The sequence below is a fragment of the Bidens hawaiensis genome, unplaced genomic scaffold (assembly GCF_021521415.1).
Source record: "Bidens hawaiensis isolate Kalapana, Puna unplaced genomic scaffold, B.hawaiensis_p1.1 tig00021362_1, whole genome shotgun sequence".
Lineage (NCBI taxonomy): Eukaryota > Viridiplantae > Streptophyta > Magnoliopsida > Asterales > Asteraceae > Bidens > Bidens hawaiensis.
The window spans coordinates 5331-293688 of record NW_027493313.1 but is presented as its reverse complement, the minus strand read 5'-3'; the positions used below and the strand labels follow the sequence as shown (position 1 = coordinate 293688).

General features: G+C 36.1%; 7 protein-coding genes and 6 pseudogenes across 11 annotated transcripts in view; 5 read left to right on the top strand and 8 right to left on the bottom strand.

Annotated features, from left to right (window-relative positions):
- Nucleotides 1-2198, bottom strand: part of LOC143563339 (uncharacterized) — a 14815-nt gene extending 12617 nt beyond the window's left edge. The window contains exon 1 of the mRNA XM_077050902.1: nucleotides 2048-2198. Within this exon, the coding sequence (XP_076907017.1) occupies nucleotides 2048-2198 (151 nt within the window). The remainder of the gene's footprint in view (nucleotides 1-2047) is intronic.
- A 19172-nt stretch (nucleotides 2199-21370) lies between these two features.
- Nucleotides 21371-22534, bottom strand: LOC143563326 (uncharacterized; annotated as a pseudogene).
- A 9247-nt stretch (nucleotides 22535-31781) lies between these two features.
- LOC143563331 (uncharacterized) lies at nucleotides 31782-35540 on the bottom strand. Its single transcript, XM_077050896.1, has 2 exons — nucleotides 32735-35540; nucleotides 31782-32514 (listed from the first exon to the last, which is right to left on the bottom strand). The coding sequence occupies exons 1-2, from the start codon at nucleotides 35523-35525 to the stop codon at nucleotides 32060-32062; spliced, it is 3246 nt and encodes a 1081-aa protein (XP_076907011.1). The 5' UTR covers nucleotides 35526-35540; the 3' UTR covers nucleotides 31782-32059.
- A 25465-nt stretch (nucleotides 35541-61005) lies between these two features.
- Nucleotides 61006-217504, top strand: LOC143563330 (transmembrane emp24 domain-containing protein p24beta2-like). 2 transcript variants are annotated; one of them, XM_077050895.1, is made up of 13 exons: nucleotides 61006-61014; nucleotides 207847-208116; nucleotides 210492-210810; nucleotides 211086-211226; nucleotides 211317-211436; nucleotides 211677-211889; nucleotides 211969-212187; nucleotides 212422-212769; nucleotides 212897-213388; nucleotides 215115-215321; nucleotides 215606-215792; nucleotides 216629-216736; nucleotides 217201-217504. In XM_077050895.1, the coding sequence occupies exons 2-13, from the start codon at nucleotides 207851-207853 to the stop codon at nucleotides 217332-217334; spliced, it is 2754 nt and encodes a 917-aa protein (XP_076907010.1). In that variant the 5' UTR covers nucleotides 61006-61014; nucleotides 207847-207850; the 3' UTR covers nucleotides 217335-217504. The 2 variants fall into 2 exon arrangements, with proteins under 2 accessions (XP_076907010.1, XP_076907009.1); XM_077050894.1 differs by lacking the exons at nucleotides 61006-61014; nucleotides 207847-208116; nucleotides 210492-210810; ... (4 more) ...; nucleotides 212422-212769; nucleotides 212897-213388 and adding an exon at nucleotides 214912-215043 and having other exon boundaries at nucleotides 217201-217499.
- LOC143563325 (peptidyl-prolyl cis-trans isomerase FKBP16-1, chloroplastic-like) lies at nucleotides 61041-64391 on the bottom strand (annotated as a pseudogene). The gene is made up of 8 exons (XR_013140648.1): nucleotides 64184-64391; nucleotides 63280-63456; nucleotides 63144-63178; nucleotides 62849-62942; nucleotides 62684-62744; nucleotides 61987-62032; nucleotides 61538-61608; nucleotides 61041-61132 (listed from the first exon to the last, which is right to left on the bottom strand). The product of XR_013140648.1 is annotated as a peptidyl-prolyl cis-trans isomerase FKBP16-1, chloroplastic-like (transcript).
- On the top strand, nucleotides 65895-66847 carry LOC143563324 (chitinase 2 pseudogene; annotated as a pseudogene).
- On the bottom strand, nucleotides 67969-74475 carry LOC143563329 (calcineurin B-like protein 2). Its single transcript, XM_077050893.1, has 10 exons — nucleotides 74350-74475; nucleotides 72192-72267; nucleotides 71934-72094; nucleotides 71042-71124; nucleotides 70895-70954; nucleotides 70608-70716; nucleotides 70025-70077; nucleotides 69685-69765; nucleotides 68960-69072; nucleotides 67969-68353 (listed from the first exon to the last, which is right to left on the bottom strand). The coding sequence occupies exons 3-10, from the start codon at nucleotides 72055-72057 to the stop codon at nucleotides 68296-68298; spliced, it is 681 nt and encodes a 226-aa protein (XP_076907008.1). The 5' UTR covers nucleotides 72058-72094; nucleotides 72192-72267; nucleotides 74350-74475; the 3' UTR covers nucleotides 67969-68295.
- LOC143563338 (protein FLOWERING LOCUS D pseudogene) lies at nucleotides 91814-94460 on the bottom strand (annotated as a pseudogene).
- On the top strand, nucleotides 94905-171300 carry LOC143563328 (uncharacterized; annotated as a pseudogene).
- On the top strand, nucleotides 176498-182662 carry LOC143563327 (serine/threonine-protein kinase D6PK-like). Of its 2 annotated transcripts, none has more exons than XM_077050891.1 (3): nucleotides 176498-176668; nucleotides 178448-179194; nucleotides 181594-182661. In XM_077050891.1, the coding sequence occupies exons 2-3, from the start codon at nucleotides 178506-178508 to the stop codon at nucleotides 182510-182512; spliced, it is 1608 nt and encodes a 535-aa protein (XP_076907006.1). In that variant the 5' UTR covers nucleotides 176498-176668; nucleotides 178448-178505; the 3' UTR covers nucleotides 182513-182661. The 2 variants fall into 2 exon arrangements, with proteins under 2 accessions (XP_076907006.1, XP_076907007.1); XM_077050892.1 differs by lacking the exon at nucleotides 176498-176668 and adding an exon at nucleotides 177019-177142 and having other exon boundaries at nucleotides 181594-182662.
- Nucleotides 217505-258718: 41214 nt separating the features above from the next.
- Nucleotides 258719-261776, top strand: LOC143563323 (nudix hydrolase 2-like). Of its 2 annotated transcripts, XM_077050889.1 has the most exons (8): nucleotides 258719-259000; nucleotides 259080-259145; nucleotides 259415-259552; nucleotides 259923-259994; nucleotides 260688-260738; nucleotides 260831-260865; nucleotides 260947-261055; nucleotides 261193-261776. In XM_077050889.1, exons 1-5 carry the CDS (start codon nucleotides 258842-258844, stop codon nucleotides 260718-260720), a joined length of 468 nt encoding a protein of 155 aa, XP_076907004.1. In that variant the 5' UTR covers nucleotides 258719-258841; the 3' UTR covers nucleotides 260721-260738; nucleotides 260831-260865; nucleotides 260947-261055; nucleotides 261193-261776. The 2 variants fall into 2 exon arrangements, with proteins under 2 accessions (XP_076907004.1, XP_076907003.1); XM_077050888.1 differs by having other exon boundaries at nucleotides 259938-259996; nucleotides 260688-260865.
- Nucleotides 261777-267118: 5342 nt separating this feature from the next.
- On the bottom strand, nucleotides 267119-273478 carry LOC143563337 (fasciclin-like arabinogalactan protein 1 pseudogene; annotated as a pseudogene).
- A 3605-nt stretch (nucleotides 273479-277083) lies between these two features.
- LOC143563336 (uncharacterized) lies at nucleotides 277084-277863 on the bottom strand. The gene is made up of 2 exons (XM_077050900.1): nucleotides 277795-277863; nucleotides 277084-277638 (listed from the first exon to the last, which is right to left on the bottom strand). The coding sequence occupies exons 1-2, from the start codon at nucleotides 277861-277863 to the stop codon at nucleotides 277084-277086; spliced, it is 624 nt and encodes a 207-aa protein (XP_076907015.1).
- Between the last annotated feature and the right edge of the window lie 10495 nt (nucleotides 277864-288358).

Genomic DNA, 288358 nt, shown 5'->3' with positions numbered 1-288358 from the left:
TCTCCCTTTGACGAATAGCTTTTAACGAATCACCTTCTAATTTGTTAAATCTCCGTTAACGAACTAGGTTTAGGTCAGATAATGTCGCTAACATTCGTTACCTCGTATTCATAACTCCGACGCCGCCATTGCCGGAAAAACGAGATCTCGCCGGAAAAGCGAGATCTCGCTTGTTTCACCACCGTTTTCACAGTTTTTCGTCCCGTTCAATCCAGGTCTGAGCTAGGGTGATCCCTAAGCTCATCTTAGGTTCGGTTTATACCCGATTCCACCCGAATCTCGTGACTTTAACGGTTTTAACGGTGTCGGCTCGTCGTTTCGTGACTAAATCTAACGGGTTTGAGTATAAACAACATCATACTATCATACCTCTGGTCGGGATCGGCTTGTCCTCTTGGTTTTGGCTAGAAAGAGAGATATATGAGAGAGAGTTAAGTGTGTGTTTTGGTGGTGTATGGAATATATGAAATGAAAGGATTAAAGGGTGATTTAATGCTTAAATATTATGGATCATGGGCTTGAGCCCATGGTCCATCTTCCTTCCTTATTACCCAAGTCCATAACCCATATCCATTACCCAACACTAGCCCGACCCATATTAACTCCTACTTTATTTATTATTTCTCCGCTAACCCGAGTAAACTTTCTCACCAATAATAATTAATATAATTAATATTATTTTTAGAAATTTCGGAATGTTACAAGTCTTCCCCTCTTAAAGAGGTTTCATCCCCAAAACCTAACTTATTCCTTGTAAAAGGAACACTTCTTATATTCGCACACTTCATTGAATCGCCTTCGCTTTCTGGGTTATCCTTCTTACTCCTGACTTGTAGTCATCGAGCGGTGATCATGTGTTTTAGCTATTAAGGTAGCTTGTCCATGAGGCCCTCGATGTACCAAGTCTTGTCTCGTCTTCCGAAGAACCTTGTCTTATATAATAACGCTAACTCCTAAGGCGACGCTTTACCATCACACAACTATTTATCATAACCTACATGCATTCAAGATAATTCATAAGTCGTTCATACAAAATCACAAGAAAACACCACTCATTCATAAAATCAAACATAAGAAGGAAATCATCCAAGCTTGCCAGACAAACATAGGTTCATACTGTAACATAAAACACCCCTTAACAACACTAACATAAAACAACTGTGACGAGCCACTTATTCTTCCGCAACCTTCTCAGTGACCGATAAATCTTCCTCTTACGCGTCACCCCTTCTTCCCTCCACCGCCACAGCTTCCTTTCAATCCCTAGCTATGTGACCTGACTTACCACACTTGTAACACTTCTAGTCCTCGGTGCATTCACGAGAGATGTGTCCCTTCCTCCCGCGTCGGTAGCACTGATTTGGACCAGCCTTGCATTCCCTCAAGTGCATCTTCCCGCACACCTTACATGCTTCCTTTTCTGCCATCTTCTGTGTCTTTCTCCCCGCATACTCCACAACATCTGAAGGCCATTGGTTTCCTTTCCCTCCTTCCTTATCTTTCACTTCCACATCATCTGCCGCCAGATCATCATAAATCATCTCTGCTAACTCAACTACAGACTCAAAGGTAGCAGGTTTGTTAGCCCTGACTAACATGCGGACCTTCTGGGGAAGTCCCCTGACGTAGCACTTGATCCGTTTCACCTCAGTGTTCTCCATGACTGGCACCTACCTATACATGCGGTTAAATTCAGTGGTATACTCCCGGTGTGTCATCTTGCCGGCCTTCAGATTTAGACACTTCATCTCGGCCCTCTCCACTTCGGCATCATCACATAACCTTTTCATCACTAACTCCTTCAGGTCATTCCACCTCATTGCCTTAATCTCTTCTCGAGTCTTCCTTTGTTCCACAGTTTCCCACCAGTACATGGCCTCATCTTCAAATGACTGAGTAGCATAACCCACTGCTTGGTCGGGACGGCACTCGCTAATTCGGATAATCTTGTCCATTGTGGTTATCCATTGCAAAGTAGCGATTATGTCTCCTACACCAGTCAGCTTTGGCGGGTCACACCCTTTGAAGGACTTGTAGTTGCACCCACCTCGGCCCATCTTCTTGTCATCAACTTTCACATATTGATCTTCGCTCAAGTCACCCTTCTCCCCTTCATCATCTTTCTTACCATTCTCCCCTGATCTCTCAGCATTTCTTTCATGGCTTCCAGCAGACTTCTCAGGATTCCAATCCTTCATGGCAGTTGCCACAGCTTGGGCAATGGCAGCTTGAATAGTAGGGTCAAGTTGATGCCCCTCGTTGTTACTCGGATTTCGTTCAGCAACACTTTCTTCTCCCCCGGCGTTAGCAGCTGATTCAACATAGGGTTCTCGGACCACCCATGGCCTACCACGACGCCCCGTACGCCCTCCCGTTCCATCAATCTCTCTTGCTCAATCCATCGTATTCTAAAAGGGAAAACACAAAAGTCATCACTCAAGGAATTATTTAGCACGTGATTCGTAAAGTAAGTAGCTAATGACATTGATCAAGTTTAATTAACTATTTGCATTAATCCTCGGGTTCTACATACTTCCCTTCGTGATTTCACTTGTGCTAATTTCTACTTTTAAACAATTAATCAATCAAATAATCAAGAAATCCTATCCCTAACCTGCATATATCATCCCTGAACATCTTTATACATTATTTAACATACTTTACCGATACTGAGCTTGCTTGAGTGACACATGGCTATCTTGAACTAGCATCTTCTTTCTTTTCTTACTAAAATCCCATTCTCGGTTCGAGTCTAAGCATGTAGGATGCTTAAATATCTCGAACTTTGCTTTGATACCAACTTGTAAGGCCCCGAACCCGATAGCCCTACTTTAACGTCGGATTTACTCATAAACACAGTTCTTATAAATCAGAGTTAATTAAAACTTTCGCGGAAGCGTTAATTTAAATTATTCATTAAAAAACATTTTATCTTTTCTTGGAAATCATAATATAAAACATCTTATTTAAAACATCATTTCTTCCATCTTCAAATGGCAGCCGTTCAATCCATGTCATGTGACATCCTCATGCTAGCTCTTTAGTCTGACCAGCTACGTGCAAACTAAAAGTCAGCTACGCTGAGTGAGTTCTAGTAAATCAAGCAACTTGTCACACAACCACTACGGGCATTTATATACATGTCCGAAGGCACATAGTCCACTGTCTAACCTGTTACTTCTTAACCACTTAATTACCCCTACAGCTTAGCCACTTAATAACGATGGCACGCATAGACTTACTTTATCACGCACTCACATTATGCCACTTTATGCCACTTTAATAACGAGGGCACGCATAGACTTACTCTACCACGTACTCACGTTAAGCCACTAGCACTCTTACTAGACCCCTATCCACTTCTATCACACTCTACTTCTACTTGTCTATAACCCACTACCTATCAGTTCATTATTTACATAATAAGCAAGTCACATCATAGCATTTATACCCACTAATAACCACTAGACAATCACTGTCCTTGACGATACGTGAAATATCCGAAGATCGTTCACGCACCGACAAGCATCATATAATAGCTACTTCGTATACCATATATAGCATACACTTACCACTTAAGGTAAGTGTATTCACACTTCACATCCGTTACACCTATGTAAAAATTAAGTAGGAGAGATAATAAAGATATACAGTGATTACACTAATTTAAACGTCCGTTACACCTATGTAAAAATTCGATTCAGTGCATAAAAAATGTAATTTTTCTGGGTATATGTAATCTACATACATTACATATATGTAAAAAATATTTTTAAAAAATTGGTACTGTGAGTTCTTTCGAGTTCTTAAAACTCAAAGTGGTTTTCAAATGAAATAAACTATATATAGGTATTGGATCATTTCAGAAGTTTTTTTACAGCGAGAAGTGCGAAAAGTGAAGGTGTAACTCCATTAATCCCTAATTTCACTCTCTTTCTTATGTGTAGGTGCGATATGTAGGTGCATATGTATGTGTGTAGGTACGTATGTTTGTATATGTGTACGTATGTTTGTATATGTGTATATATGTTTGTATGTGTGTAGGTACATAGGTTTGAATGTGGCTCGGTACATTTATATGTTTGTAGGTTGGTTTGAATGTGTAATTGAGACATAAATACATCCAACCTACATATATGCATGTAACATCATATGAAAGAGAGTGAAATTAGGGATTAATGGAGTTATACATTCACTTCTCGCAAGATCCACCCCTATGGTATATATATATATATATGGTATATATATATATACACACACATATATATGAGCATTCTCATCAACCCACTATTATATGTGAGGGGTGTTTTTATAATTTAAAGAGTAATTTAGGGTGTTTTTGAGTAAAGAGTTTTTATATTTAAAGAACGCAGTGATTTTTCTGTATATCTGAAAAATACTGTTCATCCCCTATAACTTTTAATATTATTTTATAGTGGTTGTGAGTGAGGAAGAGAGAGAAAAGATAATGATAAATATATAAAAATTTATTATTTAATTGAAATGGAGAGAGAAAATGTAATGAGTTATAGTGTAATTTTTGGTTTAGAGATAGGGGTGTGTTGTGAATGCTCTAATTCTATTATCTTAGAGCATTTTCATTCGATCCCCCAAAATTATGTAAAGGAAGTTTGCAAATTATAGGGTGGGGCTTTGAGTGGTTGTGAGTGTAAGTTATAGGGTGGTGAGAGAAAATTTAGTGATTTTTTTTTGTAAATTTAGGAAAACAAGGTTTGCCCGTATTTATTTTTTAATATTTTTTGAATTGATTGTGAGTAGAGGAGAGTGGAAACTGTAATGATAAAAGTATAAAAAAATATTATTTAATTGAACATGATAGAGAAATATAGTGTTTTTAATGTAATTATAGAGATGAGATAGGGTATTGGTTGAGAATGCTCTTAGGGATGTTTAGAATTCCTTATTTTACCTCCTTATAACTTTTTATTAAGTTAATAAGTTACACTTTTGTAACTTATGAAACTTTTCCTCTCACAATATAAACAATCCCAAATACCTTATTACTTTTCAAAAAGTTTATAAGTTATAAGTTGGTGAAAATAAGCAATCTCAAACACCCCCTTAAAATATAAAAAATTAGAATTAATGAATTAATAGATTATTCTAATAAATAAAGCAAACAAATCGTACATAAAATCATAAATTCGTTGTCTTCATCTTCAATTCCAACCGAATTAACATGTTTTTCATATATAGGGATATCAGAGTATCTGGTAACAATAGTGTGCATTAAGTATAACACTAAAAATATATCTTTTGATCATTTTATTATCAGTAGCTTTGTATGCTAACCACGTAAGGATGGCAATGGGTCGGGTTTGGGTCTGGTTTAGGTATTTCGAAACCCATACCCAGTTATAAAGTCCGTCCCAAACCCGTCGGGTTTTAATCGGCTAATTACTCGTCGGGTTTCAAGTTTTCCCATCGGGTTTTGATAAAATACATGTCGGGTATACCCGGCTCCTTCGAATTTCTATCGGGTTTTGACATAATATAACTAATCGATTACAAATATAATTACCATAAAGATAAAATATCTCAAATAATTGACATAAACAAGTTTCAGCATATAATATATTTGGAATATATTATAGTATATAATATAATAAGCTATATCGGGTACATCGGTATATAATCGGGTAAAAATGGGTCTATGTTATCGGGAAATCGAGTCGGGTAATCGGGTATATTAGAAATTCCAAACACAACCCAAACTCGCGAAAAATTTCAAAACTAATCCCAAACCCTAATGGTTGGGGTATTACCCGTCCCATTTATTCGTGTTTCGGGTTTTCCTATCGGGTTCAGGTTTCATTGTCATCCTTAAAACCACATCATTTTCAATATATTATTATATTTTCATAACTTTATTTGAAACAACGATTGTTGCTCAACATCAATACTTGATAATGATACTGCTTCATATGCAAATATGAAATATGTCTTACATGTTGCTAGGAAATACGAAGATTTAGAAAACACATAGAAACTGCAACAAATCAATCTGGTTCCTAACTTGGTTATCCCAATCTGGTAGCTAAAAATAACAGAAGATTATTTTGTCTTAATAAACATGGAAGATGATCAGTGCATCTCATGCATATCTATATTTAAACATAGATCTCAAATTTGGAAGCAAAAGTAGAAAATATAATGAAAAAAGCAGTCTCCTGCTGGAGAATAAACATGACTTGTCGAAAACTAGTTGTGATTAGGACCTCAAAGCAGCTAGCATAGGAAGATCAGATGATATCTATATTTGCGTTCATCTAATGATGTCTTGTCGAAATATGAACTTCCCCTTTCGTCACCATTTTGACTAATAGTCAGTGTGTAATTATCAAGGATGTTTTATATCAGAGTTGTGACATAAGTTGAGAGCCGATGGTGAAGTCGCATGCATTGTGTGTACATGTGGATCCAAAAGTCAGTTCAAACCTTCAAGTTATTGATTGTTTGACTTGGAATGAGGTAATTATGTTTCTTTAATGTTTGAGTTCATATTGTGATGATTGTTTCATTTGACGATATTCTGCCCGCTATTATGATGAGTTCATCACAGGTGTGCCTTTAAGAGAATACATTGGTTCAAGAGCTTGTTTTCGAAATCTTGTTGTGAAGTTACCACTAACTGTTTTCGAAATCTTGTTGTGTTTTCAAGAGCGTGTTTTTGAAATCTTGTTTCGAAATCTAGTAAGTCCTGATTTAGGTGAAAAAAAACATATATTGCATATGGAATGAGTCAAACACTTGGAAAGACGATTTTGTAACCAAGCCATATCCGGATTGCGGCAAACAACCCTCTAGTCTTCCAAACACTGAGTAGCAACGAGGGTCAAACGTGGCCACTTTTTGGGCATTCTATTTTAGCTTTTGCATAGAAATTGTGTTATTGACCCAGATTCCATTTATACTAGATTTGATTTTATTTATCAAATCACTGACAACTAACATCTCGGTTGAAAATTCTTTATGGAATTCAAAAACTTCAACCCTTCTTTATGTACCCCGCTTTGCTCGTTCTGTGCACACAAAGAAATGAAAACATTTTAAAAACCAAAGTCGATAAGGACATTTCATGTTTCTTTATTTATACTGGACCTTTGTGGGTGTACAATTTTTATGCGGGGCTTTGTGGTCAGTTTGGAAAAATTTACCACCGTGGTCACTTTTTCTTATCATTATTTGGATTGTGGTGCTAGATCTGGAGACTCTAATGGCTTAAATGTTATTATATCTTTATAACCTCGGATGTGTTATGTATGGTCTGCATTGAGTGTCTTAAATTATCTTGACGATATTTCAATTTAGTCTCTTGAAGCCCCTCATCTAGTGATCTAGGTTATTGTAATTGTGGCCTATTATTACTTGTTGTGACTTGAGATTTGTTATGTTTGGAGTGCATTGAGTTTATTTCTAACTTAGATGGATGATTTTACCCCCGAGCCTCTTATCTGTCCTCATTTAGTGTTATCAACTGCTAATGATGGTCATTGCAATTGTAAGTGTATTACTTTATCTGATTGTAACTTGTGTTTGTTCATGATTGGCACGCATTAGGAATTAGTCACTCATTTGAATGAATTTATCCTCGTTTTGTGTAACTTCTATTTGGATAATTGCGTATAATGACCGTTATTAGTCGTTTGTTATAGCCACATGTGTAACATTCCGAAATTGATCGTGCCCAAAATGTCATTTTAAAATGTCATTTTGAAAGTTAAAGGACTAGTTGGTCATTAAGACAAAGATAAACTTCAGGTGCTAAACGGCAATTTTACCAAAGTTGGCAGGACGGACCGCTACTTGTTAGCTAATAGTCTGCCGGATATCAACAAGACCAACAGATCGATGTCAGACATGTCGATGGCCCGTCGCTTAACCCTGAAGTAGTCAACCACATGTTAACACGTGGTAGATAAGGATTCATTATAAGGTGACAAGTGTCGCCAGATGGTCTAACAACGACTGGGTAAGGCTATGCGTGGTAGAGGGGCTACAAATTGGGGCGAATTGCGACACGTGGCGCCCAGTCAGTAAATAGTAGGAATTTGTTTTTGGAGTATAATGGTGTAGGAGCTACAAATAGTAATATAATATATCTATAACACATATTAATATAATAATAATATTTTTTTTTCTTCTTCCAGGCGACGAGAGCTTCTCGCCCCCCGCCCATTATCGCCTCAATATCGCCCGGGGAAGGTGTTCCCCCCAAAATCGCCCCATTTCGTCCTCCAAAGTCGCCCATTACGCATGGCCTAACTTTCATGTATGAATGTTGTGACACGTGTCTATGACTAGGACGAGAAGGACTGCGATGGACCACTGCCATTCTCTTGGCGGTCCGTTGGGGGTCACAACACTTAGCAATAAATAGCGGCCTATGGCTACTATCATATGTAAAAATAAAAAATTGGAATGATAAAACGTTACCCGCTGCACGGTGTCGTAGTAATTGTTAGTAGTATTGTAGTAATTGTTAGTCGCTAGTTGATTGGTGGGGTGAAGACTGGCGATTAATCGGCCACTAGTCGGGCGGGTTTTTGTACAACCATGCCTGCAAGCCTTCTATGAAAAGAAATCAAATAGAATTTAGACTTTAGGCATAGATGGAGATGGAAGAGCTGTGAGGCGTCGATTATATGGAAGAACGTGAGATAGCGACAGGCTAGAAATATCCGGCGGAAGATCCGGGATCTCTTGATGGGTCGGTATCAATGCAGAAGTACAACCATCCAATCATGTTTTCCTTGTTTTTTTTATTATATTTCTTTTCTTATTAATATGTTTCATATCCTTATTTATAAAAGTTGGCGATGGAAATGGATTGGGAATTTTGAAACTATATTTGTGCAATGAAATTGTTGTTTGTGGAAATGTTTATACTGCTCGAATGACTTGATATGTTTGTACGTGTTTATTGGCTTTGTGCTACAAATGCTTTAATATATATGATGAAGCGTTTATAAAAATCATTATAAAAGTTAAGCTTGTTTGGATGTGTGCAATATCAAGCTGATTCGCATTTCAACAAGTATTGAACATTACGAGAAGTTGCTTGTTAAAAAATCATATCACTTTTGTCATTTAGATGTTAGGACATATTCTGTAAGTTGTTATAACTTATAAGAGCGTTTGGGATTTATATTACAAGACGGAATGACAATTTTCTTCTTTATGACTTATGACTTATAACTTATAAGAGCATTGAAAAGGTGGTCGTTTAGATGTACGAAAACCAAGAGCATTCACATTCAAACCACCAAATTTGGTGAGCGGGGTTTTATAATTTAAGGAGTGATTTAGGGTGTTGTATATATGAGACAGAACATGCAGTTATTTTTCTGTATATTTGAAAAGTTACTGTTCACCCCATATAAATTTTTAATATGTGTTGAAGTGGTTGCGGGTGAAAGAGAGAAAAATGATAATGATAAAGGTATAGGAAAATATTATTAAATTGAAAATGAGAGAGAAAATGTAGTGTTTTATAGTGTAATTTTAGATTTGGAGGTGATAAATTGGATGTGAATGCTCTAAATGTCAATATATAACTCACGAGCAAAAGCTCGTTTTTTGCGACAGTTGACAGTGTGTCCAGTATACTCCGATTTTGAATTATCTTCTTAGGTTGGAAGCACGCCTACAGTAAAAGTAGCAAATGGCTGGTGTAGGCCTATCATCGGTGCCCTGTATAATGATTATTCGATATGGGTGTTTTTAGTACCGACTTTCAAAGGGAGGGAAATGTTACCATACTGGTAAACTTGAAACCCGAAACATTCAAAACGCGTAATAGAATAAGTTTTCAAGAAGGATGCACCCGATACCCAACAAGTGGGTCTATGTGTGGCATAACTTTACAATACTCGCCTCAAACTCTTTTCATTATCATCTTTTAATGTAAACACATATTTTTCACAGTGCTTTTAGTTAAAATTTTGGTCGGTTCGAGTTGACCTCCAACCGCAACATTGTTAAAACTTATTGTGTTGTAAAACTTTGCCACAACATGTACACACGTACCTTATGTATCTCAACTTGTATAACCTAGAAATTTAAACGATCAAATGGGCTAACATTACAACTTGTTACACATATATATACTATTTCTAATTGATGTGTGGCACCTCCTTTGATGTCACTTTTGGGAGTTTAGGGATGACAATGAAACTCAAACTTAATAGGAAAACCCGAAACATTTGTGACGGGTAAGACCCGTCCCATACCCTTATGTACGGGTTTGGGTTTACTTTTGAAAATTTTCACGGGTTTGGGATGAGTATGGGATTTGTAATATACCAGATTACCCGACCCGATTGCTCGATAGCATAAACTCATTTACCCGATTACATACCCGGGTAACCTGACATAATTTTTTGTTTTATTTCAAATTTCAGTATATATGTATATGTTTTTTTTGAAAGGCCAATATAATAAAAAATGAAAAAGGGCGACTTGTAAGTTACAAGGCCAATACAAACAAAGAGACAACAAGAATAAGAAGAAACAAGCAAAACAACCAAACAATTACAAAGGAAAGTTAACAAAATTAAACATGCACCAATCTCCCAATCGACACTTGATCTTCGACTCCGATTCACGACCCATAAGAAAGAGGTTGCTTTGATATCCATCGCCACCTTGTCCACTAATATTGGTATATTTTTGAATGTTTTGTCATTCATCGTTCTCCAAATCAACCAACACGTCACCATATAGATAGCTTGTATTAACATGCATTCATCCTTTCTTTTTTTGAGTTTCATCGGGTAATCCAGTAGCTCCTTTACCGAATCAAAGTCAGGCAGGCCTGGTACCTTAACCCAGCTATGGATAATTGACCATATCCGTTTGGCCACACGGCAATGTAACATTAAATGTTCCGATGATTCGGAGAATAACCCACAAAGAACACAAGTGTCGTCTCCCACGTTTATACCTCTAATTAATAATGCCTTTTTTATAGATTCTATCAAGTAATAATCTCCATATGAAACAATTAACCTTGATTGGTACCAAGTTCAACCAGAAGGTTGTCTCGACTCGCGGGTGCGTTACGTTATCAAGCTCCCATCTTAAGCTTTTAACTGTGAAGATATCTTCATTACCCGAACCGTCTTTCCACAACCAAGTATCCGGGCCCGTATACATTATAACCGAGGATAACACTTCAGTACATCTCATCACTTCTATCTTGAGCTCGCGAGATTTAGGTTCAACTTTCCACCTCCATAACCATCTAGTTTCGTTATTAACCGAGCAGTAACAATCTTTGTTTCCAAAGCAAACAAAGAAGGAAACATGTTTTTTAACTGAAAATCACATGCCCATCTATCTAGCCAGAACTGTGTCTTATCTCCCATACCCAATTTCACCCGTAACCGATCCATAATTTTCAGATTTATCACTGAATCATCTTCTTCCAACCTGCAGATGCTTCCCCAGATTCCATTGATGGACTTTTTAAACGGTATTGTCTTCCAATTTTGGATATTCGTATGTACTGAAGCAATGGTCCTAACCCAAAGAGATGATCTCCCATTTTTAAATCTCGTCCACCATTTATTTAGCTAATATATGTATATGTATAGATACTAGTATGAGTGTTTGGTGAATATGTTCATAACGCACCTATATGTTCATATACTGATATACATACAAAATAATGCAACTATTTGGTTTGTTCTTTCTTTTTAAATGAATATGTTCATTGTTCATAAAGTACTGACCTCCAGAATTTCATAACGTATTGTATCTTTAAAGTTAATCATAATCATGAAAATGTTAACATATATATAAAGGGTGCAATAATTGTACGCTAATGCCTTAACGTATGGTAGGTACGCGAGACGCTCAAAGGCAAAAACCTAAAACGCTCAAAAAACGCTCACAAAACTTAAATGCCCATTAAATTCTAAAAAACGGTCTTTGTGAAAAAAAGTGAAAAATTGATCGATTAACCATCCAAAACTATTTTTTTATGTATTGACAATTCCGAGATGTTTGGATGTGATTTCATGGATCTATTCGTAAAAAAATTGATTCGCGTACGTATTGTACGTTAAGACATTATTGTATTGGATCTTTTCCCTATATATAAATGCTTGTTTTATAGCAATATTTTTGGTAATTAATAGTTATATTTTATCGAAGCCCAATAGAAACCCGGCGGGTTTTGAGTCGTGTATACCCAACGGGTATACCTGAAACTCGCGGATATGCCTGATACCTGACGGGTAATTACCCGATAAAATACCTGATGGGTTTGGGACGGACTTTAGTAACCAGGTATGGGTTTGGGAATACCTAAACCCGACCAATTGACATCCCTAATTGGGACCACCTCATGCCAGTATTCTTAGCCCTTAGGCACGTTATGTTTTAATGTGCCCCCGTACGCATCTATTGGCTGATCCGGTGGCTTGTGTGGTTGTGTGTGTGCTTCAATACGGCGTGAGTAGCCTTAGATGATCGAGGTTCTATTTAGAATGTCACCCCTTGAAGTTGTAAATAGGTTGGTAATTGAACTTAAAATATATATTCTCGGTATCTTAAAATGTTGCCGTGTCATCCCATTATCCACGATGCAAACCCGAATTGTTAATTGAATAGTAAGCGGGTCGATAATAAATATGTTAAAAGATGCATGTGTAAGTTATTTTGAGTTTGATGACTAAAAGTAATTCCTAAAACTTCAATTACAAGTTAAAGAATTGTTACGATATCGGTTGAACTAGTTATTCGTGGTCTGTATGATTTTCATCCTAAAAACTCATTAACATATACCATACAACTTTTTTTTATTTGAAGCTAATTTATGATTTTAATTCTTCTCACAATTCAAATTAATTAGCAGTTTACAATGGGTGTAACAGTTGGGGTCATCGTTGTTTTCTTGCCAGCTACCAGCTTGGCATGTGATGCTTGTGATTTAATGCAATTTTGAGAAGCAAGGTGTGTGCAATTCCATACTTTTATTCTTATAACTTCAGTATTATTATACATTTTATAATTTTAGTGTTATGGTGTCAATTATATAATCTTAGATAGCTTAAATAAGGTTTTTGATTAAGGAGATGTTTGCATATGTGTTTTGGAATTGATTATAGCGGTTTGACTATGCGATAGTTGATTCTTAATGAACCTGCTTTTCGTCTCGTTTATCTTCACGGGCTGAGTATTGGATACTTTACCAAGTATTGGAGTTTTCCTTGTTCAATCCATCCCTCCAACCATAGCATCACGAAAGCAGGTACTGTAATTAACTTGCACCCTATAGTACTGTCCGGCTTATTGTTTCATTGTTATAACATTATGCCTATGTTTCCAACTGGCCCATCAATTCACCCCTGAAATCCACACAGAATTTATGACTTCCTATTGTTATGGATCCCCGTAAAATGGACTAAGTACAGGCTTACCCTCAAGAAAAGGTTGGTTTATTTTTAACGCCTGCTAACAGCATGTACTATTTAGTATTCGCTTCACGTTTTAATTTGAACTTGTATTAACTATTTGTAAAATATAAAGAAAGGCTTCTGAGTTAAATGTAAGTTAATTTCTTATTGGCAGTTAACTAACTTAACTGCATAATTATATACTCGATGATACTTACCAAATTAGCCTATTATATATGAAAGTGAGTTTGACCAGGCTCACGATATTGGGGAGTCAGTGGTTTTCAGTCAGTTTTGTTCCTGTAAGTAAAAATTGAATTTATCACAAATGACTGTCGGCTAAATGTTGCTTGTGTAGGTTGCTTATGATAAGCACGGACTTCCAATAGGTTTGCAACTAATAGGACACCCATGGTGCGAAGCTACCATTTTGCATTTGGCTGCTTTTATGGAGGTAATTAACTGTATTCACCCTTTGAATTCTTTTCATTATTTATTATAAAGTACTTTATCTCAAATATATTTGACCATTGAAAGTTTTAGTATGAAAGCATTAATAAAGAAAAAACTTAAAACGAACCGAACTAATACCGACCGAATTAGTAAATTACATTTTAATTTAAAATACCCGCCGCCAAGCTCGGGCTCACCCACTAGAGATTGGTTATTGGGATATGACAATTAACACTTTGGTGGAGATTGTGTGTTATAGCACACAACAAAAGTACTAACATATAAGCATTATCTTCCGACAGCATCACCGGTTGCTATAAAGAATAACAGTTTATGTTATCATGAAATACCAAAATAACATCTTTCGTGGGTATTGAGTATTGTATAGTTGATGTTTGAAGAACATTGCCATGAGCAGTAAAAGAAAGTTGGCTCAGGTTTTCGTGTAGACTGAAAAGTGGATAGATTCCCAAGGGAAGCAAACTAAAATCCCAAGTTTGAGAGTAGTACTTATAAGTTATAAAGGGCATATTTGGATTTCTTTTAAATTTTTAGATTGCTAGGTTCTTAAGGTCAAAGTTTATGCGGTTCAAGAAATGAAGAAAGCTATTGTCTATAAATGACAGCCAATTAAGAATACCAATGGGGTTTTTTGTAGCAGATCTGTGCACATTTTGGTTATAGAATATTGATTTTTTTATTTGACCATATTGATTATCTTTCTTATTAAAGGAATGTTGCACAGTTACATTTTCCATTGACTTGCATATTTCATATTCAAGTTTTCACCACTGGTCGTCACTGGCTAATCCTCGGTATAAATCGTGAGGTATTTTGTTCAGTTGAACTTGAATCTGTTTCATATTGTATAACGTTATTTATTTGCATGATCTTATAGGAATTGGTTTCTATGAAATAACTAACTGGTTTCACAGGTTCTGATCCTTACAAAATGTGAGTCTCACTTCTACCAATTCTTCAATCGTAACCTTATTTTCTATCAAGTGCGGTTGTTTAAATATAATAGTTGGTCTAAAGTTTGGGTGGAGGATCTAGATTTAACTTGGATACATGGTGATTTTTGGAACCAAAGGTGCAGGTATACTTGGAGAAAGCTTACATCAAGACTTGGTGGCCACAAATTCTCCAAACAGGCTTTTCCTAATAAGACATGATTATTTTAAATAATTGAGAGTCGAATCTGAAGAGCTTATTTTTGTAAACTTGATCGAAATAATTTTTTTACCTTTTGGAGCCTTTATGATGTTTTGCATCGATCTCTTTGTTTGGAGGGTATTTTGGTAAACTTGGTGGATCACATGTGTACGACTTACTCATGAAATACTGTAGGTTCATAGCAAAGATTGTTGCAAAGTCATTATAATGGAATAGTTTTACATTTCTATCTGAGTTGTTCATTTGACTTTAAAAAGTCAAACTTGTAGTTTCAAAGTTTAAAATTCTTGCATGCTTTTACATTCTCACATCAAATTCTTTAGTTATATTGATTCTTGTAGTCTTTACTTTCTTATCAAACGTTTTTACAAAAGCTAAACACAATTGTTTTGTTTTAAATAATCCAATTGACTTTCAAACCCAAATTCAAACTAATGTTATCTGTTTATGCTATAGTCTACACAGGGGTTGTGAAGTGCACACACTCAAGTTGAGTGTTTATGGTATAAATTGATGTTCTTTTGGGTCCATTATTATTGTTATTGTTATTATTATTATTATTATTATTATTTAGTTTTGTCTTTTGGTTGTATTGAGTGCCGCAACGTGTGGGCACCTTACTAGGTTGTATTTTGCAATCATAAAATTTGTTGGCGTCTAATTATTTTAGTTTATATTTTCACCCCGTTGGGAAACACCTTACTAGGTTTTGTGGAGGTAACCCTAACTGGGCTAGGCCCATTAGGGTACCATGACGGTGGCCATGAGGCTCCCTATATAACGAGGTCTCCACCTCCTTATTAAGGGTTGTTGTTCTCAATAAGAGCCACCACCATAACCATTTTTGTGTCTGTAAACAAGAGATCCTCGAGATTTCTTAGCAGTCACCTCCACACCCCCAAAAACCATTGCAGATCTGAACGGAGGAGAGCGAGATTTGGTTACATCATCCCGTAGAAGACGATCCGAACTATGCCTGGTACGTTTCGTGTTTCTTCATTGGCGCCATCCGTGGGACCGGCAACGAACCACGTCTTGTTTTTCGTCTCGGTTCTCAGATCTGTTCATCAATATCTCATATCTATGATTTCTTCTTTCAGATCTGTTCCATGAAAAGTCCCAAAAATTTGTAGATCTGAAAAATATTTCCAGATCTTGTCGATTGAAACCCAAAAATTCATAGATCTGAACTGAAAAATACTCCCAGATCTGTTTGTTTGTGCTTTAAAAATTCAAAAATATAAAAAAGGTCATTCTAGATCTAGAGTTCTCTGCTTGATTTGCTCTCTTTTTTCTTCATGCTTGGGTTTTATCATAATAAAACTCTTGATTAGAGGTCCACCGTACTCTGGATCTAGAAGAGAAAAAAGAAAAGGTATAAGTGACATAGCGTATGGTACAACCCAACCATGCTCTATACCTATTGATGAGACAAATTTGACATGAATATGTGACAGGCTGTCAGCCTCTGTCACTTTCAGACATCACAAATAATTTCATCATATATAGGATTAATATATATATATATATATATATATATATATAAATCCATTTTGGTTAATGGCACATCGTCATTTCAACACTCTGGCGTTCGCACCACGACCCGTGAGCCAACCGCATGACAATACTCCGGCGTCCGCACCGCGACCCGCGAGTCATCCGCATGGCAAGACTCCGGCGTCAGCACCGCGACCCGCGAGTCATCCGCATGGCAAGACTCTGGCGTTCGCACCGCGACCAGCGAGTCGCATGTCAACACTCCGACGTCCGCACCGCGACCCGCGAGTCAGAACTGCGATCCGCATGTCAACACTCCGGTGTCCGCACCGCGACCCGCGAGTCAGAACTGCGATCCGCATGCACACCAAACTTTGATCTGGCTATAACTTCAAAGCGTCAACAGATTTTAATTAAAGGATGTCGCAGAAGATCTGATTCCGGTTTCTCCAAACCAGAATGTTTGTGATATAAGTTTGAGGAGTTTCATCTCAAATTCTAGCTTTTCTTTTGAAATTGCACCAATAAAGCAATAAGTTGGTAAAAAATATGGGTTTCACAAAATTCAATACAGCTGGTTTAATTTGGGGGAATAGTATCTGACATGCATGTAGCCTTGTCACCTCTAATAATATTATGTCACTTTAGACATTAATTTATATATTATTACCATCACGTCCAAGTGAGAGAATGTGAAGGCCACCATCTCGCAAGTCATAAAGCCGTTGTGTACCAGAATCAAGGCCACCAGCGCACCTCCACACCATCAGAGCTACGGTACCATACCTGTGCATTAGAACCGCAGTTATTACTTAAACGCTCAGCCAAAACGATCCGCATGCGCGTTCCGGCGATTCACGCCATAGCGGGCCGCATGCGCGCTAAGTGATAAATGGCGGATCACTTGAGTTCTCCCGCAAATCCATGACTAGCCGCATGCGCGTTCCGGCGATTCACGCCATAGCGGACCGCATGCGCGCTAAGTGATAAATGGCAGATCACTTGAGTTCTCCCGCAAATCCATGACTAGCCGCATGCGCGTTCCGGCAATTCACGCCATAGCGGGCCGCATGCGCGCTAAGTGATAAATGGCGGATCACTTGAGTTCTCCCGCAAATCCATGACTAGCCGCATACGCGTTCCGGCGATTCACGCCATAGCGGGCCGCATGCGCGCTAAGTGATAAATGGCAGATCACTTGAGTTCTCCCGCAAATCCATGACTAGCCGCATGCGCGTTCCAGCGATTCACGCCATAGCGGGCCGCATGCGCGCTAAGTGATTAATGGCGAATCACTTGGGTGCTTCCGCATATCCATGACAAGCCGCATGCGCATTCCGGCGATTCATGCCATAGTGGGCAGCATGTACGCTAATCTTTACTCAATGGCAGATAACTTGTGAGCTTCCGCGGATCATGCAAAAGCCCCGGGAAAAGTTACGGCGAGTCAATTCTGACTCCCGCGGACCAAACGTTTCCTCAAACCAACCAACAACTAAGACCACGGGCCACAAGCAAAGCTTCTGCAGGGCAAGTGACCTATAGCGGAACAATTACGGGTCAATTTTGGTTCCCGCAGATCACACAAAATTTATGGCGGGTCAATTCGAGCTTCCTCAGACAGCGAGGAAAGCTTCGGATAGTCAGCAGCGGCTTCCGGGAAACTTCATGCGGGCCATATATGAATCATGCGGGTCACGTATGTACGACGGTGGACTAAACGTCAGTCACCACGTGTCTTTACTGTGCTCCGAGCTCCGATGAAATTATAATACTCTGTTTCAAGCGAACAAAAAGAGAAAGATGGTGGATATATTATTATGGTGGTGAACTGGTACTCCATTCAAACACCTTTAACGTAAACATTGTCAGTAGCAGCACATGGCCATAAATTCTTTAAATAGAATTAATTTTCAATTTTCACAAGAGTCCCCTAAACTATTATGTCATATTTATCATGGAACAAAAGTATAGAGTTGAGTATTTACACTCCGCCTCTCTTACCGTGCATCAAGATATGACAGGGGTTGAATTCTACTACAAAAGGTCCTCTTTTTTTAATTGTGTCGGTTCAAAAAAAAAAAAAATCAATGCTACTAACATTATTTAGCAGCAATGAACTGGGGGACTATCATGGTATATCACCACTACATTAGCGCGGTGGAAGACATCCAAATATAAGGTTGGGCACACCTCATAATTCACCCGAGGATGGAAGACATCCTATTATACCCGGTGTGCGCGCCGAAAGTGACATGTATGTCATTTTTGGATGGAGGACGTCCAAATAACAGGCTAATGCCAACGCCACGCGCCAAACTTAAAGGTTGGGAATCCTTATAAACCCATACGGCTACGCGCCACACTTAAAGGTTGGGAATCCTCATAAACCCATACGGCTACGCGCCACACTTAAAGGTTGGGAATCCTCATAAACCCATACGGCTACGCGCCACACTTAAAGGTTGGGAATCCTCATAAACCCATACGGCTACGCGCCACACTTAAAGGTTGGGAATCCTTATAAACCCATATGGCCACGCGCCAAACATAAAGGTCGGGAGCCTAATAATATCCCACATGGCCACGCGCCAAACATAAAGGTCGGGAGCCTAATAATATCCCACATGGCCACGCGCCAAACATAAAGGGCGCCAAACATAAAGGTCGGGAGCCTAATAATATCCCATATGGCTACGCGCCAAACATAAAGGTCGGGAGCCTAATAATATCCCAAACGGCCACGCGCCAACGTAGGTTGGGCACACCTCATAATTTGCCCGAGCATGAGAACCTTGTAATACATCCACTTTTAGTTAATATGTTTTTGCAGGTTCGGCTACGAGTCGCACAAGCACCTATGACATTATTATTATTATCTGGCCGTTTGTGCCTCCATTATTATTTTGAAGACAAGCCGGGATAGTCATCCTGCGCAGAAGAGGCCCTTGTGGGACAGTCATTATCATCATTTTATAGCTCGTAAGTCTCCTCGCGCGCAAGCTTCATTATTTTTATAGCTCGTAAGCTGCCTCGCGCGCAAGTTGCATTACATTATTATCGAGATGCGCACTCTATCTTTATCAGGCCCCGCGCCACTATTGTTATGATGCGTGCTATATCTTATTCATGCCAGTGCACCATTATTATCATAAGGATCACAACATGTCACCATCATGGAGAAAACCTCTCAAAACTCAAAGACAATAAAGACAAGGCCGAAGAAAGGGGAAAAAACCGCCTCATATCCTAACACACCTTATGAAGTCCAGCGCTCCACCTAAACGCTTGCACGCCTAGGAGCAACACTGGACTTGGGGGGCTTGTAGGGGTATGGTACTAAATCCGGCTTACGACCTTAATTTATTATGTTTGGCTTATTTTATTATATGGACTAATACAGTATTATTGGGCCGAGGGGGTTTTGTGGAGGTAACCCTAGCTGGGCTAGGCCCATTAGGGTACCATGATGGTGGCCATGAGGCTCCCTATATAAGGAGGTCTCCACCTCCTTATTAAGGGTTGTTGTTCTCAATAAGAGCCACCACCATAACCATTTTTGTGTCTGTAAACAAGAGATCCTCGAGATTTCTTAGCAGTCACCTCCACACCCCCAAAAACCATTGCAGATCTGAACGGAGGAGAGCGAGATTTGGTTACATCATCCCGTAGAAGACGATCCGAACTATGCCTGGTACGTTTCGTGTTTCTTCAATATTCTTTTGGGTCCATTATTATTATTATTATTATTATTATTATTATTATTATTTAGTTTTGTCTTTTGGTTGTATTGAGTGCCGCAACGTGTGGGCACCTTACTAGGTTGTATTTTGCAATCATAAAATTTGTTGGCGTCTAATTATTTTAGTTTATATTTTCACCCCGTTGGGAAACACTTCATCTTCTTAAAACCAACACGAATATAAGCAAAAAATATTATGAACCTTCTTTCCAGCCACACACAAAACCAAAAACCATGCATCATAAAAGCATAGTCACTTATATGTCTTGTTTCTAAAATAAAGTGTCATGTTTAGTATGCTTAGGTCAAATATATATGCTTAAAAGAATAGACACTTGACTAAACACATTTCATGCTTTTAACATGCTAATATATCTATTTATATGTAAAATTTACCTTGAGCCTTTGTATTAGTTAATTGTCATGTCATACCTGTTGTTTTTAAAGTTTTTTTTACACGCATGATGCTCTTCAATTACGACTTGCTTCTATGTATCACGTTACTAAAACTATGTTTCAGAAAACGGATGTGGGCACAAATTTCACTGCACTAACCCGCAGCAACGCGCAGGCACTTTTGCTAGTAAGTTTATAACCATATAACCAGGTCTGTAACCAATTTTAACGTATACACAGATAACAAACAAATTCTTTTGTTCAACGTGCACACATACATAAACATAATCAAACGTTAATGAACAAACAAAAAGAAACAAGATTTGTATTTGTTCAGTCGTTTAATTAAATGACAAGTACATTATGTTTTGGATCATTGAACATGAAGACCATTTATTTGTATCAGAAACCATCATAACCTACACATACAAAAGAACGACTTATTTTATACATATCTAAACGAGTCCAAATCGTTGCGGCCTTGACAATTTGTAATCAAGTGGTTAAAACAGATTAAACATGTCACCCAAACATGACTCGATTATTATGACAACCCAAAACCTGATCATATGTTAACTGTATAAACAAACTTCACAACAAAAGATTCAAAGAAACATTCAATTCGTTTATGTCCTTGCATATAAGAAACAAAAACCTCAAAACCGACGCATACTCAAATGTATTAATGAAATACAAACTTCATTACAAACCCAGAAGGATGCATAATCCATAAACCTAATCATGTTTACCACTTTTAGATATCCCAAAAACAAGACATAAAATAATAACAAAACCTTAAATCAAAGATTCAAAACCTCTCAGCTAATCTTGCAGTAACAGCTCTTAGCTTTGAATACACCTTCCCAGCAGGCGATCCCATTATAAGACTACACAACGAATCTCTTGCAACCTTAATATTCGAAAACGATCCCAGAATATGAATCTTAGTATTCGCGATAACAATCCTCGTTTTTGTTGAATTCTCGATTGCAAACTCGTTTTACCCCCTTTACCAGAAAGCCTTCCAATAGCCCGAGAAAGATGTTCCCCTTTCAACGTTTTAACATCCTTGATCTCAAACGAATCAACATAAAGTTCATCCATCCTCAACAACGCCACAGCATCAATCACATCAAAACCGAGCATAAATGCGTGAACAAAGTCAGCACATTTTTGAAGGTTGCTAACATCAGGGGTGTCACGTCTAGTCATCATTTCAACGTTTCGTGATTGCAAGTTCATATGATGTATATATGTGTGAACCCTCGGGTGGGCAAAAGTGAAATTGCACTAATTTTGACGTTATTTTACTAATCTCGTGAAAATAACGTTAAAAGTGACGGACGGTTAATTAGGCATCATGTAGTGGCGTTGATAGCCGAAAGACAAGGGTACATGCACCGATCAGCCGGTGTCCCGATGATTGAGTGCTATGTGCCTTATGTCCAAGGCTTGATGCAAAACTACTATCGAGCCGGGGGTCTCACCGAAAGCAGCCTCTCTATCCTTATAGGGTAGAGGTAAGGCTGTCTACATCTTACCCTCCTCAGACCTTACCATAGCTTTGCTATTGGTGGGATATACTGAGTACGATGATGATGATGATGATGATGTGATTGCAAGTTCATGCGAATGTCGATTTTCATTTGATCGTATACTGGAGTGTATATATCCATCCATGCTTTTTTTAAAGGTGAGTACCTATGTTTTGGAACCAGGATTTTGCGAACTTGAACTTTACCATCAGATACTTCGTGAGCAGTCAATGGTTTAAAGTTCGGTTTTGCTACGGTTTTTGTTTCAGTTGGAACGCTTTCTTCAACCTCCATGGAAGCAGCTCCTTTGTTGGATTGCACTGGAACATAAACTGGAACATAACACGAACCCAAAGTTGACCCACACACATGGACACAAAAACGACACAAGTTTGTGTGTGTTGACATGAGCGTGATCCGTTAACCCAAAATTTTATTTTACTTTTTGCGCGTTAATATTCAAAATTTACAACAAAAGATACAAATGTAAAGTAGATAACTAAGTTTAGACTAAACACAAATTTATCAGTTTTGTGTCATTTAGACTAGACCCTTGTTAATAGGTTTCACATCAAACAAGCTTTTATCTTTATACATATGGAATACCTAAAATTACATCGTATATTTATTTAATATTGCAGTAAAATCATACGTCATAACATTATTAATGTGTACAATATCCTAGTCATGTCTCAAACCTGTGAATATTATTAAAATAATACTATACATAGTCACATGCCCGCAAATATTATTTAACTAATACATACTCAAATATCCCGTTCTATAGTTATTGAAACTCATAATTCTAATTCCAGTTGCATGCCGCTATAATATTATTATGAAATAAATAGTTTTCCATTTAATAAGGGCCTTATAGTTATTTCTACAAATATTGGAGCTAATTATATACTTTATTTGTTTTGTTGGTTGTTCACTTTTCGTTAAGTTATATAGGGCGTTTATACTCTCATGTTCGTGGATCAATGATAATTGTCCCTCTCCTTCTCTTAATAGCTTATATCTCTAACGCTATGTTCATGATATTTATATACGTAATGAAAGAAAAGAGAGAAAGTTAAGGACAAAAAAGAAAGCAAAGGAAAGTAAAAGATATTATTTGAATTCGTGATCCAGAGTGGTCGAGTTTGAACGAAAATGTGCCCTCAAATGGATCAACGAATGGAAATCAAATCAATTTCTGTGTCACCATTCTTCTTGACCTGCCATACTTCTAACCAAAATTCTATGATATGTAAATTTCCAATTTTGTTGTTATTTTATTATGTTAGTGCAAACCTTACTCAACGGATCGCAAAAGAAGCTATTAGTATTAGGGGACGATATTGATAACAATTGGACCAACTGATAAAGGTCCAACTGTCAAAGCCCAAAGATGAATTGCAAACAAGTCCAAAATATGAATGATGAAGAAGCGTGGATCGACATACTTGTATACGATCAACGTTCCTCGGGTATGAGTGTGCTATATCACCGATGGTTTTCCGAAATACGAGTTCTTCCACCTACAAAACGAACAACACCGTGAGCTTACCCCTCAGAAAGGGACAGAGGGTTCCTCTTTGGGGTAACCCTCCGGTGTGAGAATAAGATAATTGTAGGAGAAGATAAGAATGTGAAAATGAGTAAGGACTTGGAATATATTTTCTTGCTTGGCCTCAACTGTGGAGGTGGTGTGATATTTATAGTATTAGGGTTTCCAATGATTGGGCTCAGACTCAATTAGGGCCTTTTTGGCCTCCTTCTATTGCTTCGCGCCACGTGTACTTAGGACACCTGGTGCTTTTTCATTGATTATTTTCTGACCAAGGTATTTTATCTGACCCATGTGCCATCACGTGGTGGCACATGGGTTTTGCTGAGTTGTCCACCCTTCATTGGCAGCTGTCATCATCAGCACATTCTTTATTCCTTAAAAGATACCTTCTGAAAGGTTGTCTGATGAGTACAATCATGGTTGTCCTTATCCTGATTTGGATTAGACTATTGTCTCATTTGTTGTGTTGTCCTTTATGCGCCTATCCCGGGGATGCGCAAGGTCTTCCCTTTATTCTCACGCGCAGATGTTTTCATGCGCAGATGTGGTATGCGTGAGCATGTGATATGCGCAAGCATATGTAATATGTGTGAGCATATGTGATATGCACCACGCCCAGATGTGATATGCGTGAGCATATGTGATGCGTGAGCATATGTGATGCGTGAGCATATGTGATATGCGCCACACGCATAGGTTTTGGCTTTGTGTCTTCATGACATCCTGTTTTCAAGCCTCTTGTCTATATCTTGTGGGTTGACCCGCCCCGCTCGATGTTAAGGCGGGTGCATACCCCTTCAAGCCCCCCCCCCCAGTCTAATGTGTGTCTTGTCTCGCGCGAGCGAGGTAAGATAGATATTAGACTTAATAGTTTGCTCTTTTAATAGGGTTTGTCTTTTTTCATTTCTCATATGTGCGTTGCGCGAAATTCTATCCCTTTGGTTAAAACGAATCGTCAATGCACGTGGTTGGTTGATGCTGACATGCATCAGAGATGGAGACGTTATGTGTCAGACCTTTCGCGTGCTCGAGGTGCTACAGTTGCCTTTCACGTCTCCTCATACAGTGTCAGGAACACGTGTCGCGCTTATGTTGGCCTACGCCTGCGCGTGGGGGCGCGTGAGCGTAGATCTGATTATTACTTTTTTCTCTTTCTCTCCCCTGGGCCTATAAAACCAAACCTTTTGAACGGTTTTTTCTTCATCTCCATTGTCATTTTTAGAGCTTTTGCTTCTTCAATTTACATTCCGATTAAGAGCCTTTATCTTCTTTGCCCCTGAATTCCGTGCTTAAAGTAACCATACTTTTCGATTCGCAATTGTATGTCTGATAACCCAGACACCACAATTTCCCCTAGTAAAGCCGTGTAAAATCTGTGGTTATGTCTACTTTAAAGAAAACCGGCAAGGGTACTAGGGTTGCCGAGGCCTCGTCGGAGGAAGGAGGGAAGAACAAGACGGTGAAGAGATGGGATGAGATTCCCTGCAAGTTGAAACAACATGATTTTGATAATCTCGTCGCCTCTCAGGGTTTTCTCCCTGAGTATGGTTGTCTTCTCCCGGCGACCGGGCAAACGGCGGCGGATCCTCCTGCCGGCTACATCTCTCTATATTATCATTTTTTTATTCACTGTAACCTTCGTCTTCCGATGACAAGGTTTATAGGTGCGCTCCTTCAGTTTTATGGGATTCACATATCCCAAGTTCATCCCTGTGGATTAGTGCGCATGACTCATTTTGAGTTCATGTGCAAAGCTCAGCGCCAGGAGCCCACCCCTCGGTGCTTTCAATATTTTTATAAGCCGAAAATCCAAGATTCTTGGTTCTCATTCACGACGCGCAGTCAGAAGGTTAAGTGCTGCACTGTTTCCTTCAAAAGCCTTCATGACTGGGCTGAAAATTTCTTTTATATCAAGGCTGGTGTGATTCCCATCCGCATGACTATGCGCGCGATTACTTCCGCGCCCGCGGATGATGACGTTCTTAAGAATCCATCTGGCGCGTGGGTTAAGAAGTTATCTGCTGAACCATCCCCCGCCAGGAAAATTTGCGAGGAAGCGTTGGTGGGGTTTGGCATGAGCAAGAGGTGGATTGACAGCGGGACTGAGCCTGTCATCCATGTTGATGGCTCAGGTGGGTTGTTTGTTCATTGCATTAATTTTGCACGAGTATAATTCGTTTTGCTGATATCACTTGTCTTGTTTTATCCAGAAAGCAAGGAATACATCCACGCCGCCTATGACGAGTATACGGAGGGTGGCTCTGTCGCGCTGAGCGCTGGGGAAGTTGCTTTCCCTAATCGCTTCGATGATATGTTCATCCCTGTCGATTTAGAATTTTGTTTTGACAGCGATGCGCCTGGTAAGCCTTTGTATTTGTGCTTAGGCCCTTAGAGTACCAAATTTGGTTTTAACATTTCTGTTGCGCGTATTGTAGATGCGCTCGCTAATTATGAGTTGGATCTTGTGGAAGAGGAAGTGGAGGAGGAAGAAGCTGAAGCGCAAAAACTCAAGCGCAAGGCTAAAGGCAAAACTGGCGCAGGGGCCAGTAAAAAACAGAAAAAAGATGATGCCTCTGTTGCCCAGAATCTTCCTCCTACTCAAGTGAAGGGACTTGAGAAAACCAAGGGTTTTACTTCCCAGTTTTCTTCGTCTTCTTTGCCTCGAGGTGTGGGCAATCCTCCAGTCCACACGAGGTATGGTGCTGCCACCTCATCTCTTCGCGCGACGGACAAGGGAAGCGGCGCTGCGCCTGCTGTTTCGTCTTCTCCAACAGGTATACTTTGTTTATATTTTGTGGTTTTATGAGCGTGATTCCGATAGAGTTATTAATGAAGCTTTGTTCACTCAAATGTTTGTAGAGCCGGCAACGTTGGTGGCTCAACCTCAGGCGCAGCAAGGTGCCGAGGCTACGCCTAAGGTTGTATTGAAGTCCCCTGTTTTACCCTCGAAAAGGGGGAAAATGGACTTCATGGCGATGCTTAATTCACGAACTGCGGTGCGCCAATGTATTTATTGCGCTTTGATTGTCTGATTTTTTCATTTAGTTCAAGTCATGAATCATTTCTCCTTGTTGGCTTTTTCATAGGAATTATAGCTGGCACACAAGCTGCTGGTGGCACTGCTAGCGCTGGCGCCTTTAGTTCAGCTCCTGCTCCAACAAGTACTGAATCTCCCCTCATTGGGATCACTAAGGAGCAGGAGACTATTTTACGCGCTGATCTAACAGCGTCAAGACCTCCCTCACCTCCTCCTGCGCGCAACCCTCCTCGTGAGACTATTTTTGACTTTTCCAAGTCGCAGGAGAAGAGACCTGTTATAGAGGATGATGAGGAGGTCAATTTTGAAGATTCTGATGGTGGCCGCGTAAGCCCTATAGCGCCACGAGATTTCGTGGCGCAGCCTTCTTCTCATGGGGTAGGCAGGAGCTCACCAGCTGGCGCTAACCTTTCTGCCGGTTCTCCGCAGGTATAAGTTTATTTTGCTCCGCTGTGCAGACTTCCAAATTAGTGTTTAGATAACTAAAACCTTTCTTTGCGTTGCTTTGTGTTTGTAGGGAGCCGATCACATATACCGCCCGAGCTGGAATATCATGGGCGTATGTGAAGACTTTTGGGCTCACTCTGTTCCTCCCGCTGAAATGAGGTTTCAAGAGGACCGCGCTCGCGTGGACTTGCTTAATGACCACCTTTTTGCCGGGTCTGCGTTCTTTGCTGCCTCCCAAGAGCTTCGCAATGATTATATAAAGGTACGTGATGCCCTTGCGGAGGCCAAGCAAAAGGCTAAGATTTCTGCTTGGAATCTTTCTGATGCCCGAGAGAGGGCTGATAAACTCCAAACAGAACTTAGCGAGAACCGGGCAAGTGCCAACGCTGCTTTTGTGAAGCGTGGGCTTGAGCTGCAAGCTGCGCAGGAGAAGCTGCAAGCGGCAGAGGCAGACGCGGCCAAGTACACGCGTCAAGCGCGTGACCTGGAGTTGGAAGCAGAGGTGCGTGACCAAACTATTGCGCAGGTTAATACTGACAAATCTTTATTGGAGAGTGAGGTTGCGCGCCTGAAGAAAGAGCTCGATGCTGCGCGAGCGGAAAAGAATGAAGCCTTGGCGGCAACGGCGTCTGACAAAGAAGAGCTAAAACAAGCCAAGGAAACTGTTGAGTTGTTAAACTCTCAGATCCCTGCTCTTGAGACGTCTGTTTCTTCCCTCGCGCAGGACCGTCAATGGCTGATTTCACAGGGTGTGACTCGTTGCGCTTATGCGATGAAATACTCAGACGAGTTTCAGACTCTTGTGATGGATTGTAATGCGGCGTCGCGCTTGGTGGGTCAAGCTGAAGGGTTTAAGGATGGTTATGAATATGGCATGCTAAAGAAGAATCCATCCGACTACCCTTATCAGCTCGACGTTGTCTGCGCTGACATGGCTGAGGTGGGGGAGAAGTACCTGAATACTCCAATTCCCATCCTTGAGCAGGTACTTTAACCTTAATGAGTTTACTTGACTTATTTTCATAATCTTTTGTACTCATACTGTTCCTTGTGACTTGCAGATAGCCGCGCTTGCTGACCAGCCCGATCTTGGCGCTTTAAAGAAATTACTTGATGAATGTGAAGGGACTGGTGGCAATGATGATGGCGCGGGCAACACTACCTCTGCCAGCGGCTCTGGCGTGGCCAAAGGACCTACTCCTGACGCTATCATAATAGAAGACGACTATATTCAAGACGAACAGCTTGATTATGGTAAGTTTGGAGATGACGAGGAGCGAGCTGCGCCAGATGCTGAGGGAGGAAGTAATGATGAGGACGATGAAGAGGCTGATATTGATATAGAGACTTGAAAAGCCCTTCTTGTTTATTTTTTTTTTATTTTTTTTTGTATTTGTAGTTTTTACCTCATCATTTGTAAATTTGTAAACTTCTATGTTTTTGGAATGAAATTTTGTTTTTTCCTTATTCGCATCTTGCGCATTCCCAATTCATCTCTTTATATTGCATGTTTGTGCTCGTTGAATATAAGATATGTTTACACATTGAAACTTGAACAAGGTTGTAAGGAAATTATTTTATTTAATCCTTAACAGTTGTCATATTTCAAGTTACTTTGCAATATTCTGAATATGCTGACACGTGCCTTAGCATTTCATTGTTCCTCTTTTGCGCGACGTTATCGTGCATTTATTATAGGGAATTATGAATGAGTTTTTTAGCCTTTACGTGTCAGTATGTGTTACTCTGCTTATATCCATTATAATCCCATGCGCGGCCCCGACCTGAGACCTTAACAACTATGCTTTGGCATGTGCTTTGCCTTAGTTGTGCTTAGGTATTTTTATGGTCCAGCTGCGTAATACGTAGGATGGATGCTATGAGTAATTTGAGCTAAGGCTCATATTATTGGGCTAAGGCCCTGACGTTTTAGAGTTAAAACTCGTTAACGCGTTTGAGCTTGAAGCTCGCGCATGTATGTTTTACTTCGTTTTATTTTTAATTTGATGTCAATACAATGTTGTCATATTGCTCAAAATTAATAAAGGGAAGTGTGAAACATGTATGCAAAAGGTAATAAAACGCATATTAAGAGAAAATAGCGCGTATCATTATTCATAATGGCTTAAAAAGCCTTGATTACAATCTTGACAACTTTTACATGAAACATTTTCTAAGTTGTGTTGCGTTCCATGTGCGCGGGATCTTCTTTCCATTTAAATCTTTTAAAGCGTATGCACCTTTACCCAATTTCTTCCGAGACTTGATAAGGTCCCTCCCAGTTGGGAGACATTTTTCCCGGGGGTATTGCGCGACTAGCTTCATTGTTTCAAAGGACAAAATCATTCTTCTTGAAGTGGCATTCTTTCACGCGCTGATTGTAATATTTTTCTAGTTTTTTCTTGTATTTGGCTTCACTGATGATAGCCGCCTCTCTGCGCCCTTCAAGTAAATTGAGATCCAACCTCCTTTCTTGCTCATTATCCGTCTTAGTCTTCATGAGCACTCTATAGGATGGGCATCCAATTTCTGCTGGAATCATAGCCTCCGTTCCATAGGTTAGGCTGAACGGGGACTCGCCATTGCTGGTTTTGCTTAATGTCCTGTGCGCCCACAGGACATTAGGTAACTCCTCGACCCATGCATGGGACTCTCCCTCCAACCTTTTCTTCAGCCCATTCAGCAAGCTTTGGTTCGCGCGTTCCACTTGGCCATTCCCTTGAGGGTGGTATACTGAAGTGAAGACCTGATTGATGTGCAATTCCTTGAGCCAACTGGATATCTTTCTGTCAGTGAATTGTTTGCCATTGTCGCTCACGATTTCCATGGCAGGCCAAATGACACAGAAAAACCATCCATATGCCAATCATGAAATGTTTTCAATTCATAAATATATTAGTAATAATGTGGAGCTATTTTATTATTAGAACAAATGAATTGAATAGAATGATAACATAGGGCGTGTCTTTTAAATGCTTTATTTTCAATTTATTTTTATTTTTAATAACTCATAATAAAAACATGAGCATCCTAATCCTAGAAGGTGATATTTTCCTATACAAATGAAAATAATAAGGTTTTGGATTGGTTATGAATGTGGGGGTGGGGGATACATAAGCGGATTGGCATGTGACATGTTAACATGTTTAATGCATGAGTTGTGTTCAGATTGTAAATAAATGGGTGGGCATGTCAGCACGTTTCTATTAGACTGTCTAGTATTTAGGGTTTTTTTTATTTTAGTGGGTTGGCAGAAGTGGTAGAGAATCCCATTAGCTCTGATTCCATGTATGATAATGACAAAAACTCGATTGATGTCCATTCAATATTGGGTTGCAATGTATAGAGCTAAACCGGGCCTGTGGACTCAATACAAAAATCCTAAATACTAGACGGTTTAATAAAGTTTTGACCATTATCTTATAACTCGGAATTTGATAATATTTGATTTATAAGTTAACATGTTTACGACTGTTTACAACAAGTCAATGTGTTAACCACTTGATTACAACTCACTTACAAACCACAACCCGTTTTTATCTATTTGGCCCATTTAGATAAATGGGATACATGGTTTTTAGCATGTCCGGGCTAGGATTAATGACTTTGACAAAAAAAAAATATACACATCATGTTCGGGTTCATATTCAATCCACCGATGCCGATAAAACAAAGACCGGTGAATCACTCTTGCTTGTGGAATCTGCAATCTATGAATTTATGGTTTAGTCATTTACTGCCAATTAAAGTATAATTTAATGTCTGGTTTTCTTGTTGTTTAATTTTACCTACTCATACATTGTCTGCTACTGTTTCATCTTTTTAAATGCCATTAAGAGGACACACAGTTTCTTTCTATGTCCTATACTCCTATGAATACAACCAAACAAGCTATAATGTAGGCTTTTTGTTCATTAATGCATATGATAACTCGATGTCGGATCCACATATCCTCGTCTTTATGGGGTGGAAATGGGTCGGATAAAAAACGGGTCAAGTAAAAACGCATATATTAAATTGTAGCAAAATGAAGTGTTTTTCAATTTTTGTGTAGTACTACTATATTGTATTGTATATATAATTCAACGTGCAAAATTGAAACAGAAAAATATGGATATCATACCTCAAATCCTAAAGACTATTATAAATATACTGTTTCTACTTTAAACAAAAACAATAAAAATTATTGTATACCAATGTCCACTAAATCTCCACATATGTCTAATGATGATTAAGTGCATCGATGGAAAGCCACATGGGGTGCAATAGCCAACATGGCTTGATGGCTAAGTGGATGTTGATGCACAATGAGAGTAGAGACACTAGATTATATTTGCATTAACTTCCAATTATATAAATCCAAATCAAACCAACCATTTCTTTCCATTCTAGTCTACATACACTTGCTGAGTACCAAAGATAAAGACATTTGGGACCATCTCAATTCATTCACACACACTTTTAAATCCTACTTCACAGCAACCTCATTAACTAGCAACATAATTTGTACACAATGATTTTCTATTGTAAAACGCTACTACATTGCACTAAGTTATATATTATTACAAAAAAGCATAGTACAAACACCTAATTGCATAAAAAGGTAACCAATTTCTGTTTTCGGTAACCAACATTAAGTTTCAAATGAAATTTTATGAACGTTTGACGACGTCCTTTTTTCTGGCACGAAGAATGCTGGCTATCTAGATTCTAGAACATAAATCATATTAAAGTTGGATATTTTCTACGCAATAAACGCTAATACAATATTTATAAAATTTCTTCATGAAACATTAGTTAGACGGATTCATCTGAGAACGCGTATGAGCAATTTGAAGAACTTTGTAGAACCATCTTTGTAGTCGGAGTCGGGGATGGAGAATTAACCAACAATTTTCCTTTTAAATCAGCGTCCGCGTTTATTGCATCTTCATGGTGGATCTCCTTGAGCATCGCAACCACATCGTTCATGATCGGGCGGTCATTGGGCCGTGGGCTTACGCAAAGAAACGAGACGGCTAGTGTTTGGAGCATTTCGTGCATTTGCGGGTCAGCTCTCCCTCTAAGCTTGGGATCAAGTATGTCAACCGGGTCCTTCTTGGCATGCAAGTGGTCCTGAACCCATTGGACCAAGTGTGCACCACCTGGCAAAGTTGGATCTAGTGGATGCCTTCCTGTTAGTACCTCCAATAGGACCACACCAAAACTATACACATCGCTCTTTTCACTAATACGCTGTGCCGAGCCATGTTCTGAAAACGATCACGTAAACATATACCCAATCAGCAAAAAGTAGTTAGAACATGAACATTACATGTGGCAAATTTGGTGGGAACAACACGTTGGACCACGCGTCAAAATAAGTTGACATCAATTCATAATGTAATATTTTATGTACAAATCAAGTTGACCTTAGTTAACCCGACCTATATATATTATATAGTCAACAATAATTAAAAAAAAAGACATTACCGGGAGCCATATAACCATAAGAACCGGCTAGCTGGGGTCTCTGGTTTTGCTTCAACGAGCCGTTTTGATCGTTGGTAACGAGTCGAGCGAGCCCGAAATCGCCAAGAAATGGTTGTAGGTTTGGGCCCAACAACACATTCATGGTTTTAACATCTCCATGTAAAATAGGTGGCACACAATCATGGTGTAAATAAGCAAGAGCATGAGCCACACCTAGTACAACCTCGTACCTAGTCTCCCACTCGATTCCTCGTTTCCCAGAACCATGGAGCAACGAACTCAAACTTCCATTAGGATAATAATCATAAAACAAAAGTTTAACCGTTTGGTTCGAACCCCACCCTAATAACCGAACAATGTTCTTATGTCTAATCGAACCCAGTGTCTCGATTTCAGACCTAAATGGGCCCGATTCTTCGGTTGACCACATTTTTTTAACCGCCAACGAATCCCCGTTTGAAGTTGTTACCTTATACACGACACCCGAGCTTCCGGTCCCGATCACATTACCTGTTGTTAAGCCGCTAACGATTTCGTCAATATAAACATCCATCTTTTGATAAAATGTAACATCCCATTTTTCGTTTAATAGTTCTTGTTTCATTAAACTTGTTCTGACCAAAGTGTAGATTCCAAGTAGGACGAGTACCGCGCTAATGCTGACTAGGATTGACATCGCCAGTCTGGCTGATGACCTGGCACGGGCGGTGGAGTTCATTTTATCAGCAGGAGTAACAACCGCGCCGGAAACATAAAGCGCTTTGTTTCCGGCGAGGTCAGAACTCGGGAGGCTTTTAAAAAACGGAGTGTTCGGTAGCTCTCCAGTGAAGTCGTTATACGACACGTTAAGCGAAACGAGGTTTTGAAGGCTCGTTAAAACGTTTAAGTTACCGGTAAGCATATTCCGGGATAAGTCGAGACTCGCTAACTTGCTAAGCCCGATAAACTCATGCGGGAGTTCACCCGAGAACCGGTTACCCCTAAGGTTTAACGCGATTTCAAGCGACGGGATTTCGCCTAATTGTTTCGGGATTTCACCCGAAAACCCGTTATTACCGAGATCTAACAGCTGTAGCTTCCCGCAAGCACGAATCTCCCGCGGAATCTCTCCGGTAAGTTGATTCCTCCCCAAATTAAGCTTCGTTAACTCGGTCAACGAACCGATACTGGAAGTCAACGGACCCGAAAGGCGATTATCCGACAAGTCGAGGAACTGTAAACTCGTCGGAAGCGAATCGGGTAACCCCCCAATGAACCCATTCGAATGCAGATCAAGAAACTCGAGATTCAGACATCCCGATATCGATTTCGGAATCATTCCAACCAATATGTTGTTACTCATATCAACAAAATTCAAATTCTTCAAATTCCCAATTTCCAATGGAACAGTACCTGAGATTCTGTTGCTATTAACCCTGAATCTATACAAATTACTACAGTTTCCGATCTCCGGCGGGATAAAACCCGACAAATTATTCGAAATCAATAACAATTTCGTAAGATTCTTGATCGAAAACAGTTCAGTTGGAATCGACCCTAATAACTCGTTAAACGAAAGATCAAGAGCTTGAAGATTCCCACATTCGGATAAACTCGCCGGGATTTCACCGGTGAGATTATTCCGCCATGCAAAAAACAGAGTCATGCTCTGTAGTTTGCCAATTGTCACCGGAATCTCACCGGTGAGTTGATTATTATCAACTTCTAAATGCGTTACAGAAACACAGCTCGTAATCTCAATCGGAATCTCACCGGATAACTGGTTAACCGATAACTGAAGCTCCTGAAGCTTCAAAAGTGACCCAAAACTCACCGGAATGTTACCCGTCAACGAATTATCCGATAAATCAACCGACATTAACTCGGTACACCACCCGAGCTCAACCGGGATCATCCCGACCAACCCGTTCTGCCATAACAACAAGTTTTCAAGCTTCCGAAGCCCTCCGATCGACTTCGGGATCGACCCGGTAATCGAATTTTGATACAAATAAACATTCCTTAACTCCGTACAGTTCCCAATCTCATCCGGGATCCGACCCGACAACAATGCGGTATAAATCGCAATCGTTTCCAGTTTCTTCAACCTCCCAATACTCGCCGGAATCCCGCCGGAGATACTGGTTTCCGCCAACCCCAACATTACCAAATTACTACAGTTCCCAATTTCCTCCGGTAACTCACCTTTCAAATCTTTATTCCCGCCCGCTCGAATAACCTCGAGATTAGTTAAGTTCCCGATAGTTTTCGGTATCTCACCGGATAACTGGTTATCGAACAAAATCAATTTTTTCAACCTTGTCATACTCCCAATATCATCCGGGATGGACCCAACTAGAAAGTTGGTATTAACCGCCAACGTTTCCAGCTTTGCCAACCTGCAAATCTCTAATGGAATGGAACCCGTAATCGAGTTATCCGAAACATCAATTATCGTAAGCTCGAGATAGTCTCCGAACTGTTTCGGGATCGAACCGGTAACATTTGTTGACTTGATTATCAAAGAGTTAAGAAAGTTGAGCGAGTGTAAATTGGAAGGCAACGGTCCTTGAATATCTACGGAATCCAATTCAATAGCAACGACTTTGGAATCGGAGTTGCATTTAATTCCAACCCAGTTGCATGGGGTTGTGTCGGACGGGTTCCATGATTGCAATGCGTTTGTGGAGGTGTTTAATGATGTTTTCCATTGGAGTAGAGCTTGGCCTTGTGTGTCAATGGAGTGGCAAGTGTTAAGGATTAATGAGAGTAATAATAATAGTTTGGGGATTGTTGAAGTTGTAGCAGCCATTGCTGCTGCTAGTGGTCGTGTAAGAGAAGATGTTGGTGTTGTGTGTTTTATGGGGATTGTTGAGGGGGAAACCCCATGGTTTTGTTTATACAAAATTTGTTCAAGAAGAGATCTGGATCCAATCACACTTTTGTTTTCATATATATAATTAATATATCTTTTTATGTTGTTTTGGTAGTATAGTTTACTAGTAAATTACTTGAGATTAGTTAAGTAAACGCTCTAATTTTGACAATTCAAAGATAGCATCTTTATACAGTTCATTATAAAAAAGACAACTTTAAAGTTATGATGAATGAAAAATTTACTTTTTTTTTTAAATTTGTTCATAACTCTTAGTATGTTATTTGCGTGCCCCCAGAATAGGTTTGTCAGCCACCATGATGGCTAGGTCAGCTGACTAGATAGCCTGACCGAACTTTAAACAGTTAATTTAACGGAAACATGGTGTAAACGTGTCGGGCCGACTGTTTAAGAACTAATCGGAGTTTATGTTAACCCGTGCGGTTTCGACAGATTTTGTGGACACGTGGCTGGATTTTGATGGTTGCATAACCCATCGGATGACAGGTTTTAATTATACGATTGACTGTTCTTGGATGGTCATTTTCGAAATGATGGTTAGTCATGGAATCTTGTCCGTTTGTTATTTTCTCTAAGTAAATGATGTAATAACTAAAACAAAATGATTACCAAATGATTAAAACTTGTTCGCACATCATGTTTACCGCAACACATGTAAGTTTTACTAGACATTAACATCATTTTTTCTTATAGGAAGTTTACTAAGCTGGATGTTACTACTCTGGTTTGATTATCAGTTGCTATTCTAGATTTATATATATGTTTAGTAATTTGATGTTGTATTAGTTTTACACGTATGCTTGTTTTGTTATTTTATGCTTAAAAGAAATTCTAGTTTGAAAAGGTTAAAAAATGGAAAGAGTATTTCTTATGCTATTTTTTTTTTTTCTACAATCATAGATTTTTATATTTCATAGAAACATCCAAACGATTTACAATGAAGTGGCAGGTAAGCGGGCAACAAGCTGCACCGTAACCTCCTCTTGCATCTCTAAAGTGTAAACTTTAAAACTATATCAACATATTTCCACCAGTTGTGGGTATTTTAATAATATTATACGCGGTGGGTGGTATGTTGTTTCTTTGTTTCTTTTATCTCGTTCCTCTTTGAATGTTTTTGAAAGTTACTAACTAGTAAAAGGTAGATATGGTGAAGAAACACTAACCGAACCCTGGCAGATTACGGGTAATCTTGGGGGTTAGGATGATGTTTCCCACGAGGGGTTAGACCCTTGGAAGATGGTTCTTCTGACAACCTGCAAAATAGACACCGTGAGCTCGTCACTGAGAAGGGGGGGGTTCCTCCTTGTGACCACCCTCCGGCGTGAGAATCAGACTAGATTGCTCTTTAAATATAAAAGTATATTAAGAGATTGCTAGAGCAGATATCAGGTATAATATGATGATAATGTGATAAGATATAAGATACAAGATGATGAGATAAGATCATACCATTGGGGTATTTATAGCCGAAGGTAGGTTTCCAAGGAGGTATGGCCGGCTGAATAGTAATCCTGTTCCACCAACTGTAGCCTACGCACGTGCCATGCTGGTAGTTGGTGAGTAGGCAGCGGCTGACAGTGACCAAGCCGGCTGTGTACTATTCATGTTCCACCAACTGCCGGCTACGCACGTGGTATGACAGGAGTTGGTAGAGTAGGCAGCGGCTAATAGTGGCACAGTACAGGAGCATGCTGCTCGCCATACTGTGTCAATAAGCTGTCGTATCTTTAGTCAGATCTTTTTCCCATACCTCGTCAGGTACAGTACAGAAGATCTTCCTGTATTGTACGGACTGGCTTATTTGGGCGGGAGTATTCCCCCTCCCGCCCTTGTGCGGGATGGTTCCCGGCTTCGCTCATTCCTTCAGGTGACACTGAGTGATTGAGAGCTAAGTACCTTGTGCGTGTAGCCTTGCTGCGCGGGTGGCCTTCCCTGATGGCTTGTATCCGAGGCTGCGGGGACAGGCGGAGTCCTTCACCATTGGGAGGCATTTCCTGCGGGACCAGCTTGCGTACTGCGCGTAAGGACGTCACGTCTCTGAGCATGGTTGGTCCTGCGGATCCAGTTGGTCTCTGCGCAGACGTCCCTGTTTAAAGTGAGTCTTGCGGGTCCAACTGGGCTCTGCTGGGACCTACCTCTTCAAGTCCCCCCAGTCCAATGTTCTTCTCATGCGTGTTTAATAAAGTGAGGTGAACTTTTGGACTTAAGCAAAGGGTTTTGAAAAGGGTTTTTTTAAGGTTTTCCATGGGGATTCTTCCCGCGGAAGTCCTTGTCACTTGCAGAAATTCCCGAGTTTCCTGCTTGGTCTTTGGGTATGATGCGGGTAGGTCTGTAACCTCCTCGCAAGTCAGGAGCGTTGAGTCCCACTTGTGTAGATTCTCCATGAGGTCTTGGTAGTTCTGAACATAGTGATCAATTATGTTATAACTACCAGTTCCATCTTGGAGTTTCAAACAATGTAGTTCTCGACGGTCCCGCTCTGCGGGGATGTTATTTCCGTTTCCGCAAGCATTGCCCGGAAGATCCTTCTTGGTTTCAATTCCCTGCGGAGCGCTAGGTATGTGAAGGGTTTTGCCTTAACACTGTACCCGCACTCGTCTTACGGTTACTTTACTTCCAAGGAATTCCTGGCGTCAATTCCCTGCGGGTGCTCAGTATGTGAAGGGTTTTGCCTTTACACTGTACCCTCATCCGTCTTACGGTTACTTGTTTGCCAAGGAATATTTGGTTTCAATTCCCTGCGGGTGCTAGGTATGTGAAGGGTTTTGCCTTTACACTGTACCCGCATCCGTCTTACGGTTACTTGTTTGCCAAGGAATATTTGGCTTCAATTCCCTGTGAGTGTTAGGTATGTGAAGGGTTTTGCCTTTACACTGTACCCGCATCCGTCTTACGGTTACTTGTTTGCCAAGGAATATTTGGCTTCAATTCCCTGCGGGTGTTAGGTATGTGAAGGGTTTTGCCTTTACACTGTACCCGCATCCGTCTTACGGTTACTTGTTTGCCAAGGAATATTTGGCTTCAATTCCCTGCGGGTGCTAGGTATGTGAAGGGTTTTGCTTTTACACTGTACCCGCATCCGTCTTACGGTTACTTGTTTGCCAAGGAATATTTGGCTTCAATTCCCTGCGGGTGTTAGGTATGTGAAGGGTTTTGCCTTTACACTGTACCCGCATCCGTCTTACGGTTACTTGTTTGCCAAGGAATATTTGGCTTCAATTCCCTGCGGGTGCTAGGTATGTGAAGGGTTTTGCCTTTACACTGTACCCGCATCCGTCTTACGGTTACTTGTTTGCCAAGGGGTATTTTCCCGCTTACTTTTTAATATGTTTTTAAATTTTGAATTTTTGAAATTCGAAAGGTTGGTGGAAAGATAGGAACAGTCCAAACCTCTGAAACGTCGTGCGACGGTTTCTTCTGACTGGGTCAGGATGTGCAGGAAGTTATGGTGACGTGACATTATATGGTCATTCCAGACGCTTTTCCAGGCGCGTGGGCGCGATTTTTCGGGCGCGTGGCCGCGAAATTAACGGCACACGTCCTTTTGACAGCTGTTGCCAGCTTGCTTTTTGCCACGCGTCATAGTTTTATTGCACCTTTGATTTCTCTCTCTTCCGCATTAAATTCACCGTATTAATTGCGATTACTATATAAAGGGGAAGAGGGCTCTTTGTAATCCACACTTTTCACTCTTCATCTCTTCTTCTTAGCGATTTCCGGCAAATACTTTCCCTTTCAGGCAAGCATTTTCCCGAAATCGTTTTCTTTCTTCTGCAAGATGTCTCATGAAGCTGAGGCTGTAGCTGACGACCGGAGTACTGCTGGCGAGTGCCAGTGTGCTCTGCCCGGCGATCAGTACCGGTACATAGTCAGGAAGTTCATGCTCGATCATCTCGAGCCTGAGTTTCCTGAATCTCACCAGACCGTGTACGATGCCCCCAGAGGCAAGATCGGGGTTTATGCTGCATTTTTTGTCTATGGGAATCTTAGATTCCCATTGACAAAATTTGTTTACCGTGTCCTTGAGAGGCACGGTGTTCATTTGACCGAGCTGCACCCCATGGCGGTTGCCAAGATCCGGCACTTCGAGTGGGTGTGCCGGATTTTGGGCATCGAGCCCCATGTGGACCGTCTGATGACCTTCTATACTTGGAGGTGCATCCAGGGGTGGTACTCCCTGACAACCCGTATTAAGGGTTTGAAGATATGCGCGACCGAGCGTAGCCTTCGCGCGTGGAAGAGGGAGTTCTTCTACATTTCTGCCCGCGCCATCCCCCTTGCCATGAAATTTAAAAATGGCCAAGCAATTCCGAGCCTTCACGCCGTCAATTACCAGGAGGCGGAATGGTTCTCGAGGATATCCCGGGTCTAGTCTCCGGTTTTCCGGTTTCCGGAGTCCGGGATGGTGATGTTGGGGATGAGCCGGGTATGGAAAGAGGCTGATGCGCAGAAAATCCCAATCGTCCTCGAATACGGTTCGAACTTTATTCCTTACGGTATGCTCCACTTCTTTTTGTTTGATTCATAATTTTTTCTAACTTTTCTTCTTTCAGAGGGGAACGATTTGGGGTCGCTTCTGTACCCGCGGGAGGCTGATGGTCCCGCGCGGATGGGTACTCGCGCTCTAGACGAGGGCGAGTTGCCCATCCTGGAACAAACGGCGGATCAGTTTGTGGAGGTCTATCCGCAGGGCCACGAGATCTTGAGCCACCGGCGGCCAGGTAAGGCGATCTTCTTTCCTCAATCCCTCAATGCTGTACCTGCAGCTGGAATTCCTGACCTGTCTTCTTCTGAGGAATCCTCAGATGCTCCCCCGTTGGTGCGGAAGAAGAAGGCTGTCGGCGGGAAAGGGAAGGAGAAGGCCTCCACAGCTGATCCGGTGGTTCTATCTGACACCGAGTCAGGTAGTGAAGAGGTGGCGGGGAACCCTGGTGGTGAGAAGACCACTGTTCCGGAGGCTACAACTGTTACCTCCGGAGAACCCGCGACGACGACGGTGACCGGTATCAAGAGGCCGGCTCCATCGGGTTCTTCCCCGCCCGTCCGTACGTTCAGGCTCAAGAAAACCCGTAAGTACCATAACTTTTGTCTTTGTAGATATCACTTCATAATTTATCTAACACTTTCTTCTTTACGCAGGCGTGGATGTTGACGCATTCCAGGGTGGAGCGCAGAGTACTCCGCCAATGACGGTAGGCTCGGTCAGCCTACCTGAGGCGTCGACCCAGGTGCCTACGCCTGCATCCGCTGGTTCAGCTGCTCCTGAGCAGGCTGTTCCAGCCGAGATGACGTCACCGCCGGCTGTGAGTGCGATTTTTACAGCATCCTTCACAGAGCCGGCGGTTACTTCTGCTGCTGAATACGAGGCGGCGACTGCGGCGACAACGGCGACCACGGCAGCTGCCACCATGCCCGCGCCACCGGCACCGATGGCCGGACCATCAGGTACGCGCAGGGCTTCCCGCCGATCTCTGCCACCTTCCCGTCTGCCTGACCTGTTGGATGGATTTCCTTTAGGTTCAGGTGATGGGTTTGGCGGCTATCGGCCTGTCATTGACCCTACAGGTATGTAGGGTTCTTCTGGCCCTTATACATATTTTTCATTTTTTCCTAACTGCTTTGTTTCTTTTGCAGTGTCGGATTCCAATGAAGTGTATGTTCCTCGATGGAACATACGCCGAGGAACAACCCTTCGCACGCCTGTGGAGTGCGTGGACTGGGCTCGTCACGCAGCTCCCAGCGGTGCGTTGGGGGAAGCCATGGCTAGCTATCAGAAGGGTAGGCTAACCAATGAGCTTCGGGTTCTCCAAGCCCGGATGCAGCCACGCGTCGAGCTGCTCTGTCGTGAAAACGACAAGTTAAGAGCAGCTCGAGCCAAGGAAGTATCTCAAGCACGGGCTCTCCGTGAGGAGAACCAAAAGTTAACCGCAGCTGCTGCGGAGAAGGAGAAGGCCTTCAAGGCCCTCGAGGTTGAGGTTCAAGCGCGACTCGAGGCCCGCTCCAAGGCTGCCCAAGCTGTTAATGAACAGCTTCGGCTGGCTAAGGAGACTGCGAGGAACGCGACCGAGAGGGCCACCAAGGCTGAAGCTGTTGTTGAGCCTCTCCGCCTGGAGAATGAAGAACTTAAAACCAAATTAAAGGCTCTTCAACAGGCTCATGATGCCTTGGCCATGGAGGATGCGAAGAAGCTCCAGGAAATTCTGGACCAGAGGGGGGTGCTTGACCACGCCGAGCGGAAGCTTAAGGGCGTCGAAGAGGCTGCCGCAAGGGAAGTGCTACTTGCCAACCTCACCAAAAGCGAAGCCGAACGCGCCTTCAAAGAAGCTCAAGCTACCCTCCAATGGGTTCTTCGAGAAGCGTTGCCTCAGGTACCTTTAGCTTTGTCTTCACGCTTTCCTTTGTAAAATAAAAAAGGTTCTAAGACTTGTATATTTTTCTTTGTAGGTTGTGCGTCGGGTCTTTTCAGAGACCTCTTACGACGATGCTATGAGCGCAGCCCTCAACGCTTCTCACGAGGATGGGGAAAAGGCCGGCTTCCTGCTTGGTCTAGGGTTCGTTGAGAGAGGCTTCCCGCCCTCCAACTTCCCTTTATTCAATGTGAATACCGAAGCTTCTTATGACCAAGCAGTGAACCAATACGCCGCCTTCCCGCATCCAGTGGTGGAGAAGGTGAATGAAGTAGCTGCTGCTGATGATGGGTTAGCTGTCCTCAAAGCCTTCCTCGAACCACCCCGTTCCTCAGACGGAGCGGGTCCAAGTGGAAGCGGCCCTGAAGCTTGATCCTGAAGATCCCTTCCCACTGCTAGGATAGCTTTGTATAGATAGCTTTGTATAGATTTATTCTTTTTTTAGGCGGGTAGTTATCCGACCATTCTTGTAATACAACATTGTGAAATATAAATCTTTTTGCGTATAAGATTGTTATTTCTTTCTTTGGGTTCCTTGCTTTATAAACTTATGACTTGCATACTTAGTTTAAATTAGCAATTTTCCAAGTGTTTAGAATAAGTTAACCTGTTGAACGTGGTTGATAATGGGTTAAAGTTTTGCTTCCTCTTTCGTGATTGTGCGGGTAGAACCGTCACTTGCACTTAGTAGGATGGCAAAACTTTACCTTTATCTGACCTGCGTGTAGGTTATCTTTTGAGGATAAGTTAGCCTTTGAACGTGGTTGATAATAGGTGTGAAGTTTTGCTTCCTCTTTTGTGATTGTGCGGGTAGAACCGTCACTTGCACTTAGTAGGATGGCAAAACTTTACCCTTATCTGACCTGCGTGTAGGTTTTTCTCATCCTTTGAGGGTAAGTTAACCTTTGAACGTGGTTGATAATAGGTGTGAAGTTTTGCTTCCTCTTTCGTGATTGTGCGGGTATAACCGTCACTTGCACTTAGTAGGATGGCAAAACTTTACCCTTATCTGACCTGCGTGTAGGTTTTTCTCATCCTTTGAGGGTAAGTTAACCTTTGAACGTGGTTGATAATAGGTGTGAAGTTTTGCTTCCTCTTTCGTGATTGTGCGGGTATAACCGTCACTTGCACTTAGTAGGATGGAAAAACTTTACCCTTATCTGACCTGCGTGTAGGTTTTTCTCATCCTTTGAGGGTAAGTTAACCTTTGAACGTGGTTGATAATAGGTGTGTGAAGTTTTGCTTCCTCTTTCGTGATTGTGCGGGTATAACCGTCACTTGCACTTAGTAGGATGGCAAAACTTTACCCTTATCTGACCTGCGTGTAGGTTATCTTTATCCATAAGTTTTTTGATTAACCGTTCAACGCGCGGTTGTCAATAGGTTTGGTTTCCCTTCATGATTTGTGAGATTAAGACCGGCACTTTCATTTAGTGGGATAGCCAATGTTTACCAATGACTGACCTGCGTGAAGGTTTGTCCCGTTTTTGGGTTCGTGCGGGTAAGACCGCCTTCCCACGCAACGACTTCACGTAATGTGAATGCCGTCACCGGTGTTGCATAGTTTAACCGTTCGACGCGCGGTTGTTGATAGGTCTTTTTTCAGTTTCCTCATTATGATTCGTGCGGATAGACCGGCACTTTCATTTTTGGGTGCTGAACTTTTTCCCTTCAACTGACCTGCGTGAAGGTTTTTCTCTGTTACTGGGTTTGTGCGGGTAGGACCGCCTTCCCACGCAACGACTTCACGTAATGTGAATGCCGTCACCGGTGTTCAAAAAGTAAAAATGTATAATCATCTGCTTCGATGTTCTAAAGAGAATCATGTCCATTAGAAGTGGCTCTTGGCCTTTTCTTTACAAATTGGAATTGATTTACATGCAAACTGTGTAAATGAGCTCCCTTCCGTGTTGGGATGGGAGTGCCATCGAGCCGATACGCACCTGGTTCGGGATCTCGTTCTTTACGCAGCATGTAGTCTCGACATTGAAGCTGGAATTTTTATTCGTGTTTTCCCCAGCTGGGGTCCTACGCGCACCCGCCTGCTCAGCTTTTATTGCGCCACGAGGTGCGCGAGCGTCCCATCTCTGACAAATGCTTCGACCATGTCCTTTACGTCTATGCATTCTTCAGTGTTGTGGCCTTTGGTCCTGTGAAAGTCACAGTATTTGCTCCGATCAGCGTCGTGACGATGTCGGATTATTGGAGGCTTTGGCCACGGGAGCTCTTCAGTGGCGAATATCTCAGCGGCGCTTTTGGTGAGTGGCGTCCATCTGGAGTTCCGGTGCGGCTGTACATTATCCCTTCCGCCCAATCGATGTTGTAAGCCGGATGAGGTGTCAAAGTTTACCCTTGACTGCCAAATGCCTAGCTTCCGCTTTTTATTTAGTCGGGCGGTGAGGACGTTGTCTTCTCTCGTCCTCTGGGTGTAGAGGTTTGTGCTCTGTGGGAGATCTCTACCCAGTTGCTTCTCCGTTTCCGCATAGCGTTTTGCTGCTGTCATGATGGCATCCCATGTGGATGGCATGCCATCTTTACCCGTTAGGGTGCGGATGAGCTCTGGGTCATGCGCGCCCTGGATGAAGGAAGCGCGAACAAGATCTTCGCTGGTATTACCCAAACTTAGCTTCTTTGAGTTGAAGCGAGTGATGAAGTTTGGCAGAGATTCATCCTCTTCTCGTATGCATTTGAGGATTGTCCATTGCTCCTCGGTGTACTTCCGTTGTTGGCTGAAGTGTTGGCTAAACTTCTGCTGGAAGTCTGCCCAGTCGTAGATGTGGTTGACCGGTAGACGATCGAACCAAGCTCTAGCAGCCCCAACCAGCGTCATTTGGAACATGTAACACCACGTGGGTTCCGTCCAATTGCTGACGGTTGCCCCCGCTATGAACCTGTTCAAATGATCGTCTGGATCAGATATACCGTCATATGTGCCTATGTTAGGCATTTGTTTGGCACTCTTTGGGGCGATTGCTTCCGCAATGTCCCTTGCAAATTTGGACGTTCCCGCATTTGCAACGTTTGGTCTGAACGTTTTGGAGAAGTCTCGTGGACTTCCACCTGTGCTTTTTGGTTTGAAGGCTTGTCCAAAATGCCTTTTCGGTTGGGATTCCGTTTCATTACGCTTCCCTTTTGCCCTATGGCGAGGGTTCGCGTCGGAGTCGGATTCCTCCGAGTCATCCTCCCAGTATTCGAATTCGTCGGCCTGTTGTACGGAACGCAAGCGTTCGTCCAACTCAGCCTGTAATTCCTTTTGTCGTGCCTCCGCCCATGCTTTAACTTCATCGAGAGTCTGGCGGGGGAGTCTTCGTTTCTCAACCTGGGTATCAGTGGATCCCAGTAGGCGATCATTTACTGCACTTGCCCCAGCTTGAGTAACTGGGGTAGTGTTCGTAAAATTTACTTCACTTGCCCCGGCTTGGGTAACCGGGGTAGTGTTTGTAAAAACTGTGTTACCGGTATTCCCCCCAGTGGCTGGGGTTGTGGTTACCGGAATTTCTCTAACCATCTTGGAAGTTTGAAAAAACTGGAGAAAAGATAAAGTTCTAGCTTTATGCACGGATGGCGCCAATGAAGAAACACTAACCGACCCCTGGCAGATTACGGGTAATCTTGGGGGTTAGGATGATGTTTCCCACGAGGGGTTAGACCCTTGGAAGATGGTTCTTCTGACAACCTGCAAAATAGACACCGTGAGCTCGTCACTGAGAAGGGGGGGGGGTTCCTCCTTGTGACCACCCTCCGGCGTGAGAATCAGACTAGATTGCTCTTTAAATATAAAAGTATATTAAGAGATTGCTAGAGCAGATATCAGGTATAATATGATGATAATGTGATAAGATATAAGATACAAGATGATGAGATAAGATCATACCATTGGGGTATTTATAGCCGAAGGTAGGTTTCCAAGGAGGTATGGCCGGCTGAATAGTAATCCTGTTCCACCAACTGTAGCCTACGCACGTGCCATGCTGGTAGTTGGTGAGTAGGCAGCGGCTGACAGTGACCAGGCCGGCTGTGTACTATTCATGTTCCACCAACTGTCGGCTACGCACGTGGTATGACAAGAGTTGGTAGAGTAGGCAACGGCTAATAGTGGCACAGTACAGGAGCATGCTGCTCGCCATACTGTGTCAATAAGCTGTCGTATCTTTAGTCAGATCTTTTTCCCATACCTCGTCAGGTACAGTACAGAAGATCTTCCTGTATTGTACGGACTGGCTTATTTGGGCGGGAGTATTCCCCCTCCCGCCCTTGTGCGGGATGGCTCCCGGCTCCGCTCATTCCTTCAGGTGACACTGAGTGATTGAGAGCTAAGTACCTTGTGCGTGTAGCCTTGCTGCGCGGGTGGCCTTCCCTGATGGCTTGTATCCGAGGCTGCGGGGACAGGCGGAGTCCTTCACCATTGGGAGGCATTTCCTGCGGGACCAGCTTGCGTACTGCGCGTAAGGACGTCACGTCTCTGAGCATGGTTGGTCCTGCGGATCCAGTTGGTCTCTGCGCAGACATCCCTGTTTAAAGTGAGTCTTGCGGGTCCAACTGGGCTCTGCTGAGACCTACCTCTTCATATGGGTAGTGTTTCTTTTCTATTTTCTTGCTTTTCTGTTATGAACATTAAAGGTGTTTTGGCAGTTAGCTTTATGTATGTTAATCTAGGGGCTTGGTACCCTTTCTTGCATCTTTTGAGTTATAGTTTTCATTGGAAGTAACTGTCAGCAATAGACATGTTGTTCAATGACACCCCTATATACGTTTTTACTTTAATACCCATCTCCCTATATACTAACCAACCCTTTACTTGTTTGTTGAGCATGTGATCTCTTTGAGTAAAATGCTTGCATGTTAATCATCCTGGTTCGATCAATTCACTATGTAACAAAAATGACTATCTTGAACCTAAACTCGATCTTTACACAACACATTCCTTTCATGCAAAGATTTTGCGTGTTTCGAATTTAAGTCTATACCTTGGTCACAACTTAATCATACACAGGCCGGTTGGTGTCGATACATCAAAAAGATGAAGGAAAAAGATAAATTTTTTTGACGCGATACAGATAATGGCCTAGTGGATATATGTTTTTATTTGTAATAGAACTTATGATAACTTAAATAAGCCAAATAGTGTGGTGGTCCAATGACCTTAAATATATTTAGGGTGGTCACCACCTAAACAACTCAGGGAGGGAGGGAGGGGGGTCATGCCCATGTTACTGTATTTTAGGCTTATAGTATTCATTGTTTACTAATTTGGATTTGGAGTTGAACCACAAGACAAAGACAACCTACATGTCTCTGGGTCACAAGTTTATGTTACAAACACTCACTTTTAACTAAATCCAACTATAAAGCAAAAGGCAAAGACAACACATATACATGCATACATATAGGTATATATGTGCACACACGTACGTCCTTTGACAACTATAAGTTTCAAATTCAACCATTTAAATCAAAATTCTTACAAATACTAGTTGGGGAACTTTAAGGTGTAAATGAATGGTGTTGGTAATTATCTATGTAGAATAACTATGCATATATGGCTATATTTAAATAAATACTAAGTTTATATACTTTTTATTAATATATGATCAGTGCATGATACAAACTGAAAGACTTAAACCAAAGCATTACATTGTGCACTATTGTAGCTAGATCCAATGGTGATTTAATGAGGGAAAGTTATGAATAAACTAAAATTGATCCATAATATATTGTGATTATGTATTTAAAAATAAGGCTTGTGGTGTTAATTCGCGCATTTGTTGCGTCAAATCATTATTTTATTAGAGTAATTTATTTTCAATCAATTTGTTCTTTATAACAGATTACTATATCATTAGTGTGTTTATTCACGTATTTGTATGTATTCACGTGTTCTTGTGGATATGTTTGATATGTGCAAAAGTGATCAACTGATCATAGTAATTTTGAATTAATGTCATTTAAAATGATGCGTTCCACTAGTATACACGTAATTTTTTAGTTTATGATATATATATATATATATATATATATATATATATATATATATATATTATGTTTGGTTATAGGTTAAACTTTAAGTTTTGTGGTGGATAAATTGATCGGAGAAAGGAAGATTTGGTCATAAAGATGCCTGGGAATTAACTCGAATCCCGGTAATTTAATGTACTTTAAAATCAGAAATAATATAATAAAAGAAGAGAAAGAGGTATGGAAATGAAGCATTGTTTATTGCCAAGATTTAGATCTAAATTGGGTTTGTTTAAAATTTTATAATGTGGATGCCAAATCTCATTCGCTAATGTATGGCACATGCATAGCCCGATTATTCTTAATTTTCTATTTTTTAAATAAACCAAATCTATAACTACTTAATTATTTTTATTAATGGCATTTAAACCAGTTTGGTGTTGAGTTAATATGCAAATACTTTTATAAAGATAATTTGTATTAATTAAATACAATATTTTACAAACTAGATAAGTAGAATAGTAGATAACGATGTGTTAAAAAAATTAATACAATTTAAATGAGTTTACATGTGTTTAACCTAATCTTTTTTGGTTTTAACTTTTAAGTGTATGTTAAATTGTTACTTGTGTGATCAAGTAAGAATAAATTTTAACAAATAATCGGAAATCATCGCCTTTGACCATTATTAGTTTTGTATTATAATATAAGTATGAATTAGCATACAATCTTAAATTTGTATCTTGTTTTATAAATATAAGAAGACACTAATTTAGATTTGAGTTAACATACGTTGTCTTACTATTATAGAATCGTATTGTATAACATGACATTACACACTATATAGTATAGTACAATTAATCAATAGAGGTAGAGTAAATTTGTGACACAAATTAAGACACATTCAACTTCTTTGAGAATGTCAACAGGAATATATTGATTTATCCTTGAAGAAAACTAAAATGGAAGTTTTGTTTGTTTAATATTACGAAATATAACTCTTGTTTAAGGGCATTTTTTTATTTTTTAAATTGAGAATAAATGACATCAAGTGCAAGGAACATGTCTCATGAGATGCTTTTGTAACAATTTTATTTAAAATAAAAATGAGAATTTTGTTTATTTTATTATGTTTAGATCGGCCTCTGCCAAACCTCGTGGGTCATTCTTTGATCACGGACGATATCAACCATAGTTTTCATACTATTAATTAAATAAACATTTTCTTAATATTATAATAGTTTAAATATGGTTTTAGCTTTTATAATACTTTTTAAAATACAAGAAAATTAAAATGGGATCCAAATTTGGGGAAAACATGATGACATAAAAAAAGTTGACAAGCTACTAGACTTCAACCTGTTTTTTTATAAGATGTGTTTTTTCAAAGCGGTTTTCAGGTTATACAAATTTTTATTTTTTTAAAGTATATTTGAATTTTGTTTGAGTTCGGGTCAACTCGGATACACCAACTATGAGAAAATAAACAAAATATACAATATACATCGTAGTGTAACTATCTATTCTAATAAATAACTATCCATTTTTGTCATTTGTCACTCTCATAGATCTCTTCTCTTTTTTCTTTCAACATTTCAATATTGATCCTTATATTTTAAGTCATTTTAATATATGAATTGAAGTTTATTTTTCTTGAATGTAAATCCTATTCCATTCATTCATTAGCATTAATGTTGAAAGATAATAAAATAAGAAAATATCAAAACTGAAGTTGCAGACCTATTAGAATAAAATTTTAAAATCACAGGTATTTAAAATCAAGGTAAACTATAACTTGTTTTTAAACTGGGATTTGAGTAGCAATGCATAATTTTTTATATAAGATTTGTTTCAAATTTGGATTTAAAATTTTCTCATATGTATTTGAACTCAGGAAAATGTGTATTTTCTTATTTTTCTCCATCCATTTTATATAAATATTGAAAACATGAAGAATACATTTTATATATATCTCGATGTTTAGCATTAAATCATTGAAGTTGAATATTATAATTATAATCCATATGAATAACGATTTAATATATGAACTATCATTTATTTATATGACTTTTTTGTGCAGTATAAAATGTTAGCAACAAGAAGATCATTATGTAGTTTTAAATATTTTCTTTCATAACTCAAAACAAAAATGCTCTAGAAACATATATTTTATGACTTGATTTATACTTTTTCTATACATTCAAATATATTAAATTTAATATTCCTTATAAGATAAATTACTTAATTAAAAGCATTTAAATTTTTAAACAAAAAAATCTTTTTCAACCCCTTTCCATTATTTTCGCTTTCCAAAAATCATTTTGAATATGAAAACCTAAAATAATGTTTTCATCAGTTATTCATTCAAATCATTTCAATGTTATATTACTTAGTAATTTTAATTTTAGACAAATACAATAATTTGAGGTTATGTTAGTGTAACCTGTTGGGTAGTACATAATTAAACTGTCTATTATAGTTTGTATTCAAAATAATATAGTCATACACAATTTTTTTTAAAGAATTTACTTTTATTTGAACATGGCTTTAAGGTTAGTATGTCTTTGTCATTTTCCATTCATATGAAATGAAACAAATCATTTTGTTATATTTAAATTTTGGGTTTTATATGTTTCTTGATTATACAATTGTTAATTTTAATATATAAAATTAATTAAAATTTGTCATATGCAGAATATTAATAACAACAAAAAATTTATCATGATCAATCAATTTCATATTTTAATGATGATTATATCAAATGACATCATGTATATTAATTGATAAAAATATATGCTATTTTATGTGTATGAATATTTTTTTATTAGATTCATGGATATATATTATAATTTAATAAGGGTCGTGGTATGTACTTGAATAACCATATTTGTCACACAGACATATATGTTACCTTATAAAGAGTTACAAGCAGACATGGACTAAAGATTTTGATTTTTGATAAACAATATATATTAACCAATATAATCACAAATGTTGTATACAAGGAAGGTTTTACTTCCTCTGTTCCGTTAAAAGTATCAATGTTTCTTTTTTTGTGTGTATCATTACAAATGTACACTTTCAAAATTTATTAGTCAATTTCCAAATTTACCCTTAAACACACACAGTTAACATTAATAACCAATATTGGTGGACCCATTTTCCAAGGGCATTATTGTCATTTGGTAAGCAAAAAAAGTAATCATTCAATCTACCTTAAACTTTATGTTTTTCAAACCATGACACTTCTAATGAGATGGATGGACTACTTATCTGTAACATATTTGTGTTATCTTAGTTATGTAATTTCTGTAATTTTCATATAAATTGTAATTGTATTAACAAATATATGATCATTTTGTTGACTGTAATTCACTTAATGACTAAAGTTATAATTTTCATCAATTACCCGTGTAATACACAAGCCTCAATCTAGTATAAAATATATATGTATTTATTTATACAAATAAAAAAACACATATAATTCGAGTTCGGATATTCAGTGATTTGTTTTAAAAATCACAATTCAAGTACAATTTGAAGACCAAATTAGAAGTTGGCCCAAATGCTCGCCTGCTAATTCGAAATCAAGTTCATGAATTTAGTTCATCTGAATTTTAATCTTTAAGTCGATTTAAATAATAAACTCCTTTGCTTTGCACACGGAAGTTCCCTATACCGCAAGAGCATAAATCAATTAGAATCATGAAAGAAAATCGTTTGCTCATGAACATATGAGATAATCGTGAATTCTATGATCATAACGTGTTCAAATCAAACAAACTTTGGACAAAGTGGATGAAAAATCTCATGCTTTTCATGTAGTTTAATTTTCTTTTATTTCTTGCTCGTCTAGCTTCTGGCTGGTCAATGCTTTATAAACTTCGCCGTTCAAAAAAAAAGAATCAAACAAACTTAAGATGGTGCACACCCGTTGTAACTTGTGACATTCGTCAATTTCGGGTCACTTTTGTTATGTAAACCCGACCCGTTTGTAACCCGAACATTTCAAATATATAAAATATTGGATCTTGTCATTTAAAATATATAAAATATATAAAATATTGTTTTTTTATATTATGCATTGTTTGACCATTTAAACATACCCATTTTTATGCAAACCATAAAAGAATCTTTATACCCAACCCTTCACTCCTTCCCTATATATACATACCCATCTTCTTCATCTTACTCTTGCTACATCTCCAAAAAACTCTCTCAAACTCCATAGATTCAAGGTTGTTATTTCTTATGTATTTTTGAAGTTTTGACTTCTCAAGTCAAACTAACTATAGTCTTTCATTCTAACTTGTTCATCTAACATTACTAACTCTTGAATATGGTGGTACAACATATATATAATACACACCCCTTGTTTCCTTTATTTGTTACTTCACCGACTTTGGTTGGTTAAGTTTCGAATGTCATAAGGCAAGGCTTCATGGAGGACTTCGTGTTCTTGATATATATTTACACACACATAACTTATTATACATATCACTTATGACTAACTTCTAACCCTTTAGTTTGTTCATCTTATTTACAAGTTCCATGGTGTGGGTTTGTATAAGACTAACCTCGGTTTAACCGAAACTAGTCCAAACCGGAAACCGAACTTTTGTTTACTAGTTTTGTTAAAATAGTTGTTTAAACAAGTTTATTGCTAGATTTGAGTTTCAAAAATCATTTTTACAAGTTCTTTGATATTAAGCATATGGAATCCATCTATGAACTCGTTGGGAGATGGAAACCGAACTAAACCGAAACTTTTGCTTAAAAGACTTGTAGTTAACTTTTTTTGTTGTAAAATTTAAGTTTTCTTCATTTATAAACCAATATACAAGTTCTATGATGTTTGGGCATGTAGAAACCATCTATGAACTATTTGTGAGATGGAGACCGAACTATACCGACTTTTACTCGCTTAAGACACACAAGTGTGTTTTTAGTTATCAAGACTTGTATATTTCTTTAAAAAAATAGTTTACAAACTGATTTTAATTATTTTTCTTAAGTACTTGGAATAGTTGGATCCAACTTGATCTCATAACATAGTTTGGACCGACAAAACCGAACACTCGCTTAACGTGCGTTGTTAGTTCTAAACAATAGATCTACGTACTTGGTTAAGTGTTAGTATGTTTTAATGAGTTATCTCATAACAATTAATATTTTGGAAAGTTGACTTTGGGTTCGACCATTTGTCAAGACCCGAACCGACAACCCGAACACTCGTTAAAAACCCGTTTTAGTATCTTTAGCCTAATGGAACTTGCATTTTAGCATTTTCCCCACCTTATTACTTAACATTGGTTAAGTAAATATTAAGGTTAGATACTTTAACCCGGTTTTGAGCAAACTTACATTTTTTAAAAGGGTTATTATTATAAATTCTTAAATAGTTACATTGTAAACCTTGAACTTTAATTGATTAGTTTTTGCAACAATTATTTTATTTAAAGATCTTCAAGACAACCTTTCTAAATCCAAGACTTTCTTTTATTTAGGCTTCATACGTTAAACTCGTCGTTCCGGCAAATCTCCAAATAATCAATATTTCAAGTTTATTACTTGAACGTGAGTAACTTCATACCCCGTTTTCTATCTTTTATTTTGGGGGTGACATTTCAACTTATCTAAACTAAATGTTTTATACTTGGGTCTTAAACCACAAACGTTGTTATATACCTTACTTGAATAATTGCTCGATTTGGTGTTCTATGCTTATTTGACTATGTGTTTATCGCTTTTGGATGGTGGAACTATAAATCCTAGACCATTTGGCAACCCCTCATGGCAAGGTGTTGTTAACGTAATGCAATTAACGATAACTATAAAATCCTAAACTATTTGGCAACCCCTTATAGTTGGGTGTCGCTAACTTGTTAGCGATAACTATTTATCCAAGTTTATAGCTATTATTTATGGTTTTGTATACTAGTTTTGTGGCTTTTCATACTATATATATATTGTTCAAACTTATGAATTGCTCACCAACCTTTGTGTTGATAAACTTTATTTTATGAAATGTTACAGGTTTGCATCTAGGTTGATTATGGAGTTCGGTGAAGAAAACATCACAAATACCGTTAGGATATTAACAAAAATGAACAATATTTGATTTGCTATATTTTATTGTATTTGAGTTATGAATATTTGGTTATGTGACATTTTCGATGTTGTGAAATGAAATGAGTTTGTTAAATATTGTCGCTTTAAATAGTGTCATGCGCTTATGAGCAATCGTTGCACCCCGGCATGTTCTGCCGCCTTTGATCGGGGTGTGACATAACTTACATCAACTTTTACATTTTTATTCCGTTGCTAAAACTCTCTTCCATAAAGTAACATCAACATAATGCATGTTTTTTTAGATAAAACACATGATTAGGTTTTATGATAGCTTGCTCAACCCACTGTAGTGTAGACTGTAGGGATAAGATGCATTAGATTTGTTAATGTGCCACTTTTTCATAATCATAGTTCATTAACGGCACCAACACCTTATACATATTTGGGTTTAATCAATACTGAGAAATGGGTTAATCTTAAATACTAATGTTATTTACTATGGAGGGGCTTTAAAGTCCATCTACAGTTTCACATTACCGTCACGTAGGTTTGTTTTCTCACTCCATAACGTCCCATTGTGGCTTTTGCCCCTTTTGTTGCCTCATTATAAATATACATATATAGGGGAGGGTTATTTTGAGAACTATAGTGAGTTTTAAGAACTTAATTTTGAACCACACATTTAATTAAATGATTTGAAATATGTGGCTGAGATTAAATTTAATTAAAAAATGAAGCAGGAAAGAGAATAAATATTTTTGATAATTACACAAGTTTAAACGTTAGTTACACATATGTAAAAAGTCGATTCGTTGTGTAAAAAAATACCGTAATTTTTTGTACATCACTTACACTTACGTATTACACATGTGTAAAAAAATTCGAATTTTTTTTTTTATGTTGAGTTCTTTCAAGTTTTTAAAACTCAAAGTGGTTCTCAAAAGAAATCAATCCTACATATATATGTATATGTTTGTGAGAGACAAAGAGAGAAGTTGGATGGCCCCACCTCAACGCCACCCTTCTTCACAATACCCCCACCCCCACCACCACCCCCATCCACACACAAATCGCCCCTCGTTGGTGAATGGTCTAAGAAACTGATATTATATTAGAACACTCTATGAACAAATCTCCTTGTTTGTATAAAACCCACACAATCCACTATGATCTCCATGCTCAATTAAAATCAAATAATTTCACTGGACTTATCAGTGTATATATATATATATATATATAAATATATTCGTTATCCCATTCATTTTTTTTACATATAAATTAGAAGATTACCACAAATAGCACCAACAAATATAAGCTAAAGATTTAGGTTCCATAATAAATGATTAAAGATGTAAGAGCATCCACAACCCATTCCATATATTTTTCCCTATAATTTAGCTAAAAAACATCACCCCACAAATTTATCTATCATTTTTTAAAATTCATTCACATTCTATTCCCTATTCATATTCATAAATTAATTATTTATTACTTTTTTCTCTTTTGTCTTGTTATATAGTGAATGGTGATTAGAGGATATGTGATATATTATATGGTATGGATCAAAATTGAGTCCCTATATTTAGGGATTTACTTTAGTTGCCATATAACTCATCCATATAATAGAGAATAGATTGGAGAGGTGATTTTGATGGTTTTCTTAATATTTACCATAAATTATACAGGTTTAACAATTTTAAAAAATGGGTTGAAAATACTCTAAATGGGTAAGTGTGGTTGATATAGGTGTACTTGACAAGATGAGGCCTACTTAGTTCCAAAGCCACATACAAAAATAGCATAAAAGAAGGAAAACGATTAAAGGAGAGAAAGAAAGTGACGGGGGATGGGGATGGGGATGGGGATGGGGATGGGGATGGGAAAGAGAAAAGGTGGTAAGCCTTAAGAAAGAAAATGTGCATAATATAATAAAAACACCAAGTACCATCAAAGGAAGAGACAAACCCACCCTTCTCCCACAAACCCAAATTTCTCCCTTTTCTTCATTTTTTTTCTCCAAATTAAATTGAGAACAGTTTAATTACGAAAAAAAGGGAGAGGACATTGTAAAATAAAAATTTTATTAAGAAAATACAAATGCATTTATATTATAAAAGTTGATGTCACTCTCTCTTAAAGAATTTTAACTCATCCTCTAATTTTTTTTAAAAAGATTTTATGAATTATTAGATAGTATTAAAAGTGATTGTGAGTAGAGAAGAAAAAAATATAAATGATTTTTTTATAGATTTAGGGAAAACTTGTTTGCCCCCATTTATTTTTTTAATATTTGTTATAATTGGTTGTGAGAGGAGAGAAAAACTGTAATGATAAATGTATGAAAAATATTATTTAATTATACAAGAAAAAAAATGTAGTGTTTTTTTGTGTAATTATAGAGATGTGAATACGATAAATACTCAACGGATTTAATTTATGAAATAAGAATACAACTTTTAAAAGATTGAAAAAATTAAATTAGTCAACGTGTAACATTAACTCAAGCCAATTTATTAAGCTAACATGCTTGAGGGCTTGAACCCAAAACCGTCCCAAACACTTTTAAACTGAATCCAAACTTGTTAACTTTGTGACATGTAATAAATTCACACACTTAATCAGTCAACCGTTTTGACCTATACCTTTAACATTTTTAATTTTAATTAATATAAATATATATTAAGTAATTTTTTAACATGTTTTCTATTTTTTGTTAATATTGTGGTTTGAACCCTCACAGTTTAAAAGACAATTTTTTTTATCAAACTACTTGATGCAATTATGCTATGTGTCGTGGTTCAATTAGAAAAGAGCGTCATGTCACTGCGAGTAGGCAGCGGAGTTTAACTAGCTAATCATTTGCAAGCATATTATGAGTTTACCATATTTAAAAAAAAAGTGATTGATTGTTGATGAATGTCCCGTCCTTTGACGCCTCCTAAACAAGAGGCCTTAGGCAAAGGACATTATTTAACAAGCACGCTATAATTTTACTATATTTAAAAAACAAATTAATTGGTTGTTGATAAGTGACCCGTCCTATGACGCCTTCTAAACAAGAGGTCTTTAGGCAAAAAGACATTTTGGGGATATATTATAATGTGAAAACAATTTACCATGATGAGAATATCTAAATATGTGCAGTGTAATCACACTAAAGAGGCGGGCCCATATGTTCAACCCACCAGAGTAAAAACCCACTTCTAGACTAATGTCATGATGAATCCGAAAGACGGCTGATGCCCAATATCATTGTCCCGGATCGAAAACATGTTATTAAGATAAATGTACGAAATCCGAAATATAAACATACAAGTGCCCATAACACAACTGGTTTGAATTTAGTAATTGTAGCTCTGGAAAATACAACTACCTTTAGAAAAGTATTCTCCTGGTTTTCATGGAAAGAAAAAACCACCTTTTTTTGCTACTTATTCCTTAAGTGATTTTTGTATATAGTTTTGCCTGATTTTATGTACAAAATGTATATAATAAATTTATTTATTTAATTAAAAAGCTAATACGCTCTGAAGTCAGACCTCGCTGTAAGGCTGAGGGGTGTGGGGGGCACGAGAGGGGGCGTGAGTGGTGGCGCCAGCCAATAATATTGTGACGTGTGGCAGAGAGAGAAACTTGATAAGATGGGTGTTGGTAGTGGTGATCGCGCCCCGGGCCATGGTGTGGAGGGGCGCGAGAGGGGGCGCGAGCGGTTTATTTTTTTATTTTTTTATAAATGTATTAAAAAAACGTATTATTAAAAAAACTCATAAATTATTTAAAAAAACACACATTAATTAAAAAAACACATTAATATATATAAAAAAATTAAAGTACTAAAAAAAACATGTGTGGTATGTGATATTGGGTTTTTAAAAAAAGGTTTTGAAGATAGGGTGATTTTGGGTTTTGGGTGTGGTATGTGATATTGGTTTCGGGTGTGGTATGTGAGAATGGTTTTGGGTGTGGTATGTATTGGTTTAGGAATATATATGTGATATATATTGTGATATATATAGAGGAATTGATAATAATAATAAAAATTTTTTTTTTTTAATAAACAAAGAGCCCAACGGCTCTATTTACGTATTCCCATGCCCTTCACGAGCGCTACCCCCTTTGCGCCTGCCTCTTTTTCCGCTCTCGCGCCCCTCTCGCGCCCCTCTCGCGCCTCGGTGGTGTGGTGCTCGCGCCCCGGGGCGCGAACGGCTGGCCTATTGCGCCCCCTCTAGCGCTCCACACCCCTCAGCCTAAGATATGTAGGAGTATTACACTATTATGTATTTTGGATTTTGGAAAAAAAATCCTAAAATAATAAGAGAGATTTGTTAACATAATTGATGCATTTGGATACTTTCTTTATCGCCGAACACATACACACACTCTCTACTCTATTCCTAAACCTATCAAACTTGTATTATGCAAGATTTAAACCCACGACCATTAGTTGGTGAACATACCACTTTACCACTATGATCTCCCTTAGAGACGTATTTCAGATATCTTCACATTGATTCTACACTTTCTCTATTATTAGGATTTCACATTGGTCTTGATCGATCTCTCAAAACTCAATTAATAAATAGTCTAGTTTTGTGATATTGTCCTCCAACTCTCCAAGGGTGTAATTGATTCGCGAGTATTTAAATCTTGATGGAAGTCCGTAAATGTGGAAAGATTGTTGTTCACAAAAGTTAAACTCGTCTTATAAAAGTTGTACTTTTATTGAAAAAAATCATAATTATGTATTAAATAATAAAAAAAGGAAAAGAAAAGAAAAAGAAAAAGAAAAAGAAAGCCCAGCTCCATAAATCATCATTATACAGTTAATGGATTTTATATCAAATACGTAAATAGATATTAACATGGTACCAACAAAACGACACATTTTGTCTTTTATACATTCTCACCATATAGTAACATATTAATACTACACTCTCTATTATGTTATGATATATAATATTATAATGAAAGTGGTTAAAGGTATGGCAGAAAATGAAACAACACATTACCAGAACGAGTCACCATCAATGTTTCCTAATGAAAATTTATGTCTTAATCCATCCTTGATTTAGGGGTCTAACAAGTATTTTATACTTCATAATCATTCAGATTTTATTTTAATATGAAAGCCGGTTTGAATGATGGTCAACTCCCTAACTTTATTTTAAAATAAGTTATTTTTGGGTCTTTGAGCAAGCCAAGTTTGATAATTAAGATTAAATTAAGTGGTAATTTTGTAACTAATTATTACGTAACTTACTGCTGATTATTAGCAATGATAATTTTCATGTAGTTTTTCATCAGTCATACAAATATGAAATAACTTCTAGTAACGATTTTCCACAGTGAGCGTCAAAGGTTGAACCTCCAAGTTCGTTGATGCATGAAATAAGAAGAGTCATGAACAAACGTGTAGCTCACACCTCTAACTCGTGTCAATCTATATTTATGTTTTCCTTTTAGTCAAAGTACATCTCGATTAACCAACAAAACTTGATACCACTAAAATACCAACATAACCATCATATGTTGCCAATTATATCACATGCTCTGTTGAGTTTAATGAACCGCGAGTTGATCGATTAAACTATTAAACTCTAACACGGCTCAAACATTTATTCGTATAAAAATATCGATAACGGCTCAAACATGTTAAATTAGTGTAACTTGAAGACGACATGTGTAACTCATTTATCCAAACAAGTCAAACATGTTAATGCGCATTCGAGTTATGAAATAATTATATATGGATGAAATGTTGTAATAAATGAGTTAAACATGTTAAAGTGAGCATGACTCATCCAATTAAACATGTTAAAAAGATCAATCCAAACGTATAACAACCAGGTTAATATGAAAATACAAAAATATGGTTATTGGTGCCCTGTATCCTAAACATATTTTAGTTTGTGAAAAAGTGACATAGTGAAGTACAAAAACATGACATCATAAAATGCAAATTGGCAAAAAAAAAGGAACAAAATCACATGTAAAGTTCCCTTAAAATGTAAAAGAATCTAAGCCCTTGAGATAAAGCTATCACACATAAGTGTCATTACCTAAAATTCCTAAACTTATAATTCTACGCCTTCACAAACTCTTATCATGGACCATGCCCTCAAAGATGTACAACTCTAACAAATTATGCCTAGTCTTCTATCTCTACTCCTCTTCCCCTCTACAATCTATAATGAGTGTTTCCACTTAACCGACATTGTTACTTGCCTCCTCTTCACATGCCTAAACTATTTCAATCTCTCTTTATCTGCACTTATATACTCATCACTCCACTTTTTCCTAAAACCCCTATTTCTTAATAAGTCCAATTTTGTGTGCCTACACATCCACATCAAAATCCTCATCTTTGTAACCTTCATCTTGCACATTTGCGCTTTCTTGATGGCCCAACAAGCTATCCTATATAAGATAGCATGTCTCACTGCACCACTTTAAAATTTCCCCTTTAGTTTAGTTTAGTTTAGTTGAGAAATTCCTATGGCACAATAACCCGGTAGCTAATCTCTATCTACGCCATCCGACTAGAATTGCGGTAGGCTACGTCACTAACCATCTTCCCATCCACGTGATTTATAAATGTTGATTTGTATACAACTACATTTCTATTCCTCCTTAGGACAAGATCACGAGGTCTTTTATAATGCGATTAATAACTCGATTTACTTTCTATTAGGCGTCAGGTCTATCCCTACAACGCGATAGAGAAAGGTTGTACTAAAATCTGGCCCATTAACATGATAGTTGCCCACCTAACAAAAGGGGGCCGATACAGAGGCGGTGGGCCCATTAGCTTGCATTAGAAGAAGGGGCCTCTATAAATCATGGCTAAAATGGCAATCGCTATCAATATGCTACATTATGGTTCGGGTTTGACCCATATGTGATTATAAACCAAGTGATTACCATTTTACCATTAGTTGAAAACAATGTATCAGGTTGAATATCAATAGGTTTGATCACATTATAGTTACATACAAAACATGCTTACACTCATAAAACCTTGAGGAGTTGCACCTCAAATATCAAGGGCTCCTTAACATGAGACAAAAGGCTGCGTCGAGGACCAAACTGCAACAAACAACATAAGTCACAATTTATATAAAAAGTTGTTCATAATGAATGCCATTACTTCCTTTTTTGGACAAGGTTTCAATAAAAAAAAACATTTTTGCCATGTCATTCTACTTTGTTATGTGTTTTAAGTAGAGGTGACAAGATAGCGTCGGTCAAGTAACTATTTATTCAGCCCATTTAACTTATATAACACATTCCCGTTAAAACTATTTTTTTGAATCAACCCGTTTGAGATCAAGCACAATCCATATCAACAAATTCATATGCAGAGGAGTCAAAATTGTCACCTTTGGTTTTTAAAACATTTGCCTTATAAAAGAACAATTTTATTAAAATGTGACTCATATCAAATGGTGTATGAGAGACTAAGTGATTAATCTTGTAATAATTATGGCAAACCTCATCTGGAATTGGTCCCAAATTCTCATTGACATATCCTACCGAAGGAGGTATTAGTGCCCTTCTCTTACCTGGAAATAATATATCATAGGTTAACCGGGCGACCATTCAAAACAAAGTTTAAATTAGTCTGACAATCTATCCTCTTTCGAAACTGTAAATACTAAGAACATAAAATGTAACTTCTATTCAAGAGACAACAATACAAAATTCATAAAGTTCTAAGATTTTGAGACATAATTTAGTATTATTATTATTATTATTTATTTTATTTTTATATTTTTTTCAGGTAGGGGCTGGGTTTGAGGGTGTTAATGAAGTAGGTAACTTTTCATTCTCAAACCTAGCTTTTATTGTTAATAAAACTTGTGCATTGTAGGTCCGTTGTTATTCTATATAAATTACAGAACAGTGCTAAATTAACATATGTAAAATTAAAAGTAACATACCTCCGGCCTTCATTCCAACTATGACTTCTTTCAAACCCCTAATAATCTGTCAATTTAAACAATTACTTTATCAGTCACACGAAAATAGTCGGTCCTTTTGTTTCCAATAAAGAGATATCTCAACTTTTTTCATTTTTCAAGCTAAATTCAATTGAACACCTTCTTGTCCACTTTTTAATTAACTCTTAATGCGTTAATAAAAATTACAAAAACAATATCATTACAATGATGGGAAAATGTCATACATAGCAGTATATTTCCGGTGGTGGTCGTTTTTGGTAATTAATTATTATAACTTTTTCGATATGTTTTGAGGCTTATTTTTTACGATATAATTAGCAAAGCGGGTGTTTCAGAAAACTGTGAACACAAATGTAAGAAAAATTAATAATAATAATAATAATAATAAAAAAGAAAAGGAAAAAAAAAGTAAATTGCTATAATTATGACATTTCTCATGCAATAATAAGATCTTTGAATAAGACCGATTAGGAGACTGTATGCATTAGAATTAGACTTTGGACGACTTTCAACCCGTTTGACCCCCTCTCCCCTTTTAGTTAATCTTTTTTTTTTGGTTTGGTTTGAAATAAAACAAAATCCAAAATGAGATAAATGGGTCATAAATTCAAAATTGACCCCTCAACTGGTAACCATCAGAAAGCATAATAAAAGCAAGAGTTAGTGCTGATATGACCTCTTTCTCATTTAGAAGAAGTATAACCGGGGAACTTTCTCCGCTAAATTAATCCACAGTACTGCAATTTTTTTACAAAAGAGTTATTGAACTTGTAACACCAATGAATAAAGATAAAACAAATCAACATGATAATGTCCAGGAGCAAGAACCTTTTGCACCTACCTGTGTACAAAATATCCATTTGCCCGTCGACAGACATAGTTGACTTCAACTGCATCTCCTTCACGAGCCTCTTTACCTTCCCCATCAACTATGTCTATGGAGAAAAACACAATGAAGTAATACAGTTTTAGCTTCTGCATAAAATGTAAGGTTTAGGTGGCGTTTGGTTTGCAATTATATGGGTATGTGCATGATAGCAGGCCCGTTTTGAAGATACGTAAAATGATTTATAAACCAATTAAAAGTTCAAAATTACATAAACCACCCGAGTGATGAATATAAAATAAGAAATTACCTTGTATACGCACACCACTATCAAGCTTCTGGGTCCTGAATGCTTCCAGTTCAAATAGAATTTGAAAATAAATAACAAAAAAATAGTCGGTGAAGCTTCTGATAAACTGAAGTAAACAACTTTATACAACACACACCGAATAACCTCAGGTTCATTCGTCTCGAGGGCTTCAGCGATCAGAGGAACGTTCAATAAAACTGGTAGGAATCCAAATGAGTGCAAAATCAGCCTTCTTGGAATCATTTTGCTTGTTGGTAATTGGCCGGTTGACTTATGGACCGCATGATTCTTGGTTTCACCAGGTCTAGGAAAACTGTGTTCTTGACACAATGAAGGCTAAATTTTAAAATCGACTAATTTCATGCTAATGAAACACAACTAAGAGCCAGTGACCTATAACCGTCGTTAATTGAAATGGCCTTTTAGTCAAAAATAAATCATGGTTAGGTGTATGAAATCAAACACTGGAAAATTTAGCAAAAATGTTGCTTCAGATAGTCCCATTTGCACTCAATTAGCTCATAGTTATAGTTAGTTGTCACTCAAGCATATGTAACAAAAATGCAGGCCTTAACAGAAGCTAATTATTTTGCATCAATTAGTAAATTTTACAACTAGACATATACATTACTCATCAACAAATTCAAGGCACAAGATCAATCAACACCAACAGATTATTATTGCAAGAGAAGACTGACTCAACAAGTTGTTACAATAATAATTTTCTATTGATCACGGCATCACGCATCTAAAGCCTCTAACCAAGCCCTATATTTATAATCAACCCTAACTTAATGGCCAAACATTACCATAATAATTATTATTACAATTATGAAACTAAACAAACTTGACCAACTTGTCAACTTAGGTCCTTCGATATTCACCAACGTACTTGTGAACACGATCCGGAATTACCAACACAAAGACCAAACAATTAACACCTCTTAGCCAGGCATCAATCCGATCTAGTAAACAATGTTGCTTGAAATTTTATCATTGATCCTAGTGTTTAATAAATTAGAGAAGAAAAAAAATGATACCATTGAGCATTGGACATGTTGATCAGGGTTTGGAATCTAAAAGATTCCATAGCTCACTCCAGATTAACCAACTAACTAACTAACTAACTGCTTCTGTTTGGGATGTAACTAGGCAATTGGATAAGGGGATGCAACGGATAATTGTTTTTGGGGTGTTCGAATTTTATGTATGTGACACATATCACCCCTTCACTATCTTTATATTTTTTGAACGAATTACTGTATCACCTACCCACCTGATTATCTTCATTTCATCCTTAGGTAATTTGAGCCCCTCAAGATCTCCCGATTTTTAATGGGTGTTTGGGATTGCTTATTTTCACCAATTTATAACTTATTAACTTATTGAAAATGAATAATATGCCTGGATTGTTTTTGATGTGAGAGAAAAAGTTAATAAGTTACACTTTTGTAATTTATTGAAAAGTTAGGGTGTCCCACTCTAACCAATTGGACTAGATATCATTAGCCCTTCACTATCTTTCGTCTTACATTTTTGTTTTCTTTCTTGTCTTTTTGTTCAAACTTTACCCCTAAAGTGGTTTGTGTTACTATGAAACGCAATTTCTGACGTGATACGAAAATAATCAACCTTTGGGTTATCATATCTTAACTTATTTAATAAGCAGATCGTGTTTACGTTGACTTGTTTAGCCTGTTTAATTTACACGGCTTGTCCTGACAACATGTTTAATCAAACAATTCGGCCCCGTTTACGAGTAATAAATACAATTACAACCGCTCAACTCATCAACTTGTTAGACACATCTAGATAAACGAGTTAGACAAGTCATGTTCGGGTTACTTGATTTTGTGTGTGTGTGTGTTTTAGGTTGATGTTTTGACATGAATTAAAAAAAACGAGTCGTGCTTAGATGAAACAATCCCGTCAACCTAATACGATCGACACCCATGATATAAATTGGTTATCATATATACACACATCTATAGATATACAAGCATACATTCATATATACGTACATTTATGCGTGCAATTATCGTTGTTTTCACTTTTCAACCAAGGCCGACCTTGTACGGGTTCAGTGGTTAGGGTTTTGAGTTTATATTATCTATGTGAGTTTGGTTTGTTTGAATTAACCTTGATTGGGTGATTCAAATTCTTATTCTTGATTCACTTTCAAAGAATGATAGTTGGAGGAAATCAGTTTGAATAGAGGTGTATTATATACTTTGGTCATCCATTTTGCAGGTGTTTTAGGCTTGCAAACAAACTGAATGTTTAGTGAACTGCTGTTTGAAGGGAAGTTTGTTATTTGTGTTCTTGAACGTTTGTTTATGTCCGTTTAAAGTTAAATAAACAAACACGAACATATTAGTTTGTCTAATGCCTAGGTGTTTAATTTGAACACAAATCTTAGTGTCGTGTGAGCAAACTAAAAGGTTCAACCTTAACAGCAATCTTCAAAGAAACTGAATGCAATTTTAGATTTGTTCACCAAAATGTCCAAGTAATGACAAAAGAGAAGTAAAAGAGAGACAAGTTTCTTGTTTTTTTCTTACAAATTTTGACTTCAAATCAAAATTTTAATCAACACCAGCAGAAGCATATTCAAATTATGATTAAGTTGCTAAACAATCTCCTATTTAACTTCTGATTTAATCATCATCAACACTCAACTTTCAATACAATCTGCTCTCTGATCAAAATGAGTTGTTCTAAATTCACATTCTTATTTTCACACTACAAGCTCTTTTAGTTTTAGCCATGGCATCAACACAATCAAGATCAGATCTTTTTCGTGAATACATCGGGGCCGAGTTTAATAATGTCAAATTCTCAGATGTACCCATCAACTCAAATGTCCAATTCCACTACATACTCGCCTTTGCAATCAACTACACCACTTCATCCCCGACCAATGGAAAGTTCAACGTCTTCTGGGATACCGATAATCTCACCCCTTCTCAAGTCTCTTCAATCAAGAACCAACACTCTAATGTCAAAGTAGCTGTGAGCTTGGGAGGTGACAGTGTGAATGGAGGAAGCTGTTACTTTAGCCCTTCGTCCGTGGACTCGTGGGTTTCTAATGCGGTTTCTTCACTTACTAAAATCATCCAAGAGTATAGCTTAGATGGGATTGATATAGGCTATGAGCATTTTCATGCGGATCCTGAAACGTTTGCTGAATGCATCGGGAAGCTTATAACCACCTTGAAAAACAACGGAGTCATCTCCTTTGCGTCGATAGCTCCGTTTGATGATGATGATGTTCAAAGCCATTATCAGGCTCTATGGAAAAGTTACGGTCATGTTATAGACTACGTTAACTTCCAGTTTTATGCGTATGATGAAGGAACCACTGTTTCTCAGTTTATGAACTATTTTCAGACGCAAAGCTCGAATTATAACGGTGGCAGGATCTTGGCTAGCTTCATCAGCGATGGAAGTGGGGGTTTATCGCCACAGAACGGGTTTTTTACTGCGTGTAGCAGGCTTAGAAACCAAGAGAAGCTTGGTGGGATCTTTATGTGTTCTGCAGATGATTCGAAGGCTTTAGGGTTCCGTTACGAGAAGCAATCACAAGCTTTGCTGGCTGCTCATCCTTAGTGTATATGTATGTATATTATGTTTTGTTCTTGTGTTTCTTTGTGGCTGTGAGTCTGGTGTGAAAGATTTTATGTGTGTATAATATAATTATTATCTACTATATATTGGCATGCTTACAAATCTTCTCTATGGTTATAATTTTAACTGTTTTAAGTTTATATTATGATATATGGTCACAAGGACACAGAAGTCAGCATCGTACGACAGAACATACATTTGTTTTTCTTTTATTTCTGTGCAACTGATACACATGATTAGAACTTGAACTGAATAAACCATAATAAATGCATCTTTGGTTACTGAAAGAACATATTGAAACAAGGAAAGACAGTGACACTGTTTGTGTTCTTCTACAGACGGCCGACATGACAAAAACTTAGGTTTTGAGACAATGTGGCAGTGAGAGCTAAGAACAAGATTAATATTTATTTAGTCTATTTATTAACATCAGAATCAAACTTATGCTACCACTACTAATATTAACTTGACACTTACTATAATCTCTGATCCAACATGGGGCTCTCTAAACTTTTCATAATTCTTTCCACTCTACAAACTCTTTTACTTACGGCATCAACCCAACCTACTGATCAAAAACCGAAAATATTTCGACAACATATTGGAGCGGAATCCAAAAATGTCCAATTTTCAGACATACCCATAAACCCAAACGTCGAATTCTACTACATATTAGCATTTGGAATAGGTTAAAAAGTGAAGGGAAGCTTCATGGGATCTTTGTTTGGTCTGCTGATGATTCTAAATTTCAACCTACTTGCTGGTTATATATTAATGTTAAAAAAATTTATAAGATTATTAATTATTATGGTTATGCTAATCATATTCAATATGGTAATTACTAATGGATGTTCCCCTAGCCTAATACAGAAGTTTTGACTTATATTATGAGACATCTTATATACCCTATACAGAGATGAATGATACAATTCACTATTCGGTTTCCTCTTCTTCATCGAATCCAACACGCTTTGAACCCGCACACATACACACCCGAACCTACTAGGGGTCTCTTTTCGAAAGTGTTACGAATTCATAAGCAACCTAAAAGAATATTTAGTTTTGGGTTATACTTGTTAAAAGATACTTTCAAAGTGCTTATTCAATAATGATTGTACACTTAAATATACTGTAGTTTGTTTTAATATTAATATTTAATAAATAAGTATGCACTTATAGGATATGAAATAAGCAGCAATAGATCTCAACTGGAACTTTCCACATGTCTAAATTGTTTGTATTGTACAACATAGTACCACATACTGTCAGTACAAGCCTTTAATGCAGGCAAGACACGAAAATAGATCTGATATGTGGGTATATCAACAGCTGTACTGGGGTGTATGCAGGCATGCAGCCAACAATTATTCTTATTCAATGATCATAGTCTAATAAACACAATATATTTAATGGAATGGAGTCATAAACAAATCCCTTCAAAACCAAAAGTTTATCCACAAACTCACCTCTGCTTGTGACATCAAAACCACAATAGAAACACACAAATCTCCGATTACGTTCTCGGTTACGTATCCTCTACCCTTGAGTGAAAAACAAAGCTTGGAAACGTTGTCGTGATATCCCTACATCAAAATTCAAGCAAGGTTTAAGATTAAGAGGACAAACCACATGAAATAAAATCGAAACCAACTTGCACTTGATAAACGGTTTTAGAAAACACGTTATATTTTATAACTGATTGTAGCAAATTATCAAACACTTATAGGTCTTTTGCATTTCATTTATGGGACGTACCAAGATGAACATTGTTAAAATTTTAATATGATGATCAAAACATGTGATCTATTGGACATTTAAAGGGATTTTGCACAAAATACCAGCGTAATATTTCACTTATCCCTTTTTAGTCGTTTTACACTTCTCACACGAGTCACAAAAGAAGATTTAGTGTCCCGTTTAGGTCATTTTATAGGTCTGAAACTGGTTTTAAAAAGTGATACTTTTTATAAGAACTGTTTTATGTATGTAATGTCAAACTTGAGATGAAGTGTCGAATGTATACGAGACACCACCATCTTTTATATTTTAATGACTCGTCTGTACACAAAAGAGTGAATGACTCAAATGAAAAGGTATGTTGGTATTTTATGCCAAAAAAGAAAATCAAATCAACATAGAATTAATCAACCATAACCTAATTATTATTAATAATAAGAAGTAGAACTTACTTGAGATATTGAAGCGTCATATTTTTTAAAAGCGATGGATGTCGCAGTACAAGACTCCTCCATTCTTCTTTGTCAATCTTCCCATCATGTTTTGTATCAGCTTCCTCAAATGTCTACAACAGGAATTACATGCTTGTTATTATTATGTGCAAGAACCATTGTAAAAAATGGATATTTGCAAATGATAACTATTTTCCATTTGCAAAACTCGTTTCCGCGTTCTTGAACCGTGAGGGGGTTAGGGTTAACATGTCCCATTTATTAATTGGTCAATCTGAGTTCTATTTTACAGAAAACGGGTCAAAAATATAAACCAGAAAAGAAATAAAGGAAAACGAATCAAATGGTATAAAAGTCGTGAAGTACTCAGGTGTTTACAACCTTATAAATTGTGATATTACAATATTTTGATATGAATATTTAATATATCTTAGATGTTTATTAAATTTGAAAATTGGATTAAAGAAGGTGTTGGTGGGTTAACCTGCCTATTTAAACGGATTAAATAGATCAACATGAACAATGAACAACACTCGTTTATTAAACGGGTGGGCATCTCTCCTAAAACCTTGGAAAAGACCAATAACAATATTAACCCATCATGTCTCCTACCTTTTGACTGATTAATCCCGTGTGTACGGCGAATAAGCAATTTCGATATTAATTAAACCCTAAATATTAAAGCGAGTTTTGGAGCCAAAAGAAGAAAGGATCAGATAAAGTACCTTGTCGATGATGCTCTCGATGACATCATCTGAAAGATTCATGCCTGATTCAGCAAGTGTAGCTACCACCATTTGCTTTACCTATATAATGAGAAGTTGACCGAATGATCAGTATGTTGACTATTGGTAAAATATCTTAAACATGTCAAATTGACAATTGAACTACAACATCAACAGCGTTGTTTTCCTACAAATAAATAGTCGACTATTTAAATCTAGAAAAAATTTAAGGAGTTTTATAGATACATGATTAGATACGGTGAATATAATGACATTTTTATTTGTTAAAAGAGAAGAGTATTTTAGGATGTTAAAACTTTCATCTAGAAAAAGTTTTCACCTCTTGCCTCTCTATGAAACCTTGCTGCTTGAGATCATAAAGCTGAAAGGAAACTGCAAATAGAAAAGGAAGAATAAGAAGATTCTCGATCATACAATATATCACATATTCACACACACCCACAGACACACACATCTAAAAAAGAGAGATTTTGTTTTGTTTCTTTTGCGTGTTTGTACAACGCGATCAAGTAAGAAAAGAATCAGCAAGAACGTATCAAATCTATAATTTAATTCATATGAGTGACAAATTTAAAAATTCAGAATTTTATATATCCATTATCCACTGAAGTGTTGATAAAAGTTTGAAGCACTGAAGTCGACAAATTCATATTTGTGCGTCAAGGTCTCATCCAGGTGCCTGTGTATAAATTATGAATTTGTCGACTTCCTTAAATGGAGCATACTTCAAATTTTATCAAAAATTTGAAGGCTTCAAAATTTTATCAAATATATCAATAGAGATATATAATTGTGAATTTGTTGGCTTATATGATTCGATACATAATTTTGATTAGTTCTTACAGTTCTAACCAATGCGTGTACATATATTATATGTATGTATAAAAACCATTTAAACTTACATTCAATTTTATCATCAATAGGGGCATTAGGATAAAATACTGAGAGTGCACGAGCAAACTCCTCAAAGCCCAGGATTCCATTATGCTTCGTATCAAACAGGTCAAACACCTGGAGTTGGCCAATAATATAAGGTCAAACAATATTTCTCAATAACCAATGACATGCCATAATATGCGTTACATTTGCTTCTTAAAAGTATTATTGTTGGAAAACCTACTACTGTTGATAATCATTTAATATAACATGCATTACGAGAAAATTAAGTTGGTTATTAAAGAAAACATACCCGATCAGCGAACAAGCTTTCTTTTTTATTTGTCTTAAACAACGCCAGCTGGAACTCCTCCTGCAATGGGTATCAAGTTAGATTCTTTCAGCTTGCAAATATAAAACAATCATGGAAAATAAAATGAAGGAACATCAATATCTTTACCTTATTAATTAGCCCGTCATCAATAACTGCACTGCTTATCTTCTTAAATAACTCATAAAGTGCCTCAATTTCACTTACACTAACTGCATAAGAAAATAATAACCTTTTGTAAGTATGATGTCCATTCATGAATTAAGCAAAGACAAATTTTAGCATGATTAGCTTAACTGTTTCTAAATTACCATCTAAGATCGTTAATTAGTACAGAGAAACCATTTACAATAAGATTTTGTAAATTTGCTTTACGGGAAATCAGCCTATATATGTTAACATTTTCTTACCAGTTACAATTTGTGTTTTATGCATAATGTAAATTTGCACTTTTTCATCTCATTTTAGTCATTGTATAGTTTTATGCACATCTTAGTCACTAAAAAGACGACTATGTCCTATTTGAGTCATTTGTATGCAAAAAACAGGCTGTCAAAAAAGAAAATTTATATATATAAACACATTATAAATTTAGAAATAATATTAAACTTTGTAAAGAAATGTAAAAATTACCGATTACAAAATGACATGAGGTCAGGGATAAGAAATTCTCTCTCATCAAAAGGAGTAAGGGTTCAACATTTGACTAATATATGAGGACAAGTTCAATTTTTGACAAATATTTTACATTATAGGAACCGAATATAGGATCTTTGGTTACCTATCTTGATTTCACTGTCAAATATATATATATATATATATATATTGAACTCACTCCTGAAGTTTTGTCAAGATATGAACTTTTACTCCTTTTAATAAGAGGGAAAAAAATGTGTTCCCCACATTGTCAAATTTGAGATCTTTAGTTAACTTTATGGGCAACTTTATTGGTTTAATCTCCATTTTAATTCTAAACTGAAGTATTAGAATTGCAAAGTGATAGTTTAGTATAGTTGCATACACACTGTCTCTCTAGCTAAAATTTCAGGATCTTCAAGGCCTCTTGATTGTTTATACAATTCAAGATCACAGCAGTGTAGCAGGGAAGCAAACAAGTGCCTGACCCCCTCTAAACACTGAGACATGTTACCAGTTGCACATTAAAACGATCCATACTTGCACCTGAATGAAAAAATGAAATAACAAATTGTCAAATCATTTTAACTAATAAATAAAAACATGCAAAAAGGAATGGAACAAATGGAAGGATAGAAATAACCTTTTGACCATTTCCTATTGCTGATATGATTTAAAGTTTACAAATCACTTGATAAGAAGGAGCAATCAACTTGTAACTGTCAGAAATGAGAAAATCTTATCAGTAAACCTTGCTACAATAGCTTTCACCCTACCCAATAATACTAATAATAGCCCTCATTAATCACATTAGTAATAATCTATAGAGAACATGTGTTTCGTGTGAATTTAGTTTGGAGATAGATTTCACATGATTTATCAAGTAAAGCATACTGATTATCATTAATTACATGAGGGATGATCACATATGGGTGTGGCACAAATTCAGTTAGAGATAAATATCATGTAACATATACTAGCCTTAATTAATCACACGTGTGATGATCAGATAAAGGTGTTGCACAAATTCGGTTAGAGATAGATATCATGTAAGATATATTGACCTTAATTAATCGCACAAGTTATGACCTATGGAGAACATGTGTGTCGTGTCACGTGTGAATTTTGTTTCAAGACAAATTTCCCATGATTCATCAAGTAAAACATATTAATTTTCATAAAAAACAAGAGTGACTATTGATATAATACATATGAGTGTTACACAAATTCGGTTTGGAGACAAAATTATCACATGAACTATTATATAAAGCATATTAATCTTCTTTAATCACATGAGTCATAAACTATATAGAATAAGCGGAAACCAACTGGCACAATTTCTTAAAACGACAATAACTAGCACCTAAGAATACCATGTTCACATTGTTTCATTCTTGAAGCGATATAAACTCGTTGAGCGCTCAATGCACCTGCCCGCTTCAGTAGATGGTTAAGTAGAACCAAATTTGGCACAAACTTGTTGAAACTAGTTAATTATGTTATAAACAGGTAAATCATGAATTCTAGATAAAATCATAAACAGGGTACGAATCATAAATAAGGACAGTTAAAACAGTAACATGAAGTCTGGTCCAAGTGTCGACATCAATAAAAACAATTTCCTACAATATAAAACAGGCAATACATTTATACCATAATTAAACTAAGCAACTTCAACAAACTAAACATGCAAATCAATGAAGAATGAATCCAATACCCTGTGGAGCTTAATCTCAGATCCGAAGTGCACTTAATTTAAAGACTCAAAACAAACTAACAGAATCATTCATGCACTGATTTCAACTCTAACCTCAGCCTATTGTCAGCTCAAGAACCGGCGTTGGTTCATATGCTGACATCAATAGAAACCAAAAGATTCAATACAAAAGTGCACGTTCATATCATAATTAGAGTAACTTGAATTTAGCTAACCACAATGCAAACCTTTAGTAGAAATAATCTAATATTTGCTAGAAGTTTATCTCCGTACGTACTTCTTACAAAAGACTCAAAAGTAAATAAGCTCAAGTAGAAGAACTATTTGCACACCAATTTCAGATGAAACATTGGTCTGTTTTGATTAAAAACATAAACCAAGATCTAAATGTTGAAATCAATAAAAACATATTTGTTTTGACAGAAAGCAGGTTCATACCACAGTTAAAGTAACTCAAAAACTTAACCAACCAAAGATTCTCATACTTTCTAAAGCTTAAAACAAAATACTTGAATTTACTCAAATTGACGGATCATTTACACATCAATTTCAGTTGAAAACCTCGGTCCGTTTCAGGCAAATATTGAAATCCAAAAGAGATATTTTCTTTTGATACAAAAAATCAAGTGTACGCCATGAATAGAACACATGAAGATAATAACGAACTAAGAACGCAAAATAATCAAAGTATAAATTGCGGAACCCACTCTCACACCTTGCTATGCACTTGCAATAAACGACTCAATTTCAGTTAAAACCGAGGTCTGTATTGAACCAAAACATGAATTCAGATCCAAATGTTGACATCGATAAAACGAAAGCAGACCCGTACCAAAGTTAAAAGTAACTCAATCAGCTTGATTGATATGACAGATAACTGAAACCTACTTACTCTCCGATCTCCTACTTAAATCAAATCAAACCAATTCAAGTAAACATGTATGATCCTAGATCTTCACAAACACATATCCTCAATTCCACTAACACATGATTCAATTTCCAAAAAGTAAACCCTAATTCAACAATTGAGAGAACAAAACGGATAATAATTGAGTATAAACACTGCATAATAATTGAGACTAACCTTGCGAACACAGAGTGAGATGAAATGGAGAAAAACAGAGGATTGGACTATGAATGAAATTGAAATGAAATGAATAAAAAAGATAAGAGTTAAATAAATTGGGTGGAAGCAGCAGCAGAAGAAGAAGAAATGAGAAAACTGCTGCTGCTTCTTATAATATAATGATTTGATTTTGAGGGGATGGAACACATGGAACAAGTAATGATGATGATGCTGATAGGATAGTACATATCCATCCCTTATAAATTAATATTAATAATAATAATCAACCACGGAGGAATCTTTATTATTATTATTATTATTATTATTAGAGAAATCTGCATTTTGTCTTCCTTGTTTATGGAATGATTCTATAGGTTTGACACTGAAAATGATTTTGCGAACTTTGGACCATCGTGATATTTGGGCGGGTCAATCTGACTTCTTTCGTTAAATATTTTCGTTTAAGTCTGTTTATTTGCAGGGTATTTTAGACTTTTTACAAATGTAATTTTGGTCAGTCACATATGTGCCACTCTGTTAGTTATATTTTTTAAAAGCTTGAAAAACCCAGCTTGCCGGGAAAAATGACAGTCCGACCACCGAGTATTATTTTCTTCCTCCTTCCTCCATACTCTTCCCCCTTCTCCACCCTCTTTCCTTCCTTCGTTTCTTACCTAACTTAACCTCCACAATTTCCTCACAATTTCATCACCCCCATTATATATACACGGCTCCCTCACCCATCACCAACACCATCACCGCCATCTCCATCACCATCACCGTCGCCATCTCCATCACCATCGCAATCTCCATCTCCATCATCAACACCGACCCACGCCGCCACCCACCACCGACGCCGAGCCGCCATCCCGCCGCCATCCCCATCCACATCCGACGCCGCCATGGTTTTCGTGTTCATTATTCGGTTCACATGTTTAATCGGAGTCCCACTAGCAATAGGTCTCCAAATCCGGTTTCAGATTCGTCAAATTTCCGTCCGCGTGGTGGTTAATGTCGCCGGTGTAGTCCGGTTGGCGTTCCAACGCACGCGGAATGTCGACTCGCTTCTCCTACCGTAGTGTTCGGGGTGTTCGGGTTCGAATTCAGCGCGTAAAATCCCGAAGATTATAATTTGGGTGTTTTGATATATGTGTTTATGTATTGTGTTTATGTATTATGTTTATGTATTGTGTTTATGTGTTTATGTATTGTGTAATATATTATGTATTGTGTAATATATATAAAAGAATGGTTTTGTTCATTGTGTGTTCGGGCTCGGGTTTGGGGATAACTAAAAAACGAGCCGTTTCGTCGTTTTTTAGTGAAAAGTTTGTTAAAAAACGACCCGTTTCGCCGTTTTTAGTGAAAAATTTGTTAAAAAAACGAGTCGTTTCGTCGTTTTTGAACAAAAAGTTTGTTAAAAAACGACCCGTTTCGTCGTTTTTTAACAAAAAGTTTGTTAAAAACGACCCGTTCCGTCGTTTATGAACAAAAATTTGTTAAAAAACGACCCGTTCCGTCGTTTTTGAACAAAAAGTTTGTTAAAAAACGACCCGTTTCGTCGTTTAAAAATATTATATACAGTATATATATATATGCAACATATATATACAGCATATGTATATATGCAGCATATATATATACAACATATATATATATATATGCATATGCAGCATATATATATACACAACATATATATATCTACGGACTATATATACACAATATATATATATATATATATATATATATACTATAGGGCATACATACAGAACATAAACACAGGTTTAACTATACAACACATTGTAGTACTTAATATATATTAGATATTGTGTAGTTTTATTAAATGGTAGCTCAGTCCAACTGGTTTGTGTTGTTTTTTGTTAAACCGGGGGTCCGGGGTTCGAACCCCACCCACTACACGAAACAGGGATATTTAGTTTTATGTTTAATTATAGACTCAGGGGTAAAAAAGTAATTTCACAGTTTTTTGGTCAGTCAACTCACGGTCAACTGACGGCAAGGAGTCAGATTGACCCGCCCAAATATCACGTTGGTCCAAAGTTCGCAAAATCATTTTCAGTGTCAAACCTGTAGAATCGTTCCATAAACCAGGGAGACAAAATGCGGATTTCTCTTATTATTATTATTATTATTATTATTATTATTATTATTAACTTACTCGAACATTTGAACTATTTTTGAATTTTGATCTCTCACTTATCACTATAAAATATAAAAATAAAGTAAAGTATCATTTTCATCTTTGTGGTTTAGCAAATAATGTGAATTTAGTTCAAAAAGTTTATTTTTTTACATATTGACCATCCACGTTTTCTAGTTCTTGTCAATTATATCCAAATCATTAACTCCATTAAATTTAATCGTTAAGTCAAGGGTAAACATGTCTTTTCACTATTTCTTTATTATAATATTTATTTCAGTGAACTGCGATTTTCGTTCTTGTGATTTGTCCAAATCTACGGTTTTAATTCAATAGTTTCAAGTTTACAATTTTCGTTCTTGTAATATCATTTCACTTGCAATAAATTACCTACCAACAAGATGTATCTAACTTACTAATACATTATATTGGTGAATGATAAAGTGATTTGTCGGACAAGAAAATTGAGGTGACAAAGGAGAATGTCTTTTTACAAAAACTACTTATTGCAAAGATTGACACAATTAGTACCGTTTGGAAGATGCCACAATTGTAAATCTACTATTATTCTTAGTTTTTCCTTTTACACAAATGTTGATTCTTAATGAAACACTTTCAAAACAAACTATTTATGTATTTTTCTTTATAATTTTCACATGAATAATATTAAAAAAAAAATTATGTTGCTATTAACTTTTCCTTCATATTTAGATCTTTCCGGATATGCTAAATTTAGCTTCTTCTTACTCTTTTTTTAAGGCTTCTTGCATATTACAAGTTTTGAACCCTTGATCTCTAAGAGAGGGAGCAAGTATTACACACCCTAATATCACTTGGCTAAATACCCTCATTTTCAAAATAGATGAATTTTAAAAATAATAATAATACAACAACAATAATAATAATTTAATCAGAAGTCCCAGAATCTTTTTGTTTGTTTCAAAAAAGGAAAAACGATAATAACAATTTCATTTATAACTCACAACAATAGTTAAGATACATCATGTGATATATATTTCCCCTCGTACACATGGATCATGATACTAAGTTGCATTCACAAAATCACAAGTACAACTGGAAATTATATAATAAGTAACTTAAGATATTAATATTCGTGAATACCCACCAACTCATCACTCATACCATACAGCCTAGCTTCTAGAATTTAGAAAAAAAAAACAAAACTTTCCATTACTTTATACGAAATTATTGTTATAATGTACACAATAATATCTTTTCTCTAGTTATCACATAAAAGTAAAAGAATTTGTCATCTTATGATCGTTTTCATAGCTGTTACAATCAAAACAAATGACTAAAAAGAATTAAATACGATAAGAAAAACATTAAAAGCATCATGTGGGAGAGATTGAAAAGTGAAAACTACAAAACATGTTCTTTCTTCAGTTCTTCTTGCAATGCCTTATTGCACATACTAAAAACACATAAAAGTATACGACTTGGAAGAATGCAATAGCAACATATAAAAATCCAGAAATATTTGGTAGCATAAATTGTTAAACGTGTCCAACATCAAACCGGATTGAAGGCTTTTAGAATCTTGGAGAATATTTAATATAATAATTAGTTTATTATTATAAGATAAGTTAGTCTTATTTTATTTAATCCTTTTTGTTTTAGATTCAAATTGTGTATTTGAGTTAGTATAGAATTAGTCATGTATGGGCTCTATATAAGCCATACATTGTATCAATATTATTAAGTTTTTCTCGTTTGTCGTTTTCTTAATAAAAGAGTCGATCGTGTGTTGATCAAATCTCGTGTTTGTGCTCTGATCCGTCTTCTATTTTGACAGTCCGAAAACCATAACTATGTGGCCATTTTTAGCCACCGGTTCTAGCTTCGTAACTCATCTCTCTCTGTTGTTAACAACCTGAAACACTGCTAACTTGTACGTTACGATTTGGTCTCGAAACCAACCCCCGAACATATGATGTTGTTGTCTCGTTTAGACAACCCAATGGTGCTATCACTTGGGACCGTTGGATCATTGATCCAACCCACTAAACTACCCAACACACGGAGTTTTTTTTATCATCCTGACACACGATCATGGCACAACATCATTGCTCGACACACGGAGATTTAACCATCCCGACACACGGTGATGGCACATCATCACCGAAACATTCAGTTCGATGAACACCAAAACAACGTTGACACACAAGCTTGTTGCACTCTGTCATACCGGCGGACCCGAACCACCTTGTAACTCCATGTTAACACCGGTCGACAGCTCTCACATCTGTTGTCTTCTTTCGATGTCGTGTTAACTGTCAACTATTCTCTACAAAAATCAGGTTTTCTTTGCTCCTGCCATTACAATTCTGCCTAACCTTTGATCGAAAACTCACCACAAGCGGTTTGATCGGAATCTAGACACACCATCGCTCCGATCCTGGACACACCATTGATCGAAATCTTTTCTTGGGGCTCACCAAATAAATACAAAATACTACTCAAAACCTTTGCTCCTTGCTTCCTTTTACTCCACTCCACGTAAATAACTAAAAAAAAAATTAAAACAATTTTTCTTTCTTTTTCTTTCTGCTCGATTGAACAAACAATCCTGGGTTGTTACCCTCAACTTTCGTTTGATATGCTTGACCAACCTTTCTTTCTTGAACGTATTCTTCCTTGGAATTGGGTATCTAGAACAACGCAACACGCGCACCGTCACACGATTTGCTCGAAGAGCTTTTCTTATTAATCGACTTACGATAAAGAAAACTAGATACACGGTAAACTTCTTAACATGAGCCTACCAAGATTGGCCACCACCATTTATCTCTTGTAAAACAGCCATGGACATTTGGACGCCCTTGTCGTCCCAAACGGAGCTCTCGCATGACATGAAAACGATCCAACGAAACACCGCACTGGTCTCCGTATACTGTCGTTATGTTTTCTGGTTGCGACAGAAGCCAATTTTTCACGTGTGCCCTCCACCGACGGACACACCCGCCGGTGGAGACTGCCCCGATCTTCAAACCGCTTCCTGGTTTGAGCTCTAGGCTCTGATACCATTTGTGAAAGTTTAACAAGTGGTATCAGAGCCGGTTCACCAAAACGTTCGTCGTACATGTTCATCGATCTTGGTCCAGCCTTTGGAGTGTTACACGGTTGATTGCTTCCTGCGGTTAATCGGCTGTGGATCGAAGAACAAACCGGTGAAGAGAAGAAAGAAACAAATCCGTTAGTCATGGCAGAATTCCAAGGTCTTGGTGCGGTGAAAAAGTTGAACAACTCGAATTGCAACACGTGGTCTACCTGTATGAGTTCGTTTCTACAGGGTTCGGATCTATGGGAGGTTGTCAATGGTGCAAGCACGGTGGAACCTTGAATTGATACTGACGGGGCGATTCACAAGTGGAGAGTTAAAGTCGGATGAGCTATGTTCATCCTAAAGACAACAGTGGAGGATGAATTGTTGGAGCACATTCGAGATCTCGGAACACCGAAACAAGCATGGGACGCGTTGGCTGCTTTGTTTTCGAAAAAGAACGATGCCAAGTTGCAACTACTTGAGAACGAGTTACTTTCTTTAAGTCAAAAAGAACTCACGATTTCTCAATATTTTCATTGAGTTAAAACGTTGTGCCGGGAAATTGGTGAAATCGACCAAGAAGCAAGAATCGGTGAGGCACGAATGAAAAGGATAATCGTTCATGGTCTTAGGCCCGGATATAGAAGTTATGTTGCTGCCATACAAGGGTGCCCCAGACAACCCACCCTTGTTGAGTTTGAAAACCTGTTATCGGCCCAAGAGGGTTTGGCTAAACAACTTGCAGAAGTTTTAATTGCTGACCACGTCAAGAAAGAAGACTCGGCACTTTATGCCGAGCGTGGTAAAAGTAAGGCGCGGTTCAGTAGAAGCTCAAATCAAAACGGTTACAATAATGATCGATTCAAGAAGCTAGGGTTCCATAAGAATCAGAAAGAATCAAGCAGTCACGGTGAGTCAAGAGAGAAGAAAGAATGGAACAGAAGACGACTCTGAAGAAGATTCATCGGACGAACTGGTTTCCATATAGGTGCTATAACTGTGGACGTAGGGGTCACATGGCTCGGGACTGCCCATCCGTGCCAAAGGAGGAAGGCAACGCTGCTGAATTCAAAGAAGAAGAAGGTTGGGATGTTGAGGCGTATGTCGCTCAAGAAGTTGTATCGTTGCGTTTACGGCTATCGTTGAAACTGTTGTTGATACAGCGGCTGTGGAAGGAGACTCAATAGTTACCGGCGACTGTACGGAGCCGGAGGATGACGCATCGATTGTTAGCGATCTAATGGTGACCGAAAGTAACGCAACTATCATTGACGATGTGTTGAATAGCGGTGTCGCGGAGTTGGAAATTGAAACCACCATGACATTAAATAGAGCAAGGATCCCGTGGCTTGGGAAATCCTAAAAATTTGGATATACAATATTTGAATTTCTGGTCTTGGATATCACTAGATTCAAATGTTGACGATGAATTTGATTATAAGGAAATCATGCATGATAAATTAGGTCGTGATGTTCCTTGGAAAGTTTGGCATGAGTTTTGGAAAGGATCAATGTTAGAGATTGAAGGATGTTTGCATATTGAAAAGACCGTAGACAAAACCACAAAGCTAGAGGTTGGTCATGCTCATATTTGGCATGAAAAGGTAGCCAATGAGATGGAAGTTGTTGGAATTTGCATGCATACACGCATGATGCATGAGAAAGATGATAACTCATCAAGTGGGTATCCAAGTGATGGGCTGTTGTGTGATGCTAATGATGAGTTGGTCAACTCAGTTCATATACAAGTAGCATTGAGTACTAGTGATGGTACTAGTATAATTAGAGATGGTTGGTCGGTGGTGCATATCAAACCCAAGAAACGGAAGAGTAAAGGTTTATGTAACCGTGAAATTAATTGGGCGAACGCAGGTAAAGAAAGCCGTTTGAAAATTAAGATTGAAGAAGTTCGATCATTTTTGGGGATTAGATACCTCGGTGGAACAAGTCAATATTGAGAGGGAGTCTTGACGAAGCAAATACTGAGAGGGAGTGTTAAACGTAAACAATATTTGCTTGGCGTTCAAGGGCGGTTCGGTTTTGATCTCATGAGGTGGCTTGGAGGAGATCGGGATAACTATAAATTAATTGTTATCATTATCCATTTATTAAAGATTTGGTTTAAGATTTGTTTTATTTGAATTAAAGTTAATTTGTTATTCAAACTCCTGTTACATAATGGAGTGGGAGTCAAATTGTATGGGTATATATATAAACCCACGTAGGTTAATTTAGTTGTTATGTTCAGTTTGTTTTTGTTTGTTTCGTGAGTCGAAATAATTTATAAGAAAGAGTCGCTTGAGTTAAGCAAATTTGGAGTTCTTGTTTCGGTTTGATTTGTAATCCCCTTGTGAAAGTTTAGCACAAATTACCTACTTTTGCCTCTTGTATATCTTTCCCAAAATTGATTTAATACTGCTTGTACACACGGCTTGCTTGGGTGACCTTCAATGGACGTGATCAACTTTTTGTAATTTGTGTACGTTCTCGTATTCTTCAAATGCGCCCTAAATATATGCCAACAAAATCAATTAAATGTTTTAGGAGAAAATTAATTAATCAGACCATGCGTACTGGTAGGGGGGAATGGAGGGAGAAGTGTGTCAAGTGACGCCCAATCAGCAAGAAAATGAAAAATTGACATATTTTATGTCATCTTTGTTTGGTTTTCGGTAAATCAAATGGAATACATAATAAGAAATAATTACAAAAACAGATAACAATAGATATAAAGTAGTATTAAATATTTGATATTTTGCAATTAAAGACTATTATTAATTTATTATAATAGATCCTTTATATATATAAATAAATATTGAACGGTGCCATTGAATTTACTTTGAATCTTAAATAGAGTATAAAATTATTAATTCCTAACTATCAACACTTGAGATCTGTTGCACATATGGTTATAGCTAGGATATCAAATAATTTTTTTTTATCTTTGAATATAAACTTCCCGGGATCGAGTCTTTTAGCTCACCTTTTAGTTTTTCAGCCAAAAGATCCTTTTTAGATATATAGGCGGGTGTGTAATCTCCTTACGCGTGGCGGAGACACGTTTCGGTACCACTTACGATTTCGATTATGTTTTGCTTCGTCGGAAGCCAACCAAATTCACCACTTATGATTTCGACTATTTTTTGCTTTGTCGGACGCCAACCGAATTCACGTAGACTCACCATCTCAACACTAGGGTTTGACCCATGTGCGGACCCACTATGTAGCGAAGGGGGCGGCCGCCTACCTTAAAATTTCGTCTTCTTTGAGTATACATGCGAGTTATTTCAATCGCCCCCGTAAAATTTTGATACCGCCCCTCATCAACGAAACTACTAGGGATCCAAGTGAAAAGAGAAGACAAGTTTATAAATTTTAGAGTTTTTTCTAATGTTTACAACAAAGCTTGAACTTCTATGGTGGTGAAAGATGAAGAAAAAAGAGGTGGAAGATGAAGATGAATAAGAGAGAGAAAATTGTAATTCAATTACTTTTGTTTTAATCATATCACTAAATGTTAAAAAATGTTAATCACTTGCATGAACATTATATGTATTTGTAGGGATGAACACATGCCAAGATCGATCGTCATGTGGATTATAAAAATTAAAAAAGTTGAAGAAATTATACATAAAACATAAGGAACTTTATGGCTGCAATTTGGTGTTTGTAGGATATGTGGCTTGTAACAATAAACAGAAGTCTTGGTAGCAATTGTTCTTTTGTTACCCAAAATGTTGTATTAAAGTTTGTATTTGGTGCTAAATATTTTAAATACTTGTAAAACTCCAATAGAATCATTTTCTAGATCCATTTGGAAGTAAAAAAAAAGCCATCGAATGAAGGTACAAGGATTATATTGGTTTTGAACCTTGTAGATGATCAACAAAAGTGGTGAAATGGGCGGACGGTAATGGATCAAGCAGGGTCGAGTCGATTTGGGTAGTTTTGGTGCGTGGATTGAGTTTTGCTATACTTTCTTAATTTAATAAATTATGATGAATATGTGAGTTTCAATTCAGGGGACATGATTTGTTTATAATTAACTTTGAAACGTTTTTGATTTTTTGTTTACAAAGTTAAGTTATTTTGGATTTCAAACCTACTGCGGTTAATAATAGAGTTATAAAGGTGCATAAAACCGGTTTTGGGCTAATAATAGAGTTATAAACATGATTGAGTCAAGGCTAGTCAAAACCGGTTTATAAGGGAACATGACCAGAGGGTTTGAAAATGAATTTTAATCGGATCAAATGTTTTGAGTCAAGGCACGACACACCCCCACGCAACGCGCCAGGTAACAACCTAGTTATTTTTAAGTTAATGCTAAGTTTGTTGGATAGAACCAATAATAACATATATGAGCATTCACACTCCATGGCTAGCTAGGGGTGCAAAAGAGCCGAGCTACCCGATACCGGCTAGTGAAAAAGCCCGATCGAGCCGACAAAGCCCGAGCCTAAAACTATGCTCTTTTAATAGCATGAGCCAATTGAAAAGTAATATAGGCATGGGCTAATATTCATACTTACTCTTATATTTTCAAATTGATTTCATAATTATTCAGATTTCAGAAAGCAATACCCTATTGATAAGGCTTTCCGTTAATATCCCATGAAAGAATTTTTTAACTTGGTGAAAATTTAGCTTGTACACAATATTGATGTTTTTTAAAGAAAAGGCAAACTTTACGCTTCCTATTATTAGTTGCTAGTATCTTTTAAACATTCAAATGCTCAACTGGGTACGGGTCCCGGACGAGAAACCAACACATTTATATACTTTGTGCTGAGAGATCTCCAGAGAATGCTTTATCTGGTAATTTCTTTGATGTTTCAGTTCAATATCTTGTAATTGTTGATTAAGTTGTTTTCTAATATATGTTCTTTATTTTATGTGAGTATTGGACTGATCTTCTTCTGATGGGCTTTCTAAGGAGTTTGGGCTTTTGTTGGCTTAAGAAAGCATGGACATGAAGTATGTGTAGTTTGTCCGGTCTCACATGTGTTATATAATTCCTTATTGGGCCTCAAGTGTAAATGGTCTTCAGTGTGTTGATATCACTATATAAAGGATGTGTATACAGACTTATTGATACACACACAAAATATCTTCATCAAACCATCTCTCGAGTTCTCTCGCTTCCGTTTCTATTTGGATATCTGGTTATAACGATCTAGGGTTAGATTCATTGTATAGGTGAATCGTTAGTCTGGTAGATTGTTAAAGAGTTGTAATACAATCACTGTGTTGGTGATTGATTGATTGTTGTATTGAGTTCATGATTTGTATTATAGTCAAGATCTAGGGGTTGAAAGTAATAATAAAAGAAGTCTTTATGATGCGAGTTTTGACATGGTATCAGATCTATCAATGCTCTGATTCTTGGGGTTCTGGTTGTCGATTCAGCAATTGATGTAAGTTTTAGGGTTCTGACTGAAATCTAATATATGAGAAAAACTGATTGTGGCGATCTTGGAAGGTGTCAAGTGGTGTTGTTGCTGTTATTTTCAATCAAGACTTGTAACCTAAGTGAAGGTTGCGGGTCTTGATTCTTGGAAGGGATACCCTAACTTGGGCACCCATTGGTGAGATCTTTCTAATTCTTTATTTTCTTGGTAAAATGGTTTTTTATAGGCATAATTACGTTGATACCAGGGGAATTATAGCCTGGTTATGTTGTATTAGGCTTTTTAGGATTGTTTGTGCATTTCTTGTGTGCTTGGTAAAACTTTGTGTGTCTTTGTACATATGTTTTTTGTGTGTTGGTTATAATGGGTGATCAGGTGAACAATACTTTGATTAGTAAACTTGAGGCCAGTGATCCTCTATATCTTTATGCAAGTGATTCTAGCAATCTTACCATTGTTAGTATAAAATTAAAAGTGATTGAAAATTATAAAGTTTGGTCTAATGATACGTTTTTGGCCTTGCAAGTTAAAAATAAAATAGGTTTTATTGATGGTACTTTTGCTACGTCAACTAAAAATGATATACTTGCTAGATAATGGGATAGATGTAATCCTATTGTGCTTACTTGGCTGTTAAACTATGTGTTTAAATACTTGTATCTAGGTCAAGTGTATTCTAAAATGGCCACAAAGGTGTGGAAAGAATTAAAAGAAACATATGATAAGGTTGATGGATCTGTTCAGAATAATTTTTATCAGGAAATAAATATGTTTAGTCAAAATGGTCAATCTGTTTCTGATTATTATCACATGTCAAGTATAATGTGGAAACAGTTAGATCAAATATTGTAATTGCCTGCTTGTTCTTGTAATGCTTCAAAACAGTTTGATGATTTTAATCACTTAATAAAATTGATGCAGCTCTTGATGGGTCTAGATAGTGGATATGAGTCTGTTAGGACTAATTTGTTAATGAAAGAAGAGTTACCCACTGCTCAAGATGTGTTTGCTATTATCTCTAGAGAAGAGTCCCATTGGAGTTTTGCTAATGATTCTGTCAAGGGACAAACTCAAGGGTTTGGGCTTGTTTCTAAATCAAATCAGTCTTTTGAAAATAAAAATGCTTCTAATAGAAATGCTAGCATGAATGTTAAGTGTACTCACTGCAATAAACTTGGTCATAGTGTTGAAAGGTGCTTTGAATTAGTAGGATATCCTGCTTGGATGAAACCTAGGAATAATCAAGGGAAAAGGGTTGTTACTAGTAACAATGTTGTTAGTGATAATTCCGGTACATCCAGTGTTTCACTTCCTACTAGATTGCTTCTGATCAAATTACTAGGTTGTTGAGTTTATTAGATAACAAAAACAGTGAACCTACTCAAAGTCATAATGTTTTAGGTATTGTTAGTTCTTGGTTCTTTTCTAATAATAATTGTAGAAAACCTCTGTTTTGTTTTACTAGTACAAAAAAACTTGAATCCAAACCTGGTTGGGGTGTGGATTCAAGGGCAAATCATCATATGGTTATGTCTGATATTGGTTAGATAAATCAACTTGATGTGTCTGATCTTAATATTAGGGTAAAACATCCCAATGGCACAAGTCCCATGGTAACTAGAATAGGTAACATAAGATTGAATGATAAAGTTACTTTATGTGATGTTTTTGTTGTTCCTGATTATTGTGTGAACTTAATATCTGTCACAGCCCTTGAACCCATACCCCGGGAGGGGAGCCGTGAACACGAGTGGTGGTATCGGTGTTTATTATTTAACAGCGGAAAAATTCATCAGGACCGTAGTTAGGGAAAATCATCAGAGTGTAAAACACCATGATTTTCATTTCATCTGGTTGGGTGAAACCCATTTATATCCTTACAAATGTTTTATAGGGATAAACCCTATTTTACAGGAAAAAAAAAGATGTTTCTTTAATTCTGGTGATAAGCCACTTATTTAAGCCGGAAGGCCCGCGGGCATCATTCCTTTTATGTTTATCATCTCACCTGAAACATGTATTTTAAAAATATTTGATCAGTAGAAAATACTGGTGAGTACATTCATTAATAACGACACATATACAATTACAACATTAAGATGTTTTTATACCTGCCTGCTTACAAATTACCGAAAGGTACTTGTCACTCGACCGTATCTATGACTGTGGTCATATTACTTATTGGCTAACACTTGTCCAATAAGTAACGTGTAATAGCCCAGTAGGCAAGCCTTGTATACAAAATCCCACAATACCAGTAGTAACCATCCCATAAGTCTACAGATACTTAATCACTGTAATGTATTTAAAATACTTTTATGAATATATTTGAAAACATTTAGACCATCTGCCATGAGTTTTATAGGTTTTGAAATCATCATGACAGTGTCGGAAAAACAGTTGTCTCACACAAATGTGAGTGGTACAAAAACTCGAATGTCTCACCTTGCAAGTTTACTGTTTATGAGCTTCCTGGTATTAAGCACCTAGTGTAGTATATATATATGTATCCGTATAAACCGATAAGCCATAACAAAAATCACGAGATTGAAAACTTTACACGATGGCACAAAGTCTCACCTTGTTCAGGCCGAGCTTTGGATTCGTGTACTAAAGTCTCGATCAATCGGACAAGGTATCATTGCAGCTACTCGAGGTTTTATACCAGTACTCTAATATATCAGAAAATGAGAGGAAGTGCAGAAAACTCTCGGTGTTAGTAACTTGAGTGTAAACGATGAGCCGTTTTTGCGATGGAATCTGCCTCCAAATTACACTACCACTACTTTGTTGTTATGCTTATTTCTTAGACCCACCTAACTTGAGTATTGATTTTCTTTTGTTTCTTTCAAAACTTCCATGTATGCAGGGTATGTATATATAGTCAAAATTTTCTTGTTGCTTAAGGCTCTTCAAGTTATCCATAGAATAATAAATATTCTAAGTCCTTTACTTCTTTGATAAGACTATCGACCCATATTATCCTTTCCTGTTATTATTATTATTATTAACTAAACTATACATGATCACACGTGCACTTTTATTCTATTATTATTTATTTAATTTCTATATCAATTTTTATAAACAATAGCATCGAATGCTTGTTTAAAGATTTTATATATTAATGAGTCGTTTCACCCGTCAGTTCCCCGTATAAAAATATTTCAGTATTTTATTTTTATCCATAAAGATACTAAGGCGGCTCTCAAACGTGCGAAGTGAAAAGTGAGCCATCAAAGTGCCAATCGCACTTCGCCTGAGCCCGTGCGCGTGCGTGTCGGGGGCTTCATACCCTCCGCTAGAACCATTGAGCATGTCTTGTCATACAAGGATATTATTATGGAAACTCATTATTTTATAAAGAGCTTCCATTTTCTTTCAAGTTTCCATGTGGGATCAAATTCTCTTCCATATTTATACCCATGTGGGAAATTCCATATTTTTTCCTCTTTCAATGTGGGATAAACCCATCTTTTCATTTATTCAAAGTGGGGTATTTTCATTTTCTTATTTTATATATGGGATAAACCCATTATATGTTTTGGAAATTTTGGAAATGTTACAATATCTGTTCATAAACTTGCTAAAGATAGCAAGCTGATTATGTCTTTTAATGAAAATAATTGTTATATGTATGATTCTTTAAAAAATAATGTTCTGGTGACTGGTTGCCAGCTAGATGGTTTGTATATGCGTGGTAGTTCTTCTGTTTGATAAGATGTGTTGTGGTAGCTTTAGTAGTATAAATTTATGGCATGCCAGGCTAGGGCACCCTTCTGATGTGGTTTTAAATGTATCAAAGGATACATTAAAACTGGGAAAGATTGAGAATGATACCCCTTGTGAAGTTTGTCACAAGGCTAAACAACAAAGAGAGTATTTTCCTTTAAGTGATTATGTAACCAAGCGTGTAGTAGAACTAATCCATTTAGATGTTTGGTGTCCTTATAGGATCTCAAGCAGAGAAGGGTTTAGATTCTTTCTTACAATAGTTGATGATCACTTAAGGGCTGTCTGAGTTTTTTTAATGAAACATAAAACTAACGGTGTTTTCTCATGTTAAAAATTTTGTGAATATGGTTAAAACTCAGTTTGGTTAAAGTGTAAAAAAAATTAAATTTGACAATGGTACAAAATTTGTTAACAACCAAATAAGTAAGTTTTGTAATGATAATGGTATCATTCATCAAACAACATGTTCTTATACTCCTTAACAAAATGTAATTATTAAAAGGAATCATAGACACTTGTTGAATGTTACTAGGGCTTTGTTGTTTCAAGCAGGGACTCCTTTAAAATTAAATTTGGGTCTAATTGTATTTTGACTGTTGTTTATTTGATTAACAGGACACCTTCTTCTGTGTTGAGTGGTAAGTCACCTTATGAATGTGTGTTTGGATTTAAACCTGTGTTAGACCATCTTAGATTGTTTGGGTGCTTATGTTTTAGTACTATTTTGAATAAAACAGATAAATTTCGTAGCAATGCTGAAAAATGTGTTTTCATAGGCCATTCAATTCACAAAAGGGTTATAAATTGTGGAGTTTGGAAAGAAAACAAGTTTTGTTTTCTAGAGATGTTAAGTTTTATGAAACTATGTTTCCTTTTAAAGATAATACTAGTTTTGAAAACAATGATTTCAATATTGTTAAAATAACAAATTTGAATTTGTTTGACTTGTATGATGACTTTGTTCCCAAACAGTCTGTGGATGGTTCAATTCCCTATGACGAGAGTCATAGTGCTGAGTCTTTTGCCCATCGGTCTGAGTAATCTGGTTAACCCTTGATTCTACTATTAGTGTGTCTAATAATCAGTATGACTGATGATCAGAGACCTAATAGTTCAAGTACTGAACTAAGAAGGGTTCAAGATGTAGGTAGAAGTAGTGAAAGTAATGATAATTCTGAGGGAGGTAATATTGAACAAAACATCCCAACTGTTCCTAGAAGGTCTACTAGAAATATTACATTTTCTAGAACTTTTGAGGATTATGTGGTAGAAGGAAAAGTTAGGTATGCACTAGAAAAGGTTGTTAAATATTCAAACTTGTCTGGTTCTAATATGTGTTTTGCTTCTATGTTGACTAAAATTAGTGAACAAGAGAGTTTTTTTAAGGCATCTAGTGACTCAAGTTGGGTCATTGCTATGAATAATGAAATTGAAGCTCTTCATATTGGGAACTTGTTGATTTACCTTCAAATAGGAAAACCATAGCGTGTAAATGGATTTATAAAATAAAGTATAAAGCCACAGGTGAAAATGAAAGGTATAAAGCAAGATTAGTGGCTAAAGGGTATAGTTAAAAGGAAATAATTGATTTTTTTAAAACATTTTCACATGTTGTGAAGTTAGTAACTATTAGATGTGTTTTGTGTTTAGTTATTCAGAATGATTGGTCTATCAGCTAGACATTAATAACGCTTTTCTATATGGTGATCTTAATGATGATGTATATATGGATTTACCTGATGGGTATTTCTCTAAAAATGAAACAAAAGCATGTAAACAGAATAAACCTCTTTATGGGCTTAAACATGCTCCTAGAATGTGGAATGAAAAACTTGTAAATGTGTTGGTTGAGCTTGGGTTTGTTCAAAGTATGTGTGATTATTCTATATTTGTTAAGTCTAGTAAATTTGTGTTTTGTATTTTACTTGTTTATGTTGATGATATAGTTTTTACTGGAAATTCAGAATCTTAAATAGTTAAAGTTAAAGAATTTCTTAAAACCAAATTAATGATTAAAGATCTTGGTGAATTAAATATTTTTTGGGCATAGAAGTTATTAAATATGATGTTGGTGTATGTTTATCTCAAAGAAAGTATTGTTTGGTTTTGCTTGCTGAGTATGGTATGATTGGATGCAAACCAGTAGGTAATCCTATTGAACAACACTTTATTATCACAACTATGTGCAAGAAGGATGATACTATTCTACAAAATGTAGTTGGATATCAGAAGTTAGTTGGTAAGTTGATCTACTTATCTCACACTAGACCAATATTGCATATATTGTTCATTATTTGAGTCAGTATATGCATAAACCTTCAAACTCACATTTGAAAATTGCTATAAGACGATCACCTGGGAAGGGTATTTTGTTTAGTAAAGGTCAAATGTTTGAGTTAAGAGCTTATGCTGATTCAGATTGGGCTAAATGCTTGGAGACTAGAAGGCCTGTTACTGGGTATTGTGTTTTTTTTAGGGAATTCTTTGGTTTCCTAGAAAAGTAAAAAACAAGAAACTGTGTATAGATCTTTTACAAAGGCATAATATAGAGCCATCTGTGATGCTACTTGTGAAGTGATGTGGATTGTGAACTTGTTAAGTGAACTACAAGTTAAATTTTGGTTAACTTGTTTTGTGATAATACTGCTGCAATATCTATTGCAGTAAATCCAGTTTTTCATAATAGGACAAAACATTTTGAGTTAGATCTATATTTCCTAAGGAAAGGATCACAAAAGGTTGGATAAAGCCTGTAAACATACAATCTAAAAATCAAGTGCCTGATGTGCTCACAAAGGGATTGTTAATAAGTCAACATTAAGAGATATGTAAGTTACTGCAAATGTTTGACATTGAATTGAGGGAGGGTGTTGAAAGATCTCCAAAGAATGTTTTATCTGGTAATTTCTTTAATGTTTCAATTCAATATCTTGTAATTGTTGATTAAGTTGTTTCTAATATATGTTCTTTATTTTATGTGAGTATTGGACCATGTCTTCTTCTTATGGGCTTTCTAAGGAGTTTGGGCTTTTGCTGGCTTAAGGAAGCATGGACATGATGTATGTGTAGTTGGGCTGGTCTCACATGTGTTATGTCATTCCTTACTGGGCCTCAAGTGTAAAACAAAAGGAACTCACCACAACGGCTCGGATCATCCGACAGATGCCCAAACATATCCAGATCAGTCCCCCAAAACAAACGAGGAAAAAGCATAGTAACTTTATTCAATAAACCAAATCCTAGCTGATTAATCCCATCAAGTTTCCTTTGAGACAACTCGGGATTAAACTTAATCAACCCACTTTTCAAAACCCCTAACGGAACCGTGCATAACGCTACATCACCTTCAAATACCTGACCGCCATTAACCACCACCTACACCCCATCACTACCGTAACGCACAGAGTTAACCATTTTATCGTATAGATTCGGAACATTTTCGGCTAAAGCCTGAACTAATCGCTCGTTGCCACCTGGCAGAAAACAATGGTTCCCTCCCGTATCATACATGTCATCTTGATCCCAAAACGCTAACGAGAGCCTTGACAGTAAACTGCGTTGCATATTCAAGATTCGCAAGATGCTAGTTAAACAAACCCGTTTCTTATTCATTCGCGGGCCCACCGTCAACCTGCCAAAACGTTTCCAACACCAAACCGAGAGAAACATCTTGTGACACCTTACCCGTCAACTGTCTTAACTGACTCGCCTTATACAAAAGCTGGTTAAACGCAACCTCAACTTTAGCATCAATACACGAGTCAACCACTTGACCATCCAACCGATAAAGCGGATATGACAGCTGGCGAGCCAGAATCCCAAGCGGATTACCATGCGCCCATCAAGCCGCAACCCGATTCCCACCTTCCATTTTCTTTGTATAAACCCGTCCCGCAGCCCGTTTCCTACCTTCCAAAACTGAAACCTTATACCCAAACGACGTAGACTGTCTCACAGCCGCCAAACCTGAAATCCCCGCCCCAGTTATTATCACACTCGACTTACCACCAACTTCATTAACAATCCTATCCTTAATCATCGACGCAACCCCGAAATTAATATACCCATGCGAAACCAAATACTTGTATGCCTAATCCAAAAGCTTTACACAACATCAAGAAACAACTCTTTTGTAACCCAATTATTTACTGGAGGGAATAATGTATCAACAATAATGGTTACCTGGTGTTCTCACCTGAACATTCAAGCATAAGCATGTCAAAAATAACAGCATTTTGTTCTTCCTTTGTGCAGCTAAGGGGCTGTTTGGTTCATTCAGATCTGAATGAGCCTCTGTCCCATTCAGCAACAACCATAAGTCTGAATGATTTAGACCTAATTTTAATCATTAAGATGTTTTTTTGTTTGGAACCAAACAGTCTGAAGTCTGAATGAATCAGAGAACCATTCAGATGTAACAAACAACCCCTAAGTTGCAACCCTGTTGCAGCAATAGGTATTATTATTATTTACTGTTTTGTCACATAAGTTGTTCTAACATATTCTAACTAGTTTATATTATTGGTATTGTTATCTAGTTAATTATTAAATTCGGTTAAACCAATGAGGCAGTAATAGTTCAATTTGCTATCCAATCTAATTCTGAAAACATTAAACTAATTAATAGAAAACGTGGTAATAACAATTACCAAATTCTCTCAATAATAAATTGATGTAATAATAACATGCACAAAGAAAACTATTGAAATCATAAATATATTATAAATAAAACTACAACAATAATGGCGATTAATAAAGTTTTCCTCTGGATCCATTGAGTCGAACTCGAAGGATGGATCGTTGAGTAACTCTGATGTAAGAGTATCGTAAACATAAAGGAATTTAGACTTCAAATCACTGTATACCTGAAGGAATATAGACTTCAAATCACTGTTTATTGTTGATTATGCGAATGATAAAATACGATCAGATTCTGATATATGCTATTGGTCAAATGTGTACACGTACACAAGTAGTGTACGAGTGTGTGTGTGTGACCCTCTCTTGACTTGTTCAGTTTTAAGTTTTAACAAAAAAGTTTCAGCTTTCGTGTTTATATATTTTTCATTAATATTGAGTTAGGTAAATAGATTGTATTAGTAAACTATGTTTATGTTTATTATTTTTTAACTTTTTCATCATTATGTTTCAATTATTATATCATGGACATTAACCATCAACTACCTAAAAACTGACAACCACCTAAAAATCATTAAGTTCAAGTGCTTGTAGAAACGGGCTTATAAAGATCTTTGGATTTGTGACTCAGTGGTAGAGACAAAGTTTATTGAACATCCAAAGATTCTGGATTTGAGTCCCAAGAAATAAAAAAACTAAAAAAAATTGCCTTAATAAAATTAAGGCAATTGAATAAATAAAGAACACTTAAAAACTAAAATTAAAATACATAATTCAAAAATAAACTTGTAATATATATACAGTATAGTTACAAATGAAATAAAAAGAAAATACAAGTGGAGAAGAGACCGAAACATTTGGCAGATGTTTGTGTTTCAGCAAACTTATCATTCGTCTATTTACGTTTATGAATGTTCGCTATCATGTATATTTGAAACAAACTAATTAACTCGGGTTTAATGGGGAAAAGATTTATTTGAAACATCTTATTAAAGGTTCAGTGGGTGATGGGAATGTGATGCGGTTTTGGCTTGATTGTTAGGCGACTAATATTCCCTTGCTTAATTGACAAATTCCCAGTTTTGTTTACCTTGACTCGAAAGAACGATTGTTGGCTCATGATTGTTACAAACTAGTCAGTCTCTGTATGGCTGGCTGAGGGCTCCAAGTGTACATCCAGAAGTGAGTAAATGCCATGATATGGTTTTTCTCCTTGACAAGATATACATTGCACTAGATGTGGTAAATAGATTTCTAGTGAAATCCACTAGAAAGAATATCGATCGTAAGCAATTTAGAAGGAAAGAATTTTCCAATACTTGGAACACGTGAGCACCGTAAAAAATCAATATTTTCAACTGGCGTGCGGTGAAAAAAAGAATCCTAACAAGATAAACATGGCACAAGAGGAGTATACACCGACCTTCATGACTTTGCCTGATATGTGATGATCATTTTGAAACTGCGTAACATTTGTTTGTCTCATGTCCTTTAGCCAATTCAACTTGCAAATTAACCCTATTGATTGATTACATTCTGTATTGAGTCATCGACAAGTGACAAGATGACTAAGGCTGCTAGACCAACATGGGCACCTGCTAAAGGCGGTAACGAACAAGGTGGAACACGAATTTTTGGTCCTTCTGAGAAGTACTCATCCAGAGATATTGCTTCTCACACAACTCTTAAGCCCAGGTTACTTGTCACTCAAACTTTCATTTTCAACTTTCCGAAGAAGATTAAACTGATCATATTATTAGAAAATATATCAACTTCGCCTAATTAGTGGCTAGCTCTACGCTTGTAAACAATCATAACGTTCAGTGAAGTGTTTGTGAACCGTTTGGCCTGAATCTGCCTAATTAGATTCTTGGCTTAGAGTTTTTGATTTCCAATTCAAACATCCAACAATAAAAAGATCTTTCTAGAATGTATTGTAAAAACAAACCCCATCTTTGAAAGCATATAAAAATATGATCTTTGATGGAACCTAGTGTTGTGTAACAACTCGAATTTTTAATTATTATTTTATTTAACTAATGCCCTATCCGTGGTTTTGACGTTCGGGTTATTTTACCGCATTTATCGAGAAGATTGATAATTATTATATTATTATTTAGTTAATTATATAAAACATATATATAACTTTCATATTTTGGCATATGTTAACCTAAACTTAAACTTTTACCCAATTATGTTTCCACCTTAAATCCTCGGGGGCCAAAATGCAAATATTATATAAATTATTACTTTAATTATGATACAATAACCCATGACCCATATCCGTTTACCCATTAACCCAATTCGTAAACCCGTTTATAATCAAGGTATCTTGGACCTTAATTAACATAGTTCTTATAGAAATTGAATCAATATTTGATATATACTTGCTAAATTCAGCCAAACCGACAGTTTCATTATATTCAATTTTGGGGATTTCTGAGGGTTCTGGTCAATTAATATAATTTCTAGATCTTGAATGTGTGAGGCACTGGCTCAGCTGGCCAGTGCGGTGTGAGTTTAACTCCTTGAGCCGCCACTGGCGTGGGTTCGAGTTCCGGCCATGGCAGGCTAATTTTGTATTTTTTTTTATTATTTACTTTATAATTTAAAATGGTATTTATTAATATAATATAAATAACATTTAATATTAAATTAACGCTGTTCTATTAAAACCGATATTTAAACCGATCATTTTTCCGAGCTTTTGTTAAATGCCATATATATATATATGTTTAAATTCAAGAGAGAAATGAAATTACTGCAAGAAATGCAAGAAATGAATATGAGCCACTAGTTTTATTTTAGGTTTTAAAAGCTTAAATATAAATGAAAAAGATGTAAATGTAACAATAAATGCAACTCTCTTTCCATTAATACAACTAATATAAACATAATAAATCTCTTTTTAATTAATATATCTACATAATTTAACTATAATAATTAAAAAGATAAAAACACTAATTTAGTTTTATAATTTATTTACATCCTCTTCGTTTTATCTAACAAAAATACAATTTATTCATATAATACAAGTTCTTTATATTAAAAAATACAATTTATTTCCACTCAATTTATTAGAATATATCAACGCGTAATTTTAACAATAAATATCAAAAAATAATACATTTTTTTTTCAATTGATATAACTAGAAAAACTATTGTCATAAATAATAAAAAAATGTCATACAAATGTGTCCATTAAATATAGACAATAAATATACAACCTACACAAAATTATATAACCTACACTTGTTTTGAGCAATAAAACGTACAACATACAAAAAAGCATACAACTTACATATTAAATTCGACATATTCAACAATTATATAAACTGCACAAATATACACATATCCTACACATATGTAACATCCTAAATTTTGTAATGATAAGTTATATTATTAAATAAAGATTTCGTTAGGCTGTCGTGTGTTAAATAAATATTTTAGGATTAAATAAAGAAAGTTACGTTTAGTGATTTCGCGTTAATAATTAATAAAGAATATATCATGGACTTAGATGAAACAAGATGAGATTATGGATAAGATGGGCTTAGGGTCCATGGGCCTTAGGAGTATAAATACTCCCTTAAACCACCCTTAAACCCTAAACCCTCATTTCTTTCCATCTTATTCTCTACACACTCAAAAACACACATACACCTACACCATATTTACGGCCGAGAGTGGCGAGAGAGACTTGAGACCAAACGGATGTTAGCTTGTATTAGATCTTTATTACACGAGCTATATACAAGATCTAGAGTTCATAAACAAGTTAAACGAGATCCAAACGAGCACTAAAGGTATGTTCTTGACCCTTTAAAGTTTACGTTTTATAAGTATTTAGTCTTGAAACGTTAAACAATAATAGATCAGGTGTAAATGGAGCGTAAAGTTGTAACCTTGATGTTAAAACGAACCTAATGAACCCGTAAACATAAACGGCTCGTTTAAAATAAACCTTAGAACTAATATTGAACGTTTTGAGCTTAAATATCCAAACTTTATGTCTTTCCGGGTCAAGTTTTACCCAAACAAGACCATGGGAATGATCACGGGTTCAGTTAACATCATATCCAAGAATTTCTCGATGAAACGAAGATGATTTTGGGGATTTAGGGTCGAACAGCGGCGGCTGCTGAACAATTTCGCCTACAAGCCAACTTCGCTTGCAAACAAGTTCGCCTACTGATCAACTTCGCTGCTGGTTAAGTTCGTTTACCAACATGTTCGCCTCGTACAAGTTCGCCAGATGATTAAGTTCGCTTAATAACTAAGTTCGCTTAATGATTTAGTTCGCTTGATGATTAAGTTCGCTTAATAACTAAGTTCGCTTAATGATTAAGTTCGCCTAATGATTAAGTTCGCTTAATGTTAAGTTCGCTTAAAATGCTAAGTAAAAGTAATCCAGTACTAGACCACGAATCGGGCTAACGAATTAGGCTTAATTCACTGTAACGAATGAGTAAGTGAATAAAGTAATAACTCAAAATCCTAATGGAAAATGTGTTAAGACAGCTTAACCCCAGCCAGGGGCTCTGCCCCTTGGACCCCACTAGGGGCTGCCGCCCCTAGAACCCCGCTGCCAGGGACGCTGCCCCCGGACCCCCGTTCGTTGTGGGTTATATAAAGATAGAAATACGATATGAGTAGTAATAGTAAATTGATACATGTAAATATTATACAGTCAGCCGTGCACAGCTCAAGAAAGGGATTACGATTAACGGTGAATGTAACCGCATTCAGGTGAGTTTCTAGCCCCATTTCCTTGTTATGTTTTCGGGGCTCTGTGCATACTCGATGTGAATGTTAATACACTTGCCTTAAATGGTAAGTGTATGTCTTAATGACGATTGTGATAGTTATGTATGTATGCTTGACAATACGTGAACGACCTTCGGGTATTGCACGTATTGTTAAGGCAAGTATAGTGTAGTATGTATGATATGTGTATGTGAATATGGGAGTATGTAGAATTATATTGTATATGGTATTAAATGTATGGCTATGATAATGAAGGCTAAGGTAAGGTTAAAGGGTTGCATACCCTAATAATACATGCGAAGGATAAAGGGTTGCATACCCCAATAATATATGCGAAGGATAAAGGGTTGCATACCCTAATAATATATGCGAAGGATAAAGGGTTGCATACCCCAATAATATATGCGAAGGATAAAGGGTTGCATACCCTAATAATATATGCGAAGGATAAAGGGTTGCATACCCTAATAATATATGCGAAGGTTAAAGGGTTGCATACCCTAACAATATATGCGAAGGTTTAAGGGTTGTATACCCTAATAATATATGCGAAGGTTATAAGGCGTAATGCTCTTTAAACCATAAGGTATGAAAATGAAAGAAAGAAAGTACGAAAGTAAGAAAGTATTTTATAAACGAAAGTGTGAAAGTATGTAGTTACGAATGTATTGTATGTTATATGATTAACTAGAACTCACTCAGCGTAGCTGACTTTTAGTATGCGCGCAGGAAAGTAGAATGAGACAGCTGGCTTGAGCGGGGACACGTGGCAGAAGAATAAGGGCCTGGCATTAGAAGACTTATTATGTTTTATAATTAATGTTTTGACTTTGAAAGACAAGACGAATGTTTTAAGACATGTTATGATTTATTATGTAATGATCTATGAAAGTTTTATGTTCCGCGTAAGGTTTTAATTAACTCTGATATTTAGAACTGTGTTTATGAGTAAATCCAACGTCCAAATGTGAGGTACCGGTAACGGGGCCTTACAACGTGTGTAGGTTATATGTTTTTCGTGTGTAGGTTATGTTTTCTTATTCTTAGAACAAGTGTGGGTTATATGTTATTGTGTAGGTTGTATATTTCACATTTAATGCAAACATATGTAAGATAAGTTTTTGTATTATTTATCACAATGTAAATACGTGTTGATGGATATTGATAAGTTGAGTTGGAAGAAATTGGTTTTAAATAGAATTTTTTTTAATGTATGTATTTGTGTAGGATGAAATTTTCGTGTGTAGGTTATATGTTTTTCGTGTGTAGGTTATATGTTTTCGTGTGCGTTTGTATTTTATTGATGATGAAATTTGTGTGTAGGTTATATGTTTTCTTATTCTCAGAACAAGTGTAGGCTATATATATGTATATGTATGTATATGTAAAATATTATTAAGGGTTTTGATTATTTAAAATACATGATTTGAATTTATATATTATACCTTAATGTGTTATATAGTTATCAAGTATTTTATAAAAGATTTTAGTTATATAAATTATTTACTATTTATTATTAATTATTTTCATTATGTATTTAAAAGAAAGCTTTATTATTATTAAAAATGTATATAAATATCTTAAACATACTTTTAGTTTAAAATAAATCTATTTATATAAACTATGAAATATTTATAAACATGTAATTAAGTACCTTTATGTATTTTTTATAATTAAAAGTAAGTTATAAGCTTAATAAATAAATTTGTATTACCAAGTAATAAAAACTGTATTACCAAGTAATAAAAACTAATAACAAATAGCTTTTGTATGATTACTCGATCCTTAAAATTTCCGAATCTCAACCTAGTCACTTATTTATATTAGTTTTCGTAATTATTCGTTAATAGGACATCTCGTCAGTATTCTTTGAAGAGTTTGATCTATCATCCACATTCTTATTATATTGTTTTCCCTTGTTCGTTTATTGAGGTGAGTACCACATTCCCATATTTTACTTTTTTTCCACGTTTTGGGGACGTATGCGTAATTTATATTTCTTATATATACTTATACTCAAAACTACAACTATTGTCTTATGTGTTAACAACTTATACCTTACTTGTTTATGCGCTTAGTTGCTTTATATGCTTCCGCATTCGGAGAGGTCCAGCATAATCTCAGAATAGTATGATCATACGCCAGTCGTTATAGCCTTTTGCTTATCGACATCTTAGTTATACTTTCTCATTTGGTTAATTTGTTATTCTCATATGACTTGTTGCAATTACTTATTTTTTATATAGACTATATGTACATTTAAACTGGTGTGTTGCTCACTCAACATGTGTTGTTGACAAAATTCTATTTTATACGCATATGCAGGTTTTCGTAGAAATTTTGTAAGGCCCCGTTACCGGTACCCTACTTTGGATGTTGGATTTACTTATAAACACAGTTCTAAATATCAGATTTAATTAAAACTTTCGCGGAATAATATAAAAATCATCCATTCATTACAAACATCCATAACTTGTCTTTTAAAAACATAACATAAAATATAGTATTTCAAACATCATGACAAAACTCCAGATGCCAGCCTCTTCAATATTGCCATGTGTCCTTCTCAAACCAGCTGTCTCAATCTGTTAACCTGCGTGCATACTAAAAGTCAGCTACGCTGAGTGAGTCAGTTAATCAAACGATATACAATACTTTGACATACTTACATATGCACCCGAAGGTACATACCTTCATATTTACTTACATAATTACTTACACAGGCACTTTCATTATTTCTTTCATACTTACGTGCATACTTCCATTTATACATATACGTTTTAAAGAGCATTCCGCCCTATAACCTTCGCCGATATCATTAGGGTCGGTTCCCTACATTCGCCGATATCATTAGGGTCGGTCCCCTTCATTCGCCGACATTATTAGGGTCGGTTCCTTACATTCGCCGACTTTGGTTCCCTACATTCGCTGACATTATTAGGGTCTGTTCCTTTTTCTAATTCCATACATTCATACATCATTTATACATCATATATTTGTCAATCACATCTTTAAACTATCCCTTGATGGTACATGCAATATCCGAAGATCGTTCATGCATCATCAAGCATTCGTTCATACATAAATCATATAAGACATACACTTACCACCTAAGGTAAGTGTATTAACTAATCACATCGAGTATGCTCACAGCCCCGAAAACATAACAAGGAATGGGGCTAGAAACTCACCTGAACGCGATTACCTTCACCGTTTATAGTTAATCCTTTCTTGAGCTATGCATGACTAACTGTAATATCATTCCATACATTAAATACGGATCTAGCTCTTCTCATCGTTTACTTAATTATCTTACGTATCTAAGCCGGTTTTACTTCATTGAACCTTTACCGCTTAGTTAATCGTTACTTGTTAACCTTTAAAGGTATCTTTCATAAATCGTTAAAGTCCAAGGGTCATTTTGTAATTATATTATTCTTCTTTAAGTCCAAGGGTTGTTCTGTCATTTATTCAGCTTCTAGTTCGTTACTCAGTTCTTAACGAATTGGGTTATCATAACGAATTGGTTCTTGTAACGAATTGAACCCTTTAACGAGCTGGTTATTAAACGAATTGGACCTTATAACGAACTGGTCCTTTGACGAATCAGTCCATATAACGAATCAGTCCGTGTAATGAATTGGACCTTCCGGTTTTTTATCTCCTTTAATGAATGACCATAACGAATCAAGGGTAATTCGTTATCCTTTTCCCTTAACGAATTGAATACGAACTAGAGCTAGTTCGTTATGCTTCCCTTAACGAATCACTAGCAAATCACCCCTAATTCATTAATTCCCGTTAATGAATTAGGGTTAGGTCAGAGAATGTCAGAAACATTCTCTGACATTCCCATACCTCGTACCCATATTCCGGCGCTGCCTTGCCAGAAAACCGGGATCTCGCCGAAAAAGCGAGATCTCACGTATTTCACCACCATTTTCACCGTTTTTCGTCTCGTTCTATCCAGATCTGAGCTAGGGTGACCCCTAATCTCATCTTAGGTTCGGTTTATACCCGATTCCACCCGGATCTCGTGACTCTAACGGTTTAACGGTGTCGGCTCATCATTTCGTGACTAAATCTAACGGGTTTTGGTTCATACAACATCATACTATCATTACCTTGAATCGGGATCGGTTTTCTATCTTGGACCGACTAGAGTAAGGAGAGAAACTAGAGAGAGAGATTAAGTGTGTGTTTTGGTGGTGTATGTAATATGTGTGAAATGAATGATTAAATGAGTACTTATGACTTATATAATTATGGATCATGGGCTTAAGCCCATGGTCTTTCCTTCCTTCTTAACCCAAGTCCATAACCCATATCCATTTAACCTAACACTAGCCCGACTCATAATAAATCATATTTCATTTTATTAACCGAAACACGGAAAACGGGATGTTACAAATTTAATGCAGGTTGGTAAAGACTTAGTGAAGAATTTAAGTTAGAAAATAATTTATCAAGATCATTTATGATATAAATAGTATGGTTGTATGATTTTGGATTATGTATTAGTTTGTATTTAATTTATTTGAAAACTTAATTTAATTAATAGATATTATCATTTAAATAATGTTGCATGATAGTAACCTTTGAAAAGTTGTGAGCAATCAGTTCGCGCCCCGACATTTCCGTCGTAGGTTGGGGTGTGACAGATTGGTATTAGAGCCGAAGGTTTAAGATAGGTCATTAGAAATTGCCTTAAACACATGTTTAGGAGCCCAATACGTGCCTATCTGTTTACCTTTATGTGTTCAATATTAAATTGTTTACAGCTTTCCTAGATAATTATGTATTAATTATTGTATTGTTATGCACACACGCACAAACTTCGAGGCTATGCCTCAACATTCAAAGAAAACTTTTCACAAAAAATTAGATTGCTTTTAATTTCAGGAAATTCTTTTAGAATTCCCACATGTTGTTTTCGCTCGTACACCTTAAGGCTAGGTTATGTGGCATGTCCCTACGATTAATGAAAGGGGGAGAGAAACTTCGAGTTGGGCACTGGCAAAACGGTTCCAAGAACCAAAGGTAAGACGTTATTCCTTACCTGGGTGATAACCTGACCACAGTACTCAACCATATGGACCCGAGCGAGACCCATAAATGCCATATGACCGACACCCTAAGTTGTCATCGTGACCACATTAGTGGTTGCATCCCTATAATATTTTTTTAAACCGAATTCACGGTGGTTCGTGGCTAAACTCAGTTTTTCCCGATTATTATGTTCCGTTATTTAAATGGTTAGTTGGGTGAAAAATCCATGGAAACCATGGGCACTCCTACTATCCATTTCTTAACTTGTTTTCGTATATTGTTGGGGTAATCAAACGTGGTGATTCACAAGATACTTCGACTACCCATATTTATTTTGATAGTTTGTTATTTAGTTGGGTCGGTTAAAACGCCGTGTAACGCTCATTGGGCCGACAAACTTCATTGCATTGTTAATTCGTTAATTAGTTGGGACAATCAAATTGCCATGTAACGCTCATGGGCTGTCCAACTTAGTTGTTTTTCATTAGTTCGTTGGTCCATTCAAATTTCCATGGAAAGCTCATGGGAGGCCAACATCCATAATTTATATTTCGTTAGTTTATTGTAAAGTTAATCAAATCTAAACTTTAAACTGACTTAACTCCTCATGTAGTCATCACACATTAATTTTATTGACTACGTCATTTAATAACTATTTATGCTATGTACCCCCCCCCCAACCATCTTATAATCTCTCACATTTAATCTTATGACGCAAATCCCCTTACTTCTTAACGCAACATTATTATAAGTTATCTTCATAGTTAAACATTTTACTATTCTTATGATTTCCTCAATTTATCCTTCATATTATAAATTCTAATTTTTGGTCCCTATAAAATGTCTCATTCAAGAAACCAACGTTATCCTCGACATCAATCGTTTGATTCTCATAATCACCGTATGGCTGCCTGTATCGCCAAAGAGATAGCTGCTGCAATCCTTAGGATAGTGACCCGAATTCAGGACATCAATGCAACCAATTCAACTTTTCCCACTAACCACTCTCCTGGTAACGGCAAATCATCTACCAATGCTCATCCTCACAACAAGAAACGTAAGAAACTTGTTGCAACAAATCCTTACCGCCCACAAGTCTCTTCAAACAAGAAACCTTACCTAGGATCTTTTTCTGTCATGCTCCACTTGTAATAATCATCACTTGGTTAAATCCCTATGCCGTCGTTGCACCCGATGTAACCGTTATGGCCATCTTGCTAACATCTGCCGTGTCCCGCCTAATGCACAAGCCGTCCCCAACAACCTACCCCTCATGCTCAACCTGATGTTCCTAATACACGTGCTTGCTACCATTGTAAGAACCCAAATCATCTCCGCAATTTGTCCCTCAACGTACCCAACGCTATCAAACCCCGCAACCGCAAGCTCAAGTTTACCGGACATATTTTCACTAAACAACCTTCTTGCAAACTGTTCAAGCTCACATTATTCAAGCGACCCTAAATCAACCTACCTCGACTGCTCCAAATTTTATGAATGCTACTCCTTACGGTGCCTCGAGTCACGCCAATTAAGCTACTCAACAATCGTGAAGACCTTTGCCGCTCCCTTTATCTATCTTAATTTATTTTGCATTTTTCTTAATCACGTATTGTAACGCCTCTTTATGGCTTTGAATTATTTCCCCATTTGAACTATTTATCTTCTATCTTGTGAATAAAGTCCCTTTATTTAAATAGATTGTTTATTTGAGCCTACTTATATCTTATTTCCTTACAGCCATTAACCTTAACTATTAATAAGTTATCTCTTCTTCAACTTTAAAAACTTATTATTTTTTTGAGATGTCTTGAAAAAAAAAATCCTTGCTTTAGTAAAATCCATTGCAACTTTTGGAATTGTTTTATACATTGGTATTTTTCTAATTAAAACTACTTTACCTAAAGGTTTCTATTCTTAAAAATTGTATTTTCAAACGTATTACAAACCCACACGATTAGACGAATCATGTGGACCATCCGACGATCTAAATAATTATGGTCCGGAAAAAATTTATTGAAATCCTCGCATGGAAATCATGATGCGTAAAATTGTGTGTCGTAGTATAAAAATCAAAAGTATTTGGGATAACGGTAAAAACATAAAGATGATAAGGACATGGTGGATACGCCGCTGGTACATCCTATATATAAGTGCCCTTATCGGATTTTCATTTGTAGCGTTCTTATAACTATTAAAAGTTTTGTATTATGATTAATTTTAAAATTTATAGTTAAAATTTTCCTTTCCTCAAATCAATTGGTTTTGTTATTGGATTCTTTAATTTTGGGACAAAATTTCCTAAAGTAGGGGAGACTGTAACAACTCGGATTTTTATTTGTTATTTTATTTAACTAATACCCGACCCGTTTTGACGTTCGGGTTATTTTACCACATTTATCGAGAAGATTTATTATTATTAATAATACCACATTTATTATTTAATTAATTATATAAAACATATTTATAACTTTCATATTTTGGTAAAAATTCACCTAAACTTAAACTTTTACCCAATTATGTTTCCACCTTAAATCCTCGGGGGCCAAAATTCAAATATTATATATATTATTATTTTAATTATGATCCAATAACCCATGACCCATATCCGTTTACCCAGTGTAACCCATTAACCCAATTCGTAAACCCATTTATAATCAAGGTATCTTGGACCTTAATTAACGTAGTTCTTATAGAAATTGAATCAATATTTGATATATACTTGCTAAATTCGGCCAAACCGACAGTTTAATTATGTTAATTCAAATATAAATGATTCGTTATTCCTTATTATTGTAGCCGACCCTAAACTTAATCAATATACATTCAAACATTCGTATAATTTCAATTGAGCTTCCAGGCAGGATTATCGAACCCTAGACGTCGTTTACCCTCTAACCAACTTGATTATAAACCTTGGTTGAGTGTCCGATCGCTGCTGTGTCTGGCCGTCTACTGTCTGCCTCAATAATACCATCAAAAGTCATTATAAGAAGTAATTGTTTATATGTTTAGGATCGTCGTGTTTCACTAATCAAAAGCCCTAACGTTAATTAAACCTAAAACGAATGGATTGATTGATTTAAGATCTAGGTTTATATTCAATTTTGGGGGTTTCTAAGGGTTCTGGTTAATTAATATAATTTCTAGATCTTGAATGTGTGAGGCACTAGCTCAGCTGGCCAGTGCAGTGTGCGTTTAACTCCTTGAGCCACCACTAGCGCGGGTTCGAGTCCCGGCCATGGCAGACTGTTTTTGTATTTTTTTTATTATTTACTTTATAATTTAAAATGGTATGTATTAATATAATATAGATAACATTTAAAATTAAATTAACGTTGTTCTATTAAAACCGATATATAAACTGATCATTTTTCCGAGCTTTTGTTAAATGCCACACACACACACACACAGATATATATATAGAGAGAGAGAGAGAAGAGAGAGAAAAGAGTTCAAATAAAAAACAAGTGTTTTGTGAGAAGAGTGAGAAGAGCTATAAAATAAAACAAACCACCTAAATATAACACTATACAATGTAAATATTAAACAATACAATTATTTAGAAACTACAAATATCAACCACTAGATCATAGATCAAAGGGCCTAGATCTATTCTTATTCTTCTCACAAAAATATTGTTTTTTACATTAACCCTATATATATATATATATATATATATATATATATATATATGTATATGTAATGTATTATTAAGGGTTTTGATTATTTAAAATACATGATTTGAATTTGTATATTAAACCTTAATGTGTTATATAGTTATTAAGTATTTTATAAAAGATTTTAGTTATATAAATTATTTACTATTTATTATTAATTATTTTCTTTATGTATTTAAAAGAAAGCTTTATTATTATTAAAAATGTATATAAATATCTTAAACATATTATTAGTTTAAAATAAATATTTAAAATAAATCTATTTATATAAACTACGAAACCTTTATAAATATGCAATTAAGTACCTTTATGTATTTTATATAATTAAAAGTAAGTTATAAGCTTAATAAATAAAATTTGTATTACCAAGTATTAAAAACTAATAACAAATAGCTGTTGTATGATTAATCGATCCTTAAAATTTCCGAATCTCTACCTAGTCACTTATTTATATTAGTTTTCGTAATTATTAGTTAATAGGACATCTCGTCAGTATTCTTTGAAGAGTTTGATCTATCATCCACATTCTTATTATATTGTTTTCCCTTGTTCGTCTATTGAGGTGAGTACCACATTCCCCTATTTTACTTTTTTTTTCACGTTTTGGGGACATATGCGTAAATTATATTTCTTATATATACTTATACTCAAAAACTGCAACTATTGTCTTATGTGTTAACAACTTATACCTTACTTGTTTATGTGCTTAGTTGCTTTATATGCTTCCGAATTCGGAGAGTTCCAGCATAATCTCATAATAGTATGATCATACGCCAGTCGTTATAGCCTTGTGCTTCTCGACATCTTAGTTATACTTTCTCATTTTGTTAATTTGTTATTCTCATATGACTTGTTGCAATTACTTATTTTTTTATATAGACTATATGTACATTTAAACTGGTGTGTTGCTCACTCAACATGTGTTGTTGACAAAATTCTATTTTATACGCATATGCAGGTTATCGTAGAAATTTAATGTAGGTTGGTGAAGACTTAGTGAATAATTTGAGTTAGAAAATAATTTATCAAGATCATTTGTGATATAACTTGAATTGTTGTATGATTTTGGATTATGTATTTGTTTGTATTTGATTTATTTGAAAACTTAATTTAATTAATAGATATTGTCATTTAAATAATGTTGCATGATAGTAAAATTTGAAAAGCTGTGAGCAATCAGTTCGCGCCCCGGCATTTCCGCTGTAGGTTGGGGTGTGACATGTTGGATATTGTGGACCGATTCAGTTAAGTCAATGCGGCCGACCAAGTTACGACCCGTAAGAGTTACACCTTGGGTAACGAGCATAAAATCCGCTTAAGTAGTTAACCAGTATTGACGAATAAATAACGGGATTATTATTTATACTAAATACAAATAATAAAATCTTAAAGATTATTTATTAGATAAATAATAAACATGGAGCGGGCTTTTTAAACGAGAATTGGATCGAGTTGGACCTGAGGCCCGATTAATATTCATTATCACAACTAGAAGATTATCTATATAAATAATGAGTTTAAAGATATAAAAAAGGGGTTTTCTTGGAATATACGACCAAGAATTCCAAGAAAATAGGAGGCTAAAGAATTAAAGTCGGTGCCCTCCAACTGTAGATCTCGAACTTCCGCTGTGACACCGCCAACAGCCAAGCACCACTTTATTTGTTGCTGTTGTTGCCGCATAATACTGTCTACTTTCCCTACATATCGCACACCATTGTTCGGCGCCACTCGTTGCACCCCGCTCATCTCGTTATCGTCACCTAGCGTCGCTCGTTAACTCTCGGTGTCTCAACTGGTTATTCATTAACCGAGGTAAAATTAAATATTGTCATTTAGATTTATATTTAATTTGGCTGGTTTTGTCTCGAACTCGTATTGTTTGTAAACGGGTCCTGTAAGGTTCCATAAAGTGATGATTACTTGGTTTTAATATTCCGCTGCGTATTCTTTTATTAATATGATTAATAACTATGAAACCTTTATAATTAAATCGGGTTGAATTGCTAAATCGTTGACTGATCACCACTGGAACCCAACAGTGGTATCAGATCCTTGGTTACAACATACGACTCGAATCCGGTCTTTTCACCGGATCTACATCATAAACTTCAAGCTAGTTGAAGTTTTTGCTCTAGATAAATTTTTTGAGCAATCTTGGTTTGGTCAATTTTTATTTATTTTATTTGACCAAAACATTGCTCAATTTTATTTTTATTTAATATGTAGATCTGGCCCGACCTTGTGTGATTGGTTGTTTGGTTTTTTATTTTGGCCATATGGATGGTTCAAAGTTGTACTTTATTTTTCGGTTTTGTTTTATGGTTTTTGGCCACTTTGATGGTTCAAAATTGTAATAGATAGGGTTTGTTTTATCATTATATGTATTTTGTAATATTGTAATGAAGAAGACCCGAAGGAAAACCGAGGACGAGCTCACGGAGTTCTTGAAGTTTGTGGGAGTTAACAAAGATGACATGATGCACCAAGAGTCCATCCTTGTGGTTGTTTTTTGTTGTGACCCCTTGACCAGATTGCTCTTACTAATAGGATCTAGCAAGACCAATCACCTTTTTGGCCATTTAAGATTTACATATTCTTGTTTGCTATTGTGGTTGCTTGCTTTATTATAATAGTTTATAATACCACCAACCTAATACCAAATATATTAAAATAAATTTTAATCAACCAATTAAGCTTTTGCAAAATTAAACTAAATTTGATTTTCCAAAACCTTATAACTTAATAGTTTAACTATTAACTTAAAATTGGTTAGTCATAGCGCGACAAACTTAATTTTAATAGGTTATTTAAAACTGAGTGTCCTGAGAGATAAAATGGTTCATCAAGTTGTCCCGGTTAATACAGTAAAACTTGACTTTTACTCTATTCGGTAAATTCTAAAATTAATCCCAGTTTTAAAATCAATAGTTTATGTCATCCTACTATAAGCCACCCTTGAGGCATATTGCGAAATTTCAAGTGTTTGGAGCTACAGCACCGCACTTGTTTTCTAGCATATCCTTTCAAGGTGAAAGGGTTTCGTTGACACATCCGACCATTTCACACGTGTTTGTACTAGGACAACTATTACTTTACTCTTCTGTTACGTGCTACAACTGTCTGAAGACTAAAGTGGGCATAGATGAGGCTTAACGTATCTACTTAGGCAATTGTTGTCTTAATAGGCTTCATAATCGAGAGTTGTGCTTTATTCATAATTAGCAATCGTTATCAGTCTGCCTAACCACTTACTAATGTTGTGTGCTGCAGCTGCCATTACTAACTGGAAGCCAGATTCTTAAATCCCTATTTTATTAATGTTAATTGGGTAATTAATAATAAGATTAATACATCGAAAATACTAATTAAGTTACTTTTGCTTATTTAAACAGATGTCAACTGAAAATAACTCTTCATTCACCCTCAAGAGTATTCTTGAAATAGAAAAGCTGAATGGCACTAACTTTCTTGAGTGGCACAGCAATTTGAGACTTGTTCTCAAAATGGCAAAGAAGCTCTATGTTCTCGATGGACCGGTTCCATTAGAGCCTGAAAACAATACAACTGCTGCCAGAAGGGTTCTTGATAAGCATAATGACGACTCCACTGAAGTCGCTTGCATTATGCTAGCCATCATCTGAGCTTGCTAAAGGCTTAGAAGATCTTGGTGCCTATTAGATGCTTGAGAAAATCAATGGCATGTTTTAGAAAAAAACCCGTCAAGAACGTTTCGACACCATGAAACAGCTTATCAGCTAAAAGATGGAACAGGGATCCCCTGTTAGTGCGCATGTCGTCAAGATGAAAGGGTACATCGACCAACTGAAGAAACTTGATTATCCCTTTCAGATGAAATAGCAGCGGACTTCATCTTGAATTCTCTTCCCAGCTCTTACGACCAGTTCGTAATGAATTTTAACATGAATGCATGGGTGAAGACAGTGCCAGAGCTTCATGGTATGCTCAAAACGGCAGAGGTGAACATTCCTGCTAAAACTAATCAAGTTCTTATGGTTCGATCTGCTGGTGTCAAAAAGCCTAAACCCAAGAACCAGGGTTATAAAGGTAAAGGCAAGAAAAAGGTTACTGTTGCTGCCAAGCATGCCACCAACAGGAATGTTACAAAGGTACCACCGTCGCCTCTTGAGGAACGCCAGTGCTACAAGTGCAACAAGATGGGGCACTGGATGCGTAACTACCCCGAGCATCTAGCAGAGCTAGCAAAGAAGAGGGACAATGGTGAAGGCTCCTCTAAAGGTATTTCCATATACGTTATTGAACTTTTCACTGTTTTCAGCAACATATGGGTATTTGATACCAGATGTGGTTACCACATCGTTAATGTCTTGCAGGAACCTGAGAACTGGAAGAAACTGAAACAAGGCAGCATGGAACTCATTGTTGGTGATGGGAAGAGAGTCCCAGTTCTTGCAACTGGCACATATCATTTTGCTTGTCCGTCTAGCCTTGTAGTTACTTTGAATAACTGTTTGTTTGCACCTGGTTTGACCAGGAACATTATTTCAGTTTCTTTACTTTTTGAACAAGGAATTAAGTACGCTTTTAATGGTATTGCTATTTCTGCCTACTTGAATGATATATTTTATTTTGAGGCTAAACCTCGAAAAGGTATTTATGAGATTGATGTTCAAATTAACAATAATGTATTTAATCTTTCTAAATGTATCAAGTATGGCATCAATGATACATTTCTATGGCGTTGCCGACTTGGCCACATAAGCGAGGCACGAGTTAAAAGACTCCAATCCGAAGGGATTCTTGAATCCACAGGACCAGACTCTTTTGACGACTGTGAGTCTTGTTTAGCTGGCAAACTCGCCAAGGACTCATTCACTCATAAAAGTGAACGAGAAAAGGATCTGTTAGGACTTATACACACTGATGTATGCGGACCATTCATAAACATGTCTAGAAACCATGAAAGATACTTCGTTTCTTTTATTAACAATTATAGTTGATATGCTTATGTGTATCTTATGAAACACAAGCATGAAACTTTTGGAAAGTTCAAAGAGTTTAAAAAAAAAGTGGAAAACCAACTCGGAAAAACTATTAAAATGCTTCGGTCAGATCTAGGTGGTGAGTATCTCAGCTCAGTGTTCATCAATCATCTAAAAGAGCGTGGAATTGTTTCACAGCTCACTCCACCCGGCACATCCCAACATAATGGGGTGAGCCAGAGGAGAAATCGAACCTTGCTAAACATGGTCCGATCGATTATATGTAGAACTAACTTGCCTCACTCCTTTTGGAGCTTTGCCCTTATGACCGCCACCCGCATTGTTAATCTGGTTCCAACTAAAAAGGTAAACAAAACCCCATATGAGATATGGCATGGGCGTAAACCCAATTTGTCTTTCATTAGAGTATGGGGATGCAATGCATATGTCACCAGTGATTCTGATGACAAACTCGATCCTCGCGGCGTAAAAGTTGTTTTCGTCGGATACTACAACCAAAGCGGATATTATTTCTTCCACCCTGATACAAATTTGATTTCTATCAAAAGGCAGGGCCACTTCCTCGAGAAAGAAATTCTCGATCGAGGAACTGGGAATAATATTGTCGATCTTGAAGAAATTCGAGAACCACAAACAACCGCCGAGGAAGTTGGAGCGTCTGATCAACAAGGTGTTGTTGCTGATACATCAGACATAAACACGAGCGTTCGCAGAAGTACTAGGACTCCCATACCAAATCCTACATACCTATGGCATCTGGATGGTCCCGAAGTCCTATTAGTAGCCGAGTCAAATGACGAACCTACTAACTACAAATCTGCTATCTTAGATACGGAATCTGAGAAATGGCAAGAAGCCATGAACGCCGAGATGCAATCTATGTATGATAATCAAGTCTGGAACTTGGTTGAGCTACCCCCGATGGTCGGGCAGTAGGGAGCCAGTGGATTTTCAAAATAAAAACCGGCATGCATGGAAATGTACAGACCTATAAAGCACGGCTAGTAGCGAAAGGTTTTACTCAAACTCACGGATTTGACTATGAGGAAACCTTCTCGCCCATTGCTATGACTAAGTCAATAAGGATATTACTTGCCATAGTTGCGTATTATGACTACGAGATATGGCAAATGGATGTCAAGACCGCTTTTCTTAATGGGCACCTTTCGAAAGATGTCTATATGGTTCGGATTGATGGTTTTATCGATCCTAAATATCCTAATAGGGTGTGCAAACTGAATAAGTCCATTTATGGACTCAAACAAGCATCTCGCAGCTGGAATCTACATTTTGATGAGAAAATCAAAGAGTTTAGTTTTATCAAAAATGAATATGAGCCTTGTGTTAACAGAAAGGCTAGTCAGAGCACTATATCATTCCTCATCCTGTTTACAGAAACACAGATAAAAACCTAGCAGACCCGTTCACTAAACCGATGACTCAGGATAAGCAAGACCAACACAGGGATGCTATCAGTCTTAGCTTAGCTAGTAATTTGTTTTGATTTAGTATTTCGATGTATGAACGTTTAAACAGTTATACTTTTAAGTTCACTTTTGATTTAATAGTTAAATGCAAACGTGAATAATATAACTGTGTTCATTTTAATGTGTTTAATCCATGAATATTGTATTCTAAATTATCCGTAGTCGGTCGACTCGTGGGAGCGATTATGAATTAAGACTATTCTGACTTTGGACTCAAGGGGTTAACTTCCAACTCACAGACCTCATTATGAATGACATTGGATGTTGTAAGTCCCGAATCTGGATCACTACAATATGATATCAACCAAACGAGTATTGGTGCGGAATACCAACACTCGGTGATTCAAGAACAAGATTAAGAACAAGTAAATAACACACGATTTGCTTCAAAACACACGTATATTATTGAATACGTCGGGTGCTTAAGCACTTACATTACTTCAACTAAGACTTGGAATGAACAACCCTCTAGTTCTGCTCACTCTCTAAATGGTGGCTATCAATGTGTTCAACTTCTCTCAATGTGAACAACTCCTAAACCCTATACAATAAGATCTATTTATAGAGAAACTAAAACACTAGCCCAATCAAAGCCTAAAGCCCACCGAGAACACAAGTGTGTTTTCGGTTTACATAGCAACCTGAAGCCCAAGCCCAATACAAGTAGACTAAGTACATATATCACATACAACCAAAACCAATTAACTAGAACTAAGTACAAACCACCAAATATGGAACCAACAATCTCCCCCTTGGTTTGTAGCTTCGTTCTTGTGTATGTCACGTCAGAGTAGCCTAACCGAAATCCAAAGCTATTTCGGTATTGCACCAATGTAATTCTTTAACTCGTCTTCGTTTGCATTACTTTAGTCTTGATCATGTCGAGGCCTTTTGATATGCGTCAGTCTAACCAATTTATGACCCAACAATCTTTCCCTTAGACTGATGCTTTCAAGATCTTCGGAATCTTTACTAGAACATAATCAACAACTTCAATGATCAGCAACTTCAGCATCTACATCCAATACTCTACCATCTCCCCCCTTTTGATAGCATCATCCAATTTGAATCTCAGATACTTCATATGCTTCTGTTGCAAGAAATCAGTCTTGAAAGAACAATCAACTTTGATAGAGAGATCAGCCAAAATATTTTTGAAAACAATTAAATAAAACAAAATAAGACAGACATATTTTTGTAATTTTTATTTTTCTGTTTGTTTTTTTGTTTTTTTTTTTTAATTTTCTTGAAAAGACTTGAAATGAGATCATACCAGCTAAACCAACTATAACACACATAACCGACATCAGATTTCATGGAATGAAAACAAAAACCTGATCCAAATTTAAAACGATTTCTTAGCCCATTTTGTTTCGACAAGAGTAAACGTGATGTAAAATTAAAATAAATGAAATAAAATAAAAAGAAAAACAACAAATAAAACAAATTTAATTACCCAGTCTTCTTGTAACTTAGCAAAATTAGGGATCAAATTTCAGTTTTTGATAAAAATGCCGCCTTTTATGAAAAGATCCGAACATGGAATCATATTGTTTAAGAGGCTGTCACTAGGATTCATTTTCAGCGTTATTATGACATAAAGAAACAGGTTGATAGCAGGTATAACGAACTTACCATGATTTTCATTGCATCAGTGATATGAATTAGGTTCAGTTCGGCATAAAGCATAGATGGACATCACTCATGGACCTGTGATGCCTCCTATCTCTTCTCAAAGCGTATTTGGCTTTCCCCAGATCACCCCAATTTGACTCCAACCCCCTAGTGCTTGATCAAAAGATTTTATATAAAAGAAAATTTAAGCTTTAAGGTTGAACGTTGGACTTGGTGCCAGTAAACTGACAAGCCTTTCATTCGAGACATGACAGGACTTACTTGTGTGCCCCCATCTCTGTAGTTCTAGTTTGACCCTTTAAGCTTTTGAAATACCAAGTTTTTTAACAGCACAAATTATATACATACTTGTAGGTTCCCTGGATGGATCTGCACGGGATATCTCGATCTACACAGGTGCGGAATCCCTGCGTAGGTTGTTACGAGCGTAGAACACGAATCAAACAAACACACGATACGAATAAACGAACACACGTTATATTATAACCGAAACACGTGATATAATCACTGAATACAGACTCAATACTCTCTGGTTCTCACGTCTCTCGACTCACACACGTCTGTATACGATTGCCTTCCACCCACCTAAACAAGCCGTGACCTAGCGTATAAATACACGACAACTTCGCCTGATATGTTCAGGCGAAGTTGTTGCTAACTTCGCTTGACTAACAATTTCGCCTGATAAGCGAACTTGTCAGTAACTTCGCTTAAACATAAACAAAACACAATTAACATTACAGACTGGATTACAGACACTAGACTATGAACTACTGACATTATGCACCAACAGACTCCCCCTTGGCAGTAGCTTCATATCTTTATCTTTAAGCACTTGTCTTGTAATCTTCATGCATGCACTCCCTCTCTTACACAGACCGTGACTACTCGCTGATATTTCCTCGCTTCGCCTTTCCAAGCAGGAATATAGAATATCTTCTTCTCGTTTAACACCTGCAGATCAGCTTTAGATAAATTAACAAGATGCATCGGATCATACACTCTTAGCACTTCTTGTTCGTCTTCGTCTTCCATCACGGCTTCAGCAGTCTGGCAATCCACATACCACCATTTCAGATCTTTCAGCACATCTTGAGGCATAGTCTTCATTGGAACCTCTTTCAAACACCGAATCGGCTTATATTTCATCACCATCCAAGGTTTGCCATCTGCTCTCATTCCTCTTTCAGTATCTTCAACTAATTTCCCTTTCTGTGGTTTTAACAACTCAAACTTTTTCTCTTTAATACTTTCTTTCCATACTATCTTTCCAATAACTCTGGCCATATTATCATCACTTCTATTAATCAACCCCAGTCTGGCCAAATCCTTTACCTCACACTCAGGTAAGGTATTTAGAGATCTCAACGTCCTCTTAAAGTATTGGATCCCATCATATCTTTTCACCACGAACACTTTTAGCTGTTCATCATATAACCAACAGATAATGCCTTTCTTTGACTCAGCGTACCCTTTAATATTATAACTTTTCTTGAACATTGTAGGTACCACTGGCTTCTTTGTTTTGATAAACCAATGAGCATAGCCTTCCTTCCATCTAGGCTGCTCCTCCCATTCTGTATCATCAACTACTGTATCTTCACATACATTCGACTTCTCAACGGTTGGAAGCTCGTGTTCAACATTCTCCTCTACAATTTCACCTTCTTCAACATCATCTTCTATCACTATCTGTGCACCAATCTTCTCAATTTCTTCTAATGGCAGCACATCATCATCACACACATCATCAACATCTAACATATCATCATCCAACTCCTTCAAGGCATCGATCACATCATCTCCCATCTCCTCGTCATCTACCATCACCACCTCATCACCACCATAACCGCCAGCTGCACCTGCAGACTCCCCCTGAGCTATGGTTGTCCCAAGAGCTTGAGTAGTTCTTGGCAACTCACCACCTGCACCTTTCGATGCATTGGGATCATCGTCTCTGTCATTCTTCTTCTTTGTCCTGAGCTCGTCGCCTTTACAGCTCGTCTCCCCCTGAGATGCCAAGAACTCCTTCATAGCATCTATAATTTTTCCATGTTCAACCAGGAGGGACGACTGTAGTTGATTTTCTGCTACTAGGCGCTGAATAGCCTGGGTCTGGATAAGATATATCCTAGATTGCTCTGCCACGACCCGCTCTAGTGCAGCTATTCTTTCCGAGTCTGATAGGGTTGCATCGAAATCGAAACTCATGTGAGATATGTCTTGAGTATACTGAGGAGGGATTTCGAATGAAACCGGGACATCAGAAGTAGCTGTGGACGTAACCGCAGGGGGTATCGTGACCGACAACCCTGCAGTGTGAACCACTTTCGACTCAATAACCTGTGCAACAACCTCCGACGGAGTAAGCGTTGGAGGCGGCAACGATACAATATCTGGAGTCGTCAGCTGGAGTGTGATGGATGGGAGGCCAACAGATGATGATGTAGCCACCACGGGAACGTCCGTGGCGCTTGGCCTTGTGACCTGTAATGGTGTAGGGACAATTGACATACCGGACAGTGCGGGCGGAGCGAAACGTATGACTCTAGAGCTCTCACCAGCTCCCCTACCTGCACCTGTCCTGTCCCTTCTTGAACGTCTGATCAACTTATGAATGTCTTCTTCTTCTTCTGACTCACTGTCGTCATCTGTCCTCTTTCTCTTCCCATACGTCCTCTCTTGAGTCACCATCATACGTCTTGCCTCATCCATTACATCATCAAAATCTGAGTCATCCACCGTCGTAGCTGCTCTAGTAACATTTACTCCCGTACTCTGTGGAACCGAGACCTGTATATTTTCTTGAAGATCAACTCGGTCCATGTCAAAAAATCCTTGGCCGCCAAAAGCAGCGTCAAGGTCTACCTCTTCTTCAGCTGACACAACAGGCGCAGCAGGTACAGCTTGAGGTGCTCCCGCCTGTTGTGTTTGAGGATCTCTAAACTCGTCCCCATTAGCAGGAACATACTCCGGGTTGATTAAATACCCAAACAGTGGAGTATGCCTAGGACGCAGTTCAGGCTTGCTTATAGCACTCGAAGTTCTACATTGAGCAAAGATACGCTTGTTCACACTCTCCACGTATCTGATAGGGCGACGTTGAGGCAACGTGGGAGCAACATGATTCAAGATCATTTGGAGAAATCTGGGATACATGATGAATCTCTCACGCCCCATTGCCCTTCGCTGTCGATCAATCTCATAGAAGACCATCTGACTCAAGCTGTAACGCTTGTCATAAGTCAGAGCAGTCATCGCCGACTGCAAGGTCGTGCCCATCCCATCAGTGCCCGCCTTCCTCCCTGACATGCAGACAATCATTACGTGCATGAGGAAGCGCCACTGATCGAGCAAGAAACCTTTCCTTCTTTGTGTATCCCCCAAGGGACCAGAATATCCCATTCGTAGAAATGCTCCATCACGGAACGGAGCAACAAACTCTGTCGGGTCGTCCCTCGTCTCCTCTCCGAATTGCAAAGCCACCCGGATTTGTTCAGACGAGAACTGAACATCCTGACCATTTACCGTTGCACGCATCACCGGGGGGTCGACGCGGCAGTCATATTCCACCGTCTGCCAGAAATCCTCAATGTTGGGCAAGGAAATCGGCAGAGTTGTCGTAATGGCGTGGAATATCCTCGAGCGTAAAAGGAAGGTGATGATTTCGCGGAAATCATCAACTCCGCTCGCTTCCGGGTCTAAGGTGATATACATGTTGTGACCCGGGAAGAACTGTCTTTGTTGATCACCTCCGTCATCACCGCCTGCACCACCTGCTCCAGCAACAGCAGCCATATCTGCAACAAACAGGTTAAGTTAGATAAACATCAAAGCGAATCACAAGTTCGCCTGTTACCATGAGCGAAGTTGTGATCAATTCTGTATAGGCGAAGTTAAAGGTGAGGCGAAGTTGGGAAACAACTTCGCTTCAACTTGAACTTCGTCTGATAATAGTTAAGTAAAATGATCCAGGCGAAGTTACGGATAACTTCGCCTAATCACAACATCGCCTCATAAACTGTTTCAAAATCAATAATCAGGCGAAGTTAAACCTCAGGCGAAGTTACGGATAACTTCGCCTAAACTGTAACTTCGCCGAATTTGAATCGGCAACAGTTAGGGATTTAGAACGACGTGTAGATGATGATTTCGGAGATCGAGGACTCCAAAATACATGATTTTATGAAGTTATAGACGTTCATGCAAATTACTATCACGTAATATCAAGTTTGAAAATCGGGTGTTTAGGTTTCAAATAATCGAGGTCACGAAACGGTTCGAATCGACCTGTGATTAACATTAACGACCATGATTATACGAATATAGAACCCTACACACCTTTAATCTGATTTGAATCGAGGTAAAAAATAACAGATGATCGATGATATAAGTTCGCCGGTTGACAGGGAGTTAAGTTCGCTTAGTTTGGAAAATTTTGAAGAGTTTGACCCTAAAACTTCTTTATATAGGGTCAGAGTTGATACAGGCGAAGTTATGGATAACTTCGCCTATTGCAGGCGAAGTTAAGAATAAGTTCACCGGTATTTACAAAACAAACCCCTATAATTTGAACAATTTGCAATTAAGTTTTAAAAACATCCTTTAAAGCGTTAAATAATACGATCAAGACCAAGTAACCAGGTATAAAATCATACAACTACAAAAGTAACAAGAATTTGAAAAATTAAAGTACACGGGATCAAATTTCAGTCTCGACAGGGACTACCATGTTTTAGAAAAGATCCGAACAGGAATCATACTAATTTCGTGACTGTCACACAGATCCGTGTTCAGCTGTATTATGACATAAAGAAACAGGTTGTAAGCAGGTAATCTACTTAAAATGGTTTTCATCGTTTCTGTGATACGAGTTAGGTTCAATTAAGCTCAAAAACTTAAGTGGGCAACAACTCAGAGATTATGATACCTCCTATCTATTCTCAAGGCGTATTTGGCTTTCCCCAAGTCATCCCGAATTGACCTCGACCCGTAGTGTCTGATTAAGTAGTGATTACACTTCGATCTTAGACTCTGTTTCCCGTTCAACTTCTTGCGTCTTGGTTGATAATCATTAACATTATTAACTCTAGAATACACACATTTTTTTTTTAATCTAACATGTATATACACAACTTCAAGTAGAAAATAACTGCAAGTCCCGAATCTGGATCACTGCAGCGTCTTGACACTCTATCTTCACGGGAATCAGAACACTCACGGGCTCGTGTATGACTGGGTAATCGATTTTCTGCCTATCATTCGAAAAGATATGTATGAAGACATGCACAACTCTTAAGGAGTTTCCACATAAAATCGAGTAGATTTAGTTAGTATCACTTCTACTTTTACGCACCATAAAAAGCTACCATGACATACAATGACTGTTCTAAAGCCTTTTAAGCCTAATAACTTCACTAGTTAAGCACACAGAATCAGTAAATCTATCATTTTCCAAGGTTGGATCAATTTTCTGTTAAAACATAGTAACAGAACTTCTTACGAAGTAGTAGACTTGAAAAATAATTTCATTTCCCGAAAAGAAAAATTTAACTTCTATCGCCCCAACCAAATCAAAGTCTTCAGGTTAACGGCTATCCCGAAGATCCAATGGATCAGCTGGACCGACCACATACTAGTATGTGTCCTTCTAACTAAGTATGATCGACTAATTTTCAGCGAAAGAATGAAAACTCATCATAAACCGCCCCGGTCACTTTCAGTCATCTGGTTAATGGCTATCCTCATATTCTACAAGTAGAAATGAGGACCAAACATATCCTAAGACATGTCCTTCAAACTGAGGCAACCGACATAATTCTAAGCGATAGTGACGTATTTTTTTTTTAAACAAACATAAGAAAGCACGGTTACTCGGGATTGATCATCCCATTCAGCTCAACAAGGTTTTGAAATCTAGATTTGTCAAACGCTTTCGTGAATAAGTCAGCGAAATTATCTAACGTGTCAACCTTTTCGAGCTCAATCAGCTTCTTCTCAGCACAATCCCGTATAAAATGATGACGTATGTCAATATGTTTAGTTTTACTGTGCTTCACGGGATTGTTAGTTACTGAGATCGCAGCAGTGTTATCAATACAAATTGGAGTAAGTGAGAAATTCAGACCATAGTCGCGTAACTGTTGTTGAATCCACAGAACCTGGGAGCAGCAGTTGGATGCTGCCATGTATTCTGCCTCACATGTTGAAATGGCGACTGATGTCTGCTTCTTGCATTGCCAGGACACTAATCTGCCTCCTAGAAACTGACATCCTCCAGTAGTTGACTTCCGACTCTGATTGCACCCTCCATAATCAGAATCTGTGTAAGCTACCAACTCCAAGTCTCCTCCCTTCGCGTACCACAACCCCAGCTTAGGTTTGCCTTTGAGATATCGCAAGATCCTCTTCACACCCTTAATGTGAGATTCCTTTGGGTTTGCCTGAAAACGAGCACAAAGACAAACTGCAAACATAATATCAGGCCTAGAAGCAGTTAAGTACATTAAAGAACCTATAATAGCCCGATACTGAGTTGGGTCCACATCTGCGTCATTGTCTGTCTCAGCACCCAATTTATGGTTGACGCAGATTGGAGTATCGAATGGAGTGCTGTCCTCCATCTTGAAGCGTTTGAGCACATCATGGACATACTTGGTCTGATGAATGAACATCCCATCCTTCTTCTGATCAACCTGCAATCCTAAAAAGAAAGTTAGTTCACCCATAGCACTCATTTCAAACCTTTTCTTCATGACGGCCTCAAACTCCTGACACATGGAGACTTTTGATGCAGCAAAGATAATGTCATCCACGTAGACTTGCACCAGCAGGAAGTCGCTTCCTTCTCTCTTGAAGAACAACGTGCTATCTATCTTCCCTCTTTCAAACCCATTTTCAAGCAAGTAATCTGATAAGGTTGAGTACCAGGCACGAGGTGCCTGATGTAGTCCATACAACGCCTTGCTTAACTTGTACACGTGGTCTGGAAAGTCTGGATCAGGAAAACCCGGAGGTTGCTCAACGTACACAACCTCATCAACTTTCCCATTTAGGAACGCACTTTTCACGTCTAACTGAAATACCTTCATCTTCTTATAAGCAGCAAATGCCAAAAACAATCTAATGGCTTCCAATCTTGCCACGGGAGCGAACACTTCATTATAATCAATCCCCTCTTGTTGATTAAAACCTTTAACGACTAGCCTCGCCTTGTTTCTTATAATAATCCCTTTCTCATCTCTCTTGCACTTGAAAACCCATTTTGTGCCTATCGCATGCACATTCTTTGGTTTTTCAACCAAAGTCCAAACTTCCATTTTCTTGAATTGAGCCAGCTCTTCTTGCATGGCTTCGACCCACGAGCTGTCCTTTAGAGCCATTTGATAATTCTTTGGTTCAATCTGGCTGATAAAGCAGGTGTACAAGCATTCGTTGATTATGCCTGCCTCCTTAATGCTTGTGTAAACACAGGTGTGCTCATTCAAGCTACGTCTTGTTTATACACCGGAGGACACATCACCAATCACATTCTCCAAAGGGTGATCTTTATGAATTCTCGTGGTCGGAACCGAACCGACATGCAAATTGTCTTCCAAGTTAGAAGAGAGCTCGTCAATGGTTGTTCCTTGCTGAGAGTGAAACGGATTGAAAAATTCTTCTTCAGGAGAGGCAGCAGGGGTATCGATAGCATTTGATGAGGAAGGTTGACATTTATCAAACAGCTGTCTTTGCACTAGATTTTCTTCCTCATCAAGGATCATCTTCGTAGCAACTCTTTCTTCTACTTCTGCACTATCCAAATAAGGTATGTTAAAAGACTTAAAAAGTCTATCATAGTCGAAATACTCAGCAGGTCCGTTGCTTGGTTTTGGCGGTTTGTAACTTGTGATATCGGTGTTACACACCACCTCAACCTTGCCGGTCGATGTATTAAAGACACGTCTGTTGGGAGTCCCAACAACATAACCGACTAAGATTCCTTCATCGGCTACTTCACCAAATTTAGAATTTGTCTTTAAAATCGAACAAGGGGACCCGAATGGTTCAAGACCACTCAAGTTGGGCTTCCTCCCATGCATAAGCTCATAACACGTTTTATTAAGTCTTTTAACAGTCAAGACTCTATTCAGGATATAACAGGCTGTAGCAACAGCTTCAGCCCAGAACACCACAGGAAGCTTCGAATCAGCCAGCATAGTTCTGGCTCCTTCAATTAACGTTCTATTCTTCCTCTCAGCCACTCCATTCTGTTGCGGAGTATACGGAGCGCTGTACTGGTGCTCAATCCCTTTCTGAAGGCAGAAGATCTCCATTTCATAATTCTTGAACTCCGTTCCATTGTCACTCCTGATGAACTTAACCCTTTTATCCATAACGTTCTCAACTTTGGTAATCAAATTCTTCACCATCTGAGCCGTTTCATCTTTTGATTTCAGGAAATATACCCACGAATATCGTGAGTAATCATCAGTGATCACCAAGCAATAAGAAGTACCTCCTAGACTTTTTGCATTCACGGGACCGAAGAGATCCATGTGAAGCAATTCTAGAGTACTGACAATAGAATTGACCTTCTTGGTGTGATGGGATTTCTTGTGCTGCTTTCCCTTCTTGCACGCTAGACATTTGTCTTCAAAGTTGAAACTTTTCAAGGGAACGCCCAGCACAAGTCCATTCTTGACAATGTGGTTCATCTTCCGAAGATGAATGTGCCCCATTCTCCTATGCCACAATTCAGACTCCGATTCGCTCGCTTTTGTCATAAGGCATGATTCTTCCGTGGCCATTTCAGTCGACCTCATATCCATAATATACGTATTCCTCTCACGTGGAGCCTTCATCACAATCCAATCCTCTGGTATCTGAAAACCAGGATGCAACACAATCGCCTCATTCTTTGTAAAATGTACGGTGTAATCCTTATCACAGATCTGCGACACACTCAGCAGATTGTGCTTCAATTCTTCGACAAAGTTTACTTTCTCTAGAGTCATCTTTCCATTAGACACCGTTCCCATTCCTGTAATCTTGCCTCCACTTTCTCCAGCAAAGCTCACTCTCCCTCCTTGAATAGGTTTCAAATCATGTAACAAGATTTTGTTACCCGTCATGTGCCGGGAACAGCCGCTATCCACAACCCAAAGATTATTGGCAGCCCTGTTCAACTGTTCCTGCACGATTAAAGTAAAAGATTAGAATCTAGGGACCCAAGACCAATTGGTCTTGGATCTATACATCCCGAACTTTGGCTTTCCAAAGTTAGTCTCTGTATAATTCCTGTAAGTCCTATTAGTATACCTCCTTGTAGATTGATTGTGAGGCCTTCCAAACCTTTGTGAATTGAAAGAATTATAACTTACTGTTTGGTTATCAGCAGTGTGAAACTGAGATTGGTTTCTTTGAAAACCTGAATTAGTCTGATTTCTGAATTTTGAATGGTTTTCACTTTTACCAGTATTATAATTACCATTAGGCTTAGTCTCAGTTTTGGTATGCCTCACACCTCTGAATCGCTGCTTCAGAGGGCAATCTGCAACTAGGTGCCCTAATTGATTACACCTAAAACAACACCTATGCTCAACTTTCTTTTCAACAGTTGTTTTGGATGTCGAGGCTGTACTACCGCCCGTTCGTCTCACATATGGTGGGACATAAGGGTTTAGCGGAGAACTCTTTTTAGTTGTTTTATCTTTCTCTCCACTATTTGGTAATACAACCTCCTCCTTTGTCTTACCCGACTCGAATGACTTATCCGAATCTGATGAGACCGGACTTTGAACAGAATTTTTAACACTTGACACAGGCGGACTTGTTTCGCCTCTACTAACATCTGGTTCTTTACTAGTTACCTTAATTGGAACTGTCTGAACAACCTCAAAGTCAACAGATTTTGATTACTAGGATTAAAAGTGTAATTGTGATTATAAGGTGGTGGAACCTCATGATAACCAATTCCTCCCCTCTTAACTGAGGAACCTTGATCACTAACAAGGTGATCAAGAATAGCAGAGGAATTTCTGAACTGCTCAAGTTTTCTATTCAGTTCCACCACTTTCACCTGGTGATCAGCAATCTGTTTTTCTCTTTCAGCTATTAGTTTGGTTTTTTCTTCCAAAACTTCATAGCTTAGATCAATCACTTGAATTTTTTCAGCAAGTTTTGCTTTTAGACTTTTAATATCTTTTTCACAAGCTTTTATTTTAACTTTATAGCTATTTTCTCTTGCTTTTGTAAAATGATGATCTTCTTTTAGAGTTTTAAACTCAGCATCCAAACTAACATACTGATCAGTTATAGTTGCTAATTGCTCAGACAAGTTTTCACATTTAGAACAAGTAGGTTTAGAACATACCTCGGAGAGCTGGTCTTTTGCATCAGCCATGAAAGCTTTTTCTTCTCCAGTAGCTTTCTCACTTTCTTCATTTTCCACATTCGCCAAATTTGCCTGTTCAAAGATTTCTTCAGAATGCAGGTTCCAGTTATATTCACCATCTTCTCTGGAAATCATGGCACTATAATCTTTACTACCCCCATTATGCTGTGTAGACTTGCCTTGACCACGTTCTACACGCTCATTTCTGCACTCCTTAGCAAAGTGGCCGTTTTGCTGACAGTTGTAGCATCTTACCTTCGTCTTGTCAAACCCTGGCCTTCCACCGACAAACTTTCTTCCGGTCTTTTTCATAAACCGTTTCACTCTTCTCACGATCATAGCCATCTGCCATTGCAGATCCATTTCTTCCAGATCATCAACATCAATCTGGTCATAGTCTTCATCCAACATAGCTGGATCAACAATCTTCCCCTGAATGTAGTTCTCATAGGAAGCAATAAAAGAAGCACAGAGAGCAAACTGCTCTTCAGCAGATTTGACACTCATAGGCATCTTAGAGTAGTTGTTGCTAGGAATACTTGGAGAGCAACTACTCTTGCTTGCTTGCGGTTTAGATGCACTAGATCCACCTGCTACAAAGCAAACATCACCATTCGTGTTGACTGACACATGCCCCTCATGTGATGAGTTGGCGCCCGACTCTCCCTTCGAGTAGTAGGCAGCTGATTCAGTCTTCGAACCTGAACTAGAGTTGACTTTAGCACCATACATACCTGGATCTTGAACCTGATCCGTAGGTGTCTCCTTTCTAACCATGTTAAGCTCAAAGGTTTGGAGCTTGTTAACTGCTGTCTCAAGGTCATAGTCAACAAAGTCTTTATCTTCTCTTATCAACACAGTATACATCTCCCATTTTGGTGGGAGAGCATCAAGAAGCTTCTCAACAATCTCATCTTCTTTGTATGCAATTGAATAGTTGCTGAGTTCAGTCATCAGATGATAATATCTGGTGATGATATCATCAAGTGATTCGTTTTTCAGATACTTGAAGACCGAGAATTGAGTTTTGAGCAATTTGATCTTCGAAGCACGGATTCCCACATTTCCTTCAAACCGGTTCTCAAGAGCTTCCCAAAGCTCTCTTGCTGTCTTGTACTTTCTAAAAGTATGAAGGATCTCTTGTGGAAGAGCCATAGTGATAGCAACATGAGCCTTGCTCTCGGCCTCATACATCTTTTTCTCTTCTTCTTCCATTTTGCTGTACTTTTTGATCTGATCACGACCTTCGTACTCCATAGTTGGTGGAATATAACCATCCTGGATGCATACCCACATTTTCGCATCCTGGTACTTGACATATTGTTCGAACCGATCCTTCCAAGCAACGAAGTCGGTTCCTTTAAGCAACTTTGGGGCCTTAGTAGCTGACCCTGCTTCTACTTCCATCTTAACTAACTCTGAGATGTTAATTGACGACATCTTTCTCAAAAACTAAGAAACCCGAAAAAAAAAATTTCTTCTGAAAAGTACTGTAGGCGAAGTTACGGATAACTTCGCTTAAGTCTTAACTTCGCTGAAGAACTTCGCTGATTCTTAACTTCGCTTGAGGTAAGCGAACTTAGGAGGTAGGCGGAGTTGTAGAGAGCTTCGCTTGAGTTAGGCGACCTTGAGAAGGTAGGCGAAGTTGTGGATAACTTCGCTTAACCTTATATCTTCGCCGAAACCCTACGAATAGTGACGGCAACTTCTCCTGATGAACACGAAGTTTCTACAGATCTAATTTCTGGGTTTTTCGAGGTTTTTGACGGTGTAAAGGGTTGAATACGATGGTAGGAGGTAAGAATGACACAAAAACACAGAAAACACGTCCCGCGAATAGTCGAAACGGGACGATTTCTACACCCGCGTGAATATCCCGAACCACACAATTGAGCAATAGCTCTGATACCAATTGTAGGTTCCCTGGATGGATCTGCACGGGATATCTGGATCTACACAGGTGCGGAATCCCTGCGTAGGTTGTTACGAGTGTAGAACACGAATCAAACAAACACACGATACGAATAAACGAACACACGTTATATTATAACCGAAACACGTGATATAATCACTGAATACAGACTCAATACTCTCTGGTTCTCACGTCTCTCGACTCACACACGTCTGTATACGATTGCCTTCCACCCACCTAAACAAGCCGTGGCCTAGCGTATAAATACACGACAACTTCGCCTGATATGTTCAGGCGAAGTTGTTGCTAACTTCGCTTGACTAACAAGTTCGCCTGATAAGCGAACTTGTCAGTAACTTCGCTTAAACATAAACAAAACACAATTAACATTACAGACTGGATTACAGACACTAGACTATGAACTACTGACATTATGCACCAACAATACTCTTAATAAGTTTTTATTTTATTTATTTATTTTTCATCTTTTCATTTTCCTTTTTTTTGTCTTTTTTTATAATAATAAACATAATAGCACAATATTTTTGGTGAACAAGACACTAACGGGCTCGTGTATGACTAGGTAATTGCTTTTCTACCTATCATTCAGAGAGATGTATATGGAGACATGCACCTGTCTTCAAAATGACTCTCCGCATTAAGTTTAGCAAATTTAGTTTATATCACTTCAACTTTTACGCACCATGAAAAGCTACCATACAATATCAATGAATGTTCTAGAGCCTTTTAAGCTTAATAACTTCACCCGTTAGGCACACAAAAATAATTTATCTATCACTTTCCAAAGGTTGGATCAATTTTCATTTGAAAATATTTGAGGCTTCTAAAAAGCTGTTAACTGAATAAATATATCACTTCCCAGAAAGTTATAGAAGACACATGTTAAGAACTCAGTCACCCCGGTCACTTTTCGGTTTTCAGGTAAATGGCTATCCCGTATGACCACTAGTGGTTAACAGGACCAAAACACATAAGAATACGTGTCCCTCCAACTTGGAATTACCGACGTAATTTTAAGTGAAAGAATTCAAAACACGAAAAACACAACACAATCGCCCCAGATGCTTTCAGTCTTTAGATAAATGGCTATCCTGTGAATCTACAAGTAGATCACCGGACCAAACATATACAAGTATATGTTCTTCAAACTTAAGCAGCCGACATAATTTTAAGCGAGAGTGAAGTTTGAAAGGCATTTTTTTTATATTTTTAAACACACGCACACTCTTTTTGAATTTTTTTAATTTTCTCCCCCTAAATTTGTGCAAAATTTTATGTACAAATTTAACCTCAAAAAGACTCAATCGCGAAACATAGTTTTTTTTAATAAAAACTTTTATGAAGTGTGATAGTCAGCCAACTGATGTACTATCATTTCTCATGCACGTTCAAGTCATTTTCTCATTTTTGGGAAACAAAATATTCTATACTTGAAAAACTATACGTGAACATATTTTTGTATTTTTTATAAAAATAAAATATTAAAATATTTTTGACTGATCAATCTTTCATACCAAAGTGATACGGTTACCTTTTATCTTCAAGACATCATCTTTCCATTTGTTAGAATCTCCCCTAGGAATAAGCTTGTTTTGAGATTATGCATCCTTGCGAGTTGAATGTCTGGAACAAACCTTTTAATGTGTAATGTATTCCCTGATTTGTTCCTACACACTTAGAGAGCAGATTAAAAACGTTCTATCACCCTAAAATCATCCCGCCAGGCAACAAATAATCCATTTTATGATTTAAAGATTTAAAAAAACAATGGATATTTGCCTTGTCATGTGCCTGGAACAACCCATTTAATAAACAATGAATTTGTGGTTGTTCCTACACGCATAGCGGGATTAGTTGGACATAGGAACCCAAGTCATAAATATTTTGGGGTTTCCTTGAGCATCACCATATGTGACCTCTTTCCAACTCATATCATTCCCGTCTTTAACAGAATCATTTGTTATGACAGATTCTGGTTGCTGAGTTTTAAGTTTCCAAGTCTGCCTTGGTTTAGTGAAATTTGATGGAACAGACTTTGGAGTGAAGCAATTCAAATTCGAATTCTTAGAACTCTGAACACTCCTTGATTTTTAAAAATTTATTATTCTTTTAACAGTTTTTAAATCATTTGAGTGCAAACCTGTCATATTAACTTTGAATCCTTGAGTATCTGTGACCCGTTGTACAGATACACATGGTTTTCTAAAATAATCATTTTGTTTAACCACTGGATTCGGTTGAAACCTGTTACCTTTCACCTGAGGGGCATGTCTATTAACAGCACGGTAGTGACACTCCTTTGCCAAATGCCCGCTGTTCCCGCAGACGAAACACGCCTTCATCCTTTTTCTAATGTCAATGCAAGCACTAGCCTCATGTTGGAATTCCTTCTTATGAAAGGTTTTTCCATTCTTCTTTCCCTTTGGAGCAGCCTTCTGATTTTGCTTGTAATAGGGAACATATAGACGATGAACACAATTTCTGGCTATATGTCCTAGTGTGCCACAGTGGTAACATGTTTGCCTCTTGATATAAGTAGCACCCATTGATTTATCAACACATGGAGATCCGTAGGATCTATGAGGATGAGACTGTCCTTGTTGTGCTGATTTCTTACGTGCCGTCCCTTTGTTTCCACAACTCTATGTATTATTATTAGTACAATTTTGAGTTGTGGTGTCATCTGAGTTTGATGACACGTTAGAATGAGTTTCATTTTCACTAGCCTGAACCCCTTTACTATCAGAAGCAACATCATTTACTATATCTGCACATGAAGTAGAAGCATCAAAATTGTTCACACATTTAAAAGCAGGCTTGATTTCCTCTAGGGATCCTGATCCAACAGTTTCAGATTGAACCTGTTTACCATACTTCATGTCTTTTATCTTTTCCTCCTGTTCTTTGGTAACAGGGGTAGGGACATAATTGTGGTTGTAAGGTGTGGGAACTTGACTGTATCCTATTCCCTCACCTTCATTTTCCTTCCACCACAATTGGTTTTCAATCATTGAGTTAACTACTTTACTGGAACCCTCGAATTTCTTAAAATCAAGTTCAGTCTTTTCAAACTTACTTGTTAGATTTAAGATTTCTAAATTGGAAGCTTCCAGTTTAGCAGTCAGATCAACGATTTCTTGTTTAGCATCACGATGGTGACAACTCTTTATGCTAAAATCAGACTTAAGTTTTTTAATATCCTTGTTCCGTGCTTCTATTTTGTCTAGAAAGCCCTTTTCATTTTTTCTTAAGTTTAAAACTTTCTGATTTTATTCTCTCCATATCTCTAGTCAGGTTATCAAAATGAAGCTTATACATTTCTATTTTTTCACCACAATTTAAAGAACATGGTTGAAACCTTATCTCAGATGAGCTCATTTTCCCGCCAAATTTTTCGAAGAAATATGATCACCAAAATTCTCAAGAAGAATGTCCCGGTCAAGAGAAGTGTCTAGGAAAAATTTCGTTCTAGACAAATTTTCCGAATTTCCGGCCAAAATATCACCGAAAATCACCCGAAAAAAAACTTTTCGCCAAAATTTTCAAAGATGGATTTTTACTAATAAGGAGTATTCTGGAAAAATTTAGTTCAAGAAAAATTTTCCCGCCAAAATACTCCTTTGACCGAATACTCAGGATTTTGACCGAGATCTCAAACAGTTGACCGAGAACTAGAACAGTTGACCGAGATCTCAAACAGTTGACCGAGAACTAAGAATTTTGACCAATTCTTGACCGAAAACTAATAGGTTTGACCGAAAACCAATGAATTTGATTGAAAACTGTGCTGACCGAGAACTGTCTTGACCGAACACAAGTGTTGACCGAGATCTCTAAGTTTAAGCATGTTTTGACAGAAAACTAAGTGTAGCCGAAAACCAAAATCAGCAGAGAACCAATCTTAGCCAAGAGCTGATCTTTGACCGAAATCCCTAATCTTTCCAGATTTTGGCTGCAACAAACTTCCGAGAATTAAGGAATTTGATTTGTTTCCAAATTAAATCCAATCCAGAGCCAAAAATAAAATTCTTCTTCTCCGGTTACAATCTCGCCGGAATTACGAACACAGCAAGCTAATATCAGGATCTTGAATCCGTTGATATCACAATAACGAGCCTGAAATCGTCCAAGGCTCTGATACCAATTGTAAGTCCCGAATCTGGATCACTACAATATGATATCAACCAAACGAGTATTGGTGCAGAATACCAACACTCGGTGATTCAAGACACGAATAAGAACAAGTAAATAACACACGATTTGCTTCAAAACACACGTATATTATTGAATACGTCGGGTGCTTAAGCACTTACAATACTTCAACTAAGACTTGGAATGAACAACCCTCTTGTTCTGCTCACTCTCTAAATGGTGGCTCTCAATGTGTTCAACTTCTCTCAATGTGAACAACTCCTAAACCTTATACAATAAGATCTATTTATAGAGAAACCAAAACACTAGCCCAATCAAAGCCCAAAGCCCACCGATAACACAAGTGTGTTCTCGGTTTACATAGCAACCCGAAGCCCAAGCCCAATACAAGTAGACTAAGTACATATATCACATACAACCTAAACCAATTAACTAGAACTAAGTACAAACCACCAAATATGGACCCAACAGATGTAACTCGCATCAAATGATCTTCATGGATCTTAGTCATAAGATGCATTTGATATTGGTATGCTCATTTAGTATCCTTATGTTAGGGCACAGAAACTTGACACTGTGGATACGTTATCTTGGCATATGTCTGGATCAGTTATCCTTAGCATGTATTCCAGATCATATCAGGATCAAGGGTCCTTAGTACTTATTACTAATTGTTTTGGATAAAACATGACTAAGGATAATATATCCAAATCTGTTTAGTGAGGTATAGTGCTAAAACGACAATAGCGAGTATATAATCGTAATCTTGATGAACACAATGATTTGATCACGAGGGAAGAAACCCTTGATTATGATAATCTTACTTCGGTCAAAAACTAGCACGGTAATCTTTGGTCGAATTGCTTCGGTCAAAGATTAACAATGTAATCTTTGGTCGGATGATACATGATTATTATAACCTCCGGCACAAAAAAACCCCCGGACGGTGAAAATTATCACCGTCATGTTTATTAATGATAAAAGGTGGTTACAAGTGTTGTGGAGTTGTTGATCAACGAATGCTATGTGTGAATACAAAATATCTTAGCATCTAGAATACGTGAGTTTGTGTGTCCTCTAATGTTGATCCCAACTCAATTTATAAAGAAAATATTATAAACAACAATTCCTAATAATCCGCAAGTCCTCCACTAGCCACTCCCCATTACTTTGACCACGTGCCATAAGAGTCCAGTAGAGAAATAAGTGGAAGAACAAGTCTAAGAGCCGTTGTTGACAATTAAACATCAATCTTCACGAAGTCATCCTTTACTAGCTAAGTTCAATGACGATCCTGAATCCATACTCCAGCTAAAGGATACCCCATGAGGATAATTGATGCAAGCACGCCTTAAAAATTGTTATACCTGTCTAACACATCACCATACTAAACGCAATCATTAGTAAACAAATAATACCGAGGATCATTGATTCTTTATAACCTGTTACATATCTCAAGGATAATCTATCCATAAGATAGTTAAGGATTAAGGATCCTCAGCATAAAATTCATGCCCTAACACTAATTAACGGTCGTTCTCATGTGTATTCTTGTATTTAGCAGGTGTAACAGTTAGAAGACTTAGTCAATCCACTAACTTGCAGTCAAAAAGATATGGCACGTGGTCAAATGGCTGTAACACGTTTAGTGGGGATAATGGCGAATTTATAGGACTTCTTGTTGGGTCACAAATAATTGAGTACTGAGGATATGTTATTCTTGAAGACGTGTCTGGATCAATTATCCTTCTGAAGAGTTCCAGAGCTATGTCAGGATCAAGGATCCTCAGTAATTGGTATTGTTAACGATTATTTCTTATGTGCAGATCAATATTTGATAGATATAACGGCTCCAAGGACCAAGTCTGCCTAAACTTTCGCTACAAGACTCCTTTATGCATGTGGTCAAAGATATGGGAGTGGCTAGTGGAGGAGTTGCGGATTTTTAGGAGATTAGTTATTAGATATTTTTCTTTTCTTTTTATACTGATTTTATGATCAACTAGGTCATTCATTCAACACTTGTATTCACACACACTCAGAGCAGAACTCATAATTCTCTCTACACATTAGAATTCGTTGTAACATCGATCGTAATCTCCAAAACACTTGTAACCTTTTTTGATTAATAAATTGGTGATTGACGAGTTGTCATCGCCCGGGGTTTTTTTCCTTTGATCTGAATAAGATCAAAGGGTTTTTTCTCGCAACAAATCACGTTCATTCCATTTTCATTCATACAATCGTTGTTTTTAGCATAGCACTATACCTCACAACTACGGATTTGGATACATTATTCTTAGCAGATTTTTGTCCAAAACAATTTGGCGCCCACCGTGGGGCAATTGGTGCTATAATCCATATTATTCCTATCAAATTTCAATTTTTCATACCCATATCACTATCAATGGCCTCTCAATCAACCTCTGCTTCATCAACCATGCCATCTTCGGTTCCTCTGTCATCAAGAACCTTGTCGCCGATGCCTCCGCCAATCACGGGAACGACAAGGGCTGCTGCTGCTGCTGGAAACAAGACACAACTACCAGTCTTCCATAGCTCAAAAACGGCTGCTACTACTTCGGTAGTTAATACTAAGAATGATGTTTCTAATATGTTTTCGCAGGTCAAATCATATATGGAGCAGCAAACCAAGACTAACCAATGGATCCTTCGAGATATTGAAGATCTCAAGAAGACTAAAAGGCCAGCGGAGGATCAGACTCCCTTGGTGCCTTGGAAGCTGGATTTCACCACTCCAGGATCCTTGGCTCAGTTCACGGAAGGATCATCTGTCCTTCAGCAAGGATCCATGGGTCAACAAACTCAAGGATCCTCGATCTTTCAACCAGGATCATCCATCCTTTAACCGGGGTCCACGGGCCAACTAGCTCAAGGATCCTCAACTTTACAACAAAGATCATCTATCCTTCAACCGGGGTCGATGGGTCAACTAGCTCAAGGATCCTCAATCTTTCAGCAATGATCATCCATCCTTCAACCAGGATCCTCCGGACTGTATCTTCAAGGATCCTTCAACTCTCAACCATTAGGATCCTTCATCCCCAGTCAAAGATCCTTCTTCCAGGATCAAGGATCCTCAGGGGTTCAATATCAAAGGTCATCCGAAGTCCATGAAGGAGATATAATCCCCATGCAGACCATCGCTTCCGATGGACCAACTCCTGTAGCATACACTTCTTATCTCAACCATTCTTCTGGAATGCCAACCTTTACGCAACTAAGAGGTAACTAATATGATCCTATATCCTTAAATGCTAACTGTGGTTCCATGCAGGAAGCAGGTATCAACCAAGCTATGGCCAAGGAACTACAGAAACTTAAGGATGTGATGCTGAAATCCCAAAGCGATTCCAAACCCCCCAACATGAAGACTTATTATGGGACCACAGATCCTGAGGAGCACGTTGCACAATATAGGGAGCGTATGGAGATCAATCCAATTCCTGAAAGGCTCAAGAAGGCTTGTTTGTGCAAGGGCTTCGGATCCACACTGACAGGATCCGCGTTAAAATGGCTGCTAAGTCTTCCTCCCTTTTCAGTTAATTCTTTCTTGCACTTAGTTAACTTGTTCAACAGTCAATTTTCCTGTAGTAGGAAATTTGAGAAGTTAACTAGTGATTTATACCGAGTTATCCAACCTAGTGATGAATCCCTTAAGGAATTTGTTACGAGGTTCGACAGGGAAGCTCTGGAAATCCCTAATCTTGACATGGCTACCGCTGTTGAAGCATTCAAGATGGGACTTCAGAAGGGCTCCTCCTTTTATGATGATCTAGTGATGACTCCTTGCAGGTCCTTAGATGAAGTCGGAAATAGGGCACTCCGATTCATATGGCTGGAAGATGACAAGAGGATCCAGGATCGTCTGGTGAATCAAACAAAGAAAGAATCTTCCGACAAGAATCAAGGATTCTCATTCAATAACAACAACTCGAATCCCTACTCCAAATTCAACAATCAAAACATTCAAGCTGTTGGATAAGAGGATGATGATGAGGATTACCCCAACATCTCAAAATATTGCTTCTCATTAGATACTCATGGTTTAATTTGTGCCATGAGGGATCTAGGTGACAAAGCGAGGTGGCCTCGAAAGAACGAAAAGTCAACCACCTTCAGAGATAAGTCCAAATGGTGTGCCTTCCACGAAGATTTTGGCCACATGACGGACGATTGCATCGGTTTGAGGAGGGAAATCGGATACCTCCTAAGCAAGGGCCACTTTAAGGAACTGTTGGGAAGAAAGAAGTCCAGGATCCAGGATCCTGAAGAGGCTCCCCAAAAAGCAACTCCGCCCCCACTAGATGCTCAAGTGATCAACTTCATTTCCAGCGGCTCAGACATATGTGGAACTTCTTTCTCCGCAGCTAAGAGGCTGGCCAAAGAGACCAAGTTGGATAACGGGGAACGTCCGGTTATATCCACCACCTTGACGACTGACAAAAAGATCTTCTTTGATGAAGAAGATAAATCAAGCATCCAGGATCCACATCATGACGGTTTGATTATTACTTTGTTTATTGCTAACCATTATGTACGCAGGATCCTTGTCGATGGTGGAAGCTCGATCAACATCATCCAACATGATGTCCTTCAAAAGATGAACATACTAGTTTCAAAAATCATCCTGAGGACGTCGGTGTTAGTCAGCTTCAGTGGAGAAACCAAGAGGACATTGGGGGACATCAAACTCCCAATATACATCAAAGGGTTAAACTCTTACCAAAAAATTTGTGTTATAGATAACCTTTCTTGTTGCAATGTTATTTTAGGCAGGCCTTGGCTATATGGGATGAAGGCAGTGGCCTCTGCTTACCATCAATGCATCAAACTACCAACTCCTTGGGGGAGTGGTAAGGATAGATGGTGACCAAGTCGAAGCCAAGAACTACTACTCCTCATCAATGAAGCCAGCAGCTAAACAAACGATAGCATAGCAACCATAGCAACATCCTAGGGACGTGATGGAAGCTCGTGAGAAGGACTTAAAGGAAGTATCCTTGGACTCCGAGGATCCAGATGTGAAAGTGTTCCTAGGATCCGGTATCCCTAGTGAAATTGAGGAGGATATGATATCCTTTCTAAAACGAAAAAAGTCCACATTTGCCTTTAAACATTCAGACATGACAGGTATTTCTAAGAAGGTAATTACTCACAAGCCAGGCCTTGATTTATCTATTAAACCCGTCCATCAGAAGCGAAGGAAATTCGCTCCTGAGAGGAACATGATCATACAAGAAGAAGTTGAAAAACTTCTTAAGGTTGGTATGATCAGAGAGGTTAAGTATCCTCGATGGTTAGCTAATGTGGTTGTTGTTTCTAAAAAGAATGGAAAGTGGAGGGTGTGTGTCGATTTTATCGATTTAAACAAGGCATGCCCAAAGGATCCTTTCCCGTTACCACATATAGATTCTATGGTGGATGCAACGGCATGAAATTAGATGCTCACCTTTATGGATGCTTCCTCTAGACTTCAACAAATTTAGATGGAACCATCTAATCAAGAGGATACAACATTCATGACTCCTACCGGCATATATTGTTATATCGCTATGCCGTTCGGACAAAGAAATGCAGGGGCAACATATCAAAGATTGGTCAACTTGATGTTCAAGGATCAGCTAGGCAAAACCATGGAAGTCTACATAGATGATATGGTGGTGAAGTCAAAGAGAGCTGAGGATCACCTCAAAGATCTTGAAGAAGCTTTCAACATCCTGGATCAGTACAATATGAAGCTGAAAACTTCAAAATGCCACTTTGGTGTCAAGGCTGGGAAGTTCCTAGGATACATGGTGACCAAAAGAGGAATAGAAGCAAGCCCTGAGCAGATAGAAGTCATCATCAACTTGAAATCCCCTGTGAATGCCAAGGATGTACAAAGACTGACGGGGAGAATAGCTGCTCTCAACATATTGTTGGTGCATTTTGTGACCGTCGCTATGCAATTCAGACCAGCGGAACGCCACAGGCGAAGTTAGCACAACTTCGCCTTAGGCGAAGTTGTAACAACTTCTGCCTTAGGCGAAGTTATCACAACTTCGCCATAGGCGAAGTTATGAACAACTTCGCCTACTGGCCCAAGCCCAAGCCCGAGAAGATGTTTTGTCTATATATATATGTGTGTCCTGTTTAGGTTTTGAATCCAGAAATTAGAGTAATTGTGTTATAGTTCATTTGTCTAGAGAGTAAAAGAGAGGAAGTGTCGTGAGGGTCGACCCAAGGTAGAGCTCACCTCGGGTCGGACGTGTTTCTGTTTATATTACGGTATGTAACGTGTTTGATTATTATATTATATATGAATCTGCAGATTTGATTATCCCGTTCATGTGTTTGTTCGTGTATTTGTTCGTGTACGTGTTTGTGTTGTTCTTTATCTATACACCAATAAACGAGTCTAGGAGGATTCCGCACTCCTAGACCTCGTGCGGATCTCGTATCGATCAGCGACGCCCCCGGGGGGACCTACATGTGGTATCAGAGCCTTAGGCTCTTATGCTATGGTTCGAGATCTGCGTTTTGGTGTTTCTGGCACGTTTCTGTGCGTTTCTGGCCGAACAGCGCCGTAGGCGAAGTTATTGTTCATCAGGCGAAGTTGCCGTCACTGTTCGTAGGGTTTCAGCGAAGATATAAGGTCTGGCGAAGTTATGAACAGGCGAAGTTGACTTTAGGCGAAGTTGACTTCTCGGCGAAGTTATAGCCAGGCGAAGTTATGAACAGGCGAAGTTAGCAGCCAGGCGAAGTTAGCAGCCAGGCGAAGTTATGGCCAGGTGAAGTTATGGCCAGGTGAAGTTAGCAGCCAGGCGAAGTTAGCAGCCAGGCGAAGTTATGGCCAGGTGAAGTTAGCAGCCAGGTGAAGTTAAAAAAAAAAAAAGAGTATTTTTGTTTTCGTCTGTATGGCCAGGTGTACACGATTATTGTGAGATCGGAGATGTTGTTCCGTCAACGAGTGAAACTTGTTATCTCTGGGTCTTACGTGTGAACAAATACGTGTCAACTCTGGATATGGAGTTGAGTTTGTGAATGGGATATTGATTGAAACTGGATATTGACACATATTTGGGTGTTTGTGGGCAATGAAATTGTTGTTGTTCTAGGTGACCAATTGAAGAAAGTCAAATTGAACTGAAGGTTTTTGTCATTACTGGATTGTGGTCAGAGCATATTATTTATGTTACTTTCAAGGCGTTCGAGAATTGGATCCTGAAACGTGATTCTTATTTATTAGAGTGAAAATTCTGGAACAAGTTGGATTTAATCGGGAACTAAAGTGTTTATGTTCTTGATCGTTATCCCTGGTGATTGAAGATGCTTCGGATTAATTAATGGTCATGTGTTAGATTCTGTCAATGTGGTTTTGTGATAAAATTGATCACTTGATGTTGAGTAGTTGAAGATTAAACCTTATCGTATGCCGACGAGTTGGTGAAGTTGTGGAGGAAGCCTAACTTCATGTGTTGGTGAAGTCAGATGGACTCACGTGATTGGTTGAGATGATCTATTGGCACGAGGATGCATGCATTTCAAAGACCTCAATCGTTATAGTCGGAGAAGCTTACACTGAAGGGGAGATCTGATATGGAAGACGCTGGGTGATTGGTAGATTTGTGAAGCTACATGACAGTTTCAGACACGGCTGGTTGAAGGGCAAACAAAAGATCATCAGTTAAGAGGGAGTCTGTTGGTGCATGTTTTTGTAACAGATGATCTTTCGTGTTTGTTAGAATTGAGAGCAACGGTCAAAGGGGAGACTGTTGGTGCATTTTGTGACCGTCGCTATGCAATTCAGACCAGCGGAACGCCACAGGCGAAGTTAGCACAACTTCGCCTTAGGCGAAGTTAGAACAACTTCGCCAACGGCGAAGTTGTAACAACTTCTGCCTTAGGCGAAGTTATCACAACTTCGCCATAGGCGAAGTTATGAACAACTTCGCCTACTGGCCCAAGCCCAAGCCCGAGAAGATGTTTTGTCTATATATATGTGTGTCTTGTTTAGGTTTTGAATCCAGAAATTAGAGTAATTGTGTTATAGTTCATTTGTCTAGAGAGTAAAAGAGAGGAAGTGTCGTGAGGGACGACCCGAGGTAGAGCTCACCTCGGGTCGGACGTGTTTCTGTTTATGTTACTGTATGTAACGTGTTTGATTATTATATTATATATGAATCTGCAGATTTGATTATCCCGTTCGTGTGTTTGTTCGTGTATTTGTTCGTGTACGTGTTTGTGTTGTTCTTTATCTATACACCAATAAACGAGTCTAGGAGGATTCCGCACTCCTAGACCTCGTGCGGATCTCGTATCGATCAGCGACGCCCCCGGGGGGACCTACACATATTCATTTCCAGATCCTCGGAGAAGTTCAAAGACTTTTATGACATCCTTAGGAAAATCAAGAAGTTTGAATGGAAACAGAAGCATGAAGTCGCCCTTAAATCATTAAAGGATTACTTATCCTCAGCTCCAGATCTAATGAAGCATGTGGATGGAGAATTCTTATATCTCTACCTAGCTATTTCGGGAAATGTCGTAAGTGCTGTCCTTGTGAAGGATCATGAAGGTGAACAGCATCCCGTTTATTATGTAAGTAAAAGTCTATTAGATGCAGAAGCCAGGTATTCTCATTTAGAAAAAATAATTCTTGCACTTATTATGGCTTCCACTAAATTAAGACATTATTTTGAGACTCATACTATTATTTTAAGAACTAACAGTCCTGTTAAGAATGTTCTTAGAAAGCCAGAATTGTCAGGTAGAATGGCCAAGTGGGCTGTGAAGCTGAGTGCATATGACATTCAGTATGAGTCTAGAACAGCTATCAAATCGCAGGCACTAGCAGACTTTGTGGCTGATTTCAGCAGTGACATGCAAAAGGAAGCTGATTTAGAAGTCCAAACACTAGAAGAAACCAAGGATCCTTGGATCCTCTTCACAGATGGAGCATCCAACGTAAGAGGAACGGGATTGGGCATACTACTGGAATCGCCGCATGGGGGACATAATACCCTAGTCCATTGCATGCGCATTTCAAACCACCAACAATGAGGTAGAGTATGAAGCACTCATCGCGGGTTTACTTTTAGCCAAACAAATGAGGATCAGGTATCTTCAAGTTTATATGGATTCTTTACTTATAACTAACCACTTTAACGATTCTTATACCGTGAAAGGTGAAAAAATGATCAAATATTTAGAATTTGTGAAGGAATTAGCAAAATCCTTCGAGTTGTTTAGTATCATACAGGTACCAAGAGAAAAAAAGGTTGGGGTAGATGCCTTAGCAAATTTAGCCTCATCCTTGAAAATTCCAGAAGATACGAATATCCCAACCATCCATATACTCTCTCCAGCAATAGGAGAACAAGAAGTTGGAGAAATAACAACTGACAAACAGATCGTACTTTGGGATCCATTATCCTCAGCTAGCCAAGGATCATGGATCCTCCCAATTAAGAAATACATTCAAACTGGATAGATTCCAGCCACCGAGAATCGCAAATCTTTCAAACTCAAGGTATCACAATATATTTTATTAGATGATATGCTATACAGAAAATCTCTTGCAGGTCCATACTTGAGATGCATCGAAGATCCTGAAATCCAAGAGGTGCTCAAAGATTTTCACGAAGGTGATTGTGGTAATCACACTGGAGGAAGAGCCCTGTTTTCTAGGATTCTTAGAATAGGATACTATTGGTCAACAATGAAGAGAGACGCCATGAAACATTCAAAGAAGTGTGATGCTTGTCAAAGACATGCAAACATCCTTCATCAACCAGCAAAACCTATGTATCATATATCCTCATCATGGCCTTTCATGAAATGGGGTATGGTTATTGTGGGTAAGCTACCTAAGGCACCAGAAGGAAAACTATTCATACTTGCAATGACTGACAACTTTTCAAAGTGGATACAGGCAGAAACTTTTGTTCAAGTCCACGAAAAAGAGGTGATATCCTTCATTAAAAGAAATATTATTACTAGATTTGGCATTCCTTCAGAAATTATTTGTGACAATGGTTCCCAGTTTATCGGAAAAAAAACCACTAACTTTTGTGACAGTTGGGGCATCAAGATGATTACCTCTACCCCAGTGCATCCTCAAGCTAATGGCCAACTATAATCAAGTAACAAGATAATCATCAACAATTTGAAGAAGAAAGACAAGTTGGCTGAAGAGCTACCTTATGTTCTTTGGGCCGACAGGACAACACCCAAGAATGCAACAGGCCAAACACCCTTCTCATTGGTGTTTGGGTCAGAAGCAGTAATCCCTACGGAGATGGTGGTTCCTACGGCCAGAACAAGCATCCGTGATCCTGAAGCCAATGATGGAATCCTTCTTGAAGACTTGGATACTGTTGAAGAACTCAGAAACCTAGCTAAGATCAGAATGGCAGCATACCAACAAAGGGTAGCTGGGGTATACAACAAAAGTATAAGGATCAGAATATTTCAAGAATGAGATCTAGTCTTGAGAAAAGCCTTCCAGAATACAACCAATCCGGCAGATGGGAAGCTAGCACCCAAGTGGGAAGGTCCTTATCTGATCGAGTCGGAGGCAGGAAAGGGGGCATATCATTTGATCAATATGGAAGGCAACAGGTTACCAAGAGCATGGAATGCTATCCACCTCAAGAAATATTTTTTCTGATCTGGATCAAGCATCCTCTGAGGATCAAGTATCCTTAAAGGATCAAGGATCCTAACTCGTTTTAAGTAACAATGCAGGATGTTAGTAAGATATTCAATGATCAAGAGGTTGGCCACCTCTCCTTTATATTTAAGGTACGAAACTATTTCCCTTGGCCTAGCCTACGATTGGATATGACACCCGGTAGCCATATCCCCTAAGGTTTAAAGGTTTTCACCTTTCTTATAAATTAGAGTTTCTACACTCTCGCCTGGAGCGCACGCTATCCAATGTGTAGTCCGGGGCAGCGGGACCAGTACACGTTTAGTGGCTGACAATTTCGTTGTCTTCGGCTATATGGAGGATCCTACGATTTATGGTAGACGTACCATACCACCGGTTTACAACATTTTCATGTTTTCTTACGTTTGGGCTAAATCCCGGTTTGGGCGAGTCCCCAGTTGACATCCGTATCCTTGGGCCTGTCCCCAATTTGGGCTTGTCCCCAGTTTAACATCAGTTTTGGGCTTCTCCCCAGTGTTAGGGCACGGAAATTTGACACTGTGGATACGTTATCCTGACATATGTTCTTGGATCAGTTATCCTTAGACAGATCCTGTCAGGATCAGTGGTCCTCAGTACTTGGTATTATTAACAATTGTTTCTTGTGTGTAGGTTGTTATTTAATAAGTATAACGGCTCCAAGACTTATTCCACCAGATATCTCGCTATTGGACTTGTCAAACACATGGTCAAATGGCTGTAACACGTTTAGTGGGAGAAGTGGCGGATTTATAGGACTTCTTGTTGTGACACAAGGCACCTCCAGCACGTGGTCAATAGTGAAGACTAAGTTAGTGGGAGTAGTGCCATAAAAGTAGGAGTTAGTTAGCCTTTATTTTTATATATATATTGAGATTATGATCAAAATTAGGACTACACACCCATTAGCTGCAGACATTTGACAATACTCTGCCAAGAACTCTCTCTAGCAGTTCATACACATACACACTTAGATATTCTTTGTAATCTTTGATCATATCTCCACCTTTGTAACCCGATTTTTACCATTAATAAACTTGACGGTGATAGTTTTCACCGTCCGGGGGTTTTTTGTGCCGGAGATTACTATAATCATGCACTATCCGACCAAAGGTTACCTCGTTGATCCTTGACCGAAATGATTCGATCAAAGATTACCTTGTTAAGTTTTGACCGAAGTGAGATTTTCGTATTCAAGGGCTTTTTTCCTCGTAATCATATCACGGTGTTCATCTCAATTTCGTTCATATCTTCGCTGTGTTCATCAAGATTTCATATATACATCGTTGTTATCATTTTAGCACTAAACCTCACATAACAGATTTGGATACATTATCCTTAGCAGAGTTTTGTCCAAAACAATTTGGCGCCCACCGTGGGGCAATTGGTGCTATAATCCATATTATTCTTATCATTCTCAACTTTTTCATACCCATATCACTATCAATGGCCTCTCAATCAACATCTGCTTCATCAACCATGCCGGCTACGGTTCCTCTCTCATCAAGGACTTTGCCACCGATGCCTCCGCCAATCACGGGAACGCAACGGCCTGCTGCTGCTGGGAGCAAGACGCAACTACCAGTCTTCCAGAGCTCAAAGACCGATGCTGTTGCCCCGGTGGTTAATACTAACAGTGATGTTTCATCTTTGTTTTCATAGGTTAAAGCATACATGGAGCAGCAGAACAAGACTAATCAGAGGATCCTCAGTGAGATAGAGGATCTCAAGAAGAACAAGAGGCCAGCAGAGGATCTCACACCTCCCCCCCCCCCTGATGCCAAGGATGCTGGATTTCACCAGTCCAGAATCCATGGCTCAGCTCTCTCAAGGATCATCTATCCTTCAACAGGGGTCCATGGGTCAACAGACTCAAGGATCCTCGCTATTTCAGCCAGGATCATCTATCCTTCAACAGGGGTCCATGGGTCAACAGACTCAAGGATCCTCGCTATTTCAGCCAGGATCATCTATCCTTCAATAGGGGTCCATGGGTCAACAGACTCAAGGATCCTCGCTATTTCAGCCAGGATCATCTATCCTTCAGCAGGGATCCATGGGTCAGCAGAATCAAGGATCCTCATACTATCGGCAAGGATCAGTCATCCTTCCACAAGGATCCTATGGTACCCAACCTCAAGGATCCTTCATTCCGAATCAAGGATCCTTCTATCCGAATCAAGGATCCTCGGGCGTCCAACATCAACGATCCTCCGAAGTCCATGAAGGAGACATAATCCCCATGCAGACTATAGCCTCTGGAGGACCAACTCTTATCGCAGACTCCACCTATCCCATCTGCTCATCCGAGATGCCAACCTTCACTCAACAAAGAGGTAACTTGTACGATCCTTTATCTTTATATGCTAAATGTTGTTCCATGCCGGATGCAAGTATCAACCAAGCCATGGCCAAGGAGCTGCAGAAGCTCAAGGATATGATATTCAGTGTTCCCGGGGTCATAAGACCAATTCCCGAGATACCTAAGGGAAGCCACAGAGTGTCCAGATTCGCTCCACCTATCTGTGATGCTGAAATCCCGAAGCGGTTCCAGACTCCGAATATGAAGACTTACGACGGGACCACTGATCCTGAAGAACATGTAGCACAGTATAGGGAAATGATGGAGATCAATCCTATTCGGAAAGACTCAAAGAAGCTTGCCTATGCAAGGGCTTTGGATCCACACTAATGGGGGCCGCTCTAAAATGGCTGCTAAGTCTTCCTCCCTTTTCAATTACTTCTTTCTCTCACTTAGTTAACTTGTTTAACACTCAATTTTCCTGTAGTCGGAAATTTGAGAGGTTAACCAGTGATTTATATCGTGTTGTCCAACCTAGTGATGAATCCCTTAGGGATTTCGTCACCATATTCGGCAAGGAAGCTCTAGAAATCCCAAATCTTGACATGACTACTGATGTTGAAGCATTCAAGATGGGAATTCAGAAGAGCTCCCCCTTTTATGATGATTTAGTGATGACTCCATGCAGGACATTAGGCGAAGTCAGAAACAGGGCGTTAAGGTACATCCGATTGGAAAAAGACAAAAGGATCCAGGATCCTCACCAGGACAAGCGGGACGTGCGAACGGTCAATTTCATCTCAGGAGGTTCTGACATATGTGGAACTTCTTTCTCTGCAGCAAAAAGACTCGCTAAAGAGATAAAGATGGATAACAGAGATCAACCAATCGTGTCAACCACCCTAAAAACAGACAAGAGAATCTTCTTCGATGAGGAAGACAAAATGAACATTCAAGATCCTCATCATGACGGTTTGATTATTACTTTATTTATCTCTAACCATTATGTACGCAGGATCCTAGTAGACGGCGGCAGCTCGGTAAACATTATCCAACACGATGTCCTTAAGAAAATGAACATCCCGGATTCAGAAATCATTCCTAGAACTTCGGTGCTAGTTGGTTTCAGTGGCGAAACCAAGAAGACACTGGGGGACATCAACCTCCCAATTTATATCGAAGGGTTAAATTCATACCAAAAATTTTGTGTTATAGATAACATTTCCTGTTGAAATGTTATTTTAGGTAGGCCGTGGCTCCATGGAATGAAGGCTGTAGCCTCAACTTATCACCAGTGCATCAAGCTACCTACTCCTTGGAGAGTTGTAAAGATAGTAGGTGACCAAGCGGAGGCCAAGAACTATTATTCATCATCAATGAAGCCAACAGCCAAGCCAACCATAGCATAGAAATTACAGCAACATCCTAGGGACGTGCTGGAAGCTCGGGAGAAAGACCTTAAAGAAGTATCACTGGACCCCGAAGATCCAGAAATAAAAGTGTTCTTAGGATCCAATATCCCCGGTAAGATTGAGGAGGATATAATATCCTTCTTATAGCGAAGAAGATCTACTTTTGCCTTCAAGCACTCGGACATGACAGGTATTTCAAAAGAGGTAATCACTCATAAACTCGGCCTTGATTTATCTGTTAAACCCATCCATCAGAAGCGAAGGAAATTCGCTCCTGAGAGGAACAAGATCATACAAGAAGAAGTTGAAAAAGTTCTTAAGGCCGGTATGATCAGAGAGGCTCAGTATCCTCGATGGCTAGCTAATGTGGTCGTTGTTTCAAAAAAGAATGGAAAGTGGAGGGTGTGTGTCAATTTCACCAATTTAAACAAGGCATGCCCCAAGGATCCTTTCCCTTTACCGCATATAGACTCCATGGTGGATGAAACGGCAGGACATGAGATGCTTACCTTTATGGATGCTTCCTTTGGATTTCAACAAATTCAGATGGAACCATCTGATCAAGAGGATACAGCATTCATGACTCCTACCGGCATATACTGTTATACTGCTATGCCGTTTGGACTAAGAAATGCAGGAGCAACATACCAAAGATTGGTCAACATGATGTTCAAGGATCAGTTGGGTAAGACTATGGAGGTCTACATAGATGATATGGTGGTAAAATCAAAGAAAGCTGAGGATCACCTTAGAGACCTCGAGGAAGCATTCAACATCCTCGACCAATATAACATGAAATTGAATCCGTCAAAATGCCACTTTGGTGTTTAAGGCTGGAAAATTCTGGGATATATGTTGATGAAGAGAGGAATTGAAGCAAGCCCCGAGCAGATTGAAGCCATCCTCAATTTGAAATCTCCTGCAAACACAAAGGATGTCCAGAGGCTCACAGGAATAATAGCTGCCCTCAATAGGTTCATCTCAAGATCCTCCGAGAAGTGCAAGGACTTCTACGACATTCTTAGGAAGAATAAAAAGTTTGAATAGACGGAAAGGCATGAGGTTGCGCTTACAGCCTTGAAGGATTACTTATCCTCAGCTCCAGCCCTAATGAAACCTGTGGATGGAGAATCCTTATACCTGTATTTAGCCGTCTCAGGAAACGCAGTAAGTGTCGTCTTGGTGAAGGATCATGAAGGTGAATAGCATCCCGTTTACTGTGTAAGCAAAAGTCTTCTAGATGCGGAAGCCATGTATTCTCATTTAGAAAAGTTAATTCTTGCACTCATTATGGCATCCACTAAATTATGACATTATTTTGAAACTCATCCTATTATTTTGAGAACTAATTATCATGTGAAGAATGTTCTTAGAAAACCAGAGTTATCAGGTAGCATGGCCAAATGGGCAGTGAAGTTAAGTGCATATGATATTCATTACGAGCCAAGAACATCCATCAAGTCACAAGCACTCGCAGACTTCGTGGCTGATTTCAGCAGTGATATGCAAAAGGAAGCTGATCTAGAAGTTCAACAACTAGAAGAGACCAAGAATCCTTGGATACTCTTCACCGATAGAGCCTCCATTGTAAGAGGAACAGGATTAGGTATCCTACTGAAATTGCCACAGGGGGACATATTACCCCAGTCTATAGCCTGTGAGTTCCAAGCAACGAACAATGAGGCAGAGTATCAAGCTCTGATCACAGGTTTGCAATTAGCAAAATGCATAAGGATCAGGTATCTTCAAGTATACATAGATTCATTATTGATTGCTAACCACTTTAATGGCTCATATGCTGTTAAAGATGAAAAACTAATCACATATCTAAATGCTGTGAAGGAATTAGAAAAATCCTTCGAATTGTTTAGCATTGTACAGGTACCAAGGGAAGAGAATGGTGGGGCAGATGTCTTGGCAAATTTATCCTCATCTCTGAAAATTCCAGAAGACACGAAGATTCCAATCATTCATGTTCTCTAACCAGCAATAGGAGAACAAGAAGTTGGGGAGATAACAACTGACAAACAAATCGTACTTTGGGATCCATCATCCTCGAACAACCAAGGATCCTGGATCCATCCTATCAAGAACTACATTCAGACTGGAGAAATTCCAGCCACAGAAAATCCCAAGTCTTTCAAACTCAAGGTATCCCAATATATTTTGTTAAATGATATGGTATATAGGAAATCTCTTGCAGGTCCATATCTCAGATGCATTGAGGATCCTGAGATCCAAGAAGTACTCAAGAATTTTCATGAATGAGATTGCGGCAATCACACAGGTGGAAGAGCATTATTTTCCAGGTTACTCAGAACTGGATACTTCTGGCCAACAATGAAGAAAGATGCAGTGGAATATTCAAGGAAATATGATGCTTGTCAAAGACACGCATACATCCTTCATCAGTCAGCAGAACCTATGTATCCTATATCCTCTTCATGGCCTTTAATGAAATGGGGTATGGATATTGTGGGCAAACTACCTAAGGCACCAGGAGGAAAAGTATTCATGCTTGCACTGACTGATTACTTTTCAAAATGGATAGAGGCAGAAGCATTTGTACAAGTCCAAGAAAGGGAAGTAATATCTTTTATTAAACAAAATATTATAACTAGATTTGGTATTCCTGCTGAAATTGTTTGTGACAATGGTTCCCAGTTTATCGGGAATAGAACCACTAACTTTTGTGACAGTTGGGGCATCAAAATGATTACTTCCACTCCGGTTCATCCCCAAGCCAATGGTCAAGCTGATTCTAGCAACAAGATCATCATCAACAATCTAAAGAAGAAGCTAGGATCCAAGAAGGGAAAATGGGCTGAAGAACTTCCTTATGTTCTTTGGGCAGACAGGACTACACCCAAAAATGCAACAGACCAAACACCCTTCTCATTGGTGTTTGGATCAGAAGCAGTAAATCCCACGAAAATGGTGGTTCCTTCGGCAAGAACGAGCATCCGTGATCCTATAGCCAATGAAGAAACCCTTCTTGAAGACTTGGATACTATATAAGAACTCAGAGACCTAGCCAAGATCAGGATGGCAGCATATCAACAAAGGGTAGCTGGGGCATACAACAAAAATATCAGAATCAGAAGATTTCAAGAAGGAGATCTAGTATTAAGGAAAGCCTTCCAAAACACAACAAATCCAGCTGATGGGAAGCTAGCGCCTAAATGGGAAGGACCTTATCAGATTGAGTCGGAAGCAGGAAAGGGGGTATATCATTTGCTCACAATGGAAGGCAATAGACTACCAAGAGCATGGAATGATATCCACCTAAAGAAGTACTTCTTCTAATCAGGATCCAGTATCTTGAGAGGATATATTATCCTTAAAGGATCAAGGATCCTAAAATCGGTAATATCTATCTGATTAAATATCCATTTTATATTCTTGTTATTCTAAGGATAATGTATTCTTAACATTTATCTTTTCCAAGTTTTTAAGTAACGATGCAGATTTCAATAAGAGGTTCAATGTCTAAGAGGTTGGCCACCTCTCCTTTACATATAAGGTACTTTACTATTTCCCTTGGCCTTGCCCACGATTGGGTATGACCCCCGATGGTCATATCCCCTAAGGTTTAAAGGTTTTCACCTTTCTCACGATCGCCAGTTGCGCACGCTATCCGACGTATAGTTCGGGGCAGCGGGACCAGTACACGCTTAGTGGCTGACAATTTCGTTGTCTCCGGCTATATGGAGGATCCTACGAATAGTGGTAGACGTACCATTTCCTAAGGTTTAATGGGTTTTCACCTCTTCTCAAGGGCCATGTTGCCAGTTAACATCCGTATCTTTGGGCCAGTCCCCAGTTTGGGCTTGTCCCCATTATTCAGGCTTGTCCCCAGATTACACGGGCTTGTCCCCAGTTGCACGGGTTTGTCCCCAGTTTATTTTATGGGCTTGTCCCCAGTTTGTTGGGCTTGTCCCTAGTTTATTTTATGGGCTTGTCCCCGGTTTATTGGGTTTAATCCCAGATAATATCGTAAGTTATTTGCATCAGGTATCAAAAATTAGATTCTGAGGATCACCGAAGGATCAATACTTATGGATTCAAAATCCTTTAATTCAGTTTTATAAGGATTGCAAAAGAATCAATACTTATGGTAACTTAGGTCTAACCAGACCTTACGGTATGATTTTTGTTTATCGGTTTACACTTATTTGATTTCAGTTTATATCTTCATAGATATAAGGATTCATTATTCTCAATCTATTTTTATAAGGATTTAAGATCCTGGTTTATTTGTGCAAGGATATTTTATCCTAAAAACTTTTTACTAAAGAATATTTCTCAAAACTTTCAACAAGTCTAAAGCTATATCAAACAAACTTTCAAAATAACAAGTAACAAGCGAATATTCAAAAGTTTTCAATTATTATTAAACATAAGTCACCTAACCCGGACTTCACCATTCAAAATATAGACCATCTATCCTGGTTAAACATGTGTTACTAGTTGTTCATGATTTGCAGGAAGAATAAGAGGTTTTGGATATATAGCTTGAAGGGAAGTTCCCATGGAAACTCTATTGATATATGTTAATTATATCTAGCTTGTCAAATCTCATCTGTTTTTGCAGGAAGTTTGGATTCAAATGCAAAATGACAGCTATGATCTTATCACAACCGCCATTTTGGGGGCAATTGTTAAGGCACGGAAATTTGACACTATGGATACGTTATCCTGACATATGTTCTTGGATCAGTTATCCTTAGACATATCCTGTCATGATTAGTGGTCCTCAGTACTTGGTATTATTAACAATTGTTTCTTGTGTGTAGGTTGTTATTTAATACGTATAACGGCTCCAAGACTTATTCCACCTGATATCTCGCTATTGGACTTGTCAAACACATGGTCAAATGGCTGTAACACGTTTAGTGGGAGAAGTGGCGGATTTATAGGACTTCTTGTTGTGTCACAAATAACTGAGTACTGAGGATATGTTATTCTTGAAGACATGTCTGGATCAATTATCCTTCTGAAGAGTTCCAGAGCTATGTCAGGATCATGGATCCTCGGTATTTGGTGCTGTTAACGGTTGTTTCTTATATGAAAGCTGATATTTATCAAGTGTAACGGCTCAAGGACGTGGTCTACCTAATATTATGCTACAAGGTACCTCCAGCACGTGGTCAATAGTGAAGACTAAGTTAGTGGGAGTAGTGCCATAAAAGTAGGAGTTAGTTAGCCTTTATTTTTATATATATTGAGATTATGATCAAAATTAGGACTACACACCCATTAGCTGCAGACATTTGACAATACTCTGCCAAGAACTCTCTCTAGCAGTTCATACACATACACACTTAGATATTCTTTGTAATCTTTGATCATATCTCCACCTTTGTAACCCGATTTTTACCATTAATAAACTTGACGGTGATAGTTTTCACCGTCCGGGGGTTTTTTGTGCCGGAGATTACTATAATCACGCACTATCCGACCAAAGGTTACCTCGTTGATCCTTGACCGAAGTGATTCGATCAAAGATTACCTTGTTAAGTTTTGACCGAAGTGAGATTATCGTATTCAAGGGCTTTTTCCCTCGTAATCATATCACGGTGTTCATCTCAATTTCGTTCATATCTTCGTTGTGTTCATCAAGATTTCATATATACATCGTTGTTATCATTTTAGCACTAAACCTCACATAACAGATTTGGATACATTATCCTTAGCAGATTTTTGTCTAAAACACCCAGTATTTGGGCTTGTCCCCAGTTCACGGGCTTGTCCCCAGTTCACGGGCTTATCCCCAGTTTATTATTTGGGCTTGTCCCCAATCTAATGGGTTTAATCCCGATTAACATTAGAACTTTTTTGCAATAGATTTTCTAAGTTAATTACAAAGATCAAGTCCTATGGATTCAGAATCCTTAAATTACTTCTTCGAGGATCACAGAAGAATCAGTACTTCTGGTAACTAAGGTCTACTTAGACCTTGTGGTACAATTCCTACTTATAACTTTATTATAAGTATTTTTTGTTTAAAGACTTGACAATTTTTGAATTATTCCTCTAAGGATATTGAAACCTAAAAATTTCTCCTAAAAATTTCTTTTACTCAAGATTATTTCTTGAAACTTTCAATAAAGCTAAGATTATATCAAGCAAACTTTCAAAATAATGAATAACAAGCAAATAGTCAAAAGTATTCAATTATTATTAAGAAAAATTGGATTTTAATAATCCCAACTTTACGCATTTGGCCGATAATAATCCCAACTTTGAATATAGCTGTCACTGGTCCCAACTTTCACACAATTTGTTTTCATTGGACCTCCGTTAAAAAAAACTTAACGGGGTTAAGTTGTTTTCAAATTTCAAACTGATATTTTAGGGCTTTTGATCGGAATGAGTATACGAGTCGATTGATGTAAAACTTACTTCCAAACAGTGGTCCAAACGACTAAAGGATGCTTCAGTTCCGGTGTTTAAACTATTAATTAACAAAAATCAAGTTGTATGAAGCGTTGTTTCGAGTTTAGTTTTACATCAATCGATTCGTATTCTCATTCCGATCAAAAGCCCTAAAACATCAATTTAAAACTTGGAAAAAACTTAGCGTCGTTAACTTTTTTTTAACGGTGGTCCAATGAAAACAAATAGCATGAAAGTTGGGACCAGTGACGGTTATTTTCAAAGTTTGGATTATTATCGGCCAACTACGTAAAGTTGGGATTATTAAAATCCAATTTTCCTATTATTAATCATAAGTCACCTGGACTTATCCAAAATCCTTAACCCGGATTTCACCATACAAAAGATGGACCATCCACCCGGGTTAAGCAGGTGTTACTAGCTGTTCATGATTTGCAGGAAGAATAAGAGGTTTCGGATATATAGCTTGAAGGGAAGTTCCCATGGAAACTCTATTGATATATGTTAATTATATCTAGCTTGTCAAATCTCATCTGTTTTAGCATGAAGTTTGAATTCAAAGGCAAAATGATAGTTGTGATCTTATCACAACCGCCATTTTGGGGGCAATTGTTAGGCCACATAAATTTGACACTGTGGATACGTTATCCTGGCATATGTCTGGATCAGTTATCCTTAGCATGTATTCTAGATCATATCAGGATCAAGGGTCCTCAGTACTTATTACTAATTAACGGTTGTTCTCATGTGTAGTTTTGTATTTAGCAGGTGTAACAGTTAGAAGACTTAGTCTATCCACTAACTTGCAGTCAAGAAGATATGGCACGTGGTCAAATGGTTGTAACACGTTTAGTGGGGATAATGGCGAATTTATAGGACTTCTTGTTGGGTCACAAATAATTGAGTACTGAGGACATGTTATTCTTGAAGACGTGTCTGGATCAATTATCCTTCTGAAGAGTTCCAGAGCTATGTCAGGATCAAGGATCCTTAGTAATTGGTATTGTTAACGATTATTTCTTATGTGCAGATCAATATTTGATAGATATAACGGCTCCAAGGACCAAGTCTGCCTAAACTTTCGCTACAAGACGCCTTTATGCACGTGGTCAAAGATATGGGAGTGGCTAGTGGAGGAGTTGCGGATTTTTAGGAGATTAGTTATTAGATATTTTTCTTTTCTTTTTATACTGAGTTTATGATCAACTAGGTCATTCATTCAACACTTTCATTCACACACACTCAGAGCAGAACTCATAATTCTCTCTACACATTAGCATTCGTTGTAACATCGATCGTAATCTCCAAAAAACTTATAACCTTTTTTGATTAATAAATTGGTGATTAACGAGTTGTTACCACCCGAGGTTTTTTTCCTTTGATCCGAATAAGATCAAAGGGTTTTTCCTCGCAACAAATCACGTTGTTCATTCCATTTTCATTCATACAATCATTGTTTTTAGCATAGCACTATACCTCACAACTACGTATTTGGATACATTATCCTTAGCAGATTTTTGTCCAAAACACCTTAGACTTGAGATGCATATTAGAAATTTTGTTTACTATAGATATTCTTTGATCAATGTCAACCGATGTCGCGTAACTGCCAGTCATAAAGGCATTGGTTGGGAATATTCTGAAGTTTAGTGGGAGTTGTATGTAATCAAGAAGGGTTTCTGTACTCTTACATGATATGTAACAGTTAGACATCTTGGCGCCTTCGTTGATTCAAACTGGTAAAGTGTGAGGCCTCACCCAAACTTACTGTGTGTTTGATTGGACCACTTTGACTCGAGAACAAAAACGATAATGATTGAACGCCAAATGAGATTGATCTTATCCATGTCTCATTGTTCAATTGGTGTCTTATACGGAAAAGATAGATGTCAACGATTACTATATTTTCATTATCTTGCATTAGTGCATTCCAAGATCTTTTGGTTAATGAATTTAAAATGTCATAACCTTTTGGGGCAGCCATGTGTAGCTAGAGCACCGCTGGTTGTCAGCGTTGAGAAACTTAACCGAATCCGTCCAAGTGGGAGACCATTGGATATTGTAGACCGGTTCAGTTAAGTCAACGCGGTCGACCAAGTTACGAGCCGTAAGAGTTACACCTTGGGTAACGAGCATAAAATCCGCTTAAGTAGTTAACCATTATTGACGAATAAATAACGGGATTATTATTTATAATAAATATAAATAATAAAATCTTAAAGATTAAACATGGAGCGGGGTTTTTAAACGAGAATTGGATCGAGTTGGACCTGAGGCCCGATTAATATTTGTTAATGCACGGAAATTTGACACTGTGGATATGTTATCCTGGCATATAATATGGATCAATTATCCTTAGAATATGCTGCAGATCCTATCAAGATCAATGATCCTCAGTACTTATTATTTATTAACGATTTTCCTTTGTTATCTTGATATTTTTGGTAGGTACAACGGCTATTGACCAAGTCAAAGCTATAATCTCGCCATCAAATTAATAAAACGCGTGGATAATGAAGGAAAGAGTTATATTGAAGGCAATGGCGTATTTTTAGGGATTATTAGTTAATAGTCTTTATTATTCATAACTCCATTGAGTTATTATCTTTTATGTATAAATAGAGACTATGATCAGCTAGGAAAACACACACAATCCACTGCTAATACAATAGCAATACACACACACACTTAGAAATCATTGTATTACTGATCATAATCTCCACCATTGTAACCCGATTTTTTATTAATAAAGTGGTGATAGACGATTTGTCATCACCCAGGGTTTTTGTACCGGTGATCCGACCAAGATCAAGGGCTTTTCCTCGTAACAAATCCTTGTGTTCATCATTATTTCGCTTTCATATTCATTTTTATCATCATAGCACTATACCTCACTTTACAGATTTGGATACTTGATCCTTAGCTGATTTTTATCCACAACAATTTGGCGCCCACCGTGGGGCAATTGGTGCTATAATCCAGAAAATACCTTATCAATATTTAACCATTCATACCCATATCACCATCAATGGCCTCTCAATCAACCTCTGTTTCATCAACCATGCCATCTTCGGTTCCTCTCTCATCAAGGACTTTGTCGCCGATGCCTCCTCCAATCACGGGAGCACCACGGGCTGCTGCTACTGGAAACAAGACGCAAATTCCAGTCTTCCAAAGCTCAAAGACCACTGATGCCACTCCGGTGGTTAACTCTAACAATAATGTTTCTGTTATGTTTTCACAGGTTAAGGCATACATGGAGCAGAAGAACAAAACCAACCAGAAGATCCTGCGTGAAATTGAAGATCTTAAGAAGAATAAGAGGCCACTGGAGGATCAGACTCCTTTAATGCCAAGGATTCTGGATTTCACTACTCCAAGATCTGTGGCTCAACAGACTCAAGGATCCTCCATCTTCCAGCAAGGATCATCTATCCTTCAACCAGGATCTATGGGTAGGAAAACTCAAGGATTCTCGTTCCTTCAACAAGGATCATCTATCCTTCAACAGGGGTCCATGGGTCAGCAAACTCAAGGATCCTCGTTCCTGCAACAGGATCCTCTGGGATGTATCACCAAGGATCCTTCAGCTCCCAACCTCAAGGTTTCTTATGGCAGAATCAAGGATCCTCAGGGGTGCAACATCAAAGATCCTCAAAGGTTCATGAAGGAGACATAATCCCCATGCAAACCATTGCCTCTGGTGGACCAGCTACCATGGCAGATGCTTCTTACCTTGGCTACACTCCTGGGATGCCAACGTTCAATTAACCGAGAGGTAACATGTATAATCATGTATCCTTAGACACTAACCTAGGCTCTATGCAGGATACAGGTATCAACCAGGCTATGGCTAAGGAACTTCAGAAGCTTAAGGATATGATATCCAGCGTGCCAGGAGTGGTCCGTCCAATTCCCGAAATACCAGAAGGAAGCCACAACTTTTCCAGATTTGCTCCACCTATTTGTGATGCTGAAGTCCTAAAACGATTTCAGACTCCCAACATGAAGGTGTATGATGGGACCACTGATCCGGAAAAGCATGTGGCTCAGTATAGGGAAAAGATGGAAATTAATCCAATTCCTGAAAGACTTAAGGAGGCTTGTCTATGCAAAGGCTTTGGATCCACTTTAACAGGATCCGCACTCAAATGGCTGCTAAGTCTTCCTCCTTATTCTGTTACTTCTTTTTCGCACTTAGTTAATTTGTTCAATAGCCAATTTTCTTGTAGTAGAAAATTCGAGAAATTAACTAGTGATTTATATAGAGTTATCCAACTTCGTGATGAATCCTTAAGGGATTTTGTTACAAAGTTTGGAAGGGAAGCCTTAGAAATCCCGAATCTTGACATGGCTACGGCTGTTAAAGCGTTCAAGATGGGACTTCAAAGGGGCTCCCCATTTTATGAAGATCTTGTGATGACTCCATGCAGGACTTTAGATGAAGTCAGAAACAGGGCACTCAGATTTATAAGGCTAGAGGATGACAAGAAGATCCAAGAACGGTTAGGATCTCCAACAAAACAAGAGTCATCTAACCAGAAACAAGGATCCTCATTTAGGAACAACGACTCAAAGCCGTACTCCAAATTCAACAATCAAAATGTCCGGGCAGTTGAAGAAGGAGAAGATGATGAGGACTACCCAAGTATTTCCGAGTATTGCTTCTCTGTTGATACTCATGGTTTGATTTGTGCCATGAAGGATCTTGGAGAGAAAGCAAGGTGGCATCGAAAAAATGAGAAAACCACATCCTTCAAAGACAAGTCCAAGTGGTGTGCATTCCATGAAGACTTTGGCAATCAGACAGAAGGTTGTATTGGTTTAAGGAGGAAAATTGGATACCTCCTGAGCAAGGGCCATTTCAAAGAGCTCTTGGGAAGAAAAAAGTCTAGGATCCAGGATCCTGAAGATGCACCACAGAAAGCAACTACGCCCCCACCAGACGCACAAGTAATCAACTTCATCTCCGGTGGCTCAGATATATGCGGTACTTCTTTCTCCTCGGCAAAAAGACACGCCAAAGAAACCAAGTTGGAGAACGGAGAACGACCAGTCATATCCACTACTTTGACGACTGACAAAAGAATCTTCTTTGATGAAGAAGATAAGACAAGCATCCAGGATCCTCACCACGACGGTTTGATTGTAACTTTATTTATTGCTAACCATTATGTGCGCAGGATCCTAGTTGATGGTGGAAGCTCGGTCAACATCATCCAACATGACGTGCTGCAGAAAATGAACATCCCGGACTCGGAAATCATCCCGAGAACGTCGGTGCTAGTGGGTTTCAGTGGTGAAACCAAGAAACATTGGGGGACATCAAACTCCCAATATACATCGAAGGGTTAAACTCTTACCAAAAGTTTTGTGTTATTGACAATCTTTCTTGTTGCAACGTTATTCTTGGCAGGCCTTGGATACATGGAATGAAGGCTGTAGCATCTACCTACCATCAGTGCATCAAATTACCAACTCCTTGGGGAGTAGTAAGGATAGATGGTGACCAAGTGGAAGACAAGAATTATTATTCTTCATCCATGAAGCCGACAGCTAAACAAATGATAGCATATCAATTACAGCAACATCCTTGGGACGTGCTGGAAGCTCGGGAGAGAGACACAAAAGAAGTATCTTTAGATCCTGAAAATCCAGACCTGAAGGTGTTCCTAGGATCCAGTATCCCTGACGAGATCGAGGAGGATATAATATCCTTCCTTAAGCGATGAAAATCCACATTTGCCTTCAGACATTCAGACATGACAAGTATTTCTAAAGAGGTAATTACTCATAAGTTGGGCCTTGATTATTCTATTAAACCCGTCCATCAGAAGCGAAGGAAAATTCGCTCCTGAGAGGAACGTGATCATATAAGAAGAAGTTGAAAAACTTCTTAAGGCCGGTATGATCAGAGAGGTTAAATATCCTCGATGGTTGGCTAATGTGGTTGTTGTTTCAAAAAAGAATGGAAAGTGGAGGGTGTGTGTCGATTTCACTGATTTAAACAAGGCATGCCCCAAGGATCCTTTCCCTTTAACGCATATAGACTCCATGGTGGATGCAACGGCAGGACATGAGATGCTTGCCTTTATGGATGCTTCCTCTGGATTTCAACAAATTCAGATGGAACCATCTGATCAAAAGGATACAGCATTCATGACTCCTGCCGGCATATATTGTTATATTGCTATGCCATTCGGACTAAGAAATGCAGGGGCAACATATCAAAGATTGGTCAATATGATGTTCAAGAATCAGTTAGGCAAAACCATGGAAGTCTACATAGATGACATGGTAGTGAAGTCGAAGAGGGCTGAGGATCACCTAAGAGATCTTGAAGAAGCATTCAATATCCTTGACCAATATAACATGAAACTGAACCCGTCAAAATGCCATTTTGGTGTTAAGGCTGGAAAGTTTCTAGGATACATGGTGACCAAAAAGGGAATATAAGCAAGCCCTAAGCAGATAGAAGTCATCATTAATTTAAAGTCTCCTAGGAATGCTAAAGATGTCCAAAGACTGACGGGAAGAATAGCAGCCCTCAACAGATTCATTTCCAGATCCTCGGAGAAATGCAAAGACTTCTATGATATCTTGAGGAAAAATAAAAAGTTTGAATGGACTCAAAGGCATGAAGATGCACTAAAGGCTCTTAAGGATTATCTATTCTCAGCGCCTGCTTTGATGAAGCCAATAGATGGTGAGCCGCTGTCCTTATACTTAGTTGTGTCAGGAAATGCAATCAGTGTTGTTCTTGCCAAGGATCATGAAGGACAACAGCACCCGGTATATTATGTAAGTAAAAGCCTGTTAAATGCAGAGGTCAGGTAATCTCACCTTAAAAAATTAATTCTTGCTTTGATTATGGCCTCAACCAAGTTGAGACACTATTTTGAAACACATGCTATTATTTTAAGAACTAATTATCCTGTTAAGAATGTACTTAGAAAACCATAATTGTCAGGAAGGATGGCCAAATGGGCTATGAAATTGAGTGCATATGATATTCAGTATGTGCCCAGAACAGCCATTAAATCACAAGCACTTGCAGACTTTTTGGCTGATTTCAGTAGTGACATGCAAGAGGAAGCTGATTTGGAGGTTCAGCAATTGGAAGAAACCAAGGATCCTTGGATCCTCTTTACTGATGGAGCATCCAACGTGAGAGGAACAAGATTGGGTATCCTACTGAAATCGCCACAGGGGGGGCATAATACCCCAGTCCATTGCGTGTGCATTCCAAGCCACCAATAATGAAGTGGAATACGAAGCTCTGATCGCAGGTTTGCAATTAGCTAAACATATGAGGATCAGGTATCTTCAAGTATATGTAGATTCGTTATTGATGACTAACCACTTTAATGGCTCATATGATGTTAAAGGTGAAAAACTAATCAAATATCTAGATGTTGTGAAGGAACTATCAAAGTTCTTAGATTATTTTAGTATTATACATGTACCAAGAGAAGAGAATGCTGGGGTAGATGCCTTAGCAAATTTAGCTTCATCATTGAAGATTCCAGAAGATACGAAGATCCCAATCATCCATATACTTTCACCAGCAATAGGAGAACAAGAAGTTGGAGAGATAACAACTGACAAAGAGGTTGTTCCTTGGGATCCATTATCCTCAAATAATCAAGGATCTTGGATCCTCCCGATCAAGAAGTTCATTCAAAATGGAGAGATTCCAGCCACAGAGAAACCTAAGTCTTTCAAACTTAAGGTATCACAATACATTTTATTAAATAATATTCTGTATAGGAAATCTCTTGCAGGTCCATACTTGAGATGTATCGAAGATCCTGAAATTCAAGAGGTGCTCAAAGACTTTCACGAAGGAGATTGCGGTAATCACACCGGGGGTAGAGCCCTATTCTCTAGAATTCTGAGAACAGGATACTACTGGCCAACTATGAAGAGAGATGCTATGGAGTATTCGAAGAAATGTGACTCATGTCAAAGACACGGCAACATTCTACATCAGCCAGCAGATCCTATGTATCCTATATCCTCATCATGGTCTTTCATGAAGTGAGGCATGGATATCGTGGGTAAGCTACCTAAAGCGCCAGGAGGAAAAGTATTCATGCTTGCAATGACTGATTACTTTTCAAAGTGGATAGAAGCAGAAGCATTTGTTCAAGTCCGCGAAAAAAGGTGATATCCTTCATTAAAAGAAATATTATTACTAGATTTGGTATCCCTTCAGAATTATTTGTGACAATGGTTCCCAGTTTATTGGGAAAAGAACCACTAACTTTTGTGACAGTTGGGGCATCAAGATGATTACTTCTACACCAATTCATCCTCAAGCTAATGGTCAAGCAGAATCAAGTAACAAGATTATCATCAACAACTTGAAGAAGAAACTAGGATCCAAGAAAGGCAAGTGGGCCGAAGAGCTACCATATGTCCTTTGGGCTGACAGGACAACACCAAAGAATGCAACAGGTCAAACACCTTTCTCAATGGTGTTTGGCTCAGAAGCTGTAATCCCTACGGAGATGGTGGTTCCTACTACCAGAACAAGCATCCGTGATCCTCAAGCCAACAATGAAATCCTTCTCCAAGATCTAGATACTGTTGATAAGCTCAGAGACCTGGCTAAGATCAGAATGGCAGCATATCAGCAAAGGGTAGCTGGGGCATACAACAAGAATATCAGGATTCGAAGATTTCAAAAAGGAGATCTAGTTTTGAGAAAAGCCTTCCAAAACACAACTAATCTAGCAGATGGAAAGCTAGCACCTAAGTGGGAAGGCCCCTACTTGATCGAATCAGAAGCCGGAAAGGGGGCATATCACCTGCTGACTATGGAAGGCAACAGGTTACCTAGAGCATGGAATGCTATTCATCTCAAGAAATACTTTTTCTAATCAGGATCAAGTATCCTCAGAAGGATCAATGATCCTAAAATTGGTAATATCTATCCGATCACTTATTCATTTCAGATTCTTATTAATTTAAGGATAATATATTTTTAACGTTTGTCTTTTTCCAAGTTTTAAATAACAATGCAGATTTCAATAAGAAGTTCAATGTCTAAGAGGTTGGCCACATCTCCTTTACATTCTAGGTACTTTACTATTTTCCTTGGCCTAGCCCACGATTGGATATGACCCCCGATGGTCATATCCCCCAAGGTTTAAAGGTTTTCACCTTTCTTACGAATTAGAGTTTCTACACTCTCTCCTGTAGCGCACGCTATCCAACGTATAGCCCGGGACAGCGGGACCAGTACACGTTTAGTGGCTGACAATTTCGTTGTCTTCGGCTATATGGAGGATCCTACGAATTATGGTAGACGTACCATACCACCGGTTTATAACGTTTTCACGTTATCTCACGTTTGGGCTAAATCCTGGTTTGGGCGAGTCCCCAGTTAACATCCGTATCTTTGGGCTAGTCCCCAGTTTGGGCTTGTCCCCAGTTTTTTGGGCTTGTCCCCAGTTCACGGGCTTGTCCCCAGTTACACGGGCTTGTCCCCAGTTGCACGGGCTTGTCCCCAGTTTATTTTACGGACTTGTCCCCAGTTGCACGGGTTTGTCCCCAGTTTATTTGGGCTTGTCCCCAGTTTGTTGGGTTTAATCCCAGTTAATATCATAAGTTATTTGCGTCAGGTATCCTAAGTTCAATTACAAGGATCATAGAAGGATCAACACTTATGGTAACTTAATGTTGTTGGATATACAGCCGGAAGGGAAGTTCCCAAGGAAACTCCATTTATATATGACAATTATACCCAGCTTGTCAAATCTCATCTGTTTTGCGGGATGTTTGATTTCAAAGCCAAAATAACAGCAGTGATCTTATCACAACCGCCATTTTGGGGGCAATTGTTAATGAACGGAAATTTGACACTGTGGATATGTTATCCTGGCATATAATATGGATCAATTATCCTTAGAATATGCTGCAGATCCTATCAGGATCAATGATCCTCAGTACTTATTATTTATTAACGATTTTCCTTTGTTATCTTGATATTTTTGGTAGGTACAACGGCTATTGACCAAGTCAAAGCTATAATCTCGCCATCAAATTAATAAAACGCGTGGATAATGAAGGAAAGAGTTATATTGAAGGCAATGGCGTATTTTTAGGGATTATTAGTTAATAGTCTTTATTATTCATAACTCCATTGAGTTATTATCTTTTATGTATAAATAGAGACTATGATCAGCTAGGAAAACACAAACAATCCACTACGAATACAATAGCAATACACACACACACTTATAAATCATTGTATTACTGATCATAATCTCCACCATTGTAACCCAATTTTTGATTAATAAAGTGGTGATAGACGATTTGTCATCACCCGGGGTTTTTTTGCCGACGATTCGACCAAGATCAAGGGCTTTTCCTCGTAACAAATCCTTGTGTTCATCATTATTTCGCTTTCATATTCATTTTTATCATCATAGCACTATACCTCACTTTACAGATTTGGATACTTGATCCTTAGCTGATTTTTATCCAAAACAATATTCATTATCACAACTAGAAGATTATCTATATAAATAACTAGGTTATTGAACCGTGTTGGGCGGAAATATATAATTCGTCAAGTAAACACATATATAATTTCAAACGAATATACATTTCTATTATTTTTTTTGACAATGCAACATGTATTTAATTGCAGTTCCTACTTATACACAAAAAAGTACTTGAAGGTATAAATTTACAAACAATGACTTTTCACAGCAGAATGTTGTCACCCATAGACGTAAATGAAAACATTTAATTATAATGTAAAATGTTTTACAATAAAAACATGTTACTTTCATCATCAAGAAATAGTTTTATATAACTCATTGGTGACGACTTTAGTTTCAAAAGTTGCACAACTCCATTACTACATCAAAGTTAGTATGTTGTATTCCCATTGTTTCATTTTCAATATTGGACTTAGCTTTTACAGAAATAACCATTAAAAATATTCTGAAATATAAAAATATAAGAGTATAAGTTAGATATATATATTGACTGAAATATAAATTTATATAAAATGACAACATTTATTTGTTATGTGTTAATAAAATAGCTTTTGATATTTCTTTGAAAATGCTCACAACATCTTGCGTGAATAGGAGGTGCATTTCTATGACTTTTACGTTATCATGATGATGATGATTGTACATTAGACGTATAGGAGTAGACGTGGAAGCATGGGTTAATAGAATTTGCGTAGAATTAAAATTTTGTCGTGTGATATTGACAACGTTGTCAAACGGGCTGAAATATAAAAACGTCAATTATAAAGATTTTGTATTTTGAAAAATTATATATATATATATATTTAAAGTCATGGTCAGTGCCACAAACTATAAGTAGCTCACATCTTTCTCTTTTAGTTTCATTGTTTGAATGGACTACTAATATGATGTGTTGATCCAGAGGTTGTTTTGTATTTGTTAGGTGTGTTTTTAGTTAAACGTGCAGGTTCAAATCTTCCCTTTTGCATCTGCTACCGTTTTTTATTTAATATTTGTTTTTATATGCATTGATAGATTGGTTGTTCTTTGTTTTTGACGTTTTCAAAGTTATGATAATGTTAATATGATAGTGATATTAGATGTATAATTAAATAAAACTTACTTGCTAATAATCAATTTATTTTGTTATTTTTTAACATTTTTAACAGCTAAAACTTATTAGATGTTATTTAGTTACGGTAGAGTCAATACAGACCAAGTTTTGTCGGCTGGAAGCCGCAATGCACAGATTTTGGGTTTGCTTTTGTTTGCCACGGGTTTTGTTAAGGAAATTATTTTTTTGGTTTAGTTTTGGTGTCATAACCTTATACCAATCGTATTTGTTAGTTCGCCAAGGCAACATCAGCCCGACACATCGCGCCCGGGGGTGGGGGGGGCTCACCTAGTTATATATAAATGTTATGAGTTTGTATAAATGCATATTTTAATCGTCCCAAAAGTTTGATTAGTTATGCGACTTTCGTCCAAAATGTTTTTATAATTGACAGTTTTTATATATAAATGCAATGTTTGTATGTCCTTTATGAGTTTACATAAATGTTATGATTTTGTAATGAAAATAGATTGGAGGCATAGAAATTCAGGGCAATAATAGCAATAATGTATCATTTGATAACAGATTGATTAGTTGATGCATAAGATGATCATATGAAATAGTTATTTAAAGTAAAACAAACAAAAAATGAGCAAGAAAAATGTTTACTAAACTATATAACGTTACAAATAATGCAATTACGTAATTTAAATTAATAACAAAATAAGAAACATTAACACAAATTCCTTCGTAATCTTTCAAATATTTTATTGTAGACCAAGTTTAAACTGAGTAAAAAAACAGAAGACAAATAATTAAGAAAATACAAATGATAATATATGTCATCATCTATTAAACTTTAAATAAATGCTAGATATAAAAAAAAATGATAAAAGGTTGCCATCTTTAAAAGAATAGATGTCATATTTATTAGCAAAATGATGTTTTTAATAATCAAATCTAATAAGACATACTTTCTTTTACGCTAATGTTCTATCTAAATTACAAGTTCATTGTGCATCTTACACAACTCAAAACATCTACATTGCTCATATATTCAAATTTGTTCCTTTCTTTGTACCCATCATTAATGGTGTCAACCAAGGGAGTCTAGCATAAAACAAAAAGCATTTATTAATTATCCAAATAATGCTTTACGATATAACTATAAACATCAAATCACTTATCTTTAAATTGTTTCCAAGCCCTCAATTGATTCTTCACGGATAACCTTGAATACCTAACGCGCAAGTAAACAATAAAACAAAAACATGTCTGAGCGAAACGCTCAGTGAGCGGATAACGAAATCATAGACATTATAATTTATAAACTTTCAACTTATAATACTTTTATCAATGTGTACTTGTAGCATATCAATTCATAACTTTGATCAATCTCATAAACAATAATTCCATATCGAAGTTCTCAACCAATGAATAAAAATATAAAATCCATAACGATGTCATAATGTTTCGTGAGGACGTGGTTGAGACGATATTTTCACTCATATAATAGATACAAACGTCTCCAATAATTCAGCAATTCTTATGATCAATCCATAAACATTTAGTAGTAAGACGGTGTATTTTTTCTCATGATCGAACTATACGTCTCAACTAACTCATGATCCTAATGAGAAAAATAACAAACACAATAAACCCATAAAGCATGCAAAACAATCAAACATGTCAAAAACAAATGATGAAATCCAATATCAAAACAATTATTCGCATTAGGGGTCCAAAAATGTACCCTAACAATTCAATAGGAATCAACATCAAATTCGAATATCAAACGACTCGTAATCAACGGTTCTCATCAATCTATAAATGATTTGTACTATAAATTTAACATGTAAATTACAAATATGATTAAATGACATCAATAGGTTATCCCTACCTTAAACGCCAATTCAAATTTAAGAAAACATCTTTGTCAAACGTTGGGAACAATAGCTCAAAAGAGTAACATCGGTGGCACTAAAATTTCAATGTTTTTCTTTTTATTGGTATTTATTTCGGAAATACACCGAGTAGAGAGGTAAGAAGTAAGATTGGGCGATTTCTATTTTCTTGTTATAGCATGACCATATAAAATATAAATACATAGTGAGAGAAGACAGGGTGTTCTTTTTCTTTTTTCTTTTTCCTTTTTTCATATTAAATATAAGAATAGAAACCGAGCTAATAAATATGTTAATAGAGTTTGACCCATACAATACATAGTTACATTTTCATTTTGTAAATATATCAAACACAATAATTCAATTAATGCATTCATCATGCATTAAAACTCTTAAGGTTAAGTCTCAAAATTTCTAAACTACCGTAAGATTTTGAGGTGTGGATGTCATTTTACCTCTAAGTTTACAGTGCACGTCAGCGTCACATCATATCCCACTTTAATCCACTATCTTTAACAATACCATAAAAATGGTTACCAATTCATCACTTTCCCCCATTTTAAAATAAAATAATAATATTTATATAACTAAACTTAACTTAATTTTATCTTTTAAAAGTTATTAATATAGCTAAAATAAAAAAAAAAACAAAATATATAATAAAAAAGAAAAAAAATATTTGACGTTAACTTTACATTTAATAAACTAAATAAAAAAATTACATTTAAAATATTAAGTAAAACATAATATAATTAAATCAAAAATAATAAGTAATAAAATAATAAAACGTAATATTAATATATTAAAATAATAACACCAAACTTATCTTCTCAAATCTTATCTCCTCCACAACCCATATTTATCCCTGCAAGTTCTCAACCTTCTGTCCTAATCTTCCTCTTCCTCTTTCTCTTTAGCTTCTTAACTCAACAAAACCTTCAATTATGTGTTTTGAAATATATTAAAGAAAACTTTATAACTAAAGGGAGGTTTGAGCGGCATTCTAAGCGGTGAAATTTCCATGATAACCTTCCAACGGGCCTCCCCGACATGCATGGGGCGGTGTTCGCCGCCAGCACCGTCTGCCAGGTCACCATTTCATCGGTAAATTGTGCTCCACACCTGATAGTCTAATAATCGAAATTAACTTAAATTCATTAGATATCATACGTATATGTATCTAATTCATTTTCATATATGACTATTATTAAAATTCTCTTTTTATATATATAACTACATTTTGATTGAAAATTTACAAAAACAACATAAAAAATAGGTTGCAAAAAAAGTAAGATCAGTTTAACTAAAATTTGATAATTAGAAACAAATAATTTGGATAACTATATCAAAATATGTATGAAAATTTTGGTACAAAAAAAATGATATCGAGATATAATCAATTCTTATAACTCTTCAAAACTTTAGACCAAATCCTCAACTAAATAAAAAATTGATAAACTTTAGACCAAATTCCTTCAAATTAAAGAATTTGAAGGAAATATAATCAATTGATAAACTAATATCCCTCAAAATTAGCCAAATTGAATGCTTATAGTATCATAGTTAATTTGTTAGTTACATACTTTAAAAACAGTTTTGGTAACTAATTATGTCAAATATTGATACTTTGATATTCATAAAATTAATCAAACAAATTTCCTTTCAGTTTTGTTTTGAATTCGAGAAACATAAGTTATGCCAAATAAACAGTAGGTCTTCCTGTAACAGGCCTTTTTTAAGTTATAAGATATAAATTAAAATAAAAATCACTTGATCAAGTTATAACATATAAATTTAATGAATATAATAAAAATAAATTTAAAAACATACAATTACTTATGTCATATATGTTTGATGTTCATGCTTCATTTCTGGTTTTGGCCACTACATGGAGGTATGTATTAAGAAACATAAAATAGTTTGCAAAAATATGAAACCATTTAACTAAAATTTGATAATTAGAAACAAATAATTTGGATAACTCAATCAAAATATGTATGAAAATTTTGGTTAAAAAATCCTTATAACTATTCAAAACTTTAAGGCAAATACTCAACTAAATAAATAAAAAATCGATTGCGGGCATATTAGAACTTTAGACAAAATAGACAACTAAATAAAAAATAGATTTCTATCTTTAGATCAAATGATATCAATATATAATCAATCAACGAAGCTATTACATTACTACCATCGAAACCAAATTATTAATTAGAATCAAATCGGTAAAAATTATATACTGAAGAAACACAATTTCTTTATCATTAATATAAAATCTTATCACTCTAGAATAGTTGTGTTTCAAAAGACCATGATTTAAATCAATTATGATAATCCTAATTCAAAAATCATTATAATTTCAAATGGTTTTTGCTAAATCATTAACCGGACATATAATATTATGTGTGTTTCTTTGATCAAACAAAAAATCCTTTATAATCAAAATAAATTATATATCATCGACTAACCTCAATATCTTAATTAATTGATGTAAATTATTCAGAAAAAGAAGTACCGCGAAATCGCGTAAAGGAAGCAACGTCATCAAGATCTGGAATTTGATTTGGTATAACGGAAGATAGTTGATGATAAATGTGGAGATAAAAAGGGAGGATGATAAAAGGAACTTGTGAGATGGTCAATTATGATTTATTAAGTTACCATATTGTGAAGTAGATGAATTAAATACGAGTAGGGTATTACATAAGGTAAATGAGTGGTTGATTAATTAAATTTATTTTTTAATTATTTAATTGTAAGAAATTATTAGAAGTGGTTGTTGTACTTGGAAACAATAGGAAATGACCAACAGGAAGAGGGGCAAGTGGAAACAAACTCAATCGATTTAATTGTATAGTTAGATGAGTTTAAAGATATAAAAAAAGGGTTTTCTTGGAATATACGGCTAAGAATTCCAAGAAAATAGGAGGCATAAAGAATTAAAGTTGGTACCCTCCAACTGTAGATCTTGAACTTCTGTTGTGACACCGCCAACAGCCAAGCACCACTTTATTTGTTGCTGTTGTTACCGGATAATATTGTCTACTGCTGCAACATATCGCGCACCATTGTTCGGCGCCACTCGTTGCACCCCGCTCGTCTCGTTATCGTCACCTAGCATCGCTTGTTAACTCTCGGTGTCTCAACCGGTTATTCATTAATCGATGTAAAATTAAATATTGTCATTTAGATTTATATTTAATTTGGTTGGTTTCGTCTCGTACTCGTATTGTTTTTAACCGTATCCTGTAAGGTTCCATAAAGTGACGATTACTTGGTTTTAATATTCCGCTGCGTATTCTTTTATTAATATGATTAATGACTATGAAACCTTTATAATTAAATCGGGTTTAGTTGCATGTTAAACTGTTGACTGATTATCACTAGAACCCAACACCTAGAACAGGGTGTTTTAGGTATTTACCTTTAATTACCTTGTACAAGGGTTTGACTAAGATGTACAACAAGCTTTTCTTTTGGATTTAGTCATCCGGCTTGCTTACCATACCAAATCCAAAAGCTGCTTCTACAATGTGGTCAAACCCTCATGTCCAAGTCAACAATAGGTAAGCATTTACAACACCCATTTCAAGATTTCATCAAAGATTCTATAAGTGTGTTTTTTAAGGTTGGTTTTGTTATAGATACTACGTTTCTGAAGGATCTTTCTTTTTACGTGTTTGTCCTTTTGGGATTTTGAATTGGAAATCAGAAAGTCAAGACTTGCTTCCCTAATTTAGCAACCAACGGCTAAGTAAAATCTTTTGTTAATCGAGTAAGTTAATAGTGAGTACGCTCTATGATCTTTATAATATCCTTCAAAAATGTGTAAATATTGCTATTTTTAAAAGTTAATTGGTGCTTACTACTACAGAAAGGAGGGCCAAGACACACAAGAAGAACTAGAAAGGAAGGCACTTTTCATCTAAAGATAAGGGTTAGAAGGCACTTTTCTCGCAGCGTGAATGCTGATGACGCTGATGAGGATGACAGGTATCTTTTCTTGCAGTACAGATGTTAATGATTCTATTGTTATGCCATTTAGATTATTTTAAACTTTTAATGATAAAATCCGCGATATATTACTTGCTCGCTAGTGGATCAATTAAGGTGGAAAAGTGGGCTGAGTGTGTAACGGGTCAAAACAGGGAATTTAAGATAGAGATATGTGCTAATAGTGCAGCTTTTGTTTAATAGAATGCCGATTAAAGATTATACTTACACGGTTGACCGGTAAGGAATTAAGCGTACCTTGAAGCAACCTTCATAGTTTTGTAGTATGCATATTCTAGTAACATTAATATAACGACACACTTATATTTACATTGATTGACAAAGATGCATGAAGGGTTTGTGTGAGACATCTGGTTCACATATTCTACTAATATCAATACAGAGATGGGTTTACCCACGGAACCATTAAGAAAGATTAACTAAATGTTTTGATTTCAATATTTATAGTATTATGGCATTTTTTTGTGGTTAGTGACGAAGATGATGATGACGAGGACGATGAAGAAGCACTTATGGCAGAGCTTGAATTAATAAGAAAGGAAAGAGCCGAGGAGAAACGATGACAAGTGAGTTAACTTCTTTTTCTTTTTGCCTTAATTCTTCAGTTACTTATAGATACAGGTTATTTTTGTAATAATATTGTTTTTGAGATTATAATTAATGCATTAAGTTATAGGTTTTGATAAACAACATTTAGGGCTATGACTAGCAACTAATTTTTCTTATAGGAAGAAAACAATTCATAAACAACCAACCAATACAAACATCTTTAAAGTGGTTATATTCACTACTTACATGATGTTATCATAACAACTAACCACCTAAAATTGGTTATGAAAATCAGTTGTTAAGTATAGCCGTAAGGGCCATGTTTAGCTGACCTAATTAAAATATATATAAAATGGACAAATACAAGTTTGTGGGTTAACCCGACCCGATTCAACATGAACCTATGTTAAAACTTTTAACCAACATTTTTGACTTGCCTATCTTGGCTTCTCATATGCCACCTTTTTGGGTTTTTAACATTTTATGTTTTTTCTTTTTTATTTAAATAAGAATTTATAGTTCAAAGAGGTGGGATTAATTAATCCATGTCTTTTTACAGGAACGCGAAGAGCGAGAAGAAGAACCTAAACTTAAAGAGGTAGAAACAATACGAGGAAACCCGTTGCTTAACAACCCAAAATCTTTTAATGTAAAACGATGGTTAGTTGCCTTGTCTACACTCTTTATTCGTATGTACAGGTGCCAAAAGTTAACCCATTTACTTACACATGGGTTAATTTGTTACCTCTAACGGGTCAGTGCCATAATTTGTTGACCTTTTAAATAATCCTACTTAGCTGTTGAAATTGGTAATAAAATGCAACCTAATTTCTAAATTTGGTAATAAAATTTTGTTTCAATTGCATACTTAATTTGAAGCTGGTTTCTAAATTTGTGTTTTTCAATCATATTTACACCCTAGTTATATAAGCTATAATTAAACAATTTCAGGTGGGACGATGACGTGGTTTTTAAGAACCAAGCTCGTGGGGAACGAACGCTCCAAAGCGTTTTATTAATGACAACATTCACAGCGACTTCCATCGCAAGTTTCTTCATAAATACATGAGGTGATTTTAAGGTTTTTAGGTTAGAAATTGGAAACATGAAGCAGAATATAAGATTTTCTGGTGCCATAACATGCGGATTTGGTTCAATAGGTTTGTTTATGATTGTATAATATCTTGAGTGTATTAAATTTTTGAGCTACTTGGAATAGTTATTACCTTATTATTTACATTTGTTCTACTTTGTATTATGTTTGATTTTCTGTGTGTGATCGTTTTAACTTACCTTGACTCGAGTTTTAGCAAATAAATCATTAGCGTCGCACACGTTAAAATGTATTAGCATTATGGTATAAAAGAGTTTGATCTAACTGGATTAGATGTTCTTGATCAAGTTTCTCCATAAGTACATGAAGAATTGAGTTTTATTTAGCAAATAAGTCAACAACGTCACTTGTTACTTAGAATGCATTAGCATTATGGTGTAAGCTGCTTGGGCATGAGTTTGATCTAGCTTTGAAATGAGCTAAAAAATATCTCAAAAATCAAAATTCTCTTATCAAGTATCAGCCTACTCAAAATCAGACTCCCATTTTCGTTGTGGATACGAACAAACATAATTTTGAGGCAAAATTGTCAAAGTTCATATCTTTTTTGACTCTCGTTTACGTATATGATTTCCGCATCTACAATTAGAATAGCGTTAATCATACCGAATTAGTTGTGTCTCAAATATATTATATAACAGTTTGGTGAGTGTCTAAATCTCCATTGTATGTATATAGTGTTTGCATCACTTGATTAATACAAGAGCCTATGAAAATGGTTTATGTGGCTTACCTATTACTTTGAAACATAGGTGTAACGACCAAGTTTTTTGAATGGTTTTAAAGAGTTTGATTGACATAAAACATAATGTTAATATCTTTCATTTTCTAAAATAAGTACCGAGTCATATACGATAAACTATATTAATTTAATAATGTAACTTTTTTAAATAAAATATATTTAAGAGGTATCATTTAAGCGAATACAAAATTTCAATATATTAGCCATGATTCCTCGAGATATTTTTTTATTATTTTTTTATTTATCTTTTTGACATTATAGACAATTTTCTAATTATTATTCATTCGGCTAGATAATTGTGTTCGAGATCATAGCATGGACCATGGGCCGACAAAATAGATAAACTAAATGAAAAAAATATCTTCTAATACGAATTTAATCAAAATATTTGTTGCTCTTTTTCTTATTTGTATGTTCCATTTTAATATTGGATCTTATACGTGTACAAATGAACAGCCACAAATATCTGGGCACAAGTGAACTAACCACCAATTCACCAATTATATAAAGTACATCAATTGACTTTAATTAATGGATTCAAGGAAGATTCATACACGTTTAAAGTAACTATTTATCACGATATCAATATCATGATAAACTAAATATTTAAATTATTTTTGACTTAACATATGAAGATTGGTTTATAAAACTGTATCATTCTATAAATCTTAATCACTTTAACAAGAAACGAGTCATTCATGCAAATTGTATTATCTAAACCTTAAATCTTTAATATGAACTGTTAAACTACATGTGAAATTACATATTTGATCTTTTCAAGTGTTGTGAAACTTAAGAGTTTTGCTTTTGTGTAAGCATAGAAAACGTATAAACTTTCTCTAAATCACGTACATCCAAGTTTGTGTGCTTCTATTTATACGATTTGAAAATCTTAACTTATAAAAATTGAGATAAAAGTTGTTCATCATTTTTAACGAATTGATTGTCATATGTTGACAGCTTATGTGATATCTATGTGCAACACACAAAGTTTTTTTTCTAATTATTTCTTTCAGTTTCGGCACGTGTAGCATTCATCAAAAATTAAAATGATTTGGCCGTCGTAAACAACTTTTTCCCTCCTGAGTATGTTTTACAGACTTACCGACCATATAGCTGTCGTTTATTTTTTAGCATGTTTCAGGGAAATACTAAAAGAATGGATCAGGCGTAGGGTCCCCGTTGATAGAATGGCTTGTGGACTAGGAGGATTGTCCTTGATCGAAAAGTATGGGTATATATGTATTTGAATTAATGATTATGTTTACTGTTTAGATAATTCTATCTGTTTGAGTGATGACGGTTAAACAATTTACTATTTGGATAATATTTGGATAGTTGGTGAAGATTTAGAGAATGATATTTTATTGAATGGTTGACTAGCTATGAATGCTTGACTTTAGTTAAATCATTATTGGGTAGTCCACTACTTACCAATTTTATATTTATATTTTTTTGCATAAGTTGGTATCCAACCTGCTACGTGATGGCCCCATCGAGTACAAGGGTGTCATAGTATCATAGTATATTACTCCTATGCATGCTATAAAAGAAAAACGGTAAATAAAATTGGATAAGTATAGTATTTTGAGAAACATAATATTTTGAGAAACTGTTGTTTATTGGTAAATAAAAAAGTTTAAAAGTTGAAATAGGTAAATATAATCTCTATCCCTACTATACATAGCATGAATTAGGAAACTCTTAATTTTAAGAGCTATCTCACTCATTGCAACAAGTACAAGTGTTGAAGCATCTATTTTTGAATTTTAAGGGTTAAAAGTGTCTTTTCATCAACACATCCTAAGTAACAATTGATTTGGTATTATATAATTACATTATTTTCCCTTTATATTTTTTTTTTGTAAATTTAACCAGTATTTACATTTCAACCCCTTCATCTTTCTCCACATATTCCTCAAATCTATTTCTTTTACTATTTTAAGTATATTGCATTTGAAAAAAAAAATCAAACATACGGTTGCAAAGTTCTTATTTTTATCTACAGTTTGATATAAATGTTATTCAAAACCGAGGTGCGAATTATAAAGTACAAGTAATAGTTGCATCAATTTACAAGTATTTAAAACAGAAAAGTTTTAACATAAATTTAATAAATTTTGGCAGTTCTAATTTTAATATAATTACAGTTTTGTCCCCCTTAACTTTACTTAACTTTAGTAAATATATGAATTAGTTTCAACTTTGGTCATTTATTCAACCATATATAATTGGCAAGTATATTTATTTTTTTCATTCTATATGTTTAAATATATTATATTAAAAAAACAAACTTATCATTGTGACATGTTTATTTTTATTGACATTTCGTTATAAATTTTGTTTAAACTATCGTCTCCGCAGCATTGCTCGGGTTAACAACTAGTATTTTATAGTTCAAAACTGATACATATGAGGAAAATAAATTACTTTGTCTATTTGGTTTTAGACTTTTAGGAAAGACATGATAAAGAAAATATTCACGTGGACGTAAAAGGCTAAAACCTAAAACTATGATATACATGTTGAAACCACAATGCATTGTACGTATAAAAGTGTTATCATGCTTACCGATTATGATTCGCATAGATTCAAAGAAGAGAGAGCATATTGCCTTGGAACCGTGAAGGACTATACATGAAAGCTTTTAGATATGTACCCTGGAAACTCCAACTAGCCGCGTTGTAGAAGGGGATGAGACAACTCACTCTCACATAGTCATTCTTTTGATGATCCGTGTAACCTTTAGAAATGTTTTATGATCAATCTTTTAACTAACTTAGTAATGCTTCTAATTACAAGATATGGAACGCAAGATACGTAACCAAATAAGCTTTATTACTTACATATATAAATTTACATGGAAAGCTTTGCAAAGATCTTATGCGTTATAATACTCTGCTATCTTGGAGTAGTTCCTTTAGTGATTCGTGCGCCTCTTTCTTCTAAGATCAACATGTCAACCCGACTTGACATCGGTTCAAAGCAACCATATCATAATGCAAGATCAAGTAACCAAAGAACTTGCCTTAACATATTACAAAGACAACTTACAAAAAATCTATACAAGGTAAGTTTAGTAGGCATGGAGCTCAAATAATCAACCCCATGTTCATAGTTGGCAAATGCATGCCAACTAGAGTATTCTACAATCTACAAAGTATATAGCATATTTACATGATATCTCCAGAGCAATCTTTATAAGTATTTACCGAGTAATATTCAGAGTAATCTAGGAAATGACCTCGATACACCAAAAATGCTCTAGACGTTCTGGCTTAAAATTTAAACGGGCCATGACACAATGCTCCTGATTCACCATTCAGCATATAATTTGAATCCGCCAAAGGCTCTACTAAGGAGGGATATATGCCTCTTAAGTTATGTGGAAATTGAGTATTAATAAACTACCAACTCTACATGTTGAGACTTAGAAATGGAGTATGCTATTGAAAAGTATGTGCCCGATTAGAGATTAACAATGGTACACACATGACTGACCCAATAACATATCATAAGTTTTTTGTTCATGCTTCCACCCCAAATGAAACAACTTGTTATGCATCTACAACCAATAACGATTTGTCATTTATGTCTATACCAACGCAGCCATTGACAGGAGAATGCCAGAGTCTATCTGGTTGAAATGATTAAAGGATAAGCAATCATCGGTATTGATTAGTGACGAGTGCAACGATGTCCCGACAATGAAGAAGTTAGAGAAACTCTTTGTGAATGAATGTTTATTAACCGAACTCTGGGCCACACTATCTAATGGAAACAAAAGACTGAAAGTAACCTAGTGATGACTGATGAGTCCCAAATGTCTAAACATACAAAAATTACAAAAAGTATTGAATTCATTCACACAAGTCTTTTAAAGATTTGTTTAAACATTTGGTCAACATCTTCAATAAAAGAAAAGGAAAAGAAACTACTTTGTTTATTTGGTTTTAGGCAAGACAGGAAAAAGAAATTTTCCAAGTTGCCTTAAAAGCTAAGACCATATTGTACAGGGTGGAACCATATGAGTCCATTTTTTTTATATTTTTTTATTTTACGGCTAACCATCATAGAATTGTCAAGGTATTCTGTACGGGGTGACTCACTAGAAAATGCAAACACCAGCTGGCCCAACCTAGCCGTATGGAGCTTTTACGTGACTCTAAGTTATCTCCATTTTCGGGAAACCTACCCGCCTAAGGTCCACCAGTGATAAAATTCAAACGCTCTCATAATCGAGCTGAATATCACAAAGATCCAAGTTTTCGTTAATGAAGTAACCATACTCGAAAGTGTTGTAAGTATTAAAACTGAGTTTTCATTGAAAAACGAGTAAATAATATAAAAAATAAAAAAACTAAAATAATATGAAGAACGTGGCAAGCCTTTAACTTTAGCCTCGAATCCTCAAACTTTGATTATCTCTCCTCAATTACACAATCACCCAACTCCCAATTTGCTTTCTTTCTCTCTCTTTATTTGCACAATCACCCACCACAAATTTGGAACTCAGAGCTCACTCAACTGCATCTGATTCTTGATCCAAACCCATAATAAAGTTTTGATCTTTATCAACTCTTCAGGTTTGTTCTGTGTTATACTTGGTGTTTTGATTGTTTCTGCAAGTGGGTCTCATCTGATTCTTGATTTAGGACTCACCAAAGCCTTAAAGTCTTCAACTTTGTTATGTTTTTTAGGCTACTTTTGTTTTATACTTTTGAAATATAGTCTTTTGATTGTTACTGCAAGTGGGCTTTGCTTTTAATGTGTTGTTGATTGATTGATTTATTTTAAGATTAGGGTTTGTTTAAATGGAAGAGATGGTGGGTGAGATCTGTCTGCTTTTCACATACCCTTTTGCTTTTTTTTTTCCTTCTTATTCATGTGTCTCTTCTTATCTTGTTGCTTTGATTGATAATTTGATATATAAATATATATAATATCATTTCATCAGTTTCTAAATTTATTTATTGGTTTCTTGATTTATTAATTAATTGGTGTCAGACACCTCATTCAGGCTCTAGTTTGAGGTTGCAGTGTTGCATTTCTAATTTGAGGTATTATTTCTAATTTTGGGTTGTGGAATAATTTAAATCTTGATCCCAGTGCTGATTTTGGTCTGCAAATTATTTCAACATTTTTTGGTCTAAAATGATTTCAGTTCATAGTTTGTTGATTTGTTTGTTGATAGTGATTTAGTTTCTTGAACTTGTTTTTTTTTAGATTTTGTAACTTCCTTAATGTGTTCTTGGCATTTGATGTGCGAATCACTTCCGTGACAGTTTCTCTAAATTTTACCATTTCTAGTTGTTTAGATTTTGTAACTTTCTTAATTTGTTCTTGACATTTGGTGTGTAAATTACTTCCGTGACGTATTGCCTAATTTTTCCGTTTCTGGTTGTTTTGAGTTTTTGTAACTTTCTTAATTTGTTCTTGACGTTTCATTTGCAAGTTACTTCCAAGACAGATTGTCTAATTTTTCCATTTCTAGTTGTTAGAGATGTTGTAACTTTTTTTATTTGATTTTGACAGTGATTTGGTGTTCAAATAAGTTTTATGATAAATTACCTAAATTTTAATTGATATTTCCATATATTGTTTCTTGATAGTAATTCTGGTACGCATATAATATTAACCCATTTTAAGTTAGCAAGTTTTATGATAAATTAATAGTGGTCGAAGTTAACCTGTTGTATGATTTGAGTAGACCACACAAACCCATAAGCAAATCTTTTTTACCCCAAGCAACCTGTTTCTTGATGAACTAGTCATAATATCAGGGTATATACGTATGATATATTAAACACTTTGTATGACCCTATTTGGATTTCCATCCATAGTTTATTGATTTTCTTTATTCGTTCAATAACGCCCTGCTTGAGGTGCGCGCATATTATGTATATATGTGTAAACCCTCGGGTGGGCAAAAGTGAAATTGCACTAATTTTGACGTTATTTTACTAATCTCGTGAAAATAACGTTAAAAGTGGCGGAAGGTTAATCAGGCATCATGTGGTGGTGTTGATAGCCGAAAGACGAGGGTACATGCACCAATCAGCCGGTATCCCGATGATTGAGTGCTATTTGCTTTATGTCCAAGGCTTGATGCAAAACTACTATCGAGCCGGGGGTCTCACCGGAAGCAGCCTCTCTATCCCTATGGGGTAGAGGTAAGGCTGTCTACATCTTACCCTCCTCAGACCCTAACATAGCTTTGCTATTGGTGGGATATACTGAGTACGATGATGATGATGATGATGATGATTTATTCGTTCAATATTTTCCATCTTTCTTCTTTAAAGATCCACCTTTACATCTTGTTGTGAATCATTATTTTAATTAGTTCTATTTGCTTGTTGCAGATGTTTCAGTGGCTCTGAATAACTATTTGATCAAAAGAACTTTGCAAATTCTTAAAATATGGATTCAAAATCTGTTACCAAAATCGTTAGCAACAAAACACCAGGAGAAAATATTAACAATTTAGAGCCAACAACTCCTACAAAATCCAATGAAAAAAACCCTGAACCAGAGCCCAAAAAGTGTCAAAAGAATCAAGAATTGTCCGAGCAAGAAAAACCTTTAACGGCTCCAAGCACAAAACCGAGTGAAAAAACCGAGCTTGTTGAAAGTGGTAAAAGTAGTATGTGTAGAGGAAGTACAAGTACTGATGTGAGTGATGAAAGTAGTTGCAGTAGTTTAAGTAGTAACATGAACAAACCCCATAAATCAAACGATTCAAGATGGGAAGCGATCCAAGCCGTTAGATCAAAAGATGGGGTTTTGGGTTTGAACCATTTTCGGCTGTTGAAACGGTTAGGTTGTGGTGATATTGGGAGCGTTTATCTTTCTGAACTTAGTGGTACTAAATCTTATTTTGCAATGAAAGTTATGGATAAAGTGTCGTTAGAAAGCCGCAAGAAACTGTTGCGGGCTCAAACTGAACGGGAGATTTTGCAATCGTTGGATCATCCGTTTCTTCCAACTTTGTATTCTCATTTTGAGACCGATAAGTTCTCGTGTTTGGTTATGGAGTTTTGCCCCGGTGGTGATTTGCATACTCTTAGACAAAGGCAGCCCGGAAAGCGGTTTTGTGAACAAGCCGTAAAGTATGATTCTTTCTCTCTTTCTTTTGTTTTATCTTTTCGTTGTTTTTAGATTTATTATTATTAGAGGTGGTGATTTAGGGGTCTAAACAAGACGAGTCGAGTCGACCCATGGCCTTCTTTATCTAGGCTCGAGCTCTGCTAGTGAGTGGTTTTTCAAGCTCGAGTTCGGTTCGTTTATTTTTTTTATTAATTAATTTGTATTGTAACTATTTTTTATGTATACTTTAATCATAAGTTTATATATAACATAAGTTAGATAATATGTATTATTTAGTTATTTCTATCATAATTTCATGTTAATAATAACTATTGTAAAAATATATATCTAATATATTAAATAGAAGTTGTATAAATAATAGGCTTGTTTAGGTTCACGAGATCGAGCTCAATAAGGGCTGGTCTCAACCCAAAACATGTAAAACTTACTCTTAATGAATAATTAGGGGGCAGGCCCGGCTTCGAGAACGGTTAAAAAATTTTGGGCCGAAGGCGATTTTTTTTTTGGGCCTTAATGAAAAGGGGTATCTTGTTGGTTTAAACAATTTCATTTTTAAAAATCTTAATTTTTTGGGCCTTATGATTTGGTTGTGTATAAAACTTTTTTTTTTTTTATAAAAGTAAGGTTAAAATGTCTCAAGTGAGGTTAGAACCCACAACCTTTTGGTTGAAAGTCAAATCCCTTTGCCAATAAACCAAGCTAGTGGTTGTGTAATTATGTTTAAACATTATTATATACATATTGTTTTTCATAAATATATATATATATTAAAAAAAAATCCGGGCCTATCGGGGTGTCGGGCCGGGGTCCATCGACCACCCAGCCCTCCCGTATAGCCGGCCCTGTCAGGGGGTGTTTGGGATTCCTTATTTTCATCAACTTATAACTTATAAATTTTTGAAAAGTTAAGATGTGTAAAGTGTTTGGCAAACTATAAGGCCTTATGGATTTTAACTTATGGAGAAGGCAAAATAAAAGGGGTTTGAAAAGTTAGGAATTAATGAGTATGATTTACCTATTACACCCCTCTAACCCTCAAAATCCATTACACTCATTTTAAAAAAGAGTGTCCTTTTTAGTCATTTTGGTTTTCCCTAACATATAAGCTAATGCAAACAATTTTTTTTGAAACTTCTTTTAAAATATTCATAAGTTAATAAGGCCTTTTAACAAAAAGTCCTTTTTCACATAATTAAGCAATCCCAAACACACCCTTACTGTTTCAAGTATGATTATGAAATAATATTATGGACTATTTATCATATATAACATTTTCTCATACTTACCAATTTCATTGTGGATATAATCAAATCAGTTACTTATAGTATCCTGTTTCACTGAATAAACGTATAGGAAAACGACTTTATTAATGTGAAATTGTGAATCAATGCATATCTTTTTTTGTTTATCAGTGAAACATGAAATAGGTAAATATGAGCTTTTGTTCATTGAAATGATAAGTATGATATTATGAAATATGGAGGGGTACTGGAGCGTCAAAATCAGGATGGACGGTAGACATCCCGTCTCAGGAAGCTCATTAGGGTACCGGGATTTTTTTTTCAAACGCTGTTAAAAAAAATCTCTGGTTTTAATAAATTTGATTGTTTTAATTATTAAAGTCACAAAAAAACGCACATCCAAACACCCTTATGGTAGTTACGGGTCACAGTTCTCTTTTTGGTATGTGGTTGGTTTATAGTTTCCTTTCCTGCTATTATTTGTGCATGTGGTAGTTAGAGGCGGCAAAATGGACACGTCAAACATGTTTGTTAACATGCTGGACCCGTAACTTTTTTATGGGTCGGGTCTTTTTGTTCAAAACATTATACTATTTAATCAGCAGCCCAATTTTTTTGAATAAAATGATTTACAAGCTTTCAGTTTATGCATTAACAGTGCACCTTACTGAGGTGGCAGTTTCTGGCAGGAGTGCAGGACCCGAAACATGACACCAGACGAAACAAAATAATTAGGTTTTAGGTTTGTCTTATCAATCAACGGGTTGTATCCGGGTTGACCTGTTTAACCTAGGTCGAGACGCCTACCTGTTGAACATAACATTTCGACTTGACAACCCATTTACGACACATTAACTCATTTGCTACCACCTGTTTGACACATTTAGAACCTGATTACTGCCTGGTTACAACTTATCAACCTGTTTTACTCATTTCTATAAATTGGTTTACCAGCTCATGTTCGGGTTACACAATTTATTGTGTTCCGGTTGGATACATGAACCGTGTCCCGGTTCAACTCCCCAACCTGTCATATTCATTTGACTTTGAACCTGCTTGTTTGACCACATACCCGTTTGAGATAGACATAACACGAATCAGCCTGTTCATAAATATATTTATTTTTGTATAGTTTTTCTAATATCAAACTTTTATTGTAGGTTTTATGTTGCAGAAATTCTCCTTGCAATGGAATACCTCCACATGCTCGGGATCATTTATCGCGACCTAAAACCCGAAAACGTTTTAGTCCGAGAAGACGGCCACATAATGCTCTCGGACTTTGACCTTTCACTTCGTTGCTCAGTGAGCCCGACACTTATCAAATCAGCATCTCTCGACACTGACCCGCTCAGAAAATCTTCAAATTACTTTGCCCAACCCGCATGCATGGAACCCACTTCATGTATCCAACCGTCATGCGTGGTCCCCACATCATGTTTCTCTCCCAAATTCTTCAAGAGCAAATCCAAAAAAGAATCAAAAAGTTCAAATTCCAAACAGAAAACAAAGCCCGAAATCCGACACCAAGTCACTCCATTACCGGAGCTCATGGCAGAGCCCACCGGGGCCCGTTCCATGTCGTTTGTTGGGACTCACGAGTATTTAGCTCCCGAGATTATTAAAAACGAGGGGCATGGCAGCGCAGTTGACTGGTGGACTCTCGGGATATTTTTGTATGAATTGTTGTTCGGTAAAACACCTTTTAAAGGGTCGGGTAATCGGGCCACTTTGATGAATGTGGTGGGTCAACCTTTGCGGTTTCCCGAGTCACCGGTGGTTAGTTTCTCGGCCCGTGATTTGATTAGAGGGTTGTTGGTTAAAGAACCACAGTATCGGTTGGCGTATAAACGAGGAGCTACTGAGATTAAACAACACCCGTTCTTTGAAGGCGTTAACTGGGCTTTGATTCGGTGTGCTAGCCCGCCTGAGGTTCCAAGACTGGTGGAGTACGAGCGGGTGTCAGCGGGGCCAGTGGTGGATTCTGGTGAGAAAAAAGGGACGGCGGCGGCAGCGGGTGGGGCTGCAACACCTGAGAAGAAGGGAGCTGATAATTATCTTGAATTTGATTTCTTTTGAATATTATTTTTTTTTTATCTTTTTGCTATTGTTGATTTTATTTTATTTTAATTTTTTGTTGTTTTGAACTTGATCCGATTGTTGTCGTATAGTATTATTGGTTCTATGTGAAGAACACTTGCAAAGTATGTTGTATTGAAAAAGATGATACTTTGTGCAAAATGGTAAATTCATTGTGTTTTAACTTTTGGTTCTATTTTATTTTAATAATCCCAATGAACTGGTATTGATCGATAATAATCTGATTCATTTTATCATCACTGGCGGTCCCAAATTTCAAAAAATTGGTCTCCAATGGTCCCCCGTTAAAAAAGACTTAATGACGTTATACTTTTTTCAGAATTTTAAACTAACTTTTTAGGGCTTTTGATCGGGAGAAGAATACGAATCGATTGATGTAAAACTTAACTCGAAACGATAATCCAAACGACTTGAATTTTGCTTCAATATGTGTAGGCCTGTAAACGAACCGAACATTCGGTGAACTATTTGTGAATTGTTCGGCGGGAAGTTCGTTTATGTTCGTTTATTTAATAAACGAACGAACATGAACACATGTCCAGTTCGTTCATTTATGTTCATGAACATTCTTTTATGTTCGTTTATGTCTATTTATTTATGTTTGCTTATGTATTAATAAAAAATAATTAAATATATATTTGGATTAGTCATTAACATAAAGTTTTATATTTGTTAATTTGTGTTCATTTAAGTGTTTTCAATTATATTCGTTTATGTTTTTTTTGTTCATATATGTTCATTTATCTTTGTTCAGTTATATTCATTTGCATTTTAAACAAATGAGCATAAATGAACACAAATGTTCATTTTTTAAATAAACGAACATGAACATAAATATTTGTTCGATTAAGTGTTCGTGTTCGTTTAAAGTTAAATGAACACGAACATGCCTTTGTTCGTGTTCGTTCATTTCGTTTACATGCTTTCATTATTCATATTGATGAATACATCGGTCTTAATATCTAGGCTCTGCCGATTTTATTTGTGTTCGTTTATGTTCGTGAACCGTTCGTGAACACATTAATTTCCTTAATGAACGAACACGAACATAAAATCTCGTTCAGTAAGTGTTCATGAACCGTTCGTGAACACATTATTTTCTTAACGAACGAACACGAACAAGGCCATGTTCGTGTTAGTTCGGTTCGTTTACAGCCCTAAATATGTGTGTTTGAACTTTCAATTAACAAATATCAATAGGGATTATTATAATCCAATAAACATTTACTAAATAAAGGGATTATTATAATCCAAATAAAGGGATTATTATCAGCCAATACTAGTCAATAGGAATTATTATAATCCAATAAACCTAAACTAAATAAAATAATTTGGGGGGTTAAGGTTGGATATTAATAAAATAACTAGGTTTGAAACCCGTCGCGTTGCGACGGCAAACTAAGTCGGTGTCGGTTAAGTTCGTAACGACACCTACACTAAATTAAAAGAATATATGTGAAGACCCAGTTAACGTACAACTTCTGATCAAAGCGACACATATACGATTGATATCGGTTAGGTTCGTACTGGTACCGAAGCTACATGAGCAAAATAATTTAGTAAACGTATAGCGTTTGTAACGATTCCGACGAAACCCAGCATACCCTAACCGGAAGACAATAGTTACGTTATATTTAATGTCGGGTACATGAATTACCATAGTAATTATACGAGAATACATGGTTCACTGTATTGATTGTACGTGAATATATAATTCATCGTATTGAATATGCGATTAATCGATCGATAGTTATTGAAACCCGAACGAATCGAGGGTTCAATTATAGACGATATCTATAATATTTAGTGATTTTACGAAGTATTAAAGCTTCGGGATAAGTGAATTAAAGCACAGAAAAAGAATTTCGATTTAATGGTACGTCGGTACATTAAACGAAACCTTCAATACCAAACCGAGCAAGAGACGATCGATCAAGCCGAAAAAGATGCGTAATTATTAATTATATGATGTTTTAAGTTAATAAAAGTCATGGTTTAAGTTTTTAAAGTTTTTAAATCGGTTTTATATAAATTTCATTTTTAAGCCGGAAACGACCGTTTTAGCCTCGTTTTAAGCCGAGTTAAACATTTAACCGAAAAACGAACTGAACCAGATTATCCAAAACATTATCCATATTTCGGAAATCCAAATATGCGGCTAAGAATGGAAAGGTGGGTCCCACCCCACCCCCCTATGAATTCCGATCGGCTTGGGGGTTATCCCCCTTGCCTCTCATTTCTTTTTACATCAAACCATTCAACACTATCCATCTTCTCTCCACAAGATCATCTAAAAACCCGAGTATTTAGCAAGAAAACCGAGGTAAAAACCGAGTTATTTACGTTTCCATCTTCGTTTCTTGAGTTTATTTGCAAGAAAATGAGGTTTCAAAGATGAAAACCGATTCTTGCATGATCAAGTGATGTATACGGGTTATACAAGGGATATTGGTCCAAGAAAGGAGTTAAACGAACCAAGAACGAATTTTTACGGTTTAAACTTTAGTTTTGAAACAATAACCGAAACTATAGTGTAAGAGGCTTGATTGTGAGTGTAACTTGCTTGGTATTATGGTATGTTGGTTGTAGGTTCTGTATTTAGTGGTAGATAAGGCAGAAAGACGAGTTTGTAGCTTGTAGTGGCGGAAAACAAAAGGTATATTCGGTTTATGTTCGGTATTGGATTTTTGGACAGATTGTGGTAGGTTTAGAGTTAGGTCATGAAATTTTACAGGGATGATCTACACATGAAAATATGAGTTCTGTGAATTTTTGGTAATTTTTGGACAAAGGATGAATATTTGGTGAATTTAATGCTCGGTATTGGCTAAAAATGGTGAAAAATAGTTAAATATCATGAAAAATTCTGGAAAATTCCAGATAAGCTTTTTATAACATGTAAAAGTCACACACAAAAGTTTAGGTCCTTTGGAGAAGTCTAAGTAGGCTTTTCGGTTAAACGAGTTCTAGGGTTTTCTAGCTCGGTTTTAGTGAAAATGGCATGTAAAAAAAGATTTTGGTTCTGGAAAAATTACAGGGGACTATGTAGATATCAGGGGTCATCCAGGAAAAATTTTGGATTTTTCTAAGGTCGTTTGGTATTTACGACATATTTAGTGTTTAAATGGTGTTTAAAAATAGATAAATAAATTTTAAATATAAAAATTAATTCTGGAAATATTTTTATAAAATTGCCCACTGTCAAAAACTGATTTGTGCAAAATTTCAAGATCCGAGACTAAACGGATAATTATTTGTGCTAAAAAGAAAATAAAAACAAACTTTTAAAGTTTAAAACGCGTAAACCAGCAAAGTTCGGGTAGACAAGCTGACTGGTGTATAAAAACCCTAAAAATGAACTACTTCAATATAACTGAGTTAAACAAGTAAAAATAAATTATCCGAAAATAATTCGGATGATTTGAGTAATTTTTCCGATTTAACAAGTTTCCGGTGCACTAAAGACGGAAACGGGTCCCGCGGCCAATCGGGGCGTCTAAACCGAGCTCTAATTTCACAACTTTAATTAAATTATCAGTCAACCACTATTTTCAGGTCGTGTGTGACCAAACTCATTTTTGAAACGTAAAAACGGATAACCGTGCTAGGCACGCAAAACGGGGAAAACAAACTAATAGTAATTTTGACTACTGAACTCTAAACGATATCACAATCTGAGTCCGGAGAAGTGTTTCTGGGTTAACATTGCCCCCAGAATGGGTACAGTACTGGGTTAACAGTGTCCCCAGATGTACCGGTTGATACGGTTAAAGATTATATAATCAATAATTGTATAATAACGATCGTAGGGATCATAATACAGATTGGACGTGTTAACTGATAATGATTGTTGTTACCTGCTTGCATGTGCTAAGGTGAGTTTCACGAGCCCCTTTTCTGAATAGTTTTTAAATATTTTCCCGGGGCGGAAGCATGTTACTACTGAAATGTTTAACTACATACTGAACGCATGGATTTGCGTGGATTTATATATTTTTTTATTGTACGGGAATCGTACGGAAATGTACTAAGATGGTAATTGTCTGAGTTGCTAACATTCTAAGGCCCCGAAGCACGAGTGATTAACTGAAAGCCGGTAGAGTGTGGATAGTACTATTGGTCTGACAAACCCAACTGGTCCGGCATGGATTTGCTGATGTTTCCCAGCCAGTTGCACATGTCTATTTTGTTGTTATATATATTTTGCTATGTAATGTTAGACATAGCGGTTTGGGGCAGGTCCGTGGGCGGAGTATGCCACGGGGGTTGTGTGTGTGGATAGTCAGAGGTTTCACTTGTGGGCTCAGCATAATTACATCGATAATATTATATTTTGATATGGATTTATCATGATTTACTCAAATTTTGAAACTCACCAACTATTCGTAGTTGACCCGTTTTCTCACATACTTTTCAGGTACAATTAAGATGAAGTGATTGCTTACGTGCTAAGTGCTTGATGTGTGTAAGATTTGCGTGCGGGATGTTAGGATACATTATAATAAATAGAATTATGTATCGTATTGTATGATGTGTGTATCACCTAGACGGTAATGAAATAAGAGATAATGTAATTTGAAGTATAATAATGTATTCAGTTTTCTTTATAAACAATGTGGTTGATATCAGAGGTGTCTGTTGCGCCCCGTTTACGTTTCCGCTGCGGTTACGGGGTGTTACAGAAGTTGGTATCAGAGCCATTGGTTATAAAGAATTAGGAGTTCTTTAAAAGATACCTAAAATATAACCAGTAGCTCAAGAATTATAGGATCTGAATATCAACTAATAATTTATAGTGACGAGATCTGGATGAACTTGGATGGACAAGTGAGTTATTATGGTCCGGAACATAATAACAGACTTGTCCGCACGAGGGAATTCAGGGGAAGTCACGGGGAACGTTAATAGGTAAAAATGGCAACATATGTGTAAAGTATATAATATTATTTATACGTGCTAATGTGTGTGTATATATATATATATGTACATATCTTGTGGGTACATGTATTGAGAAATAGGACCCGGATAAGGAACCGGGGGATGAAATAATAAAAGTACCGAGGATGCTGAAATTTCTAGAGCATCGGTTGATGATAAGTCTGACTTATCGGGCCATAGTTATGATAGTACCAGATTAGATCTCCCGTTTGACATTAACCAGATATATCTAGTAACCGTCACACCCAACCAAAAATTGATAAATCCCTTACCCTACTAACACCGGTACCGTATATCTTAATAACTCCCTATGTTCACCCGAACCGCCGACCCTCACGTACGGACGGACTTGTACCTGAACCCATTCTTATTCCATTAAGGTAAAAAAATAAATAAATAAATAAATAAATAAATAAAATAAAATAAATAATAATAATAATAATAATAATAATAATAAATTGGATAATAAATGAGCAGATAAAATAATATATAGAAATATATATGTGTATTTCTCACTCTCAAACATATGAGACATACCACCTCCAGATCGAGAATCACCGATTTTAGCGAACCTAGAACGCCTAAGGACATTGACTGAGCAAGTGATAGAGTTTCCCATAATAGTAATTGATAATATTTGAAGGCAACATGGGTTGCGCGATTACCTTGAACCTTGCAACCCCCTATGTTATCCTTACATCCGTTAGATGCCTATACCCATGTATACTCGAATAGAATGATTACCCATACCCAAAGAGGTGTTGGAATCATTATAGCATAGTTGGTTGTTCGTTCGTAGGTGGTATACCGAGTATGCCGGATATACAAATAGACACGGATATTATAACTCCGTGGTACGTAATCGTTTGGTGCTCACGGTGAGCATGTATCGGTTATGCTGTCATGCAGAAGGATATTTAAATCAAGTATATTAAACATTAATCTTTGTTGAGAAAGATCTATATGTCAGTTGGTGACAAGAATTATGAAACATATTTAAACGTTAACCGACGTCAGGTTAAGTCCATATGCTATTATATTTGTGGGACATATATACTAGATAATGGTATGTGTAATATGTGTGATAATATTTGGTGTGTATGTGTACCTGTTGTTATGATTGAGCTGGTAACGAGTTATACGGTGAGATTAATATTGATTACTGCGTACGGGATGGGTACAACAGAATGAGATAAAAAGAGTAACTCCAATGATGGAGATTGATATGATTCAGTTGATTGCTCAAGGATAGCAGATGATGATACCGAATGTCGTATCACAGATCACTGCTAGTGTTGATGCAAATGTGATCGCAGAATTATAGATCGAGTAATCACATGAATATGAATATTTCAATTCTTAGTGGTATTACTAAGAGTGATAATGTCTCACCGAATACTATTATGACTACAAGTGTTAGTTATAAACTAAACATGAATAGTAGTCGTAATGAATTAGATCCGGTATGAAGGATATGTTTGTTGGTTGTGTTAAGGAAATTATTAATAGTTTACTGATAGTAAAGGGAGGTATAGATTAGCGAGTGGATAGAAAAGATCGAAATTGTTAAGGATATTGGTAAGAGTCTAGAACATTGTGTAGTGAAATATGCTACAGATATGTTGGTAGATTATATTGTATCGTGATGGAACACGATGGTACAAAATTATAGTTAGAAAATTATTACTCAGATGATATGGTCAGAATTTAAAATTCTTGTGCTAGAGCACTTTTATTCGAATAATTAAGTTAAGAGACTGGAAACTGAGCTATGGAAGATAGAAATGTTGTGTGCTGATCACTTAGAACGCGCTAATCGTTTAAAGGAATTGTCATGTCTGGTAACATGGCTAATTACTCCTGAAACTAAGCGAAGTGAGCGCTATATTGGGGACTAACTCCATCGATAAGGAGTATAGTCAATCCTGTAAAATATACAACCTTTGGAAGGGTTGTGTCACAAGCCAGCATTGATATATTTGACGCTATGGGAAGCGGACTGTAAGGACGTTAGGTGAGACGTCAAGTGTTAAAGAAGAGAAATGATAAAGGTATAGTGCAAGATAGGCTTTTGAATAAGTAGGTATGTCCTACAACCCAGAATTATACTAAGACTAGTTCTGGTGTGAAAACATGAGCCGCATGAAGGGTCCTTCCCTGAATGTGGAAAATATGGTTATCGTCAGGAAGAAGAATGTCGAGTGATAGTAGGCCACAGGTGTGGTAAAGATGGACGTAATGCCCCAATTGTAGAACCAATTGAAGCCATGTGAACCGGCAACCCCAACCCATTCGTGTACAACCACTCCAAACCCAACAGCTTCAATAACAATCCATCCAAAGAAATCAAATTATGCCAAAAAGTTGTACTTGCTATGAATGTGGCAGTACAGAACGTTTCAAGAGAAATTGCCCAAAGTTGAACCAAGGTGTCGTTGGAAGACAAACCTCATGACAAGCATCAACCCTGATCAAGCAAGGAGCCGTGCTTTTGTGAGTAATTCGAATAAAGCACGTCGTGATCCAAAGGTGGTATTAAGTATGTCGTAGTTTTAAATCAATAGACTTCAGTGATATTTTTACGGTCGCCGATAGAAGTTAGTTCCTGTTAACCTCCTACCAATTGGAAGGATACCGATTAGTGAAACTATAGAACCCTATACTGAAGAATCGCTAACGGTAAATCCCTAATGGTTAACCGAATTGTTCGGAATTGTCCTATTATTCTGAACGATTAACCTTTCCTTATTGACCTACGACCAGTAAAGTTAAGAAGTTTTGACATAATAGTTAACATGGATTGGCTAACTCAACATGAAGCTGAAATCAAATATGAAAAGAAGATGATTAGAAGCTCTCTTTCGGACGATGAAGCGATTAGATACAGAGAAAAGTATTTAAAAGAAAACATATAGAAGATGTTTCGGTGATACGTAAATATCCAGAAGTTTTCCCAGAAGAACTTCCTGGATTACCGCCAACCCGATAGGTCGAATTCAGAATCGATTTAATACCTCAAGCTGGCCCTGTTGCTAAAGCACCCTACCGACTTGCACCGTCCGAAATGCAAGAATTATTGGATAAGGTTTTATACGACCTAGTTAGTCACCATGGGGTGCACCAGGGTTATTTGGGAAATGAAGGACGGAAGTGTTAGGATATGTATTGATTAGGGAGAATTGAACAAAGTGACGATCAAGAATAGGTATTCACTTCTTCGAAGTAAATGATCTGTTTGACCAGCTGCAAGGTGCGAGCTATTTCTCAAAAAAAAAAATCGATCTTAGATCGGGATACCATCAGGTTAGAATTCAGGAAGAAGATATCCCAACAACAGCTTTTCGGACTCGTTACGGCCATTATGAATTCTTATTTATGCCTTTCGGGCTAACAAATGCGCCGGCAGTGTTCATGGACCTCATGAATCGAGTCTGTAAACCCTACCTCGACAAATTCGTCATCGTGTTTATTGACGATATTTTGATCTACTCGAAAAGTAAAGAAGAGCACGAGCAACACTTAAGAATAATTTTAGAACTTCTGAATCAGGAGAAGTTGTATGCAAAATTCCCCAAGTGTAACTTCTGGTTACAAGAAGTGCAATTCCTCGGTCACGCTGTAAACCATCAAGGAATACACGTTGATCCGAGTAAGGTAGAAACCATTAAAATTGGCAGTCACCCAAGGCGCCCAAGGAAATGCGCCAATTTTTAGGACTAGCCGGAGACTATCAGCGGTTTATTGAAGAATTTTTAGCATTACCCAACTCATAATCCTTTGTACGACGCAAATGTACAAATTTTATAGATGATAAGAGACCGCAGTCTCATATTCATCGAAGATGGGTCGAGTTGTTAAGCGATTTTGACTGTGACATCCGTTATCACCCCGGCAAAGCTAACGTCGTAGCCGATGCCTTGAGTAGGAAAGATCGGGTTAAGCCATTGCGAGTGCGAGCGCTGGGGATGATAGTCCAGTCGAACTTTTCGGACCTGATTCGAGTCACTCAACGTGAGGCGTTGAAAGAGGAACAATTGGAAAATGAGGGACTTTACGGCAATGAGAAGAATTTCGAACAGCGCGTGGACGAAATTCCTTATTTCAAAAATCGGATTTGGATCCCGACCCTCCATGACCTTCGTGAATTAATCATGGACGAAGCGCATAGATCGAAATATTCCATACATCCGGGATCGGAATAGACTATTGATGATACGAATATCTGAAAGGATTTTATTAATGGCCGAATTTGGAGAAAGATATGGTTACGTATGTTGGTGAATATTTAAGTTATGCAAGAGATAAGGCTGCACGCCGAAAACCCTAGGGAACGCCACAACGACAGAAAATTCGCCAATGATAGTGGGAATAAATTACAATGGATTTCGGGACGCAAATTCCCAAGATATATCAAAGGCATGATGTAAATTGGGTAATCGCGGATCGATTAACCAATCCTCGCATTTCATCCCAATCCATGACGATTACCACAATGAATCCTCGCCCAAATTCATGATGGTGAAATGGTATCTCGTCGTGGAGTACCATTTTCAATTATCTCAGATCAAAATAGTCATCCTACTTTCATTATTGGAAGGCGGGGAAGGAAACATCGAGAGCTTGAAGCTTTCTATGGGTGGAGTAACTATCACCAAATCGATAAATTGAAAATGGGCGTCAATCAAGCCATAAGATTTGAATTGATTCGAGAAACAACCAATCGGATTTATAATATTTAAGATAAGTTGAAATCAGCGCGAGAGTGGCAAAGGATTTATGCCAACATTCAAAGGAAACCATTGTCACTGGAAAGAGGTGACAAGGCATTTTTAAGGCATCACCTTAGAGAGGTGATATGAGGTTTGGCAAAACCGAAAATAGCTCCTTAATATATTAGACCTTATGAGACTATCTCCATGATTGGTCATTTAGTTTATCGATTAAAGTACTCCAGGAGCTAAGTACTATACATGACGTTTTGCCAAGTATACGGATTGAAAAGTACCTAAGCGTTGAGGCAACGAAAGTACCAGTAATGGAGGTACTCATAGAAGACATGCTTGATATCGTAAATAATTCCGTAAAGATAGTAGACGGGAAAACTAAACAGTTTGGACACTCCAAGCTTTATTGATTAAGATTAAGTAGAATTCACAGCGAAGACCAGATTATACCTAGTAACGCGAGGGTGAATTCTGAAGGAAAAACCCCCACCTTTCTCTCGGAAGGGGATAGTGGGCATGTAAAATTTCGAGGACGAAATTTCTTAACGGGGGGAGAATGTAACGATTCCGACGAAACCCAGTATACCCTAACCGGAAGACAATAGTTACGTTATATTTAATGTCGGGTACATGAATTACCATAGTAATTATACGAGAATACATGGTTCACTGTATTGATTGTACGTGAATATATAATTCATCGTATTGAATATGCGATTAATCGATCGATAGTTATTGAAACCCGAACGAATCGAGGGTTCAATTATAGACGATATCTATAATATTTAGTGAATTTACGAAGTATTAAAGCTTCGGGATAAGTGAATTAAAGCACAGAAAAAGAATTTCGATTTAATGGTACGTCGGTACATTAAACGAAACCTTCAATACCAAACCGAGCAAGAGACGATCGATCAAGCCGAAAAAGATGCGTAATTATTAATTATATGATGTTTTAAGTTAATAAAAGTCATGGTTTAAGTTTTTAAAGTTTTTAAATCGGTTTTATATAAATTTCATTTTTAAGCCGAAAAGGACCGTTTTAGCCTCGTTTTAAGCCGAGTTAAACATTTAACCGAAAAACGAACTGAACCAGATTATCCAAAACATTATCCAGATTTCGGAAATCCAAATATGTGGCTAAGAATGGAAAGGTGGGTCCCACCCCACCCCCATATGAATTCCGATCGGCTTGGGGGTTATCCCCCTTGCCTCTCATTTCTTTTTACATCAAACCATTCAACACTATCCATCTTCTCTCCACAAGATCATCTAAAAACCCGAGTATTTAGCAAGAAAACCGAGGTAAAAACCGAGTTATTTACGTTTCCATCTTCGTTTCTTGAGTTTATTTGCAAGAAAATGAGGTTTCAAAGATGAAAACCGATTCTTGCATGATCAAGTGATGTATACGGGTTATACAAGGGATCTTGGTCCAAGAAAGGAGTTAAACGAACCAAGAACGAATTTTTACGGTTTAAACTTTAGTTTTGAAACAATAACCGTAACTATAGTGTAAGAGGCTTGATTGTGAGTGTAACTTGCTTGGTATTATGGTATGTTGGTTGTAGGTTCTGTATTTAGTGGTAGATAACACAGAAAGACGAGTTTGTAGCTTGTAGTGGCGGAAAACAAAAGGTATATTCGGTTTATTTTCGGTATTGGATTTTTGGACAGATTGTGGTAGGTTTTGAGTTAGGTCATGAAATTTTATAGGGATGATCTACACATGAAAATATGAGTTCTGTGAAGTTTTGGTAATTTTTGGACAAAGAATGAATATTTGGTGAATTTAATGCTCGGTTTTGGCTAAAAATGGTGAAAAATAATTAAATATCATAAAAAATTCTGGAAAATTCCAGATAAGCTTTTTATAACATTTAAAAGTCACACACAAAATTTTAGGTCCGTTGGAGAAGTATAAGTAGGCTTTTCGGTTAAACGAGTTCTAGGGTTTTCTAGCTCGGTTTTAGTGAAAATGGCATGTAAAAAGAGATTTTGGTTCTGGAAAAATTACAGGGGACTATGTGGATGGCAGGGGTCATCCAGGAAAAAGTTTGGATTTTTCTAAGGTCGTTTGGTATTTACGACATATTTAGTGTTTAAATGGTGTTTAAAAATAGATAAATAAATTTTAAATATAAAAAATAATTCTGGAAATATTTTTATAAAATTCCCCACTGTCAAAAACTGATTTGTGCAAAATTTCAAGATCCGAGACTAAACGGATAATTATTTGTGCTAAAAAGAAAATAAAAACAAACTTTTAAAGTTTAAAACGCGTAAACCAGCAAAGTTCGGGTAGACGAGCTGACTGGTGTATAAAAACCCTAAAAATGAACTACTTCAATATAACTGAGTTAAACAAGTAAAAATAAATTATCCGAAAATAATTCGGATGATTTGAGTAATTTTTCCGATTTAACAAGTTTCCGGTGCACTAAAGACGGAAACGGGTCCCGCGGCCAATCGGGGCGTCTAAACCGAGCTCTAATTTCACAACTTTAATTAAATTATCAGTCAACCACTATTTTCAGGTCGTGTGTGACCAAACTCATTTTTGAAACGTAAAAACGGATAACCGTGCTAGGCACGCAAAACGGGGAAAAACAAACTAATAGTAATTTTGACTATTGAACTCTAAACGATATCACAATCTGAGTCCGGAGAAGTGTTTCTGGGTTAACATTGTCCCCGGAATGGGTACAGTACTGGGTTAACAGTGTCCCCAGATGTACCGGTTGATACGGTTAAAGATTATATAATCAATAATTGTATAATAACGATCGTAGGGATCATAATACAGATTGGACGTGTTAACTGATAATGATTGTTGTTACCTGCTTGCATGTGCTAAGGTGAGTTTCACGAGCCCCTTTTCTGAATAGTTTTTAAATATTTTCCCGGGGCGGAAGCATGTTACTACTGAAATGTTTAACTACATACTGAACGCATGGATTTGCGTGGATTTATATATTTTTTTATTGTACGGGAATCGTACGGAAATGTACTAAGATGGTAATTGTCTGAGTTGCTAACATTCTAAGGCCCCGGAACACGAGTGATTAACTGAAAGCCGGTAGAGTGTGGATAGTACTATTGGTCTGACAAACCCAACTGGTCCGGCATGGATTTGCTGATGTTTCCCAGCCAGTTGCACATGTCTATTTTGTTGTTATATATATTTTGCTATGTAATGTTAGACATAGCGGTTTGGGGCAGGTCCGTGGGCGGAGTATGCCACGGGGGTTGTGTGTGTGGATAGTCAGAGGTTTCACTTGTGGGCTCAGCATAATTACATCGATAATATTATATTTTGATATGGATTTATCATGGTTTACTCAAATTGTGAAACTCACCAACTATTCGTAGTTGACCCGTTTTCTCACATGCTTTTCAGGTACAATTAAGTTGACCCGTTTTCTCACATGATTTTCAGGTACAATTAAGTTGTATCGTATTGTATGATGTGTGTATCACCTAGACGGTAATGAAATAAGAGATAATGTAATTTGAAGTATATTAATGTATTTAGTTTTCTTTATAAACAATGTGGTTGATATCAGAGGTGTCTGTTGCGCCCCGTTTACGTTTCCGCTGCGGTTACGGGGTGTTACAGCGTTTGATACAAAAAATAATATATGTAAAACGGCGTTTATTTTGTTGGCAAAATACGAGCTTTGTGGCGGAAATTCAGTGGGTATCAAAAGGTTCGTCACGGTACTGGAACTAAACCCAAAAATTAATTTCGAAAAATTAACATATTTATAAAAAACAAACAAAACTCGGCCGTTGCAGCGGCTAGTCGACACACATCCGGTTGGTACCAGTTAGGTTTGTTATCATACCAGAAGTAAGCATAAAAAATAATTTCATTGTTGACTAGGTTCGTTACGGTACCAAAACTAAAGAAACAAAAACACAGGCATTACGTATTTAGTTGGTATTGCTTAAGTTCGTTACGATACCGAAAATAAATCTTAAACTTAATTTCCTCAAAACAAAAGAACCTATTCCCACCAATATTAAAACAATAATAGATACTAAGATAATAAAAAAAATGTTACTTATACATAGCATGGGATTCGAACCGAGGAAACCATAAACCCAAAAAATCAATCAAAACCAACATCTGCCAACCAACGATGCTAACATAATTGTTAGAAAAATGAAACTAAAATAATAAATACTAAACAAATAGATTTCTATAAAGAACTTGTAACACTAACTATTGATCTTTATCTATATATATAATTTGTTTAGTCAAAGTTGCAATGCATTATTTTAATTTGGAATACTGTTGTGACGTGTAAATCTATAACCCGAAATAAACGTAGAATTGGTAACTTCATACCTACATTCGATTTAAAATTGCATCGCATATGCCTTGGATATTGGGCAAAATGCTAAAATAATCCGCTAAAATTACCTAGTACATTTCTTTGTGTTATGAAAAAAGTTAATGTATAAATGATATTGACGTGTCAATTGTGAGAATCGGATAATTATATATACAAGTAAAGTAATTATGTAATTACATCATAAATGTAATTATTACATAATTACTCTACTTGTATATATAATTATTTGATTATCAAATTAACACGTTAATTTTATTTTTATTTGATCCAAAGTCTTATGTTATAATTATTAAATAGTTTTGTTACTAGATAAATTAGAAATACAAGTAGAAACTGTAGAATAATCTAATCTAGAACCAAAAAGCATTAAAATAAAAAAGAATATATTCGTACAAAGAAAGGAACATTCTTGCATGTGTCTCAAGTTCGTAAAATTAAAGTGATTCATAAAAAAGTTACGAAGTTGTACGGTAATAACTTGGCTTGACATGAATACACTTTAATATAAAACTAGGAGCGCAAACAAGTCTAAGTTTTTTCAAGTTCGACACTCAAATAAAGCTTGTTTAGTTATTGAGTCATGGTTTGAGCATTGTTTATATTTGAGTTTTACCTATTTTATCAATTTCACACTACATGACCGAACTCGAGCCGAGCCTTAGCTCGTTTAAGGTACTGTAGGCTCATTTAAGTTTTTTTTTAAATACCCAAAAAAAAAATTAACAAACGTATATAGATTAATTATTGAATAATAAATGAGCTAAGTACGAGTTCGAAAAATTTTCACGGCTCAAGCTCGAGTTTTAGGAATTAAGCATGAAACGTGCCAAGCTCAAGCTCTTGTAAATCAAAACGAGCTGAGCTCGATGGCCTGGATTTGCTCGTTTGCACCCCTATATAAAAACCAAAGAATTATATTATAAACAATTATCAACTTTGGAGATATTAGTTGTCGCCTTCAACCAAAGATCGGCCATTACTTTAAAACTCATGGTTGGCGGCTTGGGCAACATAAACCATGTTTGGAAAAGAGAGAAACTATGTCGGAATTGCTTTATGTTTTGTGGGTTACAATTTTTGCGCACACATTAGGTTAAATCATTGATAGTGTCGTCTTATCAACTAGCATAGTAGCAAGTGACCTTTTGTCAAAAAATGATAAAGGACAAACTCATTGGTTATACACTATTATTAATTATTATTGTGATATCTACCGGTTTTTAGTTATCGACACTTTTAACAAAAGCGTACTTTGTAATTGGTAAAATAGACGATGTGTTATGTGAGAAAGAGGGGGTGCCAAAGCATCCACTTAGACAGGTTTTAGCGGTGAACAACACCATACACCAACTGCCAAAAGGCGTGAAAAAAGGGGGTTGCGACAATGGTAACGAGCATAAGGTGCTCTTTTTGAACGTTGGCACGTTTAGAAATTGTGTCTAATGGCTAGTTCCTTGACATGTAAGCATGACACATCATTAATATTTGAACGATGTTGGGATTTGTTAGTCGGAGATCGTTGGGAGAAAATAAGTTAAAAGATGGGACTCTTATATAACATTTCGTTATATGGGAGTTGAGACTGTTTTCTACCAATAAACAATTATTAAATTAAGATTATTTAAATTCAATTTTTCTATATATAATTACAAAATTATAAAGCATAACTACATGTATAAATTATCAAGCGGTATGAAAATATAATTATAAATTCGAACAAGGCTAGAGTTGGGTCCAAGAGCCTTTTTGGTAGTGTATCCGAGTCTCCATCCTCATTTTTATAATTACACTATAAAACACTACATTTCTCTCTTATGTTTAATTAAATAATATTATTTTATACATTTATCATTACAGTTTTCTCTCTCCTCTATACACGACCAATTCAACAAATATTAAAAAATAAATAGGGACAAACAAAGTTTCCCAAAATTTACAAAAAATCACTATATTTTCTCTCTCCACACTATAATTTATGCTCACAACACTTAAAACACCACTCTATAATTTACAAACTCTCCTTATATTAATATAGGGAACTAGGTTATTGTCCCGTGGGCGTCACGGGTGGAAATATAGAAATCGTCTAACAAACACATATAATTTCAAACGACAATATTTCTCGTCCTCAAAAGTAAGTTAATAGAACTTGTCTAAATTCGAATGATAGACAAAGTTTATTAAATCAGATATTGGATATAATGAATTGTTAATTAGAAGATCATCGGAATTTGTACATTCACTTGTCGTTATTTAAACCCCCCCCAGCATTCCCTTCACATATATCCAATAGTCAATTCGCAAATTATTTTATCTCTTCAACATGTAAGGATTGACATCTAACTGTGAACCTCGTTTTTTTTTTGATATTTTAAGTACATTGTGCTTTTACAAGGTGTAGGAAGAACTACTTGAAGTGTAATTTAAAATAAACATGAAGAAAATTCTATACAATTTAACTATTTATTTAACAAAAGTATCATAAATTTAGTATCTACAACTCACTAAATACTTCCTTGTATATAAGGTTTATATTTTAATTTGTAGCATTTCGCTGTTGATAAATATAAAAAGGAACAAATTGGTTTTTTAATAGCCAATAACTAAACAGTTACAAATATCAATTGGCTTATATAACTTGTTTAGCGATTCATAGAGCCTAACTACATATCCATATGGCTGCTAATAACAGTCCGGATGTGGCAACCATTCGATATAGTGACGTATTTTATTTTCCATTAGTAAGATAATAATAATAATGTATTCATTTTTTAATACATATAAAAGATGAATAAAATAATTTTTAGTGGTTCTTAAATATTTAGTAGTTTTCATTGAGCCCAACAATATATATAAATCTTAAAATATTAGTTTTATTTATTAATCTGTATTAATAATCTTTATATCCATGAAGATAAGTATCTACAACATATGATATATTGATAATAAAAAATCAAATTGCATAATGATCTTGGCTGTAAAGTAGTTTAATATATTAGAGAAACAAAACTTTCTACTTTTATAGTACTCTTTAGAAATGAGTTTAATAGAGTTTACCTAAATCTTGTTCATATGCAACCAATCTATTTATTTTCCTCCCAAAAAGTCATGCACTTGGCCATTAAACATCTTCTCCATATTATTTTTGCGAAATGAAATCAACCACAATAGTATTATCTTAGAAGAACTTACTAATTATTATAATGTAAAAAGGTTTCTGTCACACCCGGCCCTGAGCGGCGGAAACAGCCGGGCGCGCTCGAGTGGGGATTGATAATTAAGCACGGGCCATTGCAAACATTCAAAGATTTTCATTGCGCATGTAATGTTTAATACAAATACATTACATTGTTTAAAAATTACATAAAAACATCCAAGTGTAAAAACTGTTGAAGATTTCCACGCCATATCCCCTTGCGCGGCGGGGAACAACCACGCGCATCGAAGAGATAGAACTAAAATCTTCCAAAAAGCTAGTTTTAGATGTTCAGCGTGAGGTGCTCTAAGTGTGACTCCATGCGCTACCTAGTTATCTCCTGAAAGACACGTAAAAACATTTGAATCAGTATAAACTGAGTGAGTTCACAAGTTTTAGTAACTTGATAAATCGTATTGCATCATAATCTTGATACAAATCATTCTGAAACATAATTCTGATAGCATCATTAAAACACATGCTTGGTAAAACATAGTTCTATCAACATAGTCTGATAAAATCGTTCCGCGGGTTACGCGCGAACATTTCTGGGAACTGTGCTCGTCTATGCAAAGTGGCGCTGCCACTATGAGCTAAAATAAGTAATACCGTCCCGCGGGTTACGCTGCGAACGTTTCAGGAAAATGTGCTCGTCCATGCAAAGTGGCGCTGCCACTACGAGCTAATCAATAATTCCGTCCCGCGGGTTACGCTGCGGACGTTGTGCCGGAAAACAAGGCGCTCGTCCATGCAAAGAGGCGCGACCCCTACGAGCGGGCTCAAACCCATAGTACTGCCCCATGACCATACTAGGCACTCGTCCATGCAAAGAGGTGCGACCCCTACGAGTGGGTGGATCAAACCAGCAGTCCCTACCCTTAGAGTTCCAATGGTAAAGTGATCACTTACTCGAATTCTGGCGCACATACATCGTAAACCAAAGATAACCGTTTGCATTGCTCATCATGAAACATAACTTAAACACATAATCGCTTGCATAGCTTGTAAGTATACCATGATAAAACATTATTTAAGTACGTGTCCCTCGCCCCGAAAACAGTTTAAAAACAGTGAAAATAGGGGCTGTGAGACTCACCTGTGGTTCTTGTTAAGGGATTAATCGAGATTCGGGTTTTCTTGGTGTTGGACTCGGAATCGAAGGTCTAGAATACGATTAATTAACAAGAAGTATATATATTAAGATCAAGAAATAGGAGAATATAAGGGTTGGAAAGTAGATCTCAAGGTTATATTCTCGGCTTACCTAGTAACAGGATCGGAAATGAAAACAACGGATGCTTGGGAGAGGATTAGTGCAAGTTTGCAGTTCTTTGAAGTGTGTTTTGGGTGATAATTTAGGTTACATATTTATAGGCAAACTCAAGGGAACACAATCCCTTGCTTTAGGGGATTGTAATCTTTTCATATCTAGGGGTAATGATGATAAAGTATGGAAATTATTATTATTTATTTAAAAGTGGAGTAGTGGATAAAAGATTTTGATTTTGATTTGGTCAGGACATGCAGGTCTGGGGTTGGTGAGAATAGGGTGGCTGACAGTTGACTTTTCGTGTTACAGTGAGCTTTTTCAGGTACTTTTGTCAGTGTACAGTAAAAAAAAATGGAAAATCTCTGAAACACGCTACTGTTTCCTTTTTGGGCGGGAGTAATCTCCTTACGTCTGGAGAATAGACTAAGTGTTCCGTGCGTATCACTTTGTGCGCATAGCTTTCTGCGTGAAGGACATTTCTTTGCTGCGGGTAGGTGCGTAACCTTCTCGCGGTTAGGGACATTGAGTTTCATTTGTAGATTCTCCAGGTGGTCTTGGTATTTCAACATAGTGATCAGTTATGTTGAAGTCAATTCCATCTTGGAGCTTCAGACAAACTAGCTCTCAATGTTCCCGCCATGCGGGGAGGTTAGTTCCCTTCCGCACGCGCATAAACGATTTAGGGTGCATCCGCCTTAGCATCATGCGTGACGGTCAACCCATTAAACAACATAACGTTAAGGTACATGAAAACATAAAGCCAAAACATTCGCGCATGGCGCATATAACATATGCCCACGCTGGTTCTTAACATGGCGCGCTCGCGCAGGGCGCACATAACAAATGCACGCGCTGACTAACATGGCGCGCTCGCGCAGGGCGCACATAACAAATGCACGCGCTGACTAACATGGCGCGCTCGCGCAGGGCGCACATAACAAATGCACGCGCTGACTAACATGGCGCGCTCGCGCAGGGCGCACATAACATAATTACCTAATATTTAGGTTGATTACTTGGTTTAAGGGATTGGGAATTTACCGGGTGTCACAGTTTCAAATTTAATAATGAAAATATTGTATAGTGATGATAAGGTAAATGAGATATTTGGCCATCAGTATAAATATATATGCAATTTGTAAGCACCTTAATGTTGTTTGGAATTCCAAAAAATCTACAGTGTTGTATCTAAACCATCATGGAAGAAATATTAAATAACTAATTAGTAATTAATCAATTTAAAGGTCAAAATTAAATTAACTACGCAATTGATGAATATAAAGTAAGAAATTACCTTGTATTCAAATTCCACTGTCAAGCTCCTGATATGTAATTATAATAAAAAATAGTTTATAAAGCTTTCGATAAAAAATAGTTTTTAACTAACACCCGATTAGAGATTGAGCATGAGATGATAATTTATATAGCCTTTTGATATCTTATTTTCCGTTAGTTAGATACTAATAATGTATTCATTTTTTAATACATACAAAAGGTGAATAAAATAATTTTTAGTGGTTCTTAAATATTTGATAGTAATTGATGCTTACTATTGTATAATAGTATTATTCATTCTAATCATTATATCTCGACATGGGGCGTCATCACCATAAAAATGCCTCAAAAAAGCTTTTAATAATTCCTACAAAAGTCAATGATATAAATTTAAGTAAACATAATAAATAAATTAAATATGAAAATATGTTATTAAGCTTGGTACCAAATGTTGTGAAACTGAATCTCTTAATTTCTTAAAAATAAAAAAAGTCAACACATTTTCCCATTTATATAGAGAATAATTAAATATTTTAATTACAATTAATTCATAAACTGATGATTTTGCATAATTATGATAAATTGAATGATATGTGGTTTTGGTAATTGAATGTGATTGGATATTCAAATGATTTTGAATTGTGGGATATTTAATAATATTAGAAAAGTTAGTCTCGCCATTTTTATTATAGAAAGTAATTAATTTTGATAAATGACTATCATAAAGTAAATTAAGAAAACTATTAAATGATTTATCATAAAGTAAATTATCCCTTCTTTAGTAAACATCATTTTAATAAAGAAATATAGTATATACATAGGCTTAATTAATTGTATCATATCCCGTATAATAAACATCATTTGAAGTTAGCTTATACATTTATTTTTAATTAGTTGACTCAATTAAAATTTTCAATTTCATATCTCGTCTCTAGTAAAAATTATTTTAATATATAGGCTTAATTATTATATATTATTTTTTTATAAAGCTAAACAAAGTTATATTCTAGGCTTAATTATTTATGTTATTGTTAATTGGGTCTAATTTTAGATGTATAGGAATTGACAATTCATACCGGTTACCAAAATTCGTTTAATTGATATGATTAATTATGTTAATGGTAATAAATATCAATTACTTGCTTATTCTTGTACATTACTAATTTTATGCTCTAGCTTGAAATATGGTGTAGAATTAAACATATCAATTTTAATTATATTGTAATTAATCGTGTTTAAAACATTATATTACCTAACCTAACTAAAACACGTATTATAAGAATCTTTATAAAAACGTAAATACATTAATTAATTAACAATAATAATTTATTGGTTACCTTAATTAAAACACGGTAATTAAAAAATTATAATAAAAACATATTAAATTGGTCAAATGTATTAATGATTCTATAATGTACGTGAGCACCATATTATTAACTATATAACCTATTTTTGTAAGTGTTCAAGAATTCGAATTTCAAAATGGTTCAAATAAATAATTTTTATTATTCACTTAAGGAATTTAGTTGAAATTGACATTAAATTCACAATAACTTGAAATATTTAGAAGAAACTAATATTTTTTATTTAGTGTATGAATATTGAATAATTATGAAATGAGTTTATATTTATGGATGGTATTCAAGAAAATAAAAAGGGTTGAAAAAAATTAGTCAAATTAGGAATGAGAATTATGTTTAAATATGTAAATTTTATTTAAACATATTCAATATAAATGGTCAAATTGAGTCAAATCGTTAATTTATTCAAATTGTTGTTATTTAAACATATTCAATATAATTAAATATGTAAATGTTATGTAAACCTATTCAATATAATTGGACTTTGACCAACAACAATATAAGATTGATTATCTTACTATAGATAATTTAATGTATTATAGAATAATCAACTAAATTTCATTTCGGGATTATATAATAATCAATTAAATTACATAAATTGTGAAAAATAAACAAATACATAAACACTAACATAAATATAAATCAATATTAAACAAAAATAAAAGATATCTTATCAAACAATTCTCAATCCATGAAATTAGCTATACCAAGTTGGGGACAATAACCTGAAATGATAAAATTAAATATTAATATTAATATCACATAATAAATATATTACAAATTATAGAAGATTTGAATCATGTGAAAAAATCTAAAATTGATGTTATAATTTACAACCGGAAAATTTGAATCGCGTTACCGGAAAAACAAAATAGTGAAGATTTGCATTAAATCTTCGATTTTGATATATAACATAAAAAGATTATAAGAAAAAATCATATAAATATTAATATAAATACAAACAAAACGAAAAATTATCAGCTTAATTTTGGATTTTGATATAGAATCTAAAGATATTATAACAAAGTAATATAAAACTTAAAATAAATATAAAACCTTACTGGAAAACGTTACCGGAAAACCGTAATAACTTCAACATATTAATTCAATCTTGGATTTTGATTTACAACCTAAAGAGATTATAAAAAAATTATATATCAATTAAAATATGGGCTTTGAATTGTCCTTCAGCCGCCAAAGTTTAAAATACGCACATTTAGGATACACTCACTGTTAAGAACGTCCAATTGGTTCAACATGGTGATATTTGTTAGCTCCATCTTGCTAGTGGTGAAAAATTTTTAAAAATAAAAAAATCATTTAGAAAAATAAACACTTTTAAGCCAAAATATGAATACAAAAATGGATGATATAATAAAAACAACCCAAAATAAAAACCTTTGGCACAAGGCTAATCGTTTTTGCTAAAGAGGGTTTGATGGTGTAAGAATTACCCCCATCAAAGTTACGTATTTATACGAAATGAATTATGGGAGACTCATTTATAGAAGGAAGGCATATAGCTAATTGATTAGAAACAAAAATTTAAGAAATTTCAAAAATTTTCAAAAAACTTTTAGTAAGAACGAATAGAAAGGAAATCGTAGTTAATGGAATTTTCAAAATTTGAATTTAAATCCGTAATATAAATCTAAATGTTGACTATTTTTAAACATTTAAACATCAATTATAACACCATATATTATGTAATGTAATTTAAATCAGTCAATAGGTCAACAGTTGTATTTATAGTAAATCTTAAGGATGGTTAATAAAATATTTAATTAACTGAGACGAATTATGGGAGACTTTTTAATGTAGGAAGGTATACAGGTAATTGATTAGAAACAAAAATGTAGGAAATTTCAAAAAATTCTAAAAACTTATAGTAAGAACGAATAGAATGGAAATCGTAATTAATGTATTTTCAAATTTTGAATTTACTAAAATGTAATGTTACAAAATTAGATTAGTATAAATGTAATATTATTTAATCTAAAAGTTGACTATATTTAAACATTTAAACATCAATTGTAATGTAATTCATATAAGGTGTGAAAATAAAAGTTACTAATTTTGTATTTATTTATTAACATGCGCCGGATACTATGATGTCTAGTGTTTTAATTTATCCAATATAATCACTTTTCTTATTTTAAATCACCAATTATTTAAATCAGTCAATATGTAAAATCACCAATCTGTATATTATTTGATTTGATTATTTGTTACGTATATTTGTTATGATTAACCATCATTAAGTTTTACTATATTCACTAAAATCAATTATTGTATATTATTTGATTTAAATCCAATATAATCAATTAGAATATTTAAAATCACCAATCTGTATATTAAATCCGTAATCTCTTCTGTTGATGAAATATCAAGTAATTATCTAAATTATATATTATATATTCAATTCGTAATCTCTTATATATTAAATCCATATATTATATATTATCTATATCTATTATATAAAAAAAATTAAGCCTGATGTGAAGAAAAAAAAGGTTGTGAATGAAATAAACCAAAAATAATAAAATAAAATTAGTTATAAAACATTATTATAGTTAGAATTATTAACTTCAAACATAATTATAAAGTATTCAAAATTCAAAATTAAACATTAAATGAAAGATGAAAGAAAATACTTTAATAGCATTGATAAATCTTATTTAAATATATTTTTGATTTATTTTATTAAGATGAAAAATAGAGAAGCCATTGATATACATGGTAAGTATAGTCATCAACCAATAAAAAGGGGGGATTTTGACATAAAGCCTGTTATTTTAATAATATAATTAGATGAGTTGAGAATGCTCTAATACTATATATGTAGTACCTAAATTTTAATATGAGGAGAGAACCCAACTAGTCACATGTTCAAATTTCAAAGAATTACTACGGGAAAATAATCAAAACGGAAAGCCAGCACCCCGGTCAAAATAAATGAGACCACCAAGTAAACAAGGCTGGTTGGTTTGGCACCCACTTGATAGTTGATTCTGCATGCCCAAGTCAAACTTTGCTATTTCCTTTTTTTAATGGATAAATTATATCCGTTTATAATCTTACAATTATTAGTAAGAGCATTCACAATGCAAACTAAGGTCGAATACGATTCAGTTCGGTTATTAGGTGAAATCAAAACTAAAGTAATTGTTTTTTTAATATACAAACCAATCAGTTTTTGAGTTTTTGGTTATATTCGGTTTCGATTTAGTTATAGTCGGGTTTTTTGTTTTTTTTCTTTTCAATTTTGTGTAGGCATTGTTAAAGAAAATTTAAAAATGAAAAGGATGACTTTAAGCTTTGTAATAACGTATTAGAGTACCACATGTATTAAATTCAAAAAACAAAATAGGCTAGAATAATAGAATTTAAATTTCAACAAAGTTACTAATAAAAAAACACTAAAAGTTTAGTCTCAATCTCCATTCATCATTTTATTCATCTTTAATTCAAAGTGTAGTACCAATCTTCATCACCTTCATCACCATCAATCGATTCAGTTCGGTTATTTAAAAATGCAAAACCGAAACCAAAAAATCGTTTTTTAAAAAAAAACAAAAATTAATTACCTACAGCTCGGTTTTTTCGGTTAATTCAATTTCAGTTCAGTTAATTTGGTTTTCTGCACACCATTAACACGAAGTTTGTAGATGCTCTTTTGTAGACGTGGCAGAGGACAAACGAGAGGGAGCAAAGTACATGCGTTGTGGGGGTGTTTGTGGGTGGGGTTTATGGTATTATCCCCATATTTTAGCAAACAATTTTAAATCAATCGTTATATATAAACAAACGTTATCATATATTTAATCAAAACTTATACATACTTGTATTAAGTTGGTAAGAGAACTTAACATAATAAAAAAGGTTAGCGACGTAACTTGTTGTATGCTTGTATTCTATCTCAATATACATACTTGTCATTAAAATGAATGAGAATAGAGAGAGTTGTGTTTAATATACTAAATTTTAGGTAGGGAATTGTTATTTGTGAAGATAAGAAATAATTGGACGTGTTTCACATATCAATGTAATATATAAATAATAATAGACCTTTCACCTAGAACATACATTATTAGTAAGTATAATTGTATAAATATGCTTATATGCACATACAGAAACACACAAACAATATAGAGCTAGCTAGCTATCCATCTAGAGAGAGAGAGAGAGAGAAATGGATGATGAAAACAGTCGATTATTTGAGACACAAAGAGGCAAAGGGAGGAAGCTACACAAGGTATTTGCAACAACAGTGTTAGTAAGTATTATATGTATATGGGTTTACAGAGCTACACATCAGCCAGTTTCCGGTGGCCGGAGTTGGGTTTGGATGGGGATGTTTGTGGTGGAGATATGGTTGGGTTTGTATTGGATGTTGACTCAATCAGTTCGCTGGAATCCAACCTATAGGCGCACGTTCAAACAAAGACTCTCTCAAAGGTGGTTCTTGTCTATCTCTCTTCATTTCTCCATTTGTTGACTATAATAAATTATTAATTAACTTATATTATAAGTATTTCAACAAAGGAAGACAGCCTATTTGGCTATTTTAGTTTTGGTTCTATTATTATTATTTTATTGCTGTAAGGGCATTTTTGTCATTTCGTATGTACCTGCAAACTTCATCATCCACCACACCAAAATCAAATCAAAACCCAGATTCAATCTCCATCCCCAATCATCAAACCCATCTCTTATTTCTCTCTCTACGCCACCACCATCACCAACGCCCACCCCCAGCTCCGGCTCCGTGAATGCTGCTCGCCGTGATCTGCTCCGGCCACCGATGACGTCACCTTAGGGTTTGAAGCCACAAAATAAGACGACGAGGACGATGACGTAATCATAAACCCACTGAACAAGCCATCGCACCGGAGTCTCTCCTTAATGCATTCCTGTCCGCCGGTGCGCATGGCGGCGTGTTTTGGCTTCCCTTCGCGGTGTGACTCCACGCGCCGCAGCGTGCAGTCGCCGAACCCGGTTGAGATTCGCTCGAAGAAGTCGCCGGAGAAGCTCCGGCTGCCGCACCCGACGGATCTGGATCTGGATACCTTCCGGTCGTACGGACATGGGCTTTCGGTTTCGGTTTCTTCAACCACGATGATTTCACTGTCGGTTTGATTAGATCTGATATTGGATGCACGTAAGACGTTCGACGAAATGTCTCTGAGTTTTGGGGTGTTTTTGTAAGTGGATGAATGACCAGAACCCACGTTTGTGTGGGCTGGTTAAGCTGTCGTCTAAGTAAGTTGCTGACGACTTGCTTCGTTTCAAAAGTATATTATTCTTCTTCTTATTATTATTATTATTGCCATCAATAATAATATCATGGTCTTTCCCTTTTTCTGACCAATCATATACATCATCCGTGACCGGTTGGAATGGTAGTGGTGACGGTGACACTTGGTGGTGGTGCTATTGAAGAAGAAGAAATGAAGAAGAAGAAGGTAAAGATCTGCAAAATGAAGAAGAAGAAGTTGCAGGGTATGCAAAAAGACCAATATGCCCTCACATGCACCTCACGTGAGGGGATTTAACTGACTTTTTTTAACCTAGTTAGCGTAAAGGACAAAACTTGTAAAAAAAAAAAGTTTAAAGTACACTGCCTGCAAGGAAAGTAAGAAAAAGACACGAACCGTAATTTGGCTTTTTTTAAAGGACAAAATTTGTAATTCTGTCTATTAAAAATGAGAGATAGATTCCATCATTCCAAATGCAGTAAGCTTGTATTTTTTTTTGTCATATATAACCAAGAGTTGTAATTAAAAAATATCTAAATATTATAAATTTTTGAAACTTCAATAAAATAAAAACACTATAGTTGTTACTCCAACTAATAGCTGATGAATTCAAAAATCGCTCATTTGTGGTTTTGTGGTTGAGGTTTGGGTTCTTTAATGGAGAACAAGTTCAATTCTTATTTGTGCCACTTTGGGTGGATATTATTGACAACGAAGGATTTTGTGTTAGACCTTGCAAGGTTGTCAGTTTGCTCCCTTGGGTTTTAGTCCCACCGTGTGTTACGCAAGAGAGTTCTGCTCTTGTGGTGGCACAACGGCTGTTAAGTGGCGGTCGGTGTTAAACCATAGACAAGTGAATCAAAACCACCAAACACGATTTTGCATAAAACGTTTATGCGACTCTTTTTATTAATAAGAAACAAGAACGGAATTCATACTACTCGCTAAAAATAAACCTTTTGATGAGTTTATATAACACCCATAATTCTAATCCTACTGAAACTAGGAAATATAATCAAACTATACTTCTACTTTATTTAATAATAAATAAAAGATAGCTATGACATCAAGTAATTCAACTTGGTCCCTGATATTTGGATCTCCACCAAACCGGCCCTTGAGATCTTCCGTACCACCCTTACACTTTTCGTATTAGTCATTCGGGTCCTTCAAGTTGGTGTTGCATCAAGTTTTACAGTTAGCGGTATGGTTTCCTGGGGGAACGCCCAAACCAAACTCTGAGGCTAACATGAGGCTGGTTAAGACAACATAGTTTGATCATAATGGGGCAACAAGACTCTCCAATTAGAGACCGCAGTGGCCTAACATATAAGATATTCGTCGTTCTAAAAAGATTATGAATTCAAAATATTCATGCTATATCTTCTCTATATACATAAATGACCAGAAAGGCAAAAATACCTTGTTTATGTATCATTGGGAAATGCATTAACATAAATTATTTATAAGAAGCGACTATAAAAAAGTGTGAAATTATAAAATATGTAGTTTTTGTTTTAAATGATTGTAGTAAACTAATCTTTGGTAACCAATATTTATGTCAACATAAACCAGGTATGAAAAGCATTTGCCAGGAGTAGACATATTCGTTTGCACGGCAGACCCCAAAATTGAGCCACCAATGATGGTGGTCAGCACTGTTTTATCAGTAATGGCGTATGATTACCCGCCTGAGAAGCTCTCCGTCTATCTCTCCGACGACGGTGGCTCTGAACTTACCTTCTATGCTCTCACTCAAGCAGCCATATTCTCTAAACACTGGCTGCCATACTGTAGAAACTACAAGGTGGAGCAACGCTCTCCGGTTGCCTATTTTAAATCAGCATCTCGTCCTTCAGACATGAAACACGATCATGATTACGTTATCGTTAAGGTAATACTTGTGTTCAGTGATTATACTTAGTGGAGTCCAACAGGTCATGCATAGTACATAATGCATGCATAGTAACGTATGACGCCAAAATCTATGAGTTTATACTTTTTTAAAGACTTGGTGTTGCTATCTGTAAAAGGCTAGCGACGACTTGTTGTCTGTTTGCCTTCCATTTTGATGTAATAAAAATGCTTTGATAGGTTATGATGCTATCGTTTTTACTAAAGGAAAGAAAAAAGATTTGAATGACTTAGGTGTTTTCGTTCACATTGCAGAACTTATTTGAAGAAATGAAAGGTCGAATTGAAAATGTGACAAGCGAGGGAAGAGTTCCTGATGAATTGCGGTTAGAACATGAAGGATTCAAAGAATGGGATTCGTTTACATCTCCACGAGATCATGAGGCTATCGTTCAAGTAAACGACACTTGAAATTTAAGAATTATCTCAACTTGTCTTCCAAATCAAATATAGGTTTTCAAAATTCAAATACTTATGCTTTTGCAGGTTTTGCTTGATCATAATGAGGATGCAGAAGGGCAAAGCCTTCCAAAATTGGTATATATGGCTAGGGAAAAGAGACCAGAGCATTTCCATAACTTCAAAGCTGGAGCCATGAATGCATTGGTAAGTGCTCATTAATATGTTACTAATGTATTACACGGGTTGAATAAAAACATATTAAAAAATGAAATTTTTTGTTAATTATACAAGCTAGTTGTAAATTTATATACTACGATGGATGAAATGTGAAATAAAAGAAGCGAGAAGAAAAGTAGATTGGGCTTACATAATTACAACCCGATTTATTACACTAACATATTATTCTTTTTGTGGTTTTGATAACAACATAACTGTTTAATGTAGATAAGGGTCTCGTCAAAGATAAGCAATGGCCCGATAATTCTCAATGTCGATTGTGACATGTACTCGAATAACAGTGACACTGTGAGAGACGCGCTTTGCTTTTTCATGGATGAAGAAGAAGGCCACGAGATTGCCTTCGTTCAATACCCGCAATGTTTTGAAAACGTTACAAGAAATGAAGTTTATGGTGGTTCTATGAGAGTACTCCGCGAGGTAATATAAATTTCTAATTAAAATGTGGATAATTAGTCAAAATGAACGATCGTATAACATTTTTTGTTGATTAATGAAGGTGGATTTCCATGGTTTGGATGGAAATGGTGGTCCTTTGTACGTTGGAACGGGCTGCTTTCACCGAAGGGATATTCTGTTAGGAAAAAGCTTTGATGGTGAAAGTAGAATCGAATGGAAAATGGACAATGATCACAAGGAAATAACAGAAAACACGTTTGAAGAAATAAAGAATCTTGCGAGTTGCACCTTTGAAAATAATACCGAATGGGGCAAAGAGGTAATAAGTATTATTTGCATTTCTAAGTCAGGTTGATGGGTTGGTGAGTTAAATTCGTGTACCCAAACACAGCCCATATAGCTAAATGTTTTACGTCGAATTGCAAACACATTGAGCTTAATCGGCCGTGTTTGTTTAAACCTGGCGGGTTAGGAGGCCTATCAATCCACTGCAAAGGATTTATTTAATAACTTTTAACTATTTTTGACATTGCAATGTGTTTTTGTAATATAGATGGGCTTGAAATACGGGTGCCCCGTTGAGGATGTAATAACGGGCCTATCGATCCACTGCAAAGGATGGAAATCAGTGTTTTACAATCCAAGACGTGAGGCGTTTCTAGGCGTATCTGGAACCACACTTGAGCAAACCCTCGTGCAACATAAGCGGTGGTCCGAGGGTGATTTCTTGATCTTACTCTCAAAATATAGCCCTGCTTGGTACGCGCTCGGAAAGGTTAACCCGGGTCTCATTATGAGCTATTTGATCTACTGCTTATGGGCCCCTTCCTCCGCGCCAACTCTTTATTACTCCATTGTCCCTTCACTTTTTCTCCTTAAAGGGGTCCCACTTTTCCCCGCGGTATGTCATCTATTTATCATTTCTCGTTCATGTTTAATTGTGTTCATTACTCGTTATGCATGTATACTTGTGGAATCATGTATATCTGTTTGTGTTCTTATGTGATTATGATTTTGCCTATATCCAGGTAACAAGTGGATGGTTTCTCCCATTTGCATACATCATAGTCTCCATCTCCGCTTTCGACTACCTCGAATTTCTTCGTTGTGGTGGCACCACCAGAGGGTGGTGGAACGACCGGAGAATCTGGCTCTACAAACGCACAAGCTCATACCTTTTCGCGTTACTCGACACTATTTTAGGATCTGATTTGTCGTTTGTAATCAGCTCAAAAGTGATGGATGATGACATTCAAGAGAGATACGAGAAAGAAATGATGGAATTTGGTGTGTCGTCGCCGCTAACAACGACAGTGGCCACATTATCGGTGATTAACTTGGTGTGTTTTCTAGGACTTGTTATGAAGTCAGTGTTGATGGATACAGTAACTAGGAGAGTGTACTATGAGACCATGGCGATTCATGCTGTACTATGTGGTGCATTGGTTGTGCTCAACGTGCCATTGTACTCGGCTCTTTTTGTTCGTAAAGATAACGGGAAGATTCCGGATTCTGTTACGGTTAAATCTGTTGTTCTTGCTTTGTTTGTTTCTACTGTTTTCTATTTTTTGTAGCGTATTGATATCGTATGAATACGATGAGTACTATGTGGGCTTCGGGCCATTTTTATAATTATACTAATAATACTCATTATAATTTATAAATGTTTTCCTAGCTTGATGGCCCGTATCTTAATTCATTGAACTGGTTGTATTAATTGTTTACATGGTGGTCAGTACGTCTTAAGAGCCGGATGATGTTGCATTCATCGTTTTGTTAATAAAAGTTTGTGTTCTTGATTCACTTGTTTAAAGTTTAACAAACTAAAGGGGCAAAGGCCCTAATAATGCTTGAACCACCCCTTAATTTGACACCAAACTAGATATAACATCTTGCGTGGGGTTGTTCATGCTTAGAAGTTTTGACTGTAACTTTCCCATAACAGAACTTCAGTCTACATGCCCAAGAAATTCAGCACTATAAATACCACCTTGACCTTGTAGACATATATCATGTTCTTCGGCTCCGACATCTCATACTTGTGAACTTACTCACTAGAATTTAGTAATGCTTATGTTTAATATATCTCATACAAATAATGACTTGTTGTCGGAGCGCTCTTGGAGCTCTAGATCCGGGGACTTTTAACGAGCTTTATTTATTTATTTATATATTTTGTGGTTGTAGCTCATTAGCCAGAGAAAACAAGAAATGAAGATGCATCACCAATGAGATGAACCTAAACCATATGAGTTCATATTCATGCACTGCTACTGGAGGTGACTAAAGTCTTGTAGCAACAAATAAACAAAATACGGGGCATGTAGTATCAATGAGATTTTGGAAAATTATAGAATAAAAACTTTGAAAAGTTCGGTCCAGCCATTGATTTAATTTGCATGTCCAACCCAAAACCAAACAACCCAAATAAAGGCAATTCAAGAGTACTCAATCAAACAGGTTATGTAGGTCGTTTTACGCTCTTTTCCGGTTTTGAGAACTATATATGCTAGTTACTCTATTCATCTGATTTTCCAAACCTTTGAGTTAGCTAGCATATTTTACTTTTTTTTTTAAGTAAATTCAAACTTCGGACTTGTTAAGTTATTAAAGTTTCTTAAGCTGATCTTGAGTCTCAACTGTTATCCTACTTGCAACCTTTTAAGGCAGCAAACAACTTTAGTCACAAGACTTATGTGCAAAGCTAAACGAGTCGAATGAACTAAAATTTGTTTAAGTCAACAGAATGTAAGCTCGAATGAACTAAACCCATCAATATTTTTATAAGTTAATACTCAACTCATATTTGACTCCCTAGTCTTTTTTTAATTAAATATTTTATGTGCTGATTTATTTTCGGATATAAATTTAATATTTGTAATTGTATAATATGTATTTATTAGTCATGCAATTATATATTTTGCTATATTAATATTATGTTTTTAATAGTATTAAACTCATAATGCCGGATTTCATTGTAAACCCGTTATTGGGCCGGGAAATCTCATTTCTAGCCCAGAATCTCGCTGAGTTACTTACGGCTCAGTGACATAAAACCGTCAAACATAAATAAAAGTGATTAACGTACGACTTGAGTTCAAGTTTGGGTGAAACTTGTTTCCAGTTTGGTCCTTCCTACCTGAATTCCAGACACTAATCCATAACGAATCAAAAGGTAAACTAACTTGAACCACCGATCCATCAATCCTTAATTCTCTTGAACTGAACTCTTTATGTTTGATTCAGATGAGAACGTTTTCTACGGCGGTGGCTGCGGCCGTACTGTTGGTTCTGACGGCTAACATAGGCGTCGTGTTGGGGATCAGATTTGTCATCGACAGAGAAGAATGTTTCTCGCATAAAGCCGAGTACGGTTCCACCGTTCGATTTTCGTTTGTTGTTATTAAGGTTGAAGGCGCTTGGCATTATAACGAAGACGGCGTTGATCTTGTGGTATTCATCGGATCTTTGCATCTTTCGATTTGTTTAATAATCAATTTCCAATCCTAGTTCGTTAATTCCGATGATGTTTGTTTTTTTACTTTATTTGTTTCAAATTTTTGTATGTATATTGTTAGATCTAGTTATTATTGATGTTTTTTCGGGGCTAAAAGAATCCCTAGACTACGAAATTGTAATCCTTGAAAGTCAAAATTAGAAATTAGGTTTGACTAATTAGAAGATTTTTTTTTTTTTACATTTTTTACTAATGAATTTGATGACTTTGTGATTATTAGGTGAAAGGACCGAAAGATGAGCAAATTCAAGATTTTCATGACAAAACGAGCGATAAATCAGATTTTGTGGCGCATAATGAAGGGCTTTATAAGTTTTGTTTCAAGAACAAGTCACCGTACCATGAAACTATTGACTTTGATGTTCATTCCAGCCACTTTTATAACGATGCTGAGCATGCAAAAGACGGTAAGATATTTGCTTATTTTTTTTGTTTGTTACTCGTGGTTTTTTTATGCTTGGATAAAATGGGATACATACTCGGGTGACATGTAGTAGTTTCGATTGTTGGACTTGTCCGACCTTAATGAAAAACTTGAATAGTTTGGTTAACTTAATGATAAACTTGATTAGTTAGGTGAACTTAATAAAAAGGCTTGAATAGTTTGGTGGTCTTATTATTCATTGTTACTTAATTCTTGTTCCCAAAATTTGCATGAATTGTTGAGGACATGTTAAAGAATTCACTGAAATAGTTGACCATGATATTTGCATATCATGTTGACAGTTTGCAGAGGTGGCTAAATGGATGGGTCAATGGGTTGAGTAACGTTTCAAAACGGGTTCAAGTTAAAACATATAAATTTTTAGTACTTAATATGACATGTATGATGGTAATAATAATCTTTTCTTTTTTAACATTAGCTGTTTTGGAGGGTTGTGGCTCAATCTATTACTTTGTGTGACTCTTGACCCATGAATATATTGTTCTGCCCATCTGTCCTGTGTTTTTTTCTAAATTTTACGTGTTTTGACACTATAAATAAAATAAAATATAATCCAAGTCAACTTAAACTGTACATTACAAGAGTGGTTCTTTTTGGCATTTTCACAAGACAAATCCACCAGAATGTCTAGTAAGATAGTTCAAAAATTCTATTAATTTTTTCCATCATAAAATAAGTGATTCGGCAGATTTTGATTCTACATTTCGCTGGGGAAGAAAGAAGGATTTGAGTCTATCCAGCTTGGCTATTCATTCATTCTCATTTTTTATTTTGAATGATTTTTGTTTTGTTTTGCAGATCATTTCAAACCAATTTTGGAACAGATATCGAAGTTAGAGGATGCTTTATATAACATTCAATTTGAACAACATTGGCTCGAGGCCGAGACTGATCGTCAGGCATTAAGTATGATCTCTTAGCCCTTTAACAAAAAGACATATTAATAAAGCTATCACTTCAATTTTTTTGAGCTTATTATCTAAAATAAATTGTTCAAGAATTACATAACAACGCAGTTTACTTAATATTGCTATAATTCGATAGTGCAAATTGGCAACTTTATTAACACTTTTACCAATAATAGCAACGCAATTTACATCATGTTTGCTATCATTGGTTAAAAATGATTAAGAGAAAATGTTGATATTTCTGCTATGTCTGGGCCTTCAGGCTTTTTTGGAGAGGGTTTCGGGTTTAAAACTGGGATTGTAGGTGTTTCTGGGTTTGGGCTAGACCGGGCCTTAAAGTGGCCCAAACTAAAGATAATATTGTGGCCCAAATTTGGAAGTCAAACTCAAAAGTCAACAGTTCTTATGACTGTCTAAATGGGGTGTTTTACTCTGGTTGATTGATGTGTTTGATTATTGCAGTAAATGAAGGGATGAGCAGTAGAGCAATGCACAAAGCACTCTTTGAATCAGCAGCTCTGATCGGTGCAAGCGTGTTGCAGGTCTACCTTTTCGTTCGTCTGTTTGAGCGGAAACTCGGAATGTCAAGAGTTTAATGTGTGATCCGTATATTGGGGAATGTTAACACCTTTTCATTTGTTAGAACTTTTGGTATGACTTATGAGCTTTATATACTACAACAAATGTGCACTTGAAACATGTCAGTGTAGCTCAAAAGGATGGACATTAAACATCATTGCAATTGCTGATGACTTGATGTAGTTGTAACCTCTATTTGGGCTCCCTCTATCTCCTATTTACATTTTAGATGGCATTTTAGATGGCATTTTGATAGCAATTAGGGATGAAATTTTGGTACTGCGTACCACGTCGAATTCATATCGTACCGATAGATTCAGTAGGGTGTTCGGTACCTGTTTTTTCAGAAATTCGATATTGGTACAAATACAATATAGAGATCATCTTGTAACAAGTACCTTGTATTGTACAAAACCGGTACTGTATAATACACTTTTTAAGAAATTTGGTAACGATTTATTTGGTACCACACTGGCATGGTACCGACCTCATTCCCATTACAATGCCCCCTCTCACCCCCAATAGAGATTAAAAAAGCATGTTTCGGATCCAAAATTATTTCTAATACCCATAGCGAAACTGGTCCCAAGCCGGTTCAATCAGTGGGTTTTGGTCGAGGTGAAAATATATATGTATCCTGTTTAAACAGTGTTTAAACAGTCTGGGAGAATCCTGTTTGAAAACCTAAGCGTAAAACCGTTAACCAATTGTTTTTTAAATTATATGTATATATATAGATATTGAATTTGTTACTTTTTTAGTTTTAACCGCACTACTTAAAAACATCCTCTAATCTCCTTTTTATGTTGCCCTATGTGACTCGTATCGATGTCCCTCTAGCAGATGCACATGGAGCGATTATAGAACCTCGAGTTTGTTCATTGGGTTTGGGACCTAACATCTTTATATCGGACATTGGTCCGGTTCATCCTTTAGTATTTTTCTATTCCAGTTTGCTCGATGGATCTCGTTTGACCCAATGGCACGGAATATATAACTTCAGTTTTGTGTGCTATAATCATTTTATGTTCAATTACCTAATGTTGCCTGCAACATGAACCTTATTATAGCTATAGATGTCAGTTTTATGAAAATCTCATCTTAATTTCTAATACCCATAGCGAAACTGGTCCCAAGCCGGTTCAATCAGTGGGTTTTGGTCGATGTGAAAATATATATGTATCCTGTTTAAACGGTCTGGGAGAATCCTGTTTGAAAACCTAAGCGTTATACCGTTAACCAATTGTTTTTTAAATTTGTTATATATATATATATATATATTATATATAGGTATTAAATTTGAAACTTTTTTTTAGTTTAATCACACTACTTAAAAACATCCTCTAATCTCCCTTTTATGTTGCCCTATGCGACTCGTATTGATGTCCCTCTTGTCTGGACGCTTGGAGCAGATGCACATGTAGCGATTATAGAACCTCGAGTTTGTTCATTGTGTTTGTGACCTAACATCTTTATATCGGACCTTGGTCCGGTTCATCCTTTAGTATTTTTCTATTCCAGTTTGCTCAATCGCTCTCGTTTGACCCAATGGCACGGACTATATAACTTCAGTTTTGGATGCTATAATCATTTTACGTTCAACAACCTAATGTTGCTTGCAACGTGAACCTTATTATAGCTCTAGATGCCAGTTTTATGAAAATCTCATCTTTATTTCTAATACCCATAGCGAAACTGGTCCCAATCCGGTTCAATCAGTGGGTTTTGGTCGATGTGAAAATATATATGTATCCTGTTTAAACAACATGGGAGAATCCTGTTTGAAAACCGAAGCGTTATACCGTTAACAAATTGTTTTTAAATTTGTTATATATATATATATATATATATATAGGTATTAAATTTGAAACTTTTTTTAGTTTAATCAAACTTCTTAAAAACATCCTATAATCTCCCTTTTATGTTGCCCTATGCGACTCGTATCGATGTCTCTCTTGTCTGGACGCTTGGAGCAGATGCACATGTAGCGATTATAGAACCTCAAGTTTGTTCATTGTGTTTGGGACCTAACATCTTTATATCGGACCTTGGTCCGGTTCATCCTTTAGTACTTTTCTATTCCAGTTTGCTCGTTCGCTCTCGTTTGACCCAATGGCACGAACTATATAACTTCAGTTTTGGATGCTATAATCAATTCACGTTCAACAACCTAATGTTTCCTGCAACGTGAACCTTATTATAGCTCTAGATGTCAGTTTTATGAAAATCTCATCTTTATTTCTAATACCTATAGCGAAACTGGTCCCAAGCCGGTTCAATCAGTGGGTTTTGGCCGATGTGAAAATATATATGTATCCTGTATAAACGGCATGGGAGAATCCTGTTTGAAAACCTAAGCGTTATACCGTTAACCAATTGTTTTTTAAATTTGTTTTGTTATATATATATATATATATATGTTATATATATATATAGGTATTAAATTTGAAACTTTTTTTAATTTTAATCACACTACTTAAAAACATCCTATAATCTCCCTTTTATGTTGCCCTACGCGACTCGTATCGATGTCCCTCTTGTCTGGACACTTGGAACAGATGCACATGTAGCGATTATAGAACCTCGAGTTTGTTCATTGTGTTTGGGACCTAACATCTTTATATCGGACCTTGGTCCGGTTCATCCTTTAGTATTTTTCTATTCCAGTTTGCTCAATCGCTCTCGTTTGACCCAATGGCACGGACTATATAACTTCAGTTTTGGATGCTATAATCAATTCACGTTCAACAACCTAATGTTGCCTGCAACGTGAACCTTATTATAGCTCTAGATGTCAGTTTTATGAAAATCTCATCTTTATTTCTAATACCCACTGGTCCCAAGCCGGTTCAATCAGTGGGTTTTGGCCGATGTGAAAATATATATGTATCCTGTATAAACGGCATGGGAGAATCCTGTTTGAAAACCTAAGCGTTATACCGTTAACCAATTGTTTTTTAAATTTGTTATATATATATATAGTTATTAAATTTGAAACTTCTTTTAGTTTAATCACACTGTCACACCCCGACCAAAGGCGGCGGAACATGCCGGGGTGCAATGTGATTGGACAAATACACAAGACACTATTTAAAGTGACAATATTTAATCAACTCTGTTTATTTCAACAAATCAATAAACGACACATTTTGTCCACACCCTAATGGTCTTGGTAACGTTTTTCGTCAAGTCATCAAGTCAACAAAAGTCAAACCTGTAACATTTCATAAAATAAAGTTTGTCAACACAAAGGTTGGTGAGCAATTCATAAGTTGGAGCATATAAATATATAGTAATAAGAAGCCACAACACTTGTATACAAACCAATGAATAAAAGCACTAGAGTTGGATAAACTGACAATTGCTAAACACATTAGCACCACCTAGCTATCTAGGATTTTATGACAATTGCTAAACACATTAGCACCACCTAGCTATTCTAGGATTTTATAGTTATCGTTAACTGCATTACGTTAACGACACCTTGCCATGAGGGGTTGCCAAATGGTATAGGATTTATAGTTCCATAATTCAAAAGCGATAAACACATAAGCATATAAGCATAGGACACCAAATCAAACAATTATTCAGGTAAAGTATACAATCACATTTGTGGGTTTAAAGATTCAAGTAATTAAAGCATTTAGTTTAATAAGTATGAAATGTCACCCCAAAACGAAAGATGGAAAAAGGGGTATGAAAGTACTCACATCGATTGATGAATCGAGAAATAAATAGATAAATAAATGAAGCTCGAACGGTAAACGAACTTATCCATCTTGAAACGATAAGCACCTTAGCTAAAATAAATAATGTAATATATATTAATGAACTTGAAACTATAATGAAACTATATTTGAAACATTGAAAGAGAAGGTTCGGTTGTTAGTCGGGTTATCGGTTAGTTTGTTAATGATTAGGGACTCGTACATAAATAAATCATTAGAATAAAAATAATATTATTTTATTGGGCTGTTAAATAGCTAAACTAATATTAAAAGAGACAAGACGGGTTTTAAATCAAGGGTTCGATTTTATAAAAATGAATAGATAATAAAGTTTATAATAATATTATTAATGATAAAGATAGAAATGATAATAATAATTTTTATAAACATGTTATATATATATATATAATAATAATAATAATAATAATAATAATAATGATAATAATAATAATTATATTGTTAATAATATTAATAACAATAATAATAATAATAACAATAATAAGTTTATAATGGGTTATGAGATTTATAAAAATAATCCCAAAAATATACTCTCCAAAGTCGGGAATCGAACTCGATACTCGATTTCGGGTTATGAGTTAGATATTAAGACAAATAAAACTCTAGATCTCAAACTTACCATACGATGTTTGGCCGAGAACATTTGTCGTAGCCGAGCAGGGTCGTCAAGGCCAATTCCGGCCGCCGGAGGCGTGCCGGAAAACAATACAGGGAGAGAGAGGAGGCGGAGAGAGTGCGAGAGAGAGAGAGAGAAGTGAGAGAGCCGAGAGAGATGGGACGAGAGGGAGAGAGACGAGCACAGAGAGAGAGACGAGAGGGAGAGAGACGAGCGGAGAGGAAGCAGCTACACCAATGGCCGGAGTGCCGTCGTGGCTTCTCGCCGGAATCCGGGTTCGTCGGAAAAACGCAAAAAAGGGGGAAAGGAGGGGTGGTGGTGATGTTTGGGATGGTGGTCGTCGTTGCCGGAGGAGAAGAAGACTAGTGGTGGTGCGGTGGGAGGTGGTGGCCGGAGATGGCGTCGCCGGAGCTCGTCGGAATATCGAGGCTGCCGGAAAGCGGCGCCGGAAAATGAGAGGGTGCGGCTGGTTGTATTTTATGATGTTAGGTTTAGGTTTAGTTATATATATATATATATATGTATAACATATATACAAAAACACCCCCCTTAAGTTTCAATCGTTGTTTAATATGAGTTTAAAGGTTCTAAAAGCTTGTAACGACTTTACGAAAATTAGTTTGGACCTCTTATGTTTTTCTTAACAGCACTATATGATGGCGAACATCAATTTATCTACGATCTAGGTCTATAATAATATTGTATAATAATTAAATAAAGTTCTAAAAAAATGTTGAGTCGGTTTAAAAAGAAAATAAAAGTTTACAAAACTAATACAACTCGAGACTCGAATTTGACGAATATTACAGTATCACCAACTCTTTGAAAATTTCGTCCCGAAATTAAAATAAACTTAAAGAAAAAGTAATTACTAACGAACGTCGCTCTTGATAAAACAATTGCATGAAAATTTTTTATTGCAATAGAATAACGTCAAATCCTTGCATGACTCGAAAAACGCTACAAATGAGAAACACAATAAAGGCACTTATATATAGGAAGTACCAGTGGCGTATCCACCATGCCTTTATCACGACTTGCATTTCCATCGTTTTTCTGCCATCATCCTCGGGTCTGAGTTATCGCACACAAGTGTATTCACTATGGCTTTCATACGGGGATTTCGATAATTAAGTGTGCACCCATAATTATTTAGATCGTCGTATGGTCCACATGGTTCGTCCCTTTGTGTGGTTTAAAAAGACATATTTATATATATATTTTTTTTTGAAATTTTAAACATTTGAAACGTGTATAGATCTGTTGAATTTTAAAAATGAGAACTTTGGTAGAAGGAAATGAGAATTCCAATAAAGGAAACGAGGATCCAAAAACTGAAAGTGAGAAACCCGAAAGGTGAGTACATAAGGTCGGGGTAAACAACGTTACAATTAATAATAATGTCGTACAATGAGTTTCATACCCGTACAAACTTGAGGTTATAAATAATTGAGAATACGATTTCGTGAAATCACGAAGATGAGGTGAGTTTCTTTGGGGTGACGCATACGTGCATCAATATAAATAATGTAGTATTTGATTAACAACCAAAACAATCGATGAAATGTGATAAAACGTGAATACGGCCACTATTGTGAAACCATTTATATAATCGTAATTATAATAACCGTTTCTAATAGCGCCAAAACTTGTAGGGCCGTTAATAGATTAGATAAAATGATATAGAATAATGTATAGAATCGTGTTTACATAAATGCTCAAATATAAACAACATAGTCATGAAAATATCGTTTAAAATATAAATGAGATTTTTGGCGAAGTTAAATTTTTGAAAGTATTACCCAAATTGTTATTGAATAGCTTGGATTCGGTCAAAATCAAAATACCAAAAATGAAATCCCATGTGCATAAAGTTACTATCGAAACATCTCATCAATGGGAAAGAAAATCGCAATAACAGTGAGACTCGAATAAATGACTAAATATGTAAATCGCGTAGCGTATAATAGACTAAAATTGAAAATGAGGTCTTGAGTAAGATCGTTTTATTGTTTCTAAGAAATGTACATAATAACAAGGCATCACGGTAACGCATTGCTAGGGGAAATATTTAAATCATTATTGAATGTAAATCTTGTAACCCAAATTGTTAAAGGGGGTTTGTATACATAAAGTTATTGTGATGAAAATAAATTATATAAAGTGATGATGCTTGCGATAATAAGAAGTAATTTGCATAAAACGTTATCGGACGAAAATTTGTGTAGCAATATAAGATATTTATAAACGCGTCCCAAAAGATTGCAAAGCCATGGTCATTGAGTTTATGCAAGATGGTGAGAGTTAAAATTTGTTACTAAATAAATCCCGCATTCAACATTCAAAACGAAACATCGAATTTATAAAGTCTTTATGAGATTTATCACCTTAGGTGACAATATTTATAAATCTTCAAATCACTCATATAATCGTTTAATAATCCTTGAAGGCAAATCCTCACAATCAAATTTTGTTATCATGACAATATTACATTTTACTAAGATGATTTATAAAATAAGGACATAACATGTAAACCGTTAATCATGAAAGAGTTTTTACTCTATAAGTGATTATCTCAACACATGCGGTTGTTATAAATACACTAGTTGTATGTAGGTATACATATACATATAAAAAAAATAAAGGAATTTAAGGGTAAGGCGAAGCTTGCGTGTGTCTGGAGAGGTTTTAGGCTTCGGATGGTGAATGGTTTGGAAATTTGGTGAAAAGTGAGTATGTTTCGGTTGGCTTGCGTAGTTGGGTTTTCTTGAGTTGGATTTATGAGGTTTGTTGAATTTAGGTCGTTTGAGTAGTTTGGGCTTGGATGCTTGTGTGAGTAGTGGTTGGGCTAATAGGTGAGGTTTTGCTTATTTGAGCTCGGGTTAAGTTGATGGGTTGGGTAATTTTGATCTTGACTAGTTTGGGTTGAGATTCGGTTTATACATGTATTTGGTAAGGAGTGTTTGGGTTACTATTTTGATATCAAACTCTATGGTTGGATGGGAACGATGTGGCGATATGGTTTGTGACTCGACATAGTATGGGTCGAAGAATTTTAAGTCATAGTTGGGTAAGCTTTGGTTTGTATATGTTCAAGGCATTTGTGAGTGTGTTTGTAGTCTTTGAAGTACTAGGATAGTGAGTTTGATAGGTTTTCGTGGCGTGGGAGTGTCGGTATTTAAGGCTTTTCGTTGGGTTAATGTTGTACATCTTGGATTTTGCATAGGGTTTGAGTTGGTGAGGGTATACTTTTGGATGTTTAGGATTTCGTTCATATTCAGGAAAGACTTGAGTACGTAGAAAGCTTTTAAAGTGGAAGGATGGTTTGATTTGAGATGGTAGTTTGAGAGGGAATACGGGTGTTTGGGAACTTGTGATTGCGTTCAGGGAGATTTTGACTAATAGTAGCTATTAAATTGAAAATATCATGATTTATAAATAATGTTTGAAATTTCCATTAAAATTTTGATGATTGAAATTACAAGTTAATATATATAAATATATACATTATATTATATAAATAAAAAAAAATTTGAGATCCGAGCGTGTGAATCATACAATTTTTTTATAAAGATTAAAATGAATTTATTTATTTATTGCTTATGTGGAAATTTAAAATACGTAAATTGAATGTTAAAATTTGTTATGAGGTTTCAATATTAAATGATGAATGTCGTGTTTGGGAAAACGAAGTTGCGAAATGAATTTTTTTTTACCAAGTTCGTTACCTAATGTCTTGTGACGAAAATATTATAGTAAGTTAGAATGACCGGCATTGTAAATCGAGAAATCACAAGTAAACGATTTCTGTCTTTTAAGTAAAATTTCTATGAAGTTTTGCATGAGAATTTCAAGAAAGATTACAAGCTATAAGTTTGTGACTTTCTTGAAAATCATGGCAAAACTATCATAAAAATTTTAAAACGCGGACAATCGTATGATGTAAATTTTTTTTTATTTGCGAAAATTCATCATGAACCAAAGATTGCATGATGAAAGTTGTTATGAAAATAAAATTGGGTAGTGAAAATTTTATCACGGGTATTATATAATATAGTATAATTAAAAATGTCGTGAGAAGTTTTAAATAATTAAAATTTTGAAGCAATCGTCCAAAATAAACGGAATAGTTATAAAAATAAAATTTTATAAAATTTTTGTACAAGGACCTTCAAGACAATTTAAAGTTTATACAATATGAAATTTACTTGAAATGTTGAGGTGAAATTTATCATAAAACCTTCTTAGTATGATTATATATATATATATATATATATATATATATATATTTAACTTATATCGAAGAGATCATAATGAACGAAATTTGTAATAAACATTATCGTGAAATCAAAATGAGAAAATTGGTGTAAAACTTTACCATATAAAAACGAGATATAAAAGAATTAATAACAATATATAAAAAAATATAACATTTATAAATGAAGACTTGTGATAAGAATTTATAACAAAAATGAAGGAAAAATTGTTTAAATTCTTGAAACGTAATAATAATGTTTTAAAATTTTAAGGTTGAAAAATCGCGCATGAACCACCATGACTTGATATTCTGACACTAAAACCTTTTTTACAAAACTACCATATTGGGGTTTAAACATGTACACGTACCACCGCGTCTTTTTCATGTCTTCGACTCAAATAACGATTGTAACAAAAACAATAAATCGGAATACAACGTCATGTCAAAACGCTAGTCCACGAAATCACCGTAGTTCAATTGTTTTAACACCGAAAATTTGGATGGCGAGCGGAACGCTCGCATTCGACTACTTAAAGTGGTCATCTCATATGAGACAATCTTTAATGAGATTTGAAACAACGGGATCCAAGTTAAGCTCGTGATCCATAAAACACAATAAAATCTAATGTTTTTGCGTTTTAAGGTAAGGATACCTTGGAATACTATGAAAGTGTGTGTATGTTTATATTTATGATTTGATAAATAAATAAGTATATAAATAAACAAGTGCATTGAACAATCAAGTAGGGTAAACAAGTATAGGCAACACGTATAAGGACCCTAAAGTAAAGACTATACTAGGCCGTTACGTCTAACCACCTATCTTATAGTCTTGTGGCTCTGATACCAATCTGTCACACCCCGACCAAAGGCGGCGGAACATGCCGGGATGCAATGTGATTGGACAAATACACAAGACACTATTAAAAGTGACAATATTTAATCAACTCTGTTTATTTCAACAAATCAATAAACGACACATTTCGTCCACACAAAAAAATTGAATACAAGTAACATTTATATTGTTCGTTTTACTAATACCCTAATGGTCTTGGTAACGTTTTTCGTCAAGTCCTCAAGTCAACAAAAGTCAAACCTGTAACATTTCATAAAATAAAGTTTGTCAACACAAAGGTTGGTGAGCAATTCATAAGTTGGAGCATATAAATATATAGTAATAAGAAGCCACAACACTTGTATACAAAACAATGAATAAAAGCACTAGAGTTGGATAAATTGACAATTGCTAAACACATTAGCACCACCTAGCTATCTAGGATTTTATGACAATTGCTAAACACATTAGCACCACCTAGCTATTCTAGGATTTTATAGTTATCTGCATTACGTTAACGACACCTTGCCATGAGGGGTTGCCAAATGGTATAGGATTTATAGTTCCACCATCCAAAAGCGATAAACACATAAGCATATAAGCATAGGACACCAAATCAAGCAATTATTCAGGTAAAGTATACAATCACATTTGTGGGTTTAAAGATTCAAGTAATTAAAGCATTTAGTTTAATAAGTATGAAATGTCACCCCAAAACGAAAGATGTAAAAAGGGGTATGTAAGTACTCACCTCGATTGATGAATCGAGAAATAAATAGATAAATAAATGAAGCTCGAACGGTAAACAAACAGATCCGACTTGAAATGATAAACACCTTAGCTAAAATAAATAATGTAATATATATTAATGAACTTGAAACCATAATGAAACTATATTGGAAACATTGAAATAGAAGGTTCGATTGTTAGTCGGGTTACCGGTTAGTTTGTTAATGATTAGGGACTCGTACATAAATAAATCATTAGAATAAAAATAATATTATTTTATTTGGCTTTTAAATAGCTAAACTAATATTAAAAGAGACAAGACGGGTTTTAAATCAAGGGTTCGATTTTATAAAAATGAATTGATAATAAAGTTTATAATAATATTATTAATGATAAAGATTGAAATGATAATAATAATTTTTATAAACATGTTATATATATATATATATATATATATATATATATATATATATATATATAAGATAAAGATGATGATAATACATAGTAATACTACAAATTGAAAATTTGTTGTTAAAACTAATAGTAGTAGTAATATTAAATATAATAATTATTACTTTATTTTTGAATACGTTATTAATAGATTTATAAGTTTTAATAATAATTATATGTGCCATATTAATAATAACTAATACTTATAACATTTTAATAATAGTAGTATTAGTGATAAAAAGTTATAACTCGAGTGACAATGACGTTAAATGACAACTAGGCCCGACATGGGTTTCGGTTCGATAAGACAAATGGGTAATATTAACAATGTTAGATTTTAATAATATTCCTTAATAATCATAGTAATAAAGATAATAAAGATCATAATAATGATAATCTATTTTTTTATGAAAATGATGGTAATAATAATAGTTTTGTTAAAAGATAATAAAAAATAATAATAATAATAATCTTGTTAATAATAATAATGATAATAATAATAATTATCTTGTTAATAATATTAATAATAATAATAACAATAATAAGTTTTATAATGGGTTATGAGATTTATAAAAATAATCCCAAAAATATACTCTCCAAAGTCGGTTCAAGGGGGAATCGAACTCGAGACTCGATTTCGGGTTATGAGTTAGATATTAAGACAAATAAAACTCTAGATCTCAAACTTACCATATGATGTTTGGCAGAGAACATTTGTCGGAGCCGAGCAGGGTCGTCAAGGCCAATTCCGGCCGCCGGAGGCGTGCCGGAAAACAATACAGGGAGAGAGAGGAGGCGGAGAGAGTGCGAGAGAGAGAGAGAAGTGAGAGAGCCGAGAGAGATGAGACGAGAGGGAGAGAGACGAGCACAGAGAGAGAGAAGAGAGGGAGAGAGACGAGCGGGAGAGAGCGGAGAGGAAGCAGCTACACCGATGGCCGGAGTGCCGTCGCGGCTTCTCGCCGGAATCCGAGTTCGTCGGAAAAATGCAAACAAGGGGGAAAGGAGGGGTGGTGGTGATGTTTGGGATGGTGGTCGTCGTTTCCGGAGGAGAAGAAGGCTAGTGGTGGTGTGGTGGGAGGTGGTGGCCGGAGATAGCGTCGCCGGAGCTCGCCAGAATATCGAGGCTGCCGGAAAGCGGCGCCGGAAATGAGAGGGTGCGGCTGGTTGTATTTTATGATGTTAGGGTTTAGGTTTAGTTATATATATATGGATAACATATATACAAAAACACCCCCTTAAGTTTCAATCGTTGTTTAATATGAGTTTAAAGGTTCTAAAAGCTTGTAACGACTTTACGAAAATTAGTTTGGACCTCTTATGTTTTTCTTAACAACACTATATTAAGAAGAACATCGATTTATCTACGATCGAGGTCTATAATAATATTGTATAATAATTAAATAAAGTTCTAAAAAAATGTTGAGTCGGTTTAAAAAGAAAATAAAAGTTTACAAAACTAATACAACTCTAGACTCGAATTTGACGAATGTCACACAAACTACTTATAAACATCCTATAATCTCCCTTTTATGTTGCCCTATGCGACTCGTATCGATGTCCCTCTTGGCTGGACGCTTGGAGCAGATGCACGTGTAGCAATTATAGAACCTCGAGTTTGTTCATTGTGTTTGGGACCTAACATCTTTATATCGGACCTAGGTCCGGTTCATCCTTTAGTATTTTTTTATTCCAGTTTTCTCGATCTCTCTCGTTTGACCCAATGGCACGGACTATATAACTTTAGTTTTGGATGCTATAATCATTTTACGTTCAACAACCTAATGTTGCCTGCAACGTGAACCTTATTATAGCTCTAGATGTCAGTTTTATGAAAATCTCATCTTTATTTCTAATACCCATAGCGAAACTGGTCCCAAGCCGGTTCAATCAGTGGGTTTTGGTCGATGTGAAAATATATATGTATCGTGTTTAAACGGCATGGGAAAATCCTGTTTGAAAACCTAAGCGTTATACCGTTAACCAATTGTTTTTTAAATTTGTTATATATATATATATATAGGTATTAAATTTGAAACTTTTTTTAGCTTAATCACACTACTTAAAAACATCCTATAATCTCCCTTTTATGTTGCCCTATGCGACTCGTATCGATGTCCCTCTTGTCTGGACGCTTGGAGTAGATGCACATGTAGCGATTATAGAACCTCGAGTTTGTTCATTGTGTTTGGGACCTAACATCTTTATATCGGACCTTGGCCCGGTTCATCCTTTAGTATTTTTCTATTCCAGTTTGCTCGATCGCTCTCGTTTGACCCAATGGCACGGACTATATAACTTTAGTTTTGGATGCTATAATCATTTTACGTTCAACAACCTAATGTTGCCTGCAACGTGAACCTTATTATAGCTCTAGATGTCAGTTTTATGAAAATCTCATCTTTATTTCTAATACCCATAGCGAAACTGGTCCCAAGCCGGTTCAATCAGTGGGTTTTGGTCGATGTGAAAATATATATGTATCCTATTTAAACGGTATGGGAGAATCCTGTTTGAAAACCTATGTCACACCCCGACCAAAGGCGGCTGGTGATGTTTAGTTTAGGTTTAGGGTTTGAATGTTTAAAGTTTATATATATATGTATTACATATTTTCAGAACAGGTCCTCCAAGTTTGGTATTTTGTTTAAAACAAGTTTAAAGGTTCTAAAAGTTTATAACAACTTAAAGAAAATTAGTTTGAACCACCGCGTCTTTTTCACGTTTTCGACTCAAATAATGATTGTAACAAAAATAATAAATCGGAAGACAGCGTCATGTCAAAACACTAGTTCACGTACCACCGCAGATCTATTGTTTTGACACCGAAAATTTGGTGGCGAGCGGAACGCTCGCATTCGACTACTTAAAGTGGTCATCTCATATGAGACAATCTTTAAGGAGATTTGAAACAATGGGATCCAAGTTAAGCTCGTGATTCATAAAACACAATAAAATCTAATGTTTTTGCGTTTTAAGATAAGGATACCTTGGAGTACTATGAAAGTGTATGTATGTGTATATTTATGATTTGATAAAATAAATAAGTATATAAATAAACAAGTGCATTGAACAATCAAGTAGGGTAAACATGTATAGGCAACACGTATAAGGACCCTAAAGTAAAGACTATACTAGGTCGTTACGTCTAACCACATATCCTATAGTCTTGTGGCTCTGATACCAATCTGTCACACCCCGACCAAAGGCGGAACATTCCGGGGTGCAACGTGATTGGACAAATACACAAGAAATTGCATGCAAATGGGTCAAAAACAAACACAAAACAACAAACAAAATGTGCAGGTCTGGGCTCCCTTCGCGCCCCGCGACCACCCCCGTCGCGTAGCGTGAAGGGGTTGCTCATCAGCTTTTCAAAAATGGCAGTTTTGGCCCCCGAAGTTCGTTTTAAGTGATTTTTAAGCGTTTTAAAGACCGAAATGAATGTTTTGAAGACCCAACAAGTGTAAAACAATATTGTAACATAAAATCCATCATTTTTATTATATCAAAGGTTTCGGTTTACAAAACACATCAATAAAGTTTACAAGACGAATACGAATCGAGACCCGAAATTGACGAATGTCACAACCTAAGCGTTATACCGTTAACCAATTGTTTTTTTAAATTTGTTATATATATATATATATATATATATAGGTATTAAATTTGAAACTTTTTTAGTTTAATCACACTACTTAAAAACATCCTATAATCTCCCTTTTATGTTGCCATATGCGACTCTTATCGATGTCCCTCTTGTCTGGACGCTTGGAGCAGATGCACATGTAGCGATTATAGAACCTCGAGTTTGTTTATTGTGTTTGGGACCTAACATCTTTATATCTGAGTTTGGTCCGGTTCATCCTTTAGTAATTTTCTTTTTCCAGTTTGCTCGATGGCTCCCGTTTAACCCAATGGCACAGACTATATAACTTTAGTTTTGGATGCTATAATCATTTTACGTTCAATAACCTAATGTTGCCTGCAACGTGAACCTTATTATAGCTCTTGAAGTCAGTTTTATAAAAATCTCATCTTTATCACCCTTCAAACAATGTTGCTATGGTAAAAAGCATGGTTGCATACGTCGTTAGGTGCTGTCACGGACTCAAATCGGTCGACCGGATAGTTCCGAATACTCGGCCTAGGCAGGGTGTACTCGACTCACACAACGAATTATAAAAAATTAATTTTCAGGAAATTTCATATGATAGGATAAGAATTTTGTATATAAACAAAACGGGTAAAGTTGGATAGATCACTGATTCTAGAATCAGATACAGATTCATTATCGAAACAAACATCCGGGCTATGATTTTTAACCAAAGATACGAATTCACCACTCCTACTAACGAACCATGTCTGATAAAACCACCCAACACACTACGGTTGACCTGGCATAGATTTATCAACTTTATCTCAAAATCTACTGATATAACATTTACACAATTCATTGTCTAAGAACTGCATACGACGGTTGAGTTAGCATAGACAAATCACCAACTCAAAACCTATTGAAATAAAAATTTGCACGGTTGAGCAACCCCACGCTGCTAACATTTAAGAAAGTGGAAAAACATCAACCTACTCAAATTTAAATAAATGAAAATAAACAAAATAATAATAAAATTGAAGTTGCATGAAAATAAAAAAGGGAACTTCTATATAGCGGTGGAACGTGGGGTCACGACGTCATGGTTTGACAATTTGACATGGTTGAGTTTTTTTTTTTTTTTTCTTTTTTTTGCTTTTCTTCGCATGTGACTCGGTTGAGATCAAATTTACCATACTACCCTTACAAGGTCCGGGTTTGCTATTAATATATAAGGTAGCGTTTGATATGCATGAATGACATGGGGAATGGAATGATTCATTATATGAGAATGAAGAAAGTGGTGTCTGGTTACTCAATAGAGTGGAATCATCCATTACACATGGAATCTCATTCCATCAAAACCATTTCTTCCCACCCCCTTCTTTCTTTTTCATTACATTCCTCCATCACCCTACTTTCTCAAAACCACGGCACCACCACCACCTAAAAACAACTACTACCACTACCATCGCCATCACCACCACCTGACCGCCATCGTCGTCGTCGCCACCACCATTGTCGCTACCTGACAACCACCTACGTCGGCGCCACCTACCATCGCCATCACGACCAATGCTACCACCACCACCCCCACCGCCAAAACAACCGCGCCTGACCGCCACCACCACCATTTTCGTCACCGGAGCTATTACCACCGTCGCCATTTTAGTTTTTTTTTTACTAAAAAATATATATTTTGGGATAGTAATATTTTTATTATTTCTATTTCATTCCTACAATGTTTTTTTGGATACCAAACAACATAAAGTAATTATTCATTTCATTCCCCATAGGTTAACCAAACAAGACAAAAGAATGATAATGTTCAATTTCATTCACTTGTTCATTCCATTCATTCTCTCTTTCCATTCCCTCTTCATTCCATTACTTCCAACCAAACATACCCATAGGGAAAACACAATATAATAGTAATCAAGTTTTAAGTTTGTTTTAATTAAGTCACTTATATTTTGTTTTATCTCAATCAGGTCATTCAACTTTTAGTTTGTCATAATAATTAGGCTATTTAAATTTCAATTTGTGTATCATAACTTTACTAATATTTGTAAGAATAAATATATTTTATATATTTATTTATATGGCCATCATTATTATTTATATAATAATAGATCAAAATAATTAATTATACCTTATTATGTATTAGCTTAGTAATTGTTGATGGGCCATTTACTCTTAATAGCTAATAAATGGTTTCCCCTTGGATGTATATATAGAGAGAATAAATTAACATCATAAAATAATCTCACACACATAAGAAATCATGTGTTTCCTCTCTCTCCTAAACCGGGTTCCTCTCAAGAACCCTAACCATCCTTAACTATACATCCTAAAGGGGAACTCGATCAAGATGACAAGCATGTCGACTACATCATACCCTGCTGCGGTTACTACTCTCCCTGCTGTAACAGGTTCATAGGTTTAATATTTATTATGTTTTCTATTGCTTACAGGAAGAACTGATCAACATGTGGCATCAGAGCGATGTTGATTAATCAGTTCTTCATGTTTTCCCTAAATTTGGAATTGAATCAGAAGACATGGACTAAAACTTTATAAACCCTAATTTTTTCAGTTTCTTTTTCATGTTCTATTACGAAAACAATATATGATACTGTTTAAAATCGCTAAACCCTAATATTTTCAAAATCTGTTAAAATCATATTTAAAAATTTCGATTCCAGTTTTTGTATATGTTTAATAATTAAAATTTTCAACAATGTTCTTCGTGTTCATCATAATTTTTTGAAAATTATAATATATTTTGGTTCAAATCTGGATTAAAAATCTGTTAAAGTTAATTTAGGGATATAATTTTTTAAATCTTGAATTAATTAAAAGTTTTGGTATTTTCTAAAAAGATTTGAATCCCATTAAAATAGGAAATAGATATAATTGTTAATCCTTAAAAGATTTGAACCAAATATTATTATCATCCTTTTAGATTTCAAAATCAGTTTAGGGAAACTAGTTTACGGAATTAATTGTATGGGTTTTATTAATGTTTTTTGTGTTTTCAGTTTAATTAGGATAATATTAATTTTTGGATTTTAGAGTTCTCGGAGTTTAAACTTTATGGCCTTATACGGAATTTTTTTTTTGGAATAGTTTTCCAATCTTTTTCCCGTAAACACACTAATTTTCTGAAAACTCATTACTTTACCCGAAAACCCATAATACTTGAAAACCTATTAACCAAAAACACATATCATCCGAAAACTATAATTTACCCGAAAACGTTTGTAACATTCGTTATTTTTCAAACCCGAAAATCCGACCCCTTTTAAATTTTCGGTTTTTATTTATAAATATATGTATAAAAACATATATTAATATCCAACTCCATAATAAAATATACATTCAACATTTCTAATACCCGATGTGACACCCGACATTTTCAGTTAAATCTTGTTGACTGTGTCAGTAAATCTAGTTAGTTTTGTTAACTATGTTAATGAACTCTCATGCATGTAGTGTTATGTATGCATACATTTGAATTAGTCGTATCGTTGGTGACCTAAACAAAAGTAACTTGTTACACATTTTATAATAATAATATGTTACATCTACCTTATACGATAGGTATAATGTGTTATATGATCAATATGTTACATGACTAGTTGTTAAATACTTATGAGATTTATAAGAAAGATAAATGATTAAACTTGTTACATTAAATGATATGTTACATGTTATGTTGCCTAGATAGACCAATAAACCTTAGACAATATAATACTTAGAAATGGCTTAAAAAGTTGTATTATGTTACCTATTTTAATATAAAAGTTACCTAAAGTTGAATTTTATTAAAGTGAGATTAAAAGTTTGTTATTAATTCAATAAGGAGTTAAAAACTCTTGGTAATCAAAATCTTCCCTTTCCTTTTCATCCCTCTTGGCCGAAATTTATAACTCACACACATACAAAACACTTTTGCAAAAACTCTCTCAAATTATCCTCATACACAAGTATTGTTTTGGTGATTCTTGGAAGCAAGATGATTGAATCTTTGGATTAATCAACTAGGTAATCATATTTAACATATATTTGCTTTATGTTTTTGTTTATGTTTTTATTTTAGAAACATAATATTGGTATTCAAATGATTTGGATTATAGAGAAAAATAAAGAATGATCAAAGTTTGATTTGGTTAAAAGTGTTTGTTGTGTCTTGGTATAAAAGTTTGAATCTTTTATATATACATTTGTTCTTTATGGATTTATATTAATAATGGAAAAACATGAGTTTTGGTTTCACAAAATGATTTATTGGTGATTTAGGATCATATAGATATGAAAATCATGATTGTTGTTCACATAGATTTAGATCTGCTTGCTGACAGATTCTGTAACCTAGGTTGTTAATTGTATAACTTGTTGATATGTTAGTGTTTTTGGTTGATTCTTGATGCTACGGTCAATTACATTGGGTCTAGTTTTCTAAAAGTCAAAAATCATAATTTTTGAACTCTGTTTGATTAGTGTTTATGAATTTACAAAATCGGGTTGCTATTCTGATTTAAAAAGTAATTTTCGAATTTGTATTGTAAGTTGTGTAACTTGTAATTGAAAATGGATAATTATGTGATTCCACTTCTAGAATGTTTTACATTGAAGTAGGAATCTAATCCAATTGGTATTGCATAGATTGGACAAATATAGAATTTTTGGCAAATATTTGTGTACTGCTGTGTAAAATCAGGGACTGAAATTAGGTTGTTGTAGAGTGTGAATATTTTGTATATTTGTGTGAATTGGAAAATTATAAGAAAAATATATGTTATACAAAATACTTGAAATAATATGTGTAAATTATTTTGAAATTTAATCACAAGTGTTGGTTGGTTAGAAAAATCATTTTTGATGATTGAAAACTTGTTAAAGATGATCAACATATTGGTTAGTGAAAATAATTGAAATTTGTAATAGATTGATTGTGGTAAATTGAATTTTGACTTTATGGTTCAACTTAGAACTATTTGACTAAGTGGTTAGACTTACTTATGAGAAATGAAATTGGTAAAGTGTGACTTAGTCACAGGGTTGCACGAAAAAAATGATTAACTGCAAATTACATGATCGATTATTAGGTTGCGACTATGAGTATCTTATGACTATTTTAAGTCTAGATAATTGGTCAAAAGTCACCAACGGGTCGTCATTCAACATTTAGGGTCAACGGTCAATATTTTGGTCAACGGTCAATATTTTTTAGTCAACGGTCAACAACTTGGACCTTTTGGTCAAAGTCATTGGAAAGTCAAACTTTGGTCAAAGTTTTAATAATCCGTGGGATTGTTTGGATACTAAGGATTCTAGGAATCGCTTAGAAAATACTTAATAGTGCTTGTATGAATATCTACTTTTTATAAGTCGTCAGTTAATATTTATTTTTATGCTTTTAATTCTAGTTCGTGACGTTCAATTGCTTCGATTTCATTTACGTACTTTCGTTTTTATTTCAAGTTTGTCTTCAACATCAAGGTGAGTTTTTCACACCCCCTTTTTACTCTTTTATTACTTTTGGGGGTAGCATATATATCCTATCCAACTTTCAATTTCGTTTATTCATTATTTACAAACTACAATTCGTTACATGGACTTGTGTGTTTACCTGTTACTTGCTACAAATTACTTGCTCATGGATTACTTCAAGATAGTATGATCATACGCCCCCCTTTGCGCTCAATACATTTGTTGTAATGAGTGGAAAATGGCCTCATTATCCGAGTACGTTGGTGTACAATCCCAACTGTAAAGGACCTTATTTGCGCTTATCTGAGTACGCTGGTGCACAATCCCAGTTGGAAAGGACATTACTTGCTCATTTACACTTGTTCATGGAATTGTATGATTTTTACGTACGTATATCAAAACTTGTGTGAACTCATCAACTATTCATTTAGTTGACTTTATTTTATATATATGCTACAGGTACAATTATTAGAGGATGAAACGGAGAAGACACTAGAATTTAGGTTATATTAATAAATGGACAAGTTGTTAATTGTTCTTGTATTTTCCTTGTATTTCTTGTTACAAACTTGTGTACTTGATGTATAAATTAATTAATGATAATATTGTCACTTAATAGTGTCACATGTGTTTTGGGCAATCTGTACGTCACACTCGGGCGTACTCCGCTTTAGCCGGGGTGTTACAACGTTATTTATCGAAATCCTTAATTTTACCCAGATAGTTTTTGCTATTAACTCATTAAAAAGTTTTGTAAATACTTAAACATTATAAAATTTTACAAAACATAAAGGTTTAACTTGAATGAACTTTTGATGTATCACTTCTGCCCAAAGGTGATGAGTTACATTTACCATATCATTCAAGTCTAATTGAAAGCTTTTGTTAGTTTTTGCATAACTTGATACAAATGTCTCACTTCTGTCCAAAGGTGATGCGTTACATTTATATCTAGCAAAACTAACCCGTGCATAATTAAAATAATTGTATCACTTCTGCCCAAAGGTGATGGGATACAATTGTTTTGCACAGATACTTAAAAAAATTTTACTTCTACCCAAAGGTGATTTATTTTTTGTTTAAGTAGAACTTTTAATTATAGTCTATTAGTTAGATGTTAATAATAGACATATCACATCTTCAATAAAATATAATGATCCTCACATTAATGATCCTTCATTAATCTAATGATCATAAGTTTTAATATGTATTATCTTAATATCACATAACATTACTCACTATAATTTTCTTCTATAAATAATTATCTCATCTAAATAGTCCACTCTAATATTAAAACATAATATAAGTTTTACATCATAAAGAGTTTCAATAATATTTAGCTCTTCTCAGTTTTAGTTATCCTTTAAGACATGACATGACTATCTTACTGCTCTTTATAATAACAATCATTCCATTGAAAACCGGAGCATAACAAATAGAATGAGTCACTCATAATGTCTCTTAAGATAATGATAATCAAGAACTTATATAAATAAATGCTATCATTAGAGTTATTCTAGATTTAGTTTTTCCTAAGACTAATCAAAATAACTCCTAAGATTCATGCACTCCTTAAAAGTTCTAACTATAAGGTTAAATGACGTTACTGAATACATCATAATGTACAATACCATGACCCATAAAGTTAAGGGCTCACACATGAAAATAAGTACACTTTTCTAATGCATTACATACTAAAAGTTTCTATTATTACAATTTGTTGCCTTAAGTATCAATTATAACACTCATAAGTACAAAAGGAAAACGAGTATGTTGATTAGCAACACATGTAAAAGAATACAATATGATAGTGGAACATAAGATGTTATTCAACTCACCACCATTAAAACCTTAAAGAGGATAATTCTAAGGTTCATAGACAAAATACAAGTATTATTTCCAGCTTTAAGTTCTCTAAGGAGAAGTCTCATTGTAAAAATATGTCATTATATTAGGCATAAGTAACAAGGCTATCCATAATTCAAAAGAACATCTGGCTAAAACAGTAGTCGTATATTAATGATATTTAAGTCTGCTAATCCTAATATTCCAATTAACATGATAGGCTGAGTCTAGTTCTATAAGTTTCTTTACTGATATCTACAAATAACTAACATGAGTGTTGGTGACAAAATTTAAATGTTAAGGCTATTATAACCATGAAAAACTGTCTTCTAATTACGTTTTATGATACCTTAAATATTCTGGAGATCAATCAGAATTTAGTATCAATACTTAAGCTACATTATGACAGTTGTGAGGTTGGCATAGCCAACATAAAATCACTCTTACCCTAAAGTCTCATATTATGTGTTATCAGTATCTTGATTGAAACATTTATAAAATAGAACTAGATGATGCTACATGCTTTCACAACTTTTGTTATTATGCAATAAGAATTTAACAAAAGACAAATGAGACTTATAAAATTCATCCATTAAAACCAAATTTCATGAGAAATCATGACATGGTTGATGAGGGTGATTTTTTCATCTAATCTCATTCTTAGTGATTTTAATCATGTGTCAAATACCATAAAACATTACTTGGCTTAAGGAATAAGTATGGGTCCACCATAAGTTATATTTCACTGACATTCGTGGAACTTATTCAAACAGAATATTCAGACATAATTCTTTTATCATTTAAAAGGCTGTATCTAATATGACTTCTATGATCCATGGTTTTAAAGAGATCCATTTATATATAACTAATACGATTTCTTCTAAATATGTCTCTAAGTTTATTATGACATCTGGACGTTAATGAAATCAAATCAAGTCTAACATATATATGAGAAATTCCCACATCACGTACATCATTGAAACTCCTTATGTAGTTTTTCTAGAGATATTAAAGATCAGTGGGAGCCTTAAGTGTCTCAATCATATCTTACAAGATTTGCAAGAGGTGGGGGAGTGAAAACTTGATATTATCTCAATTACACCTCTTGTATAAGACACTGCTCACAACACTATTTCATCAAAACTTATCTCTTTAGAATCTACTACCACTACCACTACCACTACCACTACCACTACCACTACCACTACCACTACCACTACCACTACCACTACCACTACCACTACCACTAATCTTACAAAAGTTTCATTGTTGCTTAAACGTGGGCAAATTCAGATTTCTTACTAAACTAATCCTCACCAAGAGAAACCGCAATAACTTATATTATTAACTTGTTTCTCTGTTAGAATCTATTGGTCTTTAAATATTGACCATAAGCATGCTAATTTCCTAAAGGTTTCTAAGGTCAGTGGGAGCAATAAAAGTCTTTATAATGACTTGACAAAAGTACAAGAGACGGGGGGAAGAGAGTCATTAATTTTACTTCGAATTTAACTCTGATTACACCTCTTGTACACCATACTGTACCAACTCTTACACACTTAGAATCCTGAAAATGATAGCAACCTAACCAAGATCTAATTTATGGATCTGAAACTTCAAATAAACTCAATAATCAACTCAGGAGGTCATCTAGGTTTTAAAACCTACTAACTTTGATGATTGGGTAACCTCCCTAACTAAGTTGAAATGGATGTTGGAAAGTTTAATGATCCTACCCCTTATAATTAAACCATTAACATGAATAATAATTGACTCCATAAGTCAGGCTAACGTTTTGAGATTTGGTTGAATCACCTAAAGGTGTTCATAACTAAACTAAATCCTAACACAAACATTAAGACACTAAGAAGCATGACTGATTGTTAAAGGTTATATTCAAGAGGGAATACATTATCAAAGAATCTTCTTACCTATATTACAAAAGATTTCTTTAAGTGTCATTATTGTTCTAGTAGCTTATAATAGTTAAGAGCTACATTAGATGAACATTAAAACAACTTTCCCTAACAATCGGCTTACATACTTATTTGTTCATAAAGCAACCTAAAAGTTATAAACTGAAGGTCAAAGAACATTTAGTCTATAAGTCAATAAAATTCATATATGGGTTAATGCAAACATCAAAATGTTATGGAGTCTTTATACAATTATTTTTATCAAAAACCAAGTGGATTAATGTACCTACCTTAAGATGAGTGGGAACAACTAAAAACAAACTTGTCCTTATATAGATGACATTCTTCTGACAAGTATATGTTACATAAGTCAAAGCATTGTTCACACATACTTTGATATTATAGATCTCAGAGATATTCCTTACACATGTAACAAACAATACTGCTCTATTTAGAGGATAATAGGATCATTGAGATTATTACCTTATGTTTCATTAAGTAGAAGCCTTATGTAGATTCAAGTGAGATTATTACATTATGCTTCATTAAGTAGAAGCCTTATGTAGGTTCAAGTCTATACTCATTTAGATATTACTTAAAATTGCAACACACTAGATATGTCTAGATGAATGTGAAGCATTTAAAAGAGTATTAAAATATCTTTAAAAGAAACAAAAGACTATAACTTAAAAGAAAAGGTCAGAATTTAAACCGGTAGATTACTCTAAACTTTGTTATATTCAAAGATAACCTAATGTAAATTTCGGGATACATTCTCATGTCAGCAGATAAATCTATCTCATGGAGGAGTCATAAAGAACTGATAACAACAACTAAGTTATAATGACATGATATGTTGATTAATCACAACGCAATTAGCAATAAATGTTGTTGAAAATTTATCAGTGGACTCATAAGTTTATTAACTCCATAATTATTATATATTGAAGACTTACTGTGATAAAGTCAGCTACCATGTTTTCTCAAACACTAACACTCTGAGAGGTGTTGCATTAAATTTCGATATAAAACTAATTATTCGTTTATGAACGAATTGAGGAATCTAAATTTTCGTATCGAATACATTCATGATATGCTTAAGGATCCTATAACTAAAGGTCTACCCGTAAGTATTATGAAAGCGCTTATAATCATGAGGGGTTTATTGATGACCATGTACAACTGCATATCGTACTATAAATGATTAACTATTAATATTCCCTCACTAGTTTTGATTTTGTATGTCTCTTAATATGTTCTGCATGCATAATGACATATAGACAAATTATTATACAAATCAAACGTTCTGAAGGGCTTACTTGAAAATTTTGATCATAACTACTTAGGTTTTAAATAAGGACTGCAGTATGATTAATGGGGGTCTTGAGCTGATGTTCAATTCAATGACTGTATTTCTCTGCTCCAGTTTAAGTTTAAAGCTAAAATGAGTGTTAACTCCTGATCAAGCTTATCTAATACTCATAATAAATGATTACTCGGCCAAGTGGGAGAATGTAAGAATAAATATATTATATATATATATTTATATGGCCATCATTATTATTTATATAATAATAGATCAAAATAATTAATTATACCTTATTATATATTAGCTTAGTAATTGTTGATGGGCCATATTACTCTTAATAGCTAATAAAGGGTTTCCCCTTGGATGTATATATAGAGAGAATAAATTAACATCATAAAATAATCTCACACACATAAGAAATCATGTGTCTCCTCTCTCTCCTAAACCGGGTTACTCTCAAGAACCCTAACCATCCTTAACTATACATCCTAAAGGGGAACTCGATCAAGATGACAAGCATGTCGACTACATCATACCCTGCTGCGGTTACTACTCTCCCTGCTGTAACAGGTTCATAGGTTTAATATTTATTATGTTTTCTATTGCTTACAGGAAGAACTGATCAACAATATTTATATAACCATATACGTGAATATCAATATAAATTAAAAGTATATATATATATATATATATATATATATATATATATATATATATATGCAAATATCAAGGGTTTTCTCGTGGGGGGCAAAAATTGTAGGGGTCGGTTTACTATTATTATATAATAAATAATTTTTGTTACGTTCGATGAGCAGAACAACGACGTTGATGAGGAGAACAATGATTATAAATTGAACATTTCACTCTTTAGTCTAACCTTGTTTACTCTTGTTTTTGGTCATAATTTCTTGAAGAACCATCGCGGCCGTTTTTCGTAGGCTTAATAGCATTGTTGGATTTTGTAAAAATCCTAGTAATAGATTTACATAGTTAAAAAAAACAAATATTATACTAGAGAGGGTACTTTAAAAGGAAATTAAAATGCTAAATTATTAAATTATTGGCAGGATTTTATGTTTAGTATAGAGCTTTTATCTTTAATCTTTTAAGAAAAAACTCATACTCAGGGTATATTCGGAAAAACTAGCTGTTAGTTGTAGCTGAAAGCTGGTGACTGGTAGCTGTAGTTTCTTAGATTATTTAGGTGTTTGGCAGACGAGCTGCAACTTTTAATAAAATGTATAAAATAATCACAACAGGCATAACTAAAATAATATGAAATTAAATTTGTATATCTTGGAGGATATTTAAGTGAAATTAAATACTAAAAGTTTATAGCTTTTTCTAAACGCTACAAGTATTAGTTTCAAGATTCAAGTTTTCTTTCTTCCTTATTTTCTTGATAAATGGTGTGCTCATCATTTCCATTTGTCTTTTCATAGATGGTAGGGAAGTTGTTTTCCCCACGTTAGAATTATTTTGTCAATAATGGCTACCGACAAGCGTGTATTATGTGTAATTTTGTCAAAATGACAATCCGAATGTTTCACAACGCATTGCGATTTAGAAATTTCTCTTATGGTCATCTTCTAGGTATTGAGTTCTTGTCCGCTTGCCAAAGATGGCGTACTTGGAATATAGAGAACGATGGAAAGTTTACCATAAAGTGACGTCAAATCCGCAGTAATACATTCCGAGTTGTTTATGTAATGTCTATAATGTTCGGGAGGACTCTATTGACCATGTTTTCGGTGGCTAATCGGATTTTGGTTCTTATTGCTTCTTGGTTTGGCCTTCTGTTGTCTTCTCTTTAGTTCCGGTTGAACTGATGCCTTGGTGGGACACGTTGAGAGTTCAAAGTCAGAATCACTTGGTATTTGAGACGACTCGCCATAACAAAGAAATGTTATTTAATGAAATTTTACATTTCTCGTTCTTGTGGTATTTTCGTAGAAATCGTAAATGTAATATTTCTATGATCGAGTAGCTTAAAAACCCTCTATTTTATCTGTAATCATATGTGCTTTTTTGTTCTAGCTACTTGCTATGACAGTTTTTTTATATAAAATATTGTCTTTCCAAAAAAGATAATCGGTCTTCGCTATGTTAGGAATAATTTGGTCTCCTAAATTTAAATTTAATATATGTGAAAATTCCCAAAATGAAAGAGAGAGAAATTCTAAATAGCATAAATTTTTTTATTAAAATCCGGGAAGAGCCTTTCAAATCTTGTATGGGCCGTCATATTGGGAATCGATCCGACGAGGCTCATTCCAAATTTCAAGTAATACAGTCTTCCCTAACCAAGTTTTAGGAAATCTCATTTGTTTCGTCCATTTTTAGGGAATTTTGTTGTCTTTTTCTTTAACACTATTTCTCTCACCTCTCATCTCTCTCTTCCCAATTTCTCTTTATCATCTTCATCATCGTCCTTCAAAAAAAATCTCCAACAATGTAAACCGCATTGGGTTCGAGTGACGTTTGAACCGCATCCGACGAGCACAAATCAAAGCCCGATAAATCCGTCCATTGGCTTCGATCTATGCTCGCCGGAAACGATTCAAGCATTGCCGAAGCTCAATCTGTTTTACATGATTGAAAGCTTTTTTTTTTTTTGAAGAAAAATGATGAAGAGACATTGGAAAGAGGGAGATGTGAAAGGGGAAAGAAATAGTGTTAAAATAAAATGACAAAAAAATCTTTAAAAATGGACAAAACAGACAAGATTTCCTAAAATTTGACTGGGGAAGATAAGATTACTTAAAATTTGGACTGAGCCGAGGAGATTCAAATTTGAATCTCGTCGGATCGATTCCCAATGTGGCGCCCCAAACGAGATATTTAAGGCTATTTTTAGATTTTAATAAAAAGTTAAGTTATTCAGAATTGCTCTCGCTCGCTCTCTCAAAAATAGTCATTTTAAGAATTTTCCCTAAATTTATTCAAAAGGTAGAAATTAACAACAATGGGTAGAATTATAAAACTGGAAGAGCTTTACTAGAAAAGTTAAGCCCTTCTATGTAAAGGGGAACGAGAATCAGCAAATCATATTCTACTCTCTTGATAGATGACATGACAATTGTTAGTAGCTAGTGTGGAATTCCCTCAATGTATGCGTTTGAAATTCGTGATCTCCTAAAAAGTCATCTTAATGACGTATATGATAAGAATAAACAAAGAGCAATCCAAACAGTGACACTCATGGCATGTTTTTGCGCATGGAAGGCAAGAAACGAAGCCCTATGGATGACAATGGGTCGTGTTTGGGACGGGCCTAGGTATTCCCAGTCCTATAAGCCATACCCGATTATTCAAGTTCGTCTCAAACCAGTCCCAAACCAATCGGGTATATACACGACGGATTTTGGGTTTTCCGATCGGATTTCAGGTATCCCGTTGGGTCTAACCGACCCCAAACTCGTCAGGTTTTAATCTGGTTTTCACATAATATAACTAATACAATATTGAACTTAAAAGGTTAGGTGTGCATTAGCATAACCCAAAAACGAAAAAAAAAATATAGAAATAATCTTGTCGTCTTAGCATCTTGGAAATGTGGAAAACTAGGTTGAGAATAATCTCACACTTTGTGGGATATGAGAATTAGAATACTAGAATTATTGATTGAAATTAAACGTCATCTTTAATTTCTAAAATATGAAAATTATAGGGTTTTGTTTCGGTGTGTCCTAATATATAAATATAAAGAAATGCTAAAATACAAAGGAAGATAAAAATGAGAAGTGTGAGAAAGATTTGTGACCACACAAAAAATATTTTAACAAAAAAATTGAAAAAATTAATAATATAAAAATCATAATTCAATATATATATATATAGAGAGAGAGAGGGCGGTTAACGTACGTTAATCCCTTATCGTACAAACAGTACGCGACACAATCAAGCGTCCGATCAATTTTTTTAAAACACGCACCTCTTTCTTCAAAAAGGGTAACATCGTCAATTATTATCCCTAAAATCACTCTCAATTAAGCGAGCGGTTACCATAAATTAATCTCGGCGACGAAAGCGTACTAATTCAATCAACTCAAAGTATTCAACTGTTCCGGCGACAAAGCAAGTGAAGCACACTACATTCAATCTTAACGAAGATGGATAAAACAAAGAACCCTAACTCATCTGCTTCAACGAAAGAACGAAGATCAAAGCATAAACAAGATAAAACTCAGATTGTTAATAAATCGGGTGTTTGTTTATTATTCCTGTAGTCGATATAGGTTTTAGAGAGCATTTTAATTGTTGGTTTCATGAGCGTTTGACAATAATCAGTGGATGTAATGGTTTAATTTTAAGTTAAATTGTATTATTTGTTTTGAATTATTGGTTATTACGTTTTTAATTAACATATGTTCGTAAGCGTATGAAAAGCGTTTGGGTTTATTTCACCATATTTGTATACCAAGTGTTAAATAACTGGCCTTGTGCGTCTGATGAGCGTTTGATAAGCTTCTTTTTTATAACTGAATCATAACTGGTTCTGCATATAGTGTTAGGCGTCTGATGAGCGTTGTTGATAACTGAGTAACATGTACTTAACTGCCTTGTGCGTCTGATGAGCGTTTGGTAAGCTTCTTTTTTATAACTGAATCATAATTGGTTCTGCATATAGTGTTAGGCGTCTGATGAGCGTTGTTGATAACAAAGTAACATGTACTTAACTGCCTAGTGCGTCTGATGAGCGTTTGGTAAGCTTCTTTTTTATAACTGAATGATAAATGGTTCTGCATATAGCGTTAGGCGTCTGATGAGCGTTTTATGTGTGATCAGTTAAACGAAAGGATGAAACAAAACAAGTTGATGCCGAAGTCAAAAAACTTAAGAAAAAACATGTTGAAGCAAACTCTGATTTGGACTTTGAAGTTCCAATTAACACATTTTTATCAAATAAGAGGAAAGAGGTGGAAGAGAGTAGTTCGGATTCAGACTTCCAAAAACCAGCGAATAAAGTTGTTAAAGAAAAGAAGGTTGCTAAAAAAAGGAAGGTTGTTAAAGAAAAGAAGACAGCTGAGAGGGTACAAAGGAATCCTTTTGTTGAATTTATAGACAGAAATTTGCGACTCAGATGTGCACCATTTAACATTGTCGAAGCAGTGGCTGAAATGAGCTCTAAGAAGAAAGATTGTTTGAAAGAAATGAGATTTGGTTCAATATTAAACCTGCAAATTAATCAAACTCCATCAATCTTAGGGCATTGGTTACTGATGAACTATGATCACCGGTTTAATGAATTGAACATCGGCAGTTGTGTTATTAAGGTAACAAAAACAAAAGTACATGAGGTGTTGGGTATACCAATTGGTAAGATGCCCGTTTTAGACATGAGTAGACCAAGGTTGGGGGATGATATAACTACAGATCTGTTCAAGAACCAATTCCCGACTCCAAAAATAAGTATAAAGCATGTGAGACAGAAATTGATGGATGATCAAGTAGTTGGTGACATGTTTAAAATTAATTTTCTTGTGTTGTTTAACACATGTATAGGATTTATAACAAAATCAACAACAGTTAACCAACGATTCATCACCGCAATCGATAAAATCTCAGATATTCCAGATATGGACTGGTGCAGCTATGTTTGAAAACCTAAATATGACAAAGAAAGAATGGAAAGATGTCAATGCACAATACAACGGTCCCATCACCTTACTTACGATGCTTTACACGCATGAGTACCAGAAGAAATATGGTCCATTTGGCTCTCCGGTCACAACACCTGCAGTCAACTACATAACAACAACAACTCTTGCAAGGATGGAGAAATACTTGTATAATAATGGACCTCTTTTAGATAATGCTTCTGAAAACGAGGAATACGCTCCTGCATATGAGAATGATGTTGAAGCTAATGTTGAAACTGCAACTGATATTGCTGATGCTGGTAAAGATGATGTTGCAGCTGCTGGTGAAAATGCAGCTGCTGGTAAGATTGCAGCCACCGGTGACAAGATAATTCCTGAAGCTGCTACTGATAATACAGTTGATATTCCTTCTGCTGATAAACATGCGGAAACATTTGCAAAAGAATCTGAAGGTATTAAACGCTTCTCAAAACGCTTAGCTATATTTTTTTTTACCAATTTCATACATAAACGCTTTCCACACACTCACACTTATTGCTTCACAGTTGTCTCACTTGAAGCTCATATGGACGTGGTGCATCCAAAAGAAGCTGAAATCCCTAAAGAAGCTGAAGGTATTAAACGCTTGGCTTTATTTTTTTACCAGTTTCATGCATAAACACTTATGGGATTTGTATTTCTTTTAATGATACATTAACATATGTCAGGGGCAGATGGGGGGAGTGAAACAGAATCAGATAATGCCGATCACAATGCCGAAGGCGAATTTGATGATGATGATGATGATATGTATTCACATTTGAGTTTGCAAATGCCATTGGGAACACACACGCAAGAGTTGGTTGACTTTTATATGACCCCACTTCAGCTGTCTGGAATATCTGCTTACCTACCACCAAAAGAAAGAAAGGAAGAAAAGGTGAGACATACATAAAATCAGAATATCTTAATTTAATTAAAAACTATATTTCCATTTTACAGTCTTGGAATAAGAAAATGGATAAGAAGATGAAGAAATTTAAAATAATTTGCAAAGAAATCAATAAATTGGTCTGTGAAGGGAAAGAAAAACATCTATCAAATCCACATATCTTTACTAGGTGTTGTGATTGGGAAGACATTTTCAATCCTAATGTGGTTACCAAAACACAAGAAAGTGAAACCATGAAAAACAACACACTACTTAATTTAGATGAGAAAAGCAATCTAACTCTTTATCAAAAAATATATATATGTCTTTGAAAGTTCCCACTTCTTATACAGCTGCAGCAATTGAGACAGTTCATTCAGATGCAGTAGTTGGTTCAGATACTGTGGTTGGTGAAGAAAGAAGTGGTACGATTCCTGAAGTTTATAATCTATCAGAAGTAAAGAAAAAATCTGGGGAAACTGTTGATGATGCAGGAGTTAGTGGTGCAGGAGTTAGTGGTGCAGGAGTTGGTGATGCAGTGGTAAATACAGAGGTTGAGGAGCCCGAAAAAGGTAATAAATTAAAAACTTCTTTTATACAACTTAAAAGAAATATTATTTATAAAAAATTAAATAACAGCTGTCATTAGTAATGAATCTCAACTAAACAAAGATGAAGAAATTAATGTAACAGAGCTAGAAGGGAATAATAAACTTGATTCATTTGTCTCTACAGTACTTGCATGGGCAAAAGAAGGTATTTTTATTCTTAAATAATAAACTTAAACGCTTGTCAAACGCTCTGTTAGTATTTTTAAACTTAAACGCTTCTTAAACGCTCTCTTAAGATTCACAAGTTGGATCGAAAGACGACAAGATGGAACACACTGTTGCAAAAGAAGCTGAAGGTATTAAACGCTTCTTAAACGCTTATCTATATTTTTTTCTTAAACGCTTCTTAAACACTTATCTCACTTGAAGCTCATGTAGTGCATCCAAAGGAAGCAGAAATTCCAAAAGAAGCTGAAGGTATTAAACAATTCTTAAACGCTTATCTATTTTTTTTACCATTTTCATACATAAACGCTTTCTATACGCTCACACTTATTGCTTCACAGTTATCTCGCTTGAAGCTCATGTGGTGCATGTTCATACAAATGCCCAAGAGTCTAGTTCCCTTGCATCAGAGATGATACAAAGAGGAGAAAACAAAGATGGTATTGATCCCATAAACACTGATGCAACTCTCGATGATATCATAGGTAAGACAGAAAAAAAATACATTTGCTTTATAAAAAAAATTTAGTAACCTGCTTCAGTGACTTTAACTTGTTGTTTTTCAGTTACTAGAATTGAAGAGAAAAACCAAGTGAAAATTTCAAAAGCTGAAGCTGAGATGTCACCAAGTGAAAATTTCATAACACTGACATCAACTTCAAAAATGATACCCAAAATTACATCTCCTGTATCATTAATACAAGAAAATAAAGACAAAGAGCTGGTGAGAGAAGAAAGAAAGAGAAAGTTACCTCCTGCATTGAAATCACCATATGTTTTAAAAGAGGTTGAACTAAACACAACAGTCACAGATGATGAGAAAACAATTGCGGGGTATATATTTTTTTTTGCCTTATCGACATATGGGAAGAGGTTTTCAAGAGTATTTACACCGATTCATTTAATGTGATTTTTGAGAGTTTTTGTCCTGGTTTATATATAAGAACAAACGCAATGGATGCATTCTGTGAACTCATGAACTTTGAAGAAAAGAAAAAATCTACAGAATCACCATTCAGGTTCTTTGGTACAAGCACACTGCTGATGCTTTAACTATACATGTTATCTTAAAAACGCTTGTTAAACGCTTGTTAAACTCATTAAAATGTACGCTTATCAAACGCTTATTTGAATTCTTATGCAGACAACTGACCATTATAATGAGGCATTTGGTCACACAAACTAACAAAGACTCGATGTGTTTACAGACAACATTGAGAAAGAGTTGATGAGGTCTGATGTCAAAACAATGAAGCAAGTTGCTATTTTCTTCGTGCCAATACTAGATAGAGATCACTTCTATGTTATTGTTTTCAACCTTCAAACCGGAGTGATAGAGTTGCTTGACAACAGTGGACATCAAGAAGTACCGGCTAATAAAAAGTTTACAAAGCCAGAAGACAAACAAAAAGAAATCAAAAGACTTTTTGAAGAAAGATACAAAAAGCATCCCCAAATCCTGGTAAACGCTCAACAAACTCTCAACAAAAAAATCTATAATAATATTTGTGAAATACTTAACTGCTTTTAATGTATTTTTAGAGAACCGTCTTCTACATGTATCTTAAGAAAATCAATCACCCCATTGCTGAACAAATCAGTAAGGCTCCAATCACAAGATTAAGGATGTCATGGAGAACAACCAAAAACGGGGTAGATTGTGGGGGTTTTTGCTATGAGATACATGGAGAAGTATGATGGGAAGAAACCGTGGGCGTGCGGATTTTACAAGGAATGTCCTAGACAAGTGAATCAGCTAAGAAAGTTGAGGACAAAGTATTTGGCAAAAATCCTTCTGTCGGATATAAACAAGAATAGAGATAAACTAATCGAGAAGGCGCAAGAATTTATGGAAAATAACAACAAAGAAATGTCCGCGGAGGAGATGGTTGAAAAACTCAAAAGAAGGCAAACACTAATTTGAATTTGTTGTCTATTTTAGTCAATGGCCTTATGTTATAAATAATCAACTAACAACAACACTGGAATTTTATTATTACCACACAAAAATACTACGGAGTACATGATTAAAAAAAACATTACAAAATGCTCATGAAACTCTCGAACATCACCCACTTGCCTCCTACTCTAATAGTGACTTGAGAAAATCCAACTTCAATTTAATTGAACGGTTTAGCTCGAGAATGCCTTTGATAAATCTTTGAACTATTCTAACTCATTCTTCCCTATGTCAACCATAAACAAAACCGCAAGATCCCGGATAACACTGGCATGCATTTTGACAAGAACGTTCGTAATAACATCCCTGTAATTCATGTTATTTTAAGCATCACAAACTCATGTGTTAGCTTGTCACGACAAGCTTTGTCGGAGGCTACCTGCTCAACAATTTTCATCTTCAACGCTTCCTTGAAAGATGATGAAGATGATGAGACATCCATTATAACCGATTTTGAGATGGGTGGATATAATAGTGACAAAATATAACATATACATAGGAAAAATATAACGGACCAAATAGTACAAAAAAAGGACAAAACAAACAACTGCAGGGTCACGGACCAAAAATAGTGAAAAATAATAATAATAATAATAATAATAATAATAATAAAAAGACAAAACGCTTGAACAACGCTCATAAGTGCATGCTCACGGACGCAACATACGAACAATGTAAGTTCATTATACGCTTTTCAGACGCCAAACCATCGAATGAGTGATGTAATAAGACGCTCATTATACGCTTTTCAGACGCTAAACCATCGAATCTCGTTAAAAAGAAACTAGTTTCTAATGAAGTTTTGTCAAAAACTTAAAATGACATTTATTACAAACTCATCTGCCAAAATTTATGTCCAAAATAAAAAAAATATTTTTGTAATGATAGCCTACATCAAATCACTTTAATTAAAATTATTACATTTATTACAATTATCTACAGTGACTTAATTCAAAAACAGCAAAAACTTACATTCGCTATCGTCTTCCATTTCAAAACCCTAAAATCACAAAATAGCTTGAAAAAACTGATTCGTGAACTCAATTGATAGTTTTTGGTAAAAAATTTGTTTCGTAAAATAATAAATTGATTTTGATTAAGCTAAATATCAGGATCGTAACCGTTTATACGCAAATTACCAAATTTAAATGAGGAATCAAAAAAGACAATCTTACCCTTCTCGCTTAAAAAACACGGTATCTCCTCAACCGCTTTCAATTGAATCATAAGTGTAGATCGACGCTTGTTGTTGTCGCGTTCAGTTTTGTACGATAAGAATTTTCGTATTCCATCTTTTCTCTCTCTCTATATATATAAAACAAAAAAAATTAAAGAGTAAAGTGCCATTTTCGTCCTTGTGGTTTGAAAAATAATGCGAATTTAGTCTAAAAAGTTTATTTTTTGCATATGAACCCTCCATGTTTCCCAGTTCTTGCCAATTACATCCAAATCACTAACTCCGTTAAATTTAATCGTTAAGTCAGGGGTAGACTTGTCTTTTCACTATTTCTTTATTATAATATTTATTTTAGTGAACTGCGGTTTTCGTCCTTGTGGTTTGTCCAAATCCGCGGTTTTAGTCCAATAGTTTCAAGTTTGCAATTTTTGTACTTTTAGTTTCATTTTACTCGCAATCAAACCCGAATTTATTAACCTTGTTAATTTTGGTAGTTAATCCATTTGCGTGCCTCTCACGTGACGACTAGTTTGGTCGTTTGTTTCCTTAAATAAACTTTAGTCATAATTCGCAAGCCCCCTCAAGTGAGAGGCTGGGGTGTATTTGGGGAAAAAAACAAGGAACAAAACTGCCCCTCACGTGAAGGGCACATTGATGGGTTTAACGACCAAACTTAACGATATTAGGAAATTCGGGTTTAATTGCAAGTGAAATGAAACCATAGGGAAGAAAATTGTAAATTTGAAATTACTGGACTAGAACTGCAGATTTGGACAAACTAGAGGGACGAAAACCGCAGTTCACTAAAATAAGTATTATAATAAAGAAAGGGTGAAAAGATATGTCTATCCCTGACTTAACGATTAAATTTAACGGGGTTAGTAATTTGGATGTAATTGACAAGAACTGGGAAACGTGGAGGGTCCATATGCAAAAAATAAACTTTTTGAACTAAATTCGCATTATTTGCCAAACCATAAGGACGAAAATGGCACTTTACTCAAATTTAAAAAGGTCAAATGTTTCCATTGTCATTCTCATTTAAAAAAACTACGAAAAGACATAATGTCGAGATTAAAGACACAATGACAAAAATAAACAAAAGACACAATAAATCGCAAAATATAACACAATGATACAATGTCAAGTAAAAAAGACACAATTAATACCGAAAATAAACACAAAATACAATCATAAACAAAAGACATAATGATTTTTTCCCTCAAAAATGTGTTTTTTTAACGATGAAGACGGTGTGAACATTTTTGTGTTTTTACTTTTTTCGTTTTTATTAAATTTTGAGTTATGATTTTTTATTTATTTTAATTGGGGTTTTCTGTTTGACTATAAATCTTTCTCATTTTGTCTTTTTGAATAACTTAACACACATATAAACAAACATATATTTAAAATAAATATATATAAAATGTTATGTCAGGTACATCGGGTTTATAATCAGGTAAATGAGTCAATATAATCGGGTCGGGTAATATGTTACGAATCCCGAACCCGTCCCAAACAACAAAAAAATTCAAAACTAATCCCAAACTCTAATGGGTTGCCAGGTTGCGTATTACCCATCCCAATTATGTCGGGTTTCGGGTTTTCCCATCGGGTTTGGGTTTCACTACCATCTCTACGAAGCCCTCTTTATTAACAAAAATGAGTCTCGGTTAATATAATCAAATAAGATATAAAGCGATTTTTTTCTTTAGGTGAAGAATATGGGGAAATTAAGTGTGTGTGTGGGGGGGGGGGGGGGGTGGATTGGATACATTGGTATACTTTAGTTTTGCTAATAATTTTGTAACTGTGTGTGTTATACTTCACTCTACACTATTCTCCATGTTTATTGTATTTTTTAATACCCATTTTGTCACGTTTTTAGCATATACTTATATTGCTTTTCACGCATTTGTTCCATTCATAACATAGTATTTTATAAATATTTATTTTGGTGGAGCGGAGTCTACTTTGTTTGTTTTATTGCTTTTATAATTGCGGAGCGACTGCGAGTGGCGATGACTAGCACGGTGGATTTATATTTAAGACGAACCGAGCTACCATAACAAGAACATAAATCATATTTGATGTTGCAATTAAATTAATTTAAGTTTGAGTTGATTGATGATTGAGATGGAAAGTAAATGTGTTATCTGGTGATATAGGAAATGCCGAACGAAGAAGTAAATAAAAGAAAAATTACAATACAAATACAAAGAGATCGGATGGGTTAGTTTCAAGAGTTAGGGTGGGCCCAAAAAAGAAAACGTAAGATGAAGATTATAATGAAGTCGGCATCTTGTTCGACGGCTTTTCTTTGGAGCACACAACAACAGACGCCTTTGGGATTAAGACCCTCTCAAATTCTTTCATTCGAAAAAGGAGGTTTTAAGAATTTCCGAAGTCACTTTCTCTATCCCTATCCATCTCAAGTTTTTTTCATTTTTTTTTTAATTTTTATGTTGTATAGGTCGAATTGATTTAGCCATTATGTCCGGTAAAGTTAATATAAGATAAAAATGAATTCAAGATCTTGTTTTCTTTGGAGCACACAACATCGTATGCCTTTGGGATTGAGACCCTCTCAAATTCATTTATTCACGTAATGAGGCATGAGAATTTAAATTTCTTTCTTTATCCCTATGAATCTCAAAGTTTTGTTTAATTTTTTTGTTTTGTATTCGGCCTGATTGATTTAGCCATTATATCTGGCTAACTTAATATAAAATGAAGATTAAAATGAAATGGACATCTTGCTTGGCGACTTTTCTTTGGAGTACACACCATCACACGCCTTTGGATTTTGAGACCCTCTCAAATTCTTTCGTTTGTGATAGATTCAAAGAATACAAAAGTTCGAAATACCTAGGAATCTCGAGGTTTTTTTTAATGTTTTGTTTTGTATTCAGTCTTATTGATTTAGCCATCATGTTAGGCTACGTTAATATAATTTCATCACTAGGGTTTTGTTTTCTTTGATTTCGATTAAACTTATGTGAAACTATTATGTTGTTCATTTTTTTGAATGGTTTGCTTGCGTGATTCTCGATCTTCAACATGGAATCTTTTTACGGAAACATATTAGTTTGTTAACAAAATTGGCCACTTTGTTAATTACTCGAATAAAGTTCTACAAGTTTTAAAACCATAAATAATTTTTTTATTTGATAAAAAGAACAAATAATGGTTTACATTTGTGTATTAATTTAAACTCGTTATAGGATCACACGATCTTGTTCGACATTTAAAATGGCGTGTGTGCTTAATTATAATCGATATTTCTTATCATTACAAACAACACACTAAAATCCGAACGGAGTGAGCTTAGAGTAGCGGGTTGGCTCTAATCACTGAACGATGTGTGGTTAGACATTAGATAGTGTGAATGTCCGAATGACATGACATCCATTGTCGATACAAGGCATTTAAATAAAATATCACTGCATCATAATTGTTAAGCATCATAAATATAATTGAATCAACAAATTTCTTTAGTGTTGTAATTAGTTATTAAATTTATAAATTCACCCTATAAATTAATTAATGTTTTTTTATTTTATTAATAATTCATCTTAGTAGTTAATTCTGTTTTTGTTTTTGTTATTTTTTTATAATTTAAGTTTCTCTGAAAAAACATTTTTTTTTAAATAATCACATCTACACTTTAAACATTTTGATAATTTAGTTAATCAATATTTTTGAATTGGTTTATTTATTTGTTAGATTCGAAACCTATCAGTTTACCATTCCATTTATTTATATTATTTAAAAACAAAAATAAATTTAAAAAGAAATATAAAATAGAAAAAGAAGAAATAAGCCGATTGGTTTGTGGCGAGAATGACGAGCATGAGAGTTGTCATTTGCACCCCGTCACTTGTGATCGGAAGGTGGGGGTTGGCGATATAAAGTTTCAAGGTCTCATGGCCGCTACCTTAGCACCCCGATGACCCTCCATGGTGTATATAATAAGCCTTACAACTAGCTTCTTACTAGTCTAAATCTTGTTCCTTTAATAAAATTGGTTGTTCAATAAAAAAAGAAAAAAAGAAAACAAAACTTGTGGGATTTTCATATAGAAAATTCATAAATCATAATAGCATGTTTTTGGAGGAGTTTTTTTTCTTCATTTTTTTCATGTTAATAATTTTTGTATATCGTGGGGGTCATTCTTATTGCTCGTTTTCAAAGATGTTCTTAGATAAAAACTAAAAACATGGTTGATTTGTGCATATGATGGGCGGGGTAATATGTGTTTTTATTATTTTTGTTGGATGAGTTTTGAATGTTCTAAAATAATTATGTTTATATGATATAACAATTAACTAGACATGTTTTTATGGTGTTTTTGATTATTGTAGCTTATTGTAGATGCTCTTAAAGGGGTGTTTGGGATTTCTTTTAAAAAGTGTGTATTGGCATTTTGAAAGCCAATAAGCTGTTTGAGTATCATAAAAATGTTTTTCGCTTTTATTTTTTGTTATGGGTTAAAAAGGTTTTTAGAAGTCATAAATCATGGCTTTTTGTCTTGCCTTTGACTTTTAAAATACCAAATTACAATTTCCCGTTGCATCATCACTGACCAACCTTCTTGATCATTTTGTTTGAAAAAACTAAACCAAAACACTTTTTAGAAAACAACTTATTTATTTTTTTCATTAGACCGTGTGTTGGAGCCCCTACGGGGTGCTTTACGCCACTTGGTGTCACGTCATCAAAGAGGTTTATTTTGACTAAAATGAATGTTGTGGATGAACCCTTTCAATCATTACCTCATTATTATTATTTTTTATTAAAAATAATACAACTAAAACCAACCCACCAATCAATAATCACTTTCATCCTCTCATCCATTGTTTTGTGCTTTGCGAGAAGCATCTCCACCTCAAAAGAGCTCATAGCACCCGGAGAAACAGTGTTCCCAACATTATTGAGGCTTTTGGGTGGGTATGACCTGGTTCAAGGGGGTATTTGGGGAGCTTTTAAAATTGCTTATTTGTTTTTGGAAAGCAAAAACAACTTTTGAAAAGCTTTATTTTAAAGCTTTTGGAGTTGCTTTACCAAACACATTTGTTTTTCAACAAACAAATAGCAAATAAACAAGTTTTAAAAGTTCACCCAAACAACCCCTGAACAAACTAATTCAAACATTTTACTTCTTTTGGAGTCGAACAATACATCTCCTTGGTTTACGTTCGCTGTCATTTCATTTTCATTTTCATTTTCAATGACCGAGTCCAGAAGTGTTACATACGGCCATCTGTAGCAGCCTATATATATATATATATATATATATATATATATATATATAGCCAAGTTACGCATTGCCTTTTAATATAATAAATAGTTCCAGGTATTCATTCATTGGATTTCATCTCCGTTTATTGAATTCCATTGATTCTATAGATAACTGATTAACTGTTAGTTGTTAAATCTTGTGTATTGAGTGTGATTAGGTCAATTCTTATCTAGTCAAGTTTGAAATAATGATGATTCAGCTCAATTACTGGATTTCATTCTACCTGCCAAATCAGCATCTTAAGTATTAGGGTTTATATTTTTATGGTTTTGGATTTGTAACACAAGAATACAGGTATTCATTCAGGTTAACTTATAACACTAGTTCCGAGTTGTGGAGCATAATTATTATGCTTGCTTCTCGAACGGTAACTTAGTTTAGATACATCCTTTAAAATAATAACAAACTTACCTACTATAATCACACTCATATATAACAAACAAACAAACAGGGCTGGTTTAAGGTGTTGTATTTGGTTAAAAGGATATAATTAACTACAACTCACATACATAATACATGAAGATGAATTATTAGAATATATTAACTATCTTAGAATTTCTTTCTGAGTTTGACTTACCCTATATTATCCCAAAGTTGGTTTCATGTAACCCTAGGGACTAATGGATCTAAACACTACTTTTGGAAAGTGATCTTCGTACACGATATAGGAAACATACCAGACTGTTTTATTATGTTTACCCTGCCACTAGGAAATTCGCCAAAATAATTGTTTGAAAATATGTGAAAAAGAGCCATTATTATTATGTTCTTAATGACTGTAACTCGTAGAGACCTTCCATCAGTTGTCATTCTGAGTAGAAAACCAGAAATATTTGAATTTGTATAGGCCTATCCTTGTTGAAAGCAAACGAGAATACATGATACAAATTCAAAAATCCATTTACAGTTGGTCAACTTGCTTTGTCGTTGGATTTGGTGGATTTAACCTTTTTGTATATTAGGCATTGGATTAAGCCAACAAATTTTACATCGCTAATGTTTTGATGGACCGATCGACTAGCGAAAACGGAGTTGAAGATGCTCGAAAACTTCCTGCAACTGATGATGAGTTTGGAGGTGTTGTGGTAGAGATGAAGGAGCCTATGGATCCTGATGTCTTTCGTTCACTGCTTAAAACTTCAATGTCACAGTGGAAATTGCAGGTTTTGTTCTGTACATTTATACAGGTGTTGTCAAATTTCATGTTTGTGTTCTAAGTTCTAACCATTAGATGGTTGACAGGGCAAGAAAGGCATTTGGATTAAACCGCCGATTGATCTTTCAAATCTTGTTGACACTGCAGTTAAGGTAGGTATCTCATATTCTATCTGGTGACTGTTGGAGAAAGTTATAGGTAGAAACTAGTGGTGGTAATTTCAAACGGGTCAAATGGGTAAAATCAAAACATTTAGTTAAAAGGTGAACAAGTTAAATACTCAAATGGGTCAAACACGTTGAAAGCCACAAGAAGTCTACTTTTAAACATGTTTTGAAGAGATGATTAGTTTGTTAATTCATGTGTTTCGATGAAGTTGATAGTTTTACTTTGGTTTCTGAATGTTTTGTATTATTGGCAGGAGGGTTTCAAGTTTCACCATGCTGAACCCGAGTACCTGATGCTTCTCAAATGGATTCCTAATACTAAAAATCCAATCCCTGCAAATGCTTCACATATTGCACGTGTTGGTGCTATCGTCTTAAATGATAAGCGAGAGGTATACTTATCGTTCCTTCACCTTCTTTTAGTTAATATCTTTCTAAATAACAAAAATGGTTAACTTACACACATAGACAAAGTTAATAATTATAATAACTTACACACACATATAATACCAATCCAGTGCCGTGAAATCTTGTGTGTGTGGAGTTATGGGCGACAACAACATTTATGAGAAGGTTGGAAATTAACATTATATGTGTGTGTGTGTGTGTGTGTGTGTGTGTGTGTGAGCATATATGCGTTTTTGCAAGTGTATTTTGTACATCTGTGTGTAAGGTGTATATATATATATATCTATGTAGTCTAAGTATTAGCTGACTGGATTGTTTTTGTGTGTCTAAATTTTGTGTTTATGTCCTCTATAGATGCTTGTTGTACAGGAGAAGATGGGGAATTTACGCAGAGTTTGGAAAATCTCTACTGGAATCCTTCACCAGGTGTCTGTTTTAACTTTTAAGTGAAGTGTATTATTTTTCCAGGACGAGGCACATATGATAGTGGCAAAATGGGGGTTTGGCTAATGAGTTAAATAGGAAGTTTCGGGACGGGTCAAAATGGGTTTGGGTTGGTTTGACCTGAAACTAGCCTTTTGGATTTTGAAACTTAACGAAAAGATCCTTTTTATTAAGTTTAGAACATTAGGGATTTATCATATAAATAGTAACGTTTTAATATTCTTTTAAAAGCTGAAGGATTTAATTGTTAAAAATAAAATCCAAGGACTTTATGATTAAGTTTTAACACTCAAGGGATTTAATCATGCAAAATTAAGCCCAGGGACTTAATTACGTATGTTTTTTTTCAACAACTGCCATTTTGTAAGGAATCTGTACACGTTAAAAGTTATACAAGAAAAAGTTATATTTTGATAGAAAGCAAATAACTTAATTAAAAAAATTAAATAGTCAAATCATGAGGGCACACATGGTAATTTTAAGGCACAAATAGATCAACCCTTACTAAATATTCTGTGTGTAAATATAAACTTATTTTTCTAAGAGAACAATTATTGGGCTGTATTATTTAGACAAATACTCTGGCCGACTTTTACCCGTTTACATACCCGAATTGACCCACTCAAAAGGAAATGGGTCGAAATTTCAATTAACCGATGAGAGTTTGTTCTACAGGGCGAGGATGTTACTGTTGGGGTGGTTAGATAAGTCAAAGAAGAGACTGGAGTAAGTGCCAAGCCTCTAATATGCATTTAGATATTATGACACCTTTTGTTATGGTTTAACTTAAAAATGTTTGATAATTTGACTTGTCTCAGATAGATGCAGAGTTTGTTGAAGTACTAGCATTTAGGTACACACATTTCAGCCTTCTTGCAGTGTATGCGATTGTATGTGTAATACATTTATGCTTACAAATTGATACAATTGGCAGTCAGGAGCACAATGTATTCTTTGGAAAATCAGAGTTATTATTCCTGTGCATGATGCGCCCACTGTCGTTTGAGATCAAAATTCAAGAAACAGAAATCGAAGCAGCCCGGGTACATACTTGTGTTAAATGTTAATCATACAAATTCCTAATAACATATAGAAATTATATAAATATGCAGTTATTTTGCCACCTCTAGAAATATGTTAAGTACAACCGAAAATGCGTAATTTGTGACATTTTTGCCAGTGGATGTCAATGGAGGAATATGAAGCTCAACTATTGATTCAAGAACGAGGTTTAAGAGAGTGCATTAAGAAATTATGCATAGCCAAAGTAGAGAGGGGATACTCTGGATTGTCTCCATTCCCGGTAACAACTGATTCAAATGGTAAACCTAGTTATATTTATTTCAACCGAGATGATCTAAATCAAGTGTGAATGATACAAACCCAATGCTGAGTCTAGGGCGGAAGTCTTATATATCAAATTCGGGTTTCTTAACCTTGTAATTGGAGATCAATCCTATCTCGAATTTGGCTATATATCACTTTCATTTTCCGGTTTAATTATTCATCCAAGCCGCTTGCTTGGGAATCTGTGTATTTTTTTGTATAAGAATCCTAAGGGCATACTGTAATAAAATGCAATGTACTGTTTAATTGTATATCCATTTAGTGGACATTTATAAATATACATTTTCGTCTAAATTTGGGCATCATAGCTTGTGTTACTACAATTTATATTTGTTGTAAGTATGACATCCATGACTCATTCTTCAAAAGAAATATGATGGGTTTATTTGGTTTTACTCAATGTATACAAGAGGCAAAAATGGGTCAACTTATTAACATAGAACGGGTCCAAATGACCCATCGCCACTAGAGGTGCACAAAAAACCCGAACTCGGAACCGGACCCGAAATAAAAACCCATAACTGGTTTTTTTAATACCCGGGTTTTTAATATTCGTACCTGACCCTACCCGTAAAGTGCGGATAGGATATGCATTTCGGTACTAAATAAACCTGAACCTGAACCAGACCCGATTTGTACCCGGTAATACCTGAAAACCCGAAACGGTTCCATACCCGGAACCCAGTTTTTCCAATACCCGAAACGGGTTTTTCAAATACACGATGTATACCCGAAAAATACCCTAAAAATACCGGAAGGATACCCCTAAAAAGTGCAAACTTTAAAAAAAAAATAGGGTTAAAAATCCAATCTATACCCGGAAAAAAACCCGAAAAAACCAACAAATAGGGTTTTTTCAATACCCGAAAATAGGGTATTCAAATACTTGATTTTAGAATACCCGGTTCTATACCCGACCCGAACCCGATGCATAGGGTATGGTTTTTAGAGGCAATACCCGGACCCGAACCCGACACGGTTTTTACCAGAACCCAATTTTTCAATACGCAGTCATACCCGAACCGGTTCCATACCCGAACCTGGGTATTTGAAAAACCCGATTTGTGCACCTTTAATCGCCACTTCGTGATGTGTACCACCTATAGTTGCGGGTCTAGAATATAATTTCAAGGGTAACACGATCTTTTTTTTTTCTTTCGAACCGTACTTTAAGGAATCAAAAAACGCGATAACCTATGCCTAATAGATTTTTTCTCTTAGACATTTGAAAGCTTGAAATCGAGTCATTATACGTCTTCTATTACTTTATCAATTATTTCTCTATTGACTACACAAACTATAGCACTGTCAAATACTCTTCACCAATCTGATCGCGCAAATCTGTCTTGATAAGTTTCAATGTAGAAAAACATATTTCATGGCTTTAATATCCGATAAACCAAAGGAAAAGACTGATCTTTTCCGATTTCCATAATTAGACAAACAAGGTCACATATTCCATCCTCTTTTGCAAATGCATCATCTTTCTTTACGGTGTAATAGAAGACTTTAAGATCACCTAAAAGACACCCTCTTTCATTCGTACTAAATCACTCGGATACATACCAGAAAATACCAATATTTTTAAGATGTAGAACTTAGAAAACCAATTACAAATATTTAAACCTGGTATATATATATATATATATATATATATATATATATATATATTTGATACCTCATCAAATCAATTTCCAAATTCTATTAATTTTTTCAATTTGAAAATGGTGTCGATTAGTAATCTCGGTTTCTTTGATTACCATATCTTTCCGTCACATCTAACATTTGTAATCTTATTTATTTGTTCACAAAATGATGTCACTTTTTCCAACATTACATCAAACTCGTTTTTTCTTAAATCATTCAATGTTTATTTTGTTATGTTTTTTAATTTAGCTGCTTCTAATAAGTTTTTATTTAAAAAAAGTTGATTTGAAAGAGCATTTGTATGACCTAAAGTATCTTTTATCAAGTGTAGATAAAACCCAAATTCATTTTCTTTAAAATATAATATAATATCGGTTGAGGCTGTGTTCGGTCTATTTTTTTCCTGTTCAATGTTGAAAACCATCATCAAGATAACAATTGACTAGCCCTTTTTTTAAGTTGCCTTTGCAAGTTTTAATTAAATAGCAAACTTTTAATCATTTTGGATTTTAAAAAAACTTGGAATGTGCGGTTATGGGTTTTTAAAATATTTTGAGGGGCATCGTAATATGATCAAAGGAGTAACGTAATACATAAAACATAAAAAAAAGAACAAAATTTTCTACTTCAAAAAAGTTAAGGGGAAAGTTAAGGGGTAGTGGATGCTACTCCCACCTCTCAAGTATGTCTACCACTAACCAGCTACTAGTCGCCAACGTTGCCCGCCATTACCACTTGCCGCTATAAAAACATATAAAAACAAATATAGCGAGCAATTTTTTTTAATCCTTTTATCTAAAGCAACGTGTTACGACCGATGTCTGTTTTAATAAAAACCAAATCGTTTCTTTTTATAACAATCCGACCATAAACAAGACAAAACTTTAAATGGTTAAGTCGCTATTGCATCTCTGCGTTAGATTGTCTGCATTACATAGATATGTACAAGTTGTGCACCCCTTAGCTTAGAAACACATTGTGAAGAAAATGATGAAAGCGCGCGCCACATGGCCGCAAACCACTCTGTCCAAGTGTGATTTCTATGTCATGCGTATAGTTCCATGTGTCATTTCCTATGTTATTTATGTATATGTCTCTAACGTCATATCGGTGCATGTTACATATGCATTGAATATTAATGTTACATAAGTGAGAAACAAAGGTCTAATTTTACATAAGTGAGGAAACAAAAATGTTGTGGTTCTTGTGTATATTTTTAAACTTAAGTATCATGGTGTCTAGCGGTGTTGATACACCCATCCATTGTGAATACCCCTGCCAACCACCGCCTACCCGGCCACCATACGGCACACAACCACCACCGTCACTATCGCCGCCAAGCGAGCCTGTGTATGCAGCCCCACCACCACCTAGTGAACCTGTGTATGACCCCCCAACCCCTCCTACTAAACCTTCTTGCGCACCGCCACCGCCAGCACAACCATCGCCCACCGGTCCAATCTACGGATCACCGCCAACGCTGCTAGTTCCAGGGAACTGTCAACCGAATTTGCAAAACTGTGCTTACCCTCCTCCTGTTGCAAATGTTTATCAACCTGTGGATTCTGCATCCCATTTGGTCCACAATTGCTTGGTTGTCTTGGTTTTAACGTTACTTTCCTTTTATTCACTTCTAGACTTCTAGTTTAATTTGGTTTATTTGTTTGATCTTTATGTTTATATATTTACTTCATAATCATAAAAGAAGATTATCAATGCATATGTTATGTATATTCTGAAGTAATTTAAATAAAGAAATGTGAAAATCATATAACGTGTCTGCATAATGTTTGATAGATATAATTACATAGTGTGTAGGAGATATAATCTAGTCTAAAAGCTATTGAGCTAAATAGTTACATAATCGTCAATGATTCAATGTTAAAAACAAAGTTTAACAAAAGAAATTAACTAGTGATGTATTTGTTTATGTATTATGCAATGGTTTTTTTGTACCGCACAAGTGGCTAATGCATGAGGGAGTTTTGGCTTATTTGGAATTTTGGATAGCTACATTGACGGTGGAGGAATATGAGGTGAATAAGGTCGATATGGTAGGTGTTAGATATCTTGTATATTTTGTATTATATATAAAAAGTATAGACTATATATGTGACACATATATTATGTCATACCGTTTAATTTTAAACACGATATTTCTTAGTTTATGACATGCTCACCGCCACATATATTTTTGGAGTATTTTATTTATTTGGAAGTTAGTATTTCCATGTTTTTATAACAAAATAAAATAGGTGGTTTGGCAATCTTCTGAATAATTAAGAAGTTTAACTGATTAAGAGTTAGCCTATGAATCATTCAATATGTCTCATGTCTCTAAAACTTATCTATTAAGATGCTCTATACACCATTAAAACATGTGTTTTTTAGTGAACCAAACACTCTCTATCTCTAAACAATTCAGAGATAGCCTCTTAATAGAAGACCATTAAGAAACATCAACACAGCCTCTTAGACTTTAATATGCTGCATTGAAGTAAAATGAAACATGACTTATGAGTTTGAACTACATTAAAAATGCTTGCTTAGTTGCATAGAAGTTACATTGTCTTTATTTTTTCATTATTAACTTACATCAACAACAATCATATATCACTGTGATCAGTCTGCGATATATGCAACTAGGCTACACGTTTTGTCACAATGGTTTCAAGCTTTATCAGTCATTTTACGCAGGTTAAATCCTTGACGATTTAAATCCTTGACGATTAGTGTTAGTGAAGAATTGCGTAACAAGTGTCTTAGAAAATATGTTTTCGACATATATCATTCATCAACAAAGTCTATATGTTTTTTTAACACCGTTTGAAACTACCTCTGATACCCGAGTAAGTCAGGAACTTCATGAGAAGAGATTTCAACTGTCCATACAATTTTGATTTAACATGCTTTAGTATATGGCATGTGAGGATGCCTTGTTAACATTTATTGCTCCATGCTCCACCCAAAAACAATTATAAGCATCATTGATCATTTTAGAGCAATAATATGAGAAGGTATGAACCATAATTCGATGAAAAGAGAAAGTGGGTCAATGTTTTTATCTACTTTGCTTTAAAAGCCTATAGATGATATCAATGATGATTTTCTATTTGAGTACACAATTAAATGTTCCTTTCCATTAAAATTTTGTAATAGATCATAATCCATCGTTAGGATCTGAAAATAACTCATGGTTCATTTGTAACCAGGTTGTATATACTTTCTGGTACACACAATAATAACTCGTTTTATAATAGTAGTTTGCAATGTGTGTTATTTGAACATTGCAAAATTATAAATTAGTAAAACTTGTTAATGAATTTAGTTAACTGACTAAACCATGAGTTGAGTTGTCCGTTCGAATTTGAAATGTCAACTCAAATAAACTGTGATAGTATGATTATGGTTGCACCCACAACAACCAATATTCACAAATTGTCACTTCAACATCACAAAATATTACAAATTTTTCTTAAAAACTTTAATTTTCTTTCACGACAACAAACCTCATTATAGGATATTATATTTGTACATGTATAATGTATAACGTGTGTATGTGAGAGGGACCCCACAACAGTCAGCCCGCTTCTCCATCCTTGGCTGCAAACTTTGCCAAGGTCTTAACCATGGACTTGTCATCACAATGGTAAAGTCAAGTTCCTCGAAAGTTAATTTAGTGCGGAGTCACCTCATCCGGACCTTTGGATGAGGAGCCTGTTATGGAAGCTCTAAGCTCTAGTTTGATGGTTAAACCATATAAGCAAACAATAAATAACAAGTCAACTCACTCGGCCATAACTTAACACATACGAATGAGAGTTGTGTTGTTAGCTCAAATTTAGCATTAACTCGGCTAAATTTCAGTTATTTACACACATATAACCAACCATCAATCAAACCAAAACAACATTTATCAAAATATTCAAAACTGAACTATTGGTTTCTCAATCTATTGTATCGTTTGGTTCGGTCATTTCGGTTTATTTCCTCGCCATAGTCGAACCGAACCATATCCACACATGAAGATCAAAAACCATAAATGCTTAATTAATCTCCATTAGCTATCATTGTATTTGTATACAAAAGAGAACATAAATCAAGAACAACACACATCAAAACAAGCCTCAATCACACACACTACATCATAAATAAATAATTGGAAAATCTTATTTCCACGCTAAAATTCATATTCAAATCTCATTACTAAATCATAATGAAACACAAATATAATTTCTTCAAGTGGGACACACTTACATCACTAAAGAGACAAAGCAGAGAGAATCAAAGCCAAAGCAGCAAATCTGAAACCCTTAATCTCCACAGCATTGCTTCCATCCGCTTCTTGATCCGCAACCGCACCGTCAGGCGAATCAGCTGGAGCGTCCGATGAAGCCGGAGCCGGAGGAGACTTATGCTTCTTCTTCTTGGATGACTTTGGTGAATCCGCCACCGGAGCATCAGCTTCTGGGGCAGGAGCTGGAGCAGGCGAAAGAGCGCCTTTAAAAAGCTCCTCAGGTAACAAAACTTTATTAATTGTGAAAATAATTAACGGTTGTTGATCAATTAACGTCCCTACGATCTTCGCTGTGACAAGTTTTGTCTTAATCGTTACATCCTGACCCGTCGTTTTGCACCGTGAAATCGTACTTGTTCGCACCGTCTGTTGCTAGCGTGTTCATCAAGCCATTGCTCGATTTCAACATCGACATGGATTGATACACCGGCACACCGTGGTACTCTAGCAATGCTTGCTTACCAGCAATTGTTAGGTTTTTGAATTTAGGCGCAAATGCTTTAAACGCGTCATCCAGAGGACAAAACACAGATAATCCACCATCGATATTGTCCGTAAAAGTCTTGATGCAAGCAATGCCTCAGCGAAATTCTTACATCCGTGTGCGGACATAAGAGAAGTAATGTTGACAGCAGCAGGCTCGGGCGTTGGAGCCTCCGCCTCAGCCGACGGTAACGTACTGGTAATCTGGATGACTGAGATGTTATACTCAATTTCTTTCAACGACTTAACAAAAGTCGCATCGGTTTTACCGGAATCTTCACTACCGAAACCGACTTTACCGCCTTTCAGATCCGTAATGTTTACGAATCCAGACGAGCCGGACGCAGTGCCGGTAGCTTGGAACATTGTGGCAGCTAATGCAGTGCCGGTAGCTTGGAACACAAGCCTATTAATACGATACGGGTTTTAACAGGCTAAAAACTTGTTAACATGTTAGTAATCTGTGTAAATTTTTAATTTAAAATAAATAAATAAATATACACTTCTAAAGTCCTAAACCTAAAGACTTGCTTATATACGACATTTCACTCATGTTCGTCAGAACCCGCTATTATAATTTCAATGGATGTCATGATTTGCTTTTATGGGTTTTTGTTTCAAGTGTGTTATGAATTTGTGGTTTTTTAGTTTCATGTATGTTAAGGATTGTGGTTTTTTGTTTCAAATATGTTATGGATTATGTATTGATTAAGACTTTTATACTTGTTTTGAAAATTTTTGTTTCACTGCACATGTATGTTAAAACAGGTCCCTTAACAGGTCTTAACTGCATGTTAACCTACTACTAAACAGGTTCGTGTTTCAAAAAAATGACACGATTAGTTATCGTGTCGTGTTCGTGTTTAGTGCAACAGGTCATCGTGTCGTGTCTGACATGTTATGACAACCCTAATTAGATAGGTATCGTGTCGTGTTCGTGTTTAGTGTAACAGGTCATCGTGTCGTGTCTGACATGTTATGACAACCCTAATTAGATAGGGAATCGCAAATTCCTTACATTTCTCATGTTCACAACTTTTAAAAATAAACTCTTATGTAGTTGAATATTCATCCCTTACTTGTTTCGAATGTTTCTAGTTTCGGTTTTGCATATCAGTTTAAAGTTGTTTGTCATCCATAGTTGAAACCAACTAAATTATTTAAACCAACCACTGAGATCCAAATGGTTCAGTTAAGGTTCGATTACAACGGTTCGATGGTGTTGTGTGGTATCATAGCATGCATTGATCTTTTGGGTTGTCATCTTTCGCGACCATAGTTAAAAATTCAATTCAATTTATTTTTTATTATTATTTTATTTTATTGCAAAAACCTGTCAAACTATACTGTTAACACTTGTTTGTATAGCGAATGAAAACACTTGTATTATATAGAAACACAGTTACTGTCTCAATTTTGTAATTAGTCGTTCATATTTTCTGGTTTCATAAATGTGATTTAGTTCAATAAGTTTATACATTTTAAAAGAAAAGTATGATAAAGGTCTAGGGGTGATTTTACAGTTCTGATAAAGATGTGGGCATAATAAAGAAATAAGGGTGACAGCTGTATATCCAATGGCATGTGTCCACGTAGGTAAACGAGGTAAGACGTTTGAATCAGATGCTTCCACCGACAAATTAGCAAATTAAATTCCAACAACATGAGCCATGAATATAATTTATAAATCCCCAAACAAATTATTTGCATAATAAAGTTTCGTTATTAAAAGCTAACACCTTTTTATAGCTATTATATTTTTGTATAGTTAATAATTAATTGCTTTTCGCTCTACAGTATAATAAAACTCCAATAACAGCATAATTTGGTATATTTATTTTAACAGTTACAAGATGGTTGTATACTTATATAACCGTATTTTAACAGTTACACTATGTATATTTATTTTAATACATATAAAAATTTTGAAAAAAAACCACTTTTTACACTACTTAGCAAAAAGACTAGTTGCAATTACATAATATCTATGTATATAATATTATAATTTCCTTTATAAATAGTGTCATGCCAGTTATATACTTTAAGACAAAATGGGTAAATGAAGGGAAAATTTTCAAAATAGTAAAGAGATTCCTAAAATAGTCCAAAAGTTTTTTAAATTCTCAAAATAGTCCATCAAAATCATCTCCGTCGTGACATTTGTATTTGTGCCGATAGATTTCGATAACCAATGAAGTATTGACACGTGTAAAGGTAACGACATTTTTAGTTGAAATATGTCTGGGCCGTTTTTTTTAATCCAAATTCATCTCCTCTAAAACCATGGTTTTCCACTTAAATCTGTCTGGTCCGTGAGTTTTCAAAAAAAAGATGATATTTGCCTTTCTTTTAATTCATCTTCCCGAATGTATTTTAGGTGAATTTAATAAATGAATATACAAATCTGTATCTATCTATGGATATGGTTTTATATTTTGCAATGGATTCAGAAGAAACTCCGTTTCTTATTATTATTATTATTATTATTATTATTATTATTATTATTCGATTTAACACCGGAAGTTGAATCCAGTTCAATTTCCTCTGGCATTTTATAAATCAGCTGTCTGGAGACGGTGTGACGATGACGTGGTCGATCATTACGACGGATGTTATTGACAGCTCCATCGGACTGGTTCCGTATCCGATTGTGGATGTACGGAGAAACCAATTGAGGTTGAACCTGAACTTGAGCTTCTAATTGTTGATGAGCAGCAATAATGGATAATAAACGTTCACGGATACAACACGCGCATACGCCGACGATACTATTGAGATAGGTGTAAAGCTTTTTACACATCATATATATATATATTTATATATATATCTGTATCTATCTATGGATATAATTTTATAATTTGGAATGGATTTAGAAGAAGCTTGTGGATTTGATTCAGTAGGTGTAATGCTTTGTGAGTTATGTTGTTTAAGTTAATGATGAATTGAAGGAACATATATTAACTAGGTGGGCCCAATGTCACACCCCGATTTATGGTCTAGAAGTGTGACCAATATTTGGTACCTGGTTTGTAAATATATCAGAATTTATGGGTTAATTTTAGCGGAAGACTTTTAAGTTGATTAAAATATTAATTTGCTTTGAAAAATTACTTGGGAATTAAATACCCAAGTATTCGTTTACAAAATACATGTTTATATTACAAGGATTTTAATATAAAAAATTGAGCCATCTTGTTACGCGCTTCTAATTCCACGACGACTCCAATCCTTGCTACTTATTGTAAATATTTAATTACCTGCATTGGGTTGGAAAAATACGTCAGCTATGTGCTGGTGAATATGTATGACTCAAAAATAATTAAATAACAGTTACAATACAAATATAGTGTTATGTACAAGCTCAGCAGAAGTATTTCTACTTCCGGGATTTGTACCACTACCCTACACACACAAAAGTGTTCCCCCGAGCCACGTAGCCCCTAATGGAGAACTAGTTATGACTGTTAGCTCGCGGCTACGTGGCTTTTGACTATTTAGGCTGAACAGTCATGTTTGGATCCATAAACATATGTAATCGGTCTGAGTTGCTTTTATTTTCTACTTTGTATTATAATGTTTTAGAGATCACGTAATCTTATTTAAACGTTGACTGACTCTATAAGACAAACAACCCGTTTATCTTATACAGTATAAATGTGTTTTAACTGTTTGTAAAGGTTGACGTATTCACCTGTACCGTCGGTGCGTTTGAAATCTTTATTGATTCAGAATGATATTAACCTATAAATAAATAGGTTTGTATAAATATTTGAATGGTGTTTATTGATTAAGCCATTACTCCTTAAGCTTAACCATGAAATAGTTTACAACTTTGTTTGTGAATGTAAACACTTTGTTTTATGTGACGTTTGATATAGCATTCTTTGGCTTAATAGGTTCTAACACGTTGGTGAGTTTCTCTAGGTAAGTAAACGGGTCTCGCAATTAATTTCCTTAGGCAAAAAACTCACTACTAGTTATATCCCCCTTACAATTTACTACATGCCTGTCAAAATATATCCTTTGTTAACATTACTTCGTCAAGAAGTAACGTCTATGAAAACTCGTTGAATGTTTATAAAATACTTTCAATGTTAAAGCCCATAGCCTCGTTTAATGTCTAAGCTATAATTGAATATCTTAAACATAACTCCTACCTTAATACGAGTACTCGGAATGATAAATAAGAAACGATTGGTCTTAACGGTAGGATCTTGATCTAAACTTGCTTAAGTGATTGATAACTCGATTGAAACTTTGTTACTTGCACGTACTTCGAGAATATCGAACGTCTGTTTGTCGTAGCAATCGGGCACGCTTCTCTAGACTAAGTGTGTGATATGAAGGTGTTTTTGGGATGAATGAGGTTCAATCCTGTAATCTCCTATTTATAGGCAGATTCTGCACCCCATCGCGATACGTGATGGAGTAAATTGCTGGCCATTGCGTATCGCGGCGCCGCAATTTTTAACAGAATGCCACGTGTACCTGGTTGCTTAACGCGGGCATCGCATATCGCGATGGACCTATGAGTTTGGCCATCGCGTATCGCTACGCCGCCCAAATGTTTATTTGTATGCAAGTCCATAGCGCTACGCGATGGTCTTATGCTTATCCCATCGCGTATCGCGATGGATGAAGTTTTCAAAATTTTTAGTTTTAGTCCCTATACTTTAAGAGTATGACATAAAAGGCTAAATTCTAATAGGGTAGTTTAGGTGGTGTTACATCCTCCCCACCTTTTTAATAATCTCATCCTCGAGATTTATTCGAATAGATATGGATACTTCTTCTTTATTTCTGACTCGAGCTCCCATGTATACTCGGGTCCTCATCTTGAATCTCATTTAACTTTCACTAACTTGAGTTGCTTGAGTTTGAGGAACTTGATCATGCTGTCTTCAATTTGATTTGGTTGTTCTACAAACTTAAGCCTCTCATTGACTTTAACATTCTTTAAAGGCATTGCAGGAGTTTCATCGGCTAAACACTTTCCTAGGTTAGATACGTGAAATACGTCATGAATGTCTTTCATTTCCTCGGGTAATTCCAGTCGATAAGTAACTAGTCCAATTCTTTCAAGTATTCTGATTGATCCGATGAAGCGCGGACTCAATTTTCCTTTCTTCCCGAATCGTACTACGCCTTTGCAGGGTGATACCTTGAGTAGTACTCTATCGCCTCCTTTGAATTCTAATGGCTTACGACGTACGTCCGCATAGCTCTTCTGTCTATCTCTTGCTGCTTTCAATCGTTCACGAATTTGTATTACTTGATCAGTGGTTCTTTGAACAATTTCGGGTCCTGACAATTGATTATCACATGTTTCAGACCAACACACATGTGTTCTACACTTTCGTCCATATAGCGCTTCAAATGGTGCAATTTGGATACTCGTATGATAACTATCGTTGTACGAGAATTCTGTTAGAGAAATATGAGTATCACAACTTCCTCCTAAATCGATTACACAGGAACGAAGCATATCTTCCAAGGTTTGAATCATACGCTCACTTTGTCCATCTGTTTGGGGATGATATGCGGTACTTAGGTTTAATCGAGTCCCCATTGCCTTTTGAAAGCTTGACAAAAAATTTGAAGTGAAACGACTATCTCTATCGGATATAATGGATAATGTCACACCATGTAAAGATACTATATTTTCGACGTCTAGTTGTGCTAATTTATCCATGCTATATGTTTCTTGTATCAGAATGATATGAGCAGATTTGTAAGTCTATCTACAATAACTCAGATTGCATCATTTGACGAGAATTTTTAGATAACTTCATTATGAATTCCATGGTTATCATATCCCATTTCCATATTGGTATTTCTGGTTGTTGTAGTAATCCTAACGGCTTTTGATGTTCGGCTTTTACTTTAGAACACGTCAGAAATTTTGCGACATATAGGGCAATGTTCTTCTTCATACCAATCCACCAATACTCATCCTTCAGATTGTGATACATTTTGTCACTTCCTAGATGCATCATATATTTCGACTTATGTGCTTCTTCAAGAATTTTAGCTCTTAAGTTTCCAACTGCCGGTACCCAAATTCTTTTTCCGAGTCTAAGTATTTCGTCATCTTCTTTGACCAATTTCGGTGTTTTACAAGATGCATGGCCGTGGTTGTTGGTTCAACTGTGCCACTGTGGCCAAGAGGGTTACAGGGGCTGAACCCCCCACACAGTGCTTATGATTGGAGGACCATATTTTTCATGGTGCGCGAAGGCGTGGTTCCGATAACCATGGTTCATTGTCATCCTAATGAGAAGCTCGCAGATATGCGGATTGCGACCTTTGAGGATTAGGTTTGGTTCAAGACGCTGATCCAGACGCCGACGCCCATGCGGGAAATTGTTGAGGAAGCCCTAGTTGGGGCTGGTATGAGCCGGTTGTGGTCATATCATCATCTAGAACCTTTTTTCCCGAACGCGGATAAAAGTAAGTTTTATATACTTCTGTTTTTTACTTTTGTGTTTTTGGCTCATCTCCATATTTTTCTAGGCTAGGGACCCATTCTTAAAGCTCTGTTTAACAAGATAGTGGGATGCGTGCAAAGGCGTCCGCGTGACCCAAAAGCTTTTCCCATCCTCGACAGGACGCGGGACCATTTTTTGTTCCCCAAAAATTTGCGCTCTGGGCTCATTGTGTCAGAGGCAATTTTTGAGTTAGGTGAGTTCTTTCTCAACCCTCGTCCTTTGAATGCACTTATTTATGATAGGGTGATATTTCTGTTATCTTCGAGTGACGAATCATCACCTCGCAAGGAAAAGGAACTTATTATCGATACATCTGAACTGTCGGAAACTATGCGTTCTTTGGCAGAGCTTGAGCGCAAGAGGAAGCAGCGCGCTTCTAGGTCTGGCGACGCGACCGAGACTGATGATGGCACACCGAAGAAAAAACACGCAGCGGAGCCCAAAAAAGGGAAGAAGGTACGTCTTGAGGAACGGGTCAAGGAGATAGCCACGCGGTCACCATCAAGTAAGTTTTTATTTCCGCATGTGCTTTCAATGATTATTTTCTTTTGTATCTTGAATTTTGACATATTCTATTGCTCGTAGAGACAAAAATTTGCACCAGACCATGGTGTAGTGAGCCAGGACCCGTCATCTCCTCCGCCAACAATTATCATTCTTGATGACGCTTGTAGTTCCAAGAAAAGGATCCAGAACAAGACTTCGAGGGCCGGAGACATAGGAATCACTGCATTCTCCCCCGCATTCTCCTCCGCATTTTTCTCATTCTTCTCCCCTCCATCATGCAAGTGGTGGAGGTACATCCTATACCCAATAGTCTCCAGAATCCAGGAGGTTCCACCGGCCTTCTGATTTTGACTATTATGGGATGGCCAATCCTGGTGAGGACGACCATCTGCATATGCCACGCTAGACACTAGTCCAAGGATCACGATTCACAGGTGCGAAAGTTTGTGTTGTGTTTCTCACTCACAAGATCCCGCCTCCGGAGTGTGCATTTCAACATGGTCATTCCCGCCATGATCTTGTCCGCAGTTTTAACTTTATTATGGCCAACACTGTCGCTAGCGGGTAGGAGATTTTCAGGTAGTGGATCTCCATGGGGGAGAAATTGGGTGAGATGACGAGGCAAGTGGAAGAAACGAAGATGGCTGCCGAGGACCAGTGTTTAGAGGCTAACAATGCTAAGTGGAAGCTGAAAGACGTTGAGATTGCCCTTCGAGCGGATAAGGACCGACAAATTGCTGCAACTCGGTCATGGGAAGAGGCATGCAAAAAGCAAAACGCCATTCTTGCTACTGCCCGTGAAGAGACCAAATGCAAAGAGGCAGACCTGGCTAAGGCTTTGGAAGCCAACATTGCATTGGAAAGTCAGGTTGCTGTGCAGGGTGATGTGATCAAGTCATATGATGAAGAAGCGAAGTTGCGTAAAGAGCAGGCGGAGGAGATGGAGAAACATGTGGAAGAGTTGAAGGCTGACAATATCAAGCCTGCGGAAGGGTATAATGAGTTGGAGAAGAAATCCAAGCGGGCCGAGGAGGATAAACAATGGTTGATGTCTGAGGGTCTTTCTCATGTATGTTATCTTCCTTATTTAAATTCTTTTACTACTTTGTCATAGGTACTTATTACGGTCGTCGTGTAATAGGTTATTGACCACATAAAAGACGAGCAAGAGTTGGGTGATTGTCTTTCTATGTTACTCAACATTTTTTTCTCAGGCTGGTTGCAAGGTCGGTTTTGAGGAAGGTGTTGAGTATATGAAAACCCAACGCCCGCTCAAAGAACATCCACTGCATTATCGTAACGTAGGAGTTGAATACAGCAGGAGGCTGAAAGAATTTGATGATCTTTCATTTCCACTTCAAGATGTAATCCCCAAATTCGCCGCGGATGTCAATGGTGTTCAATTGCTCAAGGAATACTTAAGTGGGTTTTCGGATGACAAACTACCAACTCCTCATACTTCTCCAAATCAAGAAACTCCCCAAGATCAAGGTCAAGGACCTCAAACTCAAGAAACACATGTCGAATAGGAATTAAGACTAATTCATCGTTTGATGACTTTGGAAAACTCATTTGTAACTTCATATATGTAATCCCTTTTGAAAGATACATGTGAACTAATTTTCCTTTTCACTTTGTTTTATCATCACAAATAATATAACTGTAATTTAGGATTTTCACATGTTTTCAACAAAGGATTCATACTTTCTAGTACATATACCAGGAATCATTTCAATGACTCGTGGGTCAATTCTGTACGCACACTAGGTATAAATTTAATGACGTCCGCTTCATTTTTGGTACGCAGGCCATGTATCAGTATAATGACACACGGGTCACTTCTGGTACTCAGGATGTATAAGTTTAATGACACACGGGTCACTTCTGGCATGCAGGCTAGGTATAAGTTTAATGACATGCAGGTCAATTTTGGCACGTAGCCCAGGTATAAGTTTAATGACACGCGGGTTACTTCTGACACTCAGGCTAGGTAAAAGTTTAATGACATGCGGGTCACTTCTGGCACTCAGTCCAGGTATAAGTTTAATGGCAAGCGGGTCATTTCTGGCACCTAGGCTAGGTATAAGTTTAATGACACGCGGGTCACTTCTAGCACGAAAACCAGGTATAACAACAACATATCATAAGTGAACAATTTCTTAACAAGAGATGGCATGCAAGCCTGTTTACAAATATAACATTTAACTTGAAGCGATACACAGATCGCCTTTTAAATATCAGTGGCATGCAAGCCAAAAAATTAATATGGATAAGTCAATCTGCCATAATGACGCGTGAACCATCATATGTAGCATTTCTTTAACTGGCCAATGTTCCATTTTCTTGGAATCTCGGTTCCATCCAGGTTTTCCAACTTGTAAGCACCTTTATATAAAACTTCTTTAATTCGATATGGTCCTTCCGAAGTTGGAGCTAGTTTGCCCAACGCCTCTTGTCCTGATGCTTCGTTATTACGGAAGACAAAATCTCCTACATGGAACTTGCAGATTTTGACTTTTGAATCATAATATTTTTGAAGCAGTCGTTCATAATTATGTTCCCGAATGAGTGCTAGCTCACGACGTTCTTCAAGGAGATTAAAATTCAAACGTAGTTTCTCCTCATTGTTGATGTCAGATAACATTCCTGCGGATGGAACTCCAATCTCCACTGGAATCTTGTCTTCAGTACCATACGTCAAACTTAAGGGCGTTTCTGAGTTGCTCGCTTTCTTTTGGGTTTTAAAGGCCCATAGTACATAAGGTAGTTCATCAACCCACCCAGTCCATTTGGTTCCAAGTATTGACTTAATCCCATCTTTGATGCTCCTATTGGCTCTTTCAACTTGGCCATTGGCCTACGGGTGAACCACTGATATGAACACTTGGTTTATTTGCAATTCTTTCAGCCACGCCTGTAACCCTCCATCCACAAATTGAGTCTCATTGCCACTGACCAATGTTTATAGGAGGCCAAAGAGGCAAATAATAAACTCACATAGGAACTTGTTTACACTTGCAGCAGTGATAGATGCAACTGGCTTAGCTTCAACCCATTTGGTGAAATAATTGATTGCCACCATTAAAAATTTGACGTGTCCTGGCCTTCTGGGAATGGTCCCATGATATCGATTTCCCAATTTTGGAATGGCCATGTGGAAGATACTGGCACCAATTCATTCTTTTGTCTTATGGTATTAGGTGTGTGTCGCTGGCATGAATCACATTTTCTAATTTCGGCTACTACGTCGGCATGCATTCCTGGCCAGTAATATCCCGCGTTCATCAACTCAGCCACCACCATTCTAGGACCCGCGTGTAGGCCGCATACTCCTTCGTGAATTCCTCTTATCAGATAGTTGGCGTCTTCCGCATAAACACATCTGAGAAGCGGGCCTAAGAATGATCGACGGTAAAGTACCCCATCTTGCAATTGATAGTTTAATGCCTTGTGTCGAATAGTTTGAGCTGCTGACTTTCCTTCCGGGAGTATCCCGTATGACAAATATGCAATACATAGAGTCATCCCTGAATCAACTCCCGTCTGTATAACTAACACCTGGTGTTGCGGGATCGATGGGCAGTCCAAAACTTCAATGCGGATGTCTTTAGCAAAGTGTTCAAAGTTTGTAGAAGCCAATTTGCTTAGAGCATCAGCAGATTTGTTTTCACTTCCTTTTATGTGAATGACTTTACAATATGTGAACTAACGTATAAGTTCCTTCGCTTGAGACAAGTAAGAGGCCATTGCTTCATTTTTAGCTTCAGAAGACCCGTTAGTTTATCCCGCAATTAACATTGAATCAACACGCGCTTCCAAATGTTGTACACTAAGTTTCTTGGCAATCCGCGATCCTGCCAGGAATGCTTCATATTCTTCTTAGTTGTTAGTACTTTTGAAATCTAACTTAATAGCATAAGTGAACTCGTGACCTTTTGGATTGACCAACCTAAGACCCTCTCCAGAACCTTCACCACTTGATGCACCATCTGTGAACAATGACCACACATGATCTTGTTCCGGTGGTGTAGGGATTTGTTGTTCAATCAAACACTTTTTTTCTTTGTTCTTTGGAACCTCTGTGACAAAATCTTCTAAGACTTGTCCCTTGATTGCGGGTCATGGTTTTTACTCAATTGCATGTTTCCCTAACTCTATGGCCCATTTTTCCAATCTTCCGGATAATTCAGGTTTGCTCAGAACACTCTTTAATTTATACCTTGTCAAAACATTGATCGGGTGTCCTTGTTTCAATATCTGTCAATGTTCTGATGACATAATAAATTGGTGTTTTGATAGTTTTCCTATTGGTTAACAATACTGCTTTAATGGCTATATCCGACACTGAAAGGTACAAGGTTAGTGGTTCCCCCACTTGTGGTGCGGATAATGTAGGCAACTCCATTAAACATTTTTTGACTTCAAAAAACGTTTGCTCAGCTTCCGCAGTCCATTAAAAATGTGCTTTTTTCAAACATTTTTTTAATTTTGATACAAAAGGAAAAGATTTAGCCGCATGATTGGCTAGAAATCTATTTAGGGCCACCAACCTTCCATTCAAAGTTTTCACTTCCTTGAGGGAAGAGGGGGAAGGCATGCGGGCGATTTCTTGGACTTTGTCTGGGTTAGCTTTGAAACCCGCACTTGTAACTTTCACGCCCAAAAAATTGCTTTTTTCCATCCCAAATGAACATTTGCTAGGATTAAGTTTCATGTTAATCTTTCTCAAAGTGTTGAATGTTTCTTCAATATCACACAACACTTTTACTACCAAATCATCCATATAAACCTCCAAGTTGTGCCCAATTTGCTCTTTAAAGGCTTCATCCATCAGCCGCGGGTATGTTGCACCCACATTTTTCAACCCAAAAGACATCATTTTATAACAAAATGTGCCTTGGTATGTGCGAAATGCAGTTTTATCCTTATATCCAGCTGTCATGCGGATCTGATGATAACCCTTGTAAGCATTAAAAAAACACTTAAATCTAAACGGTGCAACATCGTCGACTTTCAGATCAATTTCTGGCAAAGGATAACAATCCTTTGGGCATGCCTTGTTTAAATCTTTAAAGTCAATACACATTCACCATGTCCCATTACTTTTGGGAACGATAACCGGATTCGCTACTCATGTTTGGTAACGTATTTCTCTGATGATCCCGACATGGAGAAAGTCTTGAACTTGCTCATTCATTGCCTTTGTTTGTTCAGCACCTGTCTTCTGCTTCTTTTGGACAATTGGAGTAAATGCTATATTGACCCACAATTTATGTTATACAGCTTCTCTTGGAACGCCAGTCATGTCTGCGGGTTGCCATGAAAAAACGTCCAAGTTTTTCACTAAAAGCAACTTCAAAAATGTCCTCACTATTTCAGAAATAGTGGAACCAAATGTAATTGTTTTTTCCAGAAATTTTGGATTCATCGCTCATTTCTCCTGCTCAATTCTTTCCACCGTTTTTGGAATTTTACTTGGTTTCGAACTTTATGTTGTAAAGCAATGTTTGTTAACACAGTTGATTGATACGCCTGTGCGGGTTGGGACTCCAACCGCACCATGAGCCGTGGATTGATTAGCATTGAAGTCACCAATTTCCTCTCTTCCCAAATTTATATCATGTTTTGACTTGGCTAGCAAGACCAAAAATTCTGCATCTTCAGTCCGCGAATAAATGCCATCACTGAGAGTAACTGATGTGCTAGAAACAGTCAATTAAATATTAACTAAATTAAACAAGTAATAAAAACTAGACCTAAGACTCAACTACACAAAACACCGGCAAGTGAACCGATCAATTGTACTAAAGCTAAGTAAGTCCGGAATATCGAACCCACAGGACTCTATAAATTACGTTAAATAACTAATTAGACTCAACTATTTATTATTAATGTTTTAAGGGGGTTTTTAAACTAATATTAAACTAAGAAATTAAATAAACAAGTAAACTAGAAACAAGCAATCGAACACAAGATCGAAACCAATAAGAGAAGAAATCTACCTAGGTAAGAATCCCATGTTTCAACAATCATCAAGCAATGGACAAATAACATGAGATGGAAACTGATTTCTAAACGTATTCATCTAACAAACCCTAAAGGACCCTCAATCGCATCAAGTAAAATCCTAAAGAATGAATATTAGATTATTAAGCAATCAGTTGGATTGATTTTTTCACAGTCATCAATTAGGGTTAATTAATAGTATCTAAAGCAAGCAATCTTACGAAACACTAAGCCCTAAATAACTTGATAAGCTAAACACGACATCATGAACAAGGATCAACAGAATAAGCAAGAATATTGTCACTAATCTATCCTAGCATGCGATTGACCAAGACACATGAACAACTCCTCACCTTACAGTTATTGGAGTTTAGCAGAACATTTAAAACCCTAACCAACTATCAACTAGCTTCTATGATCTAATAGGCCTATTCAATCACAATAATCAAAACACCAAGTAATGATTAAACATAAACCCTAAATCTAAAGAACACAATCAAGAGATAAAAGATCTATGTGAAGAAAAGTTAATAATCAATCAAGATAATAAATACTCATATGCATCATGAAAACAAAATCAAGTCTTTACTATTAAATCAACAAATCCATAATCAAAACATTAGTCCAAAGCAAGAATCAAATCGAAACATGTTCATCAAACCTAGGTAGACATAAAGTCTAGCCTAGAATCATTATTGAAATCAATTCCAAACAATAAACAAAGAAGAAAGACATGATAATGAACAAGGAATCAAAGTTAGAGCGATAAAACCCTTGGTAATTGATCCTTGAACACCCCCGTGAAAGCCTTCTCGATCCTCTTTGATTCCTAGCTTCAGAGCTCCTTCAAAACCTTGGTTTTTCTCTCAAAATCGGCTGCCAACTTCTGTATATTCGTCTAGGTTTTCAATCCTTAAGTTTATATAACGAGAAACGGGCGTGGACTTGCAAAAATTGATAGGCCGGTATGCCTAGGCGCCGCGCGACGGGCCCTTGCCTCCCCGGTCGCGGCGCGGAGTGTACCAGGGGGAGCCAACGATTTTCTTCTTCTTTTATTACTATATCTTGTTAAATCTTGATTACTCTTTTTCCTTGAACTCCAAGTAACAATAGGAACTTCTAGACCTTCTTTTCCTTAACCACCAAGCCATGATTCTATAAAGAAAACAAATCAAACAATAAGTGAAGCAATCATGTAATCATAGAATCATCGACGAATAAAACACGAACTTAACCTTCACATGATATGATAGAAAGAATTAAAGCTTAACATTCAAGACACCAAACGATTTAAAACACGATAAACATGTAATACTTGACTCAAAACCTAAATTAATAAAATATAAACGAAACACGAACTAAACCGAACTCAAAGCATTTAATAAACATAACTTTACATGGGATTCGAAATGTATAAATAGATGTATATTAGTAATGGGGAAAGAAATCACCCCTTGCGGATACATTACTTCGTACCCAAAACCTGATACCGGCGCATGAATAGGTTTCAACCTCGCCTAATCTTCTTCATTCAACTGTTCAAAATATTGTTCATACATGATATCCGATGTACTCCCTGTATCAAAGAAAACATATTGAGACCTATAATGCCTAATCAAAGCAGTGATAATTAGCGGGTGCTTCATACATGGACCCCCTTTAACCTGCGGGAACACCACTGGTCGCTCTTCCATTCCTCATAATCAAATTCTTATCTTTTGTATCCGCATATTTTTCCTCCTTGGATCATGTGGACATTTAAATCCTTAACCTGCTTTTTTGGCCGTCCAGAATTAGCTTGTGCGGATGGTTTATGGGTCTCTTGTCTTACATTTTTCAACAAATGTTCTAACTTCCTTGGCTTGATTGCTTGTTTGATCTCATTTCTTAGACTAAAACATTCATCAGTGTGATAACCAATGTCATTGTGAAACATACACTACTTATTGGGATTCAAATGAGTTCTCTTCATAAATGGTGGTGGTTTCCTAAAATTCACATTCTTTGTAGTTAAAATTTTTGAAGGAGTCTTTGTTAACGGTGTCCATCTGTTATTGTCTTGCCCCCATTTACGATCTTTATTATTTTTTTGCATCCGGTTTTTTTGAAGTTTCTGCGGATGGTTGGAGTCTGGACCAAATTGAACCCCGCGTTGGTCTTTATTCACCGGCGTATTCTTGAATTCCACCTTTGTTGTCTGTTTAGGACTTTCAGACCCTAAAGTTTTTTTTGTTCTCGCAAAGAGTTTTGCTGCAGACATAATCACATCCCAAGTTTTGGGCATTCCATCCTTTCCAGTCAAACACCTGACTAAGGCGCTGCTCCACACGTTCTTGCGGAAAGCACCACACATCATATCTTCACTAACTCCACCAATGTTCAAACTCTCCTCATTAAGCCGGGTAATGAAATATTCAACAGTATCATTGTCCCATCTAATTACATCCAAAATTTCGTAAGGATCCCGCATGTGTTTTTTCTGTTGACTGAAATGTTGTGAGAACTTGGCTACCAAATCATCCCAATTCTTGATCTAGCCATATGGTAACTTCTCGAACCACTCACGAGCAGCTCCCGTCAATGTTAAAGCAAACATGTGACACCAGTAGGGCAGAGTCTAACCAATGACTCCTCCTACTGCAGTGAATTTGAGCAGATGATCACTTGGGTCCATCATTCCATTATACTTCCCTAAATTAGTAGGAATTTTTACATTAACAAGAAATGGGGCTGTAGCAATGCACGGGACAAACTTTGACTTATCCTCAAATGTTGTGGGACGATAAGACTTTGTGAAATCTTCTTCCACATCGCTACAGTACTCAGTATGCCTGACCATCTCACGCGGGCGGCTAGTCTCTTCCCTTCCATAAACCTAACTGTCATCGCTAAAGTAACTAGCCTCATCACGGTATGTAGGATCTCTCCTACTTCTAGAAGCATGACTATGATCATACTCAGTTTTGTGGGAAGATCCCCACATAACTGGACGACCTCTATCACGATTTCTCTCCTCCATCTCTTTGTCAGAAAATACCTCAGTTGTGACACTCTCTCTCATCTAAATCCGTCTAACTGTTGAAGGAGGAGATGGAGATCTGGATGGAACATCTTCATACGTCAGCGTTCGTGCACGGATTCTTTCCTCCAGTAACATATGTTCGTATTCAGCTACAACCTTCTCTTGATGTAGCTACAACCATTCCTCCGGAGATTGGAATTTCTTAGATTTGAGAGCTTGAGGGTGAGATCTCGTCGGAGCAGAATTTCCAGATCTGGTTAAATCCGACGTACCTCAGCCGTCACACGTCCCAAATCACCAGGAGTAGACCCCGTGGGTACCCCAGAACACTTCGCCATCACCGGAGTTTCCATCAGACTTTGCTAATACTTACTCATACCACCCAAACAATCAATAAACTTCGAGTTCTAGCAAAACCTCTGATGGCGCCAATGAAGAAACACTTATCTAAAACTGGATAGACTAGACCGATTGTTCCACAGAATACGAGTTAAATAATGAATAACACAATAATACAAACAAAGTTCAACAAGTCCAGTGAAGGAAACCTACAAAACAAAACACATTGAGATCGTTACGGGAAGGACAAGAGGGGGGTCTTCCTGTAACCACCCTCCGGTGTGAGAATAAGTACAATTCTTAGTGAGATAAAGTACTTTGAGTGATTAATGTAATATGTGAAGTGTGAATGCCTACCTCATGATGATGGAGAGGGTATTTATAGCTGGTAGTTAGGGGGAATATTATTGATACAACTGTCCTCTTCTAGAAGATGCTCTTTGTAACAAACTGGACACGTGTCTGCACATTATTCCCTAATTGATTGTTACATCACGTGCTTTTCAAGAAAGAATCTTCACGTAAATCTTCTATAAGGAAGTTGGTTACAACTGATTTGCTTACGTCAATATTCTGTCATCTCGCGCATAAAGGGAACATCATGCGGATGACTTCTGACGGAATCCTAAATGGCCCGCTGATAGTCTCTGGAGTTTTTCCTCAGTCTTCCTTTGACTAGTTATGCGGGTGATGGGAATGTTCAGCGGGTGACTTTTGAGAATGTTAGGCCCTGTTACCCGGTGCCCTACTTTGGACGTTGGATTTACTCATCAACGCAGTTCATAATATCAGAGTTAATAAAAACATTCGTGGAATATTTAAAACATTCAAACCATTACATTACATAACCATCCTTTCTTGTCTTAACGAGCATTCAAATTACTTAAACATAAAACATTGTCTATAAAATAACATAATATTTCTTGAGATGCCAGCTTCTTCAAGTTCATGCCATGTGCTTCGTCTTATGCAAGCTGCCTCAATCTACTCACCTGCGTGCATACTAAAAGTCAGCTATGCTGAGTGAGTTCTAGTTAATCATACAACATACAATCTGTTCTCATACTTGCACACGTGCCCGAAGGGGTGTACATTATTCATAATTACTCTTCATATATAACTATCCATCCTATTTAAAGAGCCTTCCGCCCTATAACCTCACATATATTATAAGGGTCAGGTCCCTAACATCACATATATTATAAAGGGCATGGTTCCTATCCTCACAGATATTATTAGGGTCTGGTCCCTACCATCACAGATATTATTAGGGTCTGGTCCCTTTGTTTCATGCAACTGTACCGTACCTGTTCTTACAAACTTTCCTTGACAATACGTGCAATCTCCGAAGAGTGTTCACGTACCATCAACATATCATACATACATTATGCATACATCATATATATTCATACATACATCATATCTTACATCGTATCTATCAATCATATCTTTAGCTACCACATGACGACACAGTCAATATCCGAAGATCGTTAACGCACCGTCAAGCAATCATCATACATAAATCATACAAGGCATACACTTACCACTTAAGGTAAGTGTATTAACTATCACATCGAGTATGCACACAGCCCCGAAAACATAACAAGGAAGTGGGGCTAGAAACTCACCTCAATGCGGTTGCGTTCACCATTTACGGTTATTCCCCTCCTTAGTTGTGCACGACTAACTATATAACAATTACGCGTATTAATTACTATCACTATCCATATCGTATTTCTAGTCCAATTATAACCCTAAACGAACGGGGTCCGGGGTGGACGCCCCTGGCGCGGGGTCTAGGGGCGGTAGCCCCTAGCAGGGTCCAAGGGGCAGAGCCCCTGACTGGGGTCGAGCTAATTCGTTGAGTAACGAACCAGACCATGTTGAGATAACGAAAAATTTTATTTCCATTAACTGTCTTAACACATTTTCCATTAGAATTTTAAATTATTTTCTAATTTGCTAACTCATTTGCCTTAACGAATTAAGCCTAATTCGTTAACTAATTCGTTATCTCAACATGGTCTGGTTCGTTACTTGGTTCTTAACAAATTGGGTTCATAACGAGCTGGTCCTTATAACGAATTGAACCCTATAACGAACTGGACTTCTTAACGAATCAGTTCATAGCGAACCAGTCCATATAACGAGATAGTCCATATAATTCGTTATCTCTTCTAATGAACTGGCTATAACGAATCAAGGGTGATTCGTTATCTTTTCCGCTTAACGAATTGAACACTAACTGAAGCTAGTTCGCTATGTTTTCTATAACGAATTACATGGTGAATCACCCCGAATTCGTTAACTCCCCGTTAACGAATTAGGGTTAGGTCAGAATGTCAGGGAACATTCCGTGACATCCTTACCTCGTACACCTTTTCCGGCGCCGTCGCCCGAAAAACGCGGTTTCGCCGGAAAAACAAGTTTTGACTTATTTTTCACCGTTTTTCACCCCGTTCGATCCAGATCTGAGCTAGGGTGATCCCTAAGCTCATCTTAGGTTCGGTTTATACCCGAATCCACCCGAATCTCGTGACTTAAATGGTTTAACGGTGTCGGTTCGTCGTTTCGTTACTATATCTAACGGTTTAAGCTCATACAATATCATACTATCATTACCTTAGGTCGGAATCGGTTCTTCTTCTATCTTTCGGCTAGAGAGAGAAACTAGAGAGAGAAAGATTAAGTGTGTGTTTTGGGAGGTGTATGGAATATGTGTGAAATGAAATTAAATGGGTATTGATGACTTATATAATTTTAGATCATGGGCTTAAGCCCATGGTCTTTTCCTCTTTCCTTCATAACCCAAGTCCATAACCCAATTCCATTTAACCCAACACTAGCCCGATTCATAATAACTCATACTTTCGTTTATTAATCGAAACCTGAAAACGAGATGTTACAGAGGAAGCCCTAGATGACCCGTGGTTGACCTTATATGGGTATTTGGATCTTTTCACTACCCTACCTCTATACATGCGGTTATGGCTATGATCAGTTGTTCACGAATGCCCTTCGAAGGTCCATAGAATCCTTAGTAATCATTCGTATGCATGAACAGGTTCCAGGCATTCTAGTACTTGTTCTATTTTTCGGTGTGTAGCTCTTGTTTACTCGTGTGCTTCATTAAGGTGAGTTCTAGATGTTCTTTTTTTTTTTTGTATATACTTTTTATCGTTTTGGGCTGTTGTGCATGACTACACGAAAGTTTATGGAAATGTTATAATTATAGGTATTGGTATGTAAATGATTTGATAGATCTTTTGACGAAGTAATGCCTAAAATATTTGTTCAGTTTATCCAAGATTTCAAAAATATTGCATACAAAAATAATCAGATTATTTCAAAATTTAAAAGTAATTAAATCTTAATCAAAATCGGAAATAACTCTTTTAATCCTTCGATTCATCCAAAATAAGGATGACTCTTCGATTTTATGATGAACGTGAAGAACATCTTCGAATAACCTTTAGGCAATTTTCTCTTGAATCAAAATCTTAAAACATAAAGATTAATGATTTCGAAAATATCAGTATAGTTAATTGATTTTAAATAGTTGTTAAACACTTTATAAGTTGTCTTCGTAATTAAACACGAAAACATAACACGAAAATTAGGGGTTTTGATCATAGTTCATGCCTTCCGATTTTAATTCCAGATTCTATGACAAACATGAAGAACTGATTAATCAACATCGCTCTGATACCACATGCTGGCCAGTTCTTCATGATAATAATAGAAAACATGATAAATATTAAACCTATTACAGTAGAGAGAAAAGCAATAGTAGCAAAATATAATTCAGAGTTTCCGACGACATGATTGTCTGCATGATCAAGTTCCACTTTAAGATGCATAGTTAAGGATGCGGTTTATGGTTTATTGATGAAACTGATTATGATTATGAAGAGAGAGGGCATGAAAATAGATTTATGATGTTAATTTTATTTCTTTTTTATATACACCCAATATAAGAAATCCTTTATTAGCTAGTATAGTTCATCAACAATTACCAAATTAATATATAATAATGTATAATTTAATTATTTTAATATAATATTATATAAGTGATAATGATAGCCATATAAATATACAATATTTTATTTGTTCTTACAATGCCTTTTTAATGTTTATGACTATATGTTATTTTTTAAAATTTTAAGGATTTTGCCAGTCTTCACGAAAAGAACGTTTTCAATGAATGAAA

Coding starts and splice junctions, on each gene's coding strand:
- LOC143563323 (XM_077050888.1), top strand. CDS start 258,842: ATGGACCGATCGACTAGCGAAAACGGAGTTGAAGATGCTCGAAAACTT. Junction 259,001..259,079: donor TGTCACAGTGGAAATTGCAG/GTTTTGTTCTGT, acceptor GATGGTTGACAG/GGCAAGAAAGGCATTTGGAT. Junction 259,146..259,414: donor TTGTTGACACTGCAGTTAAG/GTAGGTATCTCA, acceptor TATTATTGGCAG/GAGGGTTTCAAGTTTCACCA.
- LOC143563336 (XM_077050900.1), bottom strand. CDS start 277,863: ATGGTGGCAATCAATTATTTCACCAAATGGGTTGAAGCTAAGCCAGTT. Junction 277,639..277,794: donor CATCTATCACTGCTGCAAGT/GTAAACAAGTTC, acceptor GTTCACCCGTAG/GCCAATGGCCAAGTTGAAAG.
- LOC143563327 (XM_077050892.1), top strand. CDS start 178,506: ATGGATTCAAAATCTGTTACCAAAATCGTTAGCAACAAAACACCAGGA. Junction 179,195..181,593: donor TTTTGTGAACAAGCCGTAAA/GTATGATTCTTT, acceptor CTTTTATTGTAG/GTTTTATGTTGCAGAAATTC.
- LOC143563331 (XM_077050896.1), bottom strand. CDS start 35,525: ATGGCTGCTACAACTTCAACAATCCCCAAACTATTATTATTACTCTCA. Junction 32,515..32,734: donor TTATGGTTATATGGCTCCCG/GTAATGTCTTTT, acceptor GATCGTTTTCAG/AACATGGCTCGGCACAGCGT.
- LOC143563329 (XM_077050893.1), bottom strand. CDS start 72,057: ATGTCTCAGTGTTTAGAGGGGGTCAGGCACTTGTTTGCTTCCCTGCTA. Junction 70,955..71,041: donor ATGACGGGCTAATTAATAAG/GTAAAGATATTG, acceptor TACCCATTGCAG/GAGGAGTTCCAGCTGGCGTT. Junction 69,766..70,024: donor GTTTCATAGAGAGGCAAGAG/GTGAAAACTTTT, acceptor CTCATTATATAG/GTAAAGCAAATGGTGGTAGC.
- LOC143563330 (XM_077050895.1), top strand. CDS start 207,851: ATGGATGATGAAAACAGTCGATTATTTGAGACACAAAGAGGCAAAGGG. Junction 208,117..210,491: donor AAACAAAGACTCTCTCAAAG/GTGGTTCTTGTC, acceptor AACATAAACCAG/GTATGAAAAGCATTTGCCAG. Junction 216,737..217,200: donor GACTGATCGTCAGGCATTAA/GTATGATCTCTT, acceptor TGATTATTGCAG/TAAATGAAGGGATGAGCAGT.